Here is a 249829-nt window from a genome sequence, read left to right as displayed (position 1 = left end):
GTTGTGATTTATTAATGAGTTGTGTGAAATCTTAACATGCGTTATGAGAGAGTATTTTTGCTCACCAATTTAACCTATGGTGCAGTGGTGGAGTCAAAAAAATTGCACAGAGGGGCACTTTATATGTTGAAATATATTTTTGTTTAGGGTAACAATCAAACTAATTTTTCACTCGATACAAAATTCCTGATTTTAATTTATATACTCCATTAATTTACATGTTACATTAACTATCTACTCATCATCGATTCTAACAAAAAATCAAATGCAATGTACTTTATTAAAGATACACACTAAGAAAATTCATATGGTAATTTATCACTACAAAAGCTAGAGTCAAAGTAGGACAATGAGAAATTTGAAAAGGGTAGCACTGATAATGAGAAAGGAAAAGAAGAAAAATATAAAGAAAAGAAGAGACACTTTAAAATTTGATTTAAAAAGTATGATTGTATTAATAATATTAAAAGACCATTGCCTCAAAAAACATTTGAAAGGGGACACATGCTCACTCTAGGCCTCAGCTCCCTCCGCCACTGCTAAGGTGTACCCCTTATTATCATTTTCAATACTTAACACATGTCTATGTGCATAACCATGATTTCTCAAATACAAAGTAAAGAGTCAACTATAATTATGTTAATAGACACATGCCAAGTATAAAGAATGATTGTGAGGGCACTTTTGGTTAAAGTGGTGAGTAAACATATTTCCTGTGTTATGGAGCTAAAGTCTCTCTGTATCAAATTTTCATTCTAGGACAAGTTTCATGATTGTTTAAGGTATGTTTTGAAATAAAAATGTACTATTCTCAATTTCAATTTTTGGACTCTAATTCTTCAAACTATATTCCTATCATTAAGGAAAACTATTATTATTATTTTCAATAGAATGTGTTATTATTCCTCTTAAATGTGAGGCAACACAAAATACATACCATAGTGAATGAAGTTAAAATAATGTCCCATGACTTGAAATTTCCCATAAAGTAATTTGTAACTTATAACATTATAGAACAATTCAAATAATTATTTACAAACCAACTAGTTTTTAGTTTAGCTGTTCCAAAAGTGATTCTAGGCCATGAAAAATCCATGCTTCTCCATATTGATTTTCGACTGACCTTTTTATTTTTAATTAAAATTTAACTAAATCCAACCCTTAATGATTCAGCCCTTGACCACCTATTTTTATAGATATACATTGGCTATTGGTAGCTTTTGAAAGAAACTGATATGTACATTTTGTCCAACTTTTTGTCGACATACATTGGCTATAGGTTCCACACTCTCTTTTTTTTTTTGGTGATCAAAAGGTTCCACACGTTAAATAAAGGAGATCCATTTCTGAAAAGGCAAACCCGCATTACACGGCCTCCTCAAAATAATGTCAAAAGACAGTCATACATATAAGTATGGGCCACATTATACATGCATATATGAATTGATTTAATGTATTTTACAAAAAAAAGAAAGAAATTAGCCTATAATGATTTTATTGCAGTTACGTGGAAGAGTAAGTATTGTCTTGTGTCTCAACTTCAGCTATGGATGCCTGATTATGATTATGACTATGAGAGCACTTCTATCCATCTTTTTTTTGTTTTTAAAAACAACTCCATAAAAGAAAAGTTGTCATGGCAAGAAGTGGGCCTACAAAACTGGACAAGCCCGAAGGCAAGACTTGCCCAGATTGCTGTATGGGCAAGCTGACGTTAGCGGCTAATTTAAATACCAAAAAAATATCAAAAAATTCAGAATTTTTTTTCTTTAAATACCTAGTCATGTTCTTCACTTCTCACACCAAAATCCATACAAATTCCTCTCATCATATCTCATGTAAATAGTGGTTGCTTTTGCATTGCCATGACAATAGATAGGAAGCATCAAAAAATTGATAGTGCAGTCACTATTTATGTGAATAGTATTTATCCTTACCCTTTGTCATGGCACAATAAGATAGAAGTGCTCTCAGTCGGTCCAATTAATTTATAGCTCACTCCTTGTCCTATAAATTAAAATAATAATGCCGAAAATCCATAATGGTCCAAAAACGAAAGTCATAATCCACATAACAGAGAAGGGTTTGCTACTTGACACGTGTAATCACGAGGCCACCAAGCTCGCTACCCAAGCGCCAATTGGTCCGGTTTAAGGGGCCCATTTCCTGGATGCTGGAGTTGGAAATCATCGCAATTGGCATTGCTATACTTGTGGCTGCTCATGACTGATTCAGCCAACACAAATTCTCGTTATGGCCCATCAAGACTTTAATGGGCCGGACAAAACATGGGCCTTCTAATTGTACACAAAATATGGGCCTTGCAGTTGTACCCAGCTAAAATGTATTTTTTTAAAAGTCATTCTATAAACTGTTGGATCAAACTAACCAATTTGATCAAACTGTTAAAAAAAGAGCCTCATCTAAAGGCCATATATAAAGTTATGACTATAGAATTCTTAATTTTCTAAAAGGGTTTTTAACTGTAGAGGTCAATAAACTTTACTCCGAGTTTCCATAGAGTCACATAACTTCTTCATTTTTTAAAGCAAAGAGGTTATCAAACTTTCTCATCTGTTCCAATTGAGTCGTTATGTCAAATTTTGTTAGTTTGACCATCAAAGTGAGGGTTAAAACAATCCATTTCAACTAAAATATTAATTAAAAATTAAAAATTAAAGTAAAAGATTATAAAGTTTAAATTTTGAAAACCCTCGTGATTAAATTAAAATATGTAAATCCCCATGAGAAATATGATTAGAAAGTGAAAAGGAGAGGGAGAAAATCGCAGCTCAAACATCAAAATGAGATTAATCATCAACTATTGGTGAGAGATTAGAAGCACCAATAATATATAAACTATTGTAAGTGGGTTTTAGTGTTTGTTAATATGCAAGTGGGGTTAAAAGTGTTGTTTTGGGCATTCTCTCTTGTATTTTATTCATCTTAGAAATATAAAACATATATAATTAAAAAAGGGTGCGAGAGAGAGAGAGCCCAATCCGTGATTGCCAGCTCTTAATACGTTTACCAGCTATGTGACTAACCTCATTATGTACGTTGCAAGTGAAAGAAGACACATCTGCCTACAAAGCATATTATTCCAATGAAATTATAGAATATAGCATCGCAAGCGCAACCCAGCCAGAGCTAAAGTGGCAATGCATTTGGGATGCATTTTTTATTGTACGAGGTTCTTCAATCAACAAGAGAAAACAAGAAGAAAAGTTGCACATAGAAATGCGATGAATGAACTTCAATATGACAATCAATATGAGTGGTAATTATGACACGACATTTTTCATTGCAAGTCATTATTCAGATTGACAGTCCGATCAAGATAATTAACATGACAAATTAACAAAATAAAATACCCATAAAAATGATTTCAGGTTTCTCCTCTTAAATATATCAATAATTACAAAAGTATACACCAAAAGTAAGTTTAAATTATGACCCATTAAATATTAAAAAAATTAAAAAGTGCCAAATCTTTCTAGGTGTGATTGAGATTGCGACAATGATATCCAACCCCTTGTTTTATGCTTTTCTGTAAAGCGGCAACTTCTGTTTTATGCTTTGGATCCACACTAACACATCTACTAAGCATTTTAAACCAAACTGAATTAAACTAATGACCGAATTAAAAAGGCTAATCCTTCTCTCACCCGTGACACACAGAAACACTATCCCGTGAATTCCCAGATGCCACGTGCCGCGCTCTGGATGCTTCCATGCATGTATTGAGATTCAGCAAAATCGACTTATAGCTGCATGTGAAATTTTGTTTTTGGACCTTTGATACAAAGCCCTTTTCTTTTCACACTTCCATCGAGGGGTTTGGTATGTCCCACAAGCTTCCAACCTACAACAGCATGACACGTAGGCATGACCATGTGGTCTGTCGACCAACAGCGTGAGGCGAGTGCAAAATTGACAGTCGTACGTGTTATAGCTGAAAACCACAATCATCCCAATCACACAATTTCAAAAAGTGCGGCACAAATTTTTGTCACAAAGCCTCTCATTAGCTTTGAGCTCACCCGTGAGAGTTGGCACGTGAAAGACTAAGACAAACACATGCGCCTTATATGCACGTACACATTCCCATGCTTCCACTACAAACTCTAACCTCTATAAAAGCGACCTCCTCTCTTGCATTTTACAAAGCTATGTCATACACTTGCAATGCAGTCTAATTAGGTAGCACCACCTTACGTTATATTACAAACAACCTCATTGGCTTAATTTCATAATTTGCATGGTGCGAGGAAGAAGCGTAATCAAGCATCAGACGAAGAATCGAGCATTGCAAGCAGTCAGGTGAATACTTGTTATTTGTTGTAATGTGATAGTTCAAAAATGTATTTCTAATCGTCTGATATGTTATCTTGTAAGATTGTTAAACATATTTAATTGAGTAAAATTTTCTTTAAAATAGGATGTTAAACTGTATGGGATATGATTACTGATAATTAGCACGCTTATTGCGGTTTAAGTAGGGTCACTTGAGGCATAGAAGTTGGTTTGGACATTAGGGTTTATGGATCAGAAATAACTAGATCACAGGGAGGGTTTGAATGGACCCGTGAATGGTTTTAACATTGTTGTCGGGAACCTACTACATGCTTTCCTCCTTCGATGGCCACAACCACAAAAAGAGCAAAACAACAATCAAGAGTCACGAGAGAGTTATTGCTTTTACATCAAAACCACATTCACCCAATCTCCTCTGAGTCCTTACCTCTTGCAGCTATATTTTATTCTCTCATCTCATCCCTACATTCCAAAAAATCTTACAAAAATCACTCTCTCGTCTGATCTCTATGTCACATGAATATTGTACTGAATAATTATGATATGACGTTTACTTGTAAAATTCCCTGAGATGACAGAACAAAGCGTCTCGAACAGAATTTGATTATTCATTAGTTATTTAATGATGCGGTTAATTAACTATAGTAATTAAAGAGAGTCTGATATGACAAGTATTTTTTGTTGAAAAGCAGAGAAAAATATATGCTTTAATAGAAGGTTATAGTTGTACATATCTGCTTCATATATATATATCATTGATTTTGTAGGATTCAATTGGATATCGAAACGGTTTCAATTTGTCTAATTTTTTTGCAAGGATTATCTATGAATGTATACTTAAAAAATAGAAAGTTTAGAACGTTGAAAAAAAATTCATAGGGACCTAAAGGGTGTCCCTCAATAAAAAGAGACTATATATATACAAACATATTTTGTACATATATATGTTTGTTCAGGTAGTGAGCTATTTTTGTACTTCGTTTAGCAAATTGAAGTATATACAACTAAATCTTAATGTTAAAATTTGTAGGTCCCATTTTTCATGTAATATAACTCACACAATAATGTATAAAGTTGAATGGACACATCCCACCCACATACATAAATTTTGGAGTTTACTTAGTACAAGTAATAGTTTAAATTGCAAGAGAGAAGAATTTCTTACACACATACTCCACGTGTACTATGAGGGTTTCAACTTGAGACCAGTAGCTATACCCCGTTGGCTTGGAGTTATCTACTTTGTCAAAACGAATAGTTTTCATTTCTATTTCTTTTCATCTTTCTGTTCTTCGTGACTTTATCTGACTTGAGTGGTTGCATATTGCGTTCATATATTATGGATATATCATACATGCTCTTGCATCTTTGCTTCATATATAAATGTCACAAAATTTACTTACTGTCAGTGAAATATGATGCCAAAAGCTTAGTGGACAGTGAATTTTTTGGCAACCAGTAAAAATATTTAGCATAACAGTCTAACAGAGCAAAAATATAATTGATTATGTCTTTTAGGGTTCACAATTTATCTTTCCTGAGTTGCTTCAAACCACCAATCCAAGAAACCCTGCCAGCAGATATTGCTTCTGTTTACACAGAGCACTTTTAAGTTAACAGAAAAAAGAAAGTTTTTGTATAAAATCTATAAATAAAAACAAAAATATGGTTGCTGCAGCACACTGATTTAGGAAACTTGGGCCTCAGAGCGGTTCACAAGCTCAGAACTGCAAAAGCAAAGTTCCTCCCAAGCTCATCTCAGAATGTGCCATGTGTTTGTGTTTGGTGTCTATGAAGACATCAACTGCCAAGAAAACAAAAAAAAAGGAGACGAAACTAGAATTCCTGCAGGACCACATGGCGCAGAACCTCCAAACTAAATATATAGCATCAGAGAAAAAAAAAAGGTAAGAGATCACTATAAATAAATCTGCTAGAGAACAAAGAGTAACAGTCCACAAATTGCAACAGAAGACCAAATTCCAAAATCCCCATAAAAGCCTCCAACCAGTTTCCTAGACACGACGATATATATATATATATATATATATATATGTGTGTATGTATGTATGTATTTTTTATTTTTTATTTTTTCATTCAACGTGAAGTTGACACGTATAGGACTTTATATATACATGCATGAAAACAATTAACTGTGGAAACTTATAATATTGAGTATAAATTAGAGCCAGTCTTTCAACTGGTCCTCAATGCCAGGCCACTTTCTTCTTCTATCTCATTTGCTAGTTTTTCTTAAAAGTGCTTTTTGGTAATTTTCTCAGAGCAAAGGCATGGAGCCAATTCACTGGTTTATGGTCCTATGGATCACATTGAGTCTAATGATCTTCCAAAACTCAAGCAACGTGGAAGGAAGATATCATTTCCACAAGAGGAACAAAAGCTCCCCTGCTCCTTCCCCTGACACTGGAGAGCCAGTTGCTCCTTCAACTCCAAGCCTCAGCCCTCCTCCTCTTTCAAACGTGCCCTCAGACCCTTACCCTGAGGACCCTGGAAATAATTCTTCTGGTTCTTCAGATTGTGTGTTCAATGTCATGAATTATGGGGCAGTTGGTGATGGCTCTGCTGATGACACTGCTGCATTTAGAGCGGCTTGGAAAGAAGCCTGTGCTGTAGAATCTGGTGTGGTTTTCGCTCCTGCAGATTACAGCTTCAAAATTACTTCAACCATCTTCTCAGGTCCTTGCCAGCCTGGACTGGTATTCCAAGTAAGATTTTTTTCTTTTTCATTTTTCTTTTACACAAATGTCTTGTGTTCTAAAATAAGTTCATCTAGCTGTCAATGACAGTTGTTGCATTAATCAAAATAATTGAAAACGAAAAGACCCCATTTTGGGTTTGGAGTAAAACGTCTCAGGTTTAGAAATAAGTGCAATTATCAACACACAAAAAACACTAGTAAAGTGATTAATAGCAGTTACTTCTATACCGAGAGGTCCTTTTCAAATTTCCCCTCCTTAATATCGCTTGTGTCGGAAAAAAAAACAGCAGGAAAGGATCCAAACTCTTAAAACTACATTGCTGTGAAATTTGGTTCATTAATTAATTTTCTAAAATTGGTAACTAAAGTTCAAAAGTGAAACAGGTAGATGGGATTCTGATGCCGCCGGAGGGGCCTCAGACTTGGCCTAAAGGAGACAGCCAAAAACAGTGGCTTGTGTTTTACAGACTTGACCAAATGACTTTCACTGGGAGTGGAACCATTGAAGGCAATGGCCAAAAGTGGTGGGATCTCCCATGCAAGCCTCACAGGGTAATTTAATTCACCAAGCAGCTGGTCCTATCTTTTATTTTACTTTCTTTTAATTTTATTTTTCATGTAAACTTTTTGGTTTTTAAATGCCAATATTAACTCTGATCTTATTACTACTTCAGGGTCCTAATGGATCCACATTGCCAGGACCATGTGACAGCCCTGCTGTAAGTAAAATTACCCACAGTCAAATTCAAGCAGCAGTTATAAATGTGTTGTAAAATTCAGTCATGGTAACTTGTTCTTCTTGGTTTTTTTTTTTTTTTTTTGGGTTTGAATTGTTCAGTTAATTAGATTCTTCATGAGCAACAATTTGGTGGTGAGAGGGTTAAGAATCCAAAACAGTCCTCAGTTCCACATGAAGTTTGATGGCTGTGAAGGTGTACAGATTGAGAAGCTGTCCATTTCCTCACCAAAGCTTAGCCCCAACACAGATGGGATCCACATAGAGAACACAAAATCTGTTGGCATATATGACTCTATGATTAGCAATGGTAAGAAAATGGAAAATGTTTTTTTATATTTAAAATTTACCTTTTGTATTATCATGTGTTAATTATATATAATTAATTAATAATTTAGCATGATTTAAACAGGTGATGATTGCATTTCAATAGGAACAGGATGTGCCAATGTTGATATAAGAGGTGTCACTTGTGGGCCAAGTCACGGGATTAGGTATGATATACTCTCTCAATAAACATCTCTCTTTGGTTGCCGCCTGCCAATTACCATCCGTTTTGAGTCCAAAAGTGCCCTTCTTAACTTCTTCGGCAAAAAAGTTGGTTATCATTCGGTAATCACTCTAACAGTTGGATGGGCTTTAACTCTACCTTTTTTAAACAAAAACTACATGAACAACTTTTTTCAACGAGTAATGTTGAAGAGATCACATTTTCAAATTATGTGACGAATGAAATAAATTCTATTTACTATATACAAGATGATCAATTAATGTGGTCACTCTAGCTAGTATTATCCGGTTTCATTTAGTTTTCAAATGCTTCCTAAATCACCATTAATCACATTCTATTTTCTGCAGCATTGGGAGCCTTGGTGTGCACAACTCTCAAGCATGTGTTTCCAACATAACAGTGCGTGACGCTATCATAAGGGAGTCCGATAACGGAGTCAGAATCAAGACATGGCAAGGCGGAACGGGCTGTGTATCCGCCATAGTATTTGAGAACATTCAAATGGAGAACGTGATGAATTGCCTACTAGTAGACCAATATTACTGCCTATCAAAGGCCTGTCGAAACGAAACTTCAGCAGTTTTTGTCACAGACTTGACATATAGAAACATAAAGGGCACATATGATGTGAGGAGGCCTCCAATTCACTTTGCTTGCAGTGACACGGTGGCTTGCACAAACATCACACTCTCGGAAGTTGAGCTTTACCCACACGAAGGAGAGTTGATGGATGATCCATTTTGTTGGAATGCTTATGGGACTCAAGAAACAGCCACTATACCTCCAATTGATTGCTTGCAGGATGGAGATCCTGAGAGTGTGGCTGAGGTGTCCCAGTATACTTGCTAGGGTAAAATTTAATTTACTTTCGGGTTGGGTTATTTCTATATTTATAGTAAAATTTACTGTTTTACTGTATAGAGCCCAAGAGCCATTTATCTGATATGGGTCTTGATATTTACTACTTAGGCTCCCATCCCTATTTGGGCTTTCCCCCTTATTGTGTGATGATGTGATTTACCATTTGGGTCTTCTTCTTTTTTGGCCCTACAAATATTGTAATGAGATTGGGTGCTTACATGTATTGGCATTGTATGGATAATGGATTTTTAGTAACAGTTATGAATTTCATGACTACCTATGTGTAGCTATTCAATGGATGCTCTATCTTTTATAGCAATGTGAAGGGTGTACGTTTAATCAACCCAACCTTTGGGTTCTAGCCTTGTCCATTAGCATCATGTTTGAAAAATATCAACAAGACATGTTCCACAAGCATCCAACCGGATCAAATTTGCCCGTAAGTTTTAGCTCAAGTGATGTAGTTTTTTTTTATTTTTTATTTTTTATAGTTGGATAGATAAATGGTGGGTGATGTTATTTTGTTAGACTTATAATGCAAAAAAAATTGTATTATTATACTGTAAAATCTAGATCACACATTCACATAAGAATTTACGTAATCGATAGTCCAAAATTCAAATGTTCCCAAAAAATAAATTCTCAAATTGAAGTCTTGATTTAAGCCAAAAAGAAAATTAATGGCTCAAACTCAAAATGGATGATATTAGAAAAAAAAAAAAAAAACATTAAAAACGAAGAATAAACTGCATGATTGCCCAAGAGGGTCTAAATGGAATTGACAGCATCTTGTGCTCAAACCTCCACGACACTGATTGTTCGTAAGAGAGATTCCCCCTCCCAGTACTTTAGATTATCCGCTTGTTTAAAAAAAAAGAAAAAAGAATGACTGCTATACGACATGTCGTATGTATTGAGATAACCTTGTATTAGCACGACCCAACGACGCAAATAGTCAAAGCATTTCCGCTGCAGCAGTCGAATTGAGTTTTGCCGTTGGGCTCTAAGTCACCGACTCACTCTCACACAGTCGCAGGTAACAAACACATTCTGTCTCTGCCGCTTCCACCGATTTCGATTCTTACATCTTCCTGATATCGATCTATGCATTTAATTGTTTCATCGCGGCATGCTTGAATTTGCCCGCAAGGTGTTCGACAGTTTGCCTCTGTGAATTACTGCATTGCGTTCCGGTTATAAATCCATAATATTTGACTGTGTTGATTGTGATTGGGATTTTTGTGCAGGAAAAATAAGAACATGCCGTCTCTGCAAACCGCACTGCCTCCTGAGCTCGCGAATAATGTGATCAGAGTTAGTATCGGAAAAGTCTTGATTTCCTCACTGTTTATATCCAAAAATTTAATCATTTTGCTTGCCATTTTTTGAGCTTAAATGATCGTTTGTCGTTGTAGCTTTACCGCGAGTGTCTTCGAAGAGCTAAATATGTTGGTCATCGGGTATGCAAAGTTCTCTCTCACACACACCCACACCCACACACATCTTTTGCGTAGTGAAAAATGTGTTTGTTGTTATTTCTCAATGAGATTTTAATAAGTTCTTAAGAAGCAATTGTCCCAGATTTTTTTAGGAAATGCATCTTCCCTGATTTTAGGAAATTGATCAAACAAATGCAGCATAAATGTACACTCTTAACAAAATCTATCCAAACTTATTGAAATTGAATTCTGGTTCTTGTTTTGTTAATGATGCAGCAACACAATACGGAACTTGTGGTTGATATGGTGCGGCAGCAGTTCAAGAAACATATGCTTGAGACAGATCCAGAGAAGATTCAAAAGTTGAAGGATGAGTAAGTATATTTGATTGTTTTCTCAACTCTCATTTTCGACTTTTTTGTGTATCATGCTTCATGGGTTGATTTGAAAGCTAATTGATGACCAGTTCTTCAAATAATGTGCACAAAGACTTGCATACAGGGCATGCACGATGCATATCTTATTCAAGTTTCTTGATGGAATCTTTGTAATTCAAAATTTTAATCTGTCTTCCTTGGTTCTCAGTGCCGCAAGGGGACTTATAAATCATATACTATTCGAGTCGGAGAGGCTGTCTGGTCGTAAATTCAGCAGCTCTTGATGTCGAGGTTTTCAGTTTCTTTCTGAGGTTCCAGTTTGTTGTATTGGGTGAATTTTTGTCAGCAAAATAAGTGATACCGTCGATGTAAGATTTAATGCTATTTTGCCTTTCTGCATACCAAACAAGGAAACAAACTATAAACCTGTGCAAGCGGGAATTACCAATTTGCTATCCCAACTTATAATCTAATCATCATATGTTTCAAATTCCTATTAACATTTTGAGGAAAGCTGATGGTCGATGATGTCGGTTGATGATGTCGGTCGATGGCCGAGCAAAACTCTGACATTTTTTATGAGAGATGTTAGAGACAATGTTGCCATAATTGATAGGAGAGGAACTTCTCCAACTGCTACCTTGCAAGTTCTCCCAATAGGAGAGGAACTTCATCAAAATCAGCAACTAAACATGCACGGCATACAATCAGGCAAAACAATAGTAATGAGTAGCCAAGGGACCCACACTGATAGTGAAGTTATGTAGAAAAAGTTTCCCACTGAGTCCCAATTCAAAAGCTGTGAAAACTACAACGCAAGGTCATTTGATTGCAAGTGAAAACTATGAAGTAGGGACCTCATATACGCGTCAATCTTGAAGGTTAACATGAGAGAACTGTGGCCACTCATCTTACTTTGCCTCTCAAAATCTGTGAAGGGTAATGCAAATCGCGCTAGCCTCCGCACTCTCACAAGATAGAGTCTAGTAAGAGTGCGGGAGTTGTATAGAGAGCGCGAATATAGGTTCCCGATGTGTAAAACGATGTCACCGAGCATTTCAACAGTGTCATCCTCTCCCCAAAAAGGAAATGAAGAGAGAATATTGATAACAGTTCAGACGTTGTTTCTCTGCCTTGCATTGACAAAAAAAATTTATAAGAGTGAATCTTGTAGTTGTTACGTGCATTGGAATGTTGCCTTCCAGGTTCCAGACACCATTAATTAACAAAATCATGATTCGCCCATCGATACCATCATTTTCCATTGGAAAGATGAAGATGCTACATTGCAGTCTTCTTTAGAAGTGAATTAACTTGGGCTTGGAGAACAAAAATGGATGCCAATAGGTGTATAGTTTCTTCATTTGGCCAAAAAATTATAAGTTTAAAGTTCCTTCATATTTAATAGTGGCATTGATAGATTTTCGTGGTTACAACTTACAAATCTCCTCCCATCAATACATTTCACAGATTTAGACCACTTTACAAAAAATTGCCGCATTTAGAATTAACTTAAGTAGAAGAAGGGGAAATGCCATTGCAGATTTCCTGCATGTTCACAAAACCAAACCCCCATTACTCTTAAGTACACTATAATTTGCAGGTAATACTTGCTCCATTTTTATCTAACTTCTAAGGTTCAACCACTCTTCGCAAGATTAGATGATCTTGCTTCTCCAGTCCTTGGACTAAATTGCCCGTTTCCAGCATTCTGAGGACTTGGCTCACCTCTCAGCTCGCTTAAACGAGGACTGTATATCTTATCTGAGAACAGTGGGCTCTGTATACTTTTGAATTCCTTGGATGGTGTTGTAGCTGAACTTGCCATTTTAGGACTGCAGATATGCCTGATCTCGCCACGGCTTCTAGTAACTATCCCATCTAAAATCTCAACATCATCTGCAAATGAAGCTTGCCTACTCATCTCCCGCTCCTGATGTGAAACACATCAAATGAACAAGATGTATAAGTTGAAGTGAGTCGCCAAGTGGCCCTTTTATGTGTACAAATTATTGTATGCTTCTATTCTTTTTCTAAAGAGAGAGAAGTTTGCATCCAGATTGATCACACACTGATTAACCAGTTCATGAATTGTTTTGCAAACATTGCCAAAAGGCGTCTATTCAATTTCGGTTTATGCACTTCCTAAGAGGTAACACTCAAGCATATTGCAGGTCCAGTTTATTAGGAAACAGTGTGTGAGAGAATGAAAACTTACAGTTGCAAGGTTGAATGGTAAAGCAGGTGCCTCTTCATACTCTGCAGCATCTAAATCTTGAAGGTGTGCCCCTTTGAAGAACTTGGGCAAAACGTATTGTCTAACAGGAACCAGAAACATGATCATTAATGGGAAAAGAACCCCAGCAATAGGAATCCATGTAATTCCAAAGCATACAAACAAGTAAGCAGTTTGGAAAATTGTGAATGCTGCAATTGTCTTGAACGGTACTGTTTCGACAAAAGTGGCGTGGTATTCCTCAAGTACTCTGAACATGAGAATGAACATAGTTCAATTAAATTTGTTGACAAATTGGTAAAACAAAATAAAGAGTGCGTTAGGACAAAAAGGGTCAAGAGGTTACTTGTATCTTCTAGTTGGGGCCGTGAAGAGCAGTAGAATCCTCTCCCAACATTGGTTACCTGGTAAGCTCTCAACAGCCATAAAGGCAAAATAACCCCAGAGTACCGATGTAGGGATCATTTTAAGAAAAGGCATGGCTGCAACACATCCTCCTACAAAAGTAGCTTGAAGCAAGTTGCTGAGCCGCTGTTCTTTCACCTCCACAGGCAATAAATCATCAATCTCTTTCTCAACATCAAACACTGTCTCATCAACTGGAGCATTTATGTTCCCCATGCTTGAAGCCATTTGAAAAGTTGAATCCTTCAATTCCTTTAATCCCTGCTCTCAGGGTTTAGGCAAGGTTGAACATCGGTTAGCATTGTTATCATATGAATGAACAAAAGAATGAAAAGGTGAACGGCATATCAAGTCATCATACCCGAGCTGAAGGTTCCTGGTATGTTAGTGGGGTTTGCATCTGTTGATATGCTTGTTGCATGCTTCCATATACTTGTCCCAAGCTGGCATTGTTTTTCATACATCTCCTTGCTGTCGCTACAAGTCGATTGCGTAATAACTGCATCGTTGTAAAGATAATATAAATCACAAAAGAGTGGATGGTTGGCTGTGTGTCAATATGTGCATCTCCATGTTCCGAACACATTTTAATGTTTAATTTGTGCCCTTTTGGGTCCTTAAGGGTCACTGAGTTGGTGTTAAACTTACAACCTCTGTTTACTGAACAGAGAACTGTGAGGTGGAGCCACTCAACTAACGTAACTGATAGACAAGCTTTGAAAATGAAAGCATTGAAATTACTAGACTTCATTGATTCTATTCCATATGCCTACCTGGTGCTTCAGTGTGGCCAAGCTTTTCGTATGCATTGGAGATTGTGGTATGACACCATTGGATGGGGGAATGCCTATGAGACCACATATTATGACCTGTCATGTTGCAAAAACCTCTCAATCTCAAAGCAAATGGAAACTGGGTGCTTTTTTTTTCTTTCCTTTTTGCAACCACTGAAATTTCTGGCAGGAGCATTACAGAAAAAGTGAATGACGCTGTGAGGGGAATTTGCATACCATGAACCCTAAGAGAAGTAGATCATAATGGAACGAAGGTGGTTTTCTCAAATTGAATTCTTTCTGCTGAGCAAGTTGGGAAGCTACACTGTGGTCAAAATAGTACAGCACTGCAATCATTGTTGCTGGAATGAAAGCTCCAATTATATAAATCACTGGAACACTTAGCATGTCCTGTAATTTTAGCAACCATTAATATCCTCATGTATCAAGCTGAAAAACAAAAAAGACATATCAATCATGTAGAGGATGTGGCAATGCCTTGATGACAGTCCAATTCTCGTATGCTCCTGGTGACCATGGATTTGGACTGAAGAGGCGCCTTGGAATTCCTTTTGGAACATTTCCAGCAGGTATATAGGAAACAGCAGACCAGATCAACACCATCAATGGCACACCATAATCTGCTACAAAACCACGGAGCGACCCTGGGAGAAGGAAACATTTAATTGGATCAATCTCCTGTAGGATATGCAAATTAATAAATAGGCAACTTTGCATGTGTGCATGTAACTCTGAACAAAAATGGACTTACCAGACCCATACCGCCAAGACCTTGCTTTTCTGCTTTTTAAAGAAGTAAGTAGAAGGCCAAATGACAAAACCAAAGCAAACATCCCATTCGCAAATCTCCATGAAGGTTGAAATTGAACTGACTTTGGGTTTTCTCTTTCAGGTATGCGAAATTCATGAACTAGTCCCTATAAAATACAATTCAGAACTACATCTAAAAAAAAGTTGGTACAGCTAGAAAATGCAGAACAACAATTACTCCAAGTCTCCTGTCTCCTTTAACATAAATCGTAAACTACAAGTGAAATAAGGAAGCAATTTTTCTTTAAGCCAGTAAAAATTCAGGGATAGAAAGAGAAGGATGTTCCTACTTTAATAGCTTCCTGCATGAAGAGCATTGCAATGAGAAGGCCAAATAACTCTCCTGCAAGACGAGTGAATCTGTTTATAATGGAGCAAACCCCTAATATAGCCAGCAGGAACAGCAATATTGCAGTCCAGACGCACACCCTGCACATCAATGTAATAAAGGCAGATTCAAAGTCAAAAAAGAGTTACCCAAGAATTTTTTTCCAGAAAAAGGATAATTGCAAGATAGAGAGATTAATGTTAACATCAGAAATCACAATATCAATCCATTTGTTAGCACAAAGAAAAGATGATACCATCCAGTCCATGCTAAAAAGAGCTTTGATCCCAAATCCGGTCTATTTTTGGCGAAATTGAACATAAATGTGTACATAATCACAGTTGGCTCTGCAACTCCGAGAATCAGCAAAGGCTGACCCCCAAGGATCGAGTGTATAATTCCACATAAAGCAGTAGATGCTAACGTCTGAACTGCTGTGAGAACCCCATCTGCCAACACCAGAAATGATGCCAAACCATAAATTTGAAACACTAATGCATAATGTATAAATATAGATTTATAGATTTTTTCTTATCAATCATTCGATATTAGGAGCATTTTCAACTCACACCGAAAACCACAAGGCACTCAATGGAGTATCCGGTAGAAAATATTACCTGTATCTCTTTCTAATTGTTCACCAAATGAAATAACTGGAATGGCTGATGCAAAGAATATATAAGTAGTGGGGGCCAAAATCCTGAGACAATTAAACAAGTTAGCAAACCAGAATAATATTTCAACCAAAATTTCGCAATATTTACAGTTGAATACGATGCGGTGTCCTGTAATATGATGATACCAAGAGAAGATATACCTGAAGCCTGCCTTCAAACCACCAGTCCAGTCTTGCTTGTAACACATAAATCTCCCTTGAAGATCATTCCTGATTCCCCGAAATGGTACAAATGTCTCCTCCATGGTTCCACTTTCTTGAATGCTTAAGCAATAATACCAAATCTCAAAGTTGTAGACAAAGAACCAGGCTTTACAACAAGTCAGATCATTACCAAGGTCACTAAGGTGAGCCTTGACAACTCCAAATCTACATTAAAGAAGAAGAGACATCAATGAAGCAACATCAGTAAATGAACTAAATCGAATGCATCTTGATAGATGCAAGATGACCCAGAATTGACATTTGTATTTTTTCTGTTTACCCATAATCAAAAATATTAACCGCATTACACCATCAAAAGCTTATAAGCATGCCAAGCTTCAAACCCAGAAAAAGAATGCAGAGAAATATTCAGAATGAGAATGGCATTGGATCATTGAAGTACATAAAAGACAACCCTTTTGGTTTGTTTTACCTTCAAACAAACAGGACGCACATAATGTAAGCAAAACTCGAAATATATAAGCTTGAAAAGTGTTGAGAAGGCAATTGTAGATTTGATGCTGATAGTAATGTGGGTCAAGAATGAATGAATGGAACATCACTATCAGTGCCAAACAGCAAAGAAAGGGAACACCAATCCCTCCCACACCCCCAAAACAAGGAAAGAAAAAAGAAACAACAAATCTAATGCTTGTGGTGTAGACTCGTAGTAAAGAGGCCACGGAAAAGCTGAGTATGAAGGAAAAGAAACATAAATAAATACGTAAAAAGAAAGAAGATTCAAAGTAGATGCAGCATGAAATACCCACCAACCAGACATTAAAGTTCTGATAATGGGAAATAAGAGAAAAGGTAGCTGCTTTGATTTTTCTGGTTTTTAAAGGAGGGTGCTTTTCAGTAAAATGTGTGTGAGAAAGTGGTTGAGTGTTTGTGAGAGAGAGAGAGAGAGAGAGAGCGCCAGCCAGTCCACGACAAGCTGGCCTGTAAAGCAGTAGCCAAGCAGTTTCTCTATGTTGTATAGTATATCATTGTTGTAAAAAGTTAATAAATTGATTTGTTTATATTTGAATATTTTATCCTAAATATAGAAAAGTATGTCTGTTTATGTGTATTGGAGAACAAAATGGGATGTAGTGCATTAACTCCCCCAACTTGCCTAGACATACGTTCCTCATATTTCTTAGGATGTCCGAATGAGAAAATTAAAAAAGGAAGAGTATTAATCCAGACTGAGCCCGAGCCTCTGTATTTCTAAAATATTAATAAGAATGGTAAAATATGAAAATAATAATTTGCTACTTCCTTGTGCAAACATATTTTTCTCCCCATTTTAGAGGGGGTAAATTTTCAAGTAATATTAATTTACCGTGAAATTATTGAGTTAAGATATTATCGACATTAAAAAGAGATATATTACTAGACATGAATATTTAAATAACATAATTTACTTTATATTCTTTTATAACATCGATTTCGCTAAAGTCTTGATAGTCTCCCTTTGTGTTGGGAACTTGAGATTCCTATTTTCAACTGAAAGACTAAAAACATGTTTGATAACAATTTTTATTTTCTATTTTCAAAGTAAGGGTGATGGAATGTTTGCGCGTGAGTCGGTGATGGAACGTTTAGAAGTGTATTGTGGATGGAAACAAAGATCTATTGTATAAACCCTAGAATTACTCAAGTTGATTTTCAACGTGAGTCATCCCATCGCAATCATAAATTAATCAAGCTTTCTGATAAGGCGGTGAATTTCTTTTTCCTGTTGACTAGTTGACTTACTGTCCTGGATGTTATGAAAACCTGAAACCTTTAACCTTTTGGCTGATGTCCCGGTCCATAGCCTCCCAAGCCGCCTCGGCCCAAATGAAAAAGATTATGATACTTTTTTTTAATTAATATTTTTTTTTAAATAAAAAGTTTTAGGAAGATGGGAATTGAAGCTTCACACATTTTGTAACATTAGAACATGCTACAGATCAAATCGCATTTATACTATAATATGTGAATTAATAATACTACGTGACGGTATTACAGCTATATTAAAAAATTTCTCTTTCAAATATTTGTTTCTTGATCTATTTCATTACTAAATCTAAGAATTTCCTGTTACAAATGGATTAATTCGTCATACTTATGGGACCCTTAAACGGGACGTAATCTACACTCCAAATTTTGTATCTTTCCCTTCCACTATTATCATTGCCCATCATTGACGATCAGGTGTTCAAAAAGAAGAAAGCTTTTTCCAATCGGAATATCGTGTCCACAGGTCCCAGTATTAGAAAATTAACCATCAACATTGAGAAAAATTAACAAAAAGTGGTTGGCGTTGATTATCTGATTTTTCTATAGAAAAGCCAAGTTATGATTATAAATCATATTATTCGAATGTGGCTACCACTTGAATTCATTGAACACAAACCGAAGTCCATAACCTAGTAGTAGTAAGCATTATTATTCCAGGAATTTATTCGCAATAAGAATAATACCATGCACTCAAAACAATCTCAAAATTTGTGTGAAGGCTCAATTATTGCCTTCGTCGGTTCTTTATTTATAATACAAATTCCCATATTTATTTGGGACGTTTGTCTTTTCCTTTATCATTGCGACAAACTATGGCAAGGGACAGCTCAATGACTACGACCATAAGGTTCACCCAGATGGCTAACTTTCAACACGTTGTCAATTGAAATTAATAAGCCAAAAAGAAATAAAAATAGAGCATTGGATGGAAGTACAGTGGAGTTGAGGGACCTTTGTGAGCTACATGCTTTCCCAACTATTCTAGTTCTAGACCAACAATCAACTCCCCCGACTTGTTCCTTCAAGTATAGTGGAGGTGAAGGCAATTGTCAAGTCTTCTTCATGGCGGATTGCAGTCTAAATGATTTTGTCTAGCACAAAACTCAAAACCAAATTCTTTAGGTATAGGCCGTAGAAACTTCAAGGCAAAAGACAAATTAAACCCACCCAAATATCAGCAAAAGTAGTTCTACATTCTGTGTATTTTGAGCATTGACTGATTTGATAGTTGGCCAACAAGTAATTCTCCAACAGAAGGCATTCTTGGCGTGAGTGATTTGTTCCGGTGCTTGTCTAGTCAAGTTGGGGATCCAACCATGACACTTGACAGCAAGACGGATATAGTAGTCAACATATTCCTCAACTTGCTCATGAAAATTTCCATGACCTAAAGATACATTTCATTACATACAAGAGTAGTCTTTAAGTCTTGAATAATAACATCAGTTTGGAAACTTATGCACATCAATGGCCAGCATATGTTAAATGCAAACATCCAAGTATTGACATCATCATCATCATCAACTTCGCAACTTATGCAAAGCTATATCTTTCTGCATGTATTAAATTTATCTAAAAGACACTGGCATGACATTCTCAAGCTCAATTTTTCATAAACGAATGAATCTAGTTATCCTTAACAAGTTAGATGTACCACAGAATGAATTATATAGGGCAGCAAAAGCTGTCACCTCTTTCTTTCTGACATAGTTCTTACACGTTGCAAAACACGAACAAACTCATAAAACAAGGAGAAGTCAAAACCTGGGAGACTGTCACTCTGTGGAGAAATCTTAGAGATTGAGTCACTGCATGGGTGCTGACAGACAATCAAATCAAAACCACCAAATTTCTTCATCAGACTTTCAAGTTTGGTGCTTGTCAGCTTATGAACATCTTCAATTTGCTCCAGTTGCCCAGTTTGTCCAGTATTCTCCCACCACCTTCTTAGAATCTTCCTTTTTGTTGCATTGGTCTCCACAGATACAACACCTTTCAAACTAATGCCAAGCCTATGTAAAGCAACTTCTGCTCCACCGATTCCACTGAAAATTGAGAACACTGTTAATCCTCCTGGGTACATAGATTTCAACGCAGAGAGATGATAACCCAACGTGTCTGTCTGAAAGCAAAATTTGAGTGAAAGAAGTCTTTCTGTTAAACTACTCTCAGCAACTTGAGTGTGATTCAATGGGTAGCCTAGGATACGTTCTAAATATTCAGGTTCTGTGGGGCTCAGCTTGTATCGTCCAACCCACACAAGATTTAATGAACGACACTGATGAAGGACGTCTCTCTGCTGCTCAGATGAGAGCAATCCACGAGAATCAGAAAGTACCCTTCCAAGCCTATCACAAAGCTGAGATATGCCACTAGTTTCAGAACAGATGCAAGTCAATTGCTTCCTTGTATCCCACGAAGGCCACCATTTCTTTGTATGTGGTATTGCATCCTCAATGGTCATTGGTGACTTTGGAAGGATGTGAAACCTGTTCTCAGTTGGAAGGTTGTGTACATAGCCTTCCCTTCTATTCAAGGCCGAGAAGAATTGAGTATTCACGTATTCAGGTTCCAGTCCATACAAAAACTGAGAAATTTTTGCCCATGAATCATATGTTAAATTCACAATATTTCCATAAAAGAAATATGGAGGTTTAGCCATCATTTGATTCACACTCTTGCAAGGATTGCTTTTGAAAGGTTTTGACATTTCAAGATTGCCAATTGTAGGGTCAACTTTTTCTTCCATCCATGTTTGGTCAAGGAAAGAGCTTGAATTATCAACATACTCTTGTCTTGGCCTTTTCCCTTTACGTTTTTCTTCGAAAGCAACATGTCTGAACGCCCTAAACTGAGGAACTGAGGTTGGAACAACATTTGAATCATCATCATTATACTCTTGCTTAGGCCTCTTTCCTAAAGAATTGTTTGCTGCATTGCAATCCATTGATTGAGAAGCTGTATGCAGATGAAATTCTTCGTTTTCAACTTTAACTGAATCATATGATCCAGTAGCAAAAAACCTAGAACCCACTCCAGTGCGTGAATGGTTTGAATGGGCCGAGTACTGCACTAGATATATTGTTCCAAACATTAGTAAACCAATCTAAATGATGAATGAGAAGACTATATATGTTTAGAAAGCAAAGAAGTAATGAACATAGCCCTTAGAGATGATAACATATATTTCAACAACTAACTTGTAATAATAAATGAACAGACCCATAAAACAAGCAGGATAATACATCAATTCTTCCACAAGCACATCCAAAAATTGGTAAGGTCCTGTTAGGTCGTTGATTTCATAAATAAAATATATAATTAGTTGCAAGATAAAAAACATTAGGTTAAGGTTGCCAACACAATTTGGTACGAAGACATGCACAGCCAAGCATATAACTTTCCATTAGAATGAACTATTTGCAGTTGCAGCCACTTTGATACCGAAGAACACATTTAAAAATTTGTTGGGCCTATGGGAATCTAAACAAATACACAAAGTACGTCAGCACTTGAAAAGTCAATAACTGATTATAAGAATGCATTCTGACCTTATTTTCTTTATAACAGTCATCAGAAATTTGATATGCAACGATTGAGTCTGCAAGATCTCCAATTGGAGCTCTTGAACCTGAAACAACAAATGATTGTTAAATAAGAGTTGGCAATAAGCAGAAAAAAAAAAATGTATCACCCATATAACTACAAGATGAAATTAAGCAAATCACGTTACAAGTGACTCAGCCACTTCCATTGAAAATCCAGTAGACTGCATGTAACAATTGACAGTTGAAAACAATTTGTTTTGTGTTGAATGAAATACTGTTGTAATGCCAACAATAATGATTATATTAGCACATGATAAGTATTATTTGTACAGTCACAACGCCCCTCTAAAAAAAATTCTTACATCCAAAATAAATTTCAACAGTTTACGTTCTTTACTTTTCATGTATAGTGGAGCAAATGATATGAAAGACTCACCAAACTTTTCGATTGCCCAAGAAACTTGGTTCTCAGAGAAACCCATTTCAAGCAAACGAAGTGTCTTCTCCATGGTCCCATATAATTTTTCATCATTAGCATCCTGGGAATCAAAAGGTTAAAGTATTGTACAATATAATAGCAAATAAAATAAGTATATAACAAACACTTGGTGAAAAATCTACAAGACAACATGGCAACCATGTGATTGCATGCTCCAAAGACATTTTTGCACTCTTGATGATTAAAAGAGAACATGTAGTGAGAAAAAAAAATTCCTGCCTTAGATGTGCATCTGCTGTCATTGTGTCAAGTAATTAAACCTCCTTTCTTACCATGAAGAGTTGTGCATGATTGCTTAAGTTGGGGATAACGCGAGATCAAAGGTGAAAGGTAAATCTTCTTTCGTTTCAGTTATCTCTTTTTTAAAATTGAACTCTGACTAAAAACCCTTTTAGATGTAAGACACAGGAAAAACTCTGGGAAACCCAATGGAGCACATGGCAACAAATGTAGTGAAATAACAGCATATTTTAAGAGACTATAGACAAATTTAACACAACTGAAATTATGCATTTCCATTTATTAATGGCATGGAAGAAAAAAAAACATAACCCACCCGGAACATTAAGTTATCTGACATGTTATTACCATGGTTTTCATCTGATCTAGTGTCCAATGGAATTAGAGAGCAAAGTTCAGCATTCCATAAACTTTATGCTTCAAGCTTATGCATTAGTTTTTTTCTTTTTCCAAAAGAACAAAACCATGTATTCAACACGTTTTGCTCAAATATAATGTAATTGTGTTACCAACATCCAATAATGTCTTTTTTAGAAGAAAATCTTTTTATTAAAGAATGATAAATACAAAAAAAAAGTGCACAAGGAGCCCACCAAAAAACAGGATACAACCGATTACCAACATCCAAGAATGTCATCACATAGATAACAATTTAATGCAAGGATTATTTTTATACCTCGTCTTTTTCTTCATCACCATGAGTTGTACTATCACCTATATCATTTTCAAGTTTCACAGCTACCTGAGCGGCAATGATAAAATCCACCAAATCATTAATTGGAGCATCTTCACCTGTGCATTAAAATGAGATTAACCAACCTATATTGTCGAACATAATATTGTAGGAAATTTAATAGGATGATTAACAAAAGGGCCAAGGTGGAAAATCATGATCTTTTTGGGGGGGGAGGAATAAATTATATTCAAATTAACGCTACGTAAGCAAGTTCCAACAATGTAACTTTGTAGAGCTCTTCCCCTGGTTCAAACATCACTGAAACTGTTAGCACTAATAGCCCAAAACTTTAATAGTTATTGTAGATAATTCAGAATATGCTTCATTCCGTAGCGAGATCCTTAATCCAATTCCGTAATAGTGATTTCATATACGCCTGGTTGAGGAGCCTAAAAACAAACATGTTTGGACTTATCTATGTAACATAACTAATGATAAGTATGTCTGAATTTCACGTTAGTCATAAGCACAGAACAGTCAACCAGTGAGTGAGCTTCTGTTGTATATCTCATGTTTCTTTTCAATATAAAAAGCCAGTATAACTCAAAAAATTTCGCGCACAATAAAATTTCCATAAATTTCAACCTACCGAGCTTATCAATTGCAAACTCAACTTCATTTGGAGAAAAATTCATCATCAGTAAGGATGCCCTTTTTCCCTCATCAAGTCCATCAGCTAAATCAGGCTCCTGCCAAAAATAAAAGATTGAGCCTAACCATGTGCAAACTGAGACAAACAAGATCACATGAAAAATAAAATATCATAATAAACAGCTGCCCTTTTATCATCGTCACAAGAAGAGGGGAGAATGATCTGCTTTATGAGAAAAGTTCCAAATACGATTTAGCTAATCTCCAAGCTTGCGTAGCATTGGAAGTCACCAACATTGTTACCCAATGACTCATGAAGAATAATCACAAAAGTGCTGACTAGCCACAGGACCTCTGGGATACATAAAGGAAACATCAGAAAACAAGATTACAGAAGTCTTCGCAGTTTACCTCTTTTGGTTGAATAATATTAGAAACCTCTGGAAGACCGCTTTCATCCTTGTCGTCAAATAAGCTATCCAGAGAATCTGATGACTCAGAATCTGATTTTTGAGAACCCTATTCAATCCAAAACAGGTTGACTATAAGAATTCAAAATTCCTTGGGAAATCCCCGACAAACACTTAATTTCAAAACTGAAAAACCAGAGAAAATCAGACTTTGCCTCCGGCATGCAAACTATCAAGAGACAGAGAGATGGTTGCATCCATGCTAGGATGCTAATTTCAGTATTTCCAATTGAACTAACAAATGATTCTGGAGAATCTAAGAATACGACATTTTAAGAAACAGTAACAAAGAATACATTACTTACTGAATGCGACAAAAGTGTCTCCAATAACAATTCTACATCGCCTTCACCTAAATTTGAAGATAGAAACACAATCATCAAAATTCCCAGGGTAAAAAAATTACCAGATCATGTGATTAAGGATATAAATGCAGATAATGATAATAACATATTTGAGTGCATCAAATGGGGGCCTGTTGAACCACCGTGGGTGTATGAATGTGCACATGTGCATGTGAACAGCCCAGGTTCTGCGTGGTTTGCTTTCTTATCATCTTCTAAACTTACAAAGCCCCTGTTAATCCCACAACCCTCACCCACTTTCAGGATGATTAAAATAGAAGAGAGTTCTTTAATTGGCATGACCTACCCTTTTGTTCAATCACTTTGTCTACAAGTGATGGTAAAAATCCCATTCCAATCAAATCCGATCGCGTATTACTCCCAGATGAACTCGCGGCATTGTTCTGGAATTGTAAAGAAAGAAGGAAAAAAAAAATTTAAGAAAGTTGCCAGAATGGATTATTAACTATGTATATTGCAATTATTATCTTTTATTCTATGGCGTTTCTCAACCATTTCAAAACTCTCTACAATCAACTTGGTACAATTAGATATATCATATATGGTGAAATTACATCATATGAAAACTGGCAGAAACATTCATGAAATGGTGGGCATACCCCGAAATGCCCTGAGAATGCAGCATCAGAAGGCAACTCGAAATCCAAGATCTCTTCTTTAGGCACAATTGCTTTTTCACATTCCTGTTCCGAGGAACTTTTTCTGTTTGAGTAATTTGTCATATTGACCTATAGAATAGAATAGAGAGCGCATAAATACATATATGACATTCAACCATCTCCAAATATAACGTAGAAGCTTTATACATAAGGATACCTTTTTGAAATGAATCAGTTGAAGCAAAGATGGAAAATATAATATTACAATCGGCCACAAACTGCAAAAGCTAGGCCGCCAGTCACCGTCTACAAGAAAAAACCATCAAATTTAGCCTTTCAATGAAATTTGAACCAGCAAATAACTTATCGGTTCATAACAACAGCATTCAGCAATATCCGGGTGATTTAATAGTTCTTCATATCAAGGTCCGCATTACACCATTAAGCTACAAAAACTCAAGTATCTAACTGGTCACCCAAGCTTTGCACTTTATCATCACACCAACTTTGTAACTGTAATGAACCCTTGGTGAAAGGTAACCGAAAGAATTAAGCCATGCATTAAATTTCTTACCTAAAGTGCTGCATTTGCATATACCAATGCTCAATTTGCAAAAGTCGACGAAACTGCGTATGAATTAAACTGAAATTGACATACCAAATCACCAAATTAGTCATGCAAATCCAAATAGTTTATGTCCCTATTAATTTATAAGAAAAAGTAGTGAAAGAAGATAAATTTCCTTACTTTCCTTCGTTTTCTAAGCAACCAAACAGACAGAAGAACAAAATAAAACAGAACGAGTAACGAACAGAGAAGACAAAAGCTAAGCAGACGTTGCAATTTTCAACTGTAGGAATTGCTCAATGACAGAAGGCAGGGCGAGTGCACACGCCGACGTACCTGATCAGAGATTTCAACGGCGGAGGAGCGAAGTCTACGCTGCCCCAGATGCGGCGCGTCGACTGCACTCACTCCCGCGGTGAAGGGTCGTTCGGACGCGAATTGAGCGCTGAGAATCACGTACATACAGTACAACAACTGATTCCCCTGACTGTTTGACCACAGTCAATAGGTTACGGCGTCACTGACTGGCGTTAAACTCTATAAAGAGTAACGTGAAGCTGGAGAAATGGGTTCGGATTAGGTTAGGTCAAAGATCCGGTTTTGGTTAGTCAGGTGTTGAGGGAAGGAGAAGGAAGCATGACGGACACGTGTCGTGATCCCGATGCCACCACATTATTCATCCCAGTCACCTGATGTTTCTAGAGAACTGTTATTAGCACTCGTTTAGTGATTAGTGCACCCCACATTGTGAAGGCACTAAAATTCATATTGTGCAAGTTTGGAAGTGTTTCAAAGTAATAAATGGAGTGCCCATAACAATAGTCTATTTCTTTTAACAGGACATTAGAGTTGCAATAATTAAATTAACGGACATTAGAGCTGCCAGTACTTACAAAATCAAATGTGCTAGTGTGACACTGGTTCGAGAAGAAAAAAGAATTGGAATAACAAGTTGGGAAGTCTAGCATTGTATGCTGCTGTAAACTGGATTGATATAGTTCGAAATCGCCTCGCTTTTAGATCGTTCAAGCTCGATTCGCAGAATATTAAGCTCTTTACAAAAATGAGCAATCAGCCGAAGAAAAGAAAGACACAAATGCAACAAATTTTCACAATTCAAACACAATAAACATGTGTTAGATTGTGAATCAATCTGTGTCACTTTTTTATTGTGATGGATAGGAACACAGCATCAACACATCCCTGATACAATTTCAACTCCACATTCTATCAGGAAAAGAACCAAATACCCAGTAAACAAGGGACAAAAGGTGCCACAGCACCCTGAAGACTTACAGATATGTTAGTTGCTAATAACAGAAATTTCTTTGTATCTTTCATTCTTGAATATCAAACTGTATTTCCAATTGACTTGAGCAACAAACCCCCCCAAAAAAAATCCAGGATATAACTAAGGTATGGACCAGAAATAACTGGAGCAAAAGAACTAAATAAGGGGGGTGAAAAACAAAAGAGACAATATCAGATCAGAGTGAGTATTCCATTTTTATCATCGCCTATAACCATGACTGAGTATCATAAACCCAGTATTCGATCGACCCGCCAAAGACACAAAATAGCACCAACAAAAGAAAACTGGGATTTACTTCTGAATCATTTCTGTTGATCCCCCTTTTTGATAAGAGAACCATCCTCTCGTTGTAATGCTCTAGGATCAAGAGGGATAGTTCCAACTGTTAAATTACGCAAGGATTCAGCAAATCCATTAACTCTAACAGGCATTGAGCCTACAGTAACAACATCAAAGCTTTTGGCATTAGTAGCAGCAGCAGCTGAAGATTTTGAGTCCACCTGCTTTCGATTAATAGTGAGTGAACCAATTTTTAAGGTAGATACAGCATCATCTTTTGCTTCAGGTGCCTTTTTCTCAGCATTTCCATTCGTAATACTTGTGTTTGTAACACCAAAGTTAGAGGAAACCTGCGCAGAAGCAGGGACAAGAGTCTTTTTCGAGTTGTTTGCATCGTCACCCACAGAGTTTAGCTTGCGGGGGGGACCCAAACCCGTTACTAGAAATGGACTTTCAAAACTTCTAACAAGTAACCTGCTTCTCTCTTCCTGCATGAATTTCTGACGCTCTTCATAGTACATAAAGTCATCAAGTAAAGATGTCTTCAATGTGTGATTCTTGAATATTTTCAACATCTCCAAGCCTTTCTTATACATGATCTGCACAGTAAAAATAAATAATTAACAACCAACCTAAGAAATCCCCTATTTATATGGTGCAGAGGAACCCACATATTCACAATACATGCTGGACACTTATTGCAATTATAAGCTATGTGCCTGCACACAACCATTTAACCATTCTGCCTTGTCTGGCAGTCTGGGTTCCTGTTCTCCAAGTCACGTTTCTCCATAACCATGGTGCATGGCATGACTTCTAACTCTATGCTAGATGGCAACTCAAGGCAATACAGGAAAATAAATCTAAATATACCTCTTGTGTATCCCTACTATTAGTCACCGGCTTGTTTTCATTGTTCTCTAATACGATGTGCCTGAAACTGGTGTTTGGCACATCTTTAATGATGTGCCACTTAACAGGGAAGCTCCCACTCCATTTATCTTGCTGCCAAAAGTCCATATCCTTGTTGAAGTCAACCGGGCCACCCATCTCTGCGACGCCACAGAATTGACCACTTGCATTAACCTGTGCATGGACAATTCAATATTAGCATAACCCAATGAATCACCAAGGCCCTGCTGCTACAGATGGTTTATAGATGAGGTAATTGAAAGGGCTGTAAAATCATATATGTTGTCAAAAAAATAATAGCCAACAGGTATAGAACTCACAGAAAAGAAAAGGAAGATAGGACAGCCTCCAGGTTTTCCAGCAGCTATTCTTAGGGCATCTTCATAAGCACTATTGAGTTTCTTGTTGCCATGGGGTGTAGATGACCAAACATTGTATTTGATGCTCTTGTGAACATCATCCTCACTGTACGATTTTATTACAAAAAATTTTGCATTCACATAGTCAACAGGCAGTTCATCCTTGTTATACTGATCAGTACGAATAATGATGTTCCCTTGAGCATTACAATCTCCTGCCTTAGTCGTGTAGGCTTTAACAGCTATTTGATTTTTTAACCTATTGATTCTAGGACCACAATTCTGCTCACCCAAAGCCTCTAGGCCACCATGTACATCATTCAAGGCCCTGCCAACATTAAACTTAGGCCGAAGCTTACCCACGGCACCCCGTCCTTGAGGAATAGATCCGAAGTTTGACAAGCCATTACCAACAGGGATTTCGACCTTCAATTGATTATGATTAGGCAATACTTTCCCATTTGGAAGGTTATCCACGGCCGAAATTGAGCCGGATGCACTTCTAACCTGCAAATGCACAAGTCAACATCAGAACTATGAACACAACACAGTCTGTTTAAAAGGTCCTCCGACAAACCAACTATCATGGCCTTAAGATCAGAGATGATCCTATTAGAAACTCTTTAAGTACAAGAGGCTTCCTACATTAAAATACATAAACCTTGACAGAAAGAGTAATACCTGATGAACATGTGATGAGGCTGGGGTTGAAAAACGACCAGACACAACACTGCCATGTGTAACAGCATGCTTGCTCGGTCCATTACCTCTTGAACCTTCTGATACCTTTGTCAAGGGACTCATCTGATTTGCAGAGGACTTAGGGGTGTTAGGGAAGCCTCCAGAAGCTGAATTTAAGTTATATTTGACCCCTCTTCCATCAGGTCTATTAATTGATGCTCCATTATCAAACAATGAGTCAGGTGAACTATTGGGAACAACATCAGGTTGAACAACATGAGGGATATAAGCAGGTGAAGAGACAGAGTTTTGATAAGGGGGGATGGTGCAATACTGTTGGCCATCAATGCCTATCATAGCACCAGGTATGTAAGGATTGTATGGGTTGTATGGAGACTGTGCATACCCATAGCTAGGTGTATAATATACAAAAGGCAAACTTTCATTTTGTGCACCCTGAAAAATAGAGATGGATTTTGAGAATTAACACACATAACGCCACTTAAGAAACCGAAAGAAAAAAAAAAGTGTGAGAAAGAGAGAGATCACTTACCGTGTACTGGATATCCGGACCATCTGCGCCAAAAATCCTTCGGTGGTCCTCCCATTCACCGGGTGATTCAAATCCTGACCATATTTATTCAACATAATGTACAAATGAGACACATGAAACAAATGAGCCATCATATTAATCTATCACAACAGAAAGGCACTATATTTACCTGTACAGTAATACCCATAGTTGGTGGCAGCCGGATAATACAAGCCCTGATCAACAACATACTCAGGGGCTCCTTCATTGTACATAGCTTCAACTTGTTCAAAGGGAGTTGTAAAATGCAGGTTTTGTTCCATGCCTTGAATCTAAAAGTGGAGACACGAACGCTCAATAACCCAGAAAGGGCTTACAAATTTCACTTATCATTCAATAAAAGATTACTGATAAAGCAAAATCTTCAAGCGATTACCAAGAACATACCATATAAACCTCATCATTCGCATGTTCGGGAACATTATACATTTCCATTCCAGTACCGCCACCCCTATACAATACAATGATACAGAATGTCAACATTCAAAAGAGTCGAGTTGAAAGAAATGGACTAGGAGAAAATGCCACAGTGCTGTATCCAGTGTGATAAACAAAATGAAATCTAACATGAAGGCAGCAGAGTAAAATCCAGAAACGTTCTCAAACAAGTAAACTTTATCTACTACACAACAAAAAAGGCTTCAGTTTTCGGTACAGAAAATTTGGTGCTATTATTAAGAATGCCGGGAACGACCCAAACACTCTTTAGATCAATTAAAGAAGACCCAAAAAAAATAGAATGGAATAAATGGCTTCTTCATAACAATCAATGAGATAACAAAAGCAGCAAAATACACACTTCTTAACCAAATTCATATTATTTCTTCTTTTTTCCTTGTAGAGTAACTGAAGTTTGAATTTGAGCTGCTAAAAAATTATATTGAAATTGACATGTCCCAAGCAATACCATAGATCTGATTGAAACCCACCGAGTCAAATACCAAAAACAAACACAAAACCTAACCACGAATTAAAATTTGACCTCCAAATCCGAAAAGTTAATTAAATAGAATTAATAATATTAAGGAACAAAAATTCCTATTTCAACTCCCAGGCTACCTTCTAATACTCAGAAATTCGCACAAAGAAGCTAGAAACACACCAAAAGAGATAAGAAAGGACCGAAACTACAAGGAGACTTTACTTGAGCTTGAAAAAGCTTGCAGTGCCTGAATTCTATACAGGGCATAAACGAAAAAAGAAGAGAGAGGCTTGTTGAGTGAGGGTTATTACCAAGAAATAAGCCGAATCAATCCATGGTTGACCTAGAAAGTTCTAAGAGGGAGGAATCGGAGAATTTGCAGAGAGTAGGAGGGGTTTTCTGCAACATTGTTTTTTTGTTTTATATAAATATTTATAGGCGAAGCAGACGCGCTTAAGAAACCCTAACCATAAGGGAGAAGAAAAGAGAGAGAGAGAGAGAGAGAGAGAGACAAATGCTTGGAAAAGAAGGCGGTTTGGGTGTGTGAATGTGTGTGTTTATAGAAAAAGCAAAGAGACGCGAAAGGAGATTCCCATGATACGATGCGTTTTGGGTGGAAATTTTGCAATTCCGTGGGTTTTGTTAATTGCCGAGATTACCCCTGAGCGGCATGGGAAAACTCGAAACCGCCACGGGAAAAATGCGTAGCGGGAAAGTGGAGAATTTGTCTGTTCCGTTGAAAAATCGAAACGACGTCGCTTAAGGAGAGAAGTGGTATCGTTACTGTGAGTGGTGTTACGGTCCAATCAGATTTACTTAAGCCCATGCCCGTCACGCAATTAATGTGCCGACACAGCCTTGGAAAGCTGAGTGGCGAGCAATTTAATTTAATTTTTTAAAGGTTTAAAAAATATTTCTCTTTTTATAGGAGCAGGGGATTTATTTGTTTTTCTTTATCAACAGGGGATAATATTGACTATTTTATTTTAAAGTTACTTCCAAACTAATTAATTTTCCCTCCTTGTCTAAATTGAAAAGAATTCATCCTATCCCCCATTTTCTATTTCCCTATCATTCCATTCCATGATTTAATTCAAGTTAACGAAATAAATTCAATCTCACACATAAATTTGATGGGAAAAAAAGTGAGATATTTAGTCTTATATCCATTCTTAACACTACTTATATAAATTAATTCTATTTAATTTCTATAAACAAATTCAAAAAATGACAGCTGGTCAATTTAATTTTTATTATTAAATTACTTTGATACCCTATTGAGTGTTTTGGATTTTTTTAATGAAGTTTTGGGGTTGGACTTGTTTTAAGAAATGAGACTTTGGAAAAACACAAAGGAAAGAGAATTTGTAAAAGAAGCTAAAATGAACAAAATTGCCCTTATTTATTTTTGGATTTCCTAAGGAATCTTTTACATTTGCATGTCTTTGATTTAAAAGTTGAGAGGTTTTTCTGTATTTTTTGAAAAAGCTTTGGCTTTTTCCAAAAGTGAAATTTTTTTTTTTGGCTAAAACCTAAATTTACTTTTTAAAAGAAATATATGATAGTTTTGTAATTTATAAGAAGTTAAAAGCCTACTTGCTATATTGTAAATGAACTTTGAGTGTGTTTTTAAAGTTCATTTCATATAAGGTCTTTTTTTATAATTTAGACTGATATATTAAGTATAATAATGAATCTCCCAAAAAAAATTCATATAGAAAACACTAGATTTCCAAATAGCTCATTATATTGAGCGGACTGAACTTCTCTAGTCAATCTTGCATTGAATGTTGTGATATATTTGGGTCTTTTTTTTTTCAACATAAGAAGAGAAATTTGATTTGAAGTAATCAACTTAAAAAGTTGTTGGCAAATGAAATTAAAATAGAAAATGATGTCAGTGGATTATGAATATGAAACTGGCCAGAAGCTTCCCTCGGTAGGTATATTGGCTTATGATGCATGAAGATATAAAGACAGTGATATAACTTACGTGTTATGTGTTCAGCAAGATTTATTTATCTAAATGTGCAATTAATATAAATTTATGGAACAAGACTTGAATGAAAAATTAAATTAATGTAACAACTGTATGATGCAGATACAGGCTTAGCCAAGTTGACTAAAATGAATGTGCTATTCACTATGCATCGAGTTCGAATCTCCTCCTGTAGTTTAAATTAGATTAAAGTAGAATATCTTTGTATTAAAACAAAACAAAAAAAACAATTGTATGCTTGTGGGGGAAAAAGAACAATTGTATGCATAACATTTAGACTTGCAGACCAAGTGATTGCAAATAAAAGTGAGGCTATTTTAGCTTTTGTGAGTTGAATGATATTCTTGGAAACGCTTGGGAATTTGGAAATCTTAATTCCGTTTCCATATATGCTTACTTGCAAGCTGTGCACGGGGATATCTTTTACATAAAAATATTCTTGTGTTTCTGCGGCGGATAAGCCAAATACTCGTTGATCAAACCTTCTTTTCAGGCTAATAGCCTCTAATGCACAATTAAACTAACAAAATATTCTTGTCTTTTTGGGCCATCGACAAGAACTTATTGACTTGTTGTAACCATAAAGTTATATAACCCATCATGTTATAACTATAAAATTGGGTCCTTTATTCTACCGGAATCTGACTTACATGCTAAAATAAAAATGATGACAAGTTTAGTCTAATGAAGCTGAAATATTAAAAGGAGAAGAGCTTTATTCCTTGTATAGTTTTCAGGGGAACGAAATTGAACTTGATACGTCTTCTAACATTGTATAAGGAAAATACCACTAGATCAAAATAGCTAACTGATTCTACATCTGCTAAAATGGTGAAAGAGTTAGAATTGTGTAGCTTTATGGTTCAACCTCATTCACAGTTAGTAGTGTAACCACATCACATTACATCTACCTACAAAATCCTGAAGATGAAGAACCGAGAGAGAGAGAGAGAGAGAGAGAGAGAGAGAGAAGTAAACATCGAAGTGTTTCTTTGAATAAATAAGGAGAATTCGTGACAAATTGTAATAAAAAATAAGCAGCTAGGGAAGTAAGTATGCAGGGAAGGGTCTTCCCCAGTTTCTCACAGATGACACCAATAATCCGAGTTTATATGCTCGCAGTACTCAAATTGAACCGTTGCATGACCAAAATAATAATAGGCATTTTTTTCCTAGCGCTACCCAAACATTCAAATGTCCAGAACTACCCTCCAAATTGTCCTAAAAGACGACCCACCCCGAGAAGCAGTAGAGCAGTAGAGCAGTAGAACAGTAGACCAGGTGAGCATGTCTCTGATTGATCCCATCAGTCACCCAATTCAACCAAAGCAAGCAGCCCCCCAACCCCAACCTACTGCAAATATTCTCACACTAGGAAGCCAGCTTCACAGACTGGGATAACCAAAAACCACATCAATCCAATCCAATCCACCACACAAGGACTTGCAAAAGAAATATGTGCCACAACTTTTTCAAGGTTTAAGTCACTGAGTGACCGCAAGGGTCTCCTCCAGCTGCTGTTTATGCATTAGCTCAGTCTCCTCAGCCACTGGCAGCTCCCCAACAGGCTTCGTGTCTGGGGATGCATTGACTTCTGTGCCTGGGGACATGGGAGACATCCCTGATTTAGGTGGAGCCACAGATTCAGGAACTTTGACATCAAATTTCGAAACACGTGGAGGCCTCTCATATCTCTCATAACTGGGGCTTCGACTACGGTTACGACTACGACTCCGGCTACGGCTGTGGCTGCGGCTGCGACTGCGGCCACGTGACCAGCTCCGACTACGACTACGACTCCTGGTCCAGCTTCGGCTTCTACGACTCCTGCTGCGGCTTCGGCTTCTGCTTCTGCTTCGGCTAATATCCCATGTTCGAACTCTTTCAGGGCTACGGCTATAGCTTCTGCCTCTGCTCCTATCAGGAAAATCGATTCTGTTATCAAATCGTCCCCGTCCACGTCCCCCTCGCCCACGCCCATCCACACTGTTGTACCTATCTTGTGGGCCACGGTCATTTCTACCCCAACCAACATTACCACCACCAGGACCACCAAATCCCCGTCCCCTGTTTCCACGACCAGAAAAGAAATCGCTTCCCCCACCGCGGCCACCAACTGCACCATCTCTAGGGCCACTGCGGCCTCCAAAGTTGCCATCCCTCATGTCACCACCACGACCACCAAAACCCCCATCCCTCATGCCACCACGACCACCAAAACCTCCATCCCTCATGCCACCACGGCCACCAGAATCCCAACGGCCTCCACCTCCATTCCCAGGCCCACCAGAATCAAAACGGCTCATCGCACTCCTATCCCTCCCAAAACCAGGCCCACCACGCAGAGCAATATCTCGCACCTCCGGGGGCACTTGCTGGTTAGCTCCCTCCAGAACTTTTATCAAATCAGCTGCATATTTCCAATCTTGCTCAGAGAAAAAGGTGTACGACACCCCAGTTGCCCCAGCCCTCCCAGTTCTTCCAATCCGGTGAACATAATCTTCAACCCCAGTAGGGAAATCATAGTTAACCACCACCCTGTAACGTGAGAAACTCAAACGGATAAGTACACTGAAACAATTCTGAGATCCTGGATGATACTAAGTTATAAGCTCAATCTTGATCTTTGTCCCAATGAGTCTTTTTCATTAATAAATTGAACATGTTAAATTGGAAAAAAGCAAAAGCATGATCTAACCTTATATCTTTGATGTCAAGCCCACGGGCAGCAACATCAGTGGCAACCAATATTGGAGACTTTCCACTTCGGAACTGATTTAAAACCCAGTCTCTCTCACCTTGAGACTTGTCCCCATGAATTGCAGCAGCCCCAAAGTTGCGTCCAATACTACGTGCAAGCTGATCGCACAACCTCTTTGTGGAACAAAAAACAATAACCTTAGAACCCCGTTCCTGGGATCTAAGGATCTGCTCCAAGCGCCTCTGCTTCTCCATTTGTGGGACAACTTCAACATACTGCAGATTCACAAGTTCATAGTAGAAATAAATTCTATCCTATGTGTGCTTTTAAAAAAGCAGTGTGTCAAATGCACATAAAAAGGAGATCAACCATCAAACAGATCAAATGAATATATTTATCCTCTGTGAAATCTAATGCTTCCCAGCCAGAATTGAAGTGTGGCAAATTCTTAAACATTTGAATAAAGTGTGATAGACTACTTTGCATAATGCGAGTACTCAGATCAACACTGAAACTATTAATGGTAGGACAATTTCAGTTAGTACGTACTATGGTCATCATTAGTATACATTAACAGACCAAATTAACTAATATACTTCTATAAATCATAATTATTCAACAACTTCATCCCTTCTCCAATGTTTCATTACGGGACTCTTAGAGATAAGAATAATCACACCCGCATTTAAACGGTCCTAGCCTATCATCCATGACCTATGCATGTACTAGTAAATTATTGACAAGGGAATAACTAGTTTGCTGCTACTTGGCATATGTTCCAAATATTGACCATATCAGATAAAGTGAGGACCGTGACACATGCTTTAAATTTTCACCTTTTATCATTATTCTGAAAGATGTACAATATAAAAAGAAAAGATGATTCCCAAAAGTTTCAATTCATAAAAAATAACTAACTTCAGTTCATGGTATTGGCACTTCTCCTAAATTACATATACTTCCATCATCCTTACTGCACTTGTGAAGACAATAAGAAAAAAATATTAGAATTAAAAAATTACCTGTGTAATAGACTTGTTGGCTTCAAGCTCATCAACACTGCCAATATTCACCTGGACAGGATTAACAAGAAGATCACCTGCTATTTTTCTTACTTCTTTGGGCCATGTTGCAGTGTACATAAGAGTTTGTCTGCGTGGCGGTATTTCGTTCACAATTTTACGGATTTGGGGTTCAAAACCCATGTCAAGCATTCGATCCGCCTCATCAAGTACAAGTAGAGAAACTTGCCCAAAATCAATTTTCTTCATTTCCAGTATGTCATTCAGTCGACCGGGCGTTGCAACAACTATATCTGCTCCACGATCTAATTCTTTCAGCTGAGGGCCTTTTGGAGCTCCACCATACAAGCACTGAATCATGAAATTCAATCATAGTGAATAAAAAATTTAAACCAAATGGACTACAAAAATGAAATCATCGTTTAATAAAGTCAACCACTGAGCACCCACCGTGCAGGATACCCTTGAAGCTCGCCCAAATTTCAAAACCTCATCTTGTATTTGTGTTGCAAGCTCCCGTGTTGGGGCCAAAACCAAGACTGTTGGGCCATTCTGAGAATTATTACGGGATTGTCTAAGAAGAATGAAGGCAGGCATCAAATAGCCCAAAGTTTTTCCAGAACCAGTTTTTGCAATTGCCACTATATCCCTACTTTGAAGAGCAATTGGCCATGTTTGTGCCTGGATTGGTGTGGGAGATGCGAACCCAGCAGAATAAATCTGAAACAAGAACATAGGTCTAAGTAATCAGCAAAAAGTTAAGAATGTTTAATGGAGAGGATAGACTACAACCAAACATCATAATATGTTTATTAATAGAATAGTAAGATGACAAAAAGGCCCATGGGTATATGGTTGCTTACAGAAGCAACTTGAGGCAACAAAAGAGGGCATAAAGACATAAGAGGTGGAGCCATTAAGCAAGAAATCCCAGTCACATAAGGTGTGATTTGGATGAAGGGCCAACCACCCTTCTAGAAGATGCACAAGAAAGGCTCCAACAGTTCATTTTGCAGCCTCCAAAAATCAGAATAGTTGTTGCAAGTGTAAGTGTGCCAATAGCAGTGCAGCGTACGACATATGCTCCTCCTCCGGAGCAGATATCGCACCTGCGACAAGTGAGAACTGATGAGTTCAAAAGTAGAAAACAAACAATAATACAAAAATGGAATGGCATGGATCTCATAATGGTTATTTCATATTAAAAGAAAAAACAATTAGGCACAATTAAATTACCTCTCTCAATATCTCAGGAGGAAAACCAGTGTCTTCAAATGTCATGAACGGTGCAGGAACATTGTCACCCTATGCAATTAAAATGCAAACATAAAGCATCAATAATGGAGCACCATTTCTTAGCAAAGAACAAAAAGGGCAGCAACATTGTTGCCAATACAATTTTGTACATCTCCTCGAATACATATTACATGCTGCTCAAAATAAATTCATTGGACATTCCCACATTCACAAAAACAACACCCAAGGAAGCAGAAACACACACCGTTGCAGTAACTTCATGTTGCTGACGATAAACTTCAACAGGTGTGAGACTAGTAACACTTGTAGATCCGACATAAGGAGACTTCACCAGAGAATTATTTGGGAATGGTGGACCACCTGTTGCATGACTGTACAAGTTATGCACAGAATGACCTGCCATGGTATTCAATGCACTGGCATGACCAGGTGTAGCATTTTGAAATGGGCCACCACTCATACTCATCTCCTGAAAGAAGTTGCATGACATCATTAGACATCAGTTGAAATTCAAGCATTGAAATTAAATATAATCAGCATACATAGAAACAGAAAAGAAACGTTATATTAATTCAAAGATACCTGCTGACTTCTTGCCACCGGAATAGCTGCAAGCTTGGGCTGCTGAGGACCTGTTGGCACTTCATTATTACTATTAAAGTAATAGTCATTCCCACCTCTACCGTGGAAATTATTTTCATGACCCATTCTTAATCCAACAGGAGGTGCATTAGACTGCTGACTATGTATCATTGCGGGGTCCATTTGACTTTGGAACCTAGAGCCATGTTGATGGTGAACCAAATCAGCCCCTGGTTGCTGCAGGTGACCAAAAGACGAAGGATGTTGCATGCTGCCCAAAGGGCCACCAAATTGTTGGGGTTGACCAAGATGTACAGCCCTCTGTGGCATTTGTACGGAATTGGTCCCAGTAGGAAGATTCTGCACAGATGAGGCACCTGCTGGTTGAAACCGGGATGGAGAAAAAGCCAACTTGATTTCTTTGTTGAAAATCATCGTCCTCCCTCTGGTGGAATGTGGCTTTATATTCTTGTTGATTTGCCAGTGGTTGCCCTTGTGCGCTATGCAGAGTCTGCTGCTGTGAACTTTGCTGTCCTTGGGGAGGAATGCTTTGCTGATAAGGCGTATAATGCAGTTGCTGATGTGCAAATTGGTGCACTTGTACCTGAGCCATTTGTGAACCTTGACTCTGTGGTGTTTGCTGCCCCAGTTGCTGAGGCATTTGCTGCCCTTGATGCACTTGTGCCTGGGGCATTTGCTGACTTGGATGCTGCATCATTTGCCCATGCTTTTGCATGGCCTGTCCCAATTGTGAACCCTGTTGTTGTCCAGCTTGAGCCACCTGCTGTTGAGCAAATGATGTCACAAGGGGATTCATCTGTTGTGTCATTAGATGTCCATGCTGTTGAGAAAATTGGCCCACTTGCGTTCCCTGCTGTTGTGGAGCTTGTGTTATCTGCGGGCCATCCTGAGACACCACTCCATTTGGTGGCATTGAATGAGGAACGGGAGTTGCAGCCAGCTTTGGTGTGGTAGTAGCAGGTGGTGGGCCGGGTGGCAAAGGTGGAGGCAAAGAAGCTGGCTTTTCATACTGGGTAATGTTGGTTTCAGGGTTCCAGTAGTATAACAAACCCGTGCTACCATCAATCAAACCCTTCCAAGGATTTGGAAGTGTAGGATCATCTGGCGCATATCGTGGACCGGCTGGCTCTGCTGTTGCCATGCCTAATACTGATCTACAATCACATCAAACCATTCCATCAGAACATTGACATTGCAAGCTCTAAACCTCATACAATCTATCACTTGACAAATTCCACGAATTAATCAGATGAAAAAAAAACACTAAGACAACCAATCACCCAGGGGTTGGGAACACCTTAGATTATCCCACAGCTCACTCTCTCCAACGAGAAGCAAAATAATTGTTCAGTCTTCTGAAATTACTAAGCTAAGGTAATATAAATTAAGTGAAAGTATGTCTCAGTGACCCAAAATATACCATGTTCAGAGATTTAATTCTTGTTATTACTTTAAGAACAGTTTCTCACTCCTCAAAAACCAACAAACAAGCATCATAACCAAAATAAACCCCAGAATAATTTTTCAAATAACAAAATATCATCCTAAACGTTGAACGACAGAGCATACTCAAACGAGGTGAAAATTCAAAGACCGATAATTGAAAACGGAGTAAAATAAAGCAGTTGATTGCGAATCAGAAAACCCTAAAAAGTTCACGTACCCCGTCGAAGATGTTGAATAACTTCGAAAAACTTAATTTCTCTGTATATAAATCAATCCGAGAGCGATGTGAAAACGCAATGTAAAACCCTAAACGTTTTGCTTCTTGTCCTCTGTGGCTGGGACTAGAAACTAAGAAAGGAAGAGATTCCCGAAAAACAAAAAGAAAAATTTTCCGGGAAAAAGCTAATATGAGTTGTGAGGAAGGGGCATGGAATTTCGTTGTAGGGTTATGGTGGGGAACTATCGCCTGCATCGACAGTCCAGAAACGACGGTAAACCCTCTTCCAATGTCTAATTGCCTGTGGACAGATGTATTTTATTGGGGGGTGACCTATGGGCCTGCTAGAAACAGAAGAAGTGGATTCTGTGCGTGGTGTGAGACACTGATATTTGACGGATGTGATTGATCTCTGATACTGATTTGTTTTTGGTCGGAGCAATCCTGATTGAAATATAGGAAATTATAGTTATAAAACAATTAATGAAATTATAGTTCTCTTCAAAAATATTGTCTTCTTTTTCTTTTTTTCCCAAAATTTGGATGGAATTGCTAAAATACTAGAAAATGTCATTAGTTAATGTAAATATTAATAATGAAAATTATTAATTAAATATTGATAATATGGTAAAAATTCACACTTTTCATATTAAAAATATTAAAATTAAAAACAAAATTAGATAATGAGTCCTATTTTTATAGAACACAACTACTCATTATCTTTTTTAATTCTAGAATAAACAAAGATATAAAAAAATTTATTTTAGAAATGTGATAAATTGCATTTATAATTGAAGTCTAAACGCGGTAAGTCATAGATGCCAATACAAATACAAATAACGAGATAATAGTTACTATAAATACGGAAACACAATAACCACAAATGGTTAATTCAAATATGGAGGAATCTACTCGCAACCACAGACATATTTACACTTGGGCTGGAGTAGGCTCCAGCCTAATGCTGAATTTTTTTTGTAGTCTATTTAAAATAAGCCCAGCCCTTTATGTAGAAATAAGCTCATTCTTGAAGCATATAAGAAATTGTAAACATGCAATCCATAACCTATATAAATTTGACTAGAAGCAGACATCATAATTTTTCTTCTATCCACCCAAGACGTCCTATTTGAACTTTGAGAGCCTAGAAGAAATAGCTATCCCCCTCTAAAAATTTGTATCAACCTATCTTTAGTGGGTTCTTCAATCTTGATAAGTTTTTCTCTTTGTTTTATATTCAATTTCCAATTTTAATTGTTGTTGTTGAGTTTTTATGATTTAGGGTTTGGGTGAACATTTTTTGGGGATTATTGATATATGTTTTACTTTTGCAACTCAAGTTATTAATTAGTATATATGATTTTTGGTGTCTAATATTTCTTGTTAGGATATCATGTTACATGATGATAATTGTTGAGGCCCAAAAATCCAGGGTTAGGCCCAAATAAATTCATGGGCCAGTGCAACACCTTATTAAGTAAAGACCCGGTTCGGAGCACGCGAAATTTGTAATGCGCGCTTGCACGAGCAACAACCACGTTCCATGCCAAATAAATATGCAATCCATCACGCTAAGAATTAAAATGAGCCTATAAAAGGCACTTGCTATACAAGCCCATGCTAATTACCCCGTCAAGCATTATGCCCCTATTCAAGGACGATAAAATTAAAGCACGCTGATTGATATGCCATGCAAAGCAGGAAATTATTATTTCACACCTAGCCACGCTACAAGCTTAAGTGGGCCTCAAGCCACGCAAATGCCCGGGGCTTGCTTGAGTGGGTTGTGGTATGGATGGTAACGAGCTTTCATGAGGCCCATTGATGAGCCGAGAAATGGAAGTTTTGAGCTACTTGGGAGCCCCAAAACTCAAGCTCATTTCTTGAGCTCAAATATGTGGGTAAGCATAAAAGAGAGGAAAAAGCCCAAATACCCTAGAAAATTAGCCCATCACTTAAGGAAATTAGCCCATATCCTTAATGGGCCAACTCATCACTTTAGCAAGGCCCAAGCAAGCCAAGAAAAATATATGTAGTCTCCAGCGCTTAGCTGGAAACATGAACCAAGATGAAAAGCCAAAATGTCTATGTCTATAAGCTGCTGGGAGGCTCCAGCACATGGGCAAAAACAAACCTCAAGGCAGATCCTTTAAGAAACCAGAGGATATTGACGCACGCAGGAGAAAAGGCATCCTTCAGACCAGCCAAAGTTATCTATCTCATTCCTTTACTAGATCTTGCCATGAAATAGAGAAGGAAAGAAGGAGAAATGATAGCCAAAAAATAAGACATCACCACTGATTAGCCTAAAGCTCCCAAAACCATGTTTTTGGTGCGATTGGGCAGGGGACAATTTCACAAAATGGGATAGATCGAAGGGAGAGAAGAGAAATGAAAGGGGAGACTTGGCAAAATTGGAGAGAACCTATTAGGGTTTCTTGGGAAGGAGGAGCTTCCAACGACTATAAAAGGAGGTACCTCCTACCCATTAAACTCAACCCAAATCAGTCGAGCAAGCTTATTCTCTAATTGTTTGAAACATCAAGCCCAAGTGCCTCATCCTCTATCTCCCTCTTCTTTATCCTAAGCAACACACATCTGGGGAGAAAGCTGTATCTCCCCTCCCTGAAGCCTCTACAATTTTGAGCTCTATTCATCCATCTCCTCCCATTTTCTCTTATGTTAAAACACTCCAGAGCTTGACAGATTTTTCATCAAGCTGCCGGAAACTACTCAACACACCCATTATTTCTCCCATCTCTCTCCCACTTCAACAAACCCTATTAGAATCTCTTCCCCATTTCTTTAGGACCCCTGTTTTTCATAAGAACTCACAACTCTCTCTCTGTTTATGCTAAACTCACGATGGTTTTGCTCCCATGCCACAAGCTTCTCATGTCAAGCTAAGAATTCATTTGTAACCACTAAGAATCTATCTGCAAGCAGCCATTATTTTTGTTGGTGAAGGTAACCAAGGTATTTTCTAAGGCCCTACTATCCTTTCGAAGCATCCTTGGGGCTTGATTTCTGAACTCAGACTTAGGGGGTAATTCAACTGCTTTTTTCAGCCCAAGTCCATTCGTCAGGCTGCTGGAATAAAAAGACCCATGCAATAATAAACCGGCAAAGAGAGGAAAAACTATTTATTCATTCTTCAAAAAAAGTGGTAACGATAACAATGATACACTTTTTGCATCTAATGTTGATACTTCAATTCCTGAGGACCTTACTCAACTCGGACCTCAAGTGGTTGAACAATGTGTTTGATTTGGTATTTATTTATATTTTGTACTTCTTTGTGTTATATTTGTTCGTAATGTGGCCTTGCTTGATTTATAAAATTTCATTTACATTTTTGTTTCAAGAGAAAAAAGGGTTATATAATATATCTCGTGTAAAAAAAATTATTTTAGCCTACTCCTATAAAAATTCATGGGTACGCCATTACTCGCAACAACAAGTGCACAACCTCCGCTCATAGGCACATATGGCTACAAGAAATTATGACATTAAAGACATAAGCCTAGAAAAACCAAAAAATGTATGAGCATGCAAAACTACAACTACAAGATTTAAACTATCATAAGTAAAAACCTACAAGTATACAACAAACTCAAAAAGTGTTGATGCACTTATTACAACTCAAAAATTGCAACAAACAAAAATAAATTAAATAAATAAACTGATTTGTCACCACATCGTCCCCAAAACATCTAAGCAACCAATAAACTTAGACAATAAGCCCAAGCAAGCACCAAAATCTAGCCATAAGCTTGTAAAAACATTGAGGAGTGGAAAATAGGAGAAGATGAGATGATAAAAGAAGAGAGGAAGCGAGGAGAGGAGAGATGGGGAGGGTTTGTAGGTAATGGGCGAGGAGTAGAAGGGTGGAGGGAAGGGGGTGAAATAGAGGAGAAGAGGGGTGGAGGGCATCGACCCAAGGAAGGCAGTGGTTGAAACTTTTCTCACCTTATAGATTTTTTTTTTCCTCGAGAGATGAATAACGCTTCACAAATCCACTCATTTTTACTACATACTTTCAAGTAAGAAAAATTCCCATTGTGGATGTAATGTGATGTTATTAATATACTTATGTTATAACATATGTACTTATTTTTAGGATCTTAATGATATAAGCGTTCATTTGGCTAGGCGCATGAGGATTAGTGGAGTTATATTTGTTCTAACTTATGTTCTTATAAGCGCTCATTTGGCAAGGCACATGAGGGTTAATGAAGCCATGTATAAATGAATTAGGATTACAAATTTGCAATTTATATATTATGTCCTTTATTTATTCAACTTACATGGTTAAAAGTGTTGACACTTCTAGGTAGGGGTGGCATTTTAGACCAAAAAACTGAAAAACCATAAAAACCAACCGACTATTAACCGCAATGAAACCACGATCGTGATAGAACCGAACCGCATTTGCGGTATGAAGAACCGAACCACATTTGCGGTATGAAGAATCGAACTGCATTTGCGGTATTTGATTTTCAAAACTTGCGGTTACTGCAAACCGCAAAGTATAGCCAATCTATGTTGTTTTATTTGATTCTTCTTATAATAAAATGTACTAAACTATGTTGTTTTATTAGTAGATAACATTGGTGCTCAAACAACACAACGAGGTTCTTCAAATCCACTCACCACCAACACTTGAGTTTGTAACTTTAGTTTGTAACATTGGTGCATTGCATTTTTCTTTCAGTTTGTAACGTTAATTAAGTTTGAATTGGATTTTTCCTTTTAGTTGTAACTTTAATTCATTTTGCTTTGTATTTTCCTTTTGGTTTGTAACTTTAAAGGATTTGGAATTGGAATGCTTGAGAAGTTTAACTTTAATTGGAATGCTTGGAATTGTAACTTTAATTTTCTTTAGGTTATGAATGCTTGAGAAGTTGAGGAGATTGTGAATTTATATATGCTTGAGAAGTTGAGGTTGTGAATTTATTTATTTAGGTTGTGAATTTATATTTTTGTGAATGCTTGAAAATTTGTGGTTTTAAACCACAAAAAGCAGTCGGTTTGCGATTTCAAAAATCATCATACCTTACTAAAATGGGGTGTGCTAGATTTACCTTATTAAACTGTTAGATTTTAGACTTGGCTAAACTTTAGGGCTCATTTGTTACAAAAGACTGTATTGGCATGGATTATGGATCAAAGACTATCTTGGATTGACTTGGCTTGGCCTAAGCTAGATAACACGTGTACTGCATTTAGTGTATGCTTGGACTAGGACTATATTTTTCAATTTTTTTGATTTTTTTAATTTATTAAAAACAGATTATTAAAGTGAATTTATTATTTATTAGATTTTTCTTCTCTCTCTTGCATCTCATTCTTTTCTTCTTCCTCCCATGGCTTGCTTCTTTTTATCCATCCTCTCACCTTTACCTCTTCTTCTCAATCTATTTTTCTCTTTCTTTTTTTTTTCTTCCAAAAATTTGTCTCTTAGTTTTTTTTTTTTTAATTTCGAATTTTTGTCGCTCTGCTTGTGCAATTGTCGTCGTCTCACAGTCGCCGGCGTCCACATCCCATAGTTCAAGCTGCGAAGTCGTTGTCTTCAATTGGTGGTCGCAGAGCCACAGCCCAGGGCCCAAAACTATGGGGGGCACAAAAATATGGTTTTTTAGCCTATATATTTATATTTTATATAAATAAATTAATACCCAAAACCGTTTGCGTCCTAGAAGGAAGTAGACGTAATCATTAATCATGGCATGCTGGCAGCACAAACCTCTTTGAGATTCTCTAGGAAACTAAATATAAATTATATAATATAATATTTCAAAAAACAAAAATTAATGAAACTAAACATATGGAAACAAAGAGTTCTTAACCAAAAAAACCAAACAAACGTTCTTATCTTAACCAAAAAAATAGACCTAGCAGTGGCAGCAACACGCATTGGAAGCTTTAGCAATTTGAAGGTCTTTTCTTTGTGTCATTCTTTTTCATAAATAGATGTTTAACATGATTTTTGTAAGAGACATCGTTGTTAACTTATTTTTCTTTTTATTTGATTTAGCAAAAAAACTCAACATAGATTCTTGTTCTTCACAATTGGAAATTTGAAGTTTCAAGTTGAAGAAAAAAAAGCTCAAAATCTAAATTTTATTATTCTTTGTTCATTAGTTTTATTGTTATTGTTCGTGTTTTTATAAAAATTAAAAAATGTTACCTAATAAAATTAATTTGTTGATTAAAAAAAATTGTAATTTTAGTTTTAAATTTATCTAAAAGGGCACTCTCTAGAAATTTGCCCTGGGCCTTAGAAAACCCAGGACCGGCTCTGGGTGCTGGCCAAAATTGACAGGAACTGATGGCGATGCTAGATTTGGGTTACTACTTGTAGATGTGACTATAAGGGTTTGGATTGATTGCAGGTGCTTGGGTGGTCGGTGGTTGTAGATGGCGCTTGGGTTGGGTGGTCGATGGTTGTGGCGGCGCTTGGATTGGGCTTATCTCCGTTTTCATCATATATGCTTAACAGTTAACATTAACACTAACTATACGAAAAGAAAAACTCACAGGCTATAGCCAGGGACGAACCTACGCCCATGCTAACATAGGCTATAGTCAGGCGACTTGATATTTTATAGTTCAATATTAATACTCAGCTCACCAAAGCACACCTCCACACACCCCATCCCACCCATAGAAATCTTTTTATTTTAATTTTATATAGTTAATTAATATTTATTACTTGCCCTTTTTCATAAAACACACATTCGTAGAGGACATCCTTTACGTTTTCTTTTTTTTTTTGTCAAAAAAAAAAACCTTTACCTTTTCTAGTGAAAATAAAACGTCAATTCATTTTTTTTTCTTAAAATTTTGGCTACTTTTTCTCATTTTTATTTTCCGAGTTGGCTTGGATGAATTAAAATGGTTCAGTTTTTTTTTTCTTCTTCTTTTGTAATGGATTATAAATGCTTTCAATTCTTTTCTTTTCATGGAGAAGTTTATCATGTAATTGCTAATTGACCTTAAAATTCATACTTCAACGAAATTCACTTGCACCGTCAAGTTTTCTAAGTTTGTATGTAAGATAAATTTAGCCCATTCTATTTTCAAATCCTAGGTCCGTCTGGCTATAGCCCAGGTTGTACATACCATAGGTCTGTCCCTGGACACTTCAAATTTGATTTATAACGTAGTGTTTTTTTATTATACATATTTCTACAAAATGATATATTTGTATTTTTAAAATTTGCAACTCACAAGTTTTTATTATTATAGGGAATTCAATCAACAAACAAGGATGGTAAAATCCAATAACAAGCACGTGGATCAAAGTCACCTGTTATTGAGTTGGTCACATACTTCACGCGGGCTTCAATGGATTTCATTAATGGAGCCTCCGATACTAAATAATGTTTGGGCTGAAATGAGAAAGCCCATCTTGATCAAGGCAAAAAAAAAGCCCATAAGAAGAAGCGTATAGTAAATGTATTTTGGAGAAGGACCCAGAAATTGAAATGGAGAGCAGCAGGAAGGCGGTTTAAGCACATGAACTTAGCTGGGAATTCCATTTCTCAAAACACAACTTTCATTGATAAATTTGTAACCAAAACCTTCTCTTCAAACTTGAAACTTGAAAAACAGTGTGTGGAAAAGAAAAGAAAAAACTAGAAAAGATTGGAGGAAAGAAGAAAACATGGCGGTGGAAACTGAGGCTGTGACCGTGCCAGAGTTGGCTCTTGCTGACACTGACATCAACTGGGACAGGTTTCATTCCATTCCTCTCTTTTGCCTTTTTCTTTGTTTTGGTTCCCCATTTCATTTTCACCACTCTGTTTTCATTTCTTTCCATGCTTTAAAATGATATGATTATTTTAGGCAGAATTTGGAACACTATGCCCTTTTCTTTATGGTTTCTTTTTAACTGGGTCTTACTGGGTTAACAGCTCTGTGTATTTACGTGTGTAATGTCCTCTTGTAATGTACAAAGTTTAGCTGATTGTCAATGAGAACCATTGTTGAGTTGAAATTATATTGGAATGTTAAACAGTTTATGTTAGTCCTGATTAATCATCATACTGATTTTGGGCAAGTTGCATTACTCATTTTTATGTCAGTTTATTGCATATTTAAGAACAAATTTCAGTCTAGATGGCTGGATTCAAAGCTGCTGTGGCTGGCCAGCTCTTCTGATTTACGTATTGTCTATAAACTGTTTCGGTGGTAAAATAAGTCACTTCGTATGAACGTATGAAGTTTTTTTTTTCTCCTTTGTTTGGTTCGTGCTGAGGTTTGATTTTTCTATCTGTAATTCTTTGCATTCTGAGCAGTAAGCCTATGGAAATGACAATGAACTTAGGTAGGATCCTTATCGTACTTAAAACAAAACACCCCAAAACCCCTCTCTTTTCTTCTTGGAAAAAGAGAACCGAACACAACCACGGTCCACAGTCATTTTCTAAATATGTTTCTTTTCCCCAATGGATAAATGAGGGTATGTTACAATGATATTTTAATATGGATTAGAAGAACTGACCCTCTTTTAAAATTTATTCACCTCAATGTAGGTTGGACAAGACAAGGTTTCATATTATTGGGGCTATTCTCTTCACAGCGCAGTCAGCCTTACTACATCCAACATCAGTTGTAAAGACTAGAATGCAGGTAGCTGGTTCTGGATTCTCTCACATGGGTGGAATATCAGTGTTTAGACATATATTAAAGAGTGATGGCATCCCTGGCATATTCAGAGGTTTTGGCACTTCTGCCATTGGATCGTTGCCTGGTAGGGTCTTGGCTTTGACATCACTTGAAGTATCAAAAGATATAATGTTGAAATACACTGAAGATCTAGACATGCCTGAGGCTACGCGTATTGGAATTGCAAATGCAGTGGCGGGCATGTTCTCAAATTTAGTTTCTTGTGTATACTATGTCCCCTTGGATGTGGTAGGTAAACCCTTTCGTTCTCACTTCCTATTATATATGTTTTTGTTTATTAACCAAGACAAGAAATGGTGTACTGGAATACATAAGAAAATGAAATAGCCTGTTTTCAGGTTATGTTCGCATAGCTTTTACTGGCTTTAAAACAAATGTCCTGGAGATGCTGTCATGAAACTGCATAACTCTTTATCTTCAACTCTAATATCCTGCTAAGAGATGAGTATCTGTCCCCAAAACCAACAACTTTTGCTTCCTTATGATAGTAGGTTTGCCGTATACACCACTTCCACTGTACAATATTTTACTTAGCACATGAAACCTTCAGTTTCCTTAATGCTTTATGGCTTAACAGGCTCAAAAGACTCTTACATTTTACCTAATTTTGTATGCTGATCGAAACACAAAACATTTTAAGTAACAGTTGTGTATGTAGGATAAGAGTAGAAAACTTGTGATCTTTGATGCTGGGGTTCAGTTCAATATGAGCTTTGAGATTTTACCATGCAATCATTGTATTTGTACTCATTATTGTTTTGGCTTTTCATTAATGCTGATAAAGCAGTTCTGTTTTTCAATATTTTGTGCTGAATGTACCTGTTGTTATGCTATCTGCACTATACTATACTTGTGCATATTCAGATTTGCCAGAGACTAATGGTTCAAGGACTTCCTGGGACCACATCCTGCAACAGACCATTTGATGTCATACATAAAGTGATAAAGGCTGAAGGTCTTCGTGGTTTATATAGAGGCTTTGGATTAACAGCTGTGACCCAGTCTCCAGCATCTGCACTTTGGTGGGGTGCCTATGGTTCTGCCCAGCACATCATCTGGAGGTGTACATAATTTAATGCTGGTCAATTTTATTCTAGCAGTTCCAAAACTTCAGCCTAATCTGTTGTCTAATTATCAGACTTCCTTTTTGTTATTGTAGGAGCTTGGGCTATACTGATGATGCAGAGAAGAAACCATCTCATATGGAGATGGTGACAGTTCAGGCTGCAGCAGGCATGATGGCAGGTGCTTGTTCCTCCTTTATAACTACTCCCATTGACACAGTCAAGACACGACTTCAGGTAGTTTAGTGCAAAACTGTAAATTTTATAAACGTCCGTTTCTGTTCCATCTCTGCAGCCATTGTTTCTATTACATTTCTACAGTCTTAAATAAGAAATAAGTTATGTGCTTTAAAAAAAAAAGGTCATTTGGCTAATTCTTTGATATGTTACTTGAAGGTCATGGATAATTATGGTGTTGGACGACCATCAGTATTGAAGACGGCAAAAGCACTCCTTAAAGAGGATGGATGGCGGGGCTTTTATAGAGGATTTGGTCCACGGTTCTTAAATATGTCACTCTATGGAACTACAATGATCGTTACTTATGAAATAATAAGTAAGTTAGCTTCCAAATTAATTTTATTTTTTAATGCTTGCAAATTGAAAGTCTGACCATGGCTGATGAAATTAGGGATTTTGTTCTCTCATTAGGACACTTCATCAACATGGATATGCAACTTGCCTTTTAGCTGTCATCTGCAGTAGTTTCTTAGTTCATGACTTTGAGGCAAACTTCAAATTTTATGTTATTACCTTTATGAATATGGTACATTTTAAAAGATCAACGATGAGCTAGTGGTATCTTATGTAATAAAAGGGCATTAGAGAGCTTGAAATAAAAGTTTTACACATTCTCATTACGAAGCTATTCTTTATTTGGCAGAGTAGCAATTGGAAAAGGAAAAATTAAAAACAAAGTAGTAGAGAATTATTTGGAAGTGACACCTATTAATGATAATAACATAAGGAAAACCAATTGAGGTGGTATGAATAAACCACTTGATTCACCAAAACTGTTTCTCTGATATTGGCCCAAGACACATCTGTTTCCCTTACGAAGAGTTCAGAATTACCTTTCCTATGATTTCTAGATGAATGGTTGCTTTTCCCTTTTTTTTTTCTTTTTACTTACAAAGATACATCAATAGCATTCTTTGATGTGTGGTCATTTGTCTTGGTATATTGGTTCTGTACAGAATCTATGCTTGTCATTAAACGGGGCCAACTAATTACTGTGTTTTCTATTGTGGTCACCAATTTATCAGAGAGATTATCTGTAAGGCGAGAATGAAATCTTGAGATGGAAAAGGTGCAACTTTGCTGTAACGTTTGTTTCCTGGAGTAAGAGGAGATTGATTCTAGGTTCTTCCTCTCTTTTTTTGGGGACAGACAGAGTTGGCCTATTTACAATAGGAAGCCTTTTTTCGAAGAGATTCCTTCTCATGTTGTTTCCTTCCCTGTTATATTTGAATGGGAAGGCTGGGTTTCCTTTTGCCCTTTAGCTCTGTAAATATGTATGCCCGTTTTTCGTAGTTTGTTTATCAACTGTATGAATTTGAGTTGGATTTTGGATTTTATGTTCTGCCAACTCAATTAGAGTTTTTCGGGTTTGAATTTTCTGTCAATTCAATTACATTGGAATGACAGTCTTGTCTTGTGCTTTAAAACTACTCATGCCACTACCTCTATACGGACCAGAGGCACAAAACTTCTGAAGTATATTTGTAAACCCATATTGCCTCTGGCTCTGTGACCACATATCTGCCCCGGTCTTCTTCCCCTCAGATCCTTCACAACAGACACTACCTCATTTATGTTCTATACTCGGAATATTCTAATTTTCGGAAGAGAATTCATAATAAAAGAAATAGTGTAGCCGCGCGGCTATACCTGTCCCTAATTTTTTTAAAAAGCAAACGTACAATACTCGTATTGAACATGTAGGTATGTATTTTTCATATTTAATACAAAAAATGTTCAATAATACACACAAAATTCACATATTATACACATTATTGAATACAAATAATATATATTAAAATATTATATAGTGACAGAACTTTAAACTTGAAATTTGTCAAAATTTTGCATAAATAAAACATGTACGTATTTTATTCGTATACCCATGCGTGCGGCTATACCAAATTAATATATATAAAGTATAAACTAATGCAACTAGGAGGGTTCTTTTATCTTAATTTTTTTTATTAAATAGTATAGCAGACGGGCTATACTCGTATACTCGGTTTTAAAATTTTTGTTATCAAGACACGTATAGCCGGGCGGCTATACTCCGTTTTCCCTAATTTTTTTTAAAAAGAAATAGTACGGCCGTGCGGCTATACTCTGGTTTTAACTTTTTAAAAAATAGTACAGCCGTACGGCTATACACGGTTTTTCCCTAATTTTTTCAAAAAGCAAATGTACAATACTTGTATTGAACATGTACGTACATATTTTTCATATTTAATACCTATATTTTTTCAAAATGTTCAATAATACACACAAAATTCACGTAATATACACATATTTTTTTATTACAAATAATATACATTAAAATATTATATAGTGGCCGAACTTTTAACTTGTAATTTGCCAAAATTTTAGTATTTGTATAGTTGTGCGTCTATACCAAATTAATATCTATAAAGTATAAACTAATCCAACTAGGAGACCTTTTTAAAAAAAAAATTAAATGGCTATACTCTGTTTTTTAAATTTTTTAAAAAGCAAATCGTATAGCCGCGGCTGTACTCGGGTTTTCAGTTTTTTAAAGCAATAACATAGCCGTCCGGTGATATGCTGTTTTTCAAAATAGTACGGCGTGCGGCTATACCCTGTCTTTCAAAATAGTACAACTGGTTGGCTATACGAGGTTTTTTCTTAATTTTTTAAAAAGCAAACGCATTGAACATGCACGTATATATTTTTCATATTTAATACAAGTATTTTTTTTACAAAATGTTCAATAATAGACACAAAATTCACGTAATATACCCATATAATTGACTACAAATAATATATATTAAAATATTATATGATGGCTGAACTTTTAACTTGTAATTTGCCAAAATTTTGCCGAATAAAACATGTACGTATTTTATTCGTAGAGCCGTGTGGCTATCCCAAATTAATATCTATAAAGTATAAACTAATGCAACTAGGAGGGTCTTTGTTTCTTTATTTTTTTAAAGAAATACTATAGCCGTTTGGCTATACTCGGTTTTTCTAAATTTTTATTATAAAGAAATACTATAGCCGGTCGGCTATAAGCGGGTTTTTCCTAATTTTTTTAAACAATAAATAGTACAACCGTCCGGCTATACTCTGTTTTTTTTAATTAAAATAGTTCAGCCGAGCGGCTATACTCAGTTTTGTCCTAATTTAAAAAAAAGCAAGCATACAATACTTGTATTGAACATGTAGGTACATATTTTTCATATTTAATACACGTATTTTTTTACAGAATGTTCAATAATACACACAAAACTTACATATTATAAACATATTATTGTATACAAATAATATATAGTGGCCGAACTTTTAACTTGTAATTTGCCAAATTTTTTTAGAAATAAAACATGTACGTATCTTATTCATATATCCGCCTCCTATACCAAATTAATATTTATAAAGTATAAAGTAACGCAACTAAGATGGTCCTTTTATCTTTTTTTTAATTAAGTAGTATTCCCGCGTGGCTATACTTTGTTTTTTTAAATTATTTTTATAGAAATAGGATAGCCAGTCGGTTATACTTGGGTTTTCTAATTTTCTTTAAAGAAATAGTTTTTTTCCTTATTTTAAAAAAAATAAATAGTACAGCTGTCCGGCTATACTCGATTTTTTTCCTAATTTTAAAAAATCAAACTTACAATACTCTAATTGAATATGTACGTACTTATTTTTCATATTTAATACTCCTATTTTTCACAAAATGTTCAATAATACACACATTATACACATATTATTGAATACAAATAATATATATTAAAATATTATATAGTGGCCGAACTTTTAACTTGTAATTTGCCAAATTTTTTACAGAAATATAACATGTATGTGTTTTATTCGTATAGCCGCGAGACTATACCAAATTAATATCAATAAAGTATAAACTTATGCAACCCGGAAGGGTCCTTTTATCTTAATTTTCTTTATTAAATAATATAGCCGTGCGGCTATCCGTGGTTTTTAATTTTTTTTTATAAAGGAAATAGTACAGCCACCCGGCGATACTCTCTTTTAATTATTTTTTTTGAAATAGTACAGCCCGGATTTTCTAATTTTTTAAAAAGAAATAGTGCAGCCGTTCGGCAATACTGTTTTTAATTTTATTTAAAGTAGTATCACGGCTATACTGCTTTTAGTTTTTCATAAGTTGTGCGGCTATACGCCGTTTATTCCTAATTTTTTAAAAAGCAAACGTACAATACTCGTATTGAACATGTATGTATGTATTTTTCATATTGAATATATGTATTTTTTTACAAAATGTGCAATAATATACACACAAAAATCACTTAATATACACATGTTATTGATTACAAATAATATATATTGAAATATTATACAGTGACTGAACTTTTAACTTGTAATTTGCCAAAATTTTGCAGAAATAAAACATGTACGTATTTTATTCATATAGTCGTTCGGCTATACCAAATTAATATCTATAAAGTATAAATTAATGCAACTAGAAGAGTCCTTTTTTCTTATTTTTATTTATTACGTAGTCTAGCCCGTCGGCTATATCCCATTTTTTAATTCTTTATATAGAAATAGTATGGCCGGACGGCTATACTTGGTTTTTTATAAAAACAAATAAATAGTAACGCCGTGCGGCTGTACAATGTTTTTAATTTTTTGTTAAAAATAGTACAGCGGCGTTCTATTTCTTGTTCAAAAAATTAAGGAAAGCCTAAAATAGCCGTGCGGCTATACCCGGTATTTTCCTAATTTTGTAGAAAAGGAAATATTACAGCCGTGCGGCTAGCAGTTCCAAGTATATCTAAAAAAATAGTATAGCCGTACGGTTATACTCGGTTTATTCCTAATTTTTTAAAAAGCAAACGTACAATACTCGTATTGAACATGTTCGTACATATTTTTTACAAAATGTTCAATAATACACACAAAATTCATACACTATACAGATATTATTGAATACAAATAATATATAGCATGGTTCTTAGAACATCTTGGGCTCTTATTCATTGGGATCTTTTGATTTCATTATAAAATAATAAAGAAAACAATGCTAAGCCACTTAAGATTGAGAGAGTACAACAAACTCAGCAAAACTTCATCATCATATCAAGAAAATAAGTTTTTTTTTTTCTTTCTACATCTTTCTCTTGATCATGATTTCGATCTTCTTAATCTATACCACGAAGAGAATCAAATATTTTGATGTGTCGACGAACAAAAGAACAAAAACCATATTTTACTTTTCTTCTTCCTAATTTTGTAGCACTGAGATAAAAATCAAGGATAATGAAATATGTTGACGCTCAAAAATGGTTCGGCACTTTTGAGGCCAACTTAGTGATGAGGTGTGATTGATGATGAGTGAAGGTGAGGACCTTCACCAAGCGTGTGAGGATTTGAGCAAGCGATAAACATACAAAAGACAAGATATACGTGGTTCACCCTTAATGAATGGGCTACGTCCTCGGAGAAGTATATTCTCATTATTATAATATTGTGTATTTACATTTGTACATGGGGTTGGGCCCAAACTTAAATGTAAAAAAGGGGAAGGTCATGACTAAAGATCAAGCCCAGCCCAAGGATCCTTTTCAAGGGGAGAGTGGTCTCTCTTATAGGTGAGGGGGAGCCTTCACTTCTTATAATTTTTCAATGTGGGACTCTTTGATTTGCCTAGAGTTGCTTCTAATTGCTTGGTCAAATATGGTATAAACAGAAGTCCCAAGTTCTCAAGCAAGGAGGTACTCCTTGGTTGAGGACTTGCAATTTTCAGTGCATTGACCGAGCAACACCTTAGTCTTCTTTCCAAGTAGTGTAGTGTCGATGGTTGAATGATGACGGTGGTGCCGAAGGCGCCGCCTCGTCGATGATGGCAGGGTGCCAAGGTGATGACGGATGCCGGCATCGTTCGTCCGGGACGATGGACAGGTGCCGAAGGCATCTCTCGTGTCAAATGGACAGCCGGTGCCGAAGGCGCTCTCGCCGGATGATGACAGTGTCGAAGGCATCGCTTGTCAAATGATGACGGGTGCCGGCACGGCATCGCACTCGCCGATTCATGAAGGGTGCCAAGGCATCGCGACTCACCGAATGATGGCGGGTGCCAAGGCATCCTCACGCCTAATGATGGCCAGTGCGAAGGCATCATATCGCGCCGAATGATGGCGGGGGTGTCGAAGGCACCGCCACGCTAATGATGGTCGGGTCAAGGCATCGCACGCGCCGAATGATGGCGGGTGCAAGGTATCGCCGCCTGAATCATGACGAGTCAAGGCATCGCACTCGCCGAATGATGGCGGGTGCCGAAGGCATCGCCACGCCGACCATGACGGATGCCGAAGGCATCACTCGCCCAATGATGGCGGGTGCCGGGCGTAGTCGCCGCGCCAATCATGACGGGTACCAAGGCATCGCACTCACCGAATGATGGCGGAGTGCAAGGCATTGCTCACGCCTAATGATGGCCGGTGCAAGGCATCACATGCGCTAATGATGGCGGGTGCCAAGGCACCGCCACGCCTAATGATGGCCGGTGCCAAGGCATCGCACGCGCGAATGATGAGTGCCAAGGCATCTCTCTTGTCAAATGATGACGAGGGTGCTGAAGGCAACTCTTGTCGATGATGACGGAATGCCGAAGGCATCGCTTTTATCAAATAATGACAGGTGCGAAGGCATCTCTTTTCAAATGACGACGGGGTGCCAAGGCATCGCTCTAAGTCGGATGATGACAGTGCCGAAGGCATCTCTCGTGTCAAATGACGGGTGCCGAACGGTAGCTTTTGGTCTTTATGCTTTTGTATGGCAGCTGGGTGCCGTTTAGAGATTTTTGGCTTGTATTGTTGTGAACGCCAAATGCCATAAGTGGGCCTTTGAAATTTAGTGATTCGGCAAGGGAGCAACTCGTGGGCCTCCAGAGGTGTGTCTTGACTTCGATATGGCCCTTGCCGTTCGGCAAGAGTAGCCTGGAGAAGGGAGTTTAGTGAAGTCATGGTGCTGGGCCCGTTTGTTTTTTGGCGTGAGGCCTTGGGCGGCATGGCCTAGGATTTTTAGAAGGTGAGAGAGCAGAGTCTCTTTATCAGACCTGCCGTTCGGCAGTTTATGCACAAGAAGGCAAAACGTCTTAGTTGCTTTCAGCAAGGTTGCCGATCAGCAAGGGTGATTTCGAAATATTGGAGCTAGGTTCCTGCCGAGTTCCCTGGTGAGTGAGTGCCCACAGCTTCAGTAGGCTGTTTAATCTTTCCCAGGGAGCCGTGAAGGTTGTCGAGCTGGGCTTACAGTTTTGAAAAGCCTGGTCATTGCTGTTCGGCAAGGGTGAAGAGGAGGCTTTGTGGTTACAGCTTTGGCACGACGTGGTTCGAAGGAGAGGTCGAATCTTCCATTGATTCCGGCGTGAAGCCATGGTGAGGCCCTGGTGAGACTTGGCTGTCCCTCTTCCTTCGGTACGTGAGACTTGGTGAGTCCGACGTGATTTGAGCAGATTTCGCAAGCTCCCTGTGTCGGCACGAGGATGTTGAGAAGTTTCTCAAGAGTGTGTATGCACAGTTCCGGTAGAGTGACCAGAAGGCTGGTTTCGTGGAGGCACTTTGATCTTTGGAGGGAGCCCTCTTGCGAGTCCCCATTGCTTCTGCAAAACCCTTACCGTTCGGCAAGGGTGGATTGAGTAACTTTTGGGAGCCTGCGGTGGCTTCAGCCACAGGGCCTTGGTGAGACCTTTGTATTGGCTGTGCTGAAAAGAAGCTTCTTCGGCAACGTGGTCTGATTCGAGCTATGGAGGTTGACCCATGGTAGTTACTGATCGGTGATACTGAGGGTTGGAGTGGCTGTGCCTTTTGAAAACTATTATCAACCTGTTGTTCAGCATGTATGACACCATGGTGTCTTGAGAGCTTTCGGCAGGTATGGAAACTTTGTCCTTTACGATCTGGCGCCACCCTACTGATCGGTAGGGGTGTCCGATGGTTTTGGAGGTCTGATGGGCTCAATTATCTTGATTTGCCGAACGGTAAGACAAGTGAGAGGGGCCTTGACGGAGTGAGCTAAAGATGAATCAACTCCAGCAAGTTTAGAAGGTTTTGGAGCCATGACAGGGGCTGTCATCAGCTGTGAGTCATAATGTATCATGTCCTACCGAATGGTGGGTGTGTTGAGTAATTTATTGGCATGGGTGTCAAACGGTAGCTCATGAAAAATAAGCAAGGTGGAGGTCTGGGAATATTAGTTGGCTTAATTCTGCCTTACCGAACGGTAGGATGATTTGTGCCATTGAGAAGGTGGCTCCCAGATGAATCATTGCCCAACGTTACTGTTCAGCAATTTATGCGGAACACAGACTAGACAATATATGTTGGAGATGGGCTGAAGATGAAACAACTTCAGCAAGTTCAGAATTTTTGACTAAGTGGATGCCTTGAGAAAGCCAATGGCATGGCTACCGTTCGGTAGCTGGTCAAGCAACATGGAGTTGGATGGCCACTCAAGGCTTTTGGGTGGCTTGATCAATCCCCTGGATGGGTGTGCCGTTCGGTATTTTGACCTTTCATGCAGATTTTTGGTGAAAATCTCGAAAGTACAGTGTGGCAGTTGGCTTCAGAGATGAACTGAGGTTGTTGCCGTTTGTTATAGCACTTGGGGCTGCAAGTGGGCTGCTCTTGCCATGTTGTCCACGTATGATAATGGTCGGCAACATAACTAAATGGCATACACATATCCAATATAGATTTTTACTGATCCAATAATAGTGTATTGTCAGAAATTTAGTTTGGTATGCAATCTCCAAATTCAATAATAACAAAAGAAGAGAAGGAATATGTCACTCATCTCTTTGGAAATGGTGCACAATGGGCGGTGATCTGCCTCTGAGGGCTCCCAAACTCTCTCTTCAAACGGGGTGCCGAACGGTACTTTGAATTGAAAAGGTGGTTTGGCCTTGCAAGCCATGCAAATGATAGTTACATTCTGGTTGGCTAATAGATTAGTGGGCTTGCACCACTTATGTCGGCAAATGGGAATAAAATAAAGAAGCAAGATAAGAAATGCAGCTCTTATGTTTTGGGAGCCCACTCATCAATATTCACCAAAGGTGCCGAACGGTAAGGCATGTTAAGAGAAGCTAGGGTGGCCCACATATTTCCTCTTCTTTTGAACTATATTGCAAGGATTCATCTTCTGCATGTCACTCTCTTGAGACACTCACGGTTACTCCATTGTGGTATTGCCGTTCGGCAAGCTAGGAGATGCTGACTGCAAGGGTGCTGAAGGGCACTGAAAAAGGGGGGAATGACAGAAGCTTTTTGTGTTGATTCCCACAGACGGCGCCAAACTGTTGACGCTCAAAAATGGTTCGGCACTTTTGAGGCCAACCTAGTGATGATGTGTGATTGATGATGAGTGAAGGTGAGGACCTTCACCAAGCGTGTGAGGATTGGAGCAAGCGATAAACATGCAAAAGACAAGATATACGTGGTTCACCCTTAATGAATGGGCTACGTCTACGGAGAAGTATATTGTCATTATTATAATATTGTGATTACATTTGCACATGTGGGTTGGACCCAAATTTAAATGTAAGAAAAGGAAGGTCATGACTAAAGACCAAGCCCACCAAGGATCCTTTTCAAGGGAGAGTGGTCTCCTTTTATAGGTGAGGGGGGCCTTCACTTTATAATTTTCCAATGTAGGACTCTTTGCTTCTAATTGCTTGGTCAAATATGATATAAACAGAAGTACCCCAAGTTCTCAAGCAAGGAGGTACTCCTTGGTTGAGGACTTGCAATTTTCAGTGCATTGACCGAGCAACACCTTAGTCTTCTTTCCAAGTAGTGTAGTGTCGATGGTGCCGAATGATGACGGGTGCGAAGGCGTCGCTCTCGTCGATGATGGCGGGTGCCGAAGGTGATGACGGGATGCGAAGCGCATCGCTCGTCGATGATGATAGGTGCGAAGGTGATGACAGTGCGAAGGCATCGCCTCGTCGGATGATGACGTGGTGCCGAAGGCATCTCTATTGTCAAATGATGACATGGTGCGAAGGCAATGAGTGCCGAAGGGCATCGCTCGTCGGATGATGACAGGATGCGAAGGCATCTCTCGTCGGATGATGACGAGGTGCCGAAGGCATCGCTCTCGTCGGATGATGACAGGGTGCCGAAGGCATCTCTCTTGTCAAATGATGACAGGGTGCCATTCACCTTAGATAGTTACTGTTCGAAACTTAAAAAACTAAGCGCCATTCACCTTTGATAGTACACCATTCACCTTAGAAACTTTCCAGCCCACCATCCAAAAGTAGAGAAATGGACCCATTCAAATTGAAGCATTGCACACGCAAAGCTATTCAAGTATTATTACTGAAACAAACTAAATTTTCTCAGTTCTTCCAGTCAATCCCTTAGTTCTCCAAGTCAATCTTCCAATTCGTGTTGATTCGCTGCTGTGTAACAATCTAAATTTCCTCAATATACAATTGAGTCATGAAAGACATGACACAAACATATTAAGGCATAATAAATTAAAACAAAAACAAATTCATATTTTAAAATCCAAACCTGGTACTGAAAATTAAACCTCAATGCAGAATTTGCAAACCAAACATTAATTACCGGAGAGACGGGCACCTAGCAGAATACAATTGCAAAAATCAAAACCAAATTTGTAAGTACCCGTAGCTCTTGTCATTAAAAAAAATGCCTCTCGCACGCTCAGAGAGGCTAGTATGTATAGATGATAAAAGATTCAACCATTAGATTTTGTTTCAAAAAGAAATACTATAGGATAGAATAGAAATGCATGAAGAGTGTGAAAATAGAATCAGCCTTCACCATTCGCCACGTCAACTCCAAAATAAATAATTAAATATTATTTATAAAACATTTAAATTTAAATCAACCGTTAGTTTATGTCCGCCTTTCCCGCACGCTATAAACTGGCGCGAGAGAGGGAGAGAGAGCTCCCACTGGAATCTGAATCTGAATCTGAATTTGGTTCAACCATTAAGGAAGCTGTGACCGGCCGCCCCTCTCCTCAAACCCACACACTCTCTCTCTCTCTCTACCGTAAGTTTTTCATATTTTATCTTCTTGCATTCTGGATCTGATCATTAGGGACATCTGCGGCATTCGAAAAGGATTTGGTGATCAACCTTCCCTTCATAAACAAAATGTATTTCTCTGATTGCAAATTGGGTTGTGTTTGAATTGCATTATATATATATATATATAATGTTTTCTTTTGGTAATCTCTCCATGCAATGAACAATTTCTGGGTTTGTTTGTATCAATGCATGAAATGTGAATGAACCATGATTCTGTTTTCCCTTTGTTTAATAAATTGTAATTCAATGGGGTTGTTCTGATATTTTGTGGTTTTTTTTTTGGGTATAATTTGTTTAGAACAAAATGGGGCTGTCTTTCACCAAACTGTTCAGCCGACTGTTTGCTAAGAAAGAGATGCGTATTCTTATGGTGGGTCTTGATGCTTCTGGTAAAACCACCATTTTGTACAAGCTCAAGTTAGGCGAAATTGTGACCACCATCCCTACCATTGGTATGTTTGCACATAATGCTTCTTAATTAATGGATATCAATCAAATGCATATTCTCTTTTACCGAATAAGAAGTTGGCTCCTCTGTGTGACGTGACCGTCACACCGCCACATGGTGTTACTAATTCACAAATGATATTTAATTATTTATATCATTTGCAATCAGTGATAATTAAATATTACCATGGGTGAATAACATGGTTTATATATCATTGATATCTAGTGTATAGTAGTAATAGATAAACCATGTGCACAATGGCGGAGTCAGAAAATTTATCAAGAAGGGTCAACCTTAAATAGCGGGAGTGAGAATTTTGCCTAATTGATTGACTCATTCGTTTTAAAAAATCATGAGAAATCTTAGAAGTTATGAGTTGTGTTTATGTGATGTTGTGTTAGAAAAAAGATACTACTAGAGCCAAGAGGGATTTTGTAGTGTACTTGGTTGTGTAAACTCAATAGATGAAAAGGGTCATGTAATATAGAAAGTAATTGAGTCAAATGCAACTAATACAAAACACAAATTATCAAAGGGTGAGAAGGGTCAAGTGACTCTTGTGGGCCTTAATTTGCTCCGCCCATGCGTGTGCACATGGCGGTGTGATTATCCCACGGAAGAAATTCTTGATATCTAATAAGTAGAACTTCGGTGAACATTTTTTATTGTTTATGGCAGGATTTAATGTGGAGACTCTGGAATATAAGAACATTAGCTTCACTGTCTGGGATGTTGGGGGTCAAGACAAGGTGAGATACATTATATTCCAAGATTAAGTCCTCTTTAGTCATTTGTCTTACAGAATTGGATAATTTTTTGAAGGGATAAAACTCCATTTCCTGGTTGTATATTTACATGTTTGTTCAGTTCAAATTTAGGATAGACTTGGTCGTTTTACTATTTCTTTATGAAGTTGTTCTGAACTTCTTGTTATTGACCAAAAAATAGAGAAGAACTTTTGTTTGATTGGTGGTTGGTTGGGTTCAGATTCGACCTCTATGGAGACACTACTTCCAGAACACACAAGGGCTGATCTTTGTGATCGACAGCAATGATCGAGATCGTGTTGTTGAAGCCAAAGATGAGATGCACAGGATGTTGAACGAGGTTATTGGGGAGGGCTTTATTTTATTCTGATTTAGTGGTCAAGTGTTTGCGTTGAGCCTATCTTGTTTTTATGAGCAGGACGAATTGAGGGAAGCTGTGCTTCTTGTGTTTGCAAACAAGCAAGATCTTCCCAATGCAATGAATGCTGCTGAGATCACAGATAAGCTCAGCCTTCATTCTCTTCGGCAACGCCATTGGTACAGTCGATAGACAACCGCCCCTATCGTCATTCTCCCTCTATTTTTCTGCACAGGGCAAATACCTGATCATTGTTGACACATTTCTGCAGGTACATCCAGAGTACATGCGCCACTTCTGGAGAAGGTTTGTACGAGGGATTGGACTGGCTTTCAAACAACATAACTAGCAAGGCATGTTAAAAAGTCTATCTATCAATGCTTTTGATGAACTAATTTTTGCCTTTTTACTTGATATTGCAGTAAAATTATTTGATCAAATTTTTTTCCTATTTCAGGTTTAGAGACTCTGCAGAGGGTCTTCTCCATGTGTATCAGAAGTACATATACCAGCAACCCATTTTTGGATTACATACATTCATGCTTTGGATTACATACATTCATGCATAAATAGATCGCAAGTTTTATGAGTATCATTGTTGCAATAGGAAAAGAATGCCTCTTATTTTGTGTTTATGTTTTGTAACCCTTTACCATGAGCTCAATGCGACTGTTGTCACTTCGGCCAACACACAAGATGAGACTTCACCACCGTGGAGTGGCTTTTTGCAAAAAGATGAGGGGGAAAACTCCGTAAGATGTTGGGTTCTCTGGTCTCAATATCTTGTAGGCTTGATTTGTTAAGCAATATTCTTTATAAGTTCGAAATATTTACCTTTTGTTTAAACGAGACACAGTTATCACTTTGCCATGGATTTTACTGATATCCAAAGGGAAACATAAGAAGTCAAATTCTGACAAGTGAGGCCTATAATTTCTCAAAACCATTTCAAACAACACACCCAAGCAGGTACAGGGGTCAAAAATTACCAATCAATTTCAGAAAAAGATATTTAAAAAATTATCACTTTTGATCCCTTTGGCATGGAACCTCAACTAGAATGCTGGAAGAATGACCTACATTGAGGGAAAGCATCTAGGAAACTCGAAATCAGTTGTGGCGGGAATGCCTGTCCTTGTATGACAATAGGGTGGTATCTCTCCAAAAGTGACGATACAACTCTTTGCAGATCAATTTCCTCTAGGCAGCCTGCAAAAATCAAAATTTAAGTGAACGAATGCATCTAGAAAACAACGATTAACAGTAATTGCCGTATGCTATCTTGAAGGCAAAGTGAACAGCTAAAACAAAACTTGAACCTTGCTCAAAATCCATTTCCCGGTCTTCATCTTCTATATCACCCTCTTCGATACCTGTGCCATTTTCCAAGGCAAGAGCTGCTTCAGCATACCTATTCAGAAATTCTTCTTCAGTCTCTTCATACTCATCATCCTCCGAATCCTGAGAAAAAAAGGAACCATACTGTCAAGTTTCCCAATATCTGATGCATGGGAGAAAACTCATGGATAAAAAGCCCAACCCCGAACATTATCCATTATTTCTTTTCTTAATGCTATCATTCTTTTAGATGGTGAAAGTAAATTTTCATGAAGGGGATAATCACAGGAATCATAAAAATAGTAGGCAGAGTAACCTACGAAAAAAAAAACATAAGTTGATTGCACCATACATATTAAGCCTTCTGTCATTAACAGGCAGTTCAGCATGTAGAGAAATTTTCATAGATGACTTCCTGAAATTAGATGATAAAAAAAATAAAATGCAAGTTAAACCTCATCATCATCATCTTCTTCTTTGATTTCATCATCATCCTCATCATCCTCAGTTTCTTCTTCTCTGTCTTCTTCCTGCTCTTTCCTCACTTCGTTTAATCGTATAGATGCTTCCATCAGTGAAGTAAAGCATTCCCGTAACAAAGCACCAGATGACTTTCCAAGTACCAACAGCCGTTCAACTACTTTCGCCAGTGCCAGCACTGAGATTCATTGACAGCCATTAGTCATGTCCTCAGTTATGCAATTTATAGGGTTTGAGGAATTTATGTAACACAACAGTAACTAAAATATCATATCAGAGGCTGGAACACATTCTTATTTTCCTCTGTTTGTGGCCAAGTATAATTAACTACTTTATCACTGCTACGTGTGGTAGTTGTAAGTTTGTTTGATCATCTCCCTCTTTCCGTGTCCGGCGAAAAAAAGAGATAAAACTATTTTCAAACTCCAACAAAACCTTCAACCTCTTCTCTAACCAAAAGTAACAGGATTTTTTACATGAGGACATGAGCTTGGTAATACAAAAGATATCTACGTTAGATTTCAATATCAGAAAGGTAGTCCAAGGGTACAATTCAAGAAAAGGAGAAGTTCTACTTCAGAGCCATTCATGCCATAACAGTTAATACTGCAAAGGAAGCTCAACTCAAGGTTTCTTGCTTCCTATGGGCCTCTGTTTCCAAGCATTCTAAGAATGTTCCCCTTAGTTTGATCCTTTTAGATTGGTCTGCTAGTTTAGATTAAGCACGACTGATTTCTTTGTGTTTTAGTTGGATGGGTCTGCTATTTTAATCTCATTATGACAGAAATTCGTTTTAAAATAAATAAATAGGCAGGTAGTCTTGGCTAAGAAGTTAAGCTACCATGTACTAACCAATTAACTTTATCTCGGGTTCCGTTGATAGTCCAGGTTTGAAAGAGCTGGTGGAAACAAGTCCAAGGGCAGATACCCAGGTTTCAAAGCCCCCATCTCCATCCTTCTCCAATATACCCTCTACAACTTCAGGATAACATAAATAGCATGATGATATAGCAAGCAGCAAAGGCTTCCAGAGAGGACCAGGCTTGCTTTTAACTTCTCGGAAACGGGAATATGTTGCCTGACAAAATGCAACTGCCAATGACTGCTTCACACCTTCTGTCTCAGACGAGTAACTTGGGACATGTAGTAGTATATGAATACAAGAGCAAGCCTCCCATGTTGCAGAAGGATAGTGTAAAGTGGCCTCGCTTATGAAAGTACCAATGCCTTCTATTATGGAACGTTCAGGAACAGGTGGAGCTGGAGGAGATGGCATTCGTCCCGCAATAAAATTCTTCAACTCATATTTCCTGTGTAGACTGACAACTCCCGTAATGCACTCAAAGACTGACATATCCTCTGATTCTTCCCAAGCATGCCAGTCGGCAATCAGATAAGCCCAAACTAATAACAACTCTGATACTTTAAGCTCTAGAAGTACATTACTTTCAGTGACAGATAGCATGATGGATTGCAGAAGCCTTGATGCAGAATCCAAGCAAGATGGAGGGGGCAGAGCCTCACCTTCCTGACCCTGATAAAAAGAACAGAGAAAATAACATATGGAACAACCTGAAATCCAGAAATGCTTTCCAATGAACAGAGGCACAAGCAGAGCAAATGCAGAGGATGGAGTTTTAGTAACCTATTCTTCAATGGCCCAAACCAAAGACACAAGTTTCAAGAAAGCATATTAAAATATGAAAGAGAATATAACAAAAAACACACGTGTTCTTTGTCCTTTCATTCAACATAAAGCTAAAGTATTCGAGCTAAGTTTCTTTCCAAAAATTTACTAGAAAATAAAACTAACCAATGAATGCATTGGTGTAAGCCAAGCCTGTTGCAAGAGAGCAGAGAAAGCTCTAGCAATGGTAACTCTGCCTGATACCCACTTTTCACTTGATTCATTCTCCTCAGATTCTTCACCCGTAAAAGTTTCCCAAGACTGGTCCATCACTGCTAATGTTTCAAAGCCCTTTTCAACCATCTAATATAAACAATGTCAGTTCATCAGTCTTACAACCTTCAGTCATATTCCACTGATAGTTGTAACATTCCAGAGAAAATGATGATTAGTTGGGAATTATATCATCAATGCATGCACCGAAAGGTTCAGGCACACACAAAATAAACAGTGAGCAGTGCATAAAATGGAAAACAAAAATTCCATGAAAAAAGCAGTACTAATTTTGTACAGCTATTTCATGGATCAAAATTGGTCAAGCACACAATGATTCAATTTTGATAAAGTTGATTGGATGATAATCCATATACTGCATGAAACAGATAGCTGTTTCACTGTCTTTTTAGCAGCAGGTGCATCAATCCCTAACTGGTTAACATGTTATTCATAAGGTTAAACAAACTACCAGCCTAGCCATAGGAATCTACACATACTTGAGGCCATGGCTTCAGATCAGAGGGGATGCATTTCGAGATTGCAACAACCAATGTTGAAACAATATAGGGGATATGAAATACAACATTTTCATTTCCTGCCTCCACCACGGAACTGAGAAGCTGAAACAAAATAGAGCTCTCTTCCTCGTTATTGCCAATCCTACCAATGACAACTTGAAGGATAGGAAGCCACTCAGGCGGTGGGTAGTCATTCTGGAGATAGGACTTAAGATCAGTAAAAACCCATAATATCATTAAATAAGCAAGAAGGGATCAACAAGGATTGATTTTGTGACCTACATCAAGAAGTCCCATAATAGCCGCAGCAGCAGAAACCCGCACAGGATAACAAGAAATATCCCCACTATCAGGCATAGCCAATGCCTTGAGCAATGAGGAATAGACATCTGTACTCATCTCCTGAGAATGAGAGCAAATTTTTGAATAGTGGGTCTTGACAAAAAAAAGAATGTGGTTTTCAAGAAAGTATACGGAAAAGTAGGTTAAGAAAACATGATATAGCAGGTGATGCGTAGATAAAAATTTCTCATTTTTAATTGAAGTACAAACATAGGAGATGGCATGTTAAGAAACAATCTCACTTCAGGTAGACAGGATGCAAGCTCTCCAAGCACCCAGTTTGCAGTGGCAACTAAGTACGGTAGGCTCACTGATAATTTATACAATGGTAACACACGAGTTTGAACCAGAGTAGTTGCGTATGCAGGTTGCTGCTCTCTTAGAAACTGCGTCGCAATAAAAGAATTACAAATCTTCAATTGCAGACTCTATTAGACCAAAGGTGACCAATTTAAGAAGCACAGGAGAAAAAACCTTACATCTAACAAGCCACCATATGCCATCAAAACACCAAAATAACTGTGATTGTCATAGTACAAGAATCAGAAGAAGAAGAAAAAAAAGGTGTATAATGAGAGAAAGCATGCACACATGAAAATTTAAAACAATGATTAGTAGAAGAGGATAAAAATTATTACAATGCACAATGCATAAGGGGGGAACATACTAACAAAGAGAGAAGAGAAAGAATTATCACCACAAATGTTGTAGAACTACGAATTTATATAATGTGTTTTTGTACTCACTCATTCTGAATTCTAGTTTGGGATGAATTAACATCAGAAGGAATTGGAAACTTTGATAGAAATGGAAGCACCAATAGTTCTCCAATTGAACAGCGTTGGTTGTTTCTCTTGTTCTTTTCACTTTTTTTACGCTTTGATGACACTGACGAGCCATTTGCAGAAGTCCCCAATTGAGGTCCCTGTAGGCATTAAAACACAAGCTGAAAAATACGCTCTTCAAAATATGTGCTTGGAAATATTTCATCAAGGACCACAAAGGAGCAACCTTTGACACTGAAATAACACCAATTAAATTAATAGCACTTTTTCTGGCTGTAAATAGATCTTCCCTCCAACCAGAGATTTCTTCCTGTATAAAAAAAAGAGGTGATGTAATTTGTAAAGGTAATTGAAAAGGTGAATGAATCACGTATACGATCATTATAAGCTTCCCATACAATGTCAGATGGAAGATTTTTTCGTATGTACTCATCTGCATCTTCTTCCCACTCTGAGATATCCTACTTGAAAACATTGCCAGATAGGGAATTAGTTAGTTTAACTTCTAGCTTAAATAATTTATATATATATATATATATATATATATGTTTCCTTTTCTTTTCTTTTTTTCATACTGAAAGTTTACCTTTTCATTCATTACCAATGCTTGAAAGATTGCAGAGTCCAACAGATGTGAAAAATGTGGGGATACTAATCTCCATCCCTGATTTACAATTTAAAAAGAGTACATTAAAGAAAGAACAAATGGAACTTGAGGAATATCCAAAGGTCCACTTCCTAACCAAGACATTTGGCAGAATTTCCTTGATCTTTATTCACTAAAATATCCCATGGGGGAATAAAGCGTCTAGGGTAATATTCCATAGTAAAATTTACAAATTAGGAAACTTACTGGCCCTGTTTCAAGAACATGTGAAATCATATCAAAAGCTAATGAAAGAATCCTCTCAGATAAAAAATCCAGCCTCTGCATACAGAATAGTACTTTTTTAGTTCTAAAATGACAAGAAAATCAGCGAAATGGTGAGTATTAGGGGTATTAAAATTCAGTAAGCGCGAAACTCTAAGTTTAGAATCACACATAATAAAACATCAACCTCGATAAAATAAAACAATAAACTAAAAATGGATGATAAGAAAGATAAAAGTCAGAAAGCCAGAATAAGAAAGTCAAAAAACTTGGATAACAGACTTAGCAGTGAGAATCTGGAACACCACAAGCGTCGCTACTGTGCATGCTGACTGTGAAACGATGAATAATTAACAAATTCAAATACAAAACTTACACCAACATCTTTGCTATATTTGACTATGTTCAAAACACATTTTATCATGTCTGGCATCAACCTGAAAAAATAAAGGAACGTAAAACATAAAGACCAACCACAACGACTTTAATCTAATCAAATTCAATTCAACATTGCTTTATTACTTATCAGAATGCTTCCGATGTCGAGTAATGAGAGTGCAGAAAATGAGCAAACTTCTTTTCCCAGTCTTCAACCTCATCAGGTACCCATTTTGTGGAGTAACCAAGCAATCAAAACTCAAAGATCCAAGAATGGCAATTAGATCATGACAAAATGAAGGTAGTAGAGGCACTAAAGCAGATGGCATATGCGACCTCACCTATGAAAATAGCAATGCTTCAAAAAACAATAAAAAAGTGGAGGGGGGATGAAAGTACTGAGCAAGATAAATTTTTATGAATGCCCCCTTATCATAAAGAAGATTTTTAACTTACAGTAAAATATATGCATTTGCAGACAACCAGAAGGGCATTCTCTGTTTCCGCACTTGTTGTGCCATGAGTACCCAAAGCCTATTTGATACAATATAGAATCCATTATTGTAAGCTCATAAAATACTAGAAAGGGGGTTAAGGAAATGAGGGTAAGGAAGGGTAAAGACAACAACCTTTTCAACAAATTGATGGAATACAGTTAACAAGGGCACAAGAATGTCCTTCGCAATTAGCTCTAGCTGTGGCGGTATTGGCTCCTTGGCAACTTTAGGGTTCAAAAAATACTGCCAGAAAAAGTTTGGGTATAAACTACTTAACCAAGTTAGTTTCCCTTAGGGATATAACATATATTATCACCCCAACACAAGCCAATGTAAGCCAGTGAAACCGAAAAATAGGAGAAATAGAAATAAAATCTGTAGACAACCAGATAAATGTAACTATATGATACCAGGGTACGAAGTTAGCACAGAGATATCAGCAACACGTTTTCACATCAAGCAAAAAGATATTAACTATGTTGAATTATGCATGGGAAGGTACCAAGTACCTGAAAAGGTCTAAGGAGTGTCTGAAGAATCGTAAGGGCATTAATGGTGTTCCATTGGGAGTTTGCACCATTGTTAATTAGGTTACTATTTTGAACCGGCTGACCGCAGATCAGGTACTAATTCTGGCCACGAATTCTGCTTAACAAACTCAGCAACAACAATGATCCGGAACTGCGCGCCAATAAATTAAAGCAAAGCTTATATCACACGCTCGGTACTAAAAATTAAGCTGTTGCACTTAGAAAAATGCATACCACTTCAACCAAAATTTTGACAACTGATTGTTCGGACTGCAGCAAAGCTCGCAAGAGCTGGTCCTTGAACTCCTTGCTGACGTTTGATTTTGAATTCGGATTATCACAGTCGACATTTCGCCTAGTGAAGTTTTTCAGGTATGCAGCCGCAGCAACTTTCTGACCTTGATCTTGACCTCCTGATGTTGAGGTAGCACACAAATTGACATGAATTTTTCGAAGTAGTTCGATAACATTTTACATAGAAAAACATCAAAGAAACTATATGGAGCATCAGAAACTATAAACTACACAAAATCAGCTTAGAATCATGATTTGTAAGCTTAATTACCGGTGGAGATGGAGAGGAGATAGTAAGGGAATTGGGGGAGCTGAGAGAGGCGATCGAGAGCTTCGGTCGCTGTGCGGACGGCGCTGCAATCGTGGCTGAGAGTCTCGTTCAGCAGCTGAGCGATTTGAGCTGCGACCTCCATAGCTAGTTTCTTTGTGGCAGAAACCCTAATTTCAACGAGCTCAGCTGCGAAAAAAGAGTGAGGGAGTGACAGCGAAAGTCATTGCGCGGGAAAGGAAATAAACATCATTATATTCATGAAAATGTAAATTAATTACCGAAAAATGAAAGGCATGAACTAAAAATTAATGAACAATTTATTTCGGTCCATAATTTCAAATTAAATGTTAAAAACATATGGAGATGCGGGGTATCGAACCCCGTACCTCTCGCATGCAAAGCGAGCGCTCTACCATGTGAGCTACATCCCCATTGGTAAAGTTTCTGAATATTAGTATATTTATATTAAGAAGTAAGAAATAAACTAATAGAAAAAGGCGATAAGTCACCTTTAGCTACTATAGTTCGTTAGTCGCCATAGTTTTAATTTTATACCACTGGTTTTAATTCCAAGCAATTTAAAACACATTACAAATTTAGTCAAATTTCTTCCGATTTCATTACAATTTAAGCATAATACCTTTAAATTACTCAAATTTAAAACTACAAGAAGAAAATCGACAAAATTAAAATAAGGGAGGTGATTTTCCCACTCCTTTTTTCTCCACTTACACTCCATTTTGCTTTTTAATATTTTTTTAATTAAATTTTGTTCTTTTTTGTTCTTTCTCTTTTCTATTCTACCTCTTACCCTATATTAAGGTATTGATAACTGAAATTAAGAAAAGTTAACAAAAAATAAAACAAAAAATAAAAATCTGAAAAATGGATAGAAATGTGAAAATTTGTATGGCAAATTCTTAGTTTTTTTATTTATCAAGTATGTGAGTATTATTTATCTTTGTTATAGTTAATAGATAATAAATTTTTTGGGCTAACATATAAATATGGTAGAAGAACCAAAGAATGCTACTAACTAAACTGTCATTAGGAGCTTAGATATGCAGAGAGTAAGGTATGTATAATAGTCTCATATTTTTATTCTTTCATAATATTAGTCAGTGATTATACATGTCTATGAAAGAGAATTGTAGGGTAAAGGTCAGAATAGGAAAGATAAAGAATAAAAAAGAACAAAAGTGATTAAAAAATATTAAAAAATAAAAGGGAGTGTAAGTTAAGAAAATGGGAGTAGAAAATCACCTCCCTAAAATAATAAAGGCAATTGATAGAGCGCAGGGAAAAGGATAGCTATATGTTTCGAAACCCAGAAAACAAATGGCCACGTTCACTTCATGCAGAAGACACGTGGCAGAAGCCCAAGACCAGTGATATGGAGCCAAGCCAACTGCCGCAACTCCCTAGCCACGTTCTCTGCATGCAACAGGCCCACGCACTCTTTATATACTTTGTCTATATGCTTACCTCACCCCCACAGAGAAAAAAAAAAATCCATTACAAACGAAGTGCTGCGAAAATGCCTGGCCTAACCATCGGAGACACACTCCCAAACGTTGAAGCTGAGAGCACCCATGGAAAGATCAAGCTTCACGACTACATCGGCGATAGCTGGGCCATTATTTTCTCTCACCCGGGTACGTATAATTAGCGCTAATACCATAATTAATGATTTATTTTAGTTTAATTATGTGCTAATTAATTTGCTTGCATGTAACATATGTGTAGGCGATTTTACGCCGGTGTGCACGACTGAGCTCGGGAAGATGGCCGAATACGCTATGCAATTTCAAGAGAGAGGGGTGAAGCTTGTGGGTTTGTCCTGCGATGACGTCCAGTCACACCTTGAGTATATCAAGGACATCGAAGCCTTCAGCACCGTGAGTTTCCAATTGATTGTTCGATTTTACTTGACCGATTGATAAATGTTCAATTGTTAGGGTTTTGACATTTGTTCTGGTTTTTCATGGGCTGCATGCAGTGCGGGCGGAAAGTGGAGTTTCCGATTCTGGCAGATCCGACCCGAGAGATCATCAAGCAACTTAACATGGTGGACCCTGACATGAAGGACTCATCAGGAAACCCGGTTCCGTCTCGTGCCCTTCATATTGTGGGCCCTGACAAGAGGGTAGGGTGTGACCCAGTTGATTAATTTTGTGCAAATTAGCATATTTTGAGGTTAGTTGCCTAAGAAATTTGTTGTTTATTATAGGTGAAGTTGAGCTTTCTGTACCCCGCGACCACAGGGCGGAACATGGACGAGGTGCTGAGGGGGCTGGAGTCGATGCAGATGGCGAGCAAGAAGAAGATCGCAACCCCGGCGAACTGGAAGCCAGGCGAGCCGGTGGTCATATCTCCTTCTGTGTCTCAGGAGGAGGCTAAAAAAATGTTCCCTCAGGGCTACAAGACCATGGACCTGCCATCCAAGAAGGAGTACCTGCGTTTTACTACTGTTTGATTTTAATTATGAACCTTAATCTAAAAAGTCTCAACAAGTAATATATGTATGTGTCTTTTGTGTTTTGTGACTAGTAGTAGCGTCTAAATATGTAGTGCCTATGTGTGCCAAATCTATGTGATATATATAGCTTTTTATCATAAATGGTCTTTCAGTTTACAAATTATTATCACGAATCATCCTTCATAATTTTTGTGACTCTAATAGTTCTTCATGTTATCATCTACCCTTCAAAATGGTCCTTCAAGTTATTTTCCGTCAAAACTGACGTTAAAAAAATCACATCCCTTTCGACCAAACCGAACCCTCAAAACTCTTTCCCTCCATTTCCTCTGGGTCCTTCCATTTTGGTGGCTCTGTAGTATATAACCAATCTAGAAAAGTAAAATTATAAAGAAATTGAAACAATCCAAGCTCAAGCAAAAAGTTATACAACAATTACAGACGATGCATGAAATCCCATATGTGCATGAGAGAGAGAGAGAGAGAGAGAGAGATTACAGTGGCGCTAGGTACACCATGAAGGCCACGATGTTACCTGTGAAAATGAAAAACAGAGGAGAAGAGAGAGAGAGAGAGAGAATTTGGAATTGAAAACCAAGAGAAAGTTGAAGAAAAAGGAACCCAATTATTAATACAGGGGGGGTGTGGGGGATTGGTTAGAGGAGGTAGAAGAACCAAGTAGCTAGGGTACCTAGAATGCCAAAAACAGAGGAAAAAGGAACCAATTATTAATACAGGGGGGGTGTGGGGGATTGGTTAGAGGAGGTAGAAGAACTAAGTAGCTAGGGTACCTAGAATGCCAAAAACAGAGGCCAAGAGGAAAGCATCAGGGGCTGCCATTCTGGTGGTGAAGCTCTTTTAACTAAGGAATGTGTGAAGATTTGAGGGCACTCCAAAGAATCAAAGAGCTTGCTCTAATTGTTGCATTGTGTGCCTTTATACAACTGAGAAATTTTACGCATTGAAATAAGAAATATTTTCCTGTTGCATTCAACAAAAGCGGGGATAGCTCAGTTGGGAGAGCGTCAGACTGAAGATCTGAAGGTCAGGTGTTCGATCCACCTTCACCGCATTTTAAGTGCTCTTTTTTATTTATTTTTACTTTAGACCTGAAAGTGCATTCACTATGATATGGTACTCTTTTATTTATTTTAGACCCGAAAGTGCATTCGTTCAATGATGAAAATATCAACTGTCCATATAGTATCTGAGTCCAAAATTTATGTATATTTTGTGAATCTATCGATATACTTTCAGAATCGACAAAGAACACATATTAATGTGGCGCAATGATGAAAATAAATCAAAGAGTGACCATGAAAGATGAGAGAAATCTCAAAGGTTTATTGAATAAAATATGAAAAGTTAAACCTAGGCACCAAGTCCTAGGTATAAGAAACCCTAAATACTATCTCAGCCTTAGCATAGTTGGAATATCTAAAAACATGGAATTTTGAAGTAAAATTTGCATGAAAAGCATGAAAATAAATTTTATAGTAGAATGGATTTTTATGTTGGTATGATATTAGAAAGGATAAACTATGCAATTACAATTTAGATAAGTGCAAAGGCATTTAACAAGATCGTCATGATTTTCCATGACAGCTGTCACCCGTAATTTATAAGAGATTGTCGGATTTGTCTCCATCATTATTTTGGAGCTGTCATCTCGATTTGCGAGGACTACTTGGGGTTTGTGCGATGAAAAATTAAAAAAGGGACACGTGCCCCTACCAAAATTGAAAACGAGGCGACCAAAATTGCATTTGGTCGCGACTTCATTGAACAGTGTCAAAATATTTTGGTCACTCTTCGAAAAGCATTTATCGCCAATCAGTTGGTTGAAGTCTTCCTATGCATAAATCTCACAAAAATTTTGGCGACGGAATTACAAAATGTCCTCGCTAATAACACTATGGGGCGACCAAAGTTACGTTGGTCGCTAAAACTTTGTTCGAAGAAAAGGTTTTTTCTTGTAGTGAGTGTGCATTTTACATGAACGAAGAGTTCCTGTGAGGTTCCAACAATGAGGAGCAACCATCTAGCCATACCAAGTCATTGCAACCTTTAATTTGTGTGACAACTAGATTATTATTTGGTTCATGGATCTAAAGTTAAGTGCCTATTATTTGGGTTTTTTTGGCACAATCTTTGCATTATTTTGGGGTTTATTTTTGTATTGGTCCAATTGCTGGGATCTTCAATTACTTTGAAAATTGAAGAAAAATTGATGGGTAATGTATCAAGAAATTAGTGCATTTTTGCTCATCACTTTAACTCAAGGTGTACCCTCATCGTCCTATTTAACACTTAACATGTATCTATGAGCATAATCATGATTTCACACATGCAAAGCAAAGAGTTAATTATGGTTATGCCTATGTACACATGTCAAATGTTGAGCAAAAATATTTTCTTAAAAAAATATAGAGAATATCGAAATATATGGCTGAAGAAATAGGTTTATCCCGATATATCGGCTGATATTTTCATCTTGCGTTCATCAGTGTATGTTACTCTTTTTTTATTTTAACTTTAGACCTAAACTTGGGATATTTGATTCTTTTTGTAATTTTAGTCATCAATTGCGGGGATAGCTCAGTTGGGAGAGCGTCAGACTGAAGATCTGAAGGTCAGGTGTTCGATCCACCTTCACCGCACTCTTTCTCCATTTTATTTCATTTCCTTTTATTGACCAGAACCTACAAGCTTTTTTATATGTGCTTTGCCTCCTCAATAACTCACCATCGATCTAAGAACAAACCCTAATTGAGAATCCCAACGCTGATACATAATTCACTGCTGCTACTTGGTTTCTTTCACTCTTTTTCAACTTGTGGATCCCATAACAGCTGTCTAAAGCATCAAAAGCTGTCCTAATTTATGGAGCAAATCCCGGCTACCTTTTTCAATCTGTGTACACACTAGCTCTTCATTTCTTTCACTCATACAAAACATCCAATGCCAATTGCCACAGTAACTTATTTTCAAATATTCACACGAAAAATGTGGAGCCACTCTCAGTCAAAACCACTCATCAGTGTCATCACCCTCCTCAACCTCCTCCTCCCCGCCCTAACCCTCTCCCCGTGCCGCACCACCTGTGGCCCCATCCCCGTAAACTATCCCTTCGGCCTCGACGACGGCTGCGGCGCGCCGCAGTTCCGTGGCATGCTCAACTGCTCCACCGACCTCTTCTTCACCACCCCATCCGGCAACTACAAAGTCCAGTCTATCGACTACGACAAGAAAAACCTCGTCGTTTACGACCCCGCCATGTCAACCTGCTCCATCCTCCAACCCCACCACGACTTCCTCTTGACCCCTATCCAGTCCGCCATAATCCCACCGACCTCGGACACCATCTTCGCCCTCCTCAACTGCTCCGTCGACTCCCCTGTCCTCAACCACTACAAGTCCCTCTGCTTCAACTTCTCCGGCCACTCCTGCGACGAGCTTTACAACTCATGCAACGCGTTTCGGCTTTTTCGGTTGGGCATGGGGTTAAGCAACGGGACTAATAGTACTGGTAGTACTGATTTTGTTCCGCCGTGCTGTTTTACGGGGTATGATACTGTGAAGTTCATGAGCATGAATATTTTGGACTGTACGCATTATACTAGCGTGACTAATACCGATCGGTTGAGAGGTTTGGGACCGTTGGATTGGGTTTATGGGATTAAGTTGAGCTTTGCGGTTCCGGATACTGGGTGTGAGAGATGTGCTCAGTCCGGTGGGACTTGTGGGTTTGATACTGAGACTCAAGTGTCTCTCTGCCTCTGCTCTACTTTCACCAATTCTACTAGAGAATGTGGTAAGAAAATCAAACTTTTTTATTTTTTATTTTATTTTATATAAGCGATACTAGAGAGAGGGTTTTCTCACACACAATACTAAAGTAATATGGAGATTTGAACCTAATACCACTATGATTATAACTATCTCAGGTCATTTTTGTTTCATTAATTGCTTCAATTATACTTGTTTCTTTTGGTGCATAACTTCAAATTGGGTTCATGTTTTTTTTTTAATTTTCAGCTGCAGGCAGTGATACGGCAGAAGGACGAGATTGTGCTCCCTGGATACTCTTTCAAGCATTCTTAGTGATTATGGGGGCATTGTTAATCTGTTTGCATGATTTTAATCTTTCTTTTATTTGAGATTATTCTACTTCTAGGAGCATTTTTGTCTTTTCTTTCGCAAGATGCTGATCATGACCCTTTTGTAGTTTGTCGTTGACAGTGTAAGTAAAGCACTGATTGCGTTTTATTGACACGACCGGCTGGAAGCAAAAGCTACTTTTGCAGTGTACAATATTGCACCATCTCCATCAAATCTCTAAATTTTGGTTCTGTGCAAGCAAACTCGTCTCATTTTTTTAACCAGCTCTAATTTTTATAAATTTTTTTTTTCACATTTAACGAACCAAATACAAGAGATAGGACCTCATTTTATAGTGAAGGCCATCTCTAAGACACTTAAATGAGGTCCTATCTCTTAATCGTTGAATTAAATTACACATATTTAGTCATATACCCATTTTTAACACTAATGATATAGATAAACCCTATATTCTTTAATCTCTATATAAAAAAAAACCCCAAAAAATGACATTTGGACATATTGAATTTAATATTATTAAATTACTTTAATGCCCTATTGAGTGTGAGATTTTTTTTATAAGATTTTGGGGTTGGGCTTATTTTAAGAAATCGATGACAATTTTGTAATTTACATGGAGTTAAAAGTTTCTTTGTTATGTTGTAAATGAGTTTTGGATGTATTTCTAAAGTCCATTTCATATAGGGTTTTCTATCATTCGAGCCCCTATATTGGGTATAATAGTAAATCTTCCATTAAATTAACCAAATTGATATAACAATTTACTAATTTGATTCAACCGCTAAAAAATAGGGCCTCATTTAAGGACCTTAAATAAGTCCCTCACTATAGAATTCTTGCTATCTAAATTGCAAACCGTTTAGTCCACTAGGTAAGGGGGCCCAACAACGAGACATGATGCTTCGGTTTCTACAAGGCCCACGTACTCAAACTAAATCTATAATTCAAAAGATGCTCTTCCTGAAGGATTTGTTTCTAAAGGCACGGATGATGAAGTTGAATTTTACAAGGAAATGGAACATATGACAACTTGTAATTAATTAGTTTATTTATGCTAATGTTATTTATGCTTCTTCTTATAATAAAATGTACTAAACTATATTGTTTTATTTGTAAATAACTGGTGCACACAACGAGGTTCCAATTCAAACACTTGAGTTTGTAACTTTAGTTTGTAAATTGGTGCATTGCATTTTCCTTTTAGTTTTCCATTGGAGTAACTTTAATTCATTTTACTTTGCATTTTCCCTGAGTTGGAATGGAATGCCATTGGAAAATAACTTTAAAGAACAAGAAATTGAGGTTGTGTATTTATTTATTTAGGTTGTGAAATATTTTGTAAGCTTAGATTTTCAAACTAATTTTTATTATCAATCAAAATCACCCCGCTATCGGTCCATCTACCGAACCGCAAAATCAACAACATGTCATCCAATAGTTCATCAAATCATTAAAAAAAATTAAAGAAAAAGAGAACCGAAAAAAAATCCTAAGAGACCCAACAGACCCATAACTTCCCCAAGCTATTTTCTTCTCCTCCCATTCTCCCACGACCACCACCCTTCACTCCTAGACCAATCCCCCACCCCCTACACCCCTCCCCAGGGACAGTCCTATGTCCATACTAACATCGGCTATAGCTCGAGCGACGTGATATTTTATGGTTCAATATTAATATTCAGCCCACCAAAACATACCTCCATACACTCCATCCCAGTGATCCCACCCAAAGAAAATCCTTTTTTCTTTAGTTAACTAATCCCACAAGTGTGATAGTAAGTAAAATAAAAACTAACCCTATATTAATATTTATTACTCAGCCTTTTTCAGAAAACACACATTCCTAGAGTACGTACTTTACTTTTTTCTTTTTCTTTTTTATATAAAAAAACTTTACCTTTTTTGGTGTACATAAAACGTCAATTCTTTTTTTTTTTCCTTATAAATTTTGGCTACTTCTTTTCATTTTTATTTCTTCTTCTTTTCTAATGGATAATAAATGCTTTCAATTCTTTTCTTTTTATGGAGAAGTTTATCATGTAATTGCTAATTGACCTTAAAATTCATACTTCAATGAAATTTACTCATACCGTCAAGTTTTCGAGGTTTATATATAAGATAAATTTAGCCCACCTTATTTTTAAATCATAGGTATGTCCCTGCCTCCCTCCCACCCCACATACCCACCACCACCCACCACCACCACCACCAATGTGACCACCACCCTTCACCCTCGACCAATCCTCCGGATCCCCACCCCAATCCTCCCCATCCTTTTTTACCCCTCTCAGTAATCAATGGCGGACCTAGACTTTCGTTCATCTGGGTGCTTAAAAAAAAATCCAACCAATATATAGCCAAACAAAAATTTTTAGGCTTAAAGTGAACTTGGTGGCTGAGTTTTCCACAAAATTACAAAATGAGTGAACTTTGTGAGATCTCTATTCAAAAAAAATATTCTATTTATAGGCTTAAAAGTGTATGTATTGGATGAGCTGCATGTGGGGGCTAGCAGCCTGACCTAAGAATGACCTAAAAAAAATTAAAAAAATTTGAGTTTGGGTGGGATTATACAGCTGCAACTTTTTTGTAAGTGTGGGCTGACCACAGTAGTCCTTCATTGGATCCACCAATGCTCGTAATCATACAACACAAAAAAATCTCTCTCTTTCTCTCTCTCAAAAAATAGTTCGTGTACTTAATTTTCCAACAAAAAAGTTGAGGGTGCAAATTGAAAGTACTGTACAAGTTTAGGGAGTAAATCGACAATTAACCCTAATAATGAATGACTCTCAAAATTGTTCTTCATGGGATAATTAACAACTTATATAGTGTGCTTTACAGAATTTGTTGATGGTTTATTATTGTTCTTTGTTTCTACCGGGCTTTTATCCCTCCTCTTTGCCAAAAAAGTAAATAAATAAAAATAAAAATTCCAAACGCATTGCCTTCAGCAAGTCCAGTGTATAATTGGACATTTTCCAATGAAGTTTTCCTCACATTTCATGAGTCTTAATCATCCTAGAGACAACAATCAGCACGTAATTATAAAACTGCTATCCTAATTACAAACCCCATCATGAGCATTCTATTATAATTGTAAATGTCCCACTTCAACCCGCTCCACTAATCCACTTTTCTCTTTTAATCATCAATTTTCCATGCACGTTATCGATGTTTGAATTCAAATTCCCACCCCTTGAAACTCTTTTTCTTTAATCACCATTTCGGCAACGGATGCATCATTGCATTGGCATCATTCTTACACTTTTTTTATGTTAAAAACAATCCTCAAGATTCTTTTTCAATGCGCATTATTTCAATATTGGCATAAACTAATTAGGGTATTCAAATTCGGGTTTAATTAGATATTTATTGAACTTGAGTTCAGTTCAAGCTTGGGCTATGCTTACTTAGGGTATCCTTAAGCTTAATTTGTATATTCTCCTCTTTTTATTTTTATTTTTGATAGTTTGTATATTCTCCTCTTTTTATTTTTATCGATAGTCTAAACTATAGGGGAAGGGAGGTTTCACACACACACACACACACACACACACACACACACACACACAAAACTAAGATGCCATGTGAATTTCGACCCAAAAAAGAAAGAAGAGATGTCATGGTAATGAATTGAATATGACTGGTATGGAAATCCATTTCGATAAATGCCTAAGTTACAAATTCAAAGATTCAACATATTCAATATTCAAATCCTAATCAACATACTCAATATCCATCAACATATTCAATATCCAAATCAACCAAATCAATATTTATCTATTAACAAATTCATCAAACGCAAATAGTTAAAACTCGTGCCTTATGGCTGACAAACCAAAATAGTTAAAATTATGTCTTATGGCTTAAATACTTTAACTATTATAGAGTATTATCTCTTGTGATACAATTTGAATCTCCCTACCAAATGAAACTCATGAATTTTATGATGCCCACCCTACTTAAACTTGACTTATATGTTTAAAAAGCTTAACGAGTTTGGCTTATTTCCTTAGAATAAAGCTCAAACAAACTGAATATGTACAAACTTGAGTTGCATTTGAGACAAGTAACTTGAATTGTTCGGTTCCTTTCTTCTTCGATATGTTTGGGCCTGTGTGCCCACGTGGTTTCTATTTGTAATTTCCATTTTTTGTATATATAAAAAAAATCTATTTTTTCTATATTATAACATAGTTAAAATTATCGTTGTGTAATTAAACACTATCTCATTCACTTTTTATGTTTTATTTCTTCTTTTGATGTTGTATAAATCTTTCTAGAGTTACTGATAATTTTCCTTGCCTTTATTATCATTTGGACCTAGCGAATTGAACCTTTGAGTCATGAGTTTGTTAATTTTGAGTTAGGGATAGAATGATCAATTTAGTTACTAAGCCATAAGATATGTCCACGAGTTTAACACAAAACATGGTAATGTGATTATAAATTATAAATATTTAGTCATATATCCATTCTTAATACTAAAACTATAAATAAACTCTAACACTATTTAATTTCTATAAACAAACCTAAAAAAAACCCAAAAAATGACAACTGGCCCTATTGAATTTAATTTTGATTATTAAATTACTTTAATATCTATTGAGTGTTTTGGGCTTTTTTATGAGGTTTTTGAGTTGAGCTTGTTTTAAAAAATCAATGGCAGTTTTGTAATTTAAAATAAGTTAAAAGGTTTTTTTTAATATATTATAAATGAGCTTTTAGTGTGTTTCTAAAATTCATTTTATATAGGGTTTTCTTATAATTTAGGCTCCTATATTGTGTATAATAGTGAATCTCCCTATAAATTAAGAAAGTTGGGTTATGATATGACCCAAAACGACATCACTCCAGATGGCGTTGTATACAATTTCAATGTACATGTGGGGTCAATTTAAAAATACAAAGAGTGCAGGAGCGTCCCCGCTAACAATTCAAGTTGAAAAAACGGGCGGGCCTGTTATCACTGAGCTATACCATTCAAACTTCCCAACAGTCTGACACTTTCCACTCAAATCTCAACGCACCCCTCTCATTCCCCACAGCCAAAGAAAACCACAATTTCACCTAAAACGTCATCGTTTTCTTCTTCTTCTTCCTCGCATGGATTGAATTATGGATTCAAAACTCTGTTTCTAATTCGGGAACAAAAGCAACAGCCTATTTGTTTTACTCAACCTCCGAGCTCACCATGTCGAAAGAGAGCTCAACTGTTCGATTCCCGCCTCGAAACGTTTCGAAGAACTCACAATCTGAACCGAACGAGAACGAGTTCGAAGCCTCGTCGAACCAAATCCATTTTCCTCCTCCTAGAACACCTCTAAACAGCATAGCAGATCCAGCTCAGCTGCAAAAGGAGCTTCATGAACTCGATTTCGATTCACAACCGAAGTTTGAAGCAATTCGATCTGGTCGGTATTCTTTATCGGATAGAAAACTTGAAGCCCCGGACAGAGCTGGAAATGGCGGTCTCAGCTATGGAACTCCTAGGGTTTCAGGTCGCGGAGGGAAGGCGCACTCGGAGCCAAACTCAGCGCAAAGCACTCCGGCGAGGAACGGCTCGAGAGCTTCGATTGGTGGAGCAGTTTGTACAGGAAGCAAAGCTCCACAGTACAATGGAGGCAGAGCAGGGAGTTGTTCTAGAATCTCCCGGGAGATTTCGGTGGTGAATTCAGAGGTTTTAACTCAGGTTCCACATTTCGAGCTCGCCGAAGATTCGTCGTTCTGGACTGATCACAATGTGCAGGTTCGGGGACTAATTCTGCTTTGGTAAATGTTGAATAGAATTGATTTTTGTGGATTTGATTGGTTTGATTGGTTTTGAGTTCAGGTGCTGATTCGAATTCGGCCATTGAGTAATATAGAGAGGGCTTCGCAAGGGCACGGTGGGTGTTTGAAGCAGGAAAGCGCCAAGACTTTGGTGTGGCATGGTCATCCTGAAACCAGATTCACATTTGATCATATTGCATGCGAGACAATATCACAGGTTTGGTTTTAATATATGGTTATGAAAAAAGAACATGATTATAAAGTATTATTAGATTACTTAGAAGAATGGAGAGATAGACCTAATTTTTATTTTATTGGGTTGTATGAAACCATATTAAGCTCAATTGAGTGGAAGCCCATTTTGGTGTCTTGCTTGAGTTTGCTGCAGGAAAAGCTGTTCAAAGTTGCTGGGTTGCCCATGGTGGAGAATTGCTTGTCTGGTTATAATAGCTGCATGTTTGCTTATGGTCAGGTACTTTTACTGAGAAGTTAAATAGTTTGGTGTGTGGTGTGGTTTTCATGTTTTTTGGTTAGCAAGTTACAGTCTAAGTTGTTTATTTGCAGACGGGCAGTGGCAAAACGTACACAATGATGGGTGAAATATATGAGGTTGAAGGACAGCTCAATGAAGATTGTGGGATTACTCCACGCATTTTCGAATATTTGTTTAAGAGGATCAGAGTGGTGCGCTGTTCACATTATTGATATCTTTCACGACTACGCCTCTGAATTGAATCAATATAGTCTTCTGGGCTGTTCTTTTCTTTTAATTGGATGTCTTACTATAATTCATATGTGCAGGAAGAGGAGAGCAGGACAGAGGAACAGTTGAAGTACAGCTGCAAATGCTCCTTTCTTGAGATTTACAATGAGCAGATAACAGATCTCTTGGAGCCTTCATCAACTAATCTACAAGTAATTGATACCTTTTTAAATGTTCATGCTGGATGCTCCACTTAAACATTGTTCTTTTGAGCATTAAGTAAATCTTACTTCCCTATTGTAGCTCAGGGAGGACCTGAAGAAAGGGGTATATGTTGAAAACCTTACAGAATATAATGTGAGGGATGTTAATGATGTTGTCAAGCTTCTGTTACAGGTGGTACTTTATGATAAAATTTATCTTACCTACATTTAATTACATATTAGGGCGTGAATATGATTTCTATATATTTATTTTCTTAGGGTGCTTCAAACAGAAAAATGGCGGCAACACACATGAACAGTGAGAGCAGCCGGTCCCACAGTGTTTTCACTTGTATCATTGAAAGCCGTTGGGAAAAAGATTCCATGACCCATTTTAGGTTTGCAAGGTTGAACTTAGTAGATTTAGCTGGTTCGGAAAGGTAACTACCATCTTTATATCCCACATTTTTTCGGTTTTAATTTTTTGTTCAAGGCCTATGCCCTAACTTGCTTATTAATTTAGGCAGAAAAGCTCTGGTGCAGAGGGAGATCGTTTGAAAGAAGCAGCAAATATTAACAAATCATTATCAACTCTTGGGTAATTATTTTGAAATCTGTTTCAAATGCCAATTGTTGATTAGTGTTGTTTCTAGAAATACATATAAGAACTGATCCATTTGCACCTGGTTGCATTAAACTTATATGCCTTTAGTGCCAGTCAGATTTGAGTTTGGTTTTTCAGTTGGTTGACCTGTATTACTCACCTGTATTACACTGTGGTTTTAGGTTGGTGATAATGTCTTTAGTTGATTTAGCACATGGGAAACATAGACATGTTCCTTATAGAGATTCAAGACTTACGTTTCTGCTTCAGGTTAGACACCAAAAGCTCTGGAGCCCAAGAGGTTTCATGAAACTTCATAATAATGTGCATACTTGCGCTTTTAGTGCATGTTAATACAGAACTTACTTGGCCTACAACTTTGGGATGCAGGATTCTCTGGGTGGGAACTCAAAAACAACTATAATTGCCAATGTCAGCCCATCTATTTGGTTTGTGTTGATTCTTTCCTAGTTCTAGATTAATTTATGTTTTTTTCTTCTTTCTTTTCCATTTATTTCCTTAAACTGACCTTTGCTTTCCTTGTAGTTCTGCAAATGAGACACTCAGCACTTTGAAGTTTGCCCAGCGTGCCAAACTTATCCAGAACAATGTACTTATCTGGTACACTGACGCACACACACACACGTGCTCACATTTTCTTCTTAGTGGTTTACTTAATTTTCCATCTTTTTCCAGGCTAAAGTGAATGAAGATGCTTCAGGTGACATAACTGCACTTCAGCAACAAATCCAACAGCTAAAGGCATGGGATATATTTGCATGCTTGTGGAAGTTTTACCTTTGACATTTCCTAGATGGTAGAACTAAAGCATTTTCGAACCCTTACAGGGCCAGTTGTCCTTCCTAATGAAGCACCATAATATCTCATGGTCTTCATCAAGTGGCGTGCCAAGTATTGAAGAACCTAGATTCAATAAGTTGCCTGAGGAATATGATGACTCTCTGGAAGATAAAATGCCAACTGATAATCTTAAGTTACCAAGTATCAGAAACAAGAAGGTATTTTGATTTTCCACAAAAAAATTGTTTCCTCCACCTCAGAAATTGCATGATGCAATTATGGTAACAAGTTCTAATACAAACTTAACAGATGAAATGCATGGATACCATCTTAGTTGGTGCTTTAAGGAGGGAAAAGATGGCAGACAGTGCAGTCCAGAAGTTGGTGGCTGAAATTGAAGACATGAACCGCTTGGTGCGTATTGTTACAACAAGTAGTTATTTAGTTTCCCCTATCTATAAAGTTCTTGATTATTTTATAACTCTTAATTGCATAAAATAGCACCATGTTTAGTGGTTTATTTTTGCTGTGGCATTTCTGTAGGTTTGCCAAAGTGAGGAGGATGCTGGACATGCTAAAATGATGCTAAGGTTTCGTGAGGAAAAAATTAAACGACTTGAATTGTTGACCGATGGAATGCTGTCGGCTGAGAAGTATCTCATGGAGGAGAACAAGGCTTTACTTGAAGAGATTCAGCTGCTGCAAGCAAGATTTGAAAGCAATCCAGAATTGACCAGATATTCTGTGGAGAACTGTAGACTTCTTGAGCAACTTAAATTGTAAACTCCACATGGTTCAATGTTGTAGATGATTGCTCTTTTCCCCCTTTCTGGATGCCATTGCCTCATTTTGTATTCTTCATGCCAGGTACCAAAAGTTTTATGAACATGGAGAGAGAGAAACATTGCTAGCTGAAGTATCAGAACTACGCAATCAGGTCCATAAAAGTCTCCTCCTCCTCCTTCCTAAATTGTCTCATGCACTCTAAGGTGGCTATCTAAAGCATGTTTCATGTGCAGCTTCTGGATATACTTCAAGGAAAGCTTCCATTCTCAACAGAAAATGAAAATCAGGTCGGAAAACACTTTTTGGTTAGTTACGTTATGTGTTAAATGTAAATTTTTTCCTATAAAAATGATACATCTCCCCTTCTAGGGACCTCCAAATCTTAATGTGTGTATTTTCAAGAGTGCAGAATAGTGATACCATAAAGGAATTGGAAGATTGCAGGAACATGAATTCTAAATTGATCAGGTATTTTTTTCTTTAACAATATACACTTACACATGTTTTATTAGTTACTGCAACAAACTGCCCTCAAATTTGTATTAGTTATACTGGGGCTAGCATATGACAGTGCATTTATTAGCTGCTTTATTTTCTTTTAAGTTTACTAGTTTATGTACACTCCTTGAATTTCCACTTTAGTCCCACTCTTTTTCCCTGGATACCAAACAACCTAGGGCCCAGAGGACTATCTCACCGTTATTCCTCCACATGATAAAATATGGATGATGTCAGTAATTGATAGCCATATATGTGGACATTCTATCCATAATTTACCGTCTTGCATAGCCATTGATGTATTGTGTTTGACTAATTACTTTTTATGCTATTAATACAATTTAAACCTGATCATCATATTGAGTATGTGAAGGCAAATTTCTTGCATTGTTTGGGTTAGGTTGACAACTCCCATGTTGCTTATTTATGATTTCATGTCTGCAGGGAAGTAGATGAACTACAACTAGAATTTCAAAAGTATATGAACTCCAGTCAAGCTGCCTCCGGTTCTGTAAGTGTAACTAATAAACTACCTAGCATTGCTTAAACAATTTTGTAAGCTTTGTCTGTAGTTTATTAACAATCTTTATATACTTGCAGGCAAGAGATTCTTTCTCCAAGGATACTGAGGAATTCAGGCAATCAGATAAGTATTCGATGGTAAGTGAATATATCATGCTGTTTCCTGCCAAATGTCCAATTAATTTACAGAGGTGAACATCAGTTAAAAACTGGAATTCTTTTCAATTGTACATATTTTTGTTCGTCGTTGCTATATCCCAGTTCATTTTCTGTGCTATATGCCATGAAATCACGGTGTGTTGCACTGTCCAAGGTAATTCATGGAGAAGTTACCACTTCCATTCTTGCATACTTCATTTTACTAAAAAGAAAACAGAAAATATCCATGGAAGAGGGAAAAAATTTGTACCAGACAGAAACCAACTAGTTTTAAATAGATTCAAGCTTTACATAGACATCACGTACTGTTCTTTTCGTTCTTTTTTAATCAAATCTACAAATGGCCATCACTTTGCAGGTTGAAACCCTATCTATGGGGAGTGACTCTGGAGATGAAACGGCATCTTACTCCCAGGTAGATGATGGGGTTGTACAGAATAATGTGATTCATGTTGACCAAAATGCTGGTGATGATACTAAAAAAACAGTAAATGGATGCTAGATTGTTGCAGGTTCATTTAGTAACTGTTTTACATCACATGCAGGAGGAATGCTGCAGAGGCATGTACATATCAAGCAACAACGACAAAATAGAAATCCAATCGGAGGTGAAACATGAACGTCATTATCTGAAATCAGGTGATTTACATAAGGAAAACAAATGTATTATGGAGATCAGTGAAGACGTTGAGAGGAAGGCTTTGCAAGCTAAATTGGACAAAATGGTTAAGGACCTGGAGGAGGTCAGATTACTCAATAGCCACTTTCAAGAGGATCGGCTATTACAGTTGTCTCACCAGAAACAGACAGAAATAGTCTGTGAACAGGTTGAGATGGAGACAGCAAACACAATTCTTCATTTACAGGAAGAGGTTGCTGCCCTTCAGTTTGAACTTGATGAGAGATTACACTGCATGATTCAGGAAAATAAGGTACTGAAAAACACCATTGCAGCTAAAGAGGACGAGATAAGGTCACTGAGTGTGGAGTGGGAAAAGGCAACCTTTGAACTAACAAGATTCCTCCTAGATGGTTCTAGATCCCTAAAAAATGCCTCCAGCCAAATAGAAAGTATTGCTTGTTCATTTCCTCAAGCTAATGTTTGTATTAGTGAAGATGTCCAGAGGGCTGCCAAAGTTTGCATGGAAAAGGAAGAAACAATTGAACTACTTCAAAAGAGTTTGGAAGATGCGCAAAAGATGGTAACAGAAATGGGAGAGAAGTTAAGTTCCTTGAAGGGAGCAGCAATTGTTTTAAGTGAACTCCAACATCTAGATAATGATGAAACCAAAGAGGAAATTTCCTTCTGCATGCGGTTGGATGAACAGACCAACATGGTAGAGATGCTAGAGAGGAAACTTATATTCAAGGAAATTCAGATCAAAGAAGCAGAAAATTGTGCCAATGCTGCATTCCTGGTAATAAAATGGCTTATGGATCAGAAGGCAACAGATAAAACAGAGAGAAACATTCCCATCTCAATACTAGGTACACCAGCCGGAATGGCCAGCCAGAAAAGTTCTGACACAAAAGTAAATGCTTTAGGACAAGAAGATACTGAACTTGAGTTGGCCAGGTTAAGAATATTGGAGTATGAGAATGCTATCGAAGCATTTTATGCAGATACAGAAATGCACATAGTGGCGCTTGAGACCAACATAAGTGAAGTTTCTGATGAATACAAGGAGTTGGTTCAAAACATGGTAAGTGAACTTCGTGAAATGAGGAAGAAATATATGGAGTTAAGAGAGCATTCCAAAGTTTCTCAGTTTTGTACAGTTGAGTCGCTATCATTAGAAGCACACAAGTATCTGAAGTCTAAAGATATTTATCACATGATTCTTGAAATAAAAAATGAGCTCACTGTAGCAAATGGTAGATTGAAAATTACTGAAGATTTCATTTACACAAAAGTAAATGTGCATGATTGCCCTTCAGCAGACAAAAGTTTAGAAGATGAAGATGAATGGAGTACTGATAGTACTACGTCAAGCTGTGATTCTTCAACCGAAAGTTTTGCTTCTGGAAACAAATTGTGGGCACTAGAAGGGCAAACGGGGGACCTGAAAGTTAAAGAAGGCTCAGTACTTCAGTCTGCTGATCAAGATCCAGAAGAGTCAAAGTGGGTCTTAAAAACTTTCACGGACTCTAAAGGAGCAACATTCTGCCTGAAAAAAGAATTAGAGATGGCACTTGATGCTTTCAACAAACTATATGTTAGGCTAGCCACACTCATTAGCGAGTTGGACATTGGAGGTTGTTCTCAACCAGCTGGTATATTCTTTACCGAGTATCTTACACTTTTAACAATCAGAAACATAATTTGATCATGGACTTAATCAGCTCATATTGTATGCAGGGCTGAAACAACTTGTTCCATTGTTTGAGTCAGGGACGGAGAGTTCTTATGGTTGTCATGCTACAAAAAAGGTAAAACAAATTTTTTCTCAGATCATCCAATTCTTGCATTGTAAATTTGTGAGGCAACTATATGTTAGAAAGGATTAATAGTAGCACTGTCATAATCAATCTTTTCTAAATAAGAGACTAAGTCAGCTAAATCACCGTTATACTTTGTGTAACACTTTTGTGATGTGCAGGTAGTTTCTGATGAGAAGAGTGATTTTGCTAGTAGCTTCTTAACCAAATTTGAAGAAGCGCATGCAACAATAAAAGAAGCTGATGTTATGTTAAATGCCTTGATGGAAGCAAATGAAAATGCAAAAGAATTGACTGGTCTGTGGAAACAAACTGGTGAGGAACTGATGTTAGAGAAAGCAAGCTTTATTGAAGAAGTTGAACATCTCAAAAATTCAGTACGTTTGAAAGAAAGAGAGAATGAACTACTGCAGGATCAATCTCGTTATAATTTGGTGGAGATAGCAAAATCATTGTCTTTGCTTGAAGAGTGTTTTATGCAATTAAAAAGTGAAGTGGAGGACAGGTTCAAAGTATTATATGCTGACACTTTTTCTATGGGAAGGGAGATACACTGCTTCATTAGCAAATCAAGATCATTACTAGAAGAAATATGCGCTGAGACATTGGAGAAAAAATTTGCCATATTTGTCCTTCATCAGTGTCTCACAGGAGAGCTGATCCACAAAGTACCATGCTTTAACGTTGGAAGTGGTTTCTGCTCCAGCCAACAGCAAGAAGGCCTTTCAATTACAAACAAACAACAAAAAATCTGGTCAAATTGTGAGGATGACATTGCACTTACTAGTAACATCTCCAAAGACGATAATGATCGAAGTGGAGTCACAAATTTGAAAGCTGGTGAGCTCAGTTTGTCCCGTGATAGTTTGATGCATGAGAATTTATCACTGAAGGAAGAACTGCAACGGAAAGATGCTCTACTGGAGGGCTTGCATTTTGATTTTAGAATGTTGCAGGAATCAGCATCCAACACAATGGATATAAAGGATGAAACTGAAAAGCTGATAAAATCTTTGAGCCAAATTCAGAATGAACTAAAAATAAAAACATGCCAGCTTGATGACACGCTGTTTCAACATAAAAAGCTCGAGGATCATCTTACTGATACTGAAAGGGTTCTGCTTTTATCAAATTCTAATCTTGAGCAGGCCAAAGATACAATCAATACTCTTTCAGAGCAAAATTTTGAGTTGAAAGTGCTTCTAAATGATCTCTATCGCAAAAATTCTGAAGCCAATGAACAACTGGAAGAGCAGAAGGAAGTGGTGAAAGGTTTGGAAAAAGAAATTCTTCATTTGACTTCTTCAATGGAAACAAAATTACTCTGTCAAGTTGAAGGTATCGAGGATGAGTTGAGAAGGGTCATCAGCGAGAGAGACGGACTTCTTGAAGAAGTTGCGTCCCTGAACGATAAACTTGAGATGGCATATGCAGTATCTGATGAACATGAGGCTATCTCTATTGAAGCTCGCCAGGTATGCTCTTCAGGTTTTTTTTTTGTTCATTTGATAGCATAGTTATAATTGCAGGTGGATTGCTCTTATTTTGTACTAATATTTCTAGGAATCTGAGGCAAGTAAGATGTATGCCGAACAAAAGGAAGAGGAGGTTAAAATATTAGAACGCTCTGTTGAGGAGCTGGAATGTACCATCAATGTACTGGAAAAGAAGGTTAGCTCCCTGGGCTTTTTGTCTCTGTATTTAACACATGAACATCAATGGAGTGCCAGTATCAATAGTCTCGCTGTTTTACAATCAAATTTCTTACATGCAAACATTTGGCCAAGTATGCCTTTTATTGGTAAGCGAGGGATTAGAGCGGTTATTGATGTCTTTTGGCTATTGGTTTCAATTCCCAAAATCGTTCCTTCTCTTAGGTATATGAGATGAATGACGAGGTAGAAAGGCATCGGTTGATCAGAGATGCACTAGAGCTGGAGCTACAAGCTTTAAGACACAGACTGTTAACAGTTGAAAATTTCGGTGAAAATGCGGACTCAGAAAACATGAATTCTGAACAAGCTGAAAATCTGATTTCTAGGTATCGCTTGCTTTCTCATATAAATTCTATTTTTCTGCTTTTAATTTACCTTAAATTTAAAGAAATAATTTTGATACAGGCAACTGCAGAGTAGGCTACTGGAACTTCATGAGGCTCATAATAAGATAAAGCTTCTTGAAGAGGAAAGAGCAGAACAGGATAAAGAGGTGAGATCCTGTCTTGCTGGTGGTTTTTATTTTTATTTTTTATGTTAGTTGTCTTTTTCAACATTGTACCTTAAATTATCTTGTATTTGTCTTCTAAGAAATAAAGTTTGAAAATTTGTGCATAAATCTTGAAGATCAAACAATACAAAGAATACAACTCTGAACTCGTGTTGCATGCTGAAGCCCAGACGTCACAGTACCAACAGAAGGTACATATACTAAAATTACTATCACCATTCGATAGATCCTTAAACATTTTCTATGCTATTATTAATACTGAAATAGCTGAACTTTTATTGGTGAAAAAAGGGAAAGAAGGGTTCGGAATAATTTTGTTAATCGTGAATGGATATATGCATAATTGTAAATGACCTAAATCTTGACATTGCACGACCTTTTGAACAGTACAAGACTCTTGAGGCCATGGTTTGTGAAGTAAAAGCAGATAAGACAGATTCAGCATCAACAGCTGCGGCATTAGAAAAATCTGAGAGGAGCTCAATGAGGACAAGGGGCTCCAGCTCACCATTCAGATGCATTTCAAGTTTGGTTCAGCAGATGAATACGGAGAAGGAACAGGAATTGTCTATAGCAAGGCATCGCATTGAAGAACTAGAGGCACTTGCAGCCAGTCGGCAGAAGGAGGTTAAGTGCCCTTTTTGCTTAGTTTCCCTTTCTCGAATGCTTTTGTAGAAACAATTGTTAAACATTAGAAGAGTATTTGATTTTATTGAAACTTGCTCTCAGGTATGTTTGCTGAACACTAGGCTGGCTGCAGCAGAAAGCATGACACATGACGTCATTCGGGATTTACTTGGTGTCAAAATGGACATGACCAACTATGCAGTAAGTTTCAGACTGTCACTTTCAAGCATGACAATTGCACAGCCACAATTCTCATTTGTTTCACTTCTTTTGGTATCATCTAGAACTTGATAGAGCAGTACCAGGTTCAAAAGTTAGTAGAAGAGGCTCATCAGCAAACAGAAGAATTCCAAGAAAAGGTTCGTACCGCAGATTTTCTTTTTATTTGAATATTTGTCTTCCCTTTTTTATGTTTTCTGTGGACCTAACTTATTGATCTTGGCATCATTTTAGGAGCAAGAAATTCTCAACTTAAGGAAGCAGATAACTGATCTAATGGAGGAAAGACAGAGGTTAGACACTTGCCATCACATCTTTTTATCCAATTTGATTTTGTTTCCTTGTGATTACAATTTATGCAACCTCCAAAAATCAAACTTATAATTGATCCAATTGCCGTACGATTGATCTTTTAACAGCAATAAAAAACAATCAATCAGCAAGCAATATGCTAAAAATTAGTTCTGTAGACGAAATTGTAATTAAAAAAAATGGGAAAGTTGTGGAAAAAGAGAGGATATTGTCCAAATCACAAGTAAGTTTCATTTCATTACGCAAAATGCTCACATTTGGTATATTTTATTTCTATGAACTCATGTCACTATGTTCATCATTTCTTCTTTTAAATTTTGCTACTGTAGTTGCATATCCGAAATAAATAAAAAGGAGGGGGATATAGTGGCTGCCCAGATGACTGTGCAACAACTCCAAGACAGGGATCAGTTGCTTTCTGCACAGAACGAGATGTTGAAGGTGGATAAGACCAATTTAAAGAGGAGAGTGGCGGAACTGGATGAAATGGTAAAAACAATTCTTGGAACACCAACCATACACCAGCCAATTCAACATCCACATACATCCAAGCCCAAGGCATGTTTTCTGTTTGTTTCCACGTGAATTTGGGTTTTTCACCACGCTGGTAACTTTTTTAATTTTTCTAATTTTTTTAAACTTGTGTTTCTTGATCAACAGAATAATAGCTCGTTGAAATTGCATGAAATTGATTTCACCAAGAGGCTGGAACAGTCTGAGAAGCATCTTTCTCGAGTGAATGGTGAACTTGCCCAGTACTTCAAATCTGCAGGTGGCGGTCATCCACGTGACAAACGCTTGTCGCGTTAGAAACAGATTTATATATTATAGGTGAGTGATTTTTTTGTGAATGGATGGTGCATGAAAAGATTGAACTCAGACATTCTTCATTTTGGTAATTCATAATATTGGCCCACGGGAAGCAGAAGATTTAAGTCTGGATGGAGTCAAATGCTTCTGCAAAATTCCTGTTGTCTGGCATTATTTTGATGTCTATAAAGCACGTAGCTTGGATGAGTCGTGGGTTCAACTCGTGTGTTTTTGTGTAGGTTGATACCAAAACAGAACAATTTGTTTTTTGGTTGGTCGGGAAACAGAACATTCTTTAAAAATAATATTTGTGAATATAATTATCAGATAAATATTTTAAACAGTTGATTCTATTTTGCAGATAATTACGAAGAAGTGTCAGGCAAGCCCTTTGTCAAATAGTTTTGTTCCTTTACACTCGTGAGTGTATCACTCCGACTCGTATATGCATATTTTGTTGTGCTATTTTATCACGTGTGAAAAAATATTACGCGGACGGTCAAATAGTTTGATATCTTGATGCGGAAAACAAACAAAACAAATATGAAGCTAGTGGTCAATTGATAAAAGAAAGCTGAGGTAACTGTAAAATATAGCTCCACTGGTAACTAAACTTTTGTCCAACTGTTGTCAAATTTTGAATATGAGCTGCCCCACCTTTTCATTACCCTATGAACTACGTCAGATAAAATTTGAACTACTGGTTAAGTCGAAGAAAAAAGAGAGAATCTGAGCCATATACAATTCTGCCTTTTCCCCTTTTCTCCTCCCTTTCTGTTGTGTTCTTGACAAAGTAAAAATCATGGCGGACGTTTACTTACAGGCAAAAATATTATGGGTAGCTTTGCTTCCATAAAATTACTTGACATGGTGTAAAGTTGATCATTGACCTTCGGTGAGTGCAAGCAGAACCTCATCTAACACTCTTTCGTCGGAACTTTCAATTTGGTTGGACGCAGGGCTCTCCCCATCAGCCATCTGGTTGATAACACAATAGGCGTGAATGATCGAATAATAAACTATGCAATTGCACATAAAGCAAATGAAAGAACAATGATCGAATATTTTTTATTTTCTTTCCAAACAATCGAGTTTGGAGAACTTATTCCTGAAAACCCGCTTTTGTAGCAAGACCTGTTCCCCCACATTTTGACTTTTGAAGATTTATCTTATACTTACAGCAACATGAAAAATACTCATGGTAGTTTATGTTGAAGAAAAAACAGATGCAAATTTATTCTTTTGATAAATGCAAATAGAATGAAATATTACCTTAAGCTTTTCAAACTTTGAAAGTAGCCTCATATATTGTTCACGCGCTTCAGGCTGACGAGCCATGGACCTTACCCTTGAAAGAGCTTTCTCAACTCCAGCATATTTCTGCTTCCGCCCGACACTAAGAAATTCATAGTCATCGTTTTTCTTGACCTCCGAGGATACATCTTCAATAGCTTTTTCCACCCGAAATCCTCGCAAACCAGCTCCTTTTCGCCTCCAACGCAGTATTACTTTTTCCAATATACCAACAGACCACACAACTTTTTTGTAATTCTTCCGAACCTGATGTCCCCTTACATGAGCCTAAAAGTGATAAGCAGAATCAATACTTCAGATAAGGTACAACCCAAGTCCCAATTAAAAAAAAATGGTCACAGTTTAAAAAAAAACAAAAAAAACAACAAAGTTATCGATAACATATGCAAGGAGGTACCTGAATTTTAACAATACGGTCACGTATCTTCAAAAAATCTTTTCTTCCCTTCCATCCACGATAGTTTTGTTGGATCTTCAGAGCTGCTGCAACATGGAGATAATCTTCGTAGTGAGCAAACTTTTGGACTCTCTTCAAGGAACGACGTGCAATTAGGTCATGAGACTGAACTTCAGAAACATCAGTTCCGCTCTTAGTTAACTGTCTCTGACGGAATGAACGAGTCCGGAAAGCTTCTTGAATTAGAGCAGCCGCATGAGCTGATTTCCTAACAGCTGCCATAGAGCTTTTGAGAGAGTATTGCTCATCTACTACCACATCAGTTGCGATAACTTCAGCAGTCTCAATGGCCTTCTCAGCTGCAATCGTTGCAGCAACATTGTTCACTATGTTCTCATTCATGGTCAACGTCTCTAGGTGACTGGTTAAATCTGCTTCGGCCAAATATCCAGCAATCCCTTTATGCCCTCTACTCGAGGCTAGATCAGCAGCAGTTTGTCCACCAGGAAATGCTGACGTTGGGTCCTTGACTGCACCTGGCGCGCCACCCAATCTAAGCAATGCGATGACAGTTTCCTCTCTAGAAATGGAGAATTTGAAGTTAAACTAATCCCCAAATACAAAAATACAACCGACGATAATACTGAACATAAAAAAGAGAAGGATCTATAAGAGCAGCAACTATACCTTCCAAAATATGATGCCCAGTGAAGCCCTGTTCTTCCGCGAGCATCTCTGAAATTGGGACTAATGCCAGAAGCAATTATTGGACCCATGGCCCACTCATAACCAAGAGCAGCAGTCAAATGTAGAACACCTTGGCCTTCATTATCCAGAACATGTGGTCCTTTGCCTCCTTCATGAACTTTACAGACTAGCCATTCACAAAGTCTATCCTTTAACAAATTCTGAATCAAGACATCTCTATGGGTCAAGTGATCACTTTTGCATGCCACAGAAGCCCCATCAATTCTTTCCCAATCACTTTCTCTGTTGTTTCTCATTGAAAATATGGAACTTTTGAGCTTACATTGATCACAATCTAGAGCAGTACATTCCAACCACTTCCTCTCTGAGCCCAAGCTCAAGAGTTTTGCTAGACGTATCTGAAAGCGCAATTCATCATCTTTTGAAGTGTTTCCAATGGGTTTCTCTCGATATTCAAACTCCCTCACCTCACTGCAGGCTAACCTATTTCTGCAGGTCACATAGAATGGAACACACCCAGGAGCATGTAATGGAGTTTGACATCGAATGACATTATTAGACAGAACTTCAGCAGAAACTTCTATTTCACCAAACATGCATCCCCACTTAGTCTCAGTGGTATGCTTCTTGCTTCCCAGAAAACTACCAACTATTAAAACCTGAAAAGGGGAGAGAGGAAAAAACTGAGGATCAACATATATTACAACAAGAACAAATGTCCACGTATGTGTATATTTATTATTATAATAATAAGGTATGACAAAATACAAACTCTATTAGCTGTGTATACATACCTTTGTTTCAGTTTCTGAATAAGCCCAATCTGGCGAAAAATCATGAATAGAAAATAGTTGTTCTTGGGAAAGAGAGGGGCCAAGTGATTCTATATCCAGATGCATATGATGTGATAAACTGGATACTTCCTTATCACCATTCTCTGCATCAAGTGGACTCCAGTAATTGCCAGAGTCAGAAGCCATCAAGGAATCATCACAATCCACACCAATTTCTTTATCCATCCATCTCCCAAAGCTGTCAAGTTTCTTAAGCTCTACTGATTCGGCATTGCGCATGCCACCATCTCTAGAGTTCTCTTCAACTTGGTTGGAAGAATTGACAACCACTTGAGGATCAGAATAATCTTGAACCTGAGGGTGAAATACATTAAAGTCATGCTCCTTTGACACCTGCAAGGAGGTCCACGTACCAGTAAGTAGATTCACACCACAGGAAACCTAACTAAAAAGAACCAAGTAAATAAATTGCATTAGCAAAACAAACTAAAAGAAAAAGAATTTTAAACAATCTGATACTTGGGTTTCAAAAACAACCTAACAGAGAACATGCAGATTAGTATTATAATTTTTCCATGACATATGACAACAAATGCTTATACATCACATCAATTACTACATGAAGAAAGAGGGAAAAGCCTGCATGACTGAACTTGTCATCAACTTCAAATACATCCCAAATTGCACAAAATAGCATTCTAAAATAAGTTACCTGATATGAAAATGATCTGTGGAATCAGGAAAAGATAGTCCACCTACCCCACAACGTGAACTATCGTGGTAGGATTAAATAAACTTTCATAACTTCATTTATTATAAGTTGAAGTTAAATAGGATATCCGAACTGAAATATCAGTATGACTCTGGTCTCCTTTTTTCTTCAAAACATGATAATTTACTGAAGGTTGTAATATCAGCTATCATTTTTTCTTTCAAAAACAAAAACAGGGCATGAACAGAAAGAAAAATTCTGGATTACCAAAAAGAGTATTGAAATGAAAATTCACCATGTTTTTATAACATTTACTAGAAAATAAAATTAAATTAGAAAGAGAAAATTGGAAAGAAAAAATGCATAGAAAAGTGACTGTAGAAACAGACCTGCGCTTCTCTCTGAGAAGATGCTGTGGCAACCTGGACATCTATTTCAGTGGTCAACTTATCTACACAAGTTACATTGTTGACTCTACAATCAACATCTAATCTAGCATCTGTTAGCTTATGAGTTATGAAGTCAGCTCTGTTTGGTGCTTCAACAAAAAGGTTTTGGTCATGCATGCTGCGCTCATTTCTTGTTGAGCTATCCATTCCATTCCAGATAGATGAACCAGCACCATGAGCGAATTTAGGTCCAGCATACCACGAACTAAGGGGATCCCTGAATGACTCAGGAAATCCTGAAAAGCACCAGAGAGACCTGGTCACATATTTTAATTTTTGGAGACATTATTGCAAAAGACATCAATCACTGAAACAAATATGACTTTTGTATGTGTAAAAAGATACCATTACTCAATAAAGTCCATCTATATATTGGGAAAAGGAAAAACAACTAAAATGAGAAGGGAAAAACTGAGAGATGCCAAAACATAAGGAAGCAGAGTATGATCAAATGGATAGTGCAAGTTACTCTTAAAAAGCCAGAGACAGAGTAAAATGTGTTTGGACAACCAAACCAGAATTTGTTAAAATATTTTTACCAAAATTAGAAACTGAATGGAACGGCAGTAGGTCCAGAGGTACTGTGTAAAAGAATAAAAAATATTATGCAAAACGGAACCAAAATTAGAAAAAATATATTGGACTTAAAAGAAATGTTCAAAACAGTTTCAACGAATTAAACATAAACGAAATGGCATCTGTGGCTATGCATTTTACCTCCAACTTGTGAACGAAGAGAAGCATTATGCAATATGGAACCAAACATAGTTTGGGCAACAGATGAAGTTCCTGCATCTCCCCCAGAATCCACATCCTCAAACTCTGTAGACAATGTTTTTCCATTCCAGTCAACTCTGTTTGGACTTGAAGCAAAAGATGTTTGACCTGTAGGGGCAGGTGAGTTTGCCTGTGCAGAGAAAGGTGCTGAAACACTTTGAGGGCTTGCAACCTGTGACCCTGGATCTGCCAGCAAACAAGGGACACCAGACTGGTACGCCTGCAAAGCATCACAGGACACCATAGAAAATAAGCATACCATAGACAGTAAAGTTAAATCATTCCACCAAAGACGAAGGAAGGACAGAGAGTATCTGCAACACACACAAAGAAAAACACAGTACCTCTCCCACATTTCTGTAATGGACAAGAACAATGTGCTGTAAATGCCTGAAAATCAAGAAAAGGAATGAGAAAAGTGAGACGAATATGCAAACAAAGGAAAACAGAAGATACTAATTGCACAAAAAAAATGTTATTGTATTTCTTGAACATAACTGCAACCCAACCTTCCTCTTTGAAGTGTATACTGAGAACACAGAAATTTAAATATCCTAATTTGCAGCTTCAAACAGACTTTTAGAAAACCATAATCTAGGCTATCAGAGATTTTCCACCCAAAGACCGAACTTTGATTTTGCAGGCTTTTTAAATTAAATGTTTAGTCCTCAAGACCAGAAAACTCACATGTCAAGCATCCAATAACTCCGCCGTTGAAAATTTGAATTGTCCTCCCCATGGGCATAGTAACAATGAAGAACGTCTACACTGCCAGCCTACAAAATGTCAAAAACCCAATAGAAAGCTAAATATTAAGCAGTACCAATATAGGCCAATATAATTGAAGTGACTTAATATTACGGAAGAAATTTTCCAATGTACCAAAATGGAAAAGGTCAAATCATAGCTAGTGTTAACAAAGAGCTTAAACATAAAAGATTTGAGCACCAGAAAGACAAATTTAGTGATATTGAAGAAGATATAGGGAGAAGAAACGAAAGAATCTATTTTACATTACAAACCTACCAAAAAACAAATTAAATAAAAAAGAATGTCAAAACATGGGGATAAAAGAACCTTAATGGCCATTGGCTGCCAAAGTGGATAGAATCAACAAATTTACCATTTAGGAAACATTTGCAACACCCAGCACTGGATTTCATAAAGTATGCGTGCAAATGTATATTCTATATGAGTTCTCTTTACATAAAAATTAAAGATGGTCAAGTAATCCAGAATTAATATATTAAAGGGACATTCAATGGTCTAAAGACTCTGAACTGTTGAAAAGCATTAAAATCATAGCATATGACCTTATATGCTCTGCTTACCTTGATCCTTTACATTGACAATCTAGAAAGAGACATCATAAAATTACAATAAGTTCAATTCTGTGCTTACCATCCTTGTACCCACAAAATGAACTATGAAAACTTACAGGCACCTATTGTGATCCATCACTTCTGTGGTATCTGTGTTGCCTGTCAAACTATGACCCCCTAAAGACAGATGATACAGGTACAAAAGACAATAACCAGACAACAACTCAACTCCATCGCTTAGGACCAACCCCTAAAGGTGTACTTACTAATAATAGATTGAACAGCACACCTTCAACTTTTCATGGGCTTCTTTGACAGTCTTTCCATCCTTTTTCTTCCTCCAGCGGTGACCATCTTTACGAAAATACCGGAGTGCTTTTCGATCAAACAGGAACAAAGAACCAGCTGGAAAAATGAACATTTAGATTCCATTTGCATGTACCAAGGAAGAATGTCAGTGATCCATCTCTGTCAAAAGGATAATAGTGTACTATTGATTTTTCAGCTGAAGTAACAAGTGCACGAGTAAAGAAACATCATTTCGGATGATTCTGGGCATAGAATGGGAAAAGGATAAGCAAATAATTAAGTGATATAATTTAATAAATGACATGTGTTTGTGTGTATATATACCTACAGTATATGCAAATGAAAAACAGAACATATCAGTCCAACTGTTCCACATCTTAACCCATATCAAATAATAATCATTAAACAAATCAATATCCCTTTCATATCAAATATACCACATGTCAAATCATTAAAATTAACCATAGCAATTAGTGAGTACTTTGAACATAATTGTGAATTTCTTGCAGAGAGTTTTGTAACACCTAGCCATCAAGAGAAAATAACGCACATGGAAACCCCAGGGGAAAACAAAGAAAGAAAAGTTTCATGCACCAAAAAATAGTTGTTATGGCAATTTCTGTCCCTCATATTCTACAAGTAAATGAAGCTCACCTCCCAAAAATTAATAAACAGACTTCCTACTGAATTAGAAAAATAATTCAATTTACAGAAAAAGTATAACAGCAAAACTAAAGGAAGATGGAATTAACAAATTCAGACAGAACACACAGTGATCAAGCACATATAAACCAAATGTAGTAATTCAGAAAAATATGCCAAGTACAACCTGGAGGCCTGAGGGGCGGATCCGCGGTTAACTCAAAATTCTGAAAGTTGCGAAGTATTTCACAAATTTCAGCTGGCCGGAGCCAACGCTCCTTGGCTTCTTGCAATATCTGGGGAAGGTCTGCCAAATTCCCAAAAGTACCAAAAGGTTTAAAGATCTTGAAACTAAAATACACAAAATGAGTACGGGGAAGAATAAAAGTCGGAGCAAATACGTAAACACTTTCAGTATCACAATTTGGTGAAAAAAACAGTAGATGAACCTCAATGCACTTACAATGCATTACGCAATATGGGCCCTATATTACTTCAGTGTTCAAAATAACATTCCTTTCTAGGATTATTAACTCAGTTAATGCATACAAACTAATTCTTGCATCAACAGGAAACCACCGGCGATGACAAAAGGGAAGTGAGAGTAATACACGAATGCATGTAGTGTTAATCAAATGATCACACAAAATTATTATTTCCACGAAAAAAATCATACCATTCTTGACAAGAAGACTACTACCGAGTGAGAAAACAAAACGAAATTTGAAGAATCCGATTTGAAATCCGAGAAATATAAAAAATAAAAAAAAAAATAAAAAAACGCGTTTGATATGGAAAAGAAAATATATATACAACATACACAGATGTGGAATGAGAAGAGGGAGAGAAAGCTGACCTAGTTGCTGAGTGGGGAGGTATTTTCTGGTATCAGCCATGGGCGACCAATGACGACCTCACATAAACCCTAGATTTCATGAGCGAGGGACTGTGATTACCACCAATCCACAGAACAAAACGCAAAAAGCAAAATCCAAGTCCAGGAATTACAAAGATCATCAACAAAATATTCACTCTGTTCATAAATAAAACGACCATAAAATCGAAAAAAATAACCAAAAAGAAATGAGAAATGCTTTCAGGCAATCAGTCTCCACAGAGAGAGCGAGAGAGCTGGGGAAGGAGGTTTCGGTTGAAGAAACGTACCTTTTAGAGAGAGCGAGAGAGAGATAGAGATAGAGAGATGGAGAGCGAGGGAGGGAGGGGGAGAGAGGGAAAGCGAAGCGTGTGAAAAGCACTAAAAAGTAAATAAATAAATAATAAAAAAGAATTGATTGAGAGGGATTGAATGAAGTCAATAATATGTAAATGCTTTGTGTTTACACTGATTCAGCGAAACAGATTCCATTTTATAATCCGACGTGGTACGTCGTCTTCCTTTTATGCCAGCTAAGCTTGCATCTATTTATTTTTATTTTTAATTGTAGCGAGATTCTGTAAATTTATTTAATTTTATTTAAGCAGATTATTGAAAATCGAATATGCTTTATTTATGGTAACTTTATTTTTCTGATTTTTTAGCATTGTGATTCGTTTTTCTGGGTTTTGAGGAAAATTGAGGAAGTTAGTTACCATTCCTTGGTTTGGTCAAGGATTAAAATAAATTACGGATATGAGGATTAATAGGTTTCAACAAAAACGACAGATATAGACATTAAAATACATAATTCTGGTGTAAAACTTTCAGATTAAATTAAAGAAAATCGAATATGCTTTATTTATGGTAACTTTATTTTTCTGATTTTTTAGATTCATACAATAGAGTCATGTCTTCATGTTTCATTGTGATTTTGTTTTTCTGGGTTTTGAGGAAAATTGCCATCATAAGGAAGTTAGTTACCATGCTCAGAAAAGATAGATTCTTCATACTAATAAATTATAGTCGTGGCATTGTTATGGGTATCTGATCGGCAAAATATATCATCTCCGATACGGTGTGTACTTGATCTTGGTTTGGTCAGATCTAATTAATTGTATCACAAACAATGACTTGATAGTAATTTGATTTGCTAATTAATCACGACTGTTCAAATCAATTTCGAGATTTTTATTTATTTTCATAAAGTGAGGGGTTTCGAACTTGGACATATTCTAATTTCAAAAAATATGCAATTAGACTAACTAATAGCAGTTGATAAATTAATATGAGATTGATCACCTTCATCCGTACACAAGCAAATCATGAAAAAGAAAAAAATAAATCTAAGAATTCATATAATATAGACATATGAAGAAAGAAAGAAGTCACTTTCTGAGATCTCTAGTCTGCAAGGCAATGACCTATTCCATTAAGATAGACCACATTAGCTCTTCATTTAGTATGGGTTTATGATGTCATAATTATATTTGAAAAAAAGTCATGATCAAGTTATTCATGGGCGTTGGTTTGATATATTGCTTACTAGGTGATTCTAATGTATTAAATTTGTATTATGTGTTCAACCCCCTATGGTACTGTGTGTATGAGTTTTCCCCCCTCTCCTTCTTAACTTTGACAAAAATACAAAAAGAAAGTAGTAATTTTCAACCAATAAAATGGTAATTCTTTTTTACTTTCTTTTTTCATAAAAAAAAGTATGCTTTACTGTTGGAACCTGTTGATTGTGGAATGAAATATCCTACTCCTAAAAATAGAAATATCCCATTGGAACCTGTTGATTATGGATTGAAGAATGATTGTATTATTTTTGGACCACAGAACTTGTGGGAGGGTCCCTTCCTCATTAATTTGAATTTCTTCACATGGGTTATTACATGCTCTTACTTGTAGGTTACAAACCAACAAGTCTTAAAGCACCACCAAAAAAAAAAAAAAAGAACAAGTCACTGTCAATTCCGTCAGAAATTTCAGAAGTCACTGAAGGGCAATGTATAGATCATATCACAAGCCAATGAGTGCCATAAATTCCACCAGCCACCGACTGCACGTTGCAGAAGTTACAGAATAGGGCAGTGATGGATGCCTGTCCTGCTAAGTTAGTTTTTCTCACTTTTGCGAACCGATAAGTTATCTCGAGTAAGAAAGATTCCAACCAACAAATTTACCGTCATACTAGCTGGAAGAGTATTTCTGCTCATGATTGGTGGTAAGAGGAGAAGGGTTGGATTGGAAAACTTACCAGCAAAACGTAGTTTGGATATAATGTTTTGGACAGACGCATAGCTTTGCTCAACTTATCCATAGACTAAAACCCGAGTCTGTGTAGTTTGAGGTTGCCCAGTATCAAAATCATGTTGAAACTCAATACTTCACCATTACATTGTTATCAGTTCCAATACGATAACTTCAATATATCAACAAATGAATTGCAGATCCCATGCCAATTAGATGCTCAGCTTATGGTTCAACATTATACAGACAAGACAACATACTAAAAGAAGCTACAATTATCAGTTTCAACTTTCAACACATGCAACAATGCAGGTAAAGGGAAAAAGATTCTGCAAGAGGTTGAAGATTCTCATCTTCCTCAATCAACTGATGTTTCACGCTTAAGGCCGGGCTTTAAAGAATTATCCTGACCAACAGAAAGGAAATAAAATGTAATGAAATTGTAGTAAACATATACGCCTCACACCTATCTTAAAGAACTAAACTTCTCACATGCTTGGGTGTATAAGAAACTAACGCATAGATTCCCAAAAGCTGGTCTGGAAAGCCATGTGTTTTATGTTTAGTAATAAGCAACTGAAAAGCATATTCTAAAATGCTAGGACAGGGGAAATTTGTTTCTACCAACCTTTGCACAAACGTAAATATAATGCACATCAGGATTGTTTCCGAGCAATTCCTCCGCTGAGCTTCCATCGTCATTCAATGGAACAGGATTTGTCAGCTCCCATATTGGAGGTTCTGATTTATCTTCACAGGCAAGTTTCTCTGCATACATGGTGACAGAGAGAAAATCAACAGCTATACATAATACACAGACTAATGCCACATTAAAAATTTCATTGCCAAACATAATAAAAAGAAAAGTAAGTATGACTTAATCAACCTATCACATGGAGTTTTATCGTCCACGAGCATGACTCTCTCAACAAATGCAAACGATACAATGGAGCTCCATATGTGATCTGCAGCAGCATGTTTGAGACTAGTTATGGCCACATGCCAAATGTGAAATGCAAAACCAAAAACCATAAAAAAAAATAACAACAACAAAAAGGGGTGGGGGAAGGTGTATTGAAATCATAGGCAGAGAACAAGAGTAAGCAACATTACCAGAATATAGACTCCTTTATCCTTGAGGACCCTATAGTTTGTTATTAACTGCTTCAATATATGGTGAACAAATCAAGAAAATAAACAAAATCAAAAGCTTAGGGTAAATACATTTAACAGCTAATAATTTTAATGTACCTCCAAACTTCGTCAAGCATTTCAGCAGCATTTTGTCGCGAATTACTTCCACACTAGGCACAACAAATCACATAAGCCAAAAGAAAAAAGAAGAAGCAAGAACACACTACATAAATTAGTAACACTCACTCACCAACAGAGAGTCTAGAGTTCCTGAAAAAAAAAATCATATCATGAAGCAAAATCAGCATTTATTTCACAAAAACAAAGTTTCAAATATGTGTGCAATCGAGATCTTAAAAATGAAGCACCTTTGTCAACAACAGCATCAAAGGAATCAGTTTGGAAAGCACTCAGATCTCGAACATCCATTTGCAAATCTAATAAATTATTTATAAAAAAAAAATCAGAGCACATTGAGCAAAAATAAATAAATAAGTAGAAAAAAGAGAGCAAATTTTAATAATAAAGGACTTACATTTGAGGTGTGGACGGTCAGAGTACTTGTCCTGCATAGCTTGGATGACCACAGAGGAAATGTCAATACTAACAACATCATCGTATCCATCATCAGCCATCCCTTCGCTGAACGCTGCGTTTTGCAAATGAATTTCTCTTGAGCGATCAAACAGCGGGAGATCTGATCAGGTAAGTGCGGATGCAGGGAAAAGGCAGAGCTTACCTGAGTTGCCGCAACCGACGACGAGGATGCGATGGTGCTGGTTGGAGTGGCGGGGGACGTAGAGATTGATGAGCGGCGCCAAAGATTGGTACTTCTGGTACCAATCGAACGGCCCTGATTCGTTGGCGTAGCGGTTGTCCCAGTACCACGGCTCACCGTACGCCTGCGTCGTCGTCGTCCCCATCGTCATCTCTCTCGCTCTCTCTCAGTCTCAGACTCTCACACTGTCTCGTTTGCTCGTCGGTTTCATTTTTGGTTTGTCGTTGATGTCGTTGATGAGGGATGGGTATTACCGTCAGTTTGGTTCAGGAAACTTCTTGAGCTGCCACGTGTTGGCGGGTGAGAGGATGGAAATGTGGAATGAAACTAAAGCCCAACGACGTCGTTTTAGCTGGTCGTCTTCTTCTTCAAAGTGTTGTTGATCTGCGTTTTGGGGACGAATTTGAGCGAGATGGATGCAATCAGCCAATTACAAGAGAAAGTGAATACAATCGCGACAATCGCGTTCACTACCATCGGAACGCTGCAGAGGGATGCGCCGCCGGTCCGAATCTCTCCGAATTACCCAGAAGCCGGATCTGGGCCGACTCCGGCTCCGAATCCGAACCCGACCCCGGCAGCGGACAGTGACGCGGATTTCGCGAAGCAACCCAAGCTGATGAGTGCTGAGCTAGTGAAGGCAGCTAAGCAGGTCTTCAATCACTCGATGACGTGGCAGCTAATTTATTTTTTATGAATTAATTTTAGTTTGAATAATTTCGTGGTTTACATACACTTTACTTTGTGTAGTTTGATGCATTGGTGGCGGCACTTCCGTTGTCTGAGGGGGGAGAGGAAGCTCAGCTGAAGAGGATTGCGCAACTTGAGGCTGAAAATGATGCTGTGGGCCAACAACTTGAGAAGCAACTGGAAGCTGCAGGTGATGAGTCTTTTCATTTGGTCACATTTCACAGAATTTTCAGTTTTCTTCAGTTTTAATGATATTATTAGTTGATTGTTTTTAGGGTCTACAAAATTGTCATTTAGAACTTGAACTTTAGGTTTATAGTCTCGGATTGGTTAATCGCTTCGGTTTTAGGTTTTAGGTCTTAGAACCTAAAATCGAAACACGACGATTCTATACCCTAAGTAATCAATCATGTCAACAGAATGTCGAAATTCTATACCCTAAGCAATCAATCATGTCAACAGAATGTCGAATTTCTGAAAAGGTTACATATGAGGATGTAAAACCGGGGTTAGATATTTGAATCACTATGTCAATGTGGTTTTGATGGTGGCAGAGAGAGAATTGCAAGAGGTCAGAGAGTTGTTTGGACAAGCAGCAGATCACTGTTTGAACTTGAAGAAACCAGAATGAAGAGCCTAGTGCAAGCAGCAGTTATTGACGTACATGTTAATGGTGTAAGTTTGATTAGGAAGATGTAATTTTGACTGGAAGAAGGGCCAGAATTTCAAATATAACTGACAGTATTTAGAAACCACCTTTTATTTGTGGGCAAATGCTTTGATTCTCAGGAGGATAGAGCTCAACCACCTTCACTCACACCCACTACCGGGACTCTATATGCTTAAATTTTAGGCTTATTTGTTGAAATATGCCATGTGATTTCCAAATCGTCTCAGTTTGCCCTCTGAAGTTTTAAATGACTCAGTCTCCCCCTTGAACTTCCATTCCATGATCAAGGTTGCTCCTAGTTTTCAGGTAAAAATCGTTACATCAGCTGACGTGGCATGAATATTTTGGTAATTTTAACTGTTAAATATTAAAAATGTTTGAAATTATTCAAAGTAAAACACGTAAAATAATAAAATAACAACAACAACAAAAATAACACAGCCCCAAAGTTCCGCATCGTCTTCTTTGGCTCCATCGCACAAGCACCCGACTGTACACCCCAACCACGTCAGCAGCCGCCCACAACCACCAACACTTACCCCTGTGCTATCATCTATCTTTTCCTTTGTCCTACTTACACCGTTAATGAATCTGTGAACTTGCAATTGTTGTGGTGCTATCAAATCGTGGCAAGACTGTTTTCTTTGTTCTGCGTTCTTTTCAGATTGAAAATCCAAAGCTCTTTCCTTTTCTTTAGTAGTCAAGGGCGGAATCTTTTTCCATCTTCCTTCACTTTTGCCTTTCAATTCAAATCATCACATCAGATCAGAGAAGGGGCCTACGCGAATGACCACTATGGAAGATGACGCAACATGACTCGTTATACAGCTTGAAGACAATCTTGGGGTGGGCGAGCTGCCCAACGGAATCCCTCTCATTGGTGTTCTTATTGCTGACAAACTCCCTAAACGAGGTGCAGTGAAGGGGATTTTGAGGAAAGCCTGGGAGCCGTTTGGGGAGGTTAAAATCTCGGTGGTGAAGGACAACTTACTCGCTATAACAGTGGAATTGGAAGATATGGCTGGGAGGATATTGGAGCGAGGCCCCTGGGCTGTTATGGGGTACGGTCTCAGTACTCACCCTTGGGAGGAAGGGACGGCTATTTATCACAAATTTTTTTCTAAAAACTGAAGTATAGACGGAGGATATATTATTAAATTATATTTAAAGCGTATAGCCGCGCGGCTATACTTCTGATTAAAAAAATTAAAATAAACTTTAGTATAGCTGCACAGCTATGCTATTTCATTATAATCTATATATATAAAGCAAAAGGTAGAGAATGGTGAAACATTCAAAATACCAGAAAATGCCCTTAGTTAATGCAAATATTAAGAATTGAAATTATTAATTAAATGAGGTTAATATGGTAAATTCACAATTTTTCATATTAAAAAAAATTAAAATTAAAAAAAAAATCAGATAATGGATCCTATTTTTATGGAACACAACTACCCTTGATCTTTTTTAATTCTAAAATAAATTTTAATTTTTTAAAAATAAAAAGCCTTTCGCATGCGCGGAAGCGCATGTGAAGAGGCTAGTAGCATTTTATATATAGAGAGATGCATTCATCTATTAAAGACATGTAGAGAAACATTTTGTATTTGATATTGCACATAGGATTTTAGGACATAGCATACTTTTGCTTATGCTTTACTTTTCAAACAGCACTTTACATGAAGAATACAATCTTACTACTATTCCCAGAAATCTTAGTTTGAAATTGAAAATTTAAAAAAAAAAAAAAAAAAACTTGTATTAGACATGAAACATATGTTTTTTTTTTTTTTAAACGTGTATTTTATAAAGTATTCTTTTCGGTAAACGAAATCCAAGGAAAAAATTTATAAAAAAAAATAAAGAACCCAGTATAGCCGAACGGTTATACTATATAATTAAAACACTTTAAAAACCCAAGTATAGCCGGTCGGCTATACTATATTGGAAAAATTTCTGAAGTATAGCAGAGCCTGACTTCATCCGGCACGCCAGTATCTATTTCCCTATCAAATCTTCCAAACCTTCTATGAGCTGGATCAATGTTATTGGTTTGGGGGCTTCACAACAATTGCTTTGAAAAGCTAAGGATGCCTTAGGGGCAACTCCTCCAACTCGCGAATCTGAGCCATTTGTTTCCTAACTCAACCAACATCATCATAGCCAACCTCATTAAATAAGCTTTCCTAATCGAACCCACCAACAACCCCACCCAAACCAAATCAGACAACCACCATCCAATCGAACCCACCAAAGAACGGCAAATCCGAGAGGGAACCCAAAAACGGGAGAGAGAGAGAGAGGAGCCAGAGAGCTTTTGGGGGCGGCCAGAGAGTGTGGGGGTGGCGGGGCGGCACTGGGTGCTTTGGGGATGGTGGTAACCAGAAAGGGAAGAGGGGGGAAGATGGAGGTGAGGAAGAAAGGGAAAGGTGTTTGTGAACCTTAAAAAAAATTTAAAATATGTAAAATATGTTTTTATATTTAATTTGGATTTTAAAGTTTTTTAATAGCTAAAATTAATAAAATGCCCATGCCATGTCCGCACACTTTACGGTTTTGTAGATGGAAATGGACGAAAGTGGTAAAGTAAGACAATTTCAGCAATTTAAAGGGTTAAGTAAGAAAATTTTAGTTCCAATGAGTAAAATGAGATTGAGCGCCTTTTACACGGGTAAAACATTAATTAAGCAAATATAAATTAAAGGGTATAGCTGGCTGTACTTCTTATTCAAAAAATTTAAATAAACTTCAGTATCGCCGCATGGCTATACTATTTAATTGTAATAGTATTTTATACGTAGAGAGATGCATTCATCTGTTAAGGACATGTAGAGAAACATTTTGTATTTGATACGACACACAGAATTTTAGGACATGACATACAACATACTTTTGCTTATGCTTCACTTTTCAAACAACACTTTACATGAAAAATACTATCTTTTCTCTTAATACTATTTCTCTGAAATTGAAAATTTTGTAAAAAAAATATGTGTATTAGACATGAAACATACGTTCATACATGTATTGTATGTTTGCTTTTTATTAAACGTGTATTTTCTAAAGTATTCTTATTGATAAATGAAATTTAATTAAATAAAATAATAAAGTAAAGAACCAAGTATAGCCGCACGGCTATATTATATATTTAAAATGTTCACAACCCACATGTATAGCCGCGAGGCTATACTATTTATCAGAAAAATTTCTATAATGACTGAAGTATAGCCATGCGCCTATTCTATTTAATTATATTATAATTAAAGCGTATAGCCACATGGGTATACTATTTATTTATTTTTTAAAAAGAATGGTAGTATAGCCGCACGGCGATACTATGCAGTACAAAAACTTGTGAAAAATCTGAAGTATCGCCGTGGGGCTATACTGTTTAATTATATTAGTATTCCCACACGGCTATTCTTCTGATTAAAAACATTTAAATAAACTTCAGTACATGTATAGCCGCGAGGCTATACTATTTATCAGAAAAATTTCTAGAATGACTGAAGTATAGCCATGCGCCTATTCTATTTAATTATATTATAATTAAAGCGTATAGCCACATGGGTATACTATTTATTTATTTTTTTAAAAAAAAATTGTAGTATAGCCGCACGGCTATACTATGCAGTACAAAAACTTGTAAAAAGCTGAAGTATCGCCGTGGGGCTATACTGTTTAATTATATTAGTATTCCCACACGGCTATACTTCTGATTAAAAACATTTAAATAAACTTCAGTATAGCTGTGCTGACATACTGTTTAATTATAATAGTTTAATTATAATAGTATTTTATACATAGAGGAATGCATTCATTTGTTAAAAACATGTAGAGAAGAATTTTGTATTTGATACAGCACATAGGATTTTAGGACATGGCATGCTTTTGCTTCATATCACCATGGTGAGTAATTTGTTAACTTCAACCTGATTACAATAACTATGCAAAGGGCTCCATTTAGGTTCAAAAGAAAGATGCTGATCCAGGGATACTACATTGATCCCATAAGTCAATTTCCCCATTTTTATATACAGACATAAAAAAAAACACTCTTTCTACAATGTGCTGATGAACTTTCATGCAACAGTCTTCAAAGACCTATTGTTGGTTAGAATCCTAAAAGGTGTACCGAGTTTGAAGTACAAATTCCCTTCACCCAATAATCATATGCAAGAGCAACTCATACATCTCTTTCACTTGAATGAACTTTATCAAACAAAACAATTTCTTGTTTGCTAAATGTTAGTTCCAAAACGCACTAATCATCATGCTAGCACTCATTTTTCAAATCCAATGTGTATCCCACTCTTATAAAGCAATCATACCTGAGCAACTATGTCATTGCCTATGTAGATGGTGCAAGATACTTGGTAAGGGAAGCCTTTCACCTTGAAATCACAGGTTGAATCTGCTGAATTCTCACGAACAAGAAAAACCTCCAACTCGGCTCTGGTGTACTTTTCGTCCTCTTCACTCTGAACACCAAGTCCTTCTCCCCAGCATCACCACCCTTATATCCTTCCCAACATCCCTTCTACAACTCCCCAAAAATAAAAAAAAAACTTAAAAACCCAGCAGCCACCTTCCCCCTCCCCATTCCATTTCTTCAGAAAAGAAGAAAATGAAAAATTGAAAAGGGAAGACACCCAACTGCTACAAAGGGAGCAGAAGACAAGATCTTTTTTAGATCCATCCTTGCTCATCTCTCTCTCCAACCCTCCATAACCACAACCGCCACTCCACATTCCAGCCTACCAAAGAAGCTGCGCCACCAACCTACTGCCCCACAAACCAATTGAAGAAGCCAAAATCTTTTTCAGATCCACTTTCTTCATATTGATGTTCATTTTTATATTTGTTAGATTGGTTGAATGGATCTCGCAGGGTAGCTGTGGTTGGGTTGAGGTTTCGATGGAGGGTGGGCGACTGGATCTCCCAGGGCAGGGGTAAGTGTTTGTGTACTATTGAAAATTGAATAAAAAAATATGTGCATTAAACATTAAAAAAAATGTATATACATGTTGAATACGAGTATAGCGGCACGGCTATACTATTTCTTTTAAAGTAATTAAACAACCGTGAATAGCCGTGCGGCTATACTATTTATTTTAAAGAAACGAGAAAAACGAGTATCTATTTCTTTAAAATAATTTTAAAAGCAAGCCGTGCGGCTATACTGTTTCTTCAAAAAATTAAAACGAAGAGTATAGCCGTGCGGCTATGCTATTTAATAAAACAAAATTAAGAAAAAAGATCCTCCTAGTTGTATTTGTTTATACTTTATACATGTTAATTTGGCATAGCCGCGCGGCTATAAGACTAAAATACGTACGTGTTTTATTCGGCAAATTACAAGTTAAAAGTTCGGCCACTATATAAAATTGTAATATAATATACTTAATTTTTTTTCCTCGTATATATCATTTGTATTCAATCATATGTGAAATTTTTTTTTGTATAATTTGTGAAGTTTTTGTGCATTATTTAAAAATTTATAAAAAAAAAATTTGTGTATTAAACATAACAAATATGTATGTATATATTCAATGCGAGTATAGCCGCACGCCTATACTATTTCTTTTGAAACCGAGTATAGCGGCGCGGCCATACTATTTCTTTAAAAGAAATTCAAGAAAATTTATTTTCCATTTTCCTGCACATATGTAATCTTCGATTCTTGTCGTTGCAGTCTCACAAAATGTACATACACAAAAGGGAACCAGAATGAAATTTGCATGCTCTTGTTACAAAATCGAACCAAACGAATATTATACCCTATTTCCAGGAAACAAGTTTTGAACTCTGATTACCAAACTGCTCTGTGTGGACATCGTCACCCCCATTATCCTCGTCATTGTAGAGGCAACATAAGTACCACCGCAAGATCCTGACCGTAGAAAACGGAATACGAGGCGTAGAAATCAAACAGTGAAATACGGGTTAATATATCCAACGGTCGAGTTGGATTGACAGCATTTTAATAAGATACGCCTGAAAAGAGAGATGCAAGAAGCAGAAATCCCAGAAGCCCTAATAGCGGAGGAGGAAGCAGTAGAAGAAGGACGATTCTTCGCATGCTATCTGTTGAGCTCTCGCAGCCCCCGCTACAAAGGCCACACCTATATTGGGTACCTTCCATCTTCCCCTAATTCTTTTTTTACTTTTTTCAAATTCCCAATCTGTTGAGAATAATAAGATCAATCTTGATTTGAACATTTTCGATCTGAACTTCTTTAAAGTTTGAAACTTTCTTGTAGAGCTTGGAGTAATAAGAGAGCCCACTTGAACTCCGTGCCTTTGTTTGTGCTTATTTGGGTGATTCTGATACAGATTCACAGTGAACCCACGGCGTCGTTTAAGACAGCACAATGGTGAAATAGCGCAAGGTGCTTGGAGAACGAAGCGGAAGCGTCCATGGGAGATGGTGTTGTGCATCTATGGTTTCCCAATTAACGCTTCTGCTCTCCAGGTCTCTTCATTTCTTTCTTTTGTTCTCTTTACAATTAACTTGTCTATGGATTGCTCTGTATGATCTGTTTGTGTCTTTAATTTGATTGATTGGGACAAATTTCTTGAGAATTATATTCTGATAATTATGTGTCATTTGAGGATATTTCCTGCTTGATTGGGACCCGTCTTGAGTAAGCACCATTTGACTAATTGGGATTGAAGGTTTTTTATTATTATTTTAGGATTGATATTAATTGGAAATTTGGGACCTTCTTTCTAATGTTCCCTTTGGAACTTTGCAGTTTGAATGGGCCTGGCAGCACCCAACTGTATCGAAGGCGGTTAGGCAGGCTGCTGCAAGCTTTAAATCACTGGGAGGGCTTGTCCGTAAGATCAAACTTGCATACACCATGCTCACTCTCCCTCCTTGGCAGAGGTATCATCTTATTATCTTCCTTGTGAATGGATGAATATACATAAGCTTTTGCTGTTATTGATGGAAAGTGATATTGTTTCTATGTATCATCAGCTTGAACATCACTGTAAACTTCTTTTCAACCCAGTACACCAAACATTCTGCTGGTTGTCCACCCCTTCCGGAGCAGATGAAGGTCAAAGTCTGCTCCATGGATGAGCTTCCTTCCTGTACTAAACTATCTGATGACCTTTTGGAAAATGAAGATGAGTGGCGTCATGAAAGGGAATGTGATGAAGATATGAATTCCAGTACACTACCCGAAGAAACATTATTGGACTTCAGGACTCATAATTCAGCAGCTGATCAGCAGAGTGATAGTGGCATTAGAATGAATGAAATATATGGATGCAGTAAAGAATTAGGAGAAGATGAGTGGTATAATGGAAAAGAATGTGATGAAGCTATGAAAGATGGTACATGACAGGAAGAAACATTATCAGATCTTATAATTCCAAGGTCAGCAGATGATCAGCAGGATGATACTGGCAAGATAATTAATGAAGCATATGGATGCAGTGAAGTAGTAGGAGAGGATTGCACAGAGCAATTTGGTTTTATGGCATCGCCAGTGAGAACGCCATCTTCAAGTGTCACTACCTCATTTGACACAGAAGTAACTAAAGATATAGGTTTGTGCGGATTTTCTGATGACATGAGTGTTCATTTGGGCCGACCTGCAAGGGAACAATCGACAGCTATAGTTGCAGACGATGATCAGTCTCCCAGCAGAAGCTATCTCCGACCTTGTGGAGCTGAGGTAATAGATTTGACAACCCTAGCTCCCCTATGAATTTACTGGTTCTCCCAATTTCATCCAACTGTAGAATAAAATGTTGTACTTGTGTACTACAAATAATCAAACAGGTGTACATATATCTTTGATGATTTTATGGTTTGGTCGAATAATTTAGAGAAATTTATTGTCATATTTGCCAGATGGCTCATTGTAATCACAATATATAGTAATAGCCTTCTGGTTAAAGTCTTACAGTTTGAATGAAATAAAAGATCTTTTTTACTCACTTCACTTGCTACATTTTGTTCTGTTATTGTATATCACATATCATCTGCTCTATGAATTAAGAGACTGGAAGTGTTTCTAAGTTAATTAGAGCAATTTTAAGTTACAACTAGCTAGCAATATTTGGTAAAATTAACAAATTAAGAGTAAAGTTACTAGACAAATAGAATCAGTTCATTGATAACTCAAAAAGGTACACAATTAAAGAAACTAAAGCCGATCAAAATCGTGGTACAAATATATTCATCAATACTCAGTTCTCTGCACACATTGAAAATTAGAGAGCTACAGCCATCACTTGTAGAATTAATTCCTTATACACCAACCAGGAGCTGATCTAATGTCGCTTGGGACCAGTTAGACAATTGGCTACTTTGGGTTTCACCAATCGGATCAACATCATGAGAGACCACATTCTCAAAGTTACTTGGGCTCCAAGCTTCACCGAGTAGTTGTTCCATGTTGGCCGTCGTATTTTCCTCATTCTCAAAGTTACTTGGGCTCCAATCTTCACCAAGTAGTTGTTCCATGTCGGCCATCGTATTTTCCTCATTCTCAAAGTTAATTTGGGTTTCACCAATCGGATCAACATCATAAGAGACTGCATCCTCAAAATTACTTGGGCTCCAAGCTTCACCAAGTAGTTGTTCCATGTCGGCCATCGTATTTTCCTCAAAGATTGTCAGATCAATCGGATCAAAGCCCACAAGATCACCACCAATTGGACTGGAAGAGCAGCCTTGTTGAGACGATGATTCTGTTGATCCCATTTGATCATCTTTTTCATCTTTTTGTTTGTGGTCATCTTCTTTTCTTCTTTATCTTGTGATCCACGCTTTAGATTTGTTGCCTTGATCCCGACCCTATCGTTCTTCCTCATCCGGCAAATGACAAAATCAAAATCGTAACTACGTTGATTGTAGTCATTCTTGGGACCATCGAAAAGACTATATTCATCTAGTAGCCACCCTGTGTGATCCTCGGAACCTTTATTCTCATAGCGAAACTTTCTCTTTCGGCCAATGGGGTTCGGGTTGGGATTTCCAGAGACCTTTTCATGAACCAATTTGGAGGATTCAGTTTCGCTCCAAGTACCCCCGTTGCCAATCCTTCGATCCATCCGCTTGGGGGTTAACTTCTTGAGCTTGGAGATGAAGTACAAGTCTGTATCAACGAGTTGCGGCCCTCCGTATTTTTTCCAAATCTCCGAAGGCTCTGTGTTGTTGCCGAAGAGATTGCTGGCATGGAAGAAATTGTTGTATAGCGACATGAAGGGCTTGCTCTCTACCAAAAACGGGTAGAGAAAGGAACCCACAATCTCTTCATCGGAGGGCCTGAAACGAAAACCGAACGGCACAAGAGACTCTTCCATTGCTTGATGCTGCTGATAATGAAAGAACACAAGAAAAGAGAGAGTAGAAGAGAATTCAAGTTTCAAGTGAAGTTTTTGTCTGAATTTCTGTGAGTGTTGTTGCGAACAAAGAGCATCTCAGTCACTGCTATTTATAAGTTTCCTTGGCGAGCATCTCACTCACGGAATCAATGTGGTAATGAAACAACTAGAGCCTGTCAACTTTTAACTTTGAGCATCTCACCTCACTGAATCTGGAAAATCCTTTTATTTTATTTTATTTTTAATTTGAGAGAAATTCGGAGAGTCGGTTGTGGTAATTAAGGAAGTAGTACCTGTGAACTTTTAACTTTGAGATCCAACGGCCCAGATAATAGTACCGTTGACATCCAACGGCTTATTGTGGGAGAGTTAATATTGGAGAGATCGTGTCCGAATAGTTAGTACTTAGTGGAAGAGAGAGAAAGATCAATTCCATCTTCATTTTATTTATTTTTTGGTTTTTTGATTTTTGTGTGCTGCTGCTTCAATTTTTGTTATTGCAACATTTTTATTTAACGTTGCATTTTTAAGGGAAATAAAATTGTGTTTGCAGAATTTTGTTTTTATTATTATTATTTTAATTTGTTCAGAAAAATAAATCACAAAGGTATGAGTAAAAATTAACTCCAAAAAAATCACAACAAAAAGTTAAGAGTTAAATAATTTTTAATAAAATTGTATACTCAAATTTAAAACTATTTCATGAGGTAGGATAATTTGATTTGAGATCATTTTAAATGCTTGAGATTTCATATTCTCGTACTGTTTGCCAATAAATTAATAGAATTGAGCTCTCATATTTCAGCGTCATTACATTTATCTAATGTCATAATTATCTAATGTTTCTTCATTATTATTTCAAAACTCCTTCCTTGACGTCAAACTTCTGATTTTTTTCTTGATAAGTTTAAGAACATGAGCAACTAATCTTGTTAGTATATGTGGGTTAGACCATTTAGATCAGGCAGTGTGCTTGCCCCTTTCACCAGAGTTGAATTCTCTCTTTTGTATTTTAGAGTAGTTTAGATTTGTGTAAAAAATTAATATTTTAAAAGAAATTCACCAAATGTATTCATTACTAATGTCTATGTTATAACCCTTATTAAATTAGTTGAATCTTGATGTATTAATAATAGTAATAGAAAAAGAGAATTGTTATTTTTTTGAGTACATAGTCTAAACTCACATACACAACTAAGATGTCATGGAAATTCACCAAATTTATTCATTAATCATATCTCTTCTTCAAAAAATCTATTCATTAATTTTCCATGCCTTGGCCAAAAATAAGGAAAAATAAATTTTTTTATTTTAAAAAAGGACCCAAGTATAGCCGTGCGGCTATACTGATGAGATATATTATATTTAAATAGTATAGTCGCAAAAAATAATGCAAATTGAAAATCATTAAGGCATTTAATTGAAGACCAACAAAATCAATGATCACGATACTTAAAGAAAGTACTTAAATTTCAATAAGTTAATTGAGTGGTGAAATGATATCGAATTTTAGTGATTTTATGTAGAGTTGATCTTGAATAAATATCTATAAAATATATTGTTTGGATTAGTGAAATACAACGCGGAGTGAGCCCTATAAAAGTCTTCAAATAAGGTTCAATTCAAATAATTTGGATCATTCATAAATTAGTATAATAAATTTAAAAACTCTATATGTATATGTTAAAAGATATGATTTGAGAAAACACTTATCACTTTCAAATCAAAGACATCTAAATAAAATATAACTTTTAAAACACTTTTTAAATGTCCCTAGTAATAACTGATTTACCATTAGAAAAACAAGGGTGCTCAAAGTGTTTAAGATTGTTGTTGAAATTGATAAAGAAATTTTTGTTGAAGTTGTTGGAAGGATTTAGAAACTTACAAAATATGACGTTATCTGCCTTGAAGCACCCGCCACGCTCCTAATGCAGCCAACCACCGCGCCTATCCACTCCCCTGGCACGTCGAAAGCGTGAGCTATTGCCGCGCGTGTGCCTTCACCATCTAATCCAAATATAGTACACTCATCAGCCGCACCTGCCAACTGCACTTTCTCTTTCCTTCGCAAATCGACTTGTATATCAACACCCACCGCACCGGACCAGACCAGACCAGACCCAGAACTCGATCAGACCCGACCCGAATTCTTTGGCCACGGTGATCCGACTACCCAAATGGCTCGGAAGAAGATCAGAGAATACGACTCCAAGAGGCTGCTCAAACAACACTTGAAACGAGTCGCCGGAATCGACCTCCAGATCAACTCAGCTCAGGTGACCGAGTCCACGGACATCGCTGAGTTGGTGAACACGGAGACATGGCTGTCGTCGACGAGGCTCGTGGTGAAGCCCGATATGTTGTTCGGGAAGCGCGGGAAGAGTGGCCTTGTTGCTCTCAATTTGGATATGGCTCAGGTCGCCGAGTTTGTGAAGCAGCGTCTTGGCAAAGAGGTAATTGCCATCCGATTTTTTACTTTCTGATTTTGATCGTTTGTTGCGAACCCAATTGTTCAAGATTGAATTTTTGGATGTTTTGTTTAATGGGTTTTGTGTGAATTTGGAAAAAGGTTGAGATGGGAGGCTGTAAGGCTCCTATAACGACGTTTATAGTGGAGCCATTTATGCCTCATGATCAAGAATTTTACCTTTCGATTGTTTCTGAAAGGCTTGGATCGACATTGAGCTTTTCGGAGTGTGGAGGAATTGAAATTGAAGAGAACTGGGACAAGGTATTGCAAATTTGTGTTTTTTCATTTTGGTTTCTTTGAGTGTTGGAATTAGGATGGTGTTTTCTGCGTGGTTTTGCGTCCTAATTGCTGTATGTATGTTTGTTTTGAATACATTTATAGGTTAAGACTATATTTCTTCCGACCGAGAAGTCTTTGACAAATGAGGCTTGCGCTCCACTGATTGCCACTCTTCCATTGGAGGTTTGCTTTTCATACTCTTCTTTCTCATGTATATTCTTGTTAAGCTTGAAGTTATGTTGCTGCAAATGCGTTAGCATGTAGTAAAGATGAGCATATAGCTTAAGAATGTGGACTGTTTGAGTATGAAGACCAAACCAAACCACTGTACTATTTCAAATTGAACTTCTTGACTGGCTACAGCAGCATTAACATATAGTTGTAGATTGAAGTCTGTTAGCATAAAGAGCATGAGTTTAGCATAAAGAGCATGAGTTTCGTAGGTATATTTCTTGTGTATTGCCCTTTAATCATGTTACCATGTTTCTATTTGATATCAGCATTTTATTTCTCTTTGACAAACTGTTTTGTCGGTATTGGGACTTCTGTCTTATCTATTCTGGTGTGTTACAGGTCAGAGACAAAATTGGGGATTTCATAAAGGGCGTCTTCACTGTATTTCAGGGTATGCAATGTCTAAAGATAGATAACTTATGTTTTTACTACAGTGTAAGACCGTGATTAGCTTGATCTCATATATATGATAGTTATGTACGTTCTCTTGTTGCTGAGGTTATTTGAATTCTTGATTTCGTTTGCAGATTTGGATTTTAGCTTCCTGGAAATGAACCCGTTTACCTTGGTTAACGGTGAACCTTATCCATTGGATATGAGGGGGGAGCTAGATGACACTGCTGCTTTCAAGAACTTCAATAAGTAAGCTTCTGTTAAAGATTTTGCAATCTTTGTATTCTACTGTTTCTAATTACTGAATTTTGGTTTGAATTTCCTTCTTACAAATCTGTGTAATGCTGTTCAGATGGGGTAACGTGGAGTTTCCACTGCCTTTTGGTAGAGTTTTAAGTCCTACAGAAACATTTATTCATTCTTTGGATGAAAAGGTAAAACCCTAACCATTCATTGGATAAAAGAAATTTACCATCCATTTCAGTTTAATATAAGGATTCATGGTATTTTTTAAGAGTGGCTTGTGCTAAAGTTTCGTATATGTATTGCAGACGAGTGCATCCTTAAAATTCACCGTGTTGAACCCAAAAGGACGCATCTGGACCATGGTAGCTGGAGGTGGTGCAAGTGTTATATATGCTGATACTGTGAGTAGCCAGATGCAGTTTCACCATATGTCTTTACTCTCCCTGTAGCAGCCGGTTCAAATTTTGGTCTCAGTGCCTGCTTTACAAATCATACTCATGGCTGTTTCTTTGAACGTTGGGAACCCTTGTAGATGTTTGGTGGTATATCCTAATATTTTGGTATCTTTGTGGGAATTAGGTTGGAGATTTGGGTTATGCTTCAGAACTCGGAAATTATGCAGAGTACAGTGGAGCTCCAAATGAGGAAGAGGTGTTGCAATATGCGAGAGTTGTGATTGATGTAAGAACCTCTTTTCATGAAATCTCTCTCTCTCTCTCTCTCTCTCTCTCTCTCTCTCTCACACACACACACACAAACAAACACGCAGGCACTCATTTACTTCTCCTGACTACTTGAGTTCTAATATTGCAGTGTGCAACTGCTGATCCAGATGGTCAGAAAAGAGCTCTTATTATTGGAGGTGGTATAGCAAATTTCACAGATGTTGCTGCTACATTTAATGGAATCATTAGAGCCCTCAGAGAGAAGGTACCGCCACGTTCCGACATTCATATATCAGAGATTGGCTTTGTTGGTTTCATCTTGTTTTGTATGCTCAAATTATATCTTTTGTGACATGAAAGGAATCCAAGCTAAAAGCAGCAAGAATGCATATCTTCGTGAGAAGGGGCGGTCCAAATTATCAAACTGGTTTGGCAAAGATGCGTGCGTTGGGAGAGGAACTTGGAGTTCCTCTTGAGGTATGCAATGGAATTCTGGTTTTGTCATATGATACCAGTCTAACAAGCCTAATTTTCAATGAGCAGCTTGACTAAATGAATGTTTTTGGCTTGTTCTATTCGCAATGCAGGTTTATGGACCCGAGGCAACAATGACTGGAATTTGCAAGCAAGCAATTGAGTGCATCATGGGTGAAGAATAAGAAAGAATTTCTTATTTTCGGCTCTTTGTTTGAGTTTTGGAGGTTCAGAGTGTGTATTATGATTTGGCAAAAAAAAAAAAGGTGTGTATTGTGAGTTTGTCTTTGGAAGATGAGACCACAGCTGAAATAATTTAAAATTTCCGATCTTTCTAGTTTTGTGAGTCTCTGACTGAAACATTCCGTGTGTTTTAAGTGTTCATGTTCTTGTTTAGAAATCAATGGTTGCTCTCCCTCCTACCCTTCCTTTTTCTCCACCTTTTTTAAGTTTAAAGAAACAAAAAGTAATAATAAAATGAGAAAATTATGGAAATCAAGAAATGAGGATGTGAGCCATTTTCTTTAGGTTTATTTTTTATTTTTATTCAATTAGAAATATGTAACTAATTCTTAACTTAATTGCTTATTGGAGAATTCCCTATTACGTTGAATTTAATGTGTTCAAGGTTACGACTTGCCTAATTCTCATTCTACTGGCTCGTCATCTTTTGATGTTCAGTCAATTACTAGACTGATGTATTGAGTAATTCGTTAAGTGCAAAGGGAACCTTTTTTCTTTTATCAAAAGGGTAAGAGAAATTGAAGGACTTTCCAAAACAATAAAAATACAATATATTTACTAAATAGCAATTGGTTTAGTGACACTTCTAACTTCAATCTTAGAAGAGGTAGAAGTTTCAAGTTCGAATCCTGTATTTTGAACTAGAATGCAACATATTTTTTGGTCGATCGAAAGAATGAAACATTATTTAGTAACGTACAATATATTTTCTTTTGTGAGTAAATTACTCAAATGGTCCCCAAATTAATATATAATTTACATTTTAGTCCATCAACTAAATTATTCGTTCAAATGGTCCATCAACTTTATATTATTCGCTCCAGTGGTCCTAATGTCTAATTTTATATTAGATTTAACTAAATTTTAGGGTAAATAATGACCAATTTGCCCTTCATATTTAACTAAAATATTGACAGAATATAATAGTAGGACCAATGGAGCGAATAATATAGAGTTGATGGACCATTTGAACGAATAATTTAATTGAAGGACCAAAATATAAATCGAGTATAAGTTTGAGGACCATTTGAGTAATTTACCCATCTTTTGTTGCATACTTTAAAAAATAAAAATAAAAATAAAAACACAACTTTATTCCGTAAGATGGGTAGGAAGGTAAATACAACTTCGTGTTCGTACATAAGTGAATTAACGAAAAAAAGAAAAAAGAAAAAAGAAAACGAAAAAACAGAAGTGACGAGGCGTTGAAGTGTTTTGGGGGGTGGGTTTGTTTTTCCAGTTATTAACCCAGTAGCGCGCACCTATCGATCAAGGAGCTGAAGCGAAGTAGGTAACTGGTAAGAGAGACACCAAAAGCTCCAAAGAAAGAAAGAAAGAAAGAAAGAAATGAAGAAGAAAATTGAAGAAATTTCCAAGTAGAAGAAGAACCGAAGAAGGAAGAAGCCTGAACATGGCGCACGAAATGTGCTTCGACTGCCTCCACCGTCGGATTCAATCCGACTTCTCCGAAAAGCTCGTTTTGGTCTACGCGCTCTCCGATTCCGCTTTCCCTTTCGGCTCCACTGCCGTCGTTCAGGTCCAACTCCAACCCCCCCCCCCCCTCTCTCTCTCTCTCTCTCTCATCTCTCTGCATTTTTTTCTGTTTGTATAAATAAGCTCAATGCTCAAGCAGTTGGTTTTTGCAGTTGTGTAATTCAAGTGGGGAAACTGCTTCAGCTCCTCAGTTTTTGCTAAGCTATCTGCCCAGTCATGAACAAGATTGCTTGACCAAATATGTGTAAGATCAATCAATTTCACTTTTTTTTTTCTTCTTCTTCTAATTGTGATATAATTACTAATATTGCAACGATACTCTAGCACATTGGTGATGTATAAAACGAATCGAAATTAGCCTGTGGGTTTGTTTATTGTTAAGATGATCAAGGAGAATGAGAAACTATCTGGGTTTTTGCCTTTTTCTTTTCAGTAATGAATATATAGGTGATAATGCTGAAGGCTGCAGTGATAGTGTGATTGCTAATACGATCACTTCCTCTGAAGTGACTCGAGATGAAGAGGAAGTTAGTTCTGATGTTAACAATGACCAAAAACCAAAGTTGGATTCTTTATTGAACATGTCTCCGTGTTTATCAAATGGTGGCACAAAAACATTTCTACAGAGTTCTACCTGTAACCATTCCAGTAGGTTTTCTTGCTCGAGGGTGATCAGCGGGTTGGCACCGATTACTCACGTTGGCATTTGTTCAGACTCCATTTTCGAAGAGCTTGCTTCGGAATTTTTGTCCAGGTCTCTGGAAGATCACATTTTGAACTCACTTAGTCTCTTGATTGAAGGGAAAGCTTCAGGAAGAGACAGTGTAAATTTTCTTAACTTACTTGGGGTACCGTCTTTTGATGAGAATCAGTTCCCTGGCTCACTGAGGCATCCAAATATTGCTCCCGTACTTGGGATGGTTAAGGCATCCAATTATATTGATGTAGTTCTTCCCAAAACTCCACATACCTTGGAAAACATTCTCCATTATAGTCCCGATGCCTTAAAGTCTGATTGGCATATAAGGTTTCTAATATACCAGTTACTCTCGGCTCTAGCGTATATTCATGGTTTAGGGGTTTCCCATGGCAACATATGCCCATCCAGTGTGATGCTTACCGAATCATGCTGGTCTTGGCTGTGTATTTGTGATAAGCCCGGGGTAGGATTTAATCCAAGTTCTAGAGGTAATAGATGCACAACTATTATTCCTGAAAAGGTAGGTTGCTCTATAGCTGGTTGTCCTTCTCAAGGTCTTTATGCTGATTTGAAGCTTTCCCCATCTATTGACTGGCATCGTGACTTCAATCAATGGTGGAGGGGGGAGATTAGTAATTTTGAGTATCTGCTCATCTTGAATAGATTAGCTGGGCGAAGGTGGGGTGACCACACATTTCATACAGTGATGCCATGGGTGATAGATTTTAGCATGAAGCCTGATGAGAATTCAGATGCAGGGTGGCGGGATCTAAACAAGAGTAAATGGAGGTTGGCAAAAGGTGATGAACAGTTGGACTTCACCTATTCAACATCAGAGTTCCCACATCATGTATCTGATGAATGTCTTTCTGAATTGGCTGTCTGCAGTTATAAAGCAAGGAGGTTACCTTTGAGTGTCCTACGTATGGCTGTTCGCTCAGTCTATGAACCTAATGAATATCCTTCTACCATGCAAAGACTCTATCAATGGACCCCTGATGAGTGCATTCCAGAGTTTTACTGCGATCCCCAAATTTTTCATTCACTTCATGCTGGTATGACTGACTTGGCTGTACCTTCATGGGCATGTGGTCCTGAGGAATTCATTAAATTGCATCGTGATGCTTTAGAAAGCGATCGGGTTTCACGCCAACTCCATCATTGGATTGATATCACCTTTGGTTACAAGATGGTAGGTCAGGCAGCCGTTGCTGCAAAGAATGTAATGCTTCCTTCATCAGAGCCCATGATGCCAAGGTCAACGGGACGCCGTCAGCTTTTTACTCAACCTCACCCTATGCGTCGAGGTGCAATACCGAAACCATGTGATAGCACCAACGGGTCATCTTTGTATCAAGGGAAAATAAATGAATTAAGTAGTGACAGTTCTGTCCTGTTTGAAACTGCTTACTTGCAAGAATTAGAAGATGCATCTGCCTTTTGTGAACATGCTATGCATTTGAGTGCCCTCTATGGCTACCATCTAGACTCTGTGAAGGACATTGCTCCTGTAGAAGAGTCATCGGGCGAGCATGTTAAGAAAAGTGTAACTCTATCTGACACTAAGAAAAACCAGTGGTTGCGACATATTGATACAAATTATCTTCTTGAGCATGTTGAGGTGTTGGATGAAGGTTCCAGTGGATATCAAGAGCTATTGCTTTGGAGACAGAAATCATCATGTTCAAAGATGTTTTCTGAAGAAATTGCAAGGGACGTATTTTCTGTTGGTTGTCTCTTAGCAGAACTTCATTTGAGGAAGCCACTTTTTGATCCAACCTCATTGGCCGTGTACTTGGACAGTGGTTTATTACCTGGACTGATGCATGAACTTCCTCCTCACACCAGATTACTTGTCGAAGCCTGCATTCAAAAGGATTGCATGAGGTATTAGTTATTCTCATTTTTAATTTCGATACTATATGTTATTCCAGGTTGTGAATACAATGAGGTATTATAGGGCTATGCATTTTCCCTTGCCCTCTCTCACTCTCTCACTCACTCTCTCTCTCTCTGTGGGTAACAAAAATTAGGAGACCATCGGCTAAGTGTCTTTTGGAATCACCTTATTTTCCTACCACAGTCAAGGCTTCCTACTTGTTTCTTGCCCCCCTCCAGCTTCTGGCTAAAGGTGGATCTTGCCTTCATTATGCTGCGAATTTTGCAAAGCAAGGAGTCCTGAAGGCAATGGGAACATTTGCTGCTGAAATGTGTGCTCCTTATTGCTTATCGCTTGTGGTGACTCCTTTATCAGATACTGAAGCCGAATGGGCCTATACATTGCTGAAAGAATTTATCAAAAGTTTAACACCTAAAGCAGTGAAACGAATAGTCTTGCCTGCCATCCAGAGGATTTTACAGGCTAGTTTTGAGCTTTATTTTTTCATTTTTATGTGGAACTTTCTTTTGAACCTCTTTCTTATAGAGGTCTGTGTTTCAGACTACAGGCTATTCACACCTAAAGGTTTCTATTCTACAAGACTCTTTTGTTCATGAGATCTGGAATCAAACTGGCAAACAAGCATATCTAGAAACTGTACATCCTCTTGTGATTCTGAACTTGCATGCTGCTGCTCATAAGAGTTCAGCAGCTGCCGCTTCCGTGCTGCTGATTGGCTCAAGTGAAGAGCTTGGTATACCTATTACCACTCATCAGGTTAAACCGACCCCAAAACTCTTGCTTTTGTGACTTAATAAAATAAAAATTATGCATATCTGTCTTAGACAAAGACATTCAAACACTCATAAAAGTGTAATTTTTTCACTGGGATTATCATGCTAACTATCATTCTTGCCCCAGACAATCTTGCCTCTGATTCAATGCTTTGGGAAAGGTCTCAGTAGTGATGGAATTGACGTGCTGGTTCGAATTGGTATTCTTGTTCAATGAATTGTGAAATAATATTTCCTTGAATTGGCATGTTCTTCTTGTAAGCGTTTTATGTTTTCAATTTCCAGGTGGTCTATTGGGAGAGAGCTTCATCGTCAGACAGATGCTACCATTGCTAAAACATGTATTTCATTCCTGCATTGACATTTCACATATGAATAAACCTGAGCCTGTCCACAGCTGGAGTGCTTTCGCTCTTATTGATTGTTTAATGACAATAGATGGCCTAGTTGCATTCTTGCCAAGGGAGGTGGTTGCAAAGGAGCTAATTGAAGTATGGGATTTGATTCTTATTAATTTAATTTGAAAACTGAGTGTTCTTGGAAATAATAGAATGATTATATTTTGCAGGATAAAAGTTGCCTGCATGTTCTGGTTCTAATGCAGACAAGTTTAGAATATAGAGTGCTTCAGGTGATGTTCCTGCATGCACATACACTTATTTTAAAAGTTCAATGAGTGTACCCCAGATGCAGAGGCTGCATTTTTCTATATCCTACCTGTGTCATACCTTCTACCTCCATCCTACCCCCAAAGTTCCCATTCAAGCATCTCACATACTAGCCAGTGTGTCGTAATTTCCCATAATGCTATAATGCCTCTCTTGTCCAGGTTGCTGCTACAACCCTAATGGCATTTTGTCAGCGGATAGGACCGGATTTGACAGCATTGCATGTTTTGCCACAACTTAAAGAGCTATTTGATGAGCTTGCTTTCTCACCAAAAACTGCCAATGCTTCTACTTCCTTTGGCAGAAGGTTGAAGGGTTCAAAGCCAAAAATTGATGGGGCTCTGATTGAAAGTCGTATGGACCTTGTGTAAGTGCTTTTCTCAGTTCATTTAATCTGCTTAATTACTAGATTACACTGGAATATAATTTTTGCACATGTTCAATTCCTCCTCAAATATGTGTTGAATTTGCTAGGCTGTTGGCAGGTTGCTTCTGTATCCTTCTTTTGCATCCCTTCTTGGCATAGAGAAGCTTCGCCAGTGTTGTGCAACATGGTTATTACTTGAGCAATATCTCCTACAGTATCATAACTGGAAGGTACACTATCATTTTGCTTTTAACCATTTCATTAATATGAGGGTTTTTCTGTCATGTGTACTCCCTCCCTCCCTCTCAACATACATAAATACACACACATAGACACAGATAAGATATATGGACAACCAACACAATACCCACACCTTTTGCACTTCATATTCTGAACCTGTCTTGATTCAGTGGGAACACACAGGAGAATTGTCTCGAAATGGTTCAGACACTATACTCAGTAAAAGAAATGCATTCAGAAAGGGCTCAACTTCTGAATACAGTCCTGCTAAGCTGTTGCTCAATGGGGTTGGATGGTCAATTCCGCAATCACAAGGGTCTAGAAGTGCCAAAAACTTGATGCCTCAAAAACGGTTCTTTGAAATGCATCAGAGTCCAGCTGAAATGCATGCAGCAACATCAAATTTTAAATTTGAGCCCTGGTTTTGGTTCCCTAGTCCAGCTGCTAGCTGGGACGGGCCTGATTTTCTTGGGCGTGCTGGGGGTGTGAAAGATGAACATCCATGGAAGATCAGAGCATCTGTCATATACTCAGTCCGTGCGCATCCTGGGGCCTTACGGTATTTAGCCGTCTGTCCAGATGAATGTACGGTTTTTACTGCAGGGATTGGTGCAGGGTTCAAGGGAACTGTTCAGAAATGGGAGCTGACTAGAATTAATTGTGTATCAGGATACTATGGCCATGAGGAGGTTTGTTTATCCTATTCCGCTTTACTTTTTCTCTTTTTGTTTTCTTTTTTGCCTTTTTCTGTTGAAACTATTCTCATGCGCTTAAATTGAAACCTTCCATACTATATGATTCCTCGTAATCACATTGATAATTCTCTCTTGCCATGGAACTATGGTCATGCACATATTTCAGATCCGAGTTTGGTTCTGCTTTCGGATACTTATGGTCATGCACATGTCTCTAACTGCTTTTGTGGCTCTTAGGTTGTGAACGATATTTGTGTCTTGTCGTCTAGTGGAAGAGTTGCGTCTTGTGATGGGACAATACATGTTTGGAATAGCCGAACTGGGAAATTAATTTCAGTATATTCTGAACCATCTGTGGATTCTGCACATAGTGCAAGCCCTCCATCTTCTTCCTCCAGGGTCAATGTGGACCAGGTCAATATGCTCAGTTCCAATACACTGTCTGGTGGAATATTGACTGGCGCATTTGATGGTAGCTTGTACACTTGTATGCATCAGACAGAATTTGGTGAAAAGCTTGTAGTTGGCACTGGAAATGGTTCTCTCAGGTAAATACATAGTGTTGCACAGATATCCCATTACAAGCTGATATAGACCAGGAAACGTTTCGTGCAGTTTCAGGTTTTAATGTTTTCTCAATCTTACAGGTTCATTGATGTTGTCCGATTACAAAAGCTTCACCTTTGGAGGGGGGATTCTACGGAGTCTGGTTATCCTTCCCTTGTTTCTACCATATGCTCCTGTGGGTCTGACAAAATGCAACCAGATGGAGCTTCTTCACCATCTTGGATTGCAGCTGGATTGAGTTCTGGTCATTGTAGGTTATTTGATGCAAGGAGTGGCAATGTTATTGCCTCTTGGAAGGCTCATGATGGATACGTGACAAAGGTATTTCAAAAAAGTTTGAGAAAAGCCTCACTTTAGTTTAATTTCAATTCTAATTTACCATTTACTCATGTAGTTGGCTGCACCAGAGGACCATTTACTTGTGTCAAGCTCTCTTGACAGGACTTTAAGAATTTGGGACTTGAGAAGGTAATTTCAGACATTATTTAATGGTAACTTTGAAATAATTTGGATGGAGCAATCTCCCTGGGTTTCCCTGTGTTTACTTATATGTTATGTGAGTTTTAGGCATTCATGAGGATCGGAGCCCAAATTGTGTTGCATTAAATTGATCCAGTACTTTTTCTTTTATCTATTTTCTAGCATCATGGAAATGATATTGCACTATCAAGCTCTCATTAAACTTTAACTCCTTATGCAGGAATTGGCCTTCTCAGCCCACAATTCTTAAGGGTCATACGGATGGCGTATCTTCGTTTTCTGTGTGGGGCCAAGATGTTATTTCAATTGCCAGAAATAAAATTGGACTTTCTTCTTTATCCAAATCTGGTGATGAGGTAAACAACACTGCACTTTATCACCATTTCTTGTTAAGTAAAGTTTCACTAAAACACCCTGCACCCATTTATAAACACACCCAAAAAGTTGACTTTAGGGTTGATTTTGGGTGTGTTTCTATGTTTAAATAGTACTTGGGTTTTTTTATAAATACATGTCTAGGATTGGGTTTATTTATAAATTTGTATATCTAATTTGCATGACATGAAAACCATTTGGCAGGATGGGCAGCAGGCTGTTACATGCCAAAAACTATACATGGCTGATCATGGAGCAAGAAACTTTTCAGTTTTGTCAAGCATAAGTATTTTACCCTTCTCAAGATTGTTTCTTGTGGGTACAGAAGATGGCTATCTGAGAATATGTTGCTGATCACTATTGCCCAACTTTGCCAAGGAAGGCAATTTAATTGTATTTCAAACTATGCTGTATATTTTGTATCCATTGTTTTGGTTTTAATTTATATTTCCCCTTTTTAAGTTTGTATCCTGAGGTTTGAGTGAAGAAAGAAAGGGGTGCGGGGGGGTTGCTTAAGCTACTCATTGTAATCCATTGATTGTAGTTAGAAGTAATTCTTTTTGTATAATTGTTTGTAAACTGTTTTTCTTAGACAGCAAAAAGAAAAAATAATGTATAATATGGAAGTTATGCTCTTTTGCACACCCTCCATTTTCGCCTCTTGTTTTGTTTTTTCTTTTTTGGTTCTTTAAAGAAAAGAGAAGAAAATAAATTGCTTTTTGGGCCCGGAAATACTTCCCTAAAAGCCCAAAGGCTACAGAAAAGACAGAGATTGCCAAGAGGCCAAATAAACTCCAAACAAGCAACAGAGGGAGGCCCAGGAAAACACCAAAAAAGCAAGAATTCTATAGTGGGGCCTACTTAGATGAGACATTCTTTCTTAATCGTTAGATTAAATTTGTTAGTCATTGGATCAAATTGGTTAGTCTGATCTAACGGTTAAGAGATAAAATCTCACAAATGGGCCATATATAAAGCTCTTACTATAGAATAACTCCACCAAAAAAGAGAAGTGACCTTACCTAAAGACCATATATAAGATCCTTAGAATTCTTGTATAAAGTATAAACAACCAACGGGGTCTAGTCCAATTAAAAAATCTTAACTTACATACTTGAGGTCTCATATTCGAAGCCATGACACTTAATTTGTGTGTGTATGAGAGAAACTCAGATTTAAACCCCCTCTCTTTCCTTAGTTTAGACTATAGCTTGTCCTAACAAAAAAATATAAACAAAACAACTGCACCTGCTATAAAAAATAAAAAATAAAAAAAGCAAGAAAAAGAAGAGGGGGACCAAAACCCTTGAGAGATTGACCCCGCTCATTTCTCCAATTCACAGTCTCACTCTGCTCGTGTATGCAAATAATGGCTCGAGAAGATTTAGACCTCGGTGCTCTAAACCATGCTCTGAGCTCTGCTCAAATTTCGAAAGACAAAGAACCGGCTGCTCCCAGCTACTACAGCAACGAAGACGATGCTGGTGGCCTGCAGATCACGTGCTTCACTGAAGTCGTCAACGATACTACTTTCCACTTCCAAATCATGCGCCTTCCCAAGCAGGTTATCTTCCTTACCCTCCTCCCTCTTTCAATTCAATTTTTGTTGTTGAAGTTTTTGGCCATTTTGATGTTGAATTGAACTGTCCAAGTCGAAATTAAGCAAGAAAATTCGTTAAATTTATAATCTTTTTGGCTTAGAAAAATCTAGGCGGATTATTTGCATACATGGTCAATTAATTTTGACAAGTTTGAACAAATTCTGAATTGGGTAATAATTTCTCTTTGTTTTGAGTGTAGATATATGCATGGATTGGCTGCAACTCTGCAAAATTGGGACATTTGTATGCAGCAGCACCCATGAGACCTGTAAGTTGATAATTTAGCGTTTGTTTCCTCTTCAATTGATCTCTCTTTACATTGGTGATTTCTGACTTCTTTGTATCCATGACTTACACAGAACAGTACAGTGGGTGTTACATCCATACTTGGTGGGGCTTCTGATAATACAGGGTCGAGCATTGCTCGAAGATTAGGTAAATTATCGATCTATGTTTAGATAAGTTTAAGTTTATCATTGTGTTTTCTTTTTGTTTCCGGTTCCATGGTCTGACATGCCGGGGTTCTTGCAGTTTTAAAGACGGGACTGAATATAATTCTGGCTTGCAACATTCCTAAGAATAGCCCCATGATTGAGGTCTGTGCTCAATCTTAAACACCTACAGAAACACACGTGAACTTGAGACTATGTGATCTGTGTTTCTTTATCATTTGCATATATGCAGGACAGGGTTGTTCATTTAAAACCTTTTGTTGAGTTATTTTCATTGAATAATTTGCTCCCCCTTTTTGGTATTTCAGGCAGATGCTGAAAAGTTGTTGGTTCAGAAGCTAATCAGTCTTGGGTACACAAGGCCAAAGGCAGAAGGATTGTCTTCATAGTTGAGGTTTTTCTGAACCTGCTGTTTATCAGGAATGCATACTAGGCTGATTATAGTCGTCAAGCTAACACTTTTTCCGCCATGTTGTGCTTAAACAAGTATCAATTATGTGGGGGGTCTGAGACAGTTGATCAAGATTGTGTTCTGATTGCAAAGTGCTGAATCAATTGAAATATGATTTTTGATGTTTGGCAGGAGTGTAATGACGAGCATAGTTTTGTAGCATTTGGTGATTGGTTCTGTTTCTTTTAGATTTTTGCCTATGATTGCAAAGTATTTAAGAAAGCAACCCAAACTTGTGAGTTTCAAGCATAGTTTTGCAGTACAGTGATTTGGGGATCGTTTGGAGTGATTTTGGATGGGCCAATAATCACTTCTATGTAGAATAACTTTTAAGTGGTTTAAAGTGATCTTATAGAGAAGCAAATGGAAGGGAGGTGCTTCACCCCATAATTGCTTAAAATCACTGTATTATTGTAACCCATATGAAATTATTTTGCTTTGCTGCTTTGGTTATCCCCCACTCCGTCACTCTTGTTGGAGCTTGCTTGGTGTTTTTAAGTTTTTTCTCACTCAAAATTCTCAGTTAGTCAATTCCATATGCATCATAAAATAAACACCTTTTGTTTCTTTTAAATTATATTTCTAATATAAACTATAAATACCAAAACCCTAAACACAGAATGATTTACCCTAGACCCGAAATGAACATTGTGACCACTCTCTGTAAGGATTCTATTAAGCCTAAAATTCAATGTAAATAGGCCGCTCTAATTTTACCAAAATTTCATTTATTTTCTAAAGTTGCACTTAAAAGATGAACTTTGAAGTGCAAAATGTTGGTTGTTGAAGGAGGATATTCCAAAGATGAACTTATTTCGTATAATTTGTTAGTAAAACTTAACATGTTCATGTTCTCAAAATTTAACGTGCCCGCAATTCACAACAGTATATTGTGTTATAAACGCAAACTCATATAATAAAAAATGTAATATAATATAAATAAAACATCTTGACATACCTTAAAAAAATTATATCTAATAATAACACATCAAATAACAAAACCCCACTCCGCGAGTTTGAATCCCTCTCCCTTAGAAGAAAAATAACAAAACCCCAAGTTTGAATCCCTCTCCCTTAGAAGAAAAATAACAAAACCCCATAACATGTCACCAAATCATTTACATCCAAAAAATAAAAATATATAGACAAAAGATTTTTCAAAAAGAAAAGAAAAACAAATTGATATGTATCTCTATACAACAACCCGATAAGGCTCTAGCTTAGTAAAAGAGTCTTTCTTGGATATGGGAAAAGATCTTATACTCTCCTAAAAGTAGGCCACTTTCCATGCCTTCCTTTCTTTCTAATCGCTCAAACCTTTTCCTTCACTGACTTAAGAGACTGATCTGGAGGAATTGGTTAGCCTAATTAATCAGATTTTCTATCAATTAATCTTCTGCGTCAGCAAGTTTGGTGGTCAAATTGAACTGCCATGGCTACTCTTAATCTTAAGTTTGAGCCAGATGCTGCAGGTACGTAAGACAAACGAGTATATGGGAGCTGGGGGTGCCAAGGCAGCATCAGACCTACAGGAATGACAGAGCATGCATGCGTGTATATACATATATATATATATATATACACACACCACGCATTGTATTTCAATGATCCGAACTGTCTAGTTTTTAGATGTTCCTCTAGTGTTGTTGCCATTAATTAATTAATGTTTAATTACTGCATTGCAGGGGTTTCAACACCATTTTCAAATTCACCGCCAACTCATTACATCCTAAAAGTAGAGTCCTTTTCGTCTTTAGAGAGGCATTCAGCGGGTAGATTATGAGTCAGGGCAGTTCGATGCTGGAGGATACAAATGGTAAATTGTTTTCTCATCTACTACTTAATTAGATATACCTTTGTGATTTGATTTCATTAATTTTCAGCATATATATGAATAATATTATTATTATTTTTTCATGTTTGGTCACTGCAGGAAACTGGTGGTGTACCCAAATGGATACAAGCAGAAGAATGTGGATGACCACATCTCTGTCTACCTAGAAATGGCTGGAGCAGATTCACTTCAGACTGGTTGGGAAGTATTTGTTGATTTTAGATTGTTTTTACTTGATCAGAATAAGGGAATCTACTTGGTTCTTCAAGGTATGCATACATGATACATCTTCTATCTGTTTGAAAAGAATTCTCAATGCATCCATTCAGCAGATATAGACCAGTTCTTGTGTTGCTTTGCTCATGATGTTTTCATTTTTTTTCCGCTTATCAGATGCTAATCTAAACAAGATGTGCTTACACGGGGCGATGTTTGAAGTGGGTTTCGATAGAGTTATCCCTCTGAATGCATTTACTGATTCTTCCAACGGCTATCTGATTAATGATACTTGTGTGTTTGGAGCCGAGGTCTTTGTTTGTAAAGAAAGAAGAGCTGGCAAAGCAGAACGCCTGTACATGATCAACAGTGCTATGTACAAGCATCCTTGGAAGGTTTATATACCTTTAAAGTTCAGACCTGAACTCTTGGAATCAAAGCCATTCTTTGCTGGAGGACAGACATGGTAGGTATCGTTGATCATATTAAGCTTTGTTATTAACTTATTGTTTAATTACTTCTGGTTTTAATGCAATTTTATTTGTTGGTGGTTTGCAGGAAGATACGTCTCTATCCCAAGGGATATGACAAAGGAAAGGATACTCATGTTTCTGTTTACTTAAAATTGGCTAATCCAGAACTTGCCTCCAAAATACTTACAGAGTTTACTCTGCGCATCGTTGATCAATTCAATGGCAAGCATTTTTTTTGTAAAGGTAAGCATGTGGTCTAACCTAATGCTATATAATATATATTGCTATGAGGGGTTCTTCTCTGTAATTTTTGCTTCTTTTACTTCCCTCCTTTCAATTTATTTCTGAAACCCTAATTAGCCCTTTTGTTTTTGTTTTAATTTTTGTGTTCTTGCAGGTTGTGAATGGTTCTGTGCCTTGAGACCCTCTTTCGGTTTCTCTAGGTTGATTGCATTTGACATTTTGAAACAGTTAGACAAGGGTTTTTTGGTGAAGAGCAATTGCTTAGTGGAGGCAGAGGTCACCGTCCATGGAATTTTTACAGCATTGTAGTCGGCTAAAGCTTGTCCTAACAGCCACTTGCTGTTGCTGTCAAACAGAAACGTTTCTCCAATTCAATATTGGCAACACAACAACAGGATATAATGATCCTTATTTGAAGTTGTTTTCTGGTGCTTCTTTAAACAACACACTTTGGTGTTAGTTTCTATTTGCAAATTAGAATTTTATCATTTGTATGTCTACATTTTAAGCTTTGCTAAGCAAGTCGGAAGGAGAGTCTATACTTCACTGCTCTGCATGTGGTTTGGTTTTTTTCTCCTTGTTTTTTTTTTTTCGGTTTTATATAAGTTTTGGTGAAACTCCAAATACCAAAACAAGATGAATAGTCGTAAACCCAAAAAAACTTTGCAGCCACTCTCTATGAGGATTCTTTGGGGATGGGGCATTCGAACGCATGACCTCATGCGTATGAATAATTGTTCTTAACCACTTGAGCTATAATAACCTAAATTGTTTCTAATAGGCCCTCATGCGTACGAATAATTGTTCTTAACCACTTGAGTAATAACCTAAATTGTTTCTAATAGGCCGCTCTAACTTTACTAGAATGAATGAAAGAATAAAATAATTTCATTTATTTGCTAAAGTTTTTCCTCAAACAGAAAAAATAAAATAAATATTTTGAGTCTTAAACTATACAAATGCCGCTGATCCATGCAGTTAATTTGCATTGATTGTTAAAAAATTCTTGTAAGATATTGCACTTTAAAGAATGAACTTTGAGCAGACATGACCTTAGCCGAGTGTGTTAGAGTGGATGTACTTCCTACTTTGTATCCGAGTTCGAATTCTCATCCGCGTAGTTTAGATTAGTTTAAAGTAGATTTTCGCTTATAAATATAAAAAAAGAATAAAATTTGAAGTGCACCTACGTAATCTGAAAATGTTCATTGTTGCAAGAGGATGCTGCTCTATCCAAAAGGGAAAAGGCATTGCAAATAGTAGTAATCTTATTTCCGAAAATTTAACGTGTTCAAATTTCACAATGAGTTTTTGTTTGTTTGTTTTTAGTACAAGTGATAGTCTAAACTAGAGGAGGAAAAGTTTATCATGCAAACACTACCATGGTGCCATTGAATTTTGAATATGAGATTATTGATCTGCAAGTTAAGACCATTTTCCACCAAGCTGTTTATGTTGTGTTACATTCATCAATGTGAAATTATTTTTAACTCCAAACCAAACAGTTAACTTATCGCGTCCAAATTCATAAACTCAGACTCATTCAAACTTTTAACAAAATATGAAAAATTTCCCAACAATGTGCAAGTATAACATTAATAAAACATCTTCAAATACCTTCTGACCAAAAAAAAAAATCACTAAAAAATAAACTATAGACAATATATTTCAAAAAGAAAAGAAATATGGTATCAGAGTAGAGGATAAACTGGAAGAAGAAGAAGGAACTAGAAAGAATATAAGAAAGCTCTGGAATTTCTTATTTCTGTAACAAACTCATTAACAGACTAACACATCTGACTATTTACTTGACAGCTCAGCAACTAACTAGCCTAACCACTAGGTGTATTTGAACACGTGATCCTCTTGATTATATTCTAACACATTTATGTCACTGTTTTTTATTTATTTATTAAGAAACTTGTCATCACCTCTCGTTAGGATCCAGACCCAATAATTTAATTAAATAGTTGTATTAATAAAGGAGTGTCAGATAATATGAGGAATAATCTTTGAATATATAAAATCGTATTCCTATCGGAAAAGCACTCTAATCTCTCCTCCATAACTGTCTTTCTATAGAAGGAAGATTGGTGGTCAATTGCCATGGATAGTCTTGAGTTTGAGCAAGATGGTAAAATTTAATTCTTTTTCTCAACCTATGCGCTTGTTTTGAACTTTCGTCTAAGGAGACGGGTAATGCCGTGGCCAATTGGTTTAACCCACATTTGCAAGATAGTTCTATATATACGTACCTTCTAGTGTTGTTTCCATTAATTAATAAAATGTTTAATTGTTGCGTTGCAGGGGTTTCAACACCATTTTCATGTACACCGCCAACTCACTACACTCTAAAAATAGAGTCATTTTCGTTGCTAAAGAAGCATTCAGCGGATAGATTTGAGTCGGGGGAGTTTGATGCTGGAGGATACAAATGGTAAATCGTTTTTCTAATCTGCTAGTTATTTTTTTGATTTTGGTCATTGACTGGGTCTATATTGAGATGCCCCTATTATTTTTTATGTTTGATATCACTGCAGGAAACTGGTGGTGTACCCAAATGGATACGAGAAGAAGAATGTGGAAGACCACATCTCTGTCTATCTAGAAATGGCTGGAGCAGAATCACTTGAGACTGGTTGGGAAGTATTTGTTGATTTTAGATTGTTTTTACTTGATCAGAATAAGGGAATCTACTTGGTTCTTCAGGGTATACATACATATTATCTATCTGTTTGAAATTAATTCTCATATATCTTGTGTTGCATGAATTGCTCATGATCTTCTAATTTTGTTTGCTTATCAGATGCTAATCTAAAGAAGATGTGCTTGCACGTGGCGATGCTCGAAGTAGGTTTCGATAGAGTTATCCCTCTGAAAGCATTTGCTGATGCTTCCAATGGCTATCTCATTGATGATACTTGTGTGTTTGGAGCCGAGGTCTTTGTTTGTAAGGAAAGAAGAGCGGGCAAGGCAGAGTGCCTACCAAGGATCAACAATGCTGTTATTGTATCAGAAGAAAACAATGATTTTATGAACAAGCATGTTTGGAAGATTGAGGAATTTTCAAAGTTAAAACCCGAACCCTTGGAATCAAAACCATTCAATGCTGGAGGGCAGACATGGTAGGTATCTCTCTCTGATGATGATTAAGCCTTGTTAATTATTTAATTAATTTGTTGGTGGTTTGCAGGAAGATACAGCTCTTTCCCAAGGGAGATAGCCATGGAAAGGATACTCATGTTTCTCTTTACTTAACATTGGCTAATCCAGAAAAGCTATCTACTGCCTCCAAAATACTTGCACAGTTTACTCTTCGCATCGCAGATCAATTAAACGACAAGCATTTTTTTCGTCAAGGTAAACATGTACCTAGTAGTCTGTTTTATTTTCTCTTTCTTCTCAATCCTGATTAGTCTGTCTTATTTTCTTTTTGTGTGCTTGCAGATAGTAGTTGTTTCAGAGCCTCGAGTCCGTCTTGGGGTTGGTCTAATTTCATTATGTCGGGCTTTTTCAAAGAGAGAGACAAGGGTTATTTGGTGATGAATACTTGCGTAGTCGAGGCAGAGGTCACTGTCCGCTCATAACGAAAACATATCATGCTATGTGGTGCTACCATCAAACCAAAACGCTTCTTCCATTCATTATTGGCAACACAACATGATATAATGATCCTTATTTGAAATTGTTTTTTTTTGGTGCTTCTTTGAACAAGAGACTTTTGGTGCTTCATGTGTGCGGTTGAATTAAATGTTGTAAAGTTTTCTACTTGCAAATTAGAATTTTATCATGTTTGTACGTTTACTTTTTGAGCTTTGCTAAGCGAGTCGGAAGGAGAGTTACTACTTCAACTGCTCTGCACGTGGTTTGTGTTTCTAATAAGAAATTTAGGGGTTATTTGGTACGGCGTACTGTCCTGGATTGGACTAAATCTTAGGACTGTCTTGGATTAGCTCGGATTGGCCTAAGCATGATTAAGTATTAACCTATATTTGGTGTTGCGTCGGACTAAGAAGTTAGATTGTAAAAATAGTGAAAACCTATATTTGGTGTTGTGTTGGACTAAAAAATAATTCTTATAATATTTAAATTTAATTAGGGATTTTGACCTAAAAAATATTGATATTTAATTGGGGATGATGTGTGAAAAAAATAATAACAAAATCTTTGAAAATATTATAAAATAAAAAAAGTGATTTTATTGGCACCCCATTATTTGCTCTTTGCATCCCATACTAATTTTAAACATGAATAACTTATTTTACCCTTATACATAATTACCGTTAAAGACAAAAAACATTTAAAATAAAAATTAAATTTGTTCACTATACCCCACATATGTTTCTGCAACCCTAGTTAGACTTTTTCTCAAACCATCATGGTCCTACAACCCTCACGAGGTTTATACGCTTATGCTATTACAAACATGGGGTCTGCGTTGCTTGGTATTGATCTAGGTGTTATGGAACCAAATTATTCGGTTTCGACTGCTTGTGCTACTAATCTATTTCTATGCTGCTGCAAATCACATTTATTGAGGTGAGGTTGATTTGATGACTGCTGGTGAAACCGAAGCTTCCTTAATTCCCATTGGCAATGAGAATTTGCTTGAATTAATAATTAAAGGATATTTTAGGAATAATGGTGGGTGAAAAAATAAGATTGTGTTTTTTCCGAATTTACATGTTTGGTGGGGAAATAGGATAGATCAAACTTTTAAACTGCAGGTAATCTGAAATTGTTCTTATTCTTCATGTTTTGATTGCGGCAGGAAGATACTTATCTATCCCAAGGGATATGGCCTTGGAAAGGGTAGTCATCTTTCTCTTCACTTGGGATTGTCTAATCCTAAAACCCTACCTCCTGGCTCTGGAATATTTGCAGCGTATTGTCTGCGCATTGTAGATCAAAAGCACACTAAGCATGTTTTCATTAAAGGTGAAGTCTAATGGCCTGCCACAGGCTCATGAGGGTTTATTTTATGTTCCTTAGATTTTGCTTGGAAATCTCTCTTTTCAGTACACTTCTCCATGCAACCACGAAACATGGCCCAAATAAATTTTGGCTGAAGCTGCAGCATCAACTGAGAATGATTTTTGTTTTCTGCTTGTAGGGTATAACTCGTTCAGTGCCTCGCGTCCGGCTCAGGTTTGGCAACGTCTCATTAAGCTGGACCTTTTCCGTCGGGCAGGCAGTGGTTTTTTGAAGAAGGATACTTGCTTAGTGGAGGCAGAGGTCACTGTACACGGAATTGCTAAAGCTCTTTAATCAGCTTAGAGTAAGTTGAGGTAGTAATGTAATATTTTGTGTTCAAAACATGTTCTTGAATTTTCCTAGAGCTAAAGTTAGAGTGTTAGGTTTGGCATATATAGTTTGGAGAGGTTTCTTTATAAGAGAACCTGGTGGTGGCGGTGGTGAAGTTACAATGGTCTCAGGTATCCTCATGTGTCCTTTTTCAGGTTTATTTACGTTTTTTTACAACACCACCATTTTATTGAAGTGAAGACATGCATTGAACTGTTTTGAAGTTTAAGGTTATATTGGTTTTTTCTCTTGCAAAGTGACAAAACTCTCTTAATTATATTTGGTCATGTATGAAGAGAAGACATGTAAGATGCAAGTCACTGCCTGTTCATACTTAACTCCATGTAGCCATATCATGTGTGCTCACTTCACATTGTTCTACATATATGCCAAACCAAGATATAAGATCAATATGGTTCAATGACTTACTACAATGAAATTAGAGAATTATCTGATGATCCATTCTTTCCATGTAGAGTCAAATATATAAGACTACATTGTGTTGGCTATAAGCAAAATAATTAAACCTAATGAAGTAGGAGAATTCTCGGATATAATGATCCTCGTCTGAAATAGTCAGATGGGCCGCCGTTTTCTTCTCTTGGAAATGGATGCAAAAGAGGTTATTTCATGTATTCAAGATCGAAAAGCATGCCCGTAAATATTTTGGAGCCAGGATCGAAAAGCATTTCCTCCTCGCTCCAGAATATTTACAGAGTATTCTCTACGCCTTGTAGATCAAGAGCTTGCCAATCATCTTTCTTATAAATGTAAAGCCTCAAGACCTCTTTAATTTCTGTGTTTGATTTTCAACACACTTTTCAATTGAGCTGCAAAACAGGGTCCAGATACATTAATCCACGATTTAAGCTGCATCAAAATTAAACTGAGAATCGTTTTTGGTTGTTGTCCCACTTGTAAATTATGACTGGTTCAGTGCCAAGAGGTGGATTTGAGGTCCTTCAAATTTCATTAAACTGGACCTTTTCAGTCAGACAGGCAGGGGTTTTTCTGTGAAGGATACTTGCATAGTGGAAGCAGAGCAGTCTGCTTAATTCTGTCATATGTTTGGGGTGCAGCTGAATCTTTTCATTTTCCAATTATACCAAATTCAGGAAATATGTGTTGATGAAAAATAATATGGAAAATCTGTTTAATTAATTCAATATATGAGAATAAAAAAAGAAACTACAAACTAGAAAGTAGCGTTACATTTTTTCAATGAATGAACCTGTCTTTCTTTCTCGGTTTCTACAATACATACAATCTTACATGCATTTTTTCTCACCACTTTAACCCAACGTGTATGCTCACCACCCTTCTCAATACTTGACACGTGTCCATAAGTATAACCATGGTTAATTTATTTATGTAACCATGGTTATGCTTATGGACATATGTCAAGTATTAAGAAGGATGGTGAGCGTACAACTTGGGTTAAAGTGGTGAGCAAAAATATTTCTATTTCAATATGACATTATTTCCTTTGGCTTAATAAAATTGGAAAACGAAGAGATTGATTGCACAACCAATGAATGTAGAAATACCTTGTTTAATGTGCATCAAGCTAATTCCTTCCTCTGCTTCAGTTTGTCAACAGGGGCAGCCTTCTTGAAGCGAATTATATATTGCTGTTTATCCTAAAAAATAGTTCGTTGGTCAACTTTACTGCCATGGCTACTCTTAACATCGACCAAGATGGGAAGATAATTTCTCTGTCTCAACAACATTCCGTGCTGTGTGACCGTGTCTTAGTGTAAACCCTACTCAAAGGAAATTCTACAATTATAGACTAAAGGAATATATGCATTAAGACTTCAGCACCCTAATGCTTCTATCTCTATGTGCCTTCTTGTGTTGCTGTATTACTTGGTTTCAGGGATTTTAAGGTCATTTTCACAATCACTACCAACTCATTACATTATGAAAATACAGTCATTTTCATCACTGAACAAAAATTATGTGGATAGTATTGAGTCAGGGGAATTCGAAGCAGGAGGATACAAATGGTAAATTATGTTCAATCTTCATCTTATCTTTATTTTCACAGTGCATACCTTGTGATGGTATAATTTGGTATTATTTCCACTTGTATGAGACTACTATATGAATCTGCGCACAGGAAACTGAGGTTGTATCCAAATGGTAACTTGAAGAAGAACGTGGTGGACCACATCTCTCTCTACCTTTTTCAGATTGTTTTTGCTTGATCAAAATAACGGCACGTACTTGGTTCTCAAAGGTATTATCTAGTTCAGTCTAATTCTCATCCAGCAGATAACCAACTACTTCTTTTTATATTTTTCAAACACATTGCTCATTTGCTGATCCTTTTAAACTTTCATGTTGCTTAGATGCCAATAAAAAGGTGAAGTGTTTTCATGGGAAGATACCTTGTTCAGGTTTCGATCAATTTATCCCTCTAGAATCATTTGCGGATGCCTCCAACGGATATCTCATTGATGACATCTGCGTGTTTGGAGCTGAGGTCTTTACTTCTGAAGGAAGAATTATAGGCAAAGGAGAGTGTATATCAATGATCAATAATCCCGTTATGTACAAGCATGTTTGGAAGGTTGACAACTTTTCAAAGTTAGACGCTAAATTCTATGACTCAGAACCATTTATTGCTGGAGGCCACATCAGAAAATGTTGCTCTTAGCCTTCCTCTTGCACTTATCACATTGCTTCCAAATATAAGAAATTGAAAAGTTTATTTTTCTTCATGTGTTGGTTGTTGAAGGATGATAAGCCTCTCTCCCAAGGGACATGGCAGGGCAAGGGTATGCATCTTTCTCTTTCCTAGGCATTGTCAGATCGAAAAGCACTTCCTCCTGGCTACAGAATATTCAGAGAGTATTCTCTGCGCCTTGTAGATCAAAACCTTGCCAATCATCTTTCTTATAAATGTAAAGGCCTCTTAGGGCCTGTTTGGTATTTGATTTGAGTCCAAGTTCTTTGTTAAATTTTTAACACACTTTTCAATGGAGCTGCAAAACAGGGTCCAGATACATTAATCTATTGCTTAAGCTGCAGCAACATTAACCGAGAATCTTTTGTTCGTTTGTTTGTTTTTTTTTTTTTTTCCACTTGTTGTAGATTATAACTGGTTCAGTGCCAAGAACTGGATTTGGGGTCCTTCAAATTTCATTAAACTAGACCTTTTCAATCAGGCAGGCAGGGGTTTCTCTGGGAAGGATTCTTGCATAGTGGAAGCAGAGGTCACCATCCACGGAACTTCTGAAAGACTGCAAGTCTGCTAATTGTATCATATGTTTAATTCAGGCAGGCAGGTGTAATGTTGTTGCACATAGTGCTAAAATTCTGTTCTTAACTTGTGTGAATATGAATGAAAGCATTGTTTCCAACCTTGCATGATTAAAGAATCGCCACGCAGCTATACTTCAGTTTTCAATTGTTTTTTAATAAATAGTATAGCCGTACGGCTATACTATTTAAATATAATATAATATAACTAAATAGTATAGCACGACTATACTTCAGTTATTTTCTGAATATTTCTAACAAATAGTATAGCCGATCGGCTAAACTTGGGTTTTTCAACTTTTTAAATGAATAGTATAGTCGCCATGCGGCTATATTGGGTTCTTTACTATTATTTTTTAAATACTTTTTTTCCTTGAATTTCGTTTATCAATAACAGTAGTTTAGAAAATACACATTTAGCAAACGTATAATACATGTACGTATGTGTGTTTCATGTCTATAAATACACGTGTTTGTTTTACAAATTTTCAATTTCAAACAAAAGATTTATGGGTATGGTAGTAAGAGAGAATGTAGTATCCTTCATGTAAAGTGTTGTTTGAAAAGTGAAGCATAAGCAAAAGCAAAAGCATGCATGCCATGTCCTAAATTCCTATGTGCCGTATCAAATACAAAATGCTTCTCTACATGTCTTTAACATATGAATGTATAAAATACTATTATAATAGTATCGCCGCATGGCTATACATAAGGCTCTTTAATTTTTTTTAAATAAATAGTATAGCCGAGCGGCCGTACCATTCTTTTTATACGTAGAACGATGCATTCATATGTTAAAGACATGTAGAGAAGCATTTTGTAATTGATACGGCACATAGGATTTTAGGACAAGGCGTGCTTTTGCTTATGCTTCACTTTTCAAATAACACTTTACATTTAGAATACTACATTCTCTCTTTGTTTGAAATTGAAAAATCTGTATAAACAAATGTGTATTAGACATGAAACATACGTATGTACATGTATTGTACGTTTGCTTTTTTAAAAACATGTATTTTCTAAACTAATCTTATCAATAAATGAACTTCAAGGAAAATAAAAATAAAAAACAATAAAGAACCCCTATAGCCACACGGCTATACTATTTTTTTTAAAACACAAGTATAGCCGGGCGGCCATACTATAGCCGAGCGGCTATAAGATTTATTTTTTAAAAAAATCAGTTTAGCTGCGTGGCTGTACTATTTAATTATAATAGTATTTTATACATAGAAGGATGCCTTCATATGTTAAAGACATATAGAGAAAGCATTTTGTATTTGATACGGCACATAAGAATTTAGGATAATGCATGCTTTTGCTTATGCATCACTTTTCAAACGACACTTTACATGAAGAATACTACCTTCTCTCTTACAATTATACCCATAAATCTTTGTTTGAAGTTGAAAAATTTGTACGTACATGTATTGTACATTTGCTTTTTTAAAAACATGTATTTTCTAAACTACTCTTCCAATCTTCAGGTTTGCGTTCTCCCTCTAATTGCCCCACATCTTCTTCATCTTCCAATCTCCAGATCTTGCATACCAGGTGTGTTACAAGTATTTTAAGCTTTAGCTAGCTCTAATGCTAGCAAGTCCATGGACAGGGACCTTTGCCTCGACCAAGCAAGTATTATTCACCAAATAACCCTTGTCTAACATTTTGAAATTTCCAGCTCATTTAAATCAAACTCCTATATGTAGTTCAGACAAGTTCTGACTGTAGATATCTCTGACAAATCCTCATCGGACACTTCCTGCATTGTCTCAAGTAGATTGCAGTTCTATAAGATAAGGTTTGTTTATGTCCGATAAGGCTCTTCCTGGCTTTATTTGGACCTTTCTTTACTTTATTTAAGTTCATTGCAGTCCCTTTGGACTTGTATTTACTTTCCAGCAATTGTACTGTGTCCATCAGACACTTCTCATTCAAGATCTGTTATTTTACTTTCTGTCCAATGACAGTCTAAAATCATCATCCATCCTGCTTTTGTTCCATAACAAGTGAAATATTGAAGTCCTCTTCATTGAGGCACATAAAAGAACCTATCTAAAGCCAGATTCCCCTCTTTAGAGAATAGTTGCTTTGGTTAGAGGTTAAGATCACATGAGTGCAATACATTCACAACATTATCACCACTCTACCCCTTCTTTCTACTAGTGTATCACTAGTAGTGGCACGCGTATTGCAATTCACCAGAGAGCAGCTTTTGAGCCCACTTCAGGGCCCATATCTATCTCATTTCACTTCCTTCACCAACAAGTAACAGCTAGTTGCCAAAGTACAGCCTACTAGCAACATGGGGCATCACAGTGTTCAAAACATCACGAACATATTTTTGGCACGTCCGATGGGATCACTTGTATGGTCAGTAAAACTCGCAGGAAAATCTATCTGGGAGATACTTCTCCTACTCCAATAGATCCTCCTCATGAAAGCAATGCTGACGCTGTGGGAATTGAAGATAAGGATGTTCAAGCAATGCAGCCTAAACTGACTCTAATGAAACAACTAATGGTCAAAATGTTAGAGAAGATGGACAATAACACCAAGGCTATCTAGAGCCTAGAGGAAGATTGCGTTCGCGCAATAGCTTCCCTAATCTAAGAGAAAGATAGCCCATAGAGGACCAACCTGACCCCACAGCCCTTTGGAATGCCTGTGGGAACGTCAACTTGGTATCTAGGCCATAACAGTGGAATAGGAGCTCTCAATCTAAGTCCTCCTCATTTATCTATTCTAAATACTAGACCGATCCTAGGTCCGAAAGTGCTGGAAAACATAGAAGCTATTGTTTAGGCAAATAATGGCAAGGACAAACAAAAAAATTGACGGTGAGGGATATTGACAATAAAAGTTAATCGGGGTCCTTAATTTTCTTTATAAAAAAAAAAAAGTAAATGGGTAAATTGAAAGTTACCCACAAAATCAGGGGCAAATCATTAATTAACCCTTTGTTTATTCAATAACAAAATGCAAACTTCTTTTTTCAAATAAATAAATAAATAATTTTTATTACAATCATTCTTTTGTACAAGTCCTGAGTATCTACGTATTTTACTAATTTTCTGTACAACCTACATAATTCACAACAAAGTCCCTCATTACAATACCCTCTTCCAATCTTCGGGTTTGCATTCTTCCTCCAATTGCCCTTCATCTTCCAATCTCCAGATCTTGCATACCAGGTGTATTTTAATCGTCAGTTGGCTCTAATGCTTTGGCAATTCCATGGACAGTGACCTCGGCCTCGACCAAGCAAGTATTCTTCACCATATAACCGTTGTCTAACATTTTGATACTGTCCAATTTAATGAAACAAGGCCAACCCCAAGACGAACTCGAGGCACTGAACCATGTATGATTCACTGCAAGCACACAAAAAGAAAAAAAAAAGAGACTAGTCAGGATTGAGAAGAAAATTAAAAAGAAAGAGGAAAAAAAACAAAAGTAAAAGAAGAAATATATATTAGGCCACATGTTTTACATTCCCGACTCTTATCCTTGCCGTCCAGTTGATCTACGATGCGCACAGTACACTCTGTAAGTAATTGGGAGCCAGGAGATAGCTTTTCTGGATTAGCTAAACTTAAGTAAACAGAAACATGAGTATTCTCTCCATCGCCATCTCCCTTGGGATAGAGCTCTATCTTCCTGCAACAAGTTTAATTAGATGAATAATTAAGAAGGTTTAATTAAAAATATCATCAGAGATACCTACCATTTCTGCCCTCCTGCAGTGAATAGTTCTGATTGCAAGCATTGGGATTTAAACGTTGAAAAACTCTCAATCTTCCAACAATGCTTGTTCATAAAAGCCTTTTTGATCCTTGACAGACACTCTGCCTTGCCCGCTCTTCTTTCTTTGCAAACGAAGACCTCGGCTCCAAAAACACAGGTATCATCAATGAGATAGCCATTGGAAGCAACAGAAAATGCATTCAGAGGGATAACTCTATCAAAACCCACTTGGACCATCGCCCCGTGCAAGCACATCTTGTTCATATTAGCATCTGATAAGCAAGAAAAATCAAGAGATCATGAGCAATGCAAGGATGCATGAGAATTAACTCCAAACAGATAGAAGATGTATAATGAATATATACCCTGAAGAACTAAGTAGATTCCCTTATTCTGATCAAGCAAAAACAATCTAAAATCAACAGATACTTCCCAACCAGTCTGAAGTGAATTTGCTTCTGCCATTTTTAAGTAGACAGAGATGTGGTCTTCTACATTCTTCTTCGTGTTTCCATTTGGGTACACCACCAGTTTCCTGCAGTGAACAAACATTTTTAAAAAAAGACAATAATGCTACTCTTACCGTAATTTTGTTTTTATACCACAATTCTGTACCAATGCGACAGCTAAGTTGGACACGTCATGACTCATCTCATTAAATTTGAGTTACATGTTTTATTGTATTTTCAATTAAAACACGTTTCCTTTCAAAAACAATTTACTACACTGTGAGAACCTGTAAAAAAAAAAAAAAATTATTCACACTACATATTTATTATTTATTAATATGAATTTTTCTTATTTAAATATTTATTGTGAAGACTTATATGTTATTAGATCTTAAGCCTAGTATGAGATTATCCATTTAGTTGAAAGATGACACCATCCTTGTTATCCATGTGTAAAGACTTAGAATTAATTTTAATCAAATCATCATTTCCATGTGTATAAACTTTTATTTATATATTGTACACTTGTAAGATTATTATTATTATTATTATTATTATTATATATAAAGGAAATGTATTTTAACTAATAATTTTTTAGTCTTTTTATTTTATTTCATTCAGTTCACACATCCGGGAATATTCTTTATTCTCGGATCGGGTCGTGACATACACGTTCTCCTCAAATGAGATTATATAAAGAAAAGGGGGGAAGCAAAGTCCGAACACTAGCACTCTTTGGATAATATCGTGATACATGAAAAATGTTGAAAAGTCTCACTCTTGCGCACAGAGGGATTCAAACCCCTCCCTTTCTCAATCAACCACAACGCCTTATCCAACTCGCTGCGGCTGAGTTTGTGTCTATATCTTCAGCTTGTAATATTTATAAGGTCTTTAAAAATGTCTGCAAGCTAATATTATCTAAGATAAATTTTCATATTAAAAAATTCCCTAAGAATAAATTTAAGCATATATTTAATGTTATTTATTATTTTATAATGGAGTTGTATTTTGTTGTTGTTATATATTATGGAGTTTTATTATTATTCACTTCGAGTTTTAATATGGTTCATTATATGTGATACTAAGTTTGAATTTTAATAGGAATTCTTTCTATGTGGTGCTAAGTTACTCATACATTTTATCTTTGTTTTTTTGGTTAAGCTCACATATTTTATCATATGTATCAAGTGTAATATATTGAAGTAAATTATTATAACTAAAAAATTATGGTGTGTTTAATTTTCTTTCACTAATTACTACATATTTTCTAAAGTCACAGTGTTTGTCAGGTCGCTGCATAATCAACTTAAATCACTCAAACCCACCATGCCATGCATTTCTTTCAAAAAATTTGTGATAAAATAATAGACAATTGACTAAGTAAACATCCTCTAAAGTTTTAATAAAAATTTCCAAGTTTTTCTCACAATTTCCATGATTTTTATTCAATTTTTATCGATATCGATATTTCCATCGACATATCCGTGTTTTTGGACCACCAATATTTCCGAAACTCCCGATATTTTAGACCTTGATTGAAATACAATGCGAGTGAACCCACAAGAGGAATTCCTCGAAATAAGCTTAACGGAAGCTTTATGTATATCCAAGGTATATTATATCATATATCCACACAAAAAGTGAAAAGGAAGAAAAGAATTACGAAAACACGATTTACCATTTGTATCCTCCAGCATCAAACTCCCCAGACTCATATGTATCCACTGAATTTTCAGTTAGCATCGAAAATGACTCTATTGTTAGAGTGTAATGAGTTGGTGGTGAATTTGAAAGTGATCTCGAAAGACCTGGAAAAAAAAAATCGTAAAATTTATATTACGTAGCGTTTAGAGTAAAAACACAAAATATAGAGAGACAGAGAAGGTGGCTTACCATCTCGGTCAAATATAAGGCTCATGGCAATAAAATTGACCAGCAAATTTTTCTGAGGATAAACAGCGACCCTTTGCTTGAAGAAGACCATTGACTAATTGAAACAAGGGAGGGAAAACCACAACTCAAAACAAGAGATGGAGTGAGTGGGGTGGGCGTGGGGAGGATATATGTTTATGTACGTACTAATAACTATTCAATATGTGTGTAGATTGTAGAAACGACAGTGCCAAAAAGGATGTTTGCGCGATATTTTCGAGTTAATCTTACCTTTTGTTTTAATTGTGCTTGAAATCTTTGAACATATAGGTTTGAAATGTGTAGAGGTTTTGTGTTTTTATTTTGCGTTTAAACTCCATATTTATAGGGGTCTTGACCTATGCGATCAGCATCTCAACTTGGAGAATGTTTTCATGGCATCCAAGTTAGCTCTGGAATTACTTTCCCCTTAATAAAAGTACGCTCTCCTTGATACTTATCTTGTTAGAATTTGTTCTCTTATTTCCTTCCTAGACAAACTTCTTGCATCTCGGTCTTTTCTCATAATCCTTAATCTTAATTGTTGCTTTCCTACACGAAACTGGTTTTGTATCCAAACGGAAACAAGGGCAGGAATGTGAAGGAGCACATCTCTCTCTCTACTTGGTAATGTCCCGGTGCAAATGCTACCCATATTTCTCGGGAAATGTATGCTGTTTCCTAACCCTACCTAATCCCACCCAACAACACTTTCTTTTCGTTTGGTCTGACACGCCACTTCACCCTCACTTCACTCATTCACTCTCTCTCTCTCTCTCTCTCTCTCTCTCTCTCTCTCTCGCCTCTTTTCTCTGATTTCTCTCTCTCCCTTTCTTCTTTCTTTTCTTTTTTCTTCTTTCTTCCTTATTCTTTCTTTCCTCCCTCCTTTCTCACTGATTCTTTCTTCCTCTCTTTCTCTGTTTTTCTGTTACTCTTAACTTTTTTTTCTCTCTCTTTGTTTTATGCTTCTCTCCCTCTCTCTTTATTTGCAACTCTGTGTTTTCTGTTTCTCTTTTTTTTTTCCTTCGTTTCCTGCTTTTTTTTTTCATAAACCAATTCGGATTGGTTTGAGTTTGATATTATATTTTCATAAAAATCAGATCAAATTGGACTGGTCAAATAGTTTCAGTTCTGATTTGAATAAAAACCCGGTCGAACCAGATTGCAATCACCCCTAATAATGACCATAAACCAAAGCTTCTAAATTTTTATTACAATCATTCTTTTGCACAAGTCTTGAGCATCTACGTATTTTACTAATTTTTAGTACAACCCACTTAATTTACAACAAAGTCCCTCATGACAATACCATACTTTACAACCTACATCTTCTTCATTTTCCAATCTCCAGGTCTAGCATTTTAAGCTTTAGCTGGCTATAATGTTTTAGCAATTCCATGGACAGTGACCTCTGCTTCGACCCCGAGCATTATTCACCAAATAACCCTGGTCTGACATTTTGAAAGTGCCCAATTTAATGAAAGCCTGCCTACCCCAAGCCGGAGTCAAGGCATTGAACCAGGTATAACCCGCTGCAAGCACACAAAAACAGAAAGAAAAGAAGAAGAGACAAATCAGGATTGAGAAGAAAATTAAAAAGAAATATATATTAGGCCACTTGTTTACATTTCAGACTCTTATGCTTGGCGTTCAATTGATCTACGATTCGCAGAGTATACTCTGTGAGTAATTGGGAGCCAGGAGATAGCTTTTCTGGATTAACCAATCTTAAGAAAACAGAAACATGAGTTCCTTTCCATTGCCATTTCCCTGTTTATGGAATTTTGGAGAATTTGTTTTGGTTAATATGATTTGTGGTGTATTAACCGACAAATTCTAACGACATATTTCTTGTCCCTGAAATTCTGGCCTTTCCTGACTAAAATGGTGTCTTTGCTGACAAAATGTGACATGTATCGACAATTTGGCCTTCCCGAAAAATATGGACCTGTTCCAGCAAATGTTGACCATTCCCGACGACGCCATTTTTTTCTTTCCCTGCAAATTCTAACATTCCCCGGTGACCTTTTTCTTGTCCATCAATTTATGGCATTTTGGGACGACATGTTGTCTTTGTAGAGAAATTGTGACCATTCCCAACAATTTTGGCCTTTTCCGGTCCTTCCTTTTAGTTCTTAACTGCGTACATGTGCACAGTCCACTTCCACTGTTATGAACTTAATTCCTTGGACCATTAGAAAAAACCAAAAGGGGGATTAATCTTGCCGATTTTTTGTTTTGTTTTTTGTTTTTTGTTTTTTATCTCATGGTGGTTGTGGATAGGTTACAGTCTGGTGGTAAATCAGTAAGAGAGTTGGGGAGCTGAATTGCCTAGCACAGGGTTGGGAGTGGGAGTCATGGAGCAAATGAAAGATGAGAAAAGAAAATACTTGGCAAGGCAAATGAGGGAGCACAAGCAAAACACCCTCGCGTGTGTGTTGATCTTAAATTGTGTTTATTTCTGTGCCTGTTCAGTTTGGTTGTTTCTCGGTTCTTGTTCGCAGGTACATTACTCGGAGGAAGTGAGTTTGAAGGAAATTTTTCTCTAATTAATGAGGCATGTTCACTGTTTGCAGGCTATTGCTGGTACAGTGCCTCAAGTCCGTGCAATGGATGGCAGACATTCATTACAGTAGAGACTTTCTCAGCGAGTCAGCCGGCTTCGAGCTTTTAGTGAAGGATACTGGAGGCAGAAGTTACCGTCCATGAATTGTTAAAGCATAGAATAGTAATTAAGCTTGTGGTATACAAGCTGTGGGAGTGTAATGTATTGTCAGTCCATTTGCCGTGTTAAAACACAATCCTTAATGAATGATTCTATGGAATTGTTTTACTTATGAGTTATGGCTTTCTTGGTGAATAATACGTGTACCATTTTGAGTAAATGTTTCAGAGCACCTAAAAGCAGGTCATGGATACCTTTTCCTTGCAAGAAAGACAATCCTATGGAAGCAAAGCATAACAGTTCTATCCTTAAAAAGTTTCAAGTTTAGAATAACACCTTTAAATTTTTCCTTTAAAAACAGAAAACCCACTTTGGTTCTAAAACAGATAAACCCTTTCTCATTTCTGTAACTAGTATCAAATTATCATCAAAGTATTCGGTGGTCAAGCTTGTTTCATGATGACTAGTCTTAACTTCGATGCCCAAGATGGTAAAGATGCTCTGTGTGTTGAAAGTACTAGCTAAGTATGAGCTTATTTCCTTCTTCTTGTTGTTGTGTTGCCAATTAACATTTAATTGCAGGGATTTTGAGAAGCTTTTCGGATGCACCACCGACTCATTACACAGTAAAAATACAGTCCCTTTCATTGCTGGCCAAAAATTCTTTGGAGAAATATGAATCAGGGGACTTTGAAGCTGGAGGGTACAAATGGTTAGAATTCATTTCCTACACAAAGTTCCAACATCTCTGTCTTTTCTCATAATCTTCAATTGGATTAGTTGCCAGTCCTTGCTTTTTTTCAAGCTGCATTAGTACAAAATCAATTGTGGTTTTGCTACAGGAAACTGGTTTTCTATCCAAATGGAAACAAGAGCAGGAATGTGAAAGATCACATCTCTCTCTACTTGGTAATGTCTGGTGCAAATGCTACCCAGATTTCTCGGGAAGTGTATGCTGTTTTCAGGTTGTTTTTACTTGATCAGAATAAGGGCAACTACTTGGTTCTTCAAGGTACCATTTACTTCCATTAGTTCATAGAACAGATAAGCGTATGTTTCTCATATCTGCAATGCATTGTCTCATTTTCTGACATCATTTTTTATATATGACATCTCTTAGAACAAAATGAAAGGCGCTTCCATGGGATGAAGCTCGATTGGGGATTTGATCAGTTCCTCTCTCAGAAAGTTTTTACTGAAGCTTCCAATGGATTTCTCTTAGATGACACCAGTGTGTTTGGAGCAGAGATCTTTGTTTGTAAAGAGAGAAGTACATGCAAAGGAGAGTATCTATCAATGTTAAAAGATGCCGTGATGTACAAGCATGTTTGGAAAATTGACAACTTCTCAAAGTTAGATGCGGAATTCTATGACTCAAAAACGTTCATTTCTGGAGACCAGAAATGGTATCCCTACATAAAGCTTTCTTATCAATCAATCATCATATTAAAGGTTTTTTCCAACAAAAAAAATTGTTCGAAGATCAAACTTTAAATCATAGGTAATCTAAAAGTATTCTTATTCTTAGTGGGCTGATTGTTGCAGGAAGATTCAACTCTATCCCAAGGGAAAAGGCAATGGAATTGGTACTCATCTTTCTCTTTATTTGGCATTGGCTGATCCAAAATCTCTTCCTCCGGGCTCTAAAATCTATGCAGATATTACGCTACGGATCCTGGACCAAGTGAATGCAAGGCATCAGTTTGGTAAAGGTAATTGGCCTAGTGTTATTGCTAGATAGTCATGAGGTTTCTTCTCTAGTTATGATGTGGCTTGTTTCGTTTAATTTTATTTTACCTTTTCAACTTTGTTTTCAATATACTCAACTGGAAATCCTTCTTGGCGCTTGTAGGCAACTTCTGGTTCAGCGCCTCAAATCCGGAGTGGGGTTGGTGGAGATTCATAACGCTGGGATTTCTCAGCCAAGCAGGCATGGGGTTTTTGTCGAAGGATACTTGCATCGTGGAAGCAGAGGTCACTGTCCATGGAATTTCTAATGCCCTGTAGTATGAAATTAAGGGGTTGAATTTTCTTCAATTTTCTCAAATGTTTGAAAGAATAAAAAATAAAAAAACTCATTTCCTTGTGACATGGTTGTGTCTCTTCTATTGTGAAAGACTTCTTGATCCTCTGCTTTTCCTTGTTTTCCTTTATTTTTTCTTCATGTAACTTCTTCAATTATTACAAATTTTATAGTCTCTGCTGAGTTGTATGGAAATATATTGAAAATAGAAAAGAAAAAGAAAAAGGCCAGCACATTCTCAGAGCAGAAAAAGCATGATTACAAGTTTTCTTCTTGGCTTGTTAGATAATATTGGTCCCAGTAATATGATGGATGTTCATTAGTTAAAAATGGACATGGGAAAGGTAGTATGGCATTATCAAAGGTTATGAATTTTACAGTTAGATAATTAGGGAAAGGAGATGAAGATGGAGAGATTAGCCAAAAGTTTTCTTGCTACCATAACACAAAAACAGAAAACCAGCATCCTCCTTGTGACTTTCATACATGGAATCCATATGACTGGCTGTGATGAAATCCAAAAGGATCATCATATAACACCGAAAAAGTAACATAAGCAGAGCTCTCTGTTTTTCTAAAAACTATAATCTCTGTTTGTTCTCTTAGCAGAAGAAACCTTGACCTTGTAGAATTTGTCATCTTTGAAAGTAGAATTTTTAATCAACATAAATTAGAATTTGTCATCTTTGAAAGAAGGAAGATGCATAGCCATCTCCGTACTCTGCTCCTTTCTTCCTCTGTTTCTACAGAGAGATCAACGGACATGCGTTACAGCATGCAGAAAGCTACTTAACAATGCAATGACAACCCAATGTTGTTCGGTTTAATAAGAATGTGCAGGTCTAGGTGTGACAAGGAAAGGTGAGAGGTGAGAGTATACTCTCTTCAACCTTAATAAACAATAAGTACATGATTCAAAACACCTACAAGCAGGTCATGGAGACCTTTTCCTTGAAAAAAAAAAAAGAAAAAGAAGAAGATAATCGTGCAGAAGCAAAGCATAACAGTCATATCCTTAAAAAGCTTCAAGTTTGGAATAACACCTTTTATTTCTCCTTTTAAAAGTTGAAACCCCATTTTGATTCTTGTAACCTGTAACAAATTATCAGCACCTTCAAAGTTCCACAGTCGTCAAGTTTACTACCATGAGCATGAATAACCTTAACTCCGATGACCAATACGGTAAGGTGCTCTTGCTATCTGTTTGAGTGTGTGCGTTGAAAGCACTAGCTAATGTAAACATGGCATGTTATGGACACCAAATGTACATACATCACTGATACTGATACCTTCTTCTTGTGTTGCCAACATTTTAATTGCAGGGATTTTGAGAACATTTTCTGATTCAATGCCAACTCATTACACGTTCAAAATACAGTTGTTTTCATTGATGTCCAAACATTCACTGAAGAGATATGAATCGGAGGACTTTGAAGCTGGAGGATACAAATGGTATGATTCTTTCTCTCGTTTCCTAAACAAGTTCTTATACTTGTGAGACTCTGTATTTTCTCATTAGCCTTAATTTTATTCTTATTTCCAAGCTGCATTAGAGTACTCTCAATAGTGGTTTTGCTACAGGAAACTGGCTTTTTATCCAAATGGAAACAAGAGCAAGAATGTGAAAGAGCACATCTCTCTTTACTTAGTATTGGCTGGAGCAAATGGCCCCCAGACCTGTTGGGAAGTGTATGCTGCTTTCAGGTTGTTTCTACTTGATCAGAACAATGGCAAGTACTTGGCTCTTCAAGGTACCATTTCTTTTCATTTAATTCCTATACAACCAGCAGAGAACATATAAGATAATATTTCTTATATATTCAAAGCATTGCCGCATAGCCTGATTTTTTTCTGTTTTTTTGGTCATTAATTGCTTAGAAGAACAAAAGGAAAGGTGCTTCCATGGGATTAAGCTTGACTGGGGATTTGATCAATTTCTCTCTCAAAAAGATTTCACTGATGCTTCCAATGGATTTCTTGTGGATGACGCCTGTGTGTTTGGAGCAGAGGTCTTTGTTCGGAAAGAAAGAAGCACATGCAAAGGAGAGTGCCTATCAATGATCAAGGATGCCGTTATGTACAAGCATGTTTGGAAAATTGAAAACTTGTCAAAGTTAGATGAGGAGAGCTACGACTCAGAAACATTCATCGCTGGAGACCAGAAATGGTGCAAAAGCTTCCTTATTGATTAATATATCCTTCTTGACAGGCTTTTTATTTCCTCCTTGGTCTATCACTCTCTCTCTCTCTCTCTCTTTCATTGCGCAAATTTTACTTGCATGAAGATGGTAAACAATCACTTGTGTTAGAGAAAGTTTACCAATAACAAAAACAAAACAAAACAAAAGGAGAGATGTTAAGGTTGCAGATGAAAACTAAACTTGCTGTGGAAGATATTAAGTGCAGGTAATCTAATCGAAAAATGCTTGTTGCAGGAAGATAGAGTTCTATCCCATGGGAAGAGACGACGGGAAGGATAGCCATCTTTCTATTGATTTGGCATTGGCTGATCCCACATCTCTGTCTCCTACCTCTAAATTATATGCACAGTTTACCCTTCGCCTCGTAGATCCAGTGTACAGCCACCGTCACTTTGAATATGGTACTAAAGGTAAAAAGACTGGCCTAATTCTATGATCCCCTACACAGTGAGGAGGTTTTAAATAATTGGTCTTTAGCCCTTCATTCATTTTTTTTCTTCTTTTTCATCTCATCTTACAGCTACTTGGTGGTTCAGTGCCTCCAGTCCGAAGCTGAGAGAATTGATATCTTTGTATGTATATGTGTATTTTAACTTCATACAGAACTAGGACTTATATACACACGAGAACAGCTATTCTAGGTAAGGAATTCTATACATACAAGGAATGGCTATTCTAGGTAAATAGATACTGAATATATAATAATTACATTCAGTTCCTACAATCTCTCTATAACAGATCATTGACTTATTTTCTTTCCTTTAACACTCCCTCTCAAGTTGGAATGTGGATGTTGATAACACCCAACTTGCCAAGAAGTGAACTGAAGGCAAGTGCCCTCAATGGTTTGGTAAACAAGTCAGCTATCTGTTCTCCTGTCTGCACATATCCAGTCTTGATCTCACCTCTTTCTATTCTTTCACGAACAGTGTGACAATCGAGCTCAATGTGTTTGGTTCGTTCGTGGTACACTGGATTCGCTGCAATGTATAAGGCCGCTTGATTGTCGCAAAACAACTTTGCAGGTTCCGAATGTGCAACACGCAGATCCTGCAATAGATATCTTAGCCAAGTGAGTTCACATGTAGCTGCAGCCATTGAACGATATTCGGCTTCGGCAGATGAACGTGCTATTGTAACCTGTTTCTTGCTTTTCCAAGACACTAGTGCATTACCAAGAAAGATGCAATATCCAGTTACTGATCGACGTGTGATTGGACATCGAGCCCAATCTGCATCACAATAGCCAATTAGTTTCAACTTGTTCTCGGCAGAGAATAACAACCCTTGACCTGGAGCTTCTTTAAGGTAGTGGAGAAGACGATATGCAGCATCAAGATGTTGGCGTTTCGGCTCTTGCATAAACTGACTTAGGGTGTTGATCTGCATAAGTGATTTCTGGTCTGGTAATTGTGAGATAGATCAACTTGCCAACTAACCGCGATACCAGTAGGGTCTTTGAGCAATTCACCTGTGGGAGATAATATTAAATCAGGATCCATGGGAACCTTGGCTGGTTTAGCTCCAAGTAGTCCTGCTTCTTCCAAAATGTCAAGAGTATACTTGCGTTGACAAATAGAGATCCCAGTTTTCGATCGTGCCACCTCAACACCAAGAAAATATTTAAGGATCCGAGATCTTTTATTCGGAATTGACTTCCAAGAAAGTGTTTCAGACTTACAGATTGCCTTTTCATCATTGCCTGTGATTATCATATCATCCACATAAAGCAATATAATAGTTAAGGAACTTCCCTGTACATGTGTGAACAAAGAGTAATCGGCCCGAGATTGCTTGAAGCCAATGCCACAAATAGCAGATGAAAACTTGCGAAACCAACTTCGTGGAGCTTGTTTGAGTCCGTATAAGGACTTGTGAAGTCGACATACAACATGCTCCCCCTGTCGCGAGAACCGGGCGGGGTAACATGTAAACCTCCTCTTGGAGGTCGCCATGGAGAAAGGCGTTATGGACATCCATTTGATGTAGAGGCCAATTGCGAGCAGCGAGCAAGCGAATGATGGCGTGGACGGTGATCAATTTTGCAACAGAGCAAAGGTGTCGGTGAAGTCAATACCTTCGCGTTGATTGAACCCTTTGGCAACAAGACGACCCTTGTAACGGTCAACTGTGCCATCAGAGTTGTATTTGATTCGAAAGATCCACTTGCAGCCAATTGGCGATGGCGGGAGGCAGAGGACCAAAGACCAGTGTGTGGTTGGCTTCAAGGGCTTGCAATTCAGAGTGCATCGCGAAGAACCCATTTGGGATCCTGACAAGACTGCGCATATGAAGATGGCTCTACCAACCGAGAGATATTACATACAAAATTCCGATATGCAGGAGATAAGCAGAGTAAGAGATATACTGATGAAGGGGATATCGGGTTCCGGACGTGGAGGAAGAGACGGCCCCAGTGTGAGCAAGGCGGTGTGATGAGCTTTATAGTCGTGAAAATGTGAAAAAGGGCGTTTAACACGCTCGGACCGACGAGGTAAAGGGGGTGGGTCGGTGGGGTTGAGATGGATGGGATCAGAGGAGGCCGACGACATTGGGGGATTAAGGGAGGTCGACGGTATGGGTGGATCAAGGGAGGTCGATGAGGGGCCAAGCAACGGCAAAGGAGGACTAGAGCCGCCATCGATGGGAGAGAGAGGCGGCATGGAGAGTGAGGAGGGCGAAGGGAACGAGGGACCTGAAAGGGGAGTAAGAGGGGGAAGTTGGGCCGGGTCGGCTTGGGCCGGATTTTGCTGGAGGTGAGGTTGGTAAGTGTGGGTCAGCTTGGGCCGGATGTGTGAGAGGAAAGGTGGGTAAAGAGATGTCTGACGTGGAATGAGGAATAGGAAGAGTGGTTGTGGCTGGTTGATGTGCAGGGGGATGATCAGACAAAGGAAATATGTGTTCATGAAACACAACATCCCGAGAGACAAAAAATTTCTTTGTGTCAAGATCAAAGACGTGATAGCCTTTCTGACCAAGAGGATAACCAAGAAAAAGACAACGACGAGCCCGAGTGTCAAACTTGTGAGTGGGTGTAAGGTTAGTGGCATAACAAAGACACCCAAAAACCCGGAGGTGAGAATATAGAGGGGAAGTCCCATGTAATAGCTCATAAGGGGTATGATGAGAGAGTAAGGGGGAAGGAAGGCGATTGATGAGGTAACATGCAGTTTGAAGGCTAACTCCCCAAAAGTGTAAGGGTAAGTTGGCTTGGAAACGAAGTGCTCGACTAATGGTCAAAAGATGGCGATGTTTTCGTTCAACGACCCCATTTTGTTGAGGGGTATATGTGCAAGAATGTTGAAAATTAGTGCCATGAGTGAGGAAGAATGAGCGCATGGATAGGAATTCACCACCATTATCAGAACGAAGGGTTTTAATGGAACGATTAAATTGAGTTTTAACCCAAGAAAAAAATGATTGCAAAATGGTTTGTGTATCGGATTTAAAATTTAGAAGATGAACCCATGTGAAACGAGTGAAATCATCCACAATTGTCAAAAAATAACGTGCCCCAGAATGGGTACGGGTGTTGTGAGGTCCCCAAATATCACAATGAATAAGATCAAAAGGTGCAACGGTTTTAATGGAACTGGAAGGGAAAGGTAATCTAGTTTGTTTAGCCAAAGGGCAAACATCACAAATATGCTGGGAATTAAACATTATTTCTGGAATAATCTTGGACAAATGATGAAGGGGTGCAGGTGATGGATGCCCGAGACGTTGATGCCAAAGAGTTGAGATACGACGAACATGACTAGCTAGGTGAGGATTTTGGGTAGGCATGAGGTAGTAAAGCCCATCAAAATGCTTGCCCAGGCCAATCGTCTTCTTCGTATCCACGTCCTGCACAACACAAAAATCCGGAGAAAAATTACAATACATCGTAGAGCCCGAGTTAATTTACTGACAGATAACAAATTGACACGAAATTTCGGGACATGTAAAACTCCATCAAGAGACAAATTGGATGATAATTTAATAGACCCAGTGTTGCATATTGCTGCCTGTTCTCCGTTGGGTAAGCCAACAAATTCATGATGTGTCGCGGTGTGGTTATGTGTAGGAGGCATATGAGAAATGTGATCCGTTGCTCCGCTATCGACAATCCAATATAATGTGGAATGTGGATCATGTTGTGCAATATGACAAGTGGGTGTAATGATACCTGTTGCATGTGCCAGTGGCTGAATGTTACCCTTTTTATTGCGAAGCATGTCAATAAGTTCGTTGTACTCCTCGGTGGTGAAGGTTGGGCCATTAGCAGTGGTTGTCTTGGCAAGTGTCAGTGATGTGTGGCTGGTGACTGATGAAGTTCAACATTGTGAGCCGTTGGGTTGTAACGTTGGTTTCGGGCTTGACGCGTTTTTCCCATGCCATTTATGGCAACAGGGAAACCAAAACCAATGATGAAGTAGCAGCGTTCTTTCGTATGGCCATCTCCATCGCAGTATGTGCACTTCGAGGATTTGCGGGGTTGTGAAGATCCAGCCACCGAGGAACGACGATTTGCATTGCATGGGGAGTGATCGGTGTCATTCCGGCTGGTCACCTCAACTGGCGTTCATGTCTTTGAAGAACCAGACCGTGAACCTTGCGCGTATCAGGCAAGGGATTCATCATCGAATCGATCCCCGAACCGTAGAGTAGGTGTCGTTCAAGCCCATCAAGAACTGCATCACTCTCTCTTTTCTTCTCTCTCGGCAAGGTTCTTCATCCCTTCACAGTCACAGAAAAAAGGCTCTTGGTATGAGGCTAACTCATCCCAAAGAGCTTTCAACTTCGTGTAATAGATGGAGATTGTTTGCTGTCCTTGTCGACACTCCGACAATTTCTTGTCGAATCTGATAAATCCTAGAGTCATTGCTCTGTGAAAATCGATCTCGAAGGTCAGTCCAAACAGCAGCCGCTGTTTTAGCGTAGAGAACACTGCTGGCTATGTCAGGATGTAAGGAGTGCAAGATCCATGACAAAACCATATCATTGCAGCGCTGCCACAATGGGAATTTTGAGTCATCAGATGATGGTGTCTTGACAGATCCATCAACGAATCCAAGTTTGTTCTTGGCGCTGAGGCTGAGATGCATAGATCTGCTCCATTGGCCATAGTTGTGGCCTTCAAGCTTGAAGTTAACTAGGGAAAGTCCAGGTGTGTCAGAGTTGTGTAAAGAGAGCGGATCGGAGGAGGTGTCTGTTGGCTTTGTGGTATTTGATTCAGTCATGGTTGCTGTGTATGGTGTTTGATATCTGTATTTTTGTTTGTAGCGGAAGGTGTTTGTACTTCAGAGTCGTCTAATGCTCTGATACCATGAGAGAATTGATATCTTTGTATGTATATGTGTATTTTAACTTCATACAGAACTAGGACTTATATACACACGAGAACAGCTATTCTAGGTAAGGAATTCTATACATACAAGGAATGGCTATTCTAGGTAAATAGATACTGAATATATAATAATTACATTCAGTTCCTACAATCTCTCTATAACAGATCATTGACTTATTTTCTTTCCTTTAACAGAAGCGGGGCTGGCCGAAATTCATTACACTGGGAATTTTCAGTGATAAGAGCTTGGGGTATTTGGAGAATGATAGTACCATTGTGGAGGCAGAGGTCACTGTGCTTGGAACTGCTAGTGTGCTAGACTAAAATAATTAGTAAGCTCCTGCCTCTGGCTGTATGTATCAAAAACCATGTCTCAAATATATTCATCACTTATGAATAATATGGTTGTATCGCTTCTTTGGACCTTAGGTGGTCCGAATAATGGTATCATTCCTTTTCTTTTCTTTCATGCAACTTTTTCCAGCATGTAACTTTGCTTCCATGGAATTTCTAATGGCCGATACTGTTGTATGAAATTATGGGGCGTAATGTTCTCAAACGTGTGATCATTCACATGCTTTTAGTTATTCTGAAAGGCTTCTTGGTCCTCTACTTTTCTTTGTTTTCCTCTTCGTTTTTTACAATGTAACTTCATCCATTTCATAACTTTGATAGTCTACTACTGAGTATTATGGATACATATTGAAAACAGAAAAGGAAAAAAGAATATAGACAACCAAATTCTCAGAGCACAAAGCAAAGTTACAAGTTTTCTTCTTTCTTGTTCCATAACATTTTCTTTTTGGTTGAAACTTTTTAGATAACATTGAACTTCTTGTTATTCATAAAAATAAAAAAAATAAAAAAAGTGGGCATTGGAAAGATAATGTGGTATTATTGAAGGTTATGAACTTCACAATAAATCAAATATATATACAATGAACTGAGAATACAGTGAAGCAAGAGTCACAGGCCGTTCGCATTGAGAACAAGTTAACAACAGATACGTACGAGTTACTGATATGAACGATGACATGAATGATCAAGGGATGCCTCTATTATCTGGTCTCTTTGTAACCATTATCAATTGTAAACGCGCTCATATAAGTAAAACATGACAATTAGTCAATTAATTTTTGACACTGATAGCCATGGTAGCTATGCTTAAAACAACACACAAAACAGTGGTTGTCATGTTTTACTTATATGAATGTGTTTACAATTGATAATGGGAACAAATAGATCAGATAGATGCATAACTCTATCAAGATAAGAAGAAGAGATCTACAGGGAATAAACATGAGATAATTACAGCAGATATGCAAGAGTTTGGAACGGATTTTACTTGATCAGAATAAGGGCAACTACTTGGTTTTTCAAGGAACCATTTACTGTCCTTAATTTATAGGACTGACAAGCTTATGTTTCCCATATTTGCAATGTATTGTCTCATTTTCTGATATATTTTTTTATATGGCTTGATTGGGATTTGATCAGTTTATCTCTCATAAAACTTTCACTGAAGCTTCCAATGGATTTCTCGTAGATGACACCTGTGTGTTTGGAGCAGAGGTCTTTCTTTGTAAAGAGAGAAGTACAGGGAAAGGAAAGTGTCTATCAATGGTAATGGTAAAAGATGCCGTTATGTACAAGCAAGCATGTTTGGAAAATTGACTTCTTATTAGATGCCAAATTCTACAACTCAAAAGCTTTCATTTCTGGAGACCAGAAATGGTATCTCTACATAAATGTGTGAAAGAAAAGATACTCATTTCCTTATGAATATGATTGTATCTCTTCTTCTGACCTTGGTGGTGAATAAATATGTCTCCATTTTTTGGACTTTACATGCTTTTAGTTGTTGTCAAAGGCTTCTTAATCCTCTGTTTTTTTGTTTCTCATTTTTTTCTGTAACTTCTTCAACCTTACAAATTTTAGTCTCTGCTGAGTTGTACGGAAATATATCGAAAATAGAAAAGAAAAAGAAAAAGGGAAGCTTATTGTCAGAGCAGAAACAGTTTGGTTGCAAGTTTTCTACTTTCTTGTTAGATAAAAAAATGGACATGGGAAAGATAGTTTGGCATTATCAAGGTTATGAGATTTACAGATTAGATGGAAAGATAAGCCAAAGGTTTTCTCAATGTCCTAACACATAAACAGAAAACCAGCGTCCTCCTTGTAACTTTCCTAGATGGAAATGGAATCCATGACTCTCTGTAAATGAAATCCACGGAAAAATGCGTTAACAAGTTCTCAATGCCATGCAGAATTTTTGTTCTTGGTTGAAAAAATCAAAGGAAATTCATCCAAGCACGCGACTGTTATGTTATGTAGGGCACAAAAAGCAGGCAAACCATCAATGCGAAAGGATCATCATCATAACATGGAGGAAGTAACCGAAGCAGAGCTCTATGTTTTTCTAGAACAAACTAAAATCTCATTTACCACAAGTACACTGAAGAAACCAGGAAGGAAGGACCTAGAGATGAAAATTTTAAGGAGCAATCAGCACACAGATAAATTATGAATTTTAAAAGTGTTATTGACAAGAAATTAGATTTAAAAAATTTATAATCTCAAGTGTCTTGTCATGGAGTATCTTTCAATGGTCACTGCAGAAAGACATAAAGATATTCACCCTGGCAACAATGCTTTGCTTCTAATAAAACAAGCTTTATGATTGTACATGTGCCGTTAAGATATAAAATCTGTCCCTTTCTTTCTTGGTTCGTACAATCTACAAACACATGAAGCTATTGATTAGGTAATTCGTTTACATAGTTTCTTTGCTCTTAGTCAAGTACGCCACTTTTTCACAAAACATTTTTCCTTTGATTTAATAAAAATGGACAATGAAGAGATTGAAAAATTAATACAGAGAGATCAAGAGACATGCCTCATACGGCATGCAGAAAGCTACTTAACAATGCAATGTTGTGCATGGTCTAGGTGTGGCAAGAAAAGGTGAGAGTCTCTCTCTCTCTCTCTCTCTCTCTCTCTCAACCTTAATAAACGTGGTTGTGTGGGATCTCGAATAGGTACATGATTCAAAACACCTACAAGCAGGTCATTGAGACCTTTTCCTTGAAAAACAAAACAACAAATCATTATCCTGCAAAAGCAAAGCATAAGTGTCCTATCCTTTAAAAGTTTCAAGTTTGGAATAACACCTTTTATTTCTCCTTTTAAAAGCTGAAAACCCATTCTGAATCTTGCAACCTGCATCAATTATCAGCACCTTCAAAGTTCGGTGGTCAAGTTATTTGCCATGAACATGACTAGTCTCAACTTCGATGAACAAGACGGTAAGGTTCTGTCGCTATCTGTTTACGTGTGTTTGTTGAAAGCACTAGCTAATGCAAACATGGCATGTTACAGACATCTAATGTATACATCCCTCACGCCTTCTTGTTTGTGTTGCCAACATTTTAATTGCAGGGATTTTGAGAACAATTTCTGATGCGCCGCCAACTCATTACACGATCAAAATACAGTCGCTTTCATTGCTGTCTGTCCATTCACTGGAGAAATATGAATCAGGGGAGTTTGACGCTGGAGGATACAAATGGTACAATTCTTTCTCTCATTTCATAAACAAGTTCTTATACTTGTGTGACTCTGTTCTCATAACCTTAATTTGCATTCGTTGTTATTATTTACTTCTTATTTTAAAGCTGCATTAGAGTACTATCAATTGTGGTTTTGCTGCAGGAAACTGGTTTTCTATCCAAATGGAAACAAGAGCAGGAATGTGAAAGAGCACATCTCTCTCTACTTAGTATTGGCTGGAGCAAATGCCCCCAAGACTTGTTGGGAAGTGCATGCTGCTTTCAGGTTGTTTTTGCTTGATCAGAATACTGGCATGTACTTTGCTCTTCAAGGTACCATTTCTTTTCATTTTATTCTTAAACATACAGCAGAGAACAGATAAGCCAATGTTTCTAATGTATACAAAGTACTGTCCCATATTCTGATTCCTTTCTTTTTATGTCATATGTATTAATTGCTTAGAAAAAAATGAAAGGCGCTTCCATGGGATGAAGCTTGACTGGGGATTTGATCAATTCCTCCCTCTCAATGCTTTTATTGACACTTCCAATGGATTTCTCATGGAAGATGCCTGCGTGTTTGGAGCGGAGGTCTTCGTTCGTAAAGAAAAAAGCACATGCAAAGGAGAGTGTCTATCAATGATCAAGGATGCCGTTATGTACAAGCATGTTTGGAACATTTACTTCTCAAAGTTAAACGTGGGGAGCAATGACTCACCAACGTTCATTGCTGGAGACCAGAAATGGTGCATAAGCGTCCTCATTGATTAATATATCCTTCTTTACAGGCTTTTTATTTCCTCCTTCTCTCTCTCTCTCTCTCTCTCTCTTTTCTTGTGCAAATTTTACTTACATGAAGTTGGTAAAGAATCAGTTGAAGTGCTTGAGAAAGTTTACCAACCAAAACAAAACAAAGGAGATGTGTTGAGCAAATTATGTGCCCAAAAGCAGTAAAGTTTGCAGATGAAAACTAAACTTGCTGCAGAAGTTATTAGGTGCAGGTAATCTTATCTAAAAATGTTTGTTGCTTGATGCAGGAAGATACAACTGTATCCGTGGGGAAGAGACAGTGGGACGGGTAGCCATCTCTCTCTTTATTTGGCATTAGCTGATCCGACATCTCTGCCTCCTACCTCTAAAATATATGCAGAGTTTACCCTGCGCCTCATAAATCAACAGAACAGCAGCCTTCACTATGCATATAGTAAAGGTAAATAGATTGGCCTAGTTCTATCCATCACCATCCCCTTCACAGTGAAGAGGTTTTCTTTTCTTTGCACTTTTTAGTTATTGGTCTTTAGCTCTTCATTCATTTTTCTTCTTCTTTTTCATTTCATCTTGCAGTTAATTGGTGGTTCAGTGCCTCCAGTCCCATGCGGGGCTGGCATAGATTCATTACAGTCGGATGGTTCTGTGTGAATCAGGCGAACTACAGGTACTTGGTGAACGATAGTTGTACCGTGGAGGCTGAGGTCACTGTGCATGGAACTGCTAGCGCGCTAGAGTAAAATAAATAGTATGCGACTGCCTGCCTGTAGCCGTATATACCAAAAACCTCGTCTCAAATACGGTGTTGAAAAAATATTCGTTCATTTATGAATAATATGGTTGTATCACTTCTCCTGGCCTTCGGTGGTCTGAATAATAATATCATTTATGTCTTCTTTTCGTTTTCCTCTCATGCAACTTTTTCCGGCATGTAACTTTGCTTCCATGGAATTTCTGATGCACTATTCGCATGAAATTATGTGGTGTAATGTTCTCAACCATCTCAAAGAAAAAATACTCATCCACCTTGTCAATATAGCCGTACTACCGTAATATTCTATAACATTGTACATAGTATGGAAATTTAATGAAAATAGAAAATGATAAAATAAAAAGAAAGGCAAGCACATTCTCAGAGCACAAAGCATGGTTACAAGTTCCCTTCTTTCTTCTTAGATAATTTTTTGGTTAGGACTTATTAGATAATATTGAACCCACTTATATGATGGACCAGTAATTATGGAAAGTTGAGATTGGAAAGAAAATATGGAATTATTGAAGGTATATGAACTTTACAGAATTCACAATAAATCAAATTTACAATGAACATGAGAGAATACAGTGAAGCAAACCTCACAGGCCCCTTCGCAATGAGAACAAGTTAACAGCAGATACTTACAAGTTGCTAATATGAACGATTAGATTATTAGGGGAGGAGATGGAAGGATCAGCCGAAGGTTTTCTCGCTGCTGTAACTCATATACAGAAAACCATCATCCTCCTTGTAACTTTCATAGATGGAATCCATAAGACTGGCTGTAAATGAAATCCACAGAAAACAAGTTCTCAATGCCGTGCAGAATCCAAATAAAACTGGTAGCCGAATCAATAATATGTCTTTTACCTGTTTGAGGTAATGTGTTCTTCACAAACACAAAAAGAGCTTTCCCAGGAGTCAAGTGAAGCCTGCTGCTTAAGATATGAATAAACTGCCCGACAGACATGTCTCTTGAACCAGAAATCTATACGAAACAATAAAACACGATATACAGGTTATTCTCCTTAAAGTGAGAATACAAAAACAATTGGCTAAAATATTCCGGAAGGCAATTCAATCTGTGTTAAGAACTTCTAGAACTAAGTAGCTACATTCAGATTATACCGAACTGTGAATAAAAGGAAATTCATCCAAGCATACATCTATTATTAAAGCATAGAAAAGCAAGCAAAACATGCCAAAAGATCCTCAGAACACAGAGCAAGTAACAGAAGCAAAGCTCTCTGTTTCGCTAGAACAAAGAGCTATATATTTAGGATGAGGGTGCTAATATACAAACTGAAATATCCTAGTATTATTATAAGTACACTAAAGAAACCAGCAGAGTGCCAATGCCAAAGGACCTCGAGACGGAAACTTTACTGACCAAAAAAAAAAAATTGAACCTCAGATGTACAAATGGATAATGCATGGATCTTAAAGTTTCTAAAAAATTGAACCTCAGATGTACATGTAATATGACATTTAAGTTAGTTCTTAACACAAGAAACTTTGGCCTTGACGAAATTGCAGAGAATTGTGAATTTGTGACAACTAGAACATACTTTTTCTTTTCCATTTCAGGCAGGTCTGTCCTGGAATATCTTTCAATGATCACCTGCAGAAAGACATAAAAAGAACACCTTGATCAGTTTTGACAGCTTCTCCATTAGAGCCTAATTGCGTCAATTCTGATAAAATTATGCCTTATGATTGTACACAAACTACAAATTTGCCATTTCAAAGTACACACCCAAAGAAAAGCTCTCAGCCACTAAAACATTAGCATCTCTCAATCTGGTCAAACATTAGAACCAACTCAGGTCTGCCAAAGACGAAAAAGCAACAAAAAAAAAATACAAACAAGAACAAATCTCCATGTTTCCAATTTCCTAGTGCATTATTTACCCCAGTATCTTGGAATTTCTGAATCATATATATTTATTACTCCATTCTTATTTAAATAAATATATATAAAAAATTTTAAACAACAAAACTCAGAAAGAAACCTAAAAAACAAACAATCATAAATGAAAACTAACTGGAATTCGATCTGGGTATTTTGCGATGATACTTTTCGATTCTTCAAGTCGTTCATCTGAATCAAAACCATCAAAACCATACAGAGAGATCAAGAGACATGCCTCATACAGCATGCAGAAAGCTACTTGACAATGCAATGTTGTGCATGGTGTGTGGCAAGAAAAGGTGAGAGTCTCACACACACACACACACACACACTCTCTCTCTCTCTCTCTCTCTCTCTCTCTCAACCTTAATAAAAGTGGTTGCGTGGGATCTCGAATAGGTACATGATTCAAAACACCTACAAGCAAGTCATTGAGACCTTTTCCTTGAAAAACAAAACAAAAAATTATTATCCTGCAAAAGCAAAGCATAAGTGTCCTATCCTTAAAAAGTTTCAAGTTTGGAATAACACCTTTTATTTCTCCTTTTAAAAGCTGAAAACCCATTCTGAATCTTGTAACCTGCATCAATTATCAGCACCTTTGGCAGTCAAGTTTTTTGCCATGAACATGACTAGTCTTAACTTCGATGAACAAGACGGTAAGATTCTGTCGCTATCTGTATATGTGTGTTTGTTAAAGCACTAGCTAATGTAAACATGGCATGTTACAGACACCTAATGTATAAATCCCTCCCTCACACCTTCTAGTTTGTGTTGCCAACATTTTAATTGCAGGGATTTTGAGAACAATTTCTGATACGCCGCCAACTCATTACACTATCAAAATACAGTCACTTTCATTGCTGTCCAAACATTCACTGGAGAAATATGAATCAGGGGAGTTTGAAGCTGGAGGATACAAATGGTACAATTCTTTCTCTCATTTCAACAAGTTCTTATACTTGTGTGACTCTGTTCTCATAACCTTAATTTGCATTCGTTGTTATTATTTACTTCTTATGTTCAAGCTGCATTAGAGTACTATCAATTGTGGTTTTGCTGCAGGAATCTGGTTTTCTATCCAAATGGAAACAAGAGCAGGAATGTGACAGAGCACATCTCTCTCTACTTAGTATTGGCTGGAGCAAATGCCCCCCCAGACTTGTTGGGAAGTGCATGCTGCTTTCAGGTTGTTTTTGCTTGATCAGAATATTGGCAAGTACTTGGCTCTTCAAGGTACCATTTCTTTTCATTTTATTCTTAAACATACAGCAGAGAACAGATTAGCCAATGTTTCTCATGTATACAAAGTACTGCCCCATATTCTGATTCTTTTCTTTTTATGTCATATGCATTGCTTAGAACAAAATGAAAGGTGCTTCCATGGGATGAAGTTAGACTGGGGATTTGATAAATTCCTCTCCCTCAAAGCTTTTACTGACGCTTCCAATGGATTTCTCGTGGAAGACACCTGCGTGTCTGGAGCGGAGGTCTTTGTTCATAAAGAAAGAAGCACACGCAAAGGAGAGTGTCTATCAATGATCAAGGGTGCCATTATGTACAAGCATGTTTGGAAAATTGACAACTTCTCAAAGTTAAACGCGGAGAGCTATGACTCACAAACATTCATTGCTGGAGACCAAAAATGGTACATAAGCCTCCTCATTGATTAATACATCCTTCTTTACAGGCTTTTTATGTCCTTCTTATCTCTCTCTCTCTCTCTCTCTCTCTCTCTCCCCCTTTCTCTTTCCTTGTGCAAATTTTACTTACATGAAGATGGTAAAGAATCAGTTAAAGTTTTAGAGAAAGTTTACCAACCAAAACAAAAAACAAAATAACAAAATAAAGGAGATGAGTAAATTGTATGCCAAAAAAGCAGTAAAGTTTGCAGATGGAAACTAAACTTGCTGCAGAAGTTATTAAGTGCAGGTAATCTTATCTAAAAATACTTGTTGCTTGTTGCAGGAAGATAAAACTGTATCCGAAGGGAAGAGACGATGAGTTGAGTGGCCATCTCGCTCTTTATTTGGCATTAACTGATCCGACATCTCTGCCTCCTACCTCTAAAATCTATGCACAGTATACCCTGCGCCTCTTAAATCGATAAAGCAGCAGCTATCACCGTGAATATAAAGGTAAATAGATTGGCCTAGTTCTATCCATCACCATCCCCTACACAGTGAGGAGGTTTTCTTTTCTTTGCACTTTTTAATTATTGGTCTTTAGCTCTTCATTCTTTTTTCTTCTTCTTTTTCATTTCATCTTGCAGTTACTCGGTGGGTCAGTGCCTCCAGTCCCATGTTGGGCTGGCCGAGTTTCATTACAGTCGCATGGTTGACAAACACGAACTACAGGTTCTTGGTGGATGATAGTTGTACCGTGGAGGCTGAGGTCACCGTGCATGGAACTGCTAGTGCGCTAGAGTAGAATAAATAGTAAGCGACTGCCTGCCTGTAGCTGCATGTACCAAAAACCTCGTCTCAAATGTGGTGTTGAAAAAATATTAGTTCATTTATGAATAATATGGTTGTATCACTTCTCCTGGCCTTCGGTGGTCTGAATAATAATATCATTTGTCTTCTTTTTGTTTTCCTTTCATGCAACTTTTTCCGGCATGTAACTTTGCTTCCATGGAATTTCTGATGCACTATTCGTATGAAATTATGTGGTGTAATGTTCTCAACCATCTCAAAGAAAAGATACTCATCCATCTTGTCAATATGGTCGTACTACCGTAATATTCTATAATCACTCAGACGTCCTACTGCTGAGTACGTAGTATGGAAATGTATTGAAAATAGAAAACGTTAAAATAAAAAGAAAGGCAAGCACATTCCCAGAGCACAAGTTCTACAAGTTCTCCCCTTTCTTGTTTGATAATTTTTTGGTTAGGATTGAACCCACTTATGTGGTGATATTTATTATAGAAAGTCGACATTGGAATGAAAATATGGAATTATTGAAGGTCATGAACTTTACAGAATTCACAATAAATCAAATTTACAATGAACATGAAAGAATACAGTGAAGCAAGCCTCACAGGCCCCTTTCGCAATGAGAACAAGTTAACAACAGATACTTACAAGTTGCTAATATGAACGATTAGATAAATTAGGGGAGGAGATGGAAAGATCAGCCGAAGGTTTTCTCGCTGCTGTAACACATATACAGAAAACCATCATCCTCCTTGTAACTTTCGTAGATGGAATCCATACGATTGGCTGTAAATGAAATCCACAGAAAAATGTGTTAACAAGTTCTCAATGTCGTGCAGAATCTAAATAAAACTGGTAGCCGAATCAATAATGTGTGTTTTACCTGTTTGAGGTAATGTGTTCTTCACAAAGACAAAAAGAGCTTTCCCAGGAGTCAAGTGAAGCCTGCTGCTTAAGATATGAATAAACTGCCCGACAGACATGTCTCTTGGAACCAAGAATCTATATGAAACAAGGAAACACGGTATACAGGTTATTCTCCTTAAAGTGAGAATGCAAAAACAATTGGCTAAAATATTCCGGAAGGCAATTCAATCTGTGTTAAGAACTTCTAGAACTAAGTAGCTACATTCAGATTATACCGAACTGCAGATAAAAGAAAATTCATCCAAGCATACATCTATTATTAAAGCATAGAAAAGCAAGCAAAACATGCCAAAAGATCCTCAAAACACAGAGCAAGTAACAGAAGCAAAGCTCTCTGTTTCGCTAGAAAAAAGAGCTATATAGTTAGGATGAGGGTACTAATATACAAACTGAAATATCCTAGTATTATTATAAGTACGCTAAAGAAACCAGGCGAGTACCAATGCCAAAGGACCTCGACGCGGAAACTTTACTGACCAATAAACATATGGATAATGCATGGATCTTAAAGTTTCTAAAAAATTGAACCTCAGATGTACATATAATATGACATTTAAGTTAGTTCTTAACACAAGAAACTTTGGCCTTGACGAAAATGCAGGGAATTGTGAATTTGTGACAACTAGAACATACTTTTTCTTTTCCATTTCAGGCAGGTCTGTCCTGGAATATCTTTCAATGATCACCTGCAGAAAGACATACAAAGAACACCTTGATCAGTTTTGACAGCTTCTCCATTAGAGCTTAATTGCGTCAATTCTGATAAAATTAAGCCTTCTGATTGTACACAAACTACAAATTTGCCATTTCAAAGTACACACCCAAAAAAATGCTCTGAGCCACTAAAACATTATCATCTCTCAATCTGGTCAAACATTAAAACCAACTCAGGTCTGCCAAAGACGAAAGCAACAAAAAAAAAACACACAAACAAGAACAAATCTCCTTGTTTCCAATTTCCTAGTGCATTATTTATCCCAGTATCTTGGAATTTCTGAATCATATATATTTATTACTCCATTCTTATTTAAATAAATTTTAAATTTTAAATAAATAAAAAAACAACAAAACTCACAAAGAAAAGTAAAAAACAAACAATCATAAATGAAAACTAACCGGAATTCGATCTGGGTATTTTGCGATGATATTTTTCGATTCTTCAATTCGTTCATCTGAATCAAAATCATCAAAACCATCATAAAAATTGCAAGAAAAACGCCTTTCTGTAAATGATTGAAATAAAAAAGGAGGGAAAAATCAAACCGAATGAGAACTCCTGCTTGAAAGGCTTGATCTTCCCCATAAAGTTTTTCCCTTTTTCGTATGCGAGAGGCTAAAAAGTCCAAAAGAAAACCAATCATGGAAAATGAGGGGACTTTCTTTTTTATATATAAAGATAAAGTTGTGAAGAGAAAGACGTGTAGAAGAAGAGATAGCTACAAGTGTTACGTAGATTGCTCACAAACGCACCTCACAAGTCGTTTTCTGTTGCTTTAAACTTTGACGGTCCTTTATCAACCACCGACACGTTGCTGACTCGTTATTGGGCTTCTCAATTTGGGCTTTGATCTGCAATTTATGGGCTCTTAATGGGCTTTCCATAAATTGACTGATTGATTTTTATGGACCAGCTTCTGCGATTATCGATTAACTATATAGAACCCTCCAAACCATAGAAGTATTTATTTATGTAGTTAGGTCATAAATTATTGAATTACTACTCTCAGTTTGGATGAAGGAATTGAAAATTATATAAAATTCTAAAATGACGGAATTTATATTTCCATCATTTCAATTTATGTCAATTAAATATTTCAGTATTTGGATTTATGTATGTCGAATTTTGTAAATGACAAAATTTTGTAAATCACACTATAAAAATTGTCAACTTCTCCTCTTAAATACCCTACTTTTGACTAAATTTCGAGTTATTTTTCCTCATCTAAATAGATGGCTATAATTCGTGTATGAAGTATTGAACTACTGTTTGATGTCAGGATTGAACGATGTAAGGATAATCACATATTTATGTGTGAGTAATTATTAACCGTTGATTATATAGGTCCTATGATAGTGCACACATAAATTTACGATAAACAACTAAATATACACGCGTAAGTGACTGTCACCATCGGTGCAATGGAAATTTGTGAAGACATTATGCTTTAAAACACTACAGCCAACAAAAGTGAATTTGATATTAACAATCAATTATATATGGTTTGGCCTCAAATAAAAAGGGAAATAGAAAAAGACAATAAGGTCTACCACCATACCACGTCCTTGTTGAGTAAATGTTTTGAGGTGCCGGCACTAAACACGTCCATGTGACTTTGATGTTCAAAGGCTTTGATTGAATTGAATTTTCACACTTAATAAAAGCATGTTCCATGAAATTGACATTGCTTATTATAATCACAGGAGAGTAGTGCGAAGCCACGCTTCACATCGATTGGATCATGCCACCTGTGGTCCTTTTTGCCTCTTCGATTTGGATTAACAGCAATTTGATTCAGGTAAGACAATGGCTTAAGCTATGATTAATGGTTTTAAAGTAATTTTTTCCTTAATTAAACATGTTGGAAATGACTTGTTTATTTTTGACTGAGGTTGGTAGGGTTGGTAATGGTACCATCAAAGGAGAATAATAGAAGAGGATGTGAGACCAAATTGTAGACTCACCAACCCACTCATAAGCCAAGCCTTTGCCTTGTAGTGGAAAGAACCCAATTCAACTAAAATCTTTTAATAACATACTTCTTACCAAACTATTCAAAAAAACAAAGAAGATAAAAACAAGTTTCTATGATATAAAAAATTCAACTGAAATCTTCTACTCTCTCTCTCTCTCTCTCTCTCTCTCTCAATTTTCACCTTGATTCTCAAGCATAAACATTCACTCTTGTTGAGACCAACAAGAACAATGCCTAAATGGTTCCTCCTCTTTTTATGCTAGAAAATTTTAGTTGCAATAGAGATAACATTATTTTGCTATTCTCGGCCAATAATGTTATGTTACGTGGAAGTGTTATCACGCGTGTCATAACGTTATTGACTAGGAATAGTGAATAGTATTATCTCCATTTTATGAAAGTCTTTCTATCCTCTTGATGCCATTTATGTAGGAGCTTAAACAATGAATGTGCATTCTAAATGTCAAGTAAGTTGCCACTTGATATTGATCAATGTTGCGTCTACCCAAGTGCAAGTAGTCATACATAGTAATAATCTTGGAAGTCCAAGTATGGTATTCTCAAGGAGCATGTAGGCAAAAGTCTACACACTAAGAAATAATTAAAAGTACCAAAATAAAAGTGACAAGCAAAATGGAAAAGTAATTTGATTTGAGTGTTGTAGAGATTGGGTTTTAAAATGAATTATCATCAATAATGGAAATGCTAAGGCATCAAGGTTCAATTCTTTAAGTAAAATATGTTTCATGCTCTTTAATCCGAATTATAACTCGATTAAGATTATCATTGAGAAACTTTAACTAGAATAAAGAAATTGAAACTAATTTAATTTTTCAATGTTATCTTTTATTAATGATTGTTCAGAAAATGGAATTGCTTAATATCTAATCTTTTAATTTAAAAGCATGCAAAGTCAATTCTTAACAATGAGAAAAATATAATTGAGTTAATGAAAAGATAGTAGCACTTAACATCAATCAAAATAAAGGGATATGAAAATATTGAACAACCAAAAATAAAATATTTAGCAATTCATACTATATATTGGATTAAAGAACAATTCACAAACTTACTCAAAGGACATTCACTAACTTACTCAAAGGACATTCATTAACTTACTCAAAGGACTTTCACTTTAGCCTTAGCTAGAGTTCTAACAACTCATTACAAAGAAAAATATAACTAAATTTTGAATGAAATGGATAAAGAAACATGTCGTAGTGGTGTCCTTGCCAAATAAATTGATGGTTGATTTATAGTAGTCAATGAGGTGAGTGGAAAGTTAATACATTCATAGTGGGTAATGAAATGTTTAAGTGAGGGATTAATTGGATTAAACATATGTTGATAGTGGAGAGTTAGTGAAAAATAAATAACAGTGAGGTAGTGGGCGCTAAATGCCTATAAATGACATGAAATAGGCTTTTTAGCTTCAACGGTTTTGTTTTCTCTTATCCCTTTTTACTTATCTTTATAATAACAATAATCCCACAATCAATTCTTCAGTAAAATCCGCCAGCAATTCTCTTCACACTTGGCTTGAACTTAGACAAATATATATATATATATATATATATCTTCATCTTTTGACTTTCCAACTTCCTACAAAAGATAAATTCATCTAATAAGTTCACCAAATTAAATATAGAAAATTCATAAATCCAATTTGTGAGAATGAAATGTAACAACAAGTGAAATTATCTTTATTAAGTCAAATTTATAGACTCTCATCACGCGTGTCATAGCTTATTGACCAAGGATAGCAAAATAGTATTATTCCCGTTTTATGAAACTCTTTCTCCTTTTAATGTCATTTACTTAGGAGCTCAAACAATGAATTCGCATTCTAAATGTCAAGTAGGTTGCCACTTGATATTGGTCAATGATGTATTGTACCCATTATGCTTCTCATAGTCGACATTTTTCTCAAAAATCTCGAGTATACAATGAGTCTCACGTACCCACTCTTCACATCATAATCACATGACCAATTGTTGTATACAAGGATTGCTAAAATATTTTTTCTTGGAACTTAATGCCAAGTTTTAACTCGGTTTAATAATGGGATTACATAAACACAACATGAGCATGATTATTATAATAGTACTAGAGATACCCCTTTTTTTTTTCTTTTTTTTTATGTCGAATGAGATACCCGCTTACTACAATAAAATTTTGGTTATCATTTAATGTAGGACAAATTTTTGGTAAATTCCTACGAAGAAAAATAAAGAAAAGCAATCAGTTCAAAATTGGCATGAAAGCGTCAAAGAGAAAACTTTCTATTAAATATCAATTATGGCTTTAAAAGAGGAAGAATGATTTATTATTGGAATTTTCAGATACGATTTTAGCTAGAATTTATTTATTTTATTATTAGCTAGGTTTTAAGACTATTGTGGAATTAAGGTTTTTTTTTCCTTCTCTTTCTATAGGAGTTGTATTTGTAAGCTTTATTCATATCAATTAATAAAATCATTGAAATTTTATCTCTTTTTCGGTAGATTCCACTTTACTAATCGGTTAACATTTGTTTTTCTTTTATCATTTTCGTGCTTCTTGAATCCTGCGTCACAATTTTTTATGGGAGCTGATTTTCCTACACCATTTTCTCCACTTACACTCCCTTTTGCTTTATAATACCTTTTAATCAATTTTATTCTTTTTTGTTCTTTCCCTTTCTTATTCTACACTTACCATACATTAATTTTTTAGCTCTTGGGAAATGTGTCTGCTCTTGTATGGTTGAATTTTCTTAGCCACCAAACATGTTTTTTTTTTTTTGGCAACTCATGTTGTGATGGTTTAAGTGGAATGATACAATTTGGTTAGATTAAATCTTCTCTTGTAGCTGAAACTGAAGTTGTAATTTTAATCTGGTATTAAGTATATGATGATTTTATTCATTTTACTTACTCTTTCTTTGTTTTTTGTTTCTTGGGTTATTCGTAGCAATAATCCCTCAACTATACTCGGAGTTACATTTTGGTCGCTCAACTCAAATATTAGTTGCAGAGGTCACTCAATTGGGTATTGTGTTGCACCATTAGTCCCTACCGTCAAGTCTGTGACTTTTTCTATTTAAAATGATGACGTGACAAGCATATCTTAGATTATTGATGGGCAAATGTGACTTTTCAGTTAGGATTATTTGTAACAATGATCCATCAACTATACTCAGAGTTACATTTTGGTCCTATACTTAGAGTTACATTTTGGTCACTCAACTCCAAAAAATAGTTATAGAGGTCACTCAATTAGGTATTGTGTTGCACCCAACTGATTATTTGTAGCAATGATCCCTCAACTATACTCAAAGTTACATTTTGGTTACTAAACTCCAAAAAATAGTTATAGAGGTCACTCAATTAGGTGTTGTGTTGCACCATTAGTTCTTACCATTAGAGAGACTTGACAGTATGGACTAATGATGTAACACAACACCCAATTGAGTGACCTTAATTAATATTTGAGTTGAGTGACCAAAATGTAACTCCGAATATAGTTGAGGGACCATTGCTACAAATAATCCTTGTTTCTTTGTGGCCACCTTAGGTATCTCTGTATTTTATTGTCTTTTGCATTAAAATTTGTGTCATTTTCAAAAAAAGAAAAAAATAAACTATGGTTGCAAGGTTTATTCATGGGGCATGAGTTTTTACAGCAAGTGCACATATAATTTTGCATAGACAAATATTCAGTGTTAATTATTTTTTTACTCGATTAGTGCATTACATTGCTAAAACTAAAGCTCCAAGAAAAAGACTTTGGTAAAAAGTGAAGTAAAAAAGAAATTTATGTAAGGTAAGAATAGAATAGAAAAGAGAGAGAATAAAAAAGAACAAAATTAATAAAAAAAATATTAAAAGACAAAAAGAAGTGTAAGTGGAGAAAAAATGGGAAAATCAACTCCTTTTTATATTTACTAGGAATAAATATTGTTCAAAGTTGGGTGTATAGAAAACAAGAAAAACATCATACCAAAAAAAGTAAAAAAAAGGGTTCTTTAGGATAACACAAGGGCGGAGCATGCATAATGACAAAACAAGGTGCCAACACTTAACCATCACGCCAATCATCACTTTGTGATAATAAGCTATGGAATATGTATTTATAATACATGCGAGCTGTTTCTCAAAATAGAAATTAACATAATTACTTATTGTTTTATATTATTGATCAGTTACTTAATTACTTAATATAATTTATTTCTTTTCTATTTAATCCATTTAATGTTATTGATTATTTTATTATTCATTATAAGTACTTACATTACTAAATTCCCTTTCAAATTGTTGCTTAATTACTTAAATCTCTATCATTATTTTCTTTGTTTACTACTTAATTCTTCCTTTGATAAATTTATTTATGTTCTTAGTTAATTTTCAATCTTCACTATTATTTTTTAAGTATGGTAAAGTGCCTAATTTTCATGAAAAGTCAAGTTGGTTTAATTATTTTTCAATTTTTGATAAATAATAAATATAAGAACGTGTACCATGTCCAATGAATAATGTGAAATAAGGTTACACATGTATCTTACTATGCAATTTATAAAGTGTAAAATATTGTACTAAAAAATGATAAATAAATTACTATGGGGTGTTTAATTCTCTTCATTAATTACTCCATATTTTCTAAGTCACAGAGTTTGTCAGCTCGTAATATAATCAACTTAAATCACTCAAACCCACTATGCAATGCATTTCCTTCCAATTTTTTGTGTCAAAATAATAGATGATTGACTAAATAAACTTCTTCTAAAGTTGTATTAAAAATTTCTATGTATTTATCACAATTTCTGTAGTTTTTATCCAATTTTTATAGATATCGATATTTTTCTGATATTTCTATCGATATTTCTGTATTTTTGAACTATCGATATTTTCGAAACTACCAATATTTAAGACCTTTGTGGATAGTCCAAGTAAGAGCCAAAATGGGGTGATTAGTCAAAACCGTAGGACTAATCACTTGATAAGAGACAGGCTGGGGTTGGTAGGCGTACCGTGTACAAGGTGATTTTCGCAGTAAACGCGTCCTCCGCATATTAGACCAGCAGTAGATCCCTTCCCCTTATTCTTTCACCCACCGACTCCCTCTCACCGACGGCTGAGATTAAACCTCAGGCCCGAGATTCACATGCCACGTGATCAAGGATGAATATGACCCAATTTTTGCAGCCTAGGGGCTTGGAGAAGGCCACCCACATTTCCCTATAAATTCGGGCCTCAAACTCGAACTTTGTCGAACCGCTTGAGGAGGAGACCGCAACACACCCAAAGCTCCAATCTTTCCTCTACTCGAGCTCTCTCTCTCCCCCTCTCCCTCACTCTCTCGATTTTGAGGTGTGTTTCTGGTGCTTAACTGTCTTTTGCTTTCTGGGTTCGTCTCATTTTGTGTGACTTTGGCTTTTAGATCTGTTATTTTAAGTTGGTGGGTGTTTATGGACTTCATTTCATGTTGTCGTTTCGTGCCGTGTGAGTGAGTTTGTGATGAAATCGACCGAAATTGGAACTGGGTTTTTGTTATTTTTAGTAGATCCATTAGAAAGTAGTTGGCTTTTTTCGAAAATTTAAACTTTGGATTGTTTGTGGTTTTAGAAATGGGCTCTGACATTGCAGATCTGATAGCTTTTAATTGCATGCATTTGATTTGGTAATTCTTGGCGTATACTTAATTGGATCTGAATTTGGCTATGCATGTGTTTAATTTTGGATTTTGATTGCATAAAGACTGATAACTAAGCCTTATGCATGTGCTCCTGTTCTGTTTTTTTCTTTCAGATTGTAAGAAATGGAGACCTTCTTGTTCACCTCTGAATCAGTCAATGAGGGTCACCCAGACAAGCTCTGTGATCAGATCTCAGACGCAGTGCTCGATGCCTGCCTTGCACAAGACCCTGAGAGCAAAGTGGCCTGTGAAACCTGCACCAAGACCAACATGGTCATGGTCTTCGGAGAGATCACCACCAAGGCCAATGTAGACTATGAGAAGATTGTTCGTGACACATGCCGTACAATTGGCTTTGTATCAGACGATGTTGGTCTTGATGCTGACAATTGCAAGGTTCTTGTGAACATTGAACAGCAGAGCCCTGACATCGCTCAGGGTGTCCATGGCCATTTGACCAAAAGGCCTGAGGAGATTGGTGCTGGTGACCAAGGTCACATGTTTGGCTATGCCACAGATGAGACCCCTGAGCTCATGCCCCTCAGCCATGTCCTTGCAACCAAGCTCGGTGCTAAGCTCACCGAGGTTCGCAAGAATGGTACTTGTGCTTGGTTGAGGCCTGATGGCAAGACCCAAGTGACTGTTGAGTACTACAACGACAAGGGTGCCATGGTTCCAATTCGTGTCCACACTGTCCTAATTTCGACCCAGCACGACGAGACCGTGACAAATGATGAGATTGCTGCTGATCTCAAGGAGCATGTGATCAAGCCTGTGATCCCTGAGAAGTACCTTGATGAGAAGACCATCTTCCATCTCAACCCATCTGGCCGATTCGTCATCGGAGGGCCTCATGGTGATGCTGGTCTCACTGGCAGGAAGATCATCATTGACACCTATGGAGGATGGGGAGCTCATGGTGGTGGTGCCTTCTCTGGGAAGGACCCAACTAAGGTGGACAGGAGTGGGGCCTACATTGTGAGGCAGGCTGCCAAGAGCATTGTGGCCAGTGGACTTGCCAGGAGGTGCATTGTGCAAGTTTCATATGCCATTGGTGTGCCTGAGCCTTTGTCTGTTTTTGTTGATTCTTATGGCACTGGGAAGATCCCAGACAAGGAAATTCTCAAGATTGTGAAGGAGAGCTTTGATTTCAGGCCTGGTATGATTGCCATCAACCTAGATCTCAAGAGGGGTGGCAATGGAAGGTTTTTGAAGACTGCTGCCTATGGGCATTTTGGCAGGGATGACACTGACTTCACATGGGAGGTGGTCAAGCCACTCAAATGGGACAAGGCCCAAGCTTGAAGCTCTCTCTCTCTGAATGAAGAAAGCCCTTCATGAACATTGAATTAATTTGAGCATGTGCTGCTGGTGCTCTCTATACAGGCAATTTGCCATTTGGGTTTTTGTTTAGTTATTTTTATTTTTATTAATGATTTGTATTTTTTGAGTTCTTTCAAGGATGTATTAGTTTATTATCATGTGGGTTAATGGAAGTGACAAAACATATGGAAATATGTGTTCACAGAGGTTGAATGTAACGCCATCATCGCTGCTCACTGAGATAATAAGAATTCATAGACAAATGGTTTTTGCGGTGAAGCAGCAACGATGTTTAAATTGTTCGTTGTTGGTGCACATGGCAAGTGGCATTGTAATACAATTGATAATTTGTCTTCTCCTATGACTTGTTTCTGCTGGTATTTTGGGGTTCTGCTATTGCCACGATTTACTGTTCAAGTGTTAAAAACATTTGTGACCCCCTATAGGTCTCCTCAAACACTTAACATTTATGTAAGGGGTAAGGGGATGATACTATTTTGCTACGGCAAAACACAATGTCATGTCTGCCCATTGAGGTTGTTTTTGGTTACCTATGTTGGTCAAACATGTGCTTCAGATTCTTTTGCTTGAACATTAAAAAAGCAAAAAAGAATCTGAGGAAGCAGTGCTCTAGTTCAATTCTGATTCTTTCGCAGTTTCACCAGCTTAATAAAAAGAAAATTTTCAAAGCCATCGATTGAAGACTTTTAGGCTGTAAAGAAGCACAGAGAGAAAGTTGGTTACTTAAGTGCCCTCCCACCGAATTTGATGTAGATCTCAAAAAGAGTCGTCGGGGATTTGCTTCTCCACAATTTCTTCTTTTCCTTAAATAAATATCTGAGCAATCAAACCAGGCTTGATGAAAAAGAGGAAGGCGAAGTTGATTGCTCACATGTACAATTAACCCATTGTTCACCTGTATAATTATCCCACTTGGGTTGTTTCAGACAAAGCACATGCAACTGAAAATGGGATTTATAATGGACATCGGGCTCGCTTTCTTTCATGATATTGTGTGTCGCACAATAATTTGATCATTCCAAGGGAAGCAGATATGACCCACATGTACAAACAACATGACACTCAAACTTTGGTTTACAATAACTTGTTTGCAGCATACACCAGCTAGGGAGTTGTTCAGATAATGTGTTCGTCGTTTTGCATTCAAGTTTGAATTCCTATTTTCGTAATATGACAACTGAAATGTACATAGTCGAATTAACTTCTTCTTTCTCACCATACTCGATAGAAAATATTATGCAAATTTATTTATTTATTTATTTATTATGAATCATGAATGCAAAAGATGCCCATTGGGTCAAGGCCTTTTCTGACCCAGTTTTCCAGTTGGGCTCACACAGAGTCTCAAGCCTCAAAAGTTGGATTCTTGGCCATCAGTATGACCTTTTTCTTTTTTTGGTGCTTTTTCTTTATCAATGTCATTTTGTGAAATTTGAAACATCACCAAGCCACTATACTTTCAAGCAGCCTGGGAGAAGTGTGGAAAAGACTATATAACATGACATGATGTGTCTCAACTCAAGTTTTATAACATTAACGTCACAATTGGTTGCATCAGGAAGACAAATATTTTGGTTGGTAAATGGTTAAATCCTAAACATGCAGATCCCACTAAGTTTCATACTCTTCCTTGCTTTATTTTGCTTTTATCACATAATAGTATCAACTTTATTGTGTGAAAAGGCTTTTGAGTACGTAAGTTATTGTCTTGTAAGAATAAACATGACGGAACCAGAATTTTGTTTCTTTTTCCAGTTGTTACGAAATTGTCTAAAATACATTAAATATCTTAAAAAGTACATTGAGCTATATGTAGGTTGGGGAGCACAAGACGGCCATCCCAGACCTACATGTGGCTGTCTATGAAGATAAACGATCTTAACCATTTGACTTACACCCTTCTCATCTACATGTGCTTGGTTATTTTTCCAACATGCGCAAAGCCTTTTATTTTTCCTTTCTGCAACTGATTGATAAATAGTAAATTTACTGGTATAGTAAATTTAGGTTTTAGCTACAAAAAAACTTTCACTTTTGGAAGCCAAAACTTTTCCAAAAAAGACAGAAAAACCTATCAAATTTCAAACCAAAGACACGCAAATGTAAAAGATTTCTTAAGAAATTCAAAAATAAATAAGGGCATTTTTGTCCATTTTGACTTCTTTTAAACATATTTCTCTCCCGTTTGACCTTTTCCAAAATGTCCCTACGATTTAGCTATTCAATCGTACTAGTAAATATAAGTGCATTTAGATTTTGAGGCCCACGCTTAAATAATGCTGTCCCATGCATGCCCCAACAAACATCAGAGACTAAAATTAAGGTCTTGGTCATTTCAACAATGATTTTATTATTTTAACCCCGAGAACGTGGAAAACGATAATACGGACAAAGAGCCAACAGAGCTGTATGATCTTCGTCTTCTTGATCTCTGATGTTGATATGGAAAAGAAAAGAAAATTATGGGAAATGTTTACTGATTTCTGCAATAAATCAAGGCCGCGTGAACAGGGAGATGAATTTAAAATTTCAAGAATTAAACTAGCAAGTCTCTCTCAAAAATAAATAAATCAACTAACTAGCAAGGACAATCTTTATTGTTGGGACAACCTTTAAGTTGACTGTTAGTTTCAAGGTCTTTTTCCCATTAACTTTGCGTGGAATTTGATTACAGAAGAAAACTTGTACATACGAAGTGCAAAAGATGTTGTGAACATATCTCTTTGTGACCTCCCTCCACTGATGTAATGACAGTGGGGTACTGACCTCTATCTCAGTTGCAAAAAAGCAAGGATTATTCAGCAGGAAAAGAAAAGAAAAGAAAAGCTACTTGGGCACGTCAGTATTTTGACAAGGATTGAGCTTTTTGCTGGAAATGGACTGCCATTTCTACCAGTTCACATTACAAAAATATATGTGCAGTTGTTAGCCAACTTAAGAATGGTTTTGTCTTGCATGCGCTTATAGCACAAATGGTTAAAAGCATTTACCTCGGCTGCATCCTAACTCGTAAGTTTGATTTTCCCAATTCTCAATATCGCTTGTATAAAAAAAATGCTCTCTCATTTAGGATTGACTGTTTAAGTCAAGTAAAGGTTGACTAACACTAAGTTATAAATTGAAGGGGATGCTTAGAGCACAGAGCAGCATATTATTCAAATGGAGCTAACACCAGTTGAAAGAAATGTCCACTCAATCATAGGGGAGGAGGACGAGGAAGTTCAGCTGCAGTGGGCTGCAATTGAGAGACTGCCTACATTAAAACGCCTCAGAACCTCACTTTTTGATGTTGGTGGTGGTGGGAATGGAAGCGGTGGAAAAGACTCGAAAGACTATGCAGGGAAGAGGGTGGTTGATGTTACTAAGTTAGGAGCACATGAGAGGCATCTGTTCATTGAAAAACTCATAAGCCACATAGAGAATGATAATCTGAAACTTCTACAGAAACTGCGAGAAAGAATAGACCGGTATTTATGCTTTAAAGTTTTGTCTTATGGCTGTTTAAGTTTCAATTTTGTGGGAAAATATAGTTTCTAGATTTATTATCAGTTTCTCAATCATGCATCTAGTGTCTTTTAGTCTGCTCATTTCAATTATCTTCATTTTATGGTTGTGGCGGCTACACATTGTGCTGGCTGCTCATATGTGCATTTTAGCTAACAAGAAGTTTTCTTCTAGAGTGAATGTGAAACTGCCGACAGTGGAGGTGAGGTACAAGAACTTGTTTGTGGAAGCAGAGTGTGAGGTAGTCCAAGGAAAGCCGCTTCCGACGCTATGGAACTCTCTTCTAAGCTTGTTATCAGTAAGTATATGTTTTGAACTCACTCTAAGTGGAGATATCTTGTTCTTCTAAGCTTGATGAAGGTACGACATTTGAACAGGTGTTTACAAAGGCAATTTGGTTCAAATCTGTAGAAGCCAAGATAAGCATTCTAACAGATGTCAGTGGCATCATCAAACCATCAAGGTCTTGTATGCATGTTGAATTGCTAAGACTCTAGAACCCATTTTATCTTTTTGAATAATTATATTCCAAAATCAAGTAAGGAAATATTAAAATCTGAGAAACATATAATCAGTAGATCAAGCCATAGTTTCAAATTTTCAGTAAACAACTTTTTACTCATAAACATGGTTTAAATGCAGGCTTACTCTCCTTCTTGGTCCCCCAGGCTGTGGGAAAACCACCTTGTTACAAGCTCTTGCAGGAAAACAAGACAAATCTCTCAAGGTGAGCATTGCAAACAACCTTCTTTTTTTAAATAGTATTGATCAAGAAAAGACATGATTAGCAGTCAGATTAATGCAAGCCTATCCACATTAGACATGTAGGTCCTGAAGTCTTTTATATGTTAATATTCAAAAACTCAGTATATAATGGAGTGTATTAGTGAGTTAAACCATGTACAATCGTCATAAACTCAGACTTTTTTTTTTTTTTTTTACTTCAGGTTTCAGGGGAGATTTCTTATAATGGTCACAAGCTAGATGAGTTTGTCCCCCAGAAAACGTCAGCTTACATAAGCGAATACGACCTTCACATACCTGAGTTGACAGTGAGGGAAACAATCGACTTTTCTGCCCGCTGTCAGGGTGTTCAGAGTAGAGCTGGTGCATTCCTTATGCCTTTCTGCGTTTATTGTCATCAGGTTAATCGTGTACTTCTCGTGACATATGAAGTTCAATTTCGTTTTGGCTATGCAGATATAATGATGGAGGTCAGCAGAAGAGAAAAAGAAGCGGGAATAGTCCCTGATCCAGATATTGACACCTACATGAAGGTAGTTGTGAAATCTTATAACATTCCCTCTAGTGAATTTTAAAACGGTGTTAGAGGCTTAGAGGTTAACATAATACTTGCAGGCAATATCAGTTCGAGGACAAAAGAGAAATCTCCAAACCGATTACGTTTTGAAGGTAAATTTTCTCCCAGCAGTGTTGGCATTAAGTACTTGAAAAACAAACAATGTTTACTCACTTAGACATGCAAATTGAATTACTATATTTTGGTCTCTTAGATCCTCGGACTGGATACCTGTAGTGACACAATGGTTGGTGATGCATTAAGTAGAGGCATTTCAGGTGGCCAGAAGAAGAGGCTGACAACAGGTAGTAAATCTTGAAGTCAAGCTAAATTGAATTTCATTACTTCCCATGTATAAATATTTCAAGCATAACATTCCTTTTTCTGTTTAATTCTCAGGAGAGATGATTGTAGGTCCCACAAAAGCTCTATTTATGGATGAAATATCGACAGGATTAGACAGCTCTACAACATTTCAGATAGTTACCTATCTCCAGCAGTTGGTGCACATCACAGATGCAACTGCATTGGTATCACTTCTTCAACCAGCACCTGAGACCTTTGATCTGTTTGATGATGTAATATTAATGGGAGAGGGGAAGGTAGTTTACCATGGTCCTCGCAGCCACGCACTTCAGTTTTTTGAAGATTGCGGTTTCAAGTGCCCATCAAGAAAGGGTGCTGCAGATTTCCTTCAGGAGGTGCCAGAACATGCTTTATTTTCTCCTTTCTCCTTTTGGCAAAAACTCCATACCTAAGAAAAAAGCAGAATAATAACAATGATCTGTTTTCCACCATTTACAGGTAATCTCAAAGAAGGATCAAGCACAATACTGGAAGCATGATAACATTCCCTACAATCATGTTTCAGTGGATCAGTTATCACAACTTTTCAGAGCAAGTTACTTATGGGAAATAAGTTAGACGATGAGCTCTCAAAACCGTATGATAAATCGCAGTCCCATGACAGTGCCTTATCATTTACCACTTACTCTGTGAGCAAATGGGAGCTGTTCAAAGCTTGTATGGCCAGGGAGCTGCTTCTTATGAAACGAAATTCCTTTGTCTATGTATTCAAAACAGTGCAGGTTTATTGTCACTGATATCACTATTCAGGGTTTTACTTTTGCAGCTAAACTCCAAGACACTTACATATTTTCATTCTCCTTTTTCCACAGCTTATCATCATTGCATTTATTACAATGACAGTATTTATAAGGACTCAGATGGCTGTGAATTTGACAAGCGCAAATTTTTTGTTGGGCGCATTGTTTTATACACTCGTTCGACATATGACAAATGGCGTTGCAGAGCTGTCCTTGACTGTTACTAGACTTCCAGTAGTTTACAAGCAAAGAGGATTCTATTTGTACCCAGCATGGGCGTATTCTATTCCGGCCTCTATGCTGAAGGTTCCATTTTCATTCATGGATTCAGTGCTTTGGACTGCCACAACTTACTATGTTATTGGGTATAGCCCAGAAATAAAAAGGTAAGAGGCAGTTTATAGTCACACAACAGAACAAGAAATTTTAGACCAGTAAGATCACAATGCTTCACTGTTGCTTATGTTTGATAGAATTCCTTTGTTTTTCCCAATGCTTTTTAGGTTCTTCTGCCAGTTCCTTGTGCTATTTGCTCTGCATCAAGCATCAACATCCATGTGTCGTTTGGTTGCTGTAATTTTCCGAACTATGGTTGCTGCAACAACTTGTGGTACTTTTATCTTAGTGGTAATGTTTTTATGTGGAGGCTTCATTTTGCCACGACGTAAGTCCATTCATAGTTTTTTTTCCCTTTAAAATACATGCAATAATGACTAGGCTAATAAGGGGTGATTTTTCAGCCTCTCTACCTCCTTGGTTGAGGTGGGTATTCTGGTGTTCTCCTATGACTTATGGGGAAATAGGTACAGCTCTAAATGAATTCCTTGCTCCTCGCTGGCAAAAGGTACAAGGAAGATGATATAGTCTTTTAGTCCCTTGCCAAGTCACATAAATATGCTAACACCTTCAGTTAATTTTTATGGTTAGGTTTCAAAGGGAAACACAACCTTAGGGAATGAAGTTCTAACCAGTCATGGTCTGAACTTTGATGGCTCTTTCTATTGGATATCAGTAGGAGCATTATTCGGCTTCACAGTACTTTTCGATCTTGGATTTGCTTTAGCCTTAACTTACTTAAATCGTAAGTTCAATTTAATTGACGGATGATAATGTTTAGTATTACGAGACATTTTGTCAGTTTACTTCTAAACTCTTCCTAAATACAGCTCCAAAGATGTCTCGGGCTATTATTTCGGAAAAGAGGTTATCTCAACTTCAAGGGAAAGATGCTTGCAACACCAGTGCTCAGTCAGAGAATGTATCAACTCCAGCTGATCTTTACCAAAATGTGGGAGAAAAGTTAAAATTTGGTGAGATTAGATAGTTACTAACTAAATTAATTCTCAATTTCATATCTTACATTCGACACAATGAACGAGGACTATTAGTTACCAAATTATTAGAAGAATTGGTTGGTGTTATACAGGGAAGATGGCCCTGGCTCTGCCATTTGAACCACTGACAATGTCATTTAAGGATGTGCAGTATTATGTTGATACCCCTCCGGTAATCAAATCATACTTAATATTCACATAAAATTATCATTGGTTGTTGCCTTGAGGAAAACTGATTAGTTTTTATGTTAACTTCATTCCCTCTGCAAAGGAAATGAGAGAGCATGGTTTCAAGCAGAAAAAGATTCAGTTGCTTAAAGATATTACAGGAGCATTCAGACCTGGAATTCTTACAGCATTGATGGGTGTCAGTGGAGCTGGGAAAACAACTCTCATGGATGTTCTTTCTGGAAGGAAAACAGGAGGTACTATTGAAGGAGATATAAGAATAGGAGGGCACCCCAAGATCCAGAAGACATTTGCAAGAATATCAGGTTACTGTGAGCAGACTGATATACATTCTCCACATATCACAGTAGGAGAATCAGTTATGTACTCAGCTTGGTTGCGGTTGCCACCTGACACTGATCCAGACACAAAATCTGTAAGATATTCTCTCAACTTATCAACACATGTTCCTTGAGAATTTATTACAATGTATATAGGAAACAATTTGAGTTTGAGTTAGATTTCACAATATAAGATATAAAAAATTGTCACAGGGCCATTCCTTGGGTGTAACAGAGTTCAATGCACTGACCTCATAGTATACTTTTCTTATCTATTTCGCAGAGATTTGTGGAAGAAGTCATTGAAACGATTGAACTGGAGGATATAAAAGATTCTTTAGTTGGGATTCCTGGACAAAGTGGCCTATCCACTGAGCAGCGTAAAAGGCTAACAATTGCAGTGGAGCTTGTTTCCAATCCATCCATAATATTTATGGATGAACCTACATCAGGTTTAGACGCCAGAGCAGCTGCAATTGTCATGCGCGCAGTGAAGAACGTCGTTGACACAGGAAGGACAACTGTTTGCACGATTCACCAACCAAGCATTGATATCTTTGAGTCTTTTGATGAGGTAGCCTTCAGTCCTAAAATTAGACCAAATGATAGAAGCGTGTAACTAAGGAAGACATTGATTTTTGCAGTTAATTTTGATGAAAACCGGAGGACAGATCATCTATTCTGGAATATTAGGACATCAATCAAGTAAACTAATCGAATATTTCGAGGTATGCTCATAGTTTCAGCAGTGCATGCATATAGAGTTGCTGTGTATTACTAACTACAATATGCCACCATCCAACAGGGCATTCCTGGTGTACCAAAAATCAAAGATAATTACAATCCAGCAACATGGATGTTAGAAGTTACTTCTGCTTCAGTAGAGGAAGAACTTGGTTTAGATTTTGCCAGCATTTATAGAGAGTCTACTCAGTATAGGTGGGTGTGTATGTTATTACCATCACTTGAAATGCATACTTTATCAGAAGGCATCCCATGGGATTAATTTCTTTGTGGATTATGAATGTTGAAAGTAAACTAGTCCATCTGTTGAGCAAGTTAAACATGATCATCAGGTTTTTACTTCAGGTGTTAAATCAATCATAACATTATTTCATCTTTTGCAGGGACACAATTGAGCTGGTAAGACAGTTAATTGTGCCAAAGCCGGGTTCAAAGGACTTGTATTTTCCCACTCATTTTCCTCAAAATAGCTGGGTGCAGTTTAAGGCATGCCTTTGGAAACAACACTTGTCCTACTGGAGAAGTCCTGAATACAATCTAGCACGTTTCATGTTTATGATTGGTGCATCAGTGTTGTTTGGGATAATCTTTTGGCAGAAAGGGAAGGAAATGTAAGCCCCATTTTCTCCCTTCATATTTATACCCAGAAGTAACCATTCATATATTTCAGAAAAGAAAAAAGGAAAGAAAACCATTCATGTAAATCTGTCTATATTGATATCTGTTACTCATTAAAGGAATTAGATCTTTCATAATAAAAATCAAAAGCACAAGAACTTTGCTAACTTCTAAATCCTATGTTTTCCATTTTCCTGAAGAAATAATGAGCAGGATTTGTTGAACATACTTGGGTCCATGTACATTGCCGTAATATTCTTGGGCGTAACCAATTGCAACTTAGTTCTGCCTTATGTGGAAACTGAGCGCACTGTTTTGTACCGGGAACGATTTGCTGGGATGTACTCATCAAAGGCTTATTCGTTTGCGCAGGTTCGATATTAACAGAAAATTTTAACATCTCTTGATTTATACTGGATCAGCCTAACTATATATGTTTAATGTTGTAGGTGGCCGTGGAAATGCCATACACATTGTTGCAAGCAATTCTGTTTTTGATTATAACATACCCTACAATAGGGTATTATTGGTCAGCTACTAAGGTTTTTTGGTACTTTTATGCAACATTCTGGACATTTCTGTACTTTGTCTATCTTGGGATGCTGATTGCTTCTTTGAGCACAAACCTGGATGTTGCTTCCATTTTGGCAACTGCAGTCTACACCATATTGAATCTTTTCTCGGGCTTCCTCATGCCGGGACCAGTAAACGAATTCAACTCTTTCTTAATCTGATGCTGGAATTAACTGCAGTGACATGTACAGGGAAGCTGACCATTATGTTGTATATGTTTTATGCAGAAAATTCCTAAGTGGTGGGTTTGGTGCTATTGGATATGTCCTACATCATGGTCCCTAAATGGCCTCCTGACCTCACAATATGGAGACATGAACAAAGAGATATTGATTTTTGGGGAGCATAAAACAGTTGGTTCCTTCCTACAAGATTACTATGGTTTCCATCATGAAGGTTTAGCCCTTGTGGCTATTGTTCTCATTGCATTCCCAGTTGCTTATGCGTCTCTATTTGCCTATTGCATTGGGAAATTAAATTTTCAAAGAAGGTAGAAAGAAACCTGTTTTTACCAACACGGGTTGGTTCATTTGGTAAGGTCCCTGCATTGTGTGTGCCCTACTGTATTCGAGTCCCACTGCCAGCAGTTCCATGTTTGGTGGACAATCTATATATTCCTCTGTAAATCTAAAAAGATCTGAGGTTTGCTATGGCCCTGGGTGTGGGGGTAACCTCTCCCTTCCCTAAACTTTTATTTCATCAAAAGTAAAATAGAAACCTGTTTTTGTATATATGCCTGTCCTATCTTGGATTGTTGACGGTTGAAATGTATCACAAAAAAACTTGGTGCAAATTTTGTATTGGTAATTCAACTACAAGATGGTAATTAAAACCATCTGTGCTTGGTTAATTTCCACATTTGCATAATCTTTTTAATTTACATATCTGGGTTCTGATAAATTCTACTCTTTTAAGCTATTCAAAGTTAAAAGAGGTGAAATTTACAGACCCAGATGATGTTCTTGTGTTCATGCCCTAACAAGACAAAATGGAAGCAACCAGATATGTTAGATTTAAAAATTGCAGTCTTGGTAATTTCAAGGATTTTGACCCCAAGAATGTAGAACACGATGATATTGGGCCCAGCACAAAGGGTTTGGCCTCAAGACTTCAGTGAGTGGGCCCAACAGTATATATATCAACAACAGAAAAAAAAAAAACAACAACAACAACAAAGAACTGGCTAGGGCTGATTTTCGGACGGATCAGATTCGGATAGTCCAATTCCATTCCAAAAAAATTTGGAATGAAAATTCATTTTCAATTCTGTTTCAAAAAATTTCGAAAATTCAACATCCATTCCAATTCGAAAAACTCAGAATTTTCAGAATTTTTTTTTGGAACTCACATATATGAGAATCTTTTTTGCAAGTTTCAGAAAATTATTGAAAATTTTAAAGATGTCTAATGTTTGACAAGTTAAATTTGGCCCAAAATTGAAAAATCATATAGAAAAGCTCAAAGAACTTTTATATGCTATCACTTATATGTTGTTATCCTTCATGAAATAGCTCGTCTATGTCTAGGTCTAAATTCTTCTAATAATCTAGATTCCTTCATCTCAAAAAAGAAATCTTAAATTCCTTTACTTCTTACCTATTAATAAATAAACATATGCTTCTGGATATCTTCTACATCATGGTCCCTAAATGGCCTCTTGACTTCACAATATGGAGACATGAGCAAAGAGAGATTGATTTTTTGGGGAGCCTAAAACAGTTGGTTCCTTTCTACAAGATTACTATGGTTTCCATCATGATCGTTTATTCCTTGTGCCTATTTTTCTCACTGCTTTCCCAATTGCTTTTGCTTCACTGTTTGCCTATTGCATTCGGAAAATTAAATTTACAAAGAGGGTAGAAATGGTGGGTGGAGCTGTTCCTCAATTTTTCATATGCAGTAACAAATATGAACATGATCCCCCCTCCTTGACAGTCTTTATAGTTCTGTCCTTGTTTTCTAATCTTAGCAGTTCATGTCTTTCATGAAAAGATCTTAGCCGTTCAATCCTTGTCCATACCTGTCCTATATTTGACTGTAAAATCTAAATTTTGGAATGGTGATTCAAATGAGATAAGATTGAAGGAATTAGCTTTTTGAGAAGATACATCATACTTCATACATGTATCTATTAAATCCAGATACAGATTCTGAACGTTTACCTCCTCTGGAAGTTTAACTTTCCAATAAAGTAAGCAAAAAGAGAAGCAAACACAATGGGGAGGAGAATAAGAACAACAGCAACAAGGCCTAAAAGGTTGTAGTGAAACCCAAAGTAATCTTCTAAGAAGGCAGCAACAGTTTTAGTCTCCCCGAACGCCAGGATCTTGTTCTGTATATCTCCATACTGTGCTGTAAGCATTCCATTTAGTGCCCATGATGTAGGACATAAATAATACAACCAGAGCCACCACTTTGGGATTTTGCTGGATCAAGAAAAGAACAGGCTCAAGTTAGTTTTCCGCATTCAAGTATTTCTTCGCTGTGCCTAAAAGGACCATATCACCTACTTAGAAATGATTTTTTCCATTTAGAAGCATGAAGGTTAAACTTGATGATTCATAAACTTACTGGTCTTGGAATGACGAACCCAGAAAACAAATTCAGCATTGTGTAGGCAGATGATGCCACAATCGACGCCACCTGAACATTTGGTGTCAAGGAAACCAGTAGCATTCCTAGGTAATTGAAGCTTAGTAGTGTGCAGAACATGCCATAGAATGACCAAAATATCTTATAGGCAGACCAGTCGTAACCAATCATCGGGTATGTGATGACCACGTAAAGAACTGCTTGAATGAATGAGTAGGGAACCTCAACCAGCACCTACAAAATTAACTCTACTAGTTGGAAATTTCTTAAATTGAATGCATGAGATAATGGTCACAAATTTTTGATGAGTTCATCAAAAATTTATGTTGAAAATTGCAAAACCTGAGCAAATGAGTAGGCCCATGAAGAGAACATTCCTGCAAACTTTTCTCGATATAGAACAGTTCGCTCTGTGGCAACAAATGGTAGAACTGTTGAGCAGTTGTTTATGCCAAAGAAGATTGTTGCACAGAACATCGAACCAAATATATTGAAGATGTCTTGCTGGCTATCTCTGCAAAATAAAAATAAAATCATATGGTTAATAACTCTTCTTTAAATAAGAGATTACCAGCTCCAGCTATCATAGACATGCAAGGATTTAGTTTAGATATGAACAGCATTTTAAAGATACCCTTTCTCATCATATGAAAAGAAAAATAATGAGTGTCTTCAGAAGTAAAATAGAAGATAACACAAATTTGTGAGAATCATAAATGTTTAAATGAAACCATTCAACTTATTGCAGTGGATAACTGAAGCTTTTTCATTTGAAAAAAAAAATTCGGTTTAGTGGTTCATACGAACGCAAACAAAAAACTTCTGACTAACATTTTCTTTCCTTGATTCCAGAAGAGTATTCCAAACAGCAGAGATGAGCAAGACATAAAAATGATCCGTGTCAGATTATATGAAGGACTTCTCCAATAAGACAAGTTCTGTTTCCAGAAGCACGCTTTGAACTGCCCCCAACCATTCTGAGGAAAACGGGTAGGAAACTGCAAAACCTTTGAGCCAGGAGATGGTGAACTCAATTGCTTGACTAACCCCTTGTTCTTCCTACAGTCAGAAGAGCAAGCGTCACACGTTATATACTATAATATAAGTATACACAATCAATATAAGTATATGAAAAAATGTAGCCAATTTTAAGAATGAAACTCAACCCTAGCATGGCTAAAGGAACCCATAGGGTATGCAATGATGATAAAATACCCAGTTTCTTTCAACTTCATAAAGAAAAGGTAAGGGGAATCGTATTATGCTTACTCATTCAAGGCAGATTCCTTATAAATTTGTGAAAAATCTATACCAAGCTCAGCTTCTGCAGATTTTGAAGTGACTTCTAGCATCCATGTTGCTGGGTTATAATTGTCTTTCATTGAGGGCAACCCGGGGATACTCTAACCAAATGAAGGAAATTGGATCAGGACAAAGTAATTGTATGTTTTCCAGGGACAAGTTGTACGTTTGAAAAACAACGACAACAAAAATGACTAATGTAGTAAAACAGTTGTTCAACTACCTACCTCAAAGTACTCAATGACCCTGCTTGAGTTCTTCCCTAGTGGGCCACAATAGATTATGTGTCCTCCAGTTTTCATGAGAATCAACTGCAGTGATGGTAAGATGTGAATGATTGTTGTCAAAAGGAAATATAAGTTCCTTGAAGTGTCAACAATAATATATATGGATAAGAAAGGAATATAACTAATTTAAGCATTTTACTTTGTAAATTTTTTAAGGGATGTAAGCTGGTCAAGCACAATACTCCTGAGTTGAAATGGGAAGAAGTCACATTGAAACTTCTGAGATCATCCCATTTGAGGTTCTGACAAACACTTTACCTCATCAAATGCCTCAAAAATGTCAATACTTGGTTGGTGGATGGTACAAACAACCGTTCTTCCTGTTGCAGAAACATTTTTCACCGCTCTCATAACAATAGCAGCTGCCCGTGCATCTAAACCTGAAGTTGGTTCATCCATGAACATGATAGATGGATTGGCAACGAGTTCCACAGCTATGGTCAGTCGTTTGCGCTGCTCAGTTGATAAACCGCTAACCCCTGCCATGCCCACTAAGCAGTCTTTAATCCCATCAAGCTCAATAGTTTCAAGGACTTCATTTACAAATTCCTGGGGAAGGAAGAAAAATTTATGGTGCAATTTAATTTGGATGTTCAAATCCAGAACCATTGAAATAATCACGTTCTTGAAAAGATACCATACAGCTTTAGTATTTGAATCAATCTGAGAAGGGAGCCGCAGCCAAGCAGAGTACACTACTGATTCTTCCACAGTTATTTGTGGAGAATGTATGTCACTTTGCTCACAATAACCTGATATCCGAGCAAATGTATCTTGCACCTTTGGGTAACCACCAATTCTTATTTCCCCTTCAATGGTACCACCAGTTTTCCTTCCACAGAGAACATCCATGAGAGTTGTTTTCCCAGCCCCACTGACACCCATTAATGCTGTTAGTATACCTGGCCTGAAAGAACCTGTAATATCAGAAAGGAGCTGGAGCCTTTTTTCTGTGAAGCCCCGCTTTCTCATTTCCTACATCATAAAGATAGAAGAACTGACCATATTAGCTGGCATAGTTCACTCCTTGTATTTCAGAACTACTCAGAATCTAAAGAGAGAGGTTACCAAAGATTACCAAAGGGGTGTCAACATAGTATTGTACATCCTGAAATGCTACGGCTAGGGGCTCAAATGGCAAAACCATTCTTCCTGGAAAAACAAGAGAATAAAAAGAAGAACTGTTATTTATGTTAACAAAAAAGAACACACTGACCCCAATCTACTGTAGAATTAAATAAGTGAAAAGAGAAAAACTAAAATCACCCTCACCCTTCTTGGGTTCTGCAGAAGTTTTAGGTGCACTAATGGATTTCCCCTCTGTTGCTATATCAGTTTTGCTGTCTCTTTTTCCTTGTAGTTGACAGTACTTTTCGTAAGAAATTAGAGCCAGGGGCCTTCCCGGAGCTGAACATAAAACAAAAGCTGGGTTAGCAAAAGTATAAAATACGTCGTTGCTTAAAGTGGCCAAGTAATGGATAGAACACAAACTTACACTTAAAGAGTGTCAAAGCCAAGGTGAAACCAACATTGAATAGTACTGTGAATCCCAATAATGCACCAACTGATATCCAATAAAAATAGCCTTCAAAATTTAATCCACGGCTTTCCAGTACTTGTCGCCCAAGAGTTGTGTTTGCATAGACCTGTGAATATAAATAAAGAGCAAAGTCATTAGTGAATGAGGAAGAACTCCTTCAGGTTGCTAATAGGAACATGATTAGAATCACCCTCTGCATAATCTCACAAAGAAAGAAATAGAAGGAAGAAAAGCTCTCAAATCTATGGTAAGGAAACAGAATTCTAAATTTTCACTTTGTAATTGTACAATGAGAGCAATGAAGCAATAGCTCTATATCACCTGTTCCCATCGGGGTGCTTGGAATTCATTAACTGTCATTCCTATCTCCCCATAGGTCAAAGGAGAAACCCAAAATCCCCACTTCAACCAAGCTGGCATATAAGCTGCAACAAAACATATTTAAATATGACTAGAGAAGCAAAATTCATTAACATAAATATGGGAAAATCTTATGGAAATCTTACATTTTGGTATAACAAAGCCACCAAATAATAAAACAGACAATATTGCTGAACTACCAGCTGTCATAGAAGCACCCACGGTTTGGAAAAATGAAGCAATAAACCGAAACATGGATATTGATGTTAAGTGGACAGCAAAGAGTAGAAGGAACTGGCGAAAGAACCTGGCAAATACATTAGAAAAATGTAAGAACTACAGTGACATTCGAAATATCTAACAAGACTATTTCGAGAAAAGAGACAGAAGCACAGATTACCAATATGCATATTCTGCCATGCATTAGCTATAGATACCACTGAAGCATAATTCATGCAAGATCTCATACAATAAAGTCTTAGTTTAGATGGTAACAGCCACCTAGCTGAATGTTCTTCAGCATAGAAGAGCTTATTTACAGTCAAGCATGTAATACTCTATCACTTAACCATCTAGCTAAAAACTGAATTTTCAATCTGTGACTCACCTTCCAACCTCAGGGCTGTAACCAACAACATAGTATGTAAGAACTGTCCAAACAAAAGCCTCCAAGAATGAAAGTGGAACCTTTAGGATGGCAGCTGGGATTGCGTAAGCCCAAGCAGGATAAAAACACAACTCTTTCTGTTTGTAGAAAACCCCAATTCTTGAGACAGTCATTGACAATTCTGGGAAGCCATCAACAAGAAGTATGAGGAGTGCATAGAATAAAGAACCCATATAATAATTTGCGTGGACCATGTCAATAGCCATTCGAGTTCGGAGGAAAACTGTCATCGTTATTGAAGCAATTATGACTAGCTGCGGAAAGAAAGAATACAGTTATGACCAGATATAAAAAATGTTATAAACTGAAAACACTTAAAATAAGGGGGAAAAGAAATAAGGAAACTACCTGAATTGATTTGAAAACATAAATAAAAGAATTCCTTTTCATCAGAAGAAATTCCCTCCTTGTGCAAGATTTAAACAGTTCCCATTTAGGTAATGAGTATGTTCTAAAGGATAGAGCATCCTTGTGGCTCTGAGACTTATCAAATGGCTTTGAGAGCTCCTCATTTAGCTGCCAGCCAAGATGTCCATCCTCAAATTTTTTAATGAACTGATCAACAGAAATGTAACTGTAAGGTTGTTCTGCACAGTCCCAATACTGTGCTTGATCTTTTCTAGAGATAACCTGAAGCAAATCAAGATAAGAAAACGTTCAACACTAAAGATAATAGGACATCGATTGAGATATGAGTATGACAATAACACCTACCTCCTGAAGGAAGTCGGCAACACCTTTCCTTTCTGGGCACTTAAACCCACACTCCTCAAAAAAATTCAGAATTTCTGTTCTTGGCCCGTGAAACACAATCTTCCCTTCTGCCATTAAGAGGACATCATCAAAGAGATCAAATGTCTCTGGTGCAGGCTGAAGAAGCGAAATCAATGCAGTTGCATCTGTGATATGCACAAAATGCTGAAGACAAGACACAAGTTGGAAAGTGGTAGAACTATCTAAGCCATTAGATATTTCATCCATGAACAGAGCTTTTGCAGGTCCAACAATCATTTCCCCTGCATAATACAGAAATTATGGAGCATCATATCTGATTTGACTCGGGAAACTGAAATGCATGCAAATTTTACTGTTATGCCAACACTACCTGTAGTCAACCGTTTCTTTTGACCACCGGATATTCCTCTTCTTATGGGATCTCCTACCAACGTGTCAGCACAGATTTCCAGACCAAGTATCTGTAAGACATTGGATAGTGAACAAGAAGGCAACTTAAAACAAGCTGATTGAAAACACACTTCGTAGGGAATTAGAATACCTTAAGAATATAGTCAGTTTGAAGTGTATTTTTCAGTCCCTTAACAGATGTGGCCTGCAACAGACAATTTTCAATCACAGTTAGACCAATGAAATTCTGCAGAACACTGCGAACAAGGCATCTTAGGTACCTTCATGTAAGCATCTACATCAGGATCTGGAACTATTCCTGCCTGCTTTTCCCTTCTACTGACTTCCACCATAATCTCTATATGCACAAAAAACATAATGATAATACCAATATGATAAACGAGTTGTTAACAGTTTCAAACTGGCTAATTATTGCAGGCAAGAATGCATACCGGTTCGACTTCCTACACCTTGACAACATGCAGAGAAATCAATTGTTTCCCTTGCAGTGATCTCTGGAATATGCACATCATATTGGCTTACATAAGCTGAGGTTTTCTGAGGAACAAATTCTTCTAGTCTATAACCATTGTAACATATTTCGCCGGAAACCTATTAGAATAAAATAAATACTAAAAGAATTAGAAGCAGACCCTTTGGATATTGATGAAGCCTTTTGGTTTACCACTATTAACCAAAGCTTAAGGCACTCCCCCTCACAGGTGGGCTTTAACATCAGTTGGAAAAACAATTATTTACTTTTTACACACCTTGAGAGAATGGCTTAGCTTCCCTGAGAGTGCCATCAGTAATGTGGTTTTTCCACAACCTGGAGGGCCAAGCAATAAAGTCATCCTGCAATGAAGAGAGGCCAAAGTTGGTTAACTCTAAGTTGGTTACTTATTAATTTTCTAATATCCTTCTTAAAGTGTTCTAAAAATATATCAAAATTTCTGAAGAATTTGAAAGAAAGAAAAAAAATTATGTCTGCTCATTACTTTCCCATTTTCAAAATTTTAGAAGGTAAAGAACTCATTTTCGTCAAAGACATCTGCTAAACTCCATAAGGACAGAGAAACACTCATGTTTGATACAACAGATGGAATTCATTAAATTCTATAGCAGCCACAACTTTTTAAGTTAGAAACCAAGGTAAAAGAAACTAACCTTCCCGGCTTAATAATACCACTGACATCTTTGATGATGCTTATCTTGGCTTCACGCGTTTTTGAACCAGTCAGTTCTGTGATGCCCTGTCATAAAGAGAGCTCAAGTGACTAATTTAGAAATTGAGAATTTAGATTCAAAGTCGCCCATGCATAGCCAAAAAATAAGTTGGACATTATGAATTAAGATGCTTACCAAAACCAAACTCTTTAGAGTATTCCATAGAGTGGGTAGGGGCTTGCCATGAACTACCTTGCACTCTGCTTCCACACAAAGATTCTTATATCTCACTTCCACAGTAGGCAACTTTACACCGACTCTACAAGAGATGTGCAAAACGAATGTTAATATTTTACAGCAGCCCACTTTATGCACAATAATAAATTAGCCATATTTAATTTAGTTTCCTGTTTTATCCGTTATTTTCCATGTTTCTAGTAAAATTAGTGTGATTTGTGCTCAAAAGTAGATATCTACATAAACCCGAAAAGAAGAAGAAAAAACATTACTTGTCTATTCTTCGTCTAATCTTCTGCAACAATTGAAGATTGTCATTTTCAATGTGTTTGATAAGCTTCTCAATGAAAACACGTCTTTCTTGAGCTCCAAGCTTGGTAACATCAACCACCCGTATCTCTTTACCGTCTCCTTTTGTAGACGTGCCATCATATTCATCAAACAGAGCCCAAGTTATCCTCTCAAAAGTGGGCAGTCTCTCAACTGCGGCCCATTGTAAGTCATGTTCTTCATCACCACCAACATCATTGTCTCCAGCATTGACAGTGGTGGCGCTCCGAAAACTTGAGGCATGACTTCGAAATGAGGATCTTATACTCCTCCCAATCTCTGCCAGCTCTATACGGAAAGACTCTATTTCATCTGCCCCTGCCAACTGAGCCATTTTTAGATAGAACAAATGGATGAACCCAGACAGATCATATAAGTATCATGAAAAGCCTGAACATGATAGTCAATGAAGTAATGCAATGCGTCATGTTTTGCTGTGGCAAGGAAATGGCAACTGGATTTGAACCAATTGTTTATCACTGCAAAGACTTTATCTTCGGCAATGAAAGTGAACAGAATCAATTAACAATAGTTAAAACAATAAACAATACTTGAACACCGAACCAAAACCAAAACCAAAGCGGCATGGCTCATTCTGTTAAGTTATGCTCTATATATAATAAAAGATTCCTTTGACTTTCTTCCACCAGTTTAAGATAGCATATCTTTTCAGCGGAAAATATTCTTTTTTACCTTAACCATTAAGGCAATAAGAATGCAAGCAGCTCTTCCTCAGTTCTGGGACTGGGATTTGGAAGGAGAAAAATGGAAAAGCCAAGTGGGTCCCAGGTGGGTAATGACATCAAAGTCTCTGGTATGATTATCAGTTATCACATTACGACGTTACCTATCTGACTTTGTGTCGCAGGTTTTAGGTTATTGTTTGTTTAATGTACAGAAGAGAATACCGGAACGGCATTGTGCCTGCCACCATGAAAGGCCAACATTTACTAAGTTAGCGTGTGAGGATAGAAGTCTTCTCTCCTACTTAGCCCTTTTTGCCTGTGCCTTTACAAGTTTACATGTCGTGTGGTCATCTCATCTCATTTGACATACCAACATCTCGTGCAAGCCACTCTCAACTCAAACATGTTCTTGAGTGGAAAAATGTTTGGTTAACCGGCATACGTCAAATTCTAATTCTAATAAAAGTGTAGGACACACCACGGAAAAGTGGATCCTTCCATTTCCATGATAACTCAATAAAAGTTACCGGTATCAACTGTTTTCGAACAGGGAGGATTGTTTGAGGCGCCACTGCCACTGTTGCTCCATCTTGCGGGTGGTTTTATGATATAACGTCTTTCTGAACTTGAGCTTGCTTTAATATTTATGTTTATGACTATCGGTTGTCTGAGCATGTAATCAAAGATTGCCTTTACCAAATTCATTGTTTGCTGGACGTGCCAACATCAGTCTTAGCATGAATCTATAAGAGCATTCTACCAGTAATTAAAACAGCAACCCAGTACATAAAAGAAAAACACGGCAAAAAGAAAATAATTTCCAACAAACAACAAAAAAGATGTGTTTATAGACCACTCTGTTCCATAGACCACCTTCTATACTGTCCAGCTCCTGCTGGAGACAATATATATGAAATTGCATTAAAAACAAAAGTACTTCTCCTGTTGGCAGTTAGCACTCTTACAAATCTCCGTACAATTTGCATGCTATTTTGAGATGACCTCGAGTTTGCAGAAAGGCACTTATCAACTCTGTATATACAGTCATTTTCCAAAATATTTCACCCAGAGTATCAGAGATGTCTAAAACAATTCTTACAGTCCTCCACAAAATACATAAAGCCCGAGGAAGCAGCATTGTTAACATCCATCCCAGGATGGAAAATTTTGATTACCTGATCACTCGAAATTCAACAATAAGAGTCCAGTACTGCTGCATTAGAAGAACTGTGGGGATGCCCAATGTGAGATTAGGGGATTCTTGAAACATATTGTTGTTTTCAAATATCTCAATCAGACAACAGCATCAGACTCAATTCCTGAGGAGTTGTCATTTTGGTTAACATCAACACCAATCTCCTGCTCCAAGTAGTAGATCTTATCGTTCATACCTTCCTTACTATACGCCTCAACCATAAGAGAGTATGTTGTGGAATCCGGTGGACATTGCTTCTCTTTCATCCGCTTAAAAACTCTTTCCATCTCCATCAAATCCTCTGCCTTTGCACATGCAGCTATTACTGCATTATAAAATGTGGTATTCTCGGGTATCTCAAACTTTCCGGCCAACTGAACACTGCTAACCACCTTATGGAAGAGACCTGCATTGGCATATCCATTAATAAGGCAGCAGAACGTTTTGGTGTCTGCTTTCATACCCTCAGCACGCATCTGATCAAATGTGTACTCCATGTTTTTTGCATCTCCTACATCCGCGAAAGCCTCAATCACATTGTTGTATGTTGCTGTTGTCCATGGGAATTGAAGCTTGCGCATGTACTCCATCACAGTTGACATTTTATCATACAATTTCTTTTTCCCATAAGCACCAATCAGAATATTAAAAGTGCGAGTTTCTGGCTCAATCCCAAAATCACGGAATTTCTCATACCATCGCTCCATCATATCTATCTGACCCTTGTTGCCAAACACACTAAGGATAACATTCATTGTCCAGACATCAGGCTTGCAAGTTGCACCCTCCAGCATCCCTGACAACACTTTTTCCATCTGATCATACTTCCCAGCTTTACCATATCCACTCAACACTATGTTTTGGGTGACTGTGTTTGGAGTTATTAACCGTTCAGCCATTTCCTCATACAAGGACTCAACTAATTCGAATTTCAAAGCATCAATGCAAACCTTTATTAAGGTACTGTATGTAAAAACGTCAGGCTGGCAATGCGGGAGGGTCTTCATCTGGTTGAGAACAGAAAATGCCTCATCAATTAGATTGTTCCGACAATAAGCTGTAAGTAGGGCTGTGTAGAGTTCAAGAGTTGGTTCACAGCCTTCTTCAACCATTGCGTCGAAAAGCTGACGGGCACGATGGGGTTGGCCACATCTTCCAAGCAGACCAAGGAGTTTCATGTAAGTCCCTTCTTTTGGTTGATAAAAAGGTTGTTCTCTTAGCATGTCAAATACCTGAACGGTCAATACTAGCCAATTTTATCATCATTTTAAAACATGAACACCTAACTGTTGGTTAGTAAACATGGCTATGATACTGTAAGTCTGTATGATAACAGTCCTAATTCTAGTTTCCTTAAAGTCAAACATTCAGATATGAAAAAAGGAACTCAACTGGGTAAGCAAAGAGAGTAGCATTTTTTATTTATTTTTCAGCAATTTACTTTCACCAAACTGTAAACCCAAAAGGGAAAACAAATGAAAACTTTCTCCATTTTTGTTTGAGGCAAGGACCTAATGCTCAAAATAAAATGAACCCAGAAAGAGAAACATAGAGAAGGGCCAACCTCAAGAGCTTGAAGCCATTGCTTCTTGTCTATGGCGTCAGACAAGGCTTCAGTGACGGTGTTGGCCCAGGCCTTGGCGTTGTTCTTGCGGTCCAACTTCTTCTTCACATTTTTTAAGGGGGCCCTTCTGTAAGTCCCAGGAATCGATGTCTCTGAGAGACCTGGAAACTCACCTTGCTTCCAGTGCCTCTTTCTGGTCTCAGAAGACGAAGATGAAGTTGAACGAGTGCGTGTAGCGGGTGCTGCGAATGCGCAGTGTACTAGCTTAAAGTTTGAGTCATGGGCTCTGTGGATGGCTGTGGAGTTCTTGTTGAGAGGGAGAGGATGAGGAAGCAGAGAAGAAGAGAATGAGAGAGAGATTGAAGAAGCCATGGCTTTGCGAAATTTGAGAGTTGAAAAACAAGGGATACCAGTGAGTGAGTTCGGAAGCGAGGGCATGCAAAATGACCACTTTGTCCTTCGTTCCTTATCCTCTTATAATTGCACTTCAGATTTTTATTTCTTTTCTTTTTTTATTTGGTTTCAGCAAACTATAAACCCAAAAGGAAAAAGATGTAAAATTGTTCGTTAGTTTATTTTATAATAGAAGCGATAACTACTCTAAATTAACTATTTCGTGCAGTATAACCGGGCAGCTATACGTTTAAAATATTTGAATATGTTTAAGGGAGTTTCACTAAAACACCCAAAATAAAGGCTGAAATTATAAAAAAAAACCCAACACCCAAAACACTTTATAAACACACCCAAAACTCATCATTACACACACTCAAAACTCATTTATAAACACACCCGAAAAATATACAATTGTTGATTTTGGGGTTGATTTTAGGTGTGTTTCTATGTTTAAATAGTGTTTGGATTTTTTTATAAATACATGTCTAGGATTGGGTTTATTTAAAATATTTGAATATATTTAAAGAGTATAATCGCGCGGCTGTACTTTTTAAATAGGCTTAAGTGTTATAGTGCCCTTGAAACATTGATCAATTCTCACTAAACCCCTTTAAAGTTAATGTCACATCCCTGAATCGGCTCAGTAGTACGATATTATGTCGCTTTGGGCTCCTTCTCGCCCTCACGATTTTGTTTCGTGAACTCAAGAGCAACTTTCCAGAGGTCACCCATCCTGTGATTGCTCTAGCTTTAACTAGCTTAACAACGGAGTTCCCATGACTCTGAAGCCAGTGAGTTCCCAAAAGGCCTCGTGCTAGATGGAAGAGGGCATGTACATATAAGGCACATCACCCCCTCTCCGATGGTCGATGTGGGATGTTACAGTTAAAGTAACCCACTTTACTTCCTTGATCGATGTTTTGTATCTCACTTTGCTCCTCACTGTCAAGTCTATTAAAAATTCTGTTAAAAATGTTGACGTGGCACTAATGAGACCCATTATTTTCCTAAACTAACTGCCATGTATGAAGGAAAAATAAATAATAAATAAAAATTATCTTTTAAAAAACCTAATTTAACTATTAAAATACAAATAATACTTTAAAACCAAAAAATCCCCAATTCCCCTCCTCCAACCCCATTATCCATTCCCAGTCGACATCACCACAACCACACTCGACTCAAACCCTCCTCTCTCCTCCTCTCCTATAGGAGAAAAACTTGCCTGGCACGGGGATGCCAGGTAAGCTTTCCACGTCAATATCCCCATCCAATTATATCCTAACAGTTGGTGATCAATTTCACACTTAATTAAAAAAAAATTTCACCTCTGTTCCATTTAGTGCATCCCCCAACTCAAACCCGCCGCTTGCTTCTCTTCCCACCATTAACTCTCTCTCATATATCCCTCTCTTCTCCTACAAGTTGCAGGCTGTATGATAACACGATCCTAAATTAATAGTTAATTATTCAAATATTCAAATCAAAGACAATTTTATCTTGATAATATTTTAATGGGTTTAAAGTTGACTTTTTGTTCATGAAAGAATTTGGGGATTTGAGTAGTATCGTTGGGTAGAGCGCAGCGATATGAGTTCGTAAATACGTAGTGGACTCGAATCGGAATTTTAACGAAGAGGTTACGATCAACGGAAGTGTAGTGGCACAACCGTAAATATTTCAAAGTTATAATTTTAAAGGGGATAACTCAGTTTCTCTCTCCACCTCTCTCTCTCTCTCTCTCCCTCTCTCTCTCTCTCTCTTCCCCGACCCTCCCTCTCGCGACGCACACAGACCCGGCCACTGTGTGGCCACCTAACTTCACCGTCTGACCACCCTGCGGTTGAGACCGATTGGGATGTGACCGTGAGGGGCCGGCGATCATGACCGGACGGAAGCTCAGCCACGACCTCAACTCAAGGAGGTGCTGGGAGCAAGGATTTGGCAATGACTGCTTCGGTTTTTCGCAGTCGTTCTGGGCGATTCTGGCCAATGTTTTTGACGAACCATGTGTGGATTTCAATATTCTCCACATACTCTAGCTGTTTGTGTGTTTGGATTAGACCATTTTGGAGTTTTGAAACTCAATCTAAAACCTAGAAAATTTTCAATTTTTGGATCGAGTTTCCGGCCACTTCTTGGCCAAATTGGAGGTCGACTCAGTTGTATAAATTGCTTCCCTATTTGTCCTGATCACGCGGATATAAGTATTGATGGATGAGTTGAGAAATTTCCGATGGCCACCCACACGTGTGGTGGCACGTGGGCCAAGTTTGGGTGGCCTATTTGGTCCGAAAATGATCTCCATATCGTCCCGAGCACTACGGTATGCTCGAATTCAAATTTGGTTATCGTTTGACGGTCAAACGGATTTTTACATATAGGTTGTAACATACATGGTACTTTGAATTAACGGAATATTATTGAAATTGACGGAATATTATTGGAATTGACGAAATATTACTGAAATTAATTAAATATTATTGGAATTGACGGAATATTATTAGAAATGACAAAATATTAGTGGAATTGACTGATTATGAATAAGGGTATGCCTAGGTGGAGAGAATTTGGGTTTAAAGATGTTTAAGCTAAAATTAATGATTTTATCTTGATACTTATTGGTCAAAGTTTTAATACAATACATGTTTTCAGAGTTATGAGATAAGAATTGAGAGTTTTCTAAGCTCGAAAGATATTATACAATTCACAATTATTTTATTAAGTGATATTTATTCTTGTGCTTACTTATGGGTTGAATTTTTTTATTATTATTTATATATATAAAGAACTACGTGTGGCTTGATCCCTTAGTAAGGATACGTAGGCAACCTAGAGTTATCTAGGTGCAGCCGCAAAATAAACTGTTGAATTGTGCTTTGAATTAGTTTAGTTCGAAACCCGTTGTAATTAAGCAAATTTTGGATTACCGTTAATTCTCGTTTATAACAAGGTGAATGTCAGTGTTTTGATTATGTTGTACGAGCCTGAGTTCCATTTGAATCATTGTTGAATTGCACATGGACGAAATTCTTGTATGCTGAACTATTGGGATTATAGAATTTTGTTTTCTACAGGTGCAAATAATTTGGTAAATGTTTGTTTTTCAGGAAAGACTCTGTCGGTTTTTTAGTAGAAATCAAAACCTAAAGCAGTTTTTGAATTAGGGCAAAAAGGGCAATTTAGTCATTCGTCTTGACACCTGCCAGGTGTTGGACTCATATGGGGTTCGATACGGATTCCAAAGTGAAATTTGGGTCGGGTCCTGTCAGGCTGCAACTCAAATCCCCTCTCTTTTTCTAATCTCACTGTCTCAATTTCTTTCTCTTCTCTCCCTCACTTTCTCTTTCTCTCTCTCTCTCTTCCCATCAGCAATATTGGAGCCCGATCTCCAGATCGATGTCACCAGCTTGAATATGGAGGCTGGCATGGTTGCCGCCTCCATTGTTGTTAGCTTAACTCATGAGGAGAGAGAGGGAGACACGAGAGTGAGATAGAAAAAATGCTGACAACAATGGAGGAGGGGAGGGGCACCGAGGATGGATGATGGCGGTGGCAATGTTGCGGAGGAGGGAAGCACCGTTGGAAAGAGAAATGGTTTTTTTCGTTAAAAAAGGGAAATGGGAAAAGAGGGATAAGATGAGAGAAAGTTTGCGGTGGGAAGATAAGAGAGAGGCGGGTTTGAGTCGGGGGTGGTTGTGGTTGTGGTGATGGCGACTGAAAAGGGATAATGGGGTTGAAGGAGGGAAATTGGGGATTTTTTGGTTTTAAAGTATTATTTTTATTTTTAATAGTTAAATTATGTTTTTTAAAAGACAATTTTTAATTTCTAATTTTTTTTCTTCACACATGCCACTTAAATTGGTGCTACATCAGCATTTTTAACATAATTTTTAACAGACTTGACGGTGAAGAGCAAAGTAAGACACAAAACATCGGTCAAGGGGGTAAAGTGGATCACTTTAACTTTAAAGGGTTTAATAGGAATTAACCAATATTTCAAGGGGCACTATAGCACTTAAGCCTTTTAAATATTAATATATTTTATAACCCTATGTTATACTAACCGATATTGAGATCCAAACTCTAATCATAAAACCCTAACTCGAGTTACATGAGTATCCAAGCCTAAATGATGGTTAGAGTTTGGAGGAAAATGTGGCACTTAGAAAAAGAGGTTCATTAAATAAAGAATAATTTAATATAACTAAATCATAAGATATTACTTAATTGCAAATATTAAACTAAAAATAATAATTTTGTATAAAAAAATAAAAAATAAAGTGCACAAAATAATTTAAAATAATTAATTACTATATATTAAGTAATTTATGAAATTAGTAAAATATTTAAATACTAATTATTCACTAAATAAATGATAATTAAAACATAATTACTAATTAAAGTAATTAAAGATGGCTAAGATATTATATAATTACAAAGAAGAAAACCATTCTGTCAGAGTATTCGAATATATTAAAAGGTACAGCCGCGCAACTATACCTTCTACTTTTAAATTAAATATTATATTTTAAAAGTGTAGTCGGAATATATTTAAAGAGTATAGACTAATTAGTTTTAGCAATTAAGAAAGGCATTAAACCATATCATATATGGATTAGAAAATGACTTACATGTTCCAGGGCAATTGAATTCCGACATATTTGCTGAACCCCAAAAAAGTTGATGGATTTCATATCAGCAAAAGTCTGTTAAGATTGCATTATCTCTCATAAGCATTCAGCAATCAACAGAAGAAGAAAAAAAATTTGATCCCAAAGGAATATAGGAAATGTACATGTGTATATAGTATATAGCACCTGATTGTGATAGCCCTCTCAATACCTTATTGGAGCTTTGTAACTAGTGGTCAGTTTCCCGTCGCTAGAGCGTTTTCCCTGTGCGCGGAGCCCCAACGAGGAAGGTGTTAGTGGTTTATCATTGGGTCAATAATGCTAATCCCTCTTTTTGTGCTACTCCATGTCTTTCCCACTCATACATATAATAGTGTCCAAAAAGGAGTGTCGAATGAGAAGGCTGAGCGTTAAACCTTGAGAAGGACATTCGGTGTCGTGGACGAATGATTACCCTGCTTTTCCTGATGCTAGATTCGCTAAAGTATATCTCTAAAACTACAATTTGCAACACCAGCAGATGGAATTTCATGAATGATCATGAATGATCTAACAAAAAATTCTATAGAAGGTACAACCTTGGTGGATGCATTTGCTGCAATGCTACAAATTCCACCAAATATGTAATTCCGCTTCACTCCCGCAACGAAAGGAGCCATTTCCTCATCTCTGTGTGTTATCCATGGATAGAGCAAAATAAATAAAATGTAAGGTCCATTTCCAAGAAAATGTGGCAGTCAGAAAAAGTGGTTCATTAAATAAATAATAATTAAGATAGTACTTAATTACAAATCTATATATATAAAGCAAAAGTCAGAGTATGGTGAAATATTCAAAATACCAGAAAATGCCATTGGTTAATTCAAACATTAAGAATTGAAATTAGAAATTATTAATTAAATGAGGACAATATGGTAAATTCAAAAAAAAATTATATTTAAACAAAATTAAATTAAAAATAAAATTAGATAATAGGTCATACTTTTATGGAATATAACTACCCATGTTATCTTTTCCTAATTCTAAAAATAAAATAAAAATTAAAAAATAAAACCAATTGGCACATGCGTGAGCATGTGCCAAGGGGCTAGTATTTTGTATGAAAAAATAAAAAATAAAGTGCAAAAAATAATTAATTATTATATATTAAGTAATTTATGAAATTAGTAAAATACTTAAACACTAATTATTCACTAAAGAAATTCGAATTAAAACATAATTACTAATTAAAGTAATTAAAAATGCTAAGATATTATATAATGACAAAGAAGAAAACCATTTTGGGTGGTATAGCCGCGCGGCTATTTATATTTTAAAGTATAGCCACCCGGTTCTACTTTTAAATAGTATAGCTGCCCGGTTGTACTCTTTAAATATTATATTTGAAAAGTATAGCCGTGCGACTATACTTCTAAAATATTCAATTATATTTAAAGAGTATAGCCACACGGCTATACGCTTTAAATAAGACTAATTAGTTCTAGCAATTAGGAAATGCATTAAACCATATCATATATGGATTCGAAAATGACTTTACCTATTCTAGTGCAATTGAATTCCAACATATCTGCTGAACCCCAAAAATGTTGATGGATTTCATATCAGCCAAAGTCTATCAGGATTGCATTATCTCTTATCAGCAATCAGCAATCAACAGAAGGAAAATATATATATATATATATATATATTCAGTCCGGAAGGAATGGAAGAAATATACATGTATATATAGTATATAGCATATATCTCTGACACTACAATGTGCAACACCAGCAGATGGTATTTCATGAATGATTTAACAAAAGATTCTATAGAATGTACAAACCTTGATGGATGCATTTGCTGCAATGTTACAAATGCCACCAAATATGTAATTCCTCTTCACTCCCACAACGAAAGGTGTCATTTCCTCATCTATGTGTGTCATCCATGGTAGAGAAACACAAATAAAATGTAAGGTCTATTTCCAAGAAAATGTGGCACTCAGAAAAAGTGGTTCATTAAATGTAAATAATAATTAATATAATTAAATCAGGTTAAGATATTGCTTAATTGCAAATATTATTCAAAAAATAATATGTTTTCATCAATCACTATATATGGCATGAATGTCTTCCTTGGCATTATGAAAGCTTTATGGGATTATGACCAATATAGAGGCAGTGATGGCACAGTGCTGCCCGATCTGGTGGTAAGTTAGGCGGTCCGGCAACTAGATTGGTGGGGAAACATGGTGGTGCGGCGGCTTGATAAATAACATATGATTAATAATGGGAATTTATACTCATTATTATTGTTTTTATTTTTATTAAAGAATTAATCATCCTTAAATATACGTGGGCATTTAATTAGTTTAAAATTAATGATTTGACATGTGCCACATCATTTGGGACACAAATTTGATACACAAATTGTGGTGTCCCTAACATTACTGTTCCAAGAAAATATGGCACTTAGAAAAAAGTGATTCATTAAGTAAATAATAATTAATATAATTAAATCAAACTGAGATATTACTTAATTGCAAATATTAAACTAAACAAAATAATGTATAAAAAATTAAAAAAACAAAGTCCACAAAATAATTTAAAATAATTAATTACTATATATTAAGTAATTTATGAAGTTATTAAATATTTAAATACTAATTATTCACTAAAGAAATAATAATTAGAACATAATTATTAATTAAAGTAATTAAAAAGTGATAAGATATTACTTAAAAACAAAAAAGAAAATCTGATCAATAGAAATGGAGATCTAAACTTGAATCCAAGGAAGCGGGCACACTGACGTGGCTTTTAACCCACATTTGCTCATTTATATAGTAATTTGTTGAGCTTTATACATGGCTAAGGCCATCAAGTTGCACCAATAATGGGATACCGTCCCAAGGGAAATCACCTGAATGCTTTATTTTGAAAAAGAAAACAAAACATATAAATTATGTGCTAACCAGTTTGTAACGGTATTGTTGTTCACATACAATGATAGGGGAAGCAAAAGTTGGTTGTCTTAACAATAAAACCTGGTGGGCAATCACCAAAAGCCCATGTTTATTGCGGAAGCTCAGATATACATCAGAAAAGGCTAATTTCAGGTCTATTTCATCGGTCAATACTCCTATGTACTTCAAAAGAAACGGCCTATAACCAGAGTCACTAAGAATAAACACACGCAAGTCTACCTCAGCTTGAGCCATACTTCAACAGTTCCCACCTGAAGGGCTGGAACACGAAAAGAACTTCCGGTGTGCTTTTAAAGAGCAAGGCTACACAAACGCAGACAGCAGCAACGGCCACCATTGACAGCATTGCCGGCCTGTAGACTAGTGACCTTGTGTTGCCATAAGCTGGTTTCTGTGCGCATAACTTACAATGTCGCAGTATCACTTTCATTTCAATCTTTTCAGTTTCCAAGCTGGCTACTCTTGATGGTTTATACGCTTCAGATTGCTTCTGCTTGCCATTTCTGTCTAAGATAACACCAGGGATATCAAGCACCACTTGCCCGCTTTCTAATGTCTTGCTGATTTTCCTCTGGACAAGATGGACATAGGAGTAGCGGCTTTGGAGGCATGCATAATCATATGGTGTCAATCCTGTACTGTCTCGAGCATTTTTCCATGCTTCAATTCCCAACTAAAGAAAGAAGAGCGATATCAATATGATGAATGGATTATCTAACAATCTACAATTTAAAATCAGCCTGAAGTCAAAAGAATGTGCATGACAGTAGCAATCAACATGCTTGAAACTACAACAATCTAAAGAATCGCATTGTCATTGGTATACACTAAACACCAACAGAATTTAAAAAATCCAACAATGCCAACAAATATCTTCATAACGATTTAAAATGGACCCAAAAAAGGTTCATAAAAATTAATTACAGTCCGAACATGCGTGAAACAATAAACACAATGACAAGAGACACAAGTCAATTGTATGAGCAAAGGTCAAATGGATACTATATGCGATGGAGGTTGTAGCAAGCTCATAGCGATTTCTAGGTAGAATTAGAAATATAATATATAATTTTGATCAAGGAGAAATTACCTTTCCAGGATCATCAGTTAAGGCATCCAATACGTGCTCGTAGCCATCAGCACTGGCAGCAACATGAAGAGGAGTCAACCCCATGGGCCCAACTGCATCAGGTTTAAACAAGAAACTGTTGCCATCCCTGTCAACTTGTTGCTTCTGCTCCGATCCTGTTAAACCTTGATTTGGGATAAATTTTAACAAGAACTCTACCATAGATCTGCAATTTCTTTGCACAGCTCTGTGGAGGAGGCTCATATCCAATAACGCAAACTCAACGGAAGTATGTTCTCCAGCATCGACAGTACCCTCAAACAGAATGCCCAAGAGTTTCTTCACTACTACACACCAATCATGCTCAATCGAAAACTCCATAAGCAACCTGAACCTGCTAAAAGGAAATAGATCCAGGTTCAGATCCGAGTGACCAAGTCTAAACTTAGCTCGACTCCTATGGAGGAGCCAACCCAATTCATGTATAAAGTCCAAGGCTTGATTCTTGGCTTCCAATTTTTCAGCATCAGCACTTTCAGGCACCTCAATCTCATCCTCCAGCATACAAATTTCTGAACATACTTCCTGCTCTGCAACTATAAAGGGAAAGAAGCTGCTGCTGAGACCATGATCTTCAACCTGATAATAAAAAATTTGATTATAAAAATGAGAACTACATATTTCAAGCATTCTTCGGCAACAGAAACAAATGGTATATGCAGAGCATTCTTCTGTTAAGGCACTGTCTTGAAACTTTCTCTTTTTCCGTTTTAACCTTATGACACTTTTCCTTCTAGCTTCTTGTTTATAGCACTTCGAGTTGTTCGGTATATTCTTTTCAGACTTCTTTTGAATGCCCAGCTCCTCAATGCACTTTGGTTAATGTAATACGAAAATGTTTTATAAGCAAAATCTATAGAGGGATTCTGGACCAATTTTGTGAAAAATGGGTGGTTCAAAATGTACATTACAGAAGAAGGGGGAAGGGGAAAAAATTAAATTAGACATATGACAGAACCTCAATGAATCCTCGCCCAGTAACATCTGGTATAGAGCAGGAGAATTTGAGGCACTGCAGCTCATCATGCTCAACAGTTGTATGTACACCATCCATCATGTCATAACAAGTTTCTTGCACCAGATACTTCCCTTCTAGAGCACAGAGTAACCTGTCAAGAGCTACGGTTTAGTATTTTCCCAGTTATCCTGAAGGGTATTAATTTTGAAAAGCATCTAAAACTAAGAGAGGTCTACAAATCAGTGGGCTTATTGAAAACAAAGTAATGAGGCATGAACAAAAGATGAAGGAACCTTGTGGCGGAATGAGAAAGGTTAAAGCCTTTTACTACAAACTGAGCCCTCTCAGATACAGAGACTGCAATTGGTTTGATGTATGATATCCTGCAACTCTTATCGCTTTTAAGAGGTAAGGGTGTGTCTAAGACAACTTGACCTGCAGGACAGGCATAAGTGATCAAAATACTTTCTATTTCATAACATAATTTTTTTTGGTCAATCCCCATATGTATTAGAAAATGAATAAATGAATAACTAAATAGATCATGATTCACGACCAGCAACAATAAAGCATAATGAAAAACTAAAATAGAAAGATTTTTATAGACACTAAATACACGAATGTGTACACACATACGGAGCCATATAGACTACATGTATAGATACATAGAAGAGAAGAGAGAGAGAGAGAGAGAGAGAGAGAGAGAGAGAGAGAGAGAGTACAAACCATTGTACGTAAATGTTACAAAGTGTTGCACCCTAGTATACACCCATCCTGTTCTCCAAAATGGATCATCGGCAGCGTCTAGAAGTGTTTTCAAACTGGAACCCAGATGACAACAGAGCTGTATCCAAACATAACAACTAGGGAGATGAAGAAATTATCTTCCTTTTACAAGGATCAGTAACCTAATTCTGGCATCAGAATAGAAGCATACCTCCTCCCACGTGGATTTTTCTAGACGAAGGTAAATTGTCAAGATGATACAGCCCGGCCTTATGTAGCTTTCAATGTCTGTAGGGCTGTGGGATAACCAGTCGAGGATCTGATATTCAAAATAATATATAAAATATGTATATCATGCTGTATGTGGAATGAAATACCAGGTTACATTGAAAAGAGTAAGAATCAAGGCAAAAATGAAAACCTGTGATCGCAGAATGAATGGAAGATCATTTGGGTCTTTTCCGAAGAGTTTAAAAACAATTCGATCTGTGCGACTCTGATATGTGGCAGGAAAAGAACAGTTAAGAGAAGTAAAACTGCAGGCAAATTTTACATACTGGCCTATCAAATACAAACTGTAGCTCCACTTTAAATGCTGTATAATGGTTAATGACAATTGACAGCTTAATCCCTTGTTTCAGAAAAAGAAATAACAAAAAGACAAAGTACAGTTGAGAACACAATGAAATTAAAGACCAAAGTTTGTAGGTCAATATAATTGATGAACAGGTCGGAGCCACATGATTACGAGCAGTGGGCGGAGCATCATCCACAAAAAAGGCATTTATAAGCCTTAGGGAATAGATGTAATTACAACAAGGATATATACCTGAGCCTCTCCACTGGAACTTGATGGTGACTGAGTAGAAGTTAAGTCTGAATTCCCACTTGTCTGAGGTGGGCTTGACTTGTGGGAATCGCGCTGCAGCCATGATGCAGTCCCTGGACTTGCAGGAACATGAGAATTCCCTAGGTTCTCTAAATATTCCTGTGAATCATCATATGTATTATTTAAATCAATGCCATTTAACTGGAACCTTCTACTTGTAGCTTCCGGTGTAACTGATTTTGATTCAGAACTGTCTCTTGAGGGTAGTGGCTCAGTGGCCTGTAGACCTGAAAGAACTTGCAGACTTCCAGGATCATCAACTGAAGATATTCTCCTCTCTAACATATCTGATGCAGGTACTACTGAACACTGTCCTACAGGCCTTAAATCCTCAAGATTAACACCATCATCCATATCTGGCACCTTTGTGGTCTGGACAGATGTCCCACTGTTAAATAAACCTTGAGATCCGTGCAGCAATGTAGATATGTTTCTTCCATCCGCCGTACCAGCAAGATTGGCTAGGCTCCTCAGTAGATGAGATAGCAGATCCTGATCTTTTGTTTGATCAGAACTGCTAGCTGCAATTTATACAAGGCATAAAATGTGGAGTCAAATAGGTCTAACAAATGACACACATAAAATGAGAGGACTAAAAGAAACATAATCAATCACACACTAGTAGAATACGATTGTGGAAAAAATTTCCAACAATTCTTTTTTCTGGGATCCATTAACTGATATACAAATGCCTCCCAATAGAAACTAAATGTAGACTTTGTAGAGTTAATAAAAGTTGAGTGACAAAGCTATTTTCCAACAAGCCTCAATAAAAATAAAAAGTGAATGAACATAAGAGCATGACAGCACCAGAAATTTGACACCGGAAATAGCATCAAGCAGAAGATCAATCATGTAACCAATTAACATCAATTCAGTAAAACAGCAGACAATTGAATGTGCGATAAATAAGACAAAGGCTTACAGTGCATATTGGAGAGTATTCTCAGCAAGCTAATCAATAGATAACTGCTTCCTCTTTCATCATTTAATGAACCTCCATTAGCTGTAGTATCAGGATGTGTTTTTCTTCTCCTCCTATTATGGCCAGCCAAACGCCTGCGACAACTTCTCTTCCCTTCATCAAACTCTTGAAGAACATGAAACCTGTCCATGGGTGTAACCCTGTTACATTAAATTCAACAAAAGAAAATTTCTGCAGAACTCTAATATACCTAACACCGCAATAAACAGCCAAGAACCCAAATCATAAGAATAACAATCCCATATTAAGAATCTTACAAAACCAAACTCTGTATTTCGTCTTCTAGAAGGAATGTGTATTAGAAAGCAACAAATCAATGACCTTGTCTTAATTCAAGAAAATCTTCGAAATGTTTCTACCAAACAAGAAATAACAATACAATGGAACTAACCTGCTACACTGTTGACAGAACCGCTGCATAGCATTTCCCACCAGTGCTGTACTCGCTTTAGAATGCATATCACATACCTTATGCCGTCGGTGGTAATCCTTGGCATTGCTAAGATCAGCCTTACAGTCCTCCACCTGACAAACAGCACAATTTGAAGTAGTCCCAACTATCTTTGTCTTCTTCCCAGTCTGTACCTCTCCTTCCATAATGGGGTAAGCTTGCCCACCAAGATTAAGATTAAGCGAACCAGCTTCATCATGAACTTCGTTTTCCACAAAAACAGCCCTTCTCCGTTTCTCCAGTTCTCTTTTACCTTTCTCATTCCCCGGACTGATATTGTCTGATCCAGAAGAAGAACTGTTGGACAAACCAGCATTGGAGGGAGTTTCTGGCCTAACCGGAAACAACTGCTTACTCCTACAAGCAGATGGTACGGAATTCAAGGGACTAGCAGTAAAAAGATCACCGTCCCATTTCCAATCATTCAAATCCCATTCGAAACTCTTTTTTCCAACTGCCTTCATACCATAGTAACTATGAGCCTTGCCTCCAAATTCGGCCTCCATAGATCAAGATACCAAAAACCCAGAAATATTACAATGACTCCACCAGATACAAATATACCCAATTGAATAGGAACCAAAAAGAACTCAGAGATTAAACTATATATTTTACCAAAGAAACAATTACTTAACAGCTACAACACAACAAACCCATAAATTGCTGGAAATTGTTCTCTCTACTGTCCCAAAAATCCAAAAGTTGTACACAAACATATCCATGGAGCTCAACAACAGCTGCCCAGGGCCCAAAATCCACCAATTACCCACTTAATCCCTCAACGTCATATACACAACACCAAATTCACTAGCCCTCAATTACATCTTGAGCAATGCTTTAAACTTCATAAAGAGAACTTCAGCTACACAACTTAAAGGACAAAGCTTTATGGAAATAAAAAGGGGAACGACTGAAAGAGAGAAACTTGCCGGCAATATGTACGAGTTGGTGAATTGGTAGATGCTGAGAGATGATGAAGACTGGTGAGATCGCCGGATGAGGCAGAGAGAATATAGGGCCCCGAGGCAAAACAAATCAGCACATGAAAATTAGGAAAAGGTTAGGAAAAGACTGGTATGTATTAAATGCGGTCTCAGTGGAGAGAGGTAGTGGCCTCAGAAGCAGGGGCACTCAAATGACTTCTTTATCCTTCAAACTCGTACTCCATTTGGATGCGAGCTGGACTTATTTTATTGTAATTAATTCACAATCAAGATTTGGTCGCTCAATGATTGAACTATTATTGTTGCAGTTAAAACCAAATAATAGTTCAAACATAAAACAACGTAATAATTGTGTATATAGGAAGATGTATCTAACTTATCGTAGTAGACAACAATGTTATATGAAAATATGAGTCAACTTTGACTAAGTGACTCGGTTTAGTTGTTTGATGACATATCCTCTCCATTAGTTGTTTGATGACATATCCTCTCCATTAGTTGTTTGATGACATATCCTCTCCATTCCAAGTCTCGTGTTCAAATTCCTCTCCCAATCCCCACTGAAGGGAGACAAAACAGGAAATTGGGCTATTTATTTGGTTGGTAAATTAGATTTGGACTGCATTGAAAATTAGTCCCCTCGATTTTTATAGGAAAAGTTCTCCAAATTAAAATATTGGGATCATTTATCCCAAGCCAAACTAAAAACATTATAGATTTAATTAAGGTTCGGCGTTTCTGTTCATACAATTTAGAACCATCAAATTGCACCAATAAATTGGGTTTAAGCAAACCAATGTTGTATTTTAAAAAAGAAATTAAACAAATAAAGTATATGTCATCATGTCTATATAATTAGTCAATACTTGTATGTACTCGAAACTTTCCCTATACATACTTTATATGAACTACCATTAATACATACAGTACACCTCCCATCAAATCTTAACGGATACAGAAAACCGGTACATACGTTCCCTATAGAGTTATAGGTAAATATAGGATTAACAGAAATGGCCTAGAGCCACGGTGTGACAATAACTCAGACTTAACATGATTAACTGCCTTAGCTTGGGCCATACTTCAAGAGTTCCCACCTGAAGGGCTGGAACACGTAAACAACTTCAGGCGAGCTTTTAAAGAGCAAGGCTACACAAACACAGACAGCAGCAATGGCTACCATTGACAGCATTGCCGGCCTGTACACCAGTGACCTTGTGTTGCCATAAGCTAGTTTCATTTCACATAACTTACAATGTCCCTGCATTGTTTTTATTTCAATCTTTTCAGTCTCCAAGCTGGCTACTTTTGCGGATTTATGTCCATCTGGTTGCTTCTGCTTGCTGTTGCTGTCTAAGATAGTGCCAGGGATATCAAGCACCACCTGCCCGCTTTCTAATTTCTTGCTGATTTTCCTCTGGACAATATGGAGATAGGAGTAGCGGCCTCGCAGGCATGCATAATCATTTGGTGTCAATCCTGTACCGTCTCTAGCATATTTCCATGCTTCAATTCCCACCTAAAGAAGGCAGACCCATATCAACATGATGAATGCATTATCTAATAATCTACAATTTAAAATGAACGTAAAGAAGTGTTCTTAGCAATTAGCAGCAGTGCTAACATGCTTGAAACTAGAACGATTTAAGGTATCAAACTTCATGTGTGGTAGAGAATGAACAGAGACACAAGTCAGTTGTATGAGCAAAAGGTCAAATGCCTAGGAAGGATCTGATGGTAGCGAACTCATTGTGATTTTTACATACAAATATAAATAAAAACTTCATTGTAGACTAAGGAGAAATTACCTTTCCAGGATCATCAGTTAAGGCGTCCAATATGATCTCACAGCCATCAGTACTGGCTGCAACATGAAGAGGAGTCAACCCCATGGGCCCAACTGCATCGGGTTTAAATAAGAAATTGTTTCCATCCCTGTCAACTTGTTGCTTCTGCTCTGACCCTGTTTTATCTAAACCTTTATCTGGGACAAACCTTAACAAGAGTTCCACCATAGACCTGCACTTTCTTCGCACAGCTCTGTGGAGGAGGCTCATATCCAATAATGCAAGCTCAATGGAAGGATGCTCTCCAGCGTCAACAGTACCCTCAAACAGAATGCCCAAGAGTTTCTTCACTACAGCACACCAATCATGGTCCATGGAGAACTCCATAAGCAACCTGAACCGTCTAAAAGGAAAAAGATCTAAGTTGGGATCCATGTGACCAAGTCTAAACTTAGTGTGACTTCTATGAAGAAGCCAACCCAATTCATGTAGAAAGTCCATAGCTAGGTTCTTGGCTTCCAATTTTTCTGGTTCTCTCTGGATGTCATCAGCAGTTTCAGCCACCTCAATCGCACCCTCCAACATACAAATCTCTGAACATACTTCTTGCTCTGCAACTATAAATGGAAAGAAGCTGCTGCTGAGACCATGATCTTCAACCTGGTTAAAATTTAAGTCAGAAGATTCAAAACTACAGACTTCATGCTTCACAAACTGAAACAAATAGTTTTACGCACTCTTCTATTAATGCACTGTTTGAACCTTTCAAGTTTCATTGTAAGCCTGATCCTTCTCTTTTCTTGCTTCTTTTTTATAGGACTTCAAGCGTCTTTGGTATATTCTTTTCACAATCCAGTTGAATGCCTTTTTGAATGTAATAATTGAAGACGTTTTCATAAGAAAATTTTATATAAGGATTCTGAAGAAAATTGTGTGAAAAATTGGCCAACCAAGATGTACATTGCATAAGAAAGGGAATAGGTTTATATTAGCTAAATAACAAAGATGATTGCCTATAGTGAGCCAAGATTCCACTGCTCCGGAAAACAAATTAACTTCCAAAATTGGATAGCAGTTTCAGAGTAACCAAACGCAACTTCTGGAAAAAACTAAATGAATGCTTAGTGGTTACACGGTGGACTTCACATGGCCTCTGTAGGTCTGATATCAACACAAGTTCAAATCACTAGACTGAAGAACTTTTAATAAAGGACACATATCACTGGTAGAGTTCAATTATTTTTACTGATCTTGCTCTGTTAAAAAAATTCATATAACGTATCATACACATACCTAAATTTACTACTAATAGCTAAAGCTCATTTCAAAGGAAATATAAAAATATATTTGGCATATGACAGTACCTCAATGAATCCTCGGCCAGTAACATTTGGTATAGAGCAGGAGAATCTGAGGCACTGTTGCTCATCATGCTCAACGGTTGTATCAGCACTATCCATCAAGTCATAACAAGTTTCTTGGGCTAGATACTTCCCTTCTAGAGCACAGAGCAACCTGTCATGAACTAGGACTTAGTACTTGCCCACTTATCCTATAAATTCTGAAACATCAAAAACTAGAAAGGTCCAAAATCAATGGAGGTATTGAAAAAATCAATGAGGCATGAATAAAAAGATGAAGGATACCTTGTGGTGGAACGAGAAAGATTAAAGCCTTTTACTACAAATTGAGCTCTCTCAGATAAAGAGACTGCAATTGGTTTGATGTATGATATCCTGCAATTTTTGTGGCTTTTCAGAGGTAAGGGTGTGTCTAGGACAACCTGACCTGCAGGACAGACATAACTAATCAAAATTCTTTTTCATTCATAACATGACTGTCCTGGTCAATCCCTATACGCACTAGAAAAAATATAAATGAATAACTAAATAAAGCAAGATATATATGCACACACCCATATATATATATCCTGTCCAATACATATACATAAAAGATAGATGAGAGAGAGAGAGAGAGAGGGGGGGGGGGGTAGGTAGGTAGGTAGAGATAACAAACCATTGTACGTAAAAGCTACATTTTGTTGTACCCTCGTATACACCCATCCTGTTGTCCAAAAAGGATCATTCGCAGCATGTAAAAGTCGTTTCAAATTGGATCCCAGATGACAGCAGAGCTGTATGCAAACATAACAATTAAGGACAAGAAAAGAGTTCTTTCCGATACAAGGATCGGCAATCTACAATCTGACATCAGCCTAGAAGCATACCTCCTCCCACGTGGATTTTTCTAGACGGAGGTAAATTGTCAAAATGATACAGCCTGGCCTTATGTAGCTTTCAATGTCGGAAGGACTGTGGGACAACCAGTCAAGGATCTGGATATTCAAAGTAATTTATAAATCAGCTGTCTGTGTAATGAAACACCAAGTTACATGGTTAAGAAGAAAAATCCAGACACAAGATTACCTGTGATCGCAGAACAAATGGAAGATCATTTGGGTCTTTTCCAAAGAGTTTAAAAACAATTCGATCCGTGCGACTCTGAAATATGGCAGAAATAGAGTGGTTAAGAGGCATAACAGTGCAGAAACATTTTACAGACTAGCCATTTACATTAAAAATATATAATAAAAATGATGCTCCATTTTAACTGCTATAGCCTATAACCACCTATAATTTGAATACAAATCTATTAACGGTATCAAACAGAAGCATACACATACATGTATCTATACAAAAACAGCAATAAATAAAAGAAAAAAATCCGTCTCAACTTTTACGCCACAAAACAAGTGCTTATTAGGTACACCATAACCAGTACTTCATGTTTCATCAATCAATTGACAAGATAAATGGACAAGTTCAGACATCAAAACATTGCCACCAAACTGCTGAATCAAAGAGAAAGCAAAGATATTCTTGTATCCAAAAGAAAAGAACAGGTTATGGGATATACTACTGATTAATGATAATTGACAGCTTCATTTCTTGTTTCAGAAAAAAAGAACAATTTGATAAATAGAACACCAAAGAAATGAAAGTCTAAATTATTGAGGTCATTCAATATAATCTGATGAACAGAGAGCCAAGTGAAATTAGACAGTGGACTGAGCAACATCCACAATAAAGGCATTTATAAGCATTACAATACCAATCAATAACATAGATGAATGAGATGCAATTAGAACAAGAATATACCTGACCCTCTCCACTAGAAGTTGATGGTGACTGAGTAGAAGTTGAGTCTGAAGTTCCACTTGTCTGAGGTGGGCTAGACTTTTGCGACTCCTGCTGCATCCATAAGGGAAAACCAAGAGACACTGTCCCCGGATTTACAGGGGAATGAGAACTCCCCAGGTTCTCTAAATAGTCCTGGGAATCGTCGTATGTATTATTTAAATCAATGCCATTTAACTGCATCCTCCCCATTGTAGCATCTGGTGCAACTGACTTGGATGGAACACTGTCTCTTGAGGGAAGTGGCTTGGCAGCCTGTAGACCTGAAACAACTTGTAGACTTCTATGATCAGCATCAACTGAAGATATTCTCTTTTGTAGCAGATCTGACGCAGGTACCATAGGACACTGTCGAATGGGCCTTAAAGGGTCCTCAAGATTAACACAGTCATCCCTTTTAGAGGCCGAAACAGAAGGCCTACTGGGTTCACAGCCATTGGAAACTGTATCTGGGATCTTTTGTGCAGTCTGGACTGATGGCCCACTATTAAGTAAACCTTGGGATCCTGGCAGCAATGCAGATATGCTCCTTCCATCAACTGTACCAGCAAGATTGGCTAGACTCCTCAAAAGATGAGATAGCAGATCCTGATCCTTCGTTTGATCAGAACTATTAGCTGCAATTTATAGAAGGCACCATATGTGGAGTCAAATAAGTCTGACAAATGACACTAAATGATAAGAAAAACAAAACAAACAAACAAACATGATCAATCAAATACTATAATAACACTATTGCTGAGACATAATTTCCTAAAGAATTTGTTTCAAGGGAATTGGAATTCCCTTTACCAGGCCCACTTTTCATGTGTCCTAGAATGTGAAATACGGGCAGTCCAAAAACCAGAGAAAGAAAGTGCACAAAACAATGGTGCAGAGGATGAAATTTCAAGCATACAAGGAACAATCTGGAGTAAGAAATTTGAAATTTTTTCAACATTAAGGTCTGTACATCAAACTCAGGGACAAGGTCGCAGATTCTAGTCTCATGCCTAGGCATCAAATACAAACTTCTTACAGAAAAGCTGAAAATTTTTCATGCTAGCCATCAAAATTCAAATTTTCATCAAATTAACCTCAGAACAAACTAGCATTTTGTCATTTGTATTAAAAATAGAGCACCTTAAGCAGTTAGGGACCCATCAAATTATATGCCATTTCCTCCCAGTAAACAAAACAGGTAAACAAATAGATGTTGATTTATTAAAAGTTTATTGACAAAATCATTTTCCAACAAGCCTTAGTAAAATATTGACTGAACATAAGAGCAGAAGAAGACAAAAACTTTGACATAGCCCATGGCATCCAGCACAAGATCAAATTTGTACCCAGTTTAACATCAATTTAATGTCTAAGTAAAGCAGCCAGCAATTAGATGTGCAATAAGACAAATATTTACAGTGCATGTTGGAGAGTATTCTCAGCAAACTAATCAATAGATAACTGCTTCCTCTTTCATCATTCAAGGAGCCTCCATTAACTACCGGATCAGGATGTGTTTTTCTTCTCCTCCTATTATGACCAGCCAAACGCCTACGACAACTTCTCTTTCCTTCATCAAACTCTTGAAGAACATGAAACCTGCCCATGAGTATAACCAAGATGCATATTCAACAAAAGGAAATGTCTGCAAAGTTCAACTATACATAACAACACAGAAATGAACAGCTATGGACCCAAATCATGAAAACAACAAACCAATAATGAGAAACTTACATAAACAAACTCTGTAATTCATCTTGTAGAAAGAATGTCTATAAGAAAGGAACAGATAAATGACCTGGACCTTAATTCAAGAAAATTTTAGAGATGTTCTCACCATACAAGGATAACCAAAGAATGGAACTAACCTACTACACTGTTGACAGAACCGCTGCAAAGCATTTCCCACCCGTGCTTTAGTTGCCTTAGAATGCATATCACAGACCTTATGTCGTCGGTGGTAATCCTTGGCATGGCTAAGATCAGCCTTACAGTCTTCCACCTGACAAACTGCTCGGTTTAAAGTAGTCCCAACTATCTTTGTCTTCTTCCCAGTTTGTACCTCTCCTTCCATGATAGGGTAAGCTTGCTCGCCAAGCTTAAGATTGAGAGACCCAGCTTCATTATTTAACTCTTCATTTTCTACAAAAGTAGCCCTTCTTCGTTTCTCCAATTCTCTTTTACCTTTCTCATTTCCTGGACTGATATCATCCGAACCAGAAGAAGAACTGTTGGACAAACCAGCATTGGAGGGAGTTTCTGGTTGGACCGGGAACAACTGCCTACTTCTAAAATCAGATGGTATAGAATTCAAGGGACTAGCAGTAAAAAGATCACCGTCCCATTTACAATCATTCAAATCCCATTCCAAACTCTTCTTCCCAACTGCCTTCAAATCCGACACCATCGGACCATAGAAATTACGAGCACTGCCTCCAAAAGCCTCCATAAATCAAAATTCCAGAAATACTATAATGAACTACAGTCAAACTCCAGAAATAAATACCCAATTCAACAAGAACCAAATGAACCCAGCTATGAATTTCTAGATTTCACCTAGAAAATCAATAACTTGACATTACAACCCCATAAATTCTGGGAACTATTCTCTTTAGGGTCCCTAAAAATCCAAAAACAGTACACAACATATCCATGGTGCTAAAACAAGCTGCCCACTTGGCCAAACCACACCAATTACCCACTTAGGCCCTCAACATCCTCAACAACATCACCATACTCACAGCCCTCAATTCCATCACAGGCAAAGTTTCCAACTTCAGAACCAAACAACCTCAAGAACATAAATTTCTGCTGAAACGGAAAGCAAAGAGAGAAAACTTGCCGGTAAAGCCGAGCTGGTGAATTCTACCAGTAGCTCTGGGGATGCCTGCTGAGATCGCCGGAGGAAACAGAGAGAATATAGGTACCCGAGGCAAAACAAAGCAGCACATGAAAATTAGGAAAAAGGTTAGGAAACGACTGTGCATAAAATGCGGTTTCAGTGGAGAGAGAGAGAGTACTTTTTCACATTTGTTTATTTATAACAAATAAATGACGCCATGGGCAAGGAATCTACGCCTCCACAGCCGCGTGTACGTCTCTCGCTGTAAAAAGAAAACTCATTTTTTCTTCTCTGTGACAAAATACGAACAAGCTCTCATGCCGTGTCTGCAGAACAGTGCCCATTGAAAATCGAAGCTCTGATTTTTTATATAATAAAAAAAAATTAAAAAAAAAACTTTTATTTTTCTAGTCGGAAGATTTTTGAAAAAATCGACAACGTTTTATTGATCGGAGTAAAAACAGGAGCTTTTGCCACGACACTGGAAGAGTGACTGCAGTTTAGTTACGGCGGCGTGCAAACACGACTGACGTGACTTTCAGGTGTTATCTGGGATTTACCGCGAGTTTTTTTTTTGTTTTTTTTAATAAATAGCCTCCCCCACACAAACTGTTTTTTTAATTTTGTTTATAAATAAAGAAAATAATTATTTTACCAACTTCCAAACTGAAGAGACAGGAATGCCCCTACATGAACTTAGCTAAAACCTAACAAACCCGCCGAAACCGACGTGTATAAACAATTTTAAATCAAAATCTCGACGACAATCAACGTTTTTATCCATTTTCAAATAATTTTAAGTTGAATTTTGTTTTTTTTACAGCTCGAGAATTGCGTGAATTATGAGACTCAGTCGCTTTATAAATTATATTTCTGAAGTGGTAAAAGGTAACAAATGGGATTTTTTATTATATAAAAGAGCGATAATATTTTATTGAAACGATTTCTCCTGTGACTAAAAGCAACAAGTTGAATTGATATGGAGAGAATATGCACAACCCAAAAATTGATTAAAATCCCTGAATCAACAACCATAAGCACATGTACTCAAACTTACAATAAAGATTTTCCGCACAACAACAAAAACAAATCTATATTAAAAGCCAAAAGGAAATAAAATATCATAAACAGAAAACAAACAAGGCCACCGTGAGAATCTAAAACAAACTAAGAAAGAGGACCACCGCTCCACATCCTCTCGGGTAACCCGAAGAGAGCCATAGAGTCATACCGGCTAAAGAATCCATAGGGAAAAGGAAGGAAATGAGAGAAAAGGAGATGAGAGGAGAAGAAAGGAATAAAGTACGAAGGGCGGCCGCTGAGCTCCAAAGGGACAAGCAGCTAGGGATTTTTCTTTTGTAACAAATGGGACTTAAGAAACCCTAAACTGGTCAATCAAGTTATTTTTTATAATCCCCTTCAATAAGTAATTCCAAAAAAAAAAAACCAACTTAATTGCAGTAGCTAATTATGATTAACTGTTACAATCAATGTTTTAATACTTCTAATCATTCAAATGAACAAAGATTTGATTAGCATTACTGTCCACACGAAAACCTTAACTTTAGCAATCTTCAAGAAATGATTAATTTCATTGCGTAGGACAAAGTAAGGTATGATAAGACCACATCGTAGCTTAGTGTTTGGTATAGTGGTTGTCTACTTTCTTCTTCATAGTTATTATTATTATTATTATTTTGCTAAATTCACCCCAGTTTTTGAAGGAATTAAATTCTATCCTCATGATGGACAAGGGTTGGAAGGAAACCCACGGTCTTGTGGACCATGTTAATTTACCATGTAGGTACTACTCTTCTTTTGCGCTGGGGACAACCATGTGAGATAGGAACCTATCCAAAGTACCAGTACGAGAGCTTAAATTGTGTGTTATATAGACACCCCAAGTTCTGGCCTTAGTTAACTCCAAAGGAACCTAAAGTTTTCGTGTCTATTCATGCCTAGAGCTAGAGGGTTGCTTTCCATATCGCTCACGAACACACGTACACGAGTGATTATCAGTCATTTACACATGTGAACTGAGTGATTGTCAGTCATTCACACATACAAACTTACAGTAGAGGTCGCGTACATCAATAATTGTGAATCATTTGCGTGTACGTAATGCAAATTGAGTTTGTCTTAACCTAATTGCACAAAAATAAAAGCAAAGTGCTTTGTGAAACATACATATATTTATTTATTTTTTTTTATGATGATTTAATCTACTACCATTTTCTACCAGACAAAGGTCATGAAAAACATAACTATTCGTCCGAATGTCCAACTTTTCTGCCTCTTATAAACTGAGAGAATCAATTGAAGCAAAAGAGGCCGTTAAAAGTGAGATAAGACAACTGTTAGATAAGGAGAAGGCTTTTGCTACAAGAATGTCAAAAATTGCATTTGGTATTTGGAACGAAATAGATAAGAATTAAGAATTACTACTATACATGCTAAGATTATGCTAGTATGATTATGCTAGTATCCTTTATTCATGTGCGCATAATTAACTATTTGTGAGTCATCAGTCTACATACATTCTACGATGCATCAACGTACGGCTCACAATCACTCACGTTATGCGACGTGGTTGGAGTTAGGGTATTTGGAGGGAGAAAGCAAAGCAACACATCCTAAACATATATATACATAATACATATGGTTTCATGGGTTCACACGCTCATCCCAAGCCTCTATATATCTCAAGGAGAATCCAAATAACTGTGCATATGGTGCGGTCCCCCAGAGACCAGATGGTTGGCAGCTCATGTGCATGTTATGGAGGATGGAACCTCTTCCGGAATGTGGGCCAAATTTTATTAGTGTCATGCATCCAATTGAGAGATCTCTTTCTTTTTACTTAACTTTGTATTTAAAATATATATTAATTTCATGCTATTTTGTTGTTGTGAGTGTGAGGCTCCAGAAGACCAAGGCCTCTCTTATTCATTAAAAATGAAAAATTCTAGGGTTTATATTTTGATTACATTAAAAGAGAAATGATCACTGTTTCTGCACATGGGTAGGGTTATGGTCAACATGAGTAATGCAGTCGCATGGGTACGTACTTGGTCAATATTGCTTTAATTGACTTGTTCCGGACAAATCCTTCATGCATCTATCAACAACCATTTAGTGTTTGTGTTTGTGTTTGTGTTCGGCTTTAGCCCTCCTTGTTACCCGAAAAATATAACCGTTATTCAAATGGTGTTTATAAAATATATATGTAGAATATGTATATCAACGACTAACAATCACTTACGTAAACTTTTATCTAACTATGGATTATTTTTCTTGAACCCCGAATCCATTTCCAACATGCATTATATATATATATGTCGTTTTGTAGGAAAAAGATTCATTCATGCACCAACAAGTGGACAGATTGTTTGCTCCAAAACGTCATTGAACTAGTCAAAGATTTAGCTTTTAAAATCTTACAATATTATTGTTGGGGGGAAAAAAACACAAGAATTAATTTCATAATCATATATTAATTCAGGCTTTTAATTGATTTGGTAAAGTCATTAAATCATGATTGAATTGTGGCTATGGAAAATTGAATGGCTGGACCCCCAGGATGTCGGATATTTTGTTTCAAGGAGCAAAAAGTTTTTGCCGATTTGGCAATTGCAAGTCACAGGAGCACATCAGGTGATCTGCAATCAGAACCTTAGCACTCCCTCTTGCCTCCACGTTGACCGGCCGTTACGGATAACGACGTAACGCCTCTTATCATTTATTTTTTCTTTTCCCTTTTTTTTTTTTTTTTTTTTGGGAAAAAGCATTTTCAAGTATTTTAACCTCTTTTTTTTTAAATATATATATATATATATCTTGTAGGTTTTATGTGTCCATCTTGACATGCTTTACATGCTAGGTATAAAAATAAGAAAAAATAAAAACAAGAGAAATTGATAAAATAATTATAGTTGTTCAATTTATCCAACCAGATGGTAAATTGTCAAGGAATTTGTAGCTTAAGTGGTTAAGAGCAATTATCCTTATACCAAATTATACTCACGAGCCTATTCTCGTCAAACGAAAAACCGGCTTTGGGATGAATCTAAGCTTTTTCCAAAGAATTTCATTTATCGCCCATGCTTGTCATATGACCTTTTATATATGCATGCAGCATGTTGGTGTAAAGTACAACTTTTGGGCTAAAGGTTTTTATTTATTTTTTTAAATGAAGCATTGGGCTATAGTATTTTTGTATTGAACTATATCTTGTGGGAGGCAAAGGCCCACAAGCATTACTTATTATAACATATTCATTTTATAGTGAGTGCCTTATTTAATGCTATATTTCTTAATTGTTGGATCAAACTAACTAATTTGATCTCACGGTTAAAAAAAAATGATATCATCAAAGGGCCTTAAATAAGGTCCTCACTATAGAATTCTACAATATACCACCAACCCGAGCTATGAGTTTCTTATACCCAGTTTTATACGGACCCAACCCGACCTTAAACCCACTATAAAACACACTCATGTGAGACTGGGAGCGTCTTGCAATCATTGCATGAAAGAACAACCCGATTTTGAGATTCTTGCAATCTCTCTATGCGAAAACGTTTTGGGATTATGAATTTGTTTTTGTATTGAAGAAAAAAAAACAGAACACTAACGAAATAAAAAATGCAGGGAAAAAAAAAAGACCGAGCCATGCAATGAAAGAGATTGCAAAAATGTTGGGCTATATTTTGAGCATCAAACCAACTGGACCTTGAAAATCATTTAGACCATAACTTTGGACCCACCCAAATTATGAATCCAGATTTGCCCTATTGCTGGGGCTGACGGGTAACCCAGTGGTGGTTTGTTTGGTGTCATTATCCATGAAAACATGAGTTTTTGTTTTTTTTTCCTCGATGAGAATGAAAACTTGCCTAATGAATCAATCGATCTGTTACATACATGAAATGATGAAACTGAAAATTTTCATGTCACGCAATTTATCTCATAATATCCAAAATTCTTATTTGAGAAAGAATATATAGTGTTCAGAAAGAGAATGTTGGAGTTGTATTAAGAGAAAAAAATGTAAGTGTGAAAGCGATGAGAGACAGTTTCCAAAAAAAAAACAAAGAGATGATGAGAGACAACGACAGGAGATACCCCACTCCATTGAGATCACCCTCGGTTTGGTGGATTCAATAAATTTTCATCTTTAAATATTTTAAGTTTTTTTTTAATTGACGGATGATGATTCGAACAAAGCTTAGAGTAATCGTATAACACATTTTATTATCTATTTTTCTCATTACATACACATTTGTTTCATGTAAGTATTGTATTGTAATACTGGCAGGTATATTTTCGACATTCATGTTAGCCTAAAGATGAAAAAATAAAACTAATGCATGATAAGATTTATAAATACATGGAAAATATATATCTCATTATCTTCTTCCATCCATAAACAGTAGAGATTCGGTGTCATCAAGCATTTGAGTGTCTGCTTTTATCTTTCTTGTTGTGAAAGTTATTGACTTCAGGCTTTGCTTGCTTTAGGTGCATTCAAAGCTGAACAATTTGTCGGTAATTTCTCTGTACTATGTGTAGCCATATCAGTGTTTGAGTTTCGCTGTCAACAATACTCATTAGTGCGCGATTTGTAATTTTCATGTGTAAGTCCTTCTGTTCAAAATTGCAAGTCTGTCTAACGTTAATCGTGATTGTAGAATATCTCTCTAAATTTTTTTTCATTTAAAATATAATAATAATAATAATAATAATAATAATAATAATAATAATAATAATAACTCAACAACCTGTTAACAAGTCTCTATCTTTTCGGATGATGTATCAAAAACATTCCAAGACATAAAAAATTCCAGATAAGCTTTATACAAAACCCAAGCATCTGTGATATTTCAATATTTGAAAAATAAAAAAATAAAAAAGCGCTTTATTTATGTATTTATTTTTCTTTTCTTTAAAAAAAAAAGCAATAAGAAGAGCAGCTCACAATTTCATTGAAATATAGTAATATCAAGTGCAAAGACAGCCTAATTGTTCCTTGCAGAGAGGTGTGACATGTGCATATATTACGAGAGACAGTCAGACTCAGACAGACATGATTTGAAGAATTTAGGTTTAGCAAAGGAATATTTGCTTTTTTTTGCTTTGCTTTTCCATAATTTAATAATAATACACTCATAGATAAAATAATACTGGTAAAATTATTATACCATACGCCAGCCACTTCCAGCAAAGCTTTTGTGTTCTCTTTGTTGGTGGTGTCCTTTGCATCTTATTCTCAGTAAAAATGTTTAGTCTCCGAGTATTAAACCGACTAGCTCGCTATTGGTTTAGTTGTATTTCTTGTTCATAAAATTGGAAGACGTTCTAAATTTGATTTCCTCCTCTTTGAAACATAAAACAGCAATAAAAAAATATTAGAAAGCTCCATACAAACTAATCTCCCAATCCACATACGTATGAATGATGGGACATTCTAAGTTTGAATCCTTATAGATGCAAGACTTTCAAGCACTAAACAGATTGAATTTCCAATTCTTCCTTATTACTTTGTACTAATGGTCAAAAGGGGTTGGAAAAAAAAAAAAAAAAAGGCCTTGACTTGCAATTATTAATCTTAAGTTCAACCTCTCATAACACCTTGATAATGTGTATGAGGAAAAATACCATTTCCCAATATCGCTTGTATAAAAAATGAAAAAAAAAAAAAATTATGAGAAATGATATTTTCAAGAGTGTGAGAAAAGTAACAGTAAGAAAAGTTGTTGAATTTAAAAGATAAAACGCTACAATAACTGTAAGAAAAGTTGTTTAATTGCTTAACCCATAGAATTAAAAATAAAACATTAGAAGATTCTGTAAATTAATGGTTGGTCTTTGACAGTTACCAAATTGCTGAAGATCGTGAAGAACAAGGAGAGTTGAGTTCAAAAGTGAAAGACACAAATTTCCCTGCTGTCTTCGTTTCCTCTAACATAAGTCAAAGAAAAGAAAAGAGAGACAGCGTTGCTTCCTATTTGCATGCCTTTGCTAAGTGCTGACGTACGCCTTCCCCTGCGCACCATAGCTAGCCGGCTTCAGTTTCATCACTTGGAGCAATTCAAAACTTCTCTGAAAACTGAAAACCCAATTGCCAGAACCTTCTCATCATACCAAAGGTGAGGCCTTTCTTCCCTCTGACTTCTCCTCTGTATCTGTTTGTTTTGCATAAAACCCCTCAATTTTGCTGTTTTACAGTTTTTTTTTCTTTTCTTTCAGATGCACCTTTTCTAATTGGGCCTTCTTTTGCTTTTGATTTAGTGTCTATGTTTATTGTTGAACAAGAGGGAACACTGAAGAAATTAAGATTTTGAGTTTTTGAGTTTTGTGTTATGTTGTAAAACTGAATCTATCCACGACACAAGAGTTTTAAGAAGAATGTTAACTGAGAATTTTGAAATTTTAAGTTAATCTGTTAAGTGAAATGATTGATGAATGATTTGACTTTTGATGCAGATTTCCTTTTTGTTCTCTTTCGGGTACTATCTTGTCGTTGTTTGACATGTAGAGTATGAAAAAACTGGGGAAAGTTCAGTGCTTTACAAGGGGATTTGGACCTAGTTCTCTGTTTTGAATAGCTTTGATTGGCCTTGTCTCAAATTATGCCAAACTAAATGATTGTCCACAAAGCATTGATTTTTTTTCCAAAAAAATTTATCATCCACTGTTTATCTTTGCAAAATTGCTTACAGTGATTTTGAAGTGTTCCTTCAGGAGAAGAGATCATGAGCTGCTTCAGTTGTTGTGTACAAGATGATATCCGCAAAGCTTCTGACAATGGACCGTTTGTAGCAAATAACTCAGCAGGTAAATCTGTATACCCGAGGCTTTTTCTTTTTTGAGGGGGAGGAAGGGGAACTCTGGGGTTGTGAGGGCACTTTTTCACATTCAATTTGTTTGAGAAACATGTCTTTTTATGAGTGCATTTTGATATAACAGAATTCCATGACTTTTCACTTGATATTAGCTAGAGCAACTCGTATGCATTTGCTTTTGGATATCCATCTTTTATGGTGTTTATTTGATTGATCTAAAGCTGGACGTTTTAATTGTAGGCAGTAGTGGAGGTTACTATCACAGAGAAACTGCACCAAAGGATACTCAGACTGTAAATATCCTACCCATTGCTGTCCCTGCCATTCCAGTCGATGAATTAAAAGATTTGACAGATAATTTTGGCACAAAGTCCTTAATTGGTGAGGGTTCATATGGAAGAGTATATCATGGTGTTCTGAAAAGTGGGCCAGCTGCAGCTATTAAAAAGTTAGATTCCAGTAAACAACCTGACCAAGAATTTTTATCACAGGTTAGGTCTACAGGAATGTTTTTTATTTGGTACTTGACATGGTATGCAATTTTGTGCTCAAATTTGCTTGGATCATAACTTTACAGGTCTCCATGGTTTCAAGACTAAAACATGAAAATGTTGTTGAGCTTGTTGGTTATTGTATTGATGGCCCTCTCCGTCTCCTTGCCTATGAGTATGCTCCTAATGGGTCACTTCATGATATTCTCCATGGTAAGTACATTTCTATGCTTTTCAAACTTCTTATTTCTTCACCACTGTTGCCTATCATTTGATGTTATTTATACCCTCCATAAATTATAAATTCTGAAGGACCATATAAATCTTTTATTCTTGTTTGAGCATGCTGAGAGTTTATATGTTCACAAATTTCTGATTGGCTTAATAACTTATATTTAGAAGGTCCATATCATGCATGCCTAGTGTTTTAAGCTATTTCATAAGAGGATTAAATTCTTTCGGTTACATGAGGATTGAATTTTAGTACAAATAATTAACATCTAATCTTCCTAACTGTTTCATATCTTCTGCTCTATGAGTGGGTTAGCCTCCAAACATTAGAAAATAGCTCTTCAACTGCAAATTTTTGGGTTATGTCCCTTTTGATAAGTAGTAAGATAGCCTTTATCTCCTTGCTAATATATATTTTTTCCTTGTTATGTGGTTATAGGACAGAAAGGTGTTAAGGGAGCACAGCCAGGTCCAGTTCTGTCATGGATGCAAAGGGTTAAAATTGCTGTTGGAGCAGCAAGAGGACTTGAATATTTACATGAAAAGGCTCAGCCTCATATAATCCATCGTGATATTAAGTCCTGCAATATACTGCTTTTTGATGATGATGTTGCAAAGATTGCTGACTTTGATCTGTCAAATCAAGCCCCTGATATGGCTGCACGTCTTCATTCCACTCGTGTTCTTGGGACTTTTGGTTATCATGCTCCAGAGTAAGTTATTGCTTGATGTACTCTATAAATCACATTATGGTGCATGCTCAAAATTTTGATTTGGCATATGTCGTCTCTTTTTTAATTGCCATCGTGAAGTAGACACTTAAAACGCACAGCCACTAGGCCTAATTCTTATATATGATTCTGAATGGCAGATATGCAATGACCGGACAGCTGAGTTCAAAAAGTGATGTTTACAGCTTTGGTGTAGTTCTGCTTGAACTCTTGACTGGGCGCAAACCTGTTGATCACACATTGCCACGTGGACAGCAGAGCCTTGTGACATGGGTACTAATTTCATCCTAGTTCTTGTTTACTAGTAACTCATACAACTCACATCCTTATTTTATTTTATTCATTTGGGAAGGGGAATTTTATTTGTTATAGATTTGCATCTTTCATTTCAGCTGTTTTTTTTTCTTTTTTTTTGGGAATTTTTGGATTCTATTAGGCAACACCGAAACTCAGCGAAGATAAGGTGAAGCAGTGTGTTGATGCTAGACTCAATGGAGAATACCCTTCCAAGGCAGTTGCAAAGGTAATGGGAAACGGATTGAGTAATTATTTACCATGAGTTGATTACTTAATTCCAAAAAATACTTGCTTTTGGTATTTTTCCTCAATATATGTGCAAGAACACGACATACTTTGTTCTGGCCAGTTATCGACTAATTGAAATGGTGGGTAGGTCACTCTCTTAGGAATGAGGGATCTTTAATCTGATGGCTATTTGTCATTGATGATGTACTTCACATCCACTGATCACCATTGTTTGTGCTTGAAACAGCTGGCTGCTGTTGCTGCCTTGTGCGTCCAATATGAAGCTGATTTTCGGCCAAATATGAGCATTGTCGTCAAGGCTCTACAGCCGCTATTGAATGCTCGGTCCGGCCCCCACCATTGAAACAAAAAACGCTTGGGTTCGCGACCTGTCAATCTCTCTTGCAGACAATATTGTTGAAGATTCATTTGGTAAACATAGTTGTGTAGATCATGTAACTTCCTCTGGTTCCCTTGTCATCAAAATCTTACTGATCCTATATAATTCACATTGATTCTGCTACCGGTTTAAAAGTTGCTTATTGGAGCTTGGGTTGTTTGACCATTCTACATTAACATCCTTTTCTCGGGTCTAATTAGTCTCCTGGAAAACAAGAAGTTTCCGTGAGCAGGCCGCTGAACTTTGAATTGTCATATTTGGACTTGAGCAGAAGACTAGGAAAAGAAAAAAAGCAACCCCATTTCCAGGTCAACGTCAATATGAATGGTTTTTCTTACCATCCTTTCTCATTTTTGATTGCCTGTATTAAACAAAAAAACAGATACGTTGCAATGAGTCAATATATGCCTTTCATGTGGGCTTTCTTCGAACTTACCAACTTTATTATTTTTATTATTATTTTTTTAATACAAGCGACAGTCTAAACTACATGAGAGAGGATTTTTCACACGCACACAACTATGATACTATGGGGGTTCGAACTTAAGACTTCTTATATGCAAGTCAATGCCCTTTTCAACTGGACCTGTTGGCAATTGAAATTCCAAGAATCAAATACCATAGAACTTGATATTTTGTGTTCATTCAAATTTCAATGGATTTGTCTGGAAACCAACCGTCCCACAATGCTGTGACTTTCACAGAGAGAGAGAGAGAGAGAGAGAGAGAGAGAGAGAGACTCCCGTGCGTACCATTATACAAGGCACATGGTGTTCAATTTTCGCCTTCAAAATTCACATGACATGCAAACCCTCTATGAACTTGGCACTCATGTGACTCCCTTTCTTTACGTGGAATTGCTTCAAAACGTAATAGGTAGGAGAGGTAGAAACAATTTATTTCTTCAACAAACTGGCATAATTTCCATTTTCTTCCTGTAAAGTTTAGCATATACTTGGACAATTGTCTTTCCTTTTTTTCTTGAAATCTCTCCTTCACAAGAAGGGCAAAACATACATAAAAGAAGATCTCATGAACTACAGTCACCTAAGACCCAAAAAAATCAAAAGGAAAAGAAAAAATCAGAACTGTACACACCCGGTGGCAAGGGCGTCCCCATCTAATGCCACTCCATACACAATAACCATCTCTCCAAGACCTATAAGTAGGTTTATGTATTTAAAAGAAAAGAAGAAAAAAAATTCCTTCACGTTCTGATTCCTTTCCTTTATCTCAACTAAGGCAGGGCCAAGAATGTGAAAGCTTGAAATGAGTGCAACATGTTCCCTTTGGCTTGTTTTCCTTGCAATTCTATGATTGATTCAACCCTTTGCCTATTTTCGATAGTTCCTTCTGCTATCTGCCCTTATATCCGGGTTGTCACTCCTATCTGTATCAGAATTGTCTTTTAGAGACCCAGCCTCCATATTCCCTGCTTGACTTCTTCGACCTCTTCGGTCCTGAATTCCAACCAAGTCACATTAGATACATCAACTTATGAACTCCCCAAGTATAAAGATGGAAACCAATATTAAAAAACCAATCACATTTGTCTCAAAAATGGATATAAGGTCTGTTTGTCATTGGTTTCATATTATTCAATGGTAGAAACATGATAACATCATACATGGTACTGTTTGTTACTTTAAAGATGATTTCAGAAACATACCTCTCGAGGTATGGGATACTCCTCTGACTCAAGCATGCGAACAACTTGGCCCATCTTAGGTCTTTTATCAGAGTCTGGATCTACACACCTCAATGCAGTCAAGAGGGCTCGTTTAAGGGCACTCGTTGATGGCCTGGTCTCAATGTTTGGATCCACCACCTCTTCTGAACGCCTGCTTCCAACCATCATCTTGAGCCAGTCTACCAAATTTACCTGCAAGAACCACCCGGCAGGAGTAAGGACAACTGTGACTACACTGGTATTATTTCTTCTTTTTCTATTTGTCTAAAGATAGCCATCACGGAACACATCAAACAATTCCATGCTGATTATGAGTTTGTTTGGTAGTAATGAATTTACAAGCTACAATTTTCATTGGCCAGTGTGTTTACTATCGAATATGACATGCAACCAGAACTAATAAAATATTAGAAATACAGAACTAAAATGCATGTATGAATCAAAATTCTCAATCTGAAAAAATAGCATTTCTCGCATACCTCTTGTGCTGGCCTACCATAATCCACTGGGTCTCTTCCAGTAATTGCTTCCAAAATCACAACCCCAAAGCTATAAACATCACTCTTTTCATTTAAAAGGCCAGAATTGGCATATTCTGGGGCTACATATCTGAAAAAAGAAAAGAATGATGAAAGGATTCTTACCTCTAAACTAATTACTTACAGTTCTTCTACCCATAAAGAATCTTGAAACAAAAAGTTGCAAGTAACTGTTCATCAAAAGAATTACTAACCCAAAGGTACCCATAACTCTAGTTGTAATATGACTCTTTCCAGCACCTAGCAACTTTGCCAGACCAAAATCAGATATCTTCGCATTGAAGTCATCATCAAGCAAGATATTGCTCGACTTGATGTCTCGATGCACAACTTTTGGCTCAATGGCCTCATGCAAATAAGCCAGCCTGCAAAATGTTAAAATGAGTCAGAAGGTGAAGAACCACAAGTGCAAACAATTCAAACTTAGGTATCGGCAGACTTACGCCTTAGCAGTGCCAAGGAGAACTTTCATGCGTGCCTCCCAAGTGAGATATCCATGATGACGCATAGCTCCATGAAGCCATTGCTCCAAGTTTCCATTGTTGACATACTCATAAACCAGCAACCTGAACAAAACTCACAGATTTAAGAACTAAGCCACCTTTCTCTCTCTCTCATGCATGTGTATCAATTTGAACACATTTTATATGTAATAAGGCTGTGACGGTGTTACTCTTTCCTTTATTATAAACAAGGTGCTCATAAAATAAATGAGTAAAATGAAGGGGTATGATACCTGTGGGTGCCTTCTATGCAGTATCCCAAAAGTCGAACCAAGTTTTTATGTCTTACATGCCCAATAGCCTCAACTTCCACTCTAAATTCCTTTTCCGCTTGTCCTCTATGAGATGAATATATTATAAGCACAAACCATAGAACCATAATGAAAAGAGAAAATATGAAAAATAGAAACCCATGGAGCTACTGAAACAATAATACAAAATGCATCTTACAGGTTGTTGAGTAGCTTCTTCACAGCCACAGGAGTTCCATTAATCAGATTACCCTGATAAACAACTCCATATCCCCCCTCGCCAATGACATTTTCCTTTGAAAACCGATTTGTTGCAAATTCAAGGTCCCTTAATGTAAACCAGTGACCCCAACCAAGGCGAGAGAATTCAGGTAGACCAGAAAGAGGCGAAGGGGCAGTGATAGGATGTGAAGAGGGCCTGAAATAAGCTGTTCCTGCACCACCCTCGTCTCCCGATGGAGAACCGACATTTTCTTTTTCTGTATTGTTAAATGAGCCTGATCGACTGCTACTATCTCCATTCTTCTGGATCAAAACTTTCTCTGACTCTCTGTCATTGAATTTATCACTAAGGGTGAGGAAAGAACTGTTACGGGGTACATAGTTATTTGATGAAACTTGATCAACCCTAATCTCTTTGATTTCCTTTGAAACATTTGGAATTTGGCTAAGAGGAAGCATGTCATTAGACTTTCTGGATCTCTTTCGTGAAGTAAGGCAAACTGATAACACCGCAAGAATCATCACTATAAAAACCCCCACAATGATCCCTGTTAAGACCCAAACTCTTAAGCCGAAAACAAACGTCTTCTTGGCTAATACAGTATCAAGACCAGATGCCATATTTTGGCGTTAAAAGTCACCTGCAGAGTTCAAAGCAAAAGAAATAAGAAATTTTCAATTCCATGAATGCAAAAACGCAAACTTTTTGCATATATAGCATTTCGTTCCTGAATTTAACTGCTTATGTCACCACCGGTTCACATCTTTCAAAGTTCACGTTGAAACTCAAATAACAGAAGGCTGACTCCAAAATAAGAATGGCCATCAATTTTTTCTTTAAAAATTTAAAAATGCACATCCACAAATGGGAAGCATAATAAAATCAAAGAAAATAGTAGAAGATAAGATAGTGCTGTACAGAAACCAATATATAGAGAGAGAGAGAGAGAGAGAGAGATGAAAACCGAAGTGATCAAGGAAACAGACTCAACCCCTGTACGCAATCTCGATAGAGAGAGCAGAACACCAGGGTGATCAGGGAAACATACTTCAACCAAAGGAAGAGCAGGAAAAATATACAAAGATGTTTTCTTTTCAGCTCCACCCACTTTCATACTGTGAAAACAGACTTGCAGCATAACCAACTAATGCATTTCGTACATCATTTCAAATTAGCCAATATATACAAGTGATAAAGACCAAAACTTTGATAATTCTGGACCCAAGTAAACCAATAACTGCAGAAAACCATTAACCTAATATACAACCACCACGAGGCTTAGTTCAGTCAAGTTCTACATTACCCGCCAAAGTCAAAACAGGTTGAGATTGTGATATCTATGGCATAACAACAACAGAAAAAAATTCAGAAAACCATTTTATAGTATTTTCTCATTTCTTCGCTCATCGAGTAAATACAGAAGAGGAGTATAAATGTAACAAGCAATAACCATATAAAGAGAGGCTCCATACACAGAAAAGTTTCTGAATTGGTACCTTTTCTTCAAATTTAATGTGAAAGCCTTCGTCAGCCTCCTCGACAGGTAATGAACCAAACTCAACCCCCTAGATCTCTTATTAAAAGAACCCAGAAAAAACCAACTTGGAAATGAGGCTACTGCCACACACCCAAATCAATCCCATTGTTCAAACTCTCTGAAAATAAATGTAAAAAAGTATTAGGTTTCCTTTCTGGGTTTTCTCAATTGGGCAAATGGGTTTTGTATCCAAGCTCAGATAGTCAGATAGAGCACTCTTCCCACCGCACTTGCCCCTATTGGAAAACTCCAAACAAAGGGTCACAAGCACAGAGCCTAATGTGTCTTTGTGCAGTCCAAGGGGAATGGAGAAGAGAAGGGGCACATGAATTCTGGGAAGAGCAAATGGAGGTGGTGGGGTTAATAAGAAGGGGTGGAGTTGTCAGTGGTAGGTGATGAGGAGGAGAGAGGGCATGCCTTACATTACATACAGTAAAAGAGAAGCATGAAAAACATTGAAGCTTTCTTTGCTGTTTCTTCAAATTTCTCCCTTTTCTTTTATTTATTTATTTTAATTCTTTATAGTAATATCTAAAATGTGTCCTGAGGGTGACAGATAATCAGAAACTTAATTAGGTTTAGCATTTAAAACCAAGAACCTCAGAGTTTACAATTTCAGATTTAATGTGTAAAACTAACCTTTTCTTTTTGTTAGTCAAACATCAATTTTAGATTATAGTTTATGTTTAAAAATAAAAGTGACTATGATTACAAGGGGACAAGTAATCAGTGTGATCTTGAAGAAATGTTTAGCACAAATTGTGAAAAAGGTTGAAAGGTCAAATGAACAGACTGGACAGCAAATTAACCAAAGACCATTTGCTGCCCTCATTATGATGATATACACATTTCATGAAATTTGAAATGTTCCTCTCATTTCTATTTATATTTAATTATTGAGGTTGGGATATCCAAGTTTAGTAGGTCAGCTAGTCAAGGAAACAGACTGGAACTCAGTACCAATTTTTCTAGACCCAAAATACCCCTACTTCATTTTGAAAATATGATGTATGGCATGGATGGATGAGTAAAATTCTTGTTTAACATGTTTGATACCCTTTTTTCTCCATTTTTCTCATCACACGAAGTCGCGTGATGTGAAATATGAAGAAAAAAGTGTATAATTTTTGTATAAATGAATGGAGAGAGACCACACTGCCCACTACTTTAGAGGTGTGCAAGCGATTGTGCATAAACAAGTAAACAACCACATATCCATATCCTAAAACTGTTCCAGAATCCATAGAAACAGATTCAAATGCTAAACAGTGCCCCAACAAACAATATTACATAATTCATGTAACGATGAAATTTCTGGCATATTATAGGATATGAGAAACCATTGCAGCATGGAGAAGCAAAACACTACACATAGATGATGAGCGGCTCTCCTTTTTTATTTATTTATAGTTTTTTTTATGTAAGTTATATATACATTAATGAGTGGTTATTTGGAGAAATACAAGAAGCAAGCTCAGGTGAAAGAGTAAAGAAAGCAGGGGCCCAGCACAGATATAGTCAACTATGTCATCATGGACATTTAACTTGCAATGTTCAACTCAATCTGTATTTTTATTTTACCAAATTTTGAACCGCTCTTCTTCTGGTCCTAGATTACTACTTTCTGTCAACAAGATGTTCTTTTGGTCCAAATTAAGTCTTTGGATTGGTTTAATAAGAAGAACTTGTATGTCACGGGAATAATACTGTTTTACTATCTTATCTGTCATGTGAAATTTTTATCATATAACATAACATATAAGAATAGCAAAATAGTTATATCCCGTTATATACGAATTTTTCTGATGTTGCAGGCTCTTTTAGGTTGAAGTGTCAGATTGCTTGACATTTCAGATACGTCTGCTATTGCTAAAATATTATTATCTTCTAACTGATATACAGTGTCCTAGCTGCATGGCTGGCTTCACATGCTGTTCATGCTCATCATTTATTGTTTTGCGAACCCTATTTTCTATGCTTCATGACATATACATGAAATCACGCCTTACCCCTATTGCCTAATCTATTGCAATGTTTAATAACTAAAGAGCTCATGCCTAAAAATTTACTGGTTGTTGGATTTCTTCATCGTACCTAAACCTAAACCTAATTTAATTTATATTATAATTGTGTAGATTTTAAACCAAATTATACATTATACATGTCATGATAATGAGTGTGTGGAAGTACCAAACATTATAATTGGCAATTCGATTCTCACAAAAGGCATTGAGAAAACCAATTGGATGTTGTGTCTTGGCTTCCTTGTACAGATTTATTATATATTCTTCAGTAATTCATATGTTTTTGCATTTGATTTTTGAGCATTGCACAAGGCCCCGCTTGAAAGGAAATAGAATATAAGACAATAGTGTTTTACAAGATAAACCTTTCTTTTGGTCTTATAATCCTACTTTAAGGTTTGAAAGTGAGATTAGTCATCCAAGTATGGAATATAATTAAATCGAATCCGAGGCGATTAACGAAAACCTTTAGAATTTTAACAATAATTAAGCTAGAAGCATAAACTTCTTTTTCTTTCTTTTTCTTTTTTTTTCCGATGGGGACAATTAAAGTTATATGATTCAAGTTTCTCGTGGAAATATTTTACTTCTTGGTTGAGGGTTCTTTATTATTTATTTTTCCTTTTGTTTGTCTTGGTCACGGGCATGAGGTGCAAGTATGGCATATAAAGCAGAAGCGAGAGTCATAGCACAGCATATAAATAAACTTTAATTAGCTTCTGATACTTACATTTCTGAAGTCTTTTCTAGAAGATTCAACATGTAAACAGAAAATTCATCGACGATAAATCACATGGATATAAGCACTAATTAAAATCACTTACAACAAAAAAGGACTCATTCGTATAGTGGTTTAAAGCAATTACTCCTTCATGAAAGGTCCTGAGTTCGAGTTTTAGATCCGTATAGTGTGTGTGAGTTTAATATGTTATATCCCCTCTCAATAGGAAATTTCAAAAAAAAATTAATAAAAAAATCACCAGTATGAAAGAAGCTCTTACCAAATACCCACATGTATCTCAACTGTCTTTCTTATCAGGTTGAGCTTCATCTGACGAAACAAGACTTTTTAATGCGTTTTATCTTAGCATAATGGCTATATAGATCAATGTCTTAGTTAGGCACGGCCCTTTATTAAAAATGCACAAATATTTAAACAACAAAAATGGATATTTGGTGTAGACTAGACATGTACGTGTGGCCTGCTCAGTGAAAGATTGAGCACACTAACCAAAAGTTGCCATAGCTTTTCCCCACACGCAAATATTATTGACTTTTTTTTTTGTGGTTGTTAAATTAGGGTTTTTAACTTGTAATCACAATCTGTTTGCTTAATTATAGACTCATTTGGGAGTGATTCTAGATAGAACAAAAAACACTTTTATGGAGGATCACTTTTCTATATAATCAATGTGATTTTTATGAATAAACACATGACAGGTGCTTCTCCTCATAATCACTTAAACTCACTTAAAATAATTATATGGAAAATCACATAGGAGGTGTTTTTCCCAATAACTGATTATGGACAAACCCTCAGAAAAGTGCAAAAATATCTAGCAATCAGTCAACCACATGTTACCTTAAAAATCATCTTATGCAAAGTCCTTGTTATCTTGTAGGTGTCGGTTACTTGTTCAATATATATAATCAGCCAATTCAGACTTTTGATGAGTTTCTTAAACTAATTGAACAATTCCAAACTTAATTAGACTTTCAACCCCATGAGTAGATAGATAGATTGCTACAATTTACCAAAGTTCAAGAACAAGATGTTGGTCTTGATGAAGATACTATAAAAATAAGCTTGCCCAGATTTTCTTTTTCGTCGGCAAATGAAAATAGGGTTTTGTAACTTTGTAACCACACCAAGGAAAAAACAAAGGTCAACTTCCTCATGCATTTGCCTTGTATTTTAGTCCAAAAGTAGGATAAAACTGATAAAGAATGTCCTGTACAGATTCCTCACCTGCCGTCTACTGCCCTCCACAAGGAGAAAAACTTAGTTGTAATAAGGATAGCTTTGCTGTTTACGTGGAACTGTTATCACGCATGATATAGCGTTATTAGTGGAAATAGTAAAATAATGTTGTCCCTGTTATTGAGGGTAAAACGTGAAAGTATATAGGGACCCAAAATCCCAAGGTTAAATAAGCTTTAAGTGTCTAATGTTATGCATAGATGTCATAGACAATGGTCAATTTGTTCTTGCGCATGTCTCTCAAGCCTCAACCAAAAAGCATACAAAAAGAAACAATCTGGATTGGATTATATACAAATATTTCTACACTAGTACCAGCCGCATCTATAGATTTTATTTAAACTAAATTATGAAGGCAAAAGTTGTTAAATTAACCCAATAATTTGTAGCAAGAATCCTAGATGTTAGTAGTTAGGCCAAAGGCTTGCGGAGGAAGAGGATGAGGAAGAAGCCAATGACCTAATTTCATTTCAAAGCTGAAATATTCTGATCCCCATGCTTGGAATTTTCATGGAGTTTGGGCCTCACGGAATGTTTCGGCATGCTCATGGACTAGACATTTGAATGATTGAGGTCAAGATGCAACATTTGTGTCTGAAGAACTCTTGTTGTCTTGCTATGGCTATGGTCTAATTTTTGGTTCTGTCTGTGTCTCTGCCGTGAGCTCTTTTGGCTAGCACTTTTCTTAGTTTGAGTTTGATGGAGCCTGTTTGTAGGTTCCCTCTCTGTTTCTCCTGTTTCTGCTCTGTCTTTTTGGTTCCCTCTTTCTCTGGCGGGTGCCTAATGGAATTATTCAGTTACCAAAAAAAAAAACAGATGCAACATTTGTGCGGCTGATGACAAATTGCATCAGTTGTTGAAACAGCAACATCTGTTTCTGTTTAGTAAATATATGGTTGTTAGGGGGTGGCATCAAGTTGTGTTGGTGATATAATTAGATCATAATACAGTCTTAATGCAATAATGAAACCATATTATGCTTTTTATATATGTATTTGTCCCCTTCAAGCCCATAATGGATTTAAAAATTCAATTTTTTTTAATCAATGAGGCATGGAGATTTGAATTTTAGACGTCTTCCAACATCGGGAAGAAGAGAAGTGCGCTGCTATACTAATAGCTAGTTGGTATGAATTTAAATTCCTAAAACGTGATTTTATAAGATAATAATGCACCTAATTATATTCCTTAGTATTTTCTGTTAACCTCCAAAGTTCTTGATGCTGTGGCTCATTTCATTCCATTGAACAGTGCCATAATGACAATCTCGCGTAATCACTTTATTATTTGTTTATGGCTTGTCTAAACTTATAAGTTATAATTGAAGGTGAAGTTCTTCTGTTTAGAAAGATACAGGGGAACAACTTCAGACCACCCCCCGCCACAAAGAAAAAAACAGACTGGCATGAATTGTGGCCATTGGATCTGTGAAGTTAGTGAGGCCCAAATTTTGACATGGGTTAACTAGGCCCAACATCATCTTATGTTTTTTCGTTTGTCAAAGTTCACAAGTTATATTGACAAATATGAGTATCCAACCTTGCATGTAAATGTTCTTAATCACTTGAATTCTAAGTTTGATATTCATGCAGAGGATCTGGATTCATTAGTACTACTTATAGATTCTCAATCGTATAATAATTTATAACATTTTCCTTTTGAATTGCTTAAAATAGATATATCAATGATTCTAAATTTGAATCCCTCCTCTCAATAGTCGATAAACACACACTAAATACTGGGGACGACGAGATATTGCTTATTAGCTATAAGAGCATCTCCAAGAGAAATGTCAAATACCGAACATCAAATTTAAATTTGATGGCTGATGTGGCAATTTGACATTTACACAGTTTTACACTCCACCCGATATGTCAAATGTAACAGACAAATCATTTAAGATAAAGGAAAAAAAAGAAAAAAATGAAAGTAACACCAACTATCTTTTAAAAATAATAAAATATTCATTTGACATCTTGCTTTTGGGATGTCAAAAGTAACATCTCAACCTCCAGCCTTCATTCTACATTAGCTTTGACACATCGGTTGGAGTGATTTGAGATGTTATTTCTAACCGTTAATTGTCTATGTGACACTTTTGACATATCAGTTGGAGATGCTCTAAGAAATTAGAGATTTAAGGGCCAAAAGGGATTGTCTTAGAGCATCTCCAAGGGAGATGTCAAATACCAAACATCAAATTTAAATTTGATGGCTGATGTGACAATTTGATATTTACACAGTTTTTTACTCTACTCGATATGTCAAATAAATAATTATTGTAACAGTCAAATCATTTAAGATAAAGAAGAAAAAAAATAAAAAGGAAAATAATAAATAAAAGTTACAACCAAATTGTTTTAGAAAATAATAAAATATTCATTTGACATCTTGCTTTTGGGATGTCAAAAATAAATTGAACCTCTAGTCTTCATTCCACATCAACTTTGACAATTCGGTTGGAGTGATGTGAGATATTATTTCTAACCATTAAATGTCTATGTGGACTTTTGACATATCGGTTGGAGATGCTCTTATAGCATTTATTACGAAGATTTCATCATAAGGCATGGCTGAGATTAGAGAAATAATTTGCCATGCTTACCATTTAAATAGTAATGCAGCTGTCCAAAAGTTGGCCTGAGGGATGATTCCAACATCAATTTTGTTGTTTGATGTTAATTTTATTTAATATTCGTGGTCCAACCCAAAATTCAAAAATCCTATCCTATTGATGACCATTAATTTTGTTCATAGCAAATTCCACGCCTTCCGAATGCAATCCACCACCTTGCCCATCACTTTTGTTAGATCTCCCTACAAATTTCAAGAGTTTTTTGGGGAGTATCAATATTGCACCATATTCTTCATCGAGCCATCGAATTGGTTTGACTCATTCATGTCAAAGCCCCTCATGGACCAAGATGAAAAGCAAATTGTAATTTCCAATTTTTTTAATGGAAGATCCATATGACCTATATATGTTTTTGCATTTCGGACTCGTTTAGTGCCTAGGATTGAATTATATAAGTTACTAAATTAAGGTATGTTGAAGGAGGAAATGAAGGCAAATGTGAAAGATTTTTATTTTTTGGGGATTAAGATGGATAAGTCATAAGGTGTTGTTATTACCATTTTGTAGAGATTAGATGAGACGAGTTTTCTTCATGAGTAATCCATCTTCTACCTTTAATTTAAACATTTTTTTAATGAAAAAAGGGAGAAGAACCTCAAACAAGAAACACACTTCGACAAAATAAAATAAAATAATCATTTCTTCCTTCAGCAAGCTTTAAATCTAAGAAGTTAGCCTGTCCAATCAAATTCTAAACACCAAAAATA

The 249829-nt window shown here is 37.0% G+C and overlaps 32 protein-coding genes, 2 long non-coding RNA genes, 3 other non-coding genes and 4 pseudogenes across 63 annotated transcripts; 25 read left to right on the top strand and 16 right to left on the bottom strand.

Moving 5' to 3' along the window:
- Positions 1 to 4163: 4163 nt before the first annotated feature.
- LOC103323239 (Pectin lyase-like superfamily protein) lies at positions 4164 to 9463 on the top strand. Of its 2 annotated transcripts, XM_089046604.1 has the most exons (8): positions 4167 to 4323; positions 5996 to 6224; positions 6600 to 7043; positions 7421 to 7588; positions 7711 to 7755; positions 7875 to 8082; positions 8185 to 8266; positions 8631 to 9463. In XM_089046604.1, exons 3-8 carry the CDS (start codon positions 6609 to 6611, stop codon positions 9130 to 9132), a joined length of 1440 nt encoding a protein of 479 aa, XP_088902730.1. In that variant the 5' UTR covers positions 4167 to 4323; positions 5996 to 6224; positions 6600 to 6608; the 3' UTR covers positions 9133 to 9463. The 2 variants fall into 2 exon arrangements, with proteins under 2 accessions (XP_008223443.2, XP_088902730.1); XM_008225221.3 differs by lacking the exon at positions 5996 to 6224 and having other exon boundaries at positions 4164 to 4323.
- Positions 9464 to 10031: 568 nt separating this feature from the next.
- Positions 10032 to 11460, top strand: EMB2786 (COMPLEX 1 LYR-like protein). Of its 2 annotated transcripts, none has more exons than XM_008225223.2 (5): positions 10032 to 10180; positions 10392 to 10458; positions 10560 to 10604; positions 10860 to 10957; positions 11169 to 11460. In XM_008225223.2, exons 2-5 carry the CDS (start codon positions 10405 to 10407, stop codon positions 11242 to 11244), a joined length of 273 nt encoding a protein of 90 aa, XP_008223445.1. In that variant the 5' UTR covers positions 10032 to 10180; positions 10392 to 10404; the 3' UTR covers positions 11245 to 11460. The 2 variants fall into 2 exon arrangements, with proteins under 2 accessions (XP_008223445.1, XP_008223446.1); XM_008225224.3 differs by having other exon boundaries at positions 10141 to 10294.
- Positions 11461 to 12336: 876 nt separating this feature from the next.
- On the bottom strand, positions 12337 to 17321 carry LOC103323241 (putative boron transporter 2). Of its 3 annotated transcripts, none has more exons than XM_008225226.2 (13): positions 17184 to 17321; positions 16351 to 16578; positions 16151 to 16233; positions 15790 to 15982; positions 15496 to 15634; positions 15147 to 15312; positions 14873 to 15039; positions 14612 to 14785; positions 14375 to 14470; positions 13963 to 14100; positions 13543 to 13862; positions 13179 to 13446; positions 12337 to 12893 (listed from the first exon to the last, which is right to left on the bottom strand). In XM_008225226.2, exons 2-13 carry the CDS (start codon positions 16452 to 16454, stop codon positions 12600 to 12602), a joined length of 2142 nt encoding a protein of 713 aa, XP_008223448.2. In that variant the 5' UTR covers positions 16455 to 16578; positions 17184 to 17321; the 3' UTR covers positions 12337 to 12599. The 3 variants fall into 3 exon arrangements, with proteins under 3 accessions (XP_008223448.2, XP_008223449.2, XP_008223450.2); XM_008225227.2 differs by lacking the exon at positions 17184 to 17321 and adding an exon at positions 16847 to 17105; XM_008225228.3 differs by lacking the exon at positions 17184 to 17321 and adding an exon at positions 16694 to 16868.
- A 2450-nt stretch (positions 17322 to 19771) lies between these two features.
- On the bottom strand, positions 19772 to 26387 carry DRM3 (S-adenosyl-L-methionine-dependent methyltransferases superfamily protein). Of its 2 annotated transcripts, XM_008225229.3 has the most exons (12): positions 26136 to 26387; positions 25806 to 25874; positions 25449 to 25537; positions 25232 to 25360; positions 24919 to 25015; positions 24573 to 24619; positions 24209 to 24316; positions 23796 to 23895; positions 23147 to 23262; positions 22168 to 22270; positions 21735 to 21814; positions 19772 to 21250 (listed from the first exon to the last, which is right to left on the bottom strand). In XM_008225229.3, exons 4-12 carry the CDS (start codon positions 25352 to 25354, stop codon positions 19871 to 19873), a joined length of 2154 nt encoding a protein of 717 aa, XP_008223451.2. In that variant the 5' UTR covers positions 25355 to 25360; positions 25449 to 25537; positions 25806 to 25874; positions 26136 to 26387; the 3' UTR covers positions 19772 to 19870. The 2 variants fall into 2 exon arrangements, with proteins under 2 accessions (XP_008223451.2, XP_088900598.1); XM_089044472.1 differs by lacking the exons at positions 24919 to 25015; positions 25449 to 25537; positions 25806 to 25874; positions 26136 to 26387 and having other exon boundaries at positions 25232 to 25347.
- A 509-nt stretch (positions 26388 to 26896) lies between these two features.
- Positions 26897 to 31388, bottom strand: ECT6 (evolutionarily conserved C-terminal region 6). Of its 3 annotated transcripts, none has more exons than XM_089044473.1 (8): positions 31168 to 31388; positions 30322 to 30385; positions 30065 to 30206; positions 29896 to 29969; positions 29343 to 29798; positions 28623 to 29168; positions 28264 to 28476; positions 26897 to 27989 (listed from the first exon to the last, which is right to left on the bottom strand). In XM_089044473.1, exons 2-8 carry the CDS (start codon positions 30367 to 30369, stop codon positions 27414 to 27416), a joined length of 2055 nt encoding a protein of 684 aa, XP_088900599.1. In that variant the 5' UTR covers positions 30370 to 30385; positions 31168 to 31388; the 3' UTR covers positions 26897 to 27413. The 3 variants fall into 3 exon arrangements, with proteins under 3 accessions (XP_088900599.1, XP_088900600.1, XP_088900601.1); XM_089044474.1 differs by lacking the exon at positions 31168 to 31388 and adding an exon at positions 30994 to 31148; XM_089044475.1 differs by lacking the exon at positions 31168 to 31388 and adding an exon at positions 31079 to 31140.
- Positions 31389 to 33828: 2440 nt separating this feature from the next.
- Positions 33829 to 40260, bottom strand: LOC103323244 (DEAD box RNA helicase family protein). The gene is given in 9 exon segments (XM_008225230.3): positions 33829 to 35393; positions 35554 to 35831; positions 36579 to 36929; positions 37029 to 37298; positions 37815 to 37883; positions 38080 to 38304; positions 38418 to 38822; positions 38824 to 39592; positions 40102 to 40260. Coding segments are annotated over 8 exon segments (3408 nt in total). The 5' UTR covers positions 39580 to 39592; positions 40102 to 40260; the 3' UTR covers positions 33829 to 34339.
- A 7324-nt stretch (positions 40261 to 47584) lies between these two features.
- On the top strand, positions 47585 to 51526 carry LOC103323265 (uncharacterized). Of its 3 annotated transcripts, none has more exons than XM_008225251.3 (6): positions 47585 to 47841; positions 48642 to 49023; positions 49660 to 49856; positions 49955 to 50096; positions 50256 to 50415; positions 51125 to 51526. In XM_008225251.3, the coding sequence occupies exons 1-6, from the start codon at positions 47771 to 47773 to the stop codon at positions 51148 to 51150; spliced, it is 978 nt and encodes a 325-aa protein (XP_008223473.2). In that variant the 5' UTR covers positions 47585 to 47770; the 3' UTR covers positions 51151 to 51526. The 3 variants fall into 3 exon arrangements, with proteins under 3 accessions (XP_008223473.2, XP_088900852.1, XP_088900853.1); XM_089044726.1 differs by lacking the exon at positions 51125 to 51526 and adding an exon at positions 50511 to 50700; XM_089044727.1 differs by lacking the exon at positions 51125 to 51526 and adding an exon at positions 50491 to 50700.
- Positions 51527 to 60969: 9443 nt separating this feature from the next.
- On the top strand, positions 60970 to 63580 carry LOC103323246 (ADP-ribosylation factor-like). Of its 3 annotated transcripts, none has more exons than XM_089044471.1 (7): positions 60970 to 61200; positions 61460 to 61613; positions 62288 to 62358; positions 62597 to 62716; positions 62795 to 62913; positions 63006 to 63087; positions 63192 to 63580. In XM_089044471.1, exons 2-7 carry the CDS (start codon positions 61466 to 61468, stop codon positions 63195 to 63197), a joined length of 546 nt encoding a protein of 181 aa, XP_088900597.1. In that variant the 5' UTR covers positions 60970 to 61200; positions 61460 to 61465; the 3' UTR covers positions 63198 to 63580. The 3 variants fall into 3 exon arrangements, with proteins under 3 accessions (XP_088900597.1, XP_008223455.2, XP_008223454.2); XM_008225233.3 differs by having other exon boundaries at positions 60971 to 61229; XM_008225232.3 differs by having other exon boundaries at positions 61111 to 61123.
- Positions 63581 to 63590: 10 nt separating this feature from the next.
- LOC103323247 (ARM repeat superfamily protein) lies at positions 63591 to 71165 on the bottom strand. The gene is made up of 21 exons (XM_008225235.3): positions 70942 to 71165; positions 70611 to 70789; positions 70356 to 70527; positions 69979 to 70089; positions 69806 to 69883; positions 69494 to 69690; positions 69348 to 69408; positions 68954 to 69028; positions 68687 to 68764; positions 68499 to 68561; positions 68327 to 68410; positions 68062 to 68240; positions 67795 to 67834; positions 67558 to 67701; positions 67256 to 67375; positions 66953 to 67168; positions 66366 to 66542; positions 65405 to 66086; positions 64528 to 64730; positions 64054 to 64195; positions 63591 to 63943 (listed from the first exon to the last, which is right to left on the bottom strand). The coding sequence occupies exons 6-21, from the start codon at positions 69676 to 69678 to the stop codon at positions 63786 to 63788; spliced, it is 2607 nt and encodes an 868-aa protein (XP_008223457.2). The 5' UTR covers positions 69679 to 69690; positions 69806 to 69883; positions 69979 to 70089; positions 70356 to 70527; positions 70611 to 70789; positions 70942 to 71165; the 3' UTR covers positions 63591 to 63785.
- A 134-nt stretch (positions 71166 to 71299) lies between these two features.
- Positions 71300 to 71372, bottom strand: TRNAA-UGC (transfer RNA alanine (anticodon UGC)). Its single transcript has one exon. It is a non-coding gene; the product is annotated as a tRNA-Ala (tRNA).
- Positions 71373 to 72451: 1079 nt separating this feature from the next.
- Positions 72452 to 73547, top strand: PER1 (1-cysteine peroxiredoxin 1). Its single transcript, XM_008225236.3, has 4 exons — positions 72452 to 72596; positions 72688 to 72839; positions 72941 to 73087; positions 73172 to 73547. Exons 1-4 carry the CDS (start codon positions 72479 to 72481, stop codon positions 73415 to 73417), a joined length of 663 nt encoding a protein of 220 aa, XP_008223458.1. The 5' UTR covers positions 72452 to 72478; the 3' UTR covers positions 73418 to 73547.
- Positions 73548 to 74419: 872 nt separating this feature from the next.
- On the top strand, positions 74420 to 74492 carry TRNAF-GAA (transfer RNA phenylalanine (anticodon GAA)). The gene has a single exon. It is a non-coding gene; the product is annotated as a tRNA-Phe (tRNA).
- A 1515-nt stretch (positions 74493 to 76007) lies between these two features.
- On the top strand, positions 76008 to 76080 carry TRNAF-GAA (transfer RNA phenylalanine (anticodon GAA)). Its single transcript has one exon. It is a non-coding gene; the product is annotated as a tRNA-Phe (tRNA).
- Positions 76081 to 76212: 132 nt separating this feature from the next.
- Positions 76213 to 77693, top strand: LOC103323249 (wall-associated receptor kinase carboxy-terminal protein). Its single transcript, XM_008225237.2, has 2 exons — positions 76213 to 77234; positions 77459 to 77693. The coding sequence occupies exons 1-2, from the start codon at positions 76382 to 76384 to the stop codon at positions 77578 to 77580; spliced, it is 975 nt and encodes a 324-aa protein (XP_008223459.2). The 5' UTR covers positions 76213 to 76381; the 3' UTR covers positions 77581 to 77693.
- A 4898-nt stretch (positions 77694 to 82591) lies between these two features.
- POK1 (phragmoplast orienting kinesin 1) lies at positions 82592 to 94625 on the top strand. 3 transcript variants are annotated; one of them, XM_089045354.1, is made up of 35 exons: positions 82592 to 83294; positions 83379 to 83534; positions 83706 to 83789; positions 83882 to 84001; positions 84119 to 84232; positions 84324 to 84416; positions 84503 to 84663; positions 84747 to 84821; positions 85010 to 85097; positions 85218 to 85276; positions 85374 to 85437; positions 85524 to 85589; positions 85676 to 85846; positions 85938 to 86042; positions 86172 to 86407; positions 86496 to 86565; positions 86648 to 86719; positions 86824 to 86882; positions 87357 to 87423; positions 87513 to 87572; positions 87952 to 88008; positions 88139 to 89867; positions 89953 to 90023; positions 90194 to 91507; positions 91596 to 91703; positions 91910 to 92073; positions 92153 to 92240; positions 92375 to 92449; positions 92646 to 92885; positions 92988 to 93086; positions 93170 to 93244; positions 93339 to 93397; positions 93746 to 93974; positions 94077 to 94247; positions 94588 to 94625. In XM_089045354.1, the coding sequence occupies exons 1-34, from the start codon at positions 82740 to 82742 to the stop codon at positions 94224 to 94226; spliced, it is 6933 nt and encodes a 2310-aa protein (XP_088901480.1). In that variant the 5' UTR covers positions 82592 to 82739; the 3' UTR covers positions 94227 to 94247; positions 94588 to 94625. The 3 variants fall into 3 exon arrangements, with proteins under 3 accessions (XP_088901480.1, XP_088901481.1, XP_088901479.1); XM_089045355.1 differs by lacking the exon at positions 94588 to 94625 and having other exon boundaries at positions 86648 to 86701; positions 94077 to 94567; XM_089045353.1 differs by lacking the exon at positions 94588 to 94625 and having other exon boundaries at positions 94077 to 94567.
- Positions 94626 to 94806: 181 nt separating this feature from the next.
- Positions 94807 to 102944, bottom strand: LOC103323267 (calmodulin-binding transcription activator 3-like). Of its 5 annotated transcripts, none has more exons than XM_089045356.1 (13): positions 102815 to 102944; positions 102507 to 102596; positions 101838 to 101957; positions 100989 to 101104; positions 100065 to 100153; positions 99722 to 99767; positions 99318 to 99597; positions 98541 to 98836; positions 97440 to 97832; positions 96625 to 97304; positions 95938 to 96517; positions 95499 to 95807; positions 94807 to 95204 (listed from the first exon to the last, which is right to left on the bottom strand). In XM_089045356.1, the coding sequence occupies exons 2-13, from the start codon at positions 102544 to 102546 to the stop codon at positions 95109 to 95111; spliced, it is 3045 nt and encodes a 1014-aa protein (XP_088901482.1). In that variant the 5' UTR covers positions 102547 to 102596; positions 102815 to 102944; the 3' UTR covers positions 94807 to 95108. The 5 variants fall into 5 exon arrangements, with proteins under 5 accessions (XP_088901482.1, XP_008223475.2, XP_088901485.1 ...); XM_008225253.3 differs by having other exon boundaries at positions 102507 to 102575; positions 102815 to 102941; XM_089045359.1 differs by lacking the exons at positions 98541 to 98836; positions 102815 to 102944 and having other exon boundaries at positions 99318 to 99422; positions 99508 to 99597; positions 102507 to 102692.
- Positions 102945 to 104889: 1945 nt separating this feature from the next.
- Positions 104890 to 106961, bottom strand: LOC103323250 (S-adenosyl-L-methionine-dependent methyltransferases superfamily protein). Its single transcript, XM_008225238.3, has 9 exons — positions 106654 to 106961; positions 106450 to 106563; positions 106283 to 106351; positions 106165 to 106184; positions 106032 to 106084; positions 105894 to 105924; positions 105667 to 105745; positions 105409 to 105548; positions 104890 to 105186 (listed from the first exon to the last, which is right to left on the bottom strand). Exons 1-9 carry the CDS (start codon positions 106841 to 106843, stop codon positions 105139 to 105141), a joined length of 744 nt encoding a protein of 247 aa, XP_008223460.2. The 5' UTR covers positions 106844 to 106961; the 3' UTR covers positions 104890 to 105138.
- Positions 106962 to 107104: 143 nt separating this feature from the next.
- On the top strand, positions 107105 to 108156 carry LOC103323251 (mediator of RNA polymerase II transcription subunit 21-like). Of its 2 annotated transcripts, none has more exons than XM_008225239.3 (3): positions 107105 to 107344; positions 107443 to 107572; positions 107937 to 108156. In XM_008225239.3, exons 1-3 carry the CDS (start codon positions 107105 to 107107, stop codon positions 108011 to 108013), a joined length of 447 nt encoding a protein of 148 aa, XP_008223461.2. In that variant the 3' UTR covers positions 108014 to 108156. The 2 variants fall into 2 exon arrangements, with proteins under 2 accessions (XP_008223461.2, XP_088902356.1); XM_089046230.1 differs by having other exon boundaries at positions 107845 to 107984.
- A 5595-nt stretch (positions 108157 to 113751) lies between these two features.
- On the top strand, positions 113752 to 116008 carry LOC103323289 (uncharacterized; annotated as a pseudogene). The gene is made up of 4 exons (XR_016124786.1): positions 113752 to 114186; positions 114389 to 114527; positions 114811 to 114944; positions 115038 to 116008. The product of XR_016124786.1 is annotated as an uncharacterized LOC103323289 (transcript).
- Positions 116009 to 119250: 3242 nt separating this feature from the next.
- Positions 119251 to 122586, top strand: LOC103323253 (ATP-citrate synthase alpha chain protein 2). Its single transcript, XM_008225241.3, has 11 exons — positions 119251 to 119856; positions 119973 to 120134; positions 120255 to 120335; positions 120726 to 120777; positions 120914 to 121028; positions 121132 to 121213; positions 121331 to 121426; positions 121605 to 121706; positions 121839 to 121955; positions 122051 to 122167; positions 122278 to 122586. Exons 1-11 carry the CDS (start codon positions 119581 to 119583, stop codon positions 122347 to 122349), a joined length of 1272 nt encoding a protein of 423 aa, XP_008223463.1. The 5' UTR covers positions 119251 to 119580; the 3' UTR covers positions 122350 to 122586.
- Positions 122587 to 123571: 985 nt separating this feature from the next.
- On the top strand, positions 123572 to 131310 carry LOC103323255 (protein serine/threonine kinase). Its single transcript, XM_008225242.2, has 16 exons — positions 123572 to 123944; positions 124054 to 124145; positions 124335 to 126488; positions 126635 to 126962; positions 127042 to 127257; positions 127402 to 127474; positions 127560 to 127765; positions 127843 to 127905; positions 128104 to 128309; positions 128428 to 128539; positions 128720 to 129238; positions 129482 to 129792; positions 129892 to 130132; positions 130206 to 130279; positions 130512 to 130647; positions 130871 to 131310. Exons 1-16 carry the CDS (start codon positions 123819 to 123821, stop codon positions 131018 to 131020), a joined length of 5007 nt encoding a protein of 1668 aa, XP_008223464.2. The 5' UTR covers positions 123572 to 123818; the 3' UTR covers positions 131021 to 131310.
- Positions 131311 to 131939: 629 nt separating this feature from the next.
- On the top strand, positions 131940 to 133296 carry LOC103323256 (proteasome assembly chaperone). The gene is made up of 5 exons (XM_008225243.2): positions 131940 to 132230; positions 132467 to 132535; positions 132627 to 132702; positions 132799 to 132863; positions 133028 to 133296. Exons 1-5 carry the CDS (start codon positions 132027 to 132029, stop codon positions 133106 to 133108), a joined length of 495 nt encoding a protein of 164 aa, XP_008223465.1. The 5' UTR covers positions 131940 to 132026; the 3' UTR covers positions 133109 to 133296.
- A 402-nt stretch (positions 133297 to 133698) lies between these two features.
- Positions 133699 to 136482, top strand: LOC107880359 (uncharacterized; annotated as a pseudogene). Its single transcript, XR_016123624.1, has 5 exons — positions 133699 to 134986; positions 135104 to 135273; positions 135398 to 135686; positions 135779 to 135936; positions 136091 to 136482. The product of XR_016123624.1 is annotated as an uncharacterized LOC107880359 (transcript).
- A 1417-nt stretch (positions 136483 to 137899) lies between these two features.
- LOC103323270 (MATH domain and coiled-coil domain-containing protein At1g31390-like) lies at positions 137900 to 141204 on the top strand. Of its 2 annotated transcripts, none has more exons than XM_089044695.1 (6): positions 137900 to 138070; positions 138244 to 138373; positions 138477 to 138646; positions 138743 to 139061; positions 139130 to 139296; positions 141050 to 141204. In XM_089044695.1, exons 1-6 carry the CDS (start codon positions 138043 to 138045, stop codon positions 141202 to 141204), a joined length of 969 nt encoding a protein of 322 aa, XP_088900821.1. In that variant the 5' UTR covers positions 137900 to 138042. The 2 variants fall into 2 exon arrangements, with proteins under 2 accessions (XP_088900821.1, XP_016647346.2); XM_016791860.2 differs by lacking the exon at positions 141050 to 141204 and adding an exon at positions 139384 to 139802.
- A 1868-nt stretch (positions 141205 to 143072) lies between these two features.
- Positions 143073 to 144305, top strand: LOC148920123 (MATH domain and coiled-coil domain-containing protein At3g58210-like; annotated as a pseudogene). The gene is made up of 3 exons (XR_016123623.1): positions 143073 to 143249; positions 143363 to 143482; positions 143595 to 144305. The product of XR_016123623.1 is annotated as an MATH domain and coiled-coil domain-containing protein At3g58210-like (transcript).
- Positions 144306 to 147483: 3178 nt separating this feature from the next.
- LOC103323308 (uncharacterized) lies at positions 147484 to 150920 on the bottom strand. The gene is made up of 7 exons (XM_008225296.2): positions 150870 to 150920; positions 150600 to 150693; positions 150385 to 150514; positions 148620 to 148789; positions 148235 to 148526; positions 148001 to 148167; positions 147484 to 147881 (listed from the first exon to the last, which is right to left on the bottom strand). Exons 2-7 carry the CDS (start codon positions 150688 to 150690, stop codon positions 147709 to 147711), a joined length of 1023 nt encoding a protein of 340 aa, XP_008223518.2. The 5' UTR covers positions 150691 to 150693; positions 150870 to 150920; the 3' UTR covers positions 147484 to 147708.
- Positions 150921 to 152445: 1525 nt separating this feature from the next.
- Positions 152446 to 153502, top strand: LOC148920122 (uncharacterized). Its single transcript, XR_016123622.1, has 2 exons — positions 152446 to 153121; positions 153194 to 153502. It is a non-coding gene; the product is annotated as an uncharacterized LOC148920122 (long non-coding RNA).
- A 12-nt stretch (positions 153503 to 153514) lies between these two features.
- On the top strand, positions 153515 to 155557 carry LOC103323305 (BTB/POZ and MATH domain-containing protein 3-like). Its single transcript, XM_008225293.3, has 6 exons — positions 153515 to 153772; positions 153865 to 153994; positions 154125 to 154294; positions 154403 to 154688; positions 154828 to 154994; positions 155135 to 155557. The coding sequence occupies exons 1-6, from the start codon at positions 153739 to 153741 to the stop codon at positions 155287 to 155289; spliced, it is 942 nt and encodes a 313-aa protein (XP_008223515.2). The 5' UTR covers positions 153515 to 153738; the 3' UTR covers positions 155290 to 155557.
- A 362-nt stretch (positions 155558 to 155919) lies between these two features.
- On the top strand, positions 155920 to 163443 carry LOC103323306 (uncharacterized). The gene is made up of 7 exons (XM_089044693.1): positions 155920 to 156487; positions 156628 to 156757; positions 156887 to 157056; positions 157184 to 157472; positions 157741 to 157916; positions 158027 to 158059; positions 163035 to 163443. The coding sequence occupies exons 1-7, from the start codon at positions 156451 to 156453 to the stop codon at positions 163157 to 163159; spliced, it is 960 nt and encodes a 319-aa protein (XP_088900819.1). The 5' UTR covers positions 155920 to 156450; the 3' UTR covers positions 163160 to 163443.
- Positions 163444 to 166005: 2562 nt separating this feature from the next.
- On the top strand, positions 166006 to 168052 carry LOC103323274 (MATH domain and coiled-coil domain-containing protein At3g58400-like). The gene is made up of 6 exons (XM_089044694.1): positions 166006 to 166140; positions 166274 to 166403; positions 166547 to 166716; positions 166847 to 167129; positions 167421 to 167593; positions 167728 to 168052. The coding sequence occupies exons 1-6, from the start codon at positions 166104 to 166106 to the stop codon at positions 167889 to 167891; spliced, it is 957 nt and encodes a 318-aa protein (XP_088900820.1). The 5' UTR covers positions 166006 to 166103; the 3' UTR covers positions 167892 to 168052.
- Positions 168053 to 168418: 366 nt separating this feature from the next.
- Positions 168419 to 170123, bottom strand: LOC148920121 (uncharacterized). The gene is made up of 4 exons (XR_016123621.1): positions 169951 to 170123; positions 169474 to 169526; positions 168776 to 168893; positions 168419 to 168687 (listed from the first exon to the last, which is right to left on the bottom strand). It is a non-coding gene; the product is annotated as an uncharacterized LOC148920121 (long non-coding RNA).
- A 266-nt stretch (positions 170124 to 170389) lies between these two features.
- Positions 170390 to 172400, top strand: LOC148920120 (BTB/POZ and MATH domain-containing protein 3-like; annotated as a pseudogene). The gene is made up of 6 exons (XR_016123620.1): positions 170390 to 170476; positions 170613 to 170742; positions 170883 to 171053; positions 171180 to 171465; positions 171786 to 171955; positions 172090 to 172400. The product of XR_016123620.1 is annotated as a BTB/POZ and MATH domain-containing protein 3-like (transcript).
- Positions 172401 to 172757: 357 nt separating this feature from the next.
- LOC103323275 (autophagy-related protein 8i) lies at positions 172758 to 174606 on the bottom strand. The gene is made up of 5 exons (XM_008225260.3): positions 174446 to 174606; positions 174299 to 174354; positions 173816 to 173868; positions 173139 to 173257; positions 172758 to 173041 (listed from the first exon to the last, which is right to left on the bottom strand). The coding sequence occupies exons 1-5, from the start codon at positions 174483 to 174485 to the stop codon at positions 172953 to 172955; spliced, it is 357 nt and encodes a 118-aa protein (XP_008223482.1). The 5' UTR covers positions 174486 to 174606; the 3' UTR covers positions 172758 to 172952.
- A 6518-nt stretch (positions 174607 to 181124) lies between these two features.
- LOC103323276 (S-adenosylmethionine synthase 5) lies at positions 181125 to 183232 on the top strand. Its single transcript, XM_008225261.2, has 2 exons — positions 181125 to 181223; positions 181662 to 183232. Exon 2 carries the CDS (start codon positions 181672 to 181674, stop codon positions 182851 to 182853), a length of 1182 nt encoding a protein of 393 aa, XP_008223483.1. The 5' UTR covers positions 181125 to 181223; positions 181662 to 181671; the 3' UTR covers positions 182854 to 183232.
- Positions 183233 to 185945: 2713 nt separating this feature from the next.
- Positions 185946 to 193311, top strand: LOC103323277 (pleiotropic drug resistance protein 3-like). Its single transcript, XM_008225262.3, is given in 25 exon segments — positions 185946 to 186359; positions 186571 to 186694; positions 186774 to 186859; positions 187039 to 187123; positions 187344 to 187503; positions 187597 to 187673; positions 187756 to 187809; positions 187911 to 188001; positions 188096 to 188397; positions 188501 to 188602; positions 188605 to 188784; positions 188875 to 189188; positions 189306 to 189466; positions 189543 to 189646; positions 189730 to 189883; positions 189969 to 190112; positions 190229 to 190308; positions 190408 to 190740; positions 190929 to 191219; positions 191290 to 191373; positions 191451 to 191584; positions 191773 to 192000; positions 192208 to 192379; positions 192457 to 192711; positions 192808 to 193311. Coding segments are annotated over 25 exon segments (4290 nt in total). The 5' UTR covers positions 185946 to 186051; the 3' UTR covers positions 193075 to 193311.
- A 1560-nt stretch (positions 193312 to 194871) lies between these two features.
- On the bottom strand, positions 194872 to 203360 carry LOC103323278 (pleiotropic drug resistance protein 3-like). Of its 2 annotated transcripts, XM_016791782.2 has the most exons (24): positions 202130 to 203354; positions 201816 to 201939; positions 201621 to 201706; positions 201224 to 201308; positions 200906 to 201065; positions 200735 to 200811; positions 200605 to 200658; positions 200434 to 200524; positions 200043 to 200344; positions 199677 to 199958; positions 199269 to 199582; positions 198808 to 198968; positions 198623 to 198726; positions 198257 to 198407; positions 198034 to 198168; positions 197840 to 197913; positions 197404 to 197736; positions 197020 to 197310; positions 196702 to 196785; positions 196442 to 196575; positions 196004 to 196231; positions 195515 to 195686; positions 195152 to 195406; positions 194872 to 195068 (listed from the first exon to the last, which is right to left on the bottom strand). In XM_016791782.2, the coding sequence occupies exons 1-24, from the start codon at positions 202519 to 202521 to the stop codon at positions 195048 to 195050; spliced, it is 4110 nt and encodes a 1369-aa protein (XP_016647268.2). In that variant the 5' UTR covers positions 202522 to 203354; the 3' UTR covers positions 194872 to 195047. The 2 variants fall into 2 exon arrangements, 1 of the variants encoding a protein (XP_016647268.2); XR_016124700.1 differs by lacking the exons at positions 194872 to 195068; positions 195152 to 195406; positions 195515 to 195686; positions 196004 to 196231 and having other exon boundaries at positions 196536 to 196575; positions 196901 to 197310; positions 202130 to 203360.
- A 330-nt stretch (positions 203361 to 203690) lies between these two features.
- On the bottom strand, positions 203691 to 206076 carry PPR2 (Tetratricopeptide repeat (TPR)-like superfamily protein). The gene is made up of 2 exons (XM_008225264.2): positions 205633 to 206076; positions 203691 to 205300 (listed from the first exon to the last, which is right to left on the bottom strand). Exons 1-2 carry the CDS (start codon positions 206068 to 206070, stop codon positions 204167 to 204169), a joined length of 1572 nt encoding a protein of 523 aa, XP_008223486.2. The 5' UTR covers positions 206071 to 206076; the 3' UTR covers positions 203691 to 204166.
- Positions 206077 to 213542: 7466 nt separating this feature from the next.
- LOC103323281 (squamosa promoter-binding-like protein 1) lies at positions 213543 to 219850 on the bottom strand. Its single transcript, XM_008225265.2, has 10 exons — positions 218706 to 219850; positions 218255 to 218436; positions 217270 to 217850; positions 216862 to 216936; positions 216652 to 216759; positions 216441 to 216558; positions 216008 to 216149; positions 215715 to 215865; positions 214718 to 215335; positions 213543 to 214300 (listed from the first exon to the last, which is right to left on the bottom strand). Exons 1-10 carry the CDS (start codon positions 219269 to 219271, stop codon positions 213848 to 213850), a joined length of 2994 nt encoding a protein of 997 aa, XP_008223487.2. The 5' UTR covers positions 219272 to 219850; the 3' UTR covers positions 213543 to 213847.
- Positions 219851 to 220527: 677 nt separating this feature from the next.
- LOC103323282 (squamosa promoter-binding-like protein 1) lies at positions 220528 to 227860 on the bottom strand. Of its 2 annotated transcripts, XM_089044691.1 has the most exons (11): positions 226544 to 226561; positions 226410 to 226447; positions 226093 to 226274; positions 224655 to 225310; positions 223923 to 223997; positions 223724 to 223831; positions 223513 to 223630; positions 223143 to 223284; positions 222861 to 223011; positions 221518 to 222156; positions 220528 to 221228 (listed from the first exon to the last, which is right to left on the bottom strand). In XM_089044691.1, coding segments are annotated over exons 2-11 (2526 nt in total). In that variant the 5' UTR covers positions 226412 to 226447; positions 226544 to 226561; the 3' UTR covers positions 220528 to 220775. The 2 variants fall into 2 exon arrangements, with proteins under 2 accessions (XP_088900817.1, XP_008223488.2); XM_008225266.3 differs by lacking the exon at positions 226410 to 226447 and having other exon boundaries at positions 226544 to 227860.
- A 6487-nt stretch (positions 227861 to 234347) lies between these two features.
- On the top strand, positions 234348 to 237873 carry LOC103323283 (pto-interacting protein 1). 2 transcript variants are annotated; one of them, XM_008225268.2, is made up of 8 exons: positions 234348 to 234665; positions 235261 to 235353; positions 235602 to 235852; positions 235939 to 236065; positions 236523 to 236796; positions 236955 to 237087; positions 237251 to 237337; positions 237587 to 237873. In XM_008225268.2, exons 2-8 carry the CDS (start codon positions 235272 to 235274, stop codon positions 237701 to 237703), a joined length of 1071 nt encoding a protein of 356 aa, XP_008223490.1. In that variant the 5' UTR covers positions 234348 to 234665; positions 235261 to 235271; the 3' UTR covers positions 237704 to 237873. The 2 variants fall into 2 exon arrangements, with proteins under 2 accessions (XP_008223490.1, XP_088901360.1); XM_089045234.1 differs by having other exon boundaries at positions 234396 to 234665; positions 235250 to 235353.
- Positions 237874 to 238634: 761 nt separating this feature from the next.
- LOC103323284 (putative receptor-like protein kinase At5g18500) lies at positions 238635 to 242929 on the bottom strand. Its single transcript, XM_008225269.2, has 8 exons — positions 242442 to 242929; positions 240922 to 241585; positions 240705 to 240809; positions 240412 to 240534; positions 240163 to 240333; positions 239909 to 240038; positions 239409 to 239621; positions 238635 to 239199 (listed from the first exon to the last, which is right to left on the bottom strand). Exons 2-8 carry the CDS (start codon positions 241563 to 241565, stop codon positions 239074 to 239076), a joined length of 1512 nt encoding a protein of 503 aa, XP_008223491.2. The 5' UTR covers positions 241566 to 241585; positions 242442 to 242929; the 3' UTR covers positions 238635 to 239073.
- Between the last annotated feature and the right edge of the window lie 6900 nt (positions 242930 to 249829).

Source organism: Prunus mume, linkage group LG2, assembly GCF_029339155.1.
Source record: "Prunus mume cultivar Tortuosa linkage group LG2, ASM2933915v1, whole genome shotgun sequence".
NCBI classification, from domain to species: Eukaryota; Viridiplantae; Streptophyta; class Magnoliopsida; order Rosales; family Rosaceae; genus Prunus; species Prunus mume.
The sequence above is the reverse complement of the archived record's forward strand: the minus strand, read 5'-3'. Positions and strand labels throughout refer to the sequence as shown.

Excerpts from the sequence above, each read along its gene's own strand:
- LOC103323239 (XM_008225221.3), top strand. The coding sequence starts at position 6,609 with ATGGAGCCAATTCACTGGTTTATGGTCCTATGGATCACATTGAGTCTA. Across the intron at positions 7,044-7,420 it reads AGCCTGGACTGGTATTCCAA|GTAGATGGGATTCTGATGCC; the intron begins GTAAGATTTTTT and ends AAAGTGAAACAG. Across the intron at positions 7,756-7,874 it reads GACCATGTGACAGCCCTGCT|TTAATTAGATTCTTCATGAG; the intron begins GTAAGTAAAATT and ends TGAATTGTTCAG.
- EMB2786 (XM_008225223.2), top strand. The coding sequence starts at position 10,405 with ATGCCGTCTCTGCAAACCGCACTGCCTCCTGAGCTCGCGAATAATGTG. Across the intron at positions 10,605-10,859 it reads CTAAATATGTTGGTCATCGG|CAACACAATACGGAACTTGT; the intron begins GTATGCAAAGTT and ends TTAATGATGCAG. Across the intron at positions 10,958-11,168 it reads ATTCAAAAGTTGAAGGATGA|TGCCGCAAGGGGACTTATAA; the intron begins GTAAGTATATTT and ends CTTGGTTCTCAG.
- LOC103323241 (XM_008225226.2), bottom strand. The coding sequence starts at position 16,454 with ATGGAGGAGACATTTGTACCATTTCGGGGAATCAGGAATGATCTTCAA. Across the intron at positions 16,234-16,350 it reads GGTTTGAAGGCAGGCTTCAG|GATTTTGGCCCCCACTACTT; the intron begins GTATATCTTCTC and ends TAATTGTCTCAG. Across the intron at positions 15,313-15,495 it reads TCATGCAGGAAGCTATTAAA|GGACTAGTTCATGAATTTCG; the intron begins GTAGGAACATCC and ends TGTATTTTATAG.
- DRM3 (XM_008225229.3), bottom strand. The coding sequence starts at position 25,354 with ATGACAAATTACTCAAACAGAAAAAGTTCCTCGGAACAGGAATGTGAA. Across the intron at positions 24,317-24,572 it reads AGACACTTTTGTCGCATTCA|GGTTCTCAAAAATCAGATTC; the intron begins GTAAGTAATGTA and ends TGGATTGAATAG. Across the intron at positions 21,815-22,167 it reads TTGGGCAATCGAAAAGTTTG|GTTCAAGAGCTCCAATTGGA; the intron begins GTGAGTCTTTCA and ends TTGTTGTTTCAG.
- ECT6 (XM_089044473.1), bottom strand. The coding sequence starts at position 30,369 with ATGGAAATGTATAATGTTCCCGAACATGCGAATGATGAGGTTTATATG. Across the intron at positions 29,169-29,342 it reads CCTCATCACATGTTCATCAG|GTTAGAAGTGCATCCGGCTC; the intron begins GTATTACTCTTT and ends GTGCATTTGCAG. Across the intron at positions 28,477-28,622 it reads CTATCTTCCTTTTCTTTTCT|GTTAATGCAAGTGGTCAATT; the intron begins GTGAGTTCTATA and ends GTCCATGCACAG.
- LOC103323265 (XM_089044726.1), top strand. The coding sequence starts at position 47,771 with ATGGCGGTGGAAACTGAGGCTGTGACCGTGCCAGAGTTGGCTCTTGCT. Across the intron at positions 47,842-48,641 it reads ACTGACATCAACTGGGACAG|GTTGGACAAGACAAGGTTTC; the intron begins GTTTCATTCCAT and ends ACCTCAATGTAG. Across the intron at positions 49,024-49,659 it reads ACTATGTCCCCTTGGATGTG|ATTTGCCAGAGACTAATGGT; the intron begins GTAGGTAAACCC and ends GTGCATATTCAG.
- LOC103323246 (XM_089044471.1), top strand. The coding sequence starts at position 61,466 with ATGGGGCTGTCTTTCACCAAACTGTTCAGCCGACTGTTTGCTAAGAAA. Across the intron at positions 62,359-62,596 it reads ATGTTGGGGGTCAAGACAAG|ATTCGACCTCTATGGAGACA; the intron begins GTGAGATACATT and ends GGTTGGGTTCAG. Across the intron at positions 62,717-62,794 it reads TGCACAGGATGTTGAACGAG|GACGAATTGAGGGAAGCTGT; the intron begins GTTATTGGGGAG and ends TTTTATGAGCAG.
- LOC103323247 (XM_008225235.3), bottom strand. The coding sequence starts at position 69,678 with ATGCCATCTGCTTTAGTGCCTCTACTACCTTCATTTTGTCATGATCTA. Across the intron at positions 69,409-69,493 it reads CATCGGAAGCATTCTGATAA|GTTGATGCCAGACATGATAA; the intron begins GTAATAAAGCAA and ends TTATTTTTTCAG. Across the intron at positions 68,241-68,326 it reads GTGTTATTTCAGTGTCAAAG|GGACCTCAATTGGGGACTTC; the intron begins GTTGCTCCTTTG and ends TAATGCCTACAG.
- PER1 (XM_008225236.3), top strand. The coding sequence starts at position 72,479 with ATGCCTGGCCTAACCATCGGAGACACACTCCCAAACGTTGAAGCTGAG. Across the intron at positions 72,597-72,687 it reads CATTATTTTCTCTCACCCGG|GCGATTTTACGCCGGTGTGC; the intron begins GTACGTATAATT and ends ACATATGTGTAG. Across the intron at positions 73,088-73,171 it reads TTGTGGGCCCTGACAAGAGG|GTGAAGTTGAGCTTTCTGTA; the intron begins GTAGGGTGTGAC and ends TGTTTATTATAG.
- LOC103323249 (XM_008225237.2), top strand. The coding sequence starts at position 76,382 with ATGCCAATTGCCACAGTAACTTATTTTCAAATATTCACACGAAAAATG. Across the intron at positions 77,235-77,458 it reads CAATTCTACTAGAGAATGTG|CTGCAGGCAGTGATACGGCA; the intron begins GTAAGAAAATCA and ends TTTAATTTTCAG.
- POK1 (XM_089045354.1), top strand. The coding sequence starts at position 82,740 with ATGTCGAAAGAGAGCTCAACTGTTCGATTCCCGCCTCGAAACGTTTCG. Across the intron at positions 87,573-87,951 it reads AATCAGATAAGTATTCGATG|GTTGAAACCCTATCTATGGG; the intron begins GTAAGTGAATAT and ends ATCACTTTGCAG. Across the intron at positions 88,009-88,138 it reads AAACGGCATCTTACTCCCAG|GAGGAATGCTGCAGAGGCAT; the intron begins GTAGATGATGGG and ends CATCACATGCAG.
- LOC103323267 (XM_089045356.1), bottom strand. The coding sequence starts at position 102,546 with ATGGCTGATACCAGAAAATACCTCCCCACTCAGCAACTAG. Across the intron at positions 99,598-99,721 it reads ATTACAGAAATGTGGGAGAG|GCGTACCAGTCTGGTGTCCC; the intron begins GTACTGTGTTTT and ends GATGCTTTGCAG. Across the intron at positions 98,837-99,317 it reads TCTTCGTTCACAAGTTGGAG|GATTTCCTGAGTCATTCAGG; the intron begins GTAAAATGCATA and ends GGTGCTTTTCAG.
- LOC103323250 (XM_008225238.3), bottom strand. The coding sequence starts at position 106,843 with ATGACGATGGGGACGACGACGACGCAGGCGTACGGTGAGCCGTGGTAC. Across the intron at positions 106,352-106,449 it reads TGACCGTCCACACCTCAAAT|ATTTGCAAATGGATGTTCGA; the intron begins GTAAGTCCTTTA and ends ATAATTTATTAG. Across the intron at positions 106,185-106,282 it reads TGATGCTGTTGTTGACAAAG|GAACTCTAGACTCTCTGTTG; the intron begins GTGCTTCATTTT and ends TTTTTTTTTCAG.
- LOC103323251 (XM_008225239.3), top strand. The coding sequence starts at position 107,105 with ATGGATGCAATCAGCCAATTACAAGAGAAAGTGAATACAATCGCGACA. Across the intron at positions 107,345-107,442 it reads TAGTGAAGGCAGCTAAGCAG|TTTGATGCATTGGTGGCGGC; the intron begins GTCTTCAATCAC and ends TACTTTGTGTAG. Across the intron at positions 107,573-107,936 it reads GAAGCAACTGGAAGCTGCAG|AGAGAGAATTGCAAGAGGTC; the intron begins GTGATGAGTCTT and ends TGATGGTGGCAG.
- LOC103323253 (XM_008225241.3), top strand. The coding sequence starts at position 119,581 with ATGGCTCGGAAGAAGATCAGAGAATACGACTCCAAGAGGCTGCTCAAA. Across the intron at positions 120,135-120,254 it reads TTGAAGAGAACTGGGACAAG|GTTAAGACTATATTTCTTCC; the intron begins GTATTGCAAATT and ends ATACATTTATAG. Across the intron at positions 120,778-120,913 it reads CGTCTTCACTGTATTTCAGG|ATTTGGATTTTAGCTTCCTG; the intron begins GTATGCAATGTC and ends TTTCGTTTGCAG.
- LOC103323255 (XM_008225242.2), top strand. The coding sequence starts at position 123,819 with ATGGCGCACGAAATGTGCTTCGACTGCCTCCACCGTCGGATTCAATCC. Across the intron at positions 128,540-128,719 it reads TACAGTATCATAACTGGAAG|TGGGAACACACAGGAGAATT; the intron begins GTACACTATCAT and ends GTCTTGATTCAG. Across the intron at positions 130,648-130,870 it reads TATCCAAATCTGGTGATGAG|GATGGGCAGCAGGCTGTTAC; the intron begins GTAAACAACACT and ends ACCATTTGGCAG.
- LOC103323256 (XM_008225243.2), top strand. The coding sequence starts at position 132,027 with ATGCAAATAATGGCTCGAGAAGATTTAGACCTCGGTGCTCTAAACCAT. Across the intron at positions 132,231-132,466 it reads TCATGCGCCTTCCCAAGCAG|ATATATGCATGGATTGGCTG; the intron begins GTTATCTTCCTT and ends TTTTGAGTGTAG. Across the intron at positions 132,703-132,798 it reads GAGCATTGCTCGAAGATTAG|TTTTAAAGACGGGACTGAAT; the intron begins GTAAATTATCGA and ends GGGTTCTTGCAG.
- LOC103323270 (XM_089044695.1), top strand. The coding sequence starts at position 138,043 with ATGGATAGTCTTGAGTTTGAGCAAGATG. Across the intron at positions 138,071-138,243 it reads TCTTGAGTTTGAGCAAGATG|GGGTTTCAACACCATTTTCA; the intron begins GTAAAATTTAAT and ends GTTGCGTTGCAG. Across the intron at positions 139,297-141,049 it reads CAAGCATTTTTTTCGTCAAG|GGTATAACTCGTTCAGTGCC; the intron begins GTAAACATGTAC and ends TTCTGCTTGTAG.
- LOC103323308 (XM_008225296.2), bottom strand. The coding sequence starts at position 150,690 with ATGGTCTTCTTCAAGCAAAGGGTCGCTGTTTATCCTCAGAAAAATTTG. Across the intron at positions 150,515-150,599 it reads CCTTATATTTGACCGAGATG|GTCTTTCGAGATCACTTTCA; the intron begins GTAAGCCACCTT and ends TTTTTTTTCCAG. Across the intron at positions 148,527-148,619 it reads AATCTACTTAGTTCTTCAGG|ATGCTAATATGAACAAGATG; the intron begins GTATATATTCAT and ends CTTGCTTATCAG.
- LOC103323305 (XM_008225293.3), top strand. The coding sequence starts at position 153,739 with ATGATGACTAGTCTTAACTTCGATGCCCAAGATG. Across the intron at positions 153,773-153,864 it reads TAACTTCGATGCCCAAGATG|GGATTTTGAGAAGCTTTTCG; the intron begins GTAAAGATGCTC and ends ATTTAATTGCAG. Across the intron at positions 154,995-155,134 it reads AAGGCATCAGTTTGGTAAAG|GCAACTTCTGGTTCAGCGCC; the intron begins GTAATTGGCCTA and ends TGGCGCTTGTAG.
- LOC103323306 (XM_089044693.1), top strand. The coding sequence starts at position 156,451 with ATGAGCATGAATAACCTTAACTCCGATGACCAATACG. Across the intron at positions 157,473-157,740 it reads ATCGCTGGAGACCAGAAATG|GAAGATAGAGTTCTATCCCA; the intron begins GTGCAAAAGCTT and ends TGCTTGTTGCAG. Across the intron at positions 158,060-163,034 it reads CAGTGCCTCCAGTCCGAAGC|GGGGCTGGCCGAAATTCATT; the intron begins TGAGAGAATTGA and ends TTTAACAGAAGC.
- LOC103323274 (XM_089044694.1), top strand. The coding sequence starts at position 166,104 with ATGAACATGACTAGTCTCAACTTCGATGAACAAGACG. Across the intron at positions 166,404-166,546 it reads GACGCTGGAGGATACAAATG|GAAACTGGTTTTCTATCCAA; the intron begins GTACAATTCTTT and ends GTTTTGCTGCAG. Across the intron at positions 167,594-167,727 it reads TCACTATGCATATAGTAAAG|TTAATTGGTGGTTCAGTGCC; the intron begins GTAAATAGATTG and ends TTCATCTTGCAG.
- LOC103323275 (XM_008225260.3), bottom strand. The coding sequence starts at position 174,485 with ATGGGGAAGATCAAGCCTTTCAAGCAGGAGTTCTCATTCG. Across the intron at positions 173,258-173,815 it reads CCTGAAATGGAAAAGAAAAA|ATTCTTGGTTCCAAGAGACA; the intron begins GTATGTTCTAGT and ends TGTTTCATATAG. Across the intron at positions 173,042-173,138 it reads GAACACATTACCTCAAACAG|CCAATCGTATGGATTCCATC; the intron begins GTAAAACACACA and ends TTTCATTTACAG.
- LOC103323276 (XM_008225261.2), top strand. The coding sequence starts at position 181,672 with ATGGAGACCTTCTTGTTCACCTCTGAATCAGTCAATGAGGGTCACCCA.
- LOC103323278 (XM_016791782.2), bottom strand. The coding sequence starts at position 202,521 with ATGGCTCAGTTGGCAGGGGCAGATGAAATAGAGTCTTTCCGTATAGAG. Across the intron at positions 200,345-200,433 it reads AAAGAAACGGTTGACTACAG|GGGAAATGATTGTTGGACCT; the intron begins GTAGTGTTGGCA and ends TGTATTATGCAG. Across the intron at positions 199,959-200,042 it reads TTGCCGACTTCCTTCAGGAG|GTTATCTCTAGAAAAGATCA; the intron begins GTAGGTGTTATT and ends GATTTGCTTCAG.
- PPR2 (XM_008225264.2), bottom strand. The coding sequence starts at position 206,070 with ATGCCCTCGCTTCCGAACTCACTCACTGGTATCCCTTGTTTTTCAACT. Across the intron at positions 205,301-205,632 it reads AATGGCTTCAAGCTCTTGAG|GTATTTGACATGCTAAGAGA; the intron begins GTTGGCCCTTCT and ends TTGACCGTTCAG.
- LOC103323281 (XM_008225265.2), bottom strand. The coding sequence starts at position 219,271 with ATGGAGGCCGAATTTGGAGGCAAGGCTCATAGTTACTATGGTATGAAG. Across the intron at positions 216,760-216,861 it reads CATTCATTCTGCGATCACAG|ATCCTCGACTGGTTATCCCA; the intron begins GTTTTCATTTTT and ends TTTGAATATCAG. Across the intron at positions 216,150-216,440 it reads TGTAACATTTACGTACAATG|GTCAAGTTGTCTTAGACACA; the intron begins GTTTGTACTCTC and ends CCTGTCCTGCAG.
- LOC103323282 (XM_008225266.3), bottom strand. The coding sequence starts at position 227,124 with ATGGAGGCTTTTGGAGGCAGTGCTCGTAATTTCTATGGTCCGATGGTG. Across the intron at positions 222,157-222,860 it reads CTGGCCGAGGATTCATTGAG|GTTGAAGATCATGGTCTCAG; the intron begins GTACTGTCATAT and ends AATTTTAACCAG. Across the intron at positions 221,229-221,517 it reads TAACTGATGATCCTGGAAAG|GTGGGAATTGAAGCATGGAA; the intron begins GTAATTTCTCCT and ends TGCCTTCTTTAG.
- LOC103323283 (XM_089045234.1), top strand. The coding sequence starts at position 234,529 with ATGCCTTTGCTAAGTGCTGACGTACGCCTTCCCCTGCGCACCATAGCT. Across the intron at positions 236,066-236,522 it reads ACTTCATGATATTCTCCATG|GACAGAAAGGTGTTAAGGGA; the intron begins GTAAGTACATTT and ends ATGTGGTTATAG. Across the intron at positions 237,088-237,250 it reads AGCAGAGCCTTGTGACATGG|GCAACACCGAAACTCAGCGA; the intron begins GTACTAATTTCA and ends GGATTCTATTAG.
- LOC103323284 (XM_008225269.2), bottom strand. The coding sequence starts at position 241,565 with ATGGCATCTGGTCTTGATACTGTATTAGCCAAGAAGACGTTTGTTTTC. Across the intron at positions 240,535-240,704 it reads TGCATAGAAGGCACCCACAG|GTTGCTGGTTTATGAGTATG; the intron begins GTATCATACCCC and ends AGTTTTGTTCAG. Across the intron at positions 240,334-240,411 it reads CTCCTTGGCACTGCTAAGGC|GCTGGCTTATTTGCATGAGG; the intron begins GTAAGTCTGCCG and ends AACATTTTGCAG.